At 41.1% G+C, this 285,393-nt stretch overlaps 4 protein-coding genes across 7 annotated transcripts; 2 read left to right on the forward strand and 2 right to left on the reverse strand.

Moving 5' to 3' along the window:
* Nucleotides 1-2,246: 2,246 nt before the first annotated feature.
* On the forward strand, nucleotides 2,247-6,186 carry LOC139283690 (intracellular hyaluronan-binding protein 4-like). Its single transcript, XM_070903717.1, has 8 exons — nucleotides 2,247-2,478; nucleotides 3,132-3,285; nucleotides 3,870-4,016; nucleotides 4,110-4,181; nucleotides 4,269-4,343; nucleotides 5,045-5,216; nucleotides 5,570-5,758; nucleotides 6,121-6,186. Exons 1-8 carry the CDS (start codon nucleotides 2,247-2,249, stop codon nucleotides 6,184-6,186), a joined length of 1,107 nt encoding a protein of 368 aa, XP_070759818.1.
* Nucleotides 6,187-6,621: 435 nt separating this feature from the next.
* Nucleotides 6,622-19,495, reverse strand: cdc14b (cell division cycle 14B). Of its 4 annotated transcripts, none has more exons than XM_070903713.1 (15): nucleotides 19,387-19,495; nucleotides 18,111-18,201; nucleotides 17,262-17,337; nucleotides 16,672-16,764; nucleotides 16,499-16,575; nucleotides 16,170-16,236; nucleotides 15,934-16,084; nucleotides 15,596-15,826; nucleotides 15,312-15,450; nucleotides 14,584-14,749; nucleotides 14,371-14,468; nucleotides 10,200-10,247; nucleotides 9,983-10,108; nucleotides 7,637-7,702; nucleotides 6,622-7,426 (listed from the first exon to the last, which is right to left on the reverse strand). In XM_070903713.1, exons 1-15 carry the CDS (start codon nucleotides 19,493-19,495, stop codon nucleotides 7,387-7,389), a joined length of 1,578 nt encoding a protein of 525 aa, XP_070759814.1. In that variant the 3' UTR covers nucleotides 6,622-7,386. The 4 variants fall into 4 exon arrangements, with proteins under 4 accessions (XP_070759814.1, XP_070759813.1, XP_070759816.1 ...); XM_070903712.1 differs by lacking the exon at nucleotides 7,637-7,702 and adding an exon at nucleotides 8,979-9,147; XM_070903715.1 differs by lacking the exons at nucleotides 6,622-7,426; nucleotides 7,637-7,702; nucleotides 9,983-10,108; nucleotides 10,200-10,247 and adding exons at nucleotides 10,899-11,013; nucleotides 18,373-18,510 and having other exon boundaries at nucleotides 19,387-19,415.
* Nucleotides 19,496-19,942: 447 nt separating this feature from the next.
* On the reverse strand, nucleotides 19,943-22,668 carry prxl2c (peroxiredoxin like 2C). The gene is made up of 6 exons (XM_070904827.1): nucleotides 22,481-22,668; nucleotides 22,078-22,146; nucleotides 21,185-21,238; nucleotides 20,992-21,097; nucleotides 20,764-20,898; nucleotides 19,943-20,601 (listed from the first exon to the last, which is right to left on the reverse strand). Exons 1-6 carry the CDS (start codon nucleotides 22,661-22,663, stop codon nucleotides 20,471-20,473), a joined length of 678 nt encoding a protein of 225 aa, XP_070760928.1. The 5' UTR covers nucleotides 22,664-22,668; the 3' UTR covers nucleotides 19,943-20,470.
* A 2,486-nt stretch (nucleotides 22,669-25,154) lies between these two features.
* On the forward strand, nucleotides 25,155-226,555 carry fbxl17 (F-box and leucine-rich repeat protein 17). The gene is made up of 10 exons (XM_070904926.1): nucleotides 25,155-25,643; nucleotides 26,362-26,742; nucleotides 27,003-27,125; nucleotides 27,436-27,693; nucleotides 27,885-28,016; nucleotides 91,330-91,437; nucleotides 102,870-103,000; nucleotides 164,233-164,309; nucleotides 209,945-210,087; nucleotides 226,195-226,555. The coding sequence occupies exons 1-10, from the start codon at nucleotides 25,155-25,157 to the stop codon at nucleotides 226,330-226,332; spliced, it is 1,980 nt and encodes a 659-aa protein (XP_070761027.1). The 3' UTR covers nucleotides 226,333-226,555.
* The last annotated feature ends 58,838 nt before the right edge of the window (nucleotides 226,556-285,393 follow it).

Genomic DNA, 285,393 nt, shown 5'->3' on the forward strand with positions numbered 1-285,393 from the left:
ATGTGCCTGTCCCATTGCTGTCAACCTGTTGGTATGTGTCTCTCATTCACTCACTGTTCACCTAGAAAAGGCAATCTAAATATATACTGCAATGTACAATGTGTCTTTAAAAAGTTCTGGTGTACTGTGCCTAAAAACGAACTGATTTACCGTCAAATGCACACCATCGAGATTATGATTATACACACTATAGTCCTGAATTGAAATGTACTGGTGCTGTTTTTGATGATTAATTATCAAATTTTGCTTTCCATATTTGATTGTCATGCTCCTACATTGTCTTGTAGCAAACATTGCTGACAATTCTCTGCAAATGATACAAAAAATAAAATTTCTAGAATTTAATGTGGAATTTCTTTTCATAACAATGATGATTGTGACTGGGTGTTTAAGTCTGTGCAAGTATAATTGAAAATGCCTATAAGACCTCATCTCTTGGAGACCACAGACCATGTGTATTAATATTAACACAGTGATATAAATTTTAATGGAGACCCCAACGTACTTTGAGACTACTGTCTTGATATGTTGACGCCACAGACTTGTACTTTCTGCTCTGACCACTAGATGAAGCTAAGTGTCATTATGTTAAATATATCCTGACTCATCCTGCTGGTGAGAGTGACACAGCTTAATCAAGTTTGATGTATGTTGATTTAATTTTATTGCTAGAATACATCTGAGTATTACAATAGATGTACATTCATAAGGTTATTTTATAAATATCAGTTGGATGGTCATTTATCTCATGATCCATGAGGGGAAATTAGGTTCTGTCTTAGTGCAAGCTGTGCCATATACAAAGGGAATGCAAATATGCAGATATGCAAATCCTTCAGACTGTGCCATTGCATTGAAAAGTACTACTTAAATGAAAGCAGACATACTTTACAATGTAGGCTACTCAATGGGAGTGTAGTAGTAGGATTTGCCTTACAGTTACTAAACTATTGTTACTAATAATGTAACAAGTTGAAAATAAAATAACAATTACCTGAGTAATGTTATATACTGGTAATAATGAAATACGAGGGAATAATCAGTTTGTTTGTTTTTTTGTTTTTTTTTTGATGCCTTGCATAGAAGAACGTTGTTTGGCCTGAGAAAGTTGCCCTGGTCAGGTTTAGCTTCCAGATATTACTACAACTAGCTACGCAGGACTGAAACAGCTGCTGCCACCCATAGGCACAGTTAAAGGTAAGTCGGCAAAATAAGACTTGTGACTTAACTTAAAAGAAGACCAGGCTAATGACTTGTGTATCTTTAATATAACATTGTTAGCCAAGTTATCTAAAACAGGGATAACACTAGATGTCAACGGTAGCTAGCTAAACTAGCGCTAATAACTAACGTTAGCTAGTACCTAGCTAGCACACAGAACTAAAGTTAGCTATAACGTTAGCAATTGAGCTATAAAATTGTATTAATCTAACGTAAACTAACGTTAACTATGTGCTCCTGGCTAGATTATCAGTTTTTAATGTCAAACGGAAATACTAACATCACCATAATTACCACGACCGTTAGCTAGCAGTTAGATTTAAATATTCATACCTAACATTAACTATGTTAACGTTTACTGAAAACTGTGTTCCTGCACCTGAAAAATCACTGATATCGTTACCGTTTTCTCCGACAATCAGTACTTTTTCACGGTATAGTATATTTCAATGATTAGTGTTCTTTATTAATTAGGGTTAAATATTTTTTATAGGAAACAATATTTCAAGACCTAGCTACCGTTAAAGTAACGTTTGCTTGAAATTGGCTAGTGTCACTATCAAGTATAATAATTGAAATGTTTTTTTTTATGGTTTTACGATATAATGCTATGTATTTGTTTGTCCAGGCTAGTTTTTTAATTGAATAAGTACAATTCCCTTTGATTTCAATCCCTGTGCCAATTGGAGCAGCACGTCCTGACTAAGCAGAGAATAATCCACCAACATTGGCAGAGGACTTGAGCCAAGTCTATGCAATGAATATTGATTAGTGAATAGCCTACTGATGAGCACAGGGGCGTGGTGTCGCTTGTCCCTCCACACGTGCAAACATTTAAAAGTGTCGACAAAGTGCTGTGGGCATTTGTTGGATGTTCACTGGGACAGCAAAGTACCGTCCGCAGCTCTTTTCTGTTGTTGCGCTTTATTTTTGCTGTTTGGTATTTGCAAGATATGTGTTCATCTTGAGGAGGGTATTAGCCTTTGAACTCTGCCTTTTTTTCCCTTCATCATACACAGGCTAAAATGCTGCCGGACGCCTACGGCTGCGTTGTGGCGAACAGGTTCGGGAATCTTCTGGATGACGATGCTGACCCGTTCGACTTGATCAGCGAAGTGGAAACGGAGAAGGAGAAGGAGAAAAAGAAAAAGAAGGAAGAGGGAGAGAAGAAAAGCAAGCACAAAAAACCTGGCCAGAAGGAATCCCAGAAGGACAGACGCCTCCCCGTTGCGTCGGATGGTCAAGACCCGGTTCCAGGTAAGCTATCCGCTTGGCTGCATTATCGTCATGCACCCTAAATCCAAACTATTCTGGCAGCTGCTAGTATTTCTAGATAGGATAGTCCAGCCAAGTGCGGTTGGTTTGCTGGGGCTTTGTCAGCTGCTGATGGTGCAAGGTCAGCAAGGCTGCTGAGCACATGTGCATGCTGTCAGGGTGTGGGTGGATAGAGAGGGGGGGTTGAAGCCAAATGACATTTTCCTAATTTTATAGCACATTTAAACTCACACTTTTATGCCTGACCTAACAACCAGCAACCTATTGATTCAGTAAAATAAAATCTAATAAAAGGTTACAATGTGTATGTGCAGTTATCCCCTTTACTGGGAGGTCTTTCTATTGTTTTGTTGATAGTATCATACCCATTCTTTCCTTTCTGTAGGACGGAGGTTTGAGAGTGTAAGCAGGAGATTGAATGTTTTTATAATAAGGATTCAGACCCAAAGGAGCACCGGAAGATTCAAATATTTAGCCAATGCTGATTGTGGTATTGTAGACTGCAATAAGTGGGCTTTATAGATTAGTGGTTCCAGTAAGGGCAATTTTGCTTGATTTGCCTGACCAAATGTTTTGATTTCATATAATTTGCAAACAAGGAAAAAATATCTCACTATCTCACTTTCTGTCTTCAGTCCGTAAGCAGCAGCAGGCCCGTCCGGGACCAGTGACCGAGAGCAGAGAGAGCAGAGATGGCAGAGAGGAGGCCCAGCGGGGCACGAAGAGGGCTGCCTTTGGGGAGCGTAGGGCCAATCAAGAGGAGTACCCACAGGAGTTTTCCATCTCTAAGTACGTGTTCTCATACAGGCTAAACCTCAACTCTGCATATTGGTTTCCAGAGTCTACACATGCTCTGTTTATACAGCACCACCACTGATTTAAAATTGGTCCAAATTATGATCTGTGTAAAGTTATTTTTACTCTCCTCACTCAAAACGTAGAGTTCCATGCAATGAGGAACATTTTTTTTAGTGCAGAAAGGCCATTTTTATTCCTCTAACCCTTTCCCTCAACAAAGTAGTGTTATTTAAAACAACACTGCAACTGTTGAAAGAAGAAATTGCACATCTTAAAATAAAAGTACGTTCATGAGTAATGAAACACACTCTTGCTTTCTTCAAGACACTCGGGTTTTGCTGCTGCAGTCTTGCTTGGTCTGGTATGACCAGTAACTTATGTATGGTAATGTTATCTGACATTTTAGCAGTAACCATTCTCCCATAATTGTCACTGGTTAAAGAATTGTCACATCATTTTTTTTCTCTTCAAAATAAGAGATAAAAGCAATGTCTGGGACAACACTCCATCAGCTGGGTTTGAAATGTAGGATCAGTCACAGGAATAAACTGGGTTTTAATCTGATTGGTCCTCAGGCCCTCCTATAATGCAGACTCCGACCTCAGGGGCAGAGGGGGGATGAGAGGTAGGAGAGGAGCAAGAGGTGGAGGAGGAAACGCAAGGAACTCGGACAACTTCAACCTAAATAAGGGCAAGAGAGAGTATGATCGACACAACGGAACGTAAGCCTTTTTGCTCATGTACCAGTCCAGTTTAAGAAGCTTGTGCTGATTTTTCTCTTGGTGTATTGACAATTGTTCTAACATTCATTGCAGAGGTATCTCTCCTGAGGAAAAGAGAGGAGGCAGAGGACCCTGGAACTGGGGCAGTGTTGAAGAAGCTGCAAGGTAAGTGAACTTTCATGGAACATGGAAATGACAACTTTTACACTTTCACACAATGAGTTTCCGTTTGTCATGTCCCTTTTTGTGAAGTGAATTAATGGAGGTGACATCCGATGCTCCAGTCAAATCTGAGGAAGTACCCGTGGAGGAAGACATTCAGAATCGGTGAGTGATGCGCACAAGCATTGTTCTTAAAAATGACACCAGTGCCACAGCACCTGGTTCAGTTGCAGATTCATCAGTCAAGAGGGGCAGTTGACAAACGTGTGTAATAATTAGACTCACCAAAATAGTTCCTACTAATCATGCCTGTTGTGTTTTTAAACATCCACAAATTGATAAAAGGACACAAATACAGCCTCTCCGCTTTTAAAGAACCAAGTAATTGTTAGTTAGACCAAAGTTAAACAGAACATGTTAAGGATTTTCTTATTGAACACTCGACTAACATGCAGCATTGATCACATTTGTAACTTCTGGACTTGCCTACAATGAAATTTGATCCAAAACCCACAACACAAAAAATGAATGAATAAAACTCAAATGTGTTTTAAAATAAATAATATTAAGCATGTTTCTGAAAAATGCTAAGACAGCTGCTGGCTTAATGTTGTTGTTGTTGTTGTTTTTTTTTGTGGATACTTGCTGCTTATGATGATCAGGTTGCAACAATGTTTCAAAATGGATTTATCCCTTTTTGCAATGACACGTTTAATACATCCCCCGGCTAAATATGCCAGTGAAATGTAATTTCCTTTTGCCACTTTTTTTCATGAGAAACAACCTAAGAATGTCTTTTATTTAAATGTCAAAATATAAAAATAAAAACTGGACTGATGGATGTAGTTTGTCCCCAATTATGATAGAGCAATGGAAGAGGACGGAGAGATGGTGGTCCAGGTTGCCATGGAGATGACTCTGGACGAGTGGAAGGCCATGCAGGAGATGAGCCGTCCCAAGGCAGAGTTTAATATCCGCAAAGCAGAGAATAAGATTCCCTCCAAAGCCAAGGTCATCCACCAGTCAAAGCACCTGGAGGTGAAAAGACCATAAAGCACTTTGTGGAATCAGTTCACGAGAAAACAACGGAGCCCTGCTGAATGTGGAGTTATGATTTGGCATTAAGAGCTTCCATCTCTGTTTATAGAGAAACATCACTGCATGACTGAAGTAGTCTGCAAGCAAGACCTTCAGAAATGTTTAAACTAGGCAAAGGGTGAAATCAAGCTGAGGTTTTCTGTAATGTGATGGGCACTTAACGACCATAATGAGAATTTCAGAGCAGGCTTCTGCAAAACTTTCCTCCAGAATTTAGATGGTGACTAAAGGGGATGTTGTTGTTTAGCTGTAACTGTATCAGACTATATTCAGCGTTTGCCTCTAATCTTCAGAACCTCAAGGGGACTGTGGAGGACATGGAGGATGACGGCAACTTCCTCCGTAGGTCTGTGAATGACATCACCTCCCTTCTGGACATCAATTTCGGGAGTCTCGGACGCCCCAGTCGTGGGGGTCGTGGAAGGGGAGCACGAGGTGGTCCGACTACTCGCCCAGAGAGACCCAAACCCATAATGGAGAGGGTATGTTCTTGGCTCACTGAGATAAATGCAATCAATCTTGGGGCACAAAATGTAGGCATCACCTTTTTATAAAATTAGAGTATATGCTTTAAATAACTGAATATTTAGATACTTTAAATGCAACTCCAGTTATTGATTGATGTTCACTTGATTGATGTCTGCATTTGAGCTTTGTCATAGGCTTTCCAGTGTAGAATGTCTCAATCAAACAAATGCAATCCCTTTTAGAAAATAAGCGAATGTACTCACTACAAAGAGTGATCAAATAAGAAAATCATCAGCAAAACTACAATCAACCAGAACATTAGGAACAGATCTTTGAGTTTAATAATAAAACATTGAATGTCTGTTCTCCCCACCAGGAGGATGAGCTGGCTCCTAACCCAGATGACCCAGAAGACTTCCCAGCACTATCGGCCGGAAAATAACTTAATTCACTTGTCTCCGTTTACCTCCTGTGGGAAATATTGGTTGCACTTGACACTTGCTAAAAAAAAGTTTTCATGTTTCTGCTGTTCTTAAGGTTTGGGGTTTTACTGTACTTGGTTTATTTTGTTCTATTGCACCTAAGGCACTGTGTAGCATTTTGACTCCCGGAGAATAAATGCTTTTGCAAGTTTATCTTGGAGCTGTATTAATTCTTCTTAAATACAAAGCTAGGACTATTTATATAAAACAAGTAGAAAATGTGAGAGGTGTGGGTATACGGACCTGTGCTGTCTTTGCATTTGTAGGAAAAACAATGCAACTTTACTCAGCAAAACATGATAAACTTAGACAGTGAGAACTGTTAATGTGATACTGTGTTGAATGCATCTTGGTATTTTAAGCTTGTGGTGCCAGGACAAACTGACAGACGATACTTGGGAGTACAGTTTATTTAAAAAGTCTGATTCTATGTTTCAAGCAAATGTCTTTAGTGGATTATGAACATGAGCTGGACAAGGCCCCATTAGGACCACTGACTAATTACAGTATGGTTCAAACATAGTACAAAATATTTAAAAAATACAAACTGAGTATATCAAATGTTGACATATTTACAGTCTTGAAATACAGTAGCTGAAAAGCTTCACAAGTAAATTAAAGGAATAAAAGACAAGCCAGATACTGAATGGTGGTACAAATATGCACAGTACTGTATGTTGTGATGGAATTCTTGCCAATACAGACTTAATGTTTGAACTACATCCAAGGCAAGCACGCCCTTGTACCATGGAGAACCAAGAGCATGTTTAACTCCAGGCCAAATCCATCTTCAAATGTTTGAAACTGAATATGAATCTCACATTTTATAAACCAGAATATCTGCTGCACAGTGCTCATTTTGGAGTAAATGTCCAATCTGATGTTTGCTACTACATGCTTCAATAAGTACGAACAACCAGGCAATGATTAAAAGAATGTTCCATGATGCTGCGTTTAAAAAAAAATATAAAAACCAAAGTGCCTTACGTGTAAAATAACTTGTAATCAAACAAATCTATAAATGATTTACATGTCACATCACCTTGGTTAAAGTTTGTCCCAACACTTTTCTCAAACTTAAAAATCTATTGAAAGAGTAGTACAGCTGTACAGATGTTGGATTTCATGTGAAATTCTCCAGGACTTCCAGATCCGCAGGCTCATCGAAGTAGAGGAGCTCTAGCTTTGGGTATGGAGTGACTAAGGAAAACAAACAAAGTCAGCATTAATACAGGGACAGATTTCATTGATTGACATTGCACAATTCAATTAATGGAACATTTTTCCATTCATGCAATCAATGTCTATGCACACGAATCAGACATGCCTCTAAGAATGCTTCATTGCAAAAACTGCATTTGATACCGTTTAAAATACAGTAAATGTAACAGAAAGTGATGAGATAGATACCATAGCCTGGAAAATCGAATTGATTGCAAAGAGCTGCGAGCTTTACGTCCTCTGGAGACAGTGCGTCTGTTGCGTGTAAGAAATATAAAAAGGAGAAGGAAAGAGAAAGGAGATATAAACATTACAGATTAGCACCAGTATAAGGAGGCAGACATGGCTACAGAGTGAGGCTAACAGGCCAGAGGCAGAAGACACAGTGAGCAGCAGAGTCCAGAGAAGCTATAGCCAGTCATACTCGAAACCCCCTGTTCTCAGAGAACATGCAAGGAAAGCTATTGAGAGAAGCAGCAGGGAGACTGAGGCAGGTGGAGTTTCATTTGGCAACCTGACAGTGGTGCATACGCAGGGTCAGATTTACTTAATGTTAGTACCTGGACAATGTCAGACTGTGTGTGTGAGTGTGGTTTTATATATATATATATATATATATATATATATATATAACCCTGTTAGTACAACATCTGACTAAAGAAGAACCGTGGCTGGGTTGCACCATCATGGTTTAATTTAATCACAAAAAACGGTTTAGTTAACTATATTTACAATTAACTATCTTGGACGCCTTGGATGTAATCACAGTAACTTTAATGGATTAACAATACCAAAAACAAAAAGTATTAAGTGGAAAAATAGCAATTATGAAAAACTCTGGACTTCTATTAAATTGGAATTAAAAGTTTGACAAACATATTATTGGTTTACTCCACTCTATTATGTTGGGACTTGAGCTGACAAACTAACTTAGAGAGTTTGTTACAAGTTTCCATGATTTAGCAGGAGTCATTTCTCTTCTGTTAAAAAAAAATAAAAAAATAATCAAATCAATTGAGCATTCAAGTTAATGAGACCAGTTAAGTCTGATCTTTCTTCAAGGAAATGTAATTTCTCTCCTAACTACCAGACATGTGTAACATCTCAGCTGTCAGATCAAAATGGTTCTAAAAAGGTCTAAAGTGAACCTTGCCAATTCCTAACTACACAAAACATCCGATTAAAAAGAATTTGTGGATAAACCACAATTCGATTTTGACATTCAACCCTTGTTGATGCATCCCAGCCTAAGTACAAGTGATTATGATATAACCACTGTCTTGAGCATTAAGAGGAGAGAGAAGGAGCACTGAGCCTCTGGATTTTGTCTGGATTTACAACAATGAAATGATCTGATCGTCCTATGGCTGCCAAAACTGAGGAGAAAGCATTTAAATGTGACTTTTTCCTGTTTGGACAGTATAGAGAACATCTCTTCATAGAAACCTGATCAGTCAAAAATGAGTTTCTGTTTGTGTGCAAATGCAGCCCAAGTCTCCATATGGCTCAGAGCAGCTCTGAAGGAGCTTGCCTGCAGGTGGACCCGTGCCATGTTTAAGTTGATGAGAGTGCCCGTGTTGGCTGTGGCACTGGCTGCGTCTCTATGGCTGCCACATGGCTCACAACACATTGGGTCTCTGTCGCCAGCCACTACATGCAAGTTGCCTAGGGACCTGACCAGTCTGGTGTGGCACAGGGAGCTGGCAGAGAGAAGGGAAGCTGTTAATTTACTCCACAAGGATCCATGAGTGGCTATAGCCTCTTGGTTGCTTTTCAACTGTGTGTCAACTCCACATAAAAACACATCAAAACAGAAATTAATGTATTACACATTGCATCAATGCAGCACAGTCCTGGATAAGGACATAAATGGAAAGAAGAAGCAAAAACACATGTCCAAATTTTGACAAAATAACCTTAACTCAAGGACAGCTTAACATTTTCTGGGGTTTTCTTCCTCAGCAAATGGAGTTGGCTCAGTTGTTGAACAGAAACAGGACTTATTGATTCGGTTATGGTCACTATCTCCCTCCTGTTATCACATGACCAAAGTTCCATACTGATTAGGAAACTCCTTTTGTTGATGAAGACTGTGGTACTGGTACAGCTGAAGGACAGAGCTAGTAAGTGGTCATGTTTCAAAATTCTGTTCCATTTGTTATGTTTTCTAATATATTGAATGCTGCATTTAACATAATCATTTGGAACTAGTTTCTGGTGTTTCTGGTGCATGCAACAGCAAGTGGATCAGATGTGTGAAATCATCTATTTCATTGTTGATAGCGAAATAATTCATTTCAGAATTATGTAAACATGTAGTTTTCTAAGGAAAATACACCTTTAATCTTCTCTCTAGATTAATGCCTATCCTACTTTCAATCAGAGCTGCTACTGATCTCGTAAACATAGAATAGAAGCCAAGTTAAGCCAGTCTCCCTGTTTTATTTGCATCTGAGGTCCCCTTTTATTTCTTGTGCTGCTCTCCCAGATAACATGTGGGCCATCATTGTGTAAATGTCAAATCCAGCCACTGACCTTCCTCCTACTCCGTTGGCTGGCAGTGAGGTTCTGGTCCTCTTTCTGCTGTCTGAGTGATCAGACAGAGCCAAGGGGTTGACGCTGGCCTTACAGCCCTGAACACTGGCCTGTAAGATGACCGTGCTGCAGAGGAGACAAATGTCATTCATTAGTCTGAGCCATGTTTAATGTCAGAGCGCAGTTATGCTTGTTGTTCGTACACTGCAAACCTTACCTTAGGGACTGTGATGATGACCTGGTATGAATCTTATTTTCTTCTTGTCTGTGAAAACACAAGCAACACGACAGTAAAAAATGCAGTTAAACTTTATATATTGAGAAATCTGAGAGAAAGGTGACACGACAGAGTGGAGACGGGGGAGGAAAAGACTGTATGGAGATGGGCAAGAAGGTTTTAAAAAACAGACATGTGCACAGATTGTTATTGCAGCTTCAGCAGCCAGGTAGGAGTAGTAAAGCCATGTAAGTACCAGAAAAAAAACTGCAGATGGCACTAAACTTAAGGAGGGACTTGATTTGCCTTTTCACTAAGTTATCGTTTTAATGAAGAAGGCTTAACTGTCTGGCAGAGTTTAATTTCAGCAGTTGGCACTGCTGTCAACACAATAACCAGCAAAGCATGATGTTCAAAGATGACAGGATGATGGGAACAGAAGGACAAAATCATTATGTACAGAAAATGGTGACATGGATGTGATGTTTTACATTTTTAAAAACTGACTCTGCTCATCAGCTTTAAGTTTACTGTGCTTGCAGAAAGAATAAAGTAACAAGAGGATGATTTTGAACTTTCTGATTGGGGTTGGGAATTTAAAAAAAAAAAAGAGACTGGGGGCTCACTTACAGCATTTTCAGTTAGAGCTCCAGAACGGGGGGCAGGACAGGTTTTTGGGGGGCTGACGGGCGGTAGAACTCATTGAAATCCTAACCCGTCTATACAGAAATGCAGGATGGAAGAAGGGAAGCCATACACAATCCACCACAGGGCAAGGCTACACAGGGAGGAGAGCAGCATGGCTACCAGCCATCTGAAAGGAGGACAAATCCAACAACAAGAGCAAACGGAGAAAAAAAAGGGGAAAAAAAGGAAGGAGAGACAAGAGACGTCCAGGCAGGACACAAAGCCTCTGATGTTCTGCTTTCCCACTGGGACTGGATTAGATGAAATACCTTTCATAGAGCCTTGCATCCAACAGTGCCAGTCAGCAAGTTTTTGTTCTTCACTTGCTCTAATGTGTTAGCAGTTTGTTATATACTTCGAACCCGACCGATGTGGGAAATTTGAAGTAGATATCGATATTTGAGTGGTGAAATAAACTGATAATATACTGGCTGATATTCCATTTTTACACAAAACTGTAAACACTGACAATGATGATAGTTTAGTTTAAACTATCATCTAGTTTAAGTTAAGACAAATATACAATATGTAGTGTGGCATATTATTTTAAAACTTAACTTTTAAAAGATGAAACAGTAGATACAAGATAACATTACATTAATATTGTATATACTCAAAAAACATCTATGGACTGCAGTTTCTGCCAAAATATGTCAATGGCTATATCTGTGTTGCGCAAATAGTGGTTGATACCAGCCTGCCAATATATCGGTCGAGCTCTAATACTTTAAAACTTGTCTTAAAATAGTAAAATCCTACAAATATTTTCATATCCATGATCACATTTTGTTCCACAAAAATGGACCATTTAAAAAGAAGCTGGCAGAGGCAGAAACCTGAAGGAGTAAACAAAGCTCAGATGGTATGTGTACACTGATCCAGTCACAAAAGCAATGGAAAAACCACAGGCAAATTGACAATGAACCTGGCCCAACATTAATTACATGTTAGACACAAACACAGATCAAACATAGAGGCATGTCCATGCGTGCATGTCCAAGGCTTTTGTGCCCGTTGCCATGCATGAAAGGCAGAAAAGATGAAGAAACATTTTCATATAATCGTCGTTCTAATCGTCACTGGAATTCAACATGCACTTCAGTATTACATAATATAACAAACAGGGGAGCCAGATGGTGAAGTTCAGCTGGAAGTTAGATGTTTGTGTAGCAACGCATACACTGATAAGGCATATGGCCTAAAGTGCAAGCAAATCTCCCTTCTGCCTCAACTCCCTCCTGAGAACCCATTTTCATCCCGCTACCTCCTCACAAGCTCACATATGATGTTTTATAATCCATTGTATTAGAGTGAGATCAGGAGGAATTTACCATCCCAACAGTGCCATTTAAAACTGCTAATTAAACTCATAAAACACCGCAGTCAAAGATCATTCTAGCATAAAAGTATTATTGGCAATTTCTAAAAACACCTACATAAGTGGTTGAGGAGGCAAGTAAGCTACTTTACCAAACAAAGGACCTGCAGATCAGAACGAGGACCAGGTTTCCCTTACCAAAATGTCATTTCTTGTGCCAAGTCAGTAGTGCAAGCCAAGCACTAAAACATTTAATTCAACTAATCCAGATCTTAAAACCGTGATTAGTTGAATAATTGGTGCTGTGGTTAACAAGTACAGCAGGCTAAACTTGACAGCTTTACTGTAACTAAGAGGATATCTCAGATAAGCCCTGATATCAAAAGCAGAACAGCTCAGTGTGTCCATTCGAGGCAGGTAATGAGAGGCGTGTAAATGTATAGCATCCACTAAGTGCATATCCACTTCACACCATAGTCATCCAAAGAAAGAAAGAAAAAAAAAAAAAAAAGAACTTCAAATTAGCCATACCATTCACTGGCATAGCAACCACTTCTACGGGAAGAGGATGTCAGCTATAAAGGAAGTGACATGCACTTACCTCCATCATACAAAACCTCACATCCTCTCTCTGTTTTTCCTCTCCCCCACTCTCTCTCTCTCTCTGCCTCTCTCTCCTATCTTTTGAACGGCAGGCAACACATCGGCCACACCGTGCCCATGAGGCTGCAGCAGAACACTACCACCTGCCTGACATGGGACAACAAAAGCCAAAGCCATATGGGTACATTGGCAGAGGCCGGGCGGCCATCCTCGGCCATGCTGACACCCAATCTTCCACGGCTTAATTTACATGGGCACAAATGATGTGGACTTAATTTAGGTAGGGAACAACAGCGAAGCAAAGAGAGCTGGTTGGTCACAGGGTACCGTTGTCCAGCCATGAAATTGATTTTAATTTGTACAAGTAAGAGAGCGACATCGAGACATTGCCTATTTTATGATTAACCATTGACTTGCATGCTCCCTTGTCAGGTGTTCAGCTTTATTAAAGTATAATATTATCAGTTCTGAATTGCAGTGACTGTACGTCCATTTGCTTACCACCTGATGGCCTGAATTCTGTTTCTCCTGCCTTCACTCAGTCTAGAATTGATTTGACACCATAGCTAGTTCTGCTCCCTACTGCAACACAATGAATATCTGTTATTTAATCTTAACATTTAAGTCTAATGCACCACTTCTATTATTTTCTGTACGGAGCTTTAGTATGAGGTGCTGTGGGCATTATAGTCCTCAACAAATTGAATATACCTGCACAGTCTTGTGCAGTATTTGTTTTAAAACTAATAAAAATGTGTTATGAAAACTATTAAGTATATCTATTGTACAGTCTTGACATGATAACCTAGTGACTAGCAAACTGAACTTGATTTAGCCTTTCTATGTTTTTCCCCTCAACTCTAATAAATTTATTTTTAAGACTGAAGAAGATGATTTAAAGATTACCTAATCCAGCAGTAAAACAAATTCATAGATTATATCTTTAACCTCCACATCTTTTGTGCCTTTCTAAATCCAGCCCTCAACAGAAGTATTTTCTGGAAGATTGTGCATCAGATCGCCAATCAACCCGCTTCTTCACCCACTACTTCCTTGACTTATTGTTCATTCTCATCACTCATTGATTATAGATGAAAACAGGATATTACACTTGGTCCGCATGAGAGGACATTTAATCAAAAGAACCAGAAGAGGACACAGAAACAGAGTTATTGAAATATTACAGGCATAGTGTATGGTACCTTAACTCATAGATAGATTATGATATTAGGATGAAATTGCCGTGCTTTGGGTGAGGGAGAGCAGCCCTAACAGATGAGCCATGCCTAAATCCTGACACGAAAGGACACCCTGAATAAATACTGAGGGAAGGAGAAAGCTCATCAAATTAAATGATAAATGTAACCCAAAAATAACCCTAAAAAGGTGACGCCCTGGTCATTATGAAAGCCTAAATTTTCAAATCATAAATTACTCATGATTTGAAAAACAACTGTATATGATGATCCGAGGGACTGACAAGGAGAGGCATCGCTCATTTTACAGTACTACAACGCGTCTGCGTGATGCATGATGAGACTTGCAGGCTGCCTTTGTACTTACGATAGTGAACCTGAGGACGATCTGGCCTGCCTCTTACTCTTCAGGGCTCGCAGTTTATCACCCTGTGTGAGGCCATTTCTCTCCTCTTCATCATTGTACTGTAAAACAAACAAGAAGCAGTGAACAGACAAAGTGGTGTGTGTTTCTGCTTACGGAAGCACTTTCAAAATTCATGCATCAAATTATGTACTTGAAAGCGTAGCAAAAACTCACCAGTTCCATTTCTTCTTTCTTGGATACCCTATTCTTGTTGCTCCCATTGATGGTTATGTCATCCACTCCAGACAGGATCCTGGTGACAGCCATCTTGCCATTCTCTCGTTCATTTAGCATCTTCTCCCGGAAAACATCTCCCTCCGCCCACAGACTGTTCTGCTTCCTGATCAATGATACACAAAGAAAACACATTTTTCTTGTCAAACCATCATCACCATTATTATTATTATTATTTGATGATAGTGATATAGTACAATGATACAGAAGTCTGCAATATAATGAGCTTTTTTTCTTAAATACACACACACCTTTCTGCCAAAGTTAACAATTTCGTTTATTTCACATAAGAGCTTCTTTTGTCCTTTTATTTCTCACTCATTTGAAGTGTTCAGGGCTCACTTGGGAAAATATGATGTTACATATTTCGGTGCACCAATCAGAGTTAAGCAACATTTGAATTGAAATGTGATGACAGCTGTGGCATTGATTGTTTATGCTGCCAGCACTGTCAATTAAATCTGATCAAACCACACCCACACAGTACTGATGAAGCAGATTAGCCGAGTTTCTGACTGTCAAACTCTTGATAAATAATACCTATGGTTGTTATTTTCTGATATTTAACTTTGGCTGTTAAGGCTGTCATGGATATTCAAAATTATTGAGATATACTTGAATTTTGAAATCTGTGATATTTTGAAAATCCTGCTTCAGTGAACACCTACTCTTCAACAAAGTTCTGCTGAGGCCCAATGATGGACCCAGGTCGGCAGATCCGTATCCAGGCAATGGCCTCTGCAGCAGTCAGCCGGTAATGCTTCATCATATAGCAGCCAATCAGGGTGCCAGTCCTCCCCAGACCAGCTAAAATTAAAAACAAAAAGTGGCATTAAATTGTGAAATAAACAGGAGTACACAGCTACAGGCCTTGCACAAACCACAATCAGCCAGAACAGTTTGACCCATCAACAACGTTTCTGGCAGTGTGAATGTGGGTTAGGAATCTTACCTTTGCAGTGGACAGCAATGGCTCCTTCTGCGTTCTCACAGATGTTGAGGAACTTCCTGACGATGGAGTCATTTGGTGTACTCCCGTCAACAAAGAACAGATCTTGATGCTCAAAGCCGGACTCTGTGAAACGCCTGGCATCATACATCTTCTTGTTGAGTCTGATGACAGTGGTGATGTTGTGATTCCTGAAGTATGGGATGTAGGCCTCGGGAGCATGCAAAGGGTAGCCTGAGGTAAGAGAAAAAAAACATTCTTGTGAGCTCAGGAAGTGTTAAAATTAGGTCAGGCGTAGTTTTTAAAAGGTACATTAGAAAATCATGGTACATTTAACTTACCATTCTCTATTTTGCTTTTGGGATGAGGCCCACTGAATGCAAGAAACTTTCCTGGAATGATCCAGTTTAAGTCTCCATTTTCTGCTCTCTCATAGTGCTCATATTCTTCCACATCAAAGTTGGAGAAGTCAAGCCAGCCGTACTGCAGAGCCTGGTAGATGGTTGAGAGGGAGTTCATTTCATTAGGAGCATGACAGAGCAAGAAAGAAAAATAAAGAAATCTTAAAATATCGTACCTTGTGAACAGCGCGAAGGCAATCCAGGATGTTTAGATTGTACATGCAGGTTCCAAACGAAGCATCTCTGAAACACAAAATATACAGACAGTCTTTATCAACACAACATACTGAGGATCTTTATTTCCTTTAAAATATTTCTCTGGCCATGACACAGATAAGTATTTAAAATCAGGCTACTTTGTTTTTTAAACAGATAAACTCGACTGTTTGTCTTTGAAATTGGTCTTCAAAAAGCAAAATATGCTATGTGACTACTGCAAATGACAATATTGATAATAAGAACCCAAGGTAAACGTGAAATGTGTACGGTAAAAGTGAATTGTTACCTGAATGGAATATACGTTGAATTCCTTGACACCAGCAGACTGTAGGCCTCCTCTGGCATCATGTTTAGATTCATTACCTTTAAACACAAATGTCCAATCAGCAACTGCCTCTTGTTTTACATTCCGATATAATTTCACAAGCTATATTTAACGTGTGTTTGTACACCACTTACTGCGTATGAGCCGATTAGGTAGGCAGCATTGACTTGTTTCTTCTGATCTCCACAGGTATAAAATATGATCTTCTTCCTCGAGAGTGTAATGGACTGAGCAAAGACATTAATAGCAACAGTATGAACTGACATGCGATATTTTATTTATTTATTTGATTCACAAATATATAACATTAAATGTAGACATTACAGTAACCTACAGTGGCTAGACAAAAATGTAGATTCCTTTTAGATAAAGACTTGAACTCATAAATGAAATAATGACTTAATTATAAAGTTGCTAAAAAAGGTTTGGACAATCACCACATAAGACAATTATGTACTAGAGCTGGAGGCTTCCTAAATCTGTGCCCAACAGCCTTGAAGATAATGTCATGTGCCAAATACAGACAAACTCAAGTAACAGGAACAGAGGGAAACGGGGACCTAAATTTAACTGTAAAAAGTTGACAAGGATTGGTAATTGTCGTACAAAAAACTATAACTACTTTATTTTGCCTTCCTACTGCAGGCATTAACAGATATTGATTGACCTGGGTATTGCTTCCCATTCTCTCTTCCAGGAAGCATAATTAAGTAGTTGACTTTACCTTGAGCTTCTTTGTCAGCTTGCAACAGAAGCGATAAAACATGGCCAGGTTAAGGGGACCAAAGTCCGCATAGAAGCTGAGGGAAAGGTAGAGAGAAAGAAGAAGAGTGTGTCACAGTGGCTATTTATGCAACCAGTTACGGTCCCAGGGGAAATTTCACTAGAAAGAGTCAGCTACCTCAGACTGAAACAGTAAAAACACTGACAGAGTAAACTATATTTGGAAGCATTTGATGCTAGAGTGGGTCAATCAGAACAGGACAAAAAGCTGCAAAGACAAGAGGTCTTTTTTTGTACCACTGGCACAAAAATGGCTCTGAAAGGTCACTCGTGTCCTCTCGTGAGGCCAGTCTAACAAATGCCCTCTGAAACTGCAACTTTGGCTGTGGGAAGGTGCCTTTATTTGATTTATTTCCCTTTAATTTTTAATGCTGTTGTGGTTATATAGATTTCTTCCAACAGTAAAATTTCTTCCATTTTATCTAAAGCAGTGCACCAAAATACTCTTACATCTTTTATATTTTATAGCAAAAAGTGATGTTACGTTTGAGCTACAAAACGTTTAATGGTAAAACAAACAACTTAAGATAACATATGAACATGTTACTTAGCTTTACACTAACGACTTCAGCAGTCAAAGCTAAATTCATGGTTATCTGAATTAGTTTGTGCAAGCCTGCTCACACCAGCACTAACTGGTCGAGAAGATATCTTTTAGATGGCTGCAAAGATGACATAAGGTGTAGGCATGGTCGGCCCATTTTAATGTTCTTTAATTGCACTCAAGGGGCAATAACCAGCAAACCAAGTGTGATCAAAATGCAAAGGTGGGATGAAACTAATAACTTACTTCTCATATGCCAGCTCTTCATCTATGCAGAAACAGTGTCGTTCGGCTGTGCTCTTGATCTTTTGCTTAAGTATGGCGAAATACAGTTGATCTGGAGGAGGCAAGGAGGGGGAGGGGGAGGCGGAGGAGTGGTAGGGCGACAAAATTAAGAGGCAGTTACTTGCTTCTGTCATGCATACACACTTTTGTTGTCTCTCGTTTCCCCCAAACCAGCCACTCGTTGTCTACAACTACTTATTTTAAGCATATTCTAGCAACTTACCCTTGATAAACTCAATACATCTTGACGAAACATCGTCCGCGGTCATCTTGCCCCCACTTCTGAACATGACGTTTTGCAGAGAAACGTACGAGGTTGATTTCCTTCACGAGGACTTGCGCATACTGAGTAAAACTTATACTGATATTGTGCAGAGTAAAAAAAAAAGTTATTAAGAAGCGACAACTCAAAATTCTAACGTTATAAGAACGATGTTAAGGCTTAGTTTAGCTCTGCGGGACAAGAAAGTTAGCAGTCGAAGAGGGAAGCAGAGTTTCAGTGTGCAAGTGCGCACTCTGCTAAAAATGATCTCCGCCCGACTCCTCCCCTACGCTGTTCTGCGGAACGCTATTGGCTGCGAGAGATGCAGAACGCCACATAATTGGAGGAAGGGGCTATCAGTCAGGCTCTGCCCCACCCCTTTCAGTTTAAAGTTCTCGACATCAGACACATGATAGGCTCTGGGAACGTTGCCCAAGCGGTTGCTAGGACGATCCCTCAGCCAGTCAAATTCGTGATTTTCACTTCGACGAACCTCCCTCTCTCAGATTTGAGCTGCGCAAGGATGTACAAGAACAAGGAAAACGTCATAAAAGATATAAAATTAACGTTGGACGAGACTTACAATGTGCTGACTATGATGTTTATATCACTAATACACCACTCCATGTCCATATGCACATCTGTAACTCACATAAAACATGTATACAAAGCGAAGTTCTCGTGTTATTACTTGCTCTAATATCACTGAACTGCTCAATAGAATATTGTGTATTTTTGTGCACAGACTGCGGAGGTAAGTCGCCGCAAACCCAGTGCATTTGCGATAAAGGGACAGACGGTGTCGCCATATTAGGTCAAAAGCTGTATAAAAAAAAAAAAAGGAAAGAAAGACTTTCACACACCCTGGTCATTTTTAAAACGCAGTGCTGTGCATGCGCAGTCTCCTATGTGCGTCTCCACATATTGGCCAACTAGGCTTAAAGTTGACAGGGTTCATTCTGCAGACCCTCTTACCTGTTATCTCAAGGTAAATATCAGAGTTTGGCGCCGCCTCTGAGCTGCTGTGGGCTGCACAGCGCTTTTTCCTCGACTCGCCTCGTCTCCTCTCGCTCTTGCGTTTCATTTTCTCCTCAGGGCTGCACGGTGGACATTCCTGAGCAGCTGCAACAGACCTCCCTCCTCCGCTTCGCACTGCGGCGGCTTGTCCACGTTTTGTTGCTGTGTTATTATGGCATGTCTTGCTCCCGCGCTGCTGCCGCTGCCGATCGCTATCTGCGTATGCTTGTTGTGTATGTGTCAACCGAGACACAACTGCCTGCTCCAGCCTCTCTCTGGTGGTGGTGACGTCTATGAGCAGGGGCAGGTTTCTGCTTTCTGAATCCCCTGCATGTGACGTATCAGGATTAGATGTCCAGTGCCCACCCTTCACTGTTCAATTGCAGCAGCTGTATATAGATAACATGTTGGGGATGTGGTCCTCTGTGCTGAATAGATGCCATTTGGATATGACCATGCATTACAGAGTGTATGTGGGTAGCATGACACAAGATAAATGCAACTTTATTTACAGTATAATAAACAATGTGGATAAGAGGAAAGTAAGAAAATTGTGATAAGACCAATTACTAACATCAGTGCACCAGTTGTTATTAAGTGTTCACAAATATATACCATGCAAACATCTTACTACAAGTATGGGAATGGAATTACACAACATAAGACATAATAATATATTGACTCTGATAGACAAGATAGAAAATGTAGAAAATTAAACTTGACAAAAAATACAGTAGCGCGTTCATACCCCTCTTACACAATCAACCACACCACACTCATGCTTTCACACTGCACAGACTGTGTTTTGACAAAATAATCTTACCTCAAGGTACACTTACAAGCTTCCCCCCCCCCACATCTCATGGTCTTCGTTAGCAGAAAAAGTTTGCTCAGTTTGCTTACAAGCTTTTTCCAGAGCTTTCAACTTTTTCCAGCACAGAGGTAACGAAACAAGCAACATGTGTATATCCCTGCTTAATATGTGATAATAACAGTGATGTGGGGGGCAAAGCACACTTTCAGGCAGGCGACCATCAGCTGGCTACACATGGATGATCTTTGGCTTATTGCTGAAGTCCAGAGTCGGTTGAGCCCCAGCGAGCTGCAGGAGCCAGTTAATGGGCATGTGGTCCAGGCGGTTCATGTCAAAATGAGAAAAATGAACTTGACAGCCTGCCGAGAGAAGAAAGAATGAGGGAGAAATATATAACACACTTGAGGCAGAGAGATAAATTAAGATTGAGCATGTACAGATACAAGGATATATATATATATATATATATATATATAGAGAGAGAGAGAGAGAGAGAGAGAAAGAGAGACAGGAAAGCTTACCTGGTCCTGCAATGATGGCTCCACCTTGCTGATGAAGGTCACCCTGGAAGTCAAATGCAGGGCTGGTCATGGCCCTCCATATACTCTTCATTTGTCCCATAAAGATACCAGACTTCACATGGGGACTAGGGTGGGCTATAAGTACATAGACGTACACACACATAGATGCAATTCTTCATTAATTAGCATCTCAGAATATGCTGGGTTTATGCCCTCATACTGCATTACCTGAGTCTGTAAATCTCTCCTCTCTCTTCATCCCAAGCTTTTGATAAATGCACCTCTCCGGGTCCACGTATATTTCATGAGGATATCCCGTCAGTGAGCAGAATGGCTAGACCAGATTGAAAATTAAATCAGCCTCAAGCAACAGCTGTGGCAGACTGAAATTATATGCATAAAAAAGCACAAAAATAATTACCTCTATATGATGATGAGCAGACTGACCAATCACAACCAGTCTAATGTCTGCATCCTGAAACAACACACATCAAATTTTGAATCACTAGGATATTATCTCTGATTTGCATGTCAGATTTGCCGTGGTGGAAGAAGTATTCAGATCCTTTACTTAAGTAAAAGTAACAATACTGCATTGTGGAAAATACTCCACTGCAAGTAAAAGTTTGCATTCAAGTATTCAATGTAACATTTACTTAAAGAATCAAAAGTAGAAGTATTCATTCTGCAGAGGAATCACCCCTGTCAGTGTTTTACATTATATATGATGTTTCTGGGTTAATATTACTAATGCATTAATGTGTATGTTGCATTTTACTACTATAGTTGTTTAAGGTTGTGCTAATTTTAACTAGTATATACTGCTGAGTAGTTTAATCTACAGCGATGCATCATATGCTATAAAATCATATTTGAAGTGTTGCTGTTCTGTGAGAACCAGGTATCTCTAAAAACCTTTTATGAGCTCAGAAAAACAGGCCTGTTATCAGCTTTGTGACAATGCATTTTCTAGCTAATATAAGTTTTTTTTTTTAAGTTTATTTAGTTTAACAAGTAGGAGAATTGCCTCAACCCATAAAGGAACATAATCATTCAGAGAAAAATTCAAAATCACCAAATTTGGAGATACATGCGGGAGGGTATGAACATGTAGTGGAGTGAAAAGTACAATATTTGCCTCTGTGATTTGGTGGATTAGAAGTATAAAGTAGCATGAAATGAAAATACTCAAATAACATAAAAGCACAGTACTTAAGTAAATGTACTTCGTTACATTCCACCACTGGAAATTTGCAACTCTGCTACGTGTTGAACTAGCCTCCGGTGCATTCATGGTCGTGGACCAGGACTCACCTGCAGTGCTTCTTCAGGTACTTTGCTCAAATCATCCACATATTCTTTACAGCTGTAGCACAAGAAATTCTGCGGGGACACACGGGAGAAACGCGTTAATAAGCTATAATGACATGAGATATTACGTTTCTTTCTAAAACTCTCATCTTGCACCGATATTGCCCTCTGTCTTCACCTATGATCTCTCCATTCTTCCATTTCCATCATAGCATGGGAAGTTTTTGGGGCTTCTGTCCAGCAAGGCTGAAGCTCACCTGTTGCCTACTTTGATGCCCTCATAAGAATCACCTTTAGGGGCTCAATCTACTTAACTTGAGCCTCTCATGTTTTACGAATGCAACTTCAGGCAGGATGGCCTATGACTCATCAGTAATGTTAAGCCAAACAAAGTTTTTACCCCTACCCGAACGAAAATTATGACCGATTTCCTGTCTTGATATAATTTCTTGAACGGAATAGAGACTCCATGCCGGTCGTAAATTAAACAATCTTCGACATCTGCAAGGCGAATACCGACAGACGGGGTCCCACTGTCCCGGTTTTCGTTGGTTACTTGTCGAGTTATTGGTGAAACTACTTCAGCCATTTTTCCTGAGGCTTTCCGAAGTCGCACTGCTATTTCGGGAGTTTGTGTTCAGAGTGGAGGAGCTGGTGACTGGAAATTCACGCCCATATGCTGTGTGTGTGTGTGTGTGTGTGTGTGTGTGAGAGTGTGTGTGAGTGTGTGAAAGAGAGAGAGAGAGGAAGAGAAATAGAGAGAGAGAGAGAGAGAGAGAGAGAGAGAGAGAGATGTCACTTTTAATTTATTACAATAATGATAATAATTAATAATGCTGCTATTTATTATTTTATTTAATGCCATGTTTTGTACATTATTTGAAGATAGTAATAATAAAACGGACACTTTTGGTAATCCTTCATACAAAATAAGCATGTAATTTCTCCCATTTTTGTTTGGTGAAAAAAGAGATTCAGGTCAGGAAACGGGTAAAAGAACATCTTTAGCCTTACTGTGTTGTAGATTTACTAATTTCACATTTATGAACGCAGCTTTATTTAGAAATATGAAATATGCACCTTGTACGCACAATATAATATCAACTGAAATAATAAAAGGATTATAAATAGACACTTATACAGATCCCCTAAACAAGACAGGTAAAATGCAGTTTATACTGCGCTACAGTGATAGTGATTATGAGCACATTTTAAGTCTAACATTTAAAAATTATCAACATGCACAAACTGGGGCTCGGGATATTTGAGACAAAGTTACTTTAGGCTTCACTTTTTTCCTCAAAACGCTGCGTAAGGACGGTCCATCAGTCCAGCGACCATGACGAATTACGAATCGCCCTCCTCGGCTTCCTTCGCGCTGCCCTCTCGGTGCGGAAGTGTTGTCCTCAAGAGCAGCAGCAGCAGCAGCAGCAGAGCCAGGGCTGCCACTGTTTGGATAAACACTACGCTAGTTCAGTAACAGGTTTTCTTGCGTCCGTGTCTCTCCTGTCTGGACTTGTCAGCGCTCATCTTGACCGTGCAGCATAGCAGTATTATGCGAGCACCGTCCGGAGTGTGGGAGCACCGTGTGAAGTGGTGAGAGATGTTTCATGTTGGGTCTCTACAGCTAACTTAGCATCTAGTGATGGAGCAAGCTAGCCTGTCAGAAAGCTGCACTGGGTTAGCAAAGGAACCGTGTCTTTTTCTCTAAATTAGGGTGTAAATATGTTGTTAAATTGGAGCAAATATTAGGCATAAAGCTGTCGCGACTTCAGGCAAAACACAACCGTCACGTTAAGGCTGCTTTGTGTGTGTGTGTGTGTGTGTGTGTGTGTGTGAATGTGTGTGTGTGTTTATGTGTATGCTAAACAAATGACCACCTGTTCACTGTTTACATCTTTTCATTCGGCAGCATCCAGACGATGCGTCGTTGCTGTTTTCCTTGCTAGACTGCAGTATGACAATAATCAAAATGTGCTATTTTTTACTCCGACGTAGGCAACGACATCAGGGTTTTAACATGTGACAAGTAATGTATTCACAACACAAATAACACAAGTCAAATGGCTTCGACAGAGGCAAGCACGGCTATAAGGCTTTCTGCCCCTTTGTTGTGTGCTGTACTGTAGATTTAGGCTTCAGACTCAAAATATAATTGCCTTTTTACAAACAAGAACAGTATTTCGTTGTGATGCTAAGCTAGGATGTCGCTGTGCACTCTAGTAATGTGTACTACATGGGGATAAGAGTGTAATAACAGTGTTGGCTACTATCAGTCTATTTTCAGCATCATGCATGTTCTCAGCTGTTTCAGTATATATATAGATCTATCATGATTGCCCTTGACACTTTAAGGATAGGTTCATATTTGTGTCAGGTCTATCTTAATGCTTTACTCACATGTCATTATGTACATTAAGAGTTATTGGTTGCTGTACTTGCTCTCCACACTGGTTGTGAAGGGATCTCTTTCCAACACAATTTCAATGTAAGTGATGGGGGACAATATCCACCGTCACTGTTCTGTGCAAAAGACTAGCTGAAGATAATATGAGGCCTCAGCAGTCTTTGTCATGTGTAAATCATGTGTGAAAATCCCTCTTTGTGTTACTATCCCTCAAGCTTAGCATAATTACTCTGCACAGGTAAACACAAAGAGAGAATTAGTGTTGTTTCAAGAATAGCAAGGGAAAGTGATAACAAATATTTTCATATTTACATTATTTATTTTTTTAATTCCAGAGAATATTGTTGGCAGAGGAACTTGACCGTTTCTCTTACTTGTTGATGCAGGTCTCTACTTATAAAGTGACATTAACTTTAAAACATTTGCTTAGTAATAGTTAATAGTTAGTAATATTTTTTTAATATGTGAGACTACTCTTTTTTTTCTTTTTCTTCAGCACACTACTCAGGGTTGGGTATTGAACCTCAGTACTTTTTATGTATTGATCTAAATGTGTTTGAGTATTGAATACTGTCAGATGCTTTGTCATACCTTCTTTACTTATTCTTTTCATAGTTACATAGTTTCTAATGAATTGACTCTTGTTGTTGTAGAGTTTTCTTGAATCATCTATATGGGCCATCTTCTCTCGAAAAATGGTTACCGCCTGAAGAAGAGGACACGCAAGTTGCATCACAGGAAGAAGAAGAAGAGGAACTGTTTCCTGCAGCTGCCTTGCATGCTGTGCTTCATTATTCACAGCAACAGCAGCGGTCTTGACGACGACAGCGACCATTTGGAGGCCGGCGTCAACGGGAGCGGGTGCCGCCACAACAGCATCACCGGAATCAGCGTCCCTGGTGTGGGTGGAGTTGGCATTGGAGCAGCAGCTGCTTCGAAGCTCGCTGAGCGATACGCAACTCTTGCATCTCCAGAGGACTGCTCCAAGTTCCTGTTGTCACCACGGGAGCTTGCTATCTGGGAAGGCCAAGGAAGGAGCCTTTTATCAGCGGTTCCTGCCAAACTGATCCCACCACCGGCGCTGTTCCGAACCGCTGGGGTGTCTGTGAACGTACCCATACCTGTGCCTGTGTCTGGCTGCACCAGCGACTACACTGAAATGGTAGGGAGCTGGGGAGGTGATGCACCAACATTACCACACGTTGTTAAGTTTACTAATAAGTAGCATTAGGATTTAGACTGATCAGTCCAGAAAAATCTGTCCCTCCCCAGATGAATGCGGACGGATCTCTTAAAATCTTATTAAAGACCAAAGAATATTTGTGCAAAAAGACCTTAACTGAACGAGGGCAGCCCAACTATTTGAATTTGAATTAGCTCAAAGTTTAAACAACTTGAAATTAACATGAAATTATTATAACACATGAATCTTCAAGGAATATCATTCTCATTCCCAAGTGCAAATTCAGGCACAACTATCATGTCATGTTAAGCACAGAATACAGACCAGATTTAGGCTGTAAATCCTCTAATTTAAGGGAAAAACATATAGTGTCCATAAAAGGTCCATAAAAGTGTTTTAAAGCTAAACATTACACAGTGGGTTTTCTTTATTCTCAATATGTAATAACAGAATTGCAGGAGTCACAAGTCAAACGTCACACTCAAGGCAACAGCTATTTTCACTTCTTATTTTATTTTATTCTCGTTGAGGATCCAAGTTCAGGACTGCTGTTTTGATTTGATGTTTCATAATGTGGGCGGTGTAATGTTCTTCAACACTTCAAGTGTAATTAAAGGCTTTACAGTCAAATCTGCCTGAACTTGCCTGAAGAAAATCTGGCTCTGCCTGGCTGATCTGTATATGTCTTTGGGTGCAGGTGTGTAAGAGGAAGTGCTCAGAGGTGCAGAGGTGCACCCCCTGTAAGCAGCCGCGCTGCGCCTTCGCTGCCCCTGACGGAGGGCTGGAGAACGGAGGAGTGGGAGGAGGTGGGGGAGAGGCCGCCTCGAACTCTGAAACTGGCCACTGCCACCTTCCCCTCTGTCCACTTCCCTCCTCCTCCGCTTCTTCTTCCTCTGCCTCCTCCTCTTCCTCCTCACCTGCTGATGGCTGCTGCGGGTTGGGTCTTCATGCAGATTTGCCCCACAGTTCAGACTCGTCCCCCTGCTGCCTGCATCATTATGACGACTGCCAGGCGAGAAGTTCTGACGCTGCTGATCACTTAAGTATCAACCACCTGCCTTCATCCATCCTTCTAAAGGTCAGAGTTCATCAAAGAGTTTAATTGGCTTTCTGTTTATATTTACTGATGTTTTTTTCTGTTGGTTTGGTACAATGAAAGATACCAATCCAGAGCTTGCCATTTTTAGGAAGCATGCTGTGTATTCAGTTTGCTCTTATCTTTGTTCACAAATGAACCACAGCATCTGAATTCTTGCTAAATGGCTTTTACCAGACTGGAATCGTGCGTGCTCAAGGGATTTGTCTTTGTGCTTTACATCCTCTTTTCCCTCCCTTCAGGTGCTCTCCCACTTGACGGTGAAGGAGCGCTGTCTTTGTGCCTCTCTGGTGTGCAAGTACTGGAGGGACCTCTGCTTGGACTTCCAGTTCTGGAAGCAAATCGACCTCAGTGGCCTACAACAAGTAAGCACATAGGGTTGTGCTTTTTATGTCTGAGACTCTTTTGTCTTCAGGAATTATTCTTTAGTTTCAGGAGAATAGTACGCCTTTTGTCTTTTCAGTTTATAACATTTTACATTTTAGTCATTTAATACTCTGGCTTGATCTGAGTGAACAGGAGAGGCCTTAGTTTCTTTCCAACAGGATGGATAACTGCTTCTGGGATCAAATCTGTGACTTGTCATTTGTACATTCTCCTTAACCTTTATAATTAACAAAAAGTTGTGTTGCTTCTAATGACTTTCATCTCTCCTTGTGTCACCCTGTTCCCTAGGTAAACGATGATCTCCTGGTGAAAATTGCCTCTCGGAGGCAGAATGTGACTGAGATTAATATTTCGGATTGCAGAGGGGTCTATGACCACGGTGTGTCCTCCCTGGCCTCACACTGTCCAGGCCTGCAGAAGTATACAGCATACCGCTGCAAACAGCTTGGTGACATGTCCCTGTCGGCCTTGGCTACACACTGCCCTCTGCTGGTGAAGGTGCATGTGGGCAACCAGGACAAACTAACAGATGAAGCACTAAAAAAGGTATGCATTTAGAGCCAGAGTGGAACTTTTTCCAATGTCTCGATCTTTGCTTGTCTGTGATACACCTGTCCCATTTGTTCTTTTTTATTCTCAAATGAAAAGTGAAGTATTAATCCAATAAAATGATTTAGGTAAAGAATTCCAGCATTTAATCTTACATGTACTCAATCATTTCTGCTTTTTGTCTTTAGATGGGAGAGCACTGCAGTGAGCTGAAGGACATCCACTTGGGTCAGTGCTACAGTATCACAGATGAAGGCATGGTGGCCTTGGCTAGAGGATGCCGTAAACTGCAGAGACTCTACTTGCAAGAGAACAAACTGGTCAGTATCACACTTCTGGTCTCATCTCCCTGCTTGCTTTAGGGTTTCTTCTTCTGCAGGAGCCCACGTGTCTGTGTGTCTCTGTTTGGTAATGTGAAAATCTTCAAGTGTGCAGTCCTCCATTGGTACTCTTGTCAGCTATGTAGCTACTGCTAATATTCTGGGCCTATAAGAATATTGTCAAAGAACTTTGGCCCAGTCTCTTGCAAGAGCTGGATGTCTTACACAGAAGCATTTAATGAAGCTCGATCGAGGAGAGCAGAGATGAGCAGTACAAGTGAACACCGTGTAATGCCACCCAGATTTTATTGGGTATTGGATTCTGAACAAGGAACAATGCCTACCGAAGTTAATGTAAATCACGTATGTCCCTTCAGGTCACATTCAGTGCATGTCTCAGGGGAGACAGTATATCAGAGTGCAGTCTGGGGCAAAGTGCAGCCTGTCCTCCCCCCCGACTTTGGTCTCCTGGGAGACGGAGACAGCCTCGCCTTATCAGGACAGCTGCACTCTGACCAGTCATTCTTGGAAACAGAGAGCTTAACTATTGCTTTGAACGAGACAGGCCATTGACCTACTGCTTTTAGCTTTATAAATGACCTGAATGTGACCTGGGGGAACCACTGTGTCATATTACCATTTAGCCTTAAGAAGGAAAATCCCTTCACACAAAGAATAGTCAAGAATTTAATCTACAGGCTCCCTGTATGATGATCTGATCTGATCTTGAAGATCCTTAGTGCATAAATTGGCAGTTTAATGAGCAACTCATTAATGCTTGAAAATATGTGGTTCATGTTAACACCGCCCACATGTTTACGTGACTGCAATTATGTGGATGCGTACATATGTTTGCTGGTTAATGCATTAATCAGTTAATGACTGATGTCATTATCACAGCTGGTTTTGTTTTATACATCATGAGCATGGCCTTAGACAGCTGAACTGCCCATGTCACTTTGCTCATATTTCTTTTAATGGAAACAGCAGGTACAGAAGAAAGTGACAGACCACTTCAAATCACCACTAGATGTCACTGTTTTACAATTTCTGAAAACAGCCTGCCATCTGCTTTCTGTTTGTTGGCCACAGCTCGTTGATACTAATGCTGAGTTGTGCATTTCTCCACCAGATCACAGCCACATATCCTCTTTTACTGTGTTTGTCATTTAGCATTGGATTCTGATAGAGGAAGAGAACATGAATAGTCATTTGGCATGTCTGTTTCTCGCCCATTTTATTAAGATCTTCCTTTTCTCACTAATGCTGTTGCACTTTTTCTCCCTAATATTTCTTTTTGCAGTCCATTAGTAATCATGACCCTGATGAATTAGTCAGCTTTAAGTTGTTAACAATGGCTCGGTTTGTTAAAACCCCATTCATCAACTTAATAGTATATGAAATTAGCGATTACCACTAGGTGAGAGATTAATATTGCTGCTGATAACATTTCAGCGCAGCAGTATCAATTTCAGACGGTCATTTTTCACACAAAAGATCGTCGCAGTTATTTTAGCTTCCTGTCAGTAGGGTGGAGAGAAATGGGCTGAGCTTATATGGGAATTGTTATGTCTAGGCGCTCTGGTTGCTTGGCCTAAAATTGTCATTAAGTTTGCCAGGAATTAAGACGACCCAGAAACACTTACATTTTTGCACAGAGGCCATTTATTTTCTCTGACAGCTTGAAAGGCTACCTAAGGTTCTCTCCTCCAACTTCCCAGGAAAAAGAAAGTGATTTTGTTGCTTTGTGGGAAAATGGTTGTAATTACAGTCTCAGAATGAGTTTGGCTGAATATGTTTCACTGTGAGAGTCATAAATATATGCATGAACACATATTTTTCTGATATTTTGCTCATTTAGACCTGGATGTTAAACAATACAGCTTTAATGTAATAATTATAAATATTGTGTCATATATATATGAAGAATTTAAAAGGTGACTCAACCATTTGTACTTTGAGGATCCTATTTCACCCTGGGTCAGATGTTTATAGACAAACTAAAAGGATTTGAAGCAGTGAGGAAAAGGTTTATGCAAACAATGAGTGGTTGAACACTTCTGGGACCATTGCGTGGGCTGAACCTTTTGTTCTTTACATGAATTGATCCAGGGAACGGCATTGAGATGGGCTTTTCGGTTTTTAGTGCGCTATAAATCGCGCAGTCTTGGGACACTATAGTGAAAGCCTCTCCTCTCTGCTGGCTTTTGTGGTACAAGGATCCTGTCTCTGTCTCTCCTAATCAATCACAGATGAGGATGAACCATTCACTCACTCTGATCTGCCCTCTCTTTCTCCTCCTCCAAGATTGAATAATTGAATTGCTACAGGATGTTTCTGTGTGGTCTTTCCCTCGCCCTCTGCCTTTTTCTTTGTCATGTACACACCCACATACTGTACTTTTTTTTTTCTTTCTTTCCTTCCCTCCTTCTTGTCATGGTTGTGGTTTGAGTTCCACGCTGGAGGGTCTTTTCTCTGTGTAAAGACGGTATCCAGCTCTGTAGATGGTTAAACAGGGTTAGAGAAAGCTTGTGTAGCCTTAAAGACTTATTTAATCAGTACTAACAACAACAATATTAGTAGTAATTCTGCTAATGTTGTTTCTCTTGTCAGTATCCTGTTAATTTAAACCACAAAATTCAAAATCTTGGTTGTTTGTTAACTGAGGCAATGTGTAGGAATGTTTGTTGTTGTGCTGTAATGCAAGATGTGCAGTTAAAGTGAAATTTCTCACTGTTGCAAAAGTTAAAGGATATCGCATAAATTCTTGTCATGATTATCATACTGAAGGGCACACCAGTTATTCTTTTAACAAATGACAGTTGAAAGTTGCTAATGCGATGCTGAGGACGACTCCAGCAGTGATTAGTGTCTCCAAAATTTTGTTTACAGTTGACAAATTGATGCTTGCTCTTTCATTGCTTGTTAGCCCGGGGCCAAATCAGCCCAGGGCTACAGATAACCCTGGGCGAAGAGTGTGTTTTGTGAAAAGCAGGTGACTCTGGTGTCTCTGTGCCCCACTCCTTTTTGACATCTACCCTGCATTCTTTATTGGCGTTCATCCAGTATTTATGCCAGAGTTGGTTATATTGCACCAGTTGCCTTTCAAGGCTTGTTTTCATCTTCTGAAGTGTTTTCTTCTCTTCCCCCATTCATATTCTGTTCTCTTCCACCACCTCGAAGGGCAAAGGCTCCGAGAATAGCAAATTCCCCTTTTCCTCATCTCACTTCAATTTGCCGTAGGGGGGAGAGGCTGCCCTGAAAGTTTAACTCCGAGTTCTGTCAGTTTCATAGACCAACTGGTGGACGAACTATAAGCTCCTTTCAATTAAACGCACATCGCAATATGCAAACATTTTTGCTGGGGAAGCACTTTTCTACTCTTTTCCTCTCTCTTAAAAAAAAAAACTTTATCTGCTCTCCTGTCTTGTTAAAATCAAAGCGTGGGCACTTAATTTTCCTGCAATGTGATGGGAAGATTCTTCTACTACCTCATCTCAAAGACATTGCGTCTGCCTACACACACAGACACACACACCCTCTCTCTCTCACACACACAGGCTCTGATTATTTACAGTTTTAATTAGTGCAAAATGTGGAAATGTAAGTGGAATTGGAGATGACCTAACATAGATTACCATGTGCCCTCAATTTAGGTGTAATTACCACTCGGCATGTACAATCAGAGCTTCCCTCCCGTGCTTTCACCACGTTTTCCAGCTATCTCACTTAGGCGTTTTGTGACGGAAGAGATGTGTTTGTCTGTGGAACAACATGAAACAGTGGAAAAGACGAACTGCCAGAGTGAATGGTGTTTCTTGGCCATCGGTCAGTGAAGGAGGTCTCATCTCCCGCCCTGATTGGCTGTCTGTCTAGCTTGTCAGTAGTCGGGTTTTTGCTGGCAGGGGGAATGACAGCGAGGCTCCTCTGGTCCAATCAAACATAATCGCAGATTAAATTGTATATTGACATTAGCGGATTTAATTAGCCAGATTAGAGGGAGAGCAAAGACAAAGGAAGTGATAATGATGGCTGTCAGTTATTATGGGATAGACCTTTTGACATAAACCAACACGCACACACACACACACACACACACTAAAACACACACACACACACACACTAAAACACACAGGCCTAGCTAAAAACACTGGAAGTGGCACACACGTGGGAGCAGATGAATTGAATAGCTGCCAGCTGCACTGGAATCTCCTTTGGAAACTTTGTTCACGTATTTGACTGTAATTAGAGATAAATAGAACCACTCTGACCAGCCACACACACACACACACACACACACACACACACACACACACACACACACACACACACACACACACACACACACACTGTCCATCTCCTCTTCAAGATCTCCGCAATCCCCTCCAGTCCTCATGGACAGGAGTGCAGACTTTTTCAGGATGTTGAATGTCAGATGTTGTATGATGTATTTAGTCAGTTGAGCTGCTAATGGCACTGGATTATGTCTGTCAGAGTGAGGAAAAGCTCTGCCCCCATCCAGAATTTCCATGCTTTCATGTCATCAAGAAGTCTCTTTAGTTTTCTCTCTTTGTCTGTCTTGGTCTCTGTGGATTTGGGAGGTAGCCATATGTAGCTATGTACCAAACTGTGGAGAGACGGGGATGTCTATTGTCCATCTACATTGTGTCCCGCCAGGGGGAATGCCTAGTAAATAGTCTTAAATCCTCTCTTTGCTTCCTCTGCTTTTCCTATTTTTTATTTAAAACACATTCTTTTTCCTCATTCATTCCTCACCAATTTTTCACCCTTCCTTTCCTCTCGTCTCTTCTCTTTGTGCCTCACTGTCTATCTCTGAATATGTTGTTGTTGTTTTTTTAAAATATTTCAGAAATAATAATATTTCTCTGCGAGTCATTTACAAGGAAGGAAATGCACTCAGCTGAATGCCACTGTTGAGCTTGACAGTTCAAAACCGCAGTTGACCAAAACAATCTCCACTTACTTGCTTGTCTGCTGATTTAAATGTGATACCGTCAAAAGATCTTAAGTGGGGATTGTTTTTTTTCCACTGAATACTTTTGGGTTTTTGACTGTTGGCCAGACAAAACAAGCTATTTCAATATTTCACTTTGGGTTCATTAATTAATAATGAAAAGAATTGTTTGTTGCAGCCCTAAATGCCTGACGCATTAGGATAAGGACATGAGGTTAGTTTGGTAAGTAATAAATTATGTGAATTACGCTATTTAAAACTTTTATTTCCACCATTACCACTGCTTACATTCTCAGTATGTAGTCTAAGCTAACAGCACATTCCTCTCTGCGATATCCTCCTCTTCATTGCTCTTTTGAAGTGCCTCCGTATCGATCTGTGTCCCCAAAAAGCTGCTCCGTGCGTGCGTGTGTGTGTGTGTGTGTGTGTCTGGGGGCGGTTGCTGATCGGCCTTTGCCTGAAGAGTAATCGGATGCATTAATGAGCACTGACTTTAACTTGGACAGCCGGCTGCACTCAGACACAGACATCGTCGATATGTTCCCTCCGCCGTCTGCCCAAGAACAAAACAAGTTTTAAAGGGGAGAGAAAGAAAGGGAAGAAAGTGAAAGCACGTTTGGAAATGTGTTTGTGTGTGTGTGAAGTGTGCCTCCCGAAGAAATATTTCACCTTGCTGCAATGTTTTCTTTTCAACATTAGTTACCCCGGGAAACGATTCAGCATCAATATAAGGTATCTTTGCCCTGGCTCTATCAATAACACAGGTGAAATTACTATTTGAAAAAGAAGACCCTGGTGTGGCAGGATGCTCCCCTGGATTCCCTGAGTGGCTCACAGATGTGTTAAAAGTGTTAAAAGTATTAAACTTGTGGAAAGAAAAACAAAGTCAAGTGAATGACAGACATTATAATTGAGAGGTGGGACAGCCAATATAGCTGGCTCTCTATTGTTGAAGAGTGACAGAATGCCAAAAATGAATCCACACGTTTATGCCAGAGTCAAATATCTTTGTTTGGCAGGACAGAAATGGAGAGCAGCTGAAGTAGAGCTCTATAGCCTAGGGGAAGAACTTAGTAGTGCGAATACACATATGAATACTTGCATCAATAGTACCAGCTGTAGTAACAGTAGTATATTATAGTATATTTACACTAGGTCCTGTTTTAATGGCACCTTGACATTCTTCTGTGCATAGTGTTTTAGTCAAAGGTAAACTCCTTCAGAGTTGTTTAGAGAATATTGTCAAAGGTTTTTGTACCTCTTTTTATTGAAAGTATTTTTTTTAATGTATTTGCTCGTTTATATGCCTTTTTTTTTTTAGAAGAAGAAGAAGAACAATAACCAAATTCAATGTGTCGTTAACTTCAGCTCTAACATTACTGGAAAAACACAGCTTAATACTGAACAAGTCCTCAAAAATGCACATACGTTTATCAGTTACCCTGAACGTATCCTTTACGACCACTTGAAACGAATGCCATCAGGAATGCATTTTAGATTTCCTGTATGTAAAACAAACAGAAGGAATTTTGGTTTTATGAGACACAGTACAAGAGATGGTCAGTTTACTTTGTGTATATGTTGTTAAATGCACTTGCGCATTTTTTGACAAGATGTGCCTTTGTGGTGTTGGACATTGTTGTCAGATTGGCTACTGCCATTTACCCTTAAGTCTTCTTTTCTTTTCATTTAATCTTTACAGTTTCATATTTTGTATTTAAGATTGTGTGAATGATTTGTTTTGGGTGTTTTCTTGTTTGTAAAACCGCTTGCCACAATTTGCCCCTTGAGGGACAAATAATGTGCTTTGTATTGAATCACAGATCAAGTCAAATCACTATTATGACCTTAACAATGACTTTGGTTGAACCCAGGTTTATATTGGCACTCTTTCTGAGGTGTGACATGTATACAGCACCAGACCAGTTCATGTGCTCTTGGTTGATGTGCTTGGTTTTCACCTGCAGAGGGCGTAGTAGGACTAGATAAGAGCAGTAATATTAAACAGTCAGCCAAGAGGCAGCTGTTCCTCTTACACTTAGACTGCACATAAAATATACCATACTGTTTTTAAAAACTTTAGGATATTAATAAATATGTCAGTAACCCAAAGTTTTAATTTCCATATCTATGTTTTTTTCGTCTTTTTTTCCCTTAACGGTTTATGTACCTGCGACAGGTTATAGAAAGGAATATTCACAAGAAATCCTTTTTAAAGTCAGTTTGATTTGGACAAGAATGATTCTTTATAACCTGTTGATACTGAGGCTTGTGTGTAAAGTGGGTGGTTGCTGTTTGCATGCTTTGCTTTCATGTTGTTTTTGAATGGCATGTAATTTATGTAAGAATTTGAATACTATTGAAATGAAAATAAGGTTTTTTTTTCTCACCTGTAGCCAGAAACCCTGAATGGCCTTTGCAGTGGTAATACATAATCTCTGAGCACAGTAGATGTTGTAGCAGCACTCATCGTCATGACGTTATCAAGCATTCGCCCGCAGCTACCAGAGTACCAGGAAAAGCACTGAGGAATCTTAATGTGAATGTGACTTCCATTTCCATTCCTTTTTCTGTTCATTGCTTACTCTGGCTGAGCACATGGAGGGACTGCAGCCTGAGACGGGGGAGGGGGGGTGGGGGGTGAGATGAAACCCACATTTAATTTTTTCTTTTTTCTCGCTTGAAACATTTTTTTACTGGGTGGCTGGTGTGCAGGCTGTGCAAAATTTATCCTGCCTTCCAGCTAATAACTCACTGTTGTTAGATTTTATAAGCTGACACTTTGTCGGAAATAAGAAAAAGGAATAGTTATGTTGGGTGTAGTTAAATGTGAGGAAGCCAAGTAGAGCTCAAAACGATTAATCATTAGTTGACTGACAAAACTTAATTGGCAGCTGTAATTAATTTATTGTTTCAGTCATAGTTTTTAAAGCAAAAATGCCAAACATTTGTTGCTGTCAGCTTCTCAAAAAACAAGCAGTTTGAATATATATTGGAAAATATGCTATGTATTTTTGTCAATTTTTGAATAGTTTACAGGCAGAACTTTTGATAATTGATTCATGGTATTCATGGTAAGTATTTTATCACGCAAAAGTCCCAAACAATTGATAGTTCTCAGATTTGAGAATTTGATGCTTTTCTTGGCCTTGTGTATTCTTCACTGTTTTTTGATGTTTTCTAGACCAATCAATTTAATGAGGAACTAATCAGTAGATTAATCAATGACAGCAATCATTATTTGCTGTCCTAGAGTTTAGTGTGTAAGTCCAGCTTTTTGTGACTTTGTGCACATTTTTAAACCAGTGATTCTACTTCTACTACAGCAACTCTGAATTTGATATTTTGGTAGCTGGTCCACTCCTGCTCGCCAGCAGCAAGTTGGAAAGGTTTTAGAAACACCACAGCCAGTAACTTTTCGACAATCAATTTAGGTGAAAAGGATTTGGCACCCATTTCAATTCTCCCGAGGGCCCGTGCCGGGCTCTGACCTGGCCAGTGTTTAAAGAGCATTGCCTTAGAGACCCTCTGTTTATCCAGCTCCAGACAGCAGTAGCTTCTGACACCCAGCCAGGGATGTCACTATGATTCATGGCCCTTTCCGACACCTCGCTCACGCCTTTACTCTTCTTAATCTCTTTGCGCTCGTTCCCTTCCTCTCCCTCTCCTCCTCTCTGATGATGAGTTTTCCTTTTTGTTTGCGAAGGGCAGAAATGATGTCATCATTTGAAGCAGGATGGAGGCCTCGCCTTCAGCTCGGTGGACTAGTTTGTATGTATCATGATGAATAGCCTTCCTTGCCCACCTGCCTTTTCAGCTTATTTTAAACTCTTTTTTTTTTATCCTCTTTTCACGCTCATGGTCCCGCTGCTCATCCCATCGCTCTCCTCCTCCTCTCAAACAAGCCATATCCTCCCTCTCGATTTCTTTCTCCCCCTCTGTCGCCCTCTCCTCCCGTTGTCTCTGTCTCGTTGTGATTGAGAGGCCAAAACAGCTTAATCACTGACTTCATTAGCGATGATTGATAAGAGGCAGAAAGGTGTGCCTGTATGAACGTCTGTAGATGTTGTGTGCCCATATGTGTGCATGACCCATCCCCTCCTCAATGTTTCTCCCCTCCTGTCTGCTATCTCCCCCTCCACCAGACGTCACGCCTCTGCCTCCCCCTGTGATGCATTTGGGGTCGGTGATAGCAGCAGCGGTTCAATACTTGGGGTAATGAATGTGTTTAATAAGCACAGTGGGTCGATGGGCTTAATGAAGGTGTGACAGAGGATGGGCCTGGAGAATGCTGCTGTAACGAGACTCTAACGAGCCTCTGGGGTTAACGAGGTCAGGCTATAATCGGGATTCCCTCACCTGTACAGTTTCTGTCTCTCTATGTTTTTGTCCCCCGCTCCGGCTCTCGCGCTCAGCCTTCCCTCCGCCTTCCCTCCGCCCTTGTTTCGTGCAGTTCGTCCCTCTTTTGGTTTGTCACTTGTCTTTAGATGTTTTTATTCCTGTCCACCTCCTGTTTTGTCTTTTACATACTGCTGCCTGTTAGCCTTCTGTCTCGCTGCAGCTTGTCCATCTTTTCAAGGACGACCTGGCTTAGGAATGCTGGTGGAAATGCTCTGGAGTGGTGTGAGTCCTAAGAGGCCTGCCAAATTATTTCTGGAGGCTTGGAGCCTTTATTGTAGCAGGTCCTGACGTCAGAAAAGCCTCTCTGTTCCAGAGACTGACAGCTGCGCGTCACGCTGCTCCACTATTGTTGTTGTCTTTCAAAGAAGGTTGAATATTGCACATTTTTGTTTAGAGCTAACTGCATGACACTGAAATAAAGCTCATTTTGGTTGTATAGTATATGATTATTTCACTATTGTAGATTTACGTGATTGTACTGTTGTTTACAAGTGCTGAGTGTTGGAACATCAAATTGAAATTATGTCCCTTGACTTGGTTCATGGTTGAATCATGCAACCTCTAAATATCATCATATTGTAAAATGCAACTGAACAGTGTTTGCTTTGGGGTTTGTTGCTTTTCAGGTTTGTGGGGAATGTTAGAAGTTATATTTTTATGTACATTGCCATTATATACAGATAGAAATTGATATAAGGTGTGCGGCAACAGAAGCTGAACTTGAAATACTACTACTATAAGCTTTACAAAAAATGTGTTGTCATATCGCCATCCACAAAGTTTTTGTATTTTGGACAATTTTGTCTTTTTTGTGAAGATGCTGATGTCTTTTAATACTGTCTGTAAATCTGTTTTGTTTATTTTCCACTGTGAAATAAGCACTCAGAATGGTTACAATTTGATTAAATTATGTATTTTCACACAGGATTTAGCTTGTTTTGGCATTTTTCAGATGCTTTAATAATACGGCCATAATTGTGGCCTATATTTCCAAAACTAGAAATAACTTTCTGAGAGCAGTCACAAGAGAAGGGGTGTGATTTGTTTGTGTTTCCATCTCTGCTGCTACAGTTGTTGCTGCCTGCAGCACAGAGAGTTCTGGGGAAGAGTTTTATTTAGAGTATTTAACATTGGTGAGAATAGTTTTTACCTTTCTTCTCTCCTGGTGGGCTCACCCCCTTGCTCTGCTGATGGACTTGTAAGGGGAGTTGGTTGGACTGGGAGTGAATAAAGGATTTTCTGTTCAGCATATCACGATGTTGTTTTTCCAAACTGAAGTACATTAAAGGTGGTGGGTTTCATAAGATTCTGGGTTCTACTTCTAATTGAGATTGGAAATACATTCTGGCTGTTAAATACACGTTTTCACTGGATAATTGATTGGTGGTTGTCCATTGTTTAATCTGTTAAGAATATATTTTTTTAATTTTGTAAATACTTTTACTTTTACTTTCACCCTCCCACCAGGGTGATTATTAAGTTAATTATTTACTTTATAAAATGTCACATTTCTTCATATTTCTATGAACTGCAGCTAAAACAAAAGTGATATATTGATTTCATAATTTTATGAACTGGGGAAAAGAAAGGAAATTGTAGCCTTTGTGAAGCTGTAGCAAATATATATATATATATACAGTAATCTATTTTTACTATGTAAATTACCCCCCAAAAACATTGTTTTTGATAGATATAGAATTCATTTTGTGTTGCTTGATTTTGTGTTTGCAACTTTAAAGCAACGCCATTGTTATCATTTTGAAAGATATTTTGTAAAGCCTTGATTTATGATTTAAATGTGAAAAATATAATGAACAAAACCAACACGAGACTTTTAAATTTCCATCTAATCCACAGTAATCAGTATGAAGTCCTGCCTTCTGCTGAATTTATCCTAATACAATTTAAAAAAAAAAAAAAAAAAAAAAAAAAGAAAAAAAAGAAAACACAAAAAAAAAATTTGCTTGGTGGAAAAATTAATATACAATTAGTCATTTTTGCATGTCATTATCACACCTTTAGTAGGAACCTTTTTGTGCTTGTGTCCACACGGCATCACTAGCTTGGTTTGGAGTTCACCAGTCAGCTAAACAGCTAAGTTGATTTAAAATAGCTGCCAGGTGAGCAGCATGCCTGCCATCTGCTGAGACACTACCTGATTTGTACATTGTAGTCTGTTATCTGCAAGAAATTCCCTTTTGTTCCTACATTTATGTTTCTGCCATCTGACGAAAGTGCCTGAACAACAAGCAGTGTGTTGTGTCTTCATCACTTGAATGGATGAGTTGATAATTTATTATGTTATGTGTTTCAGAACATTTGAATCAATCATATCTGTAATGTGAGAATTTCTGATGCACATAGTTCCACCGCGTTGCACACAGTTGCAAAGAGGCCGTGCATTTAAATTCAGATTAAAAGTGTGTCTTTGACTGATGTACAGTAGTGTGACATTTAGTGTTTCGCTTCAAGCTAACTACAAATTTGTGTTGCTTGTCCAAATATGCGTCCACTTGTCCAGAGTGTTAATATAACAAAAGTCAGTAATGTTAAACTCTGCTGCAGTTTTCTTCCTCTCGGTTGTCATCAGTACACCACCCTCTTCTGTCTGTCTTTGAGAAGCAGCCATTACTCTCTGCTTCCTGTCTCTCCAGCACCAGTATTTCACCAGTGGAAAAGTGTGACTTCCTGAACCTCACATTTCTTCGCCTGGCGTTGCCAGAGTGCAACACCGTTATGAGATATAGCATAGAGACAAGCAATCGATTAATGGTGCACTTAGCTGGGCTAATTAACAGCTATGTAGAAGTGGAGAAAGCATCAGGCAGCATCAAGGAGGTTGTTTCCCCATCGCTGAGACCCCAGGTAACCTTTGAAGCATAGATCACTTTACAGCATGGTTTACATCACGGGTTGCAGGTCCTAGCAGCTTCATAGACACCTTGCACATTGCTCTGGGTCAACTTTATCACTGGGAAGGATAGCACAGGTCATTGAGGTGAACAGAAGTCCCATTGACATTGTTGCTACTGCAATGAAATGACATTTCGTCAGTAGGACAACTTTAAGAAGATGGTTTTGGATTGGTCTTCTGTTGAAGACCTTGTAGTTAAAATATCAATGGAGCTTTGCAGTACACACGTTTTATATTAGTCTTTTAAGTCTACTTGCTAACAAATTAAATGTCTATCTTGTTTTTCTCACATTTTCTCTCCTTTCGCTCTCTCCCCCTGTCATTCAAACTGTTTCTCTCCTTTGAGAGGGAGAATGACGTGAACAGCAGATTTTATTGTCACCTGCCACTCCAAATCCCTCTCTCCCTCCTCTCTGCTCGAATCTTCCTTCATTCCTTCCTCTTTCCCTCTCTCTTCTTCTCCCTGTGCTCCCCTCTCCTCAGCTCCTTTCCGATCTACCTCCAGAGTGAATTTGGCTTAGCTAAATTAGCTCTCAATTAAAAGTGAATTTGGTGAAAATGAGTGCGCTCCAGAGGGCACAGATGAAAGGGAAGGCAGAGCCGAAGGGCCGCCCGGCTGCCTGACTGGCTGTCTGGCTGTGTGGCTGCCAGTACCCGGCTGCATCGTGTATTTTCGGGCATGCAAAGTAAATTATGTGTGTGTTGCTGAGTGAAGGCAGCTGATTTGCATTTAGATAAATCCCTGTGGATGTGTGGTTGTCATTGAGATGCAGGGGGCTGAATCCAGTGGCCCCCTACCCAGACACTACTATCTGCAGGGGAGGATTTGTCTGTCTGTGTGTCTGTGTGTCTGTGCGTGTGCGCGTGTGTGTGCGTGCGTGCGTGTGTGTGTGCTCTTAGCATGCTGTACTACCTGGAGCATTTGCCCCACTTTTCTAGACAGTGGTGAAGGGATGGAAGGGATGGAAAAATGAGCCATTACTGGAAACATAGGTGTGTTCACATGTGTGTCTGCACAAAATTAATTTGTAGGTAACCTTTCTATATCTGCACAGGACTAAAATTATGAGTAATAAGAAGTGACTGCCCACAACTAGCAGTCACTGCATCCCAGTAAAGCAAAGAACTGCTGAAGGTGTGGCTGTTTTCACATCTGTCCTTCATCACTTACAATTAAAAAAGACACTTTTAGCTGCATGTTATGAAACATTAGGCAGTGGTGCAAAGCAGTGTCCAGAAGCTGACAGTTTTCATTATTTCTTTTTGATTATATAGCAACGACCCCTCTGCTTGCCAGCTCATATCACCTGTCACCTGTAATGTATGTTCTCCGGTGGGAGTTCAATGTTAAATGCGTTTCCATTCCCTACTCCTGTATGTCTTAGAGGCTCTGTTCCTAACTGATTCGAGTACACAAATAAGATAAAAGATTAATAAAATAATTTGTTTTAGGTGAATGGCTTTCAAATCATTGAGGTAATTTTACATTTGCGGGTAAACATGTAGAATAACGTCCGTGCAAACTACTGATCAATACTTAAAGTTTGAGTAGGTATCAGTTTGGCCAAAAGTAGCATCAAGCCATCAAGCGCTGGATCACTTGTTGTTGATGTCAGTGTTTGTGCCGGGCGGTGTGGTTTAGTGCTTTGGGCCTGTTGATGGATTGGCAGAGGGGGAGGCGGCTTGCTTCTGATTGACAGTCAGGGCTGAATGTGGGCAGATGGGCTATAGTGGCTGTAAATATGAAGCCTGTGTGACAGGTGAAGGTCAGTGTGGTGGGAGGTAGAGGAGCAGCTGAGCCTGGTGGGAGGATGATGTGCTGCGTGTGTGTGTGTGTGTGTGTGAGGGAGAGAGCAAGCTAGCGAGCACATTATTAAAGCTGTTGGCTTCAGCACACTCGTTACAAAAACCCAAGACATCAAGTTTTTGTTTGTTCTGGCACACCTGATCCAATTCAAAGCCTCGGTCTGTGATTGGTTTACAGCCTTCACAGTCCACATTAGAGGTGTAAGTACATCACAGTTCAAAATGTGTATGTAGCACAGTTTCATGGTTACAGGTTGATATGTTCTTTCTATTTATTTTTATATTTTATTTATATTTACTCTCATTGGCCACATTTCTTGTTGTAATAGAGCCTGACTGATACTAGATTTTTGAGATAATAATGATACTGATATTTGATATTTAAGAAATATTGTTATTTATTGTAATATAAAGAGTTGTTTTCAAGATATATGCTAAGCTGGACAATTTTTCCTGTTGAAAAATCAGTGCTCTTCGGTAGATAGTTAACTCAAATATATCTTTGGCATATATCTACTATAATTTCTTATTACTTTATCGGCCAACATACATGCTGATATATCTGCGATAAACTAATATCGACTCATACATTCGTTTAGAACTCAATTTAGTGTTATGCCACTGTTATTTTATGAGTTTAATATTTTTTATTTATTTTTTATGTATAAGATTTATTTTTACTCATAATTAGTGGGACGTGGTGTTTTTCAATACTTTTTATGGGCTTATATTCTGAAGAGCAACTTAATCAAGTGGCTGCACAGTGGCTTTTCTGAAACTGCAGCGCTCTCTGTTTCTCCTGGCCTTTCCACTCTTTCCTTATCTGAACTGTATTGATAGAAGTGGTAATCTTTAACTGATCACCCCTCTCTTTGACTGTGTCTATGCCGATACAGACTAATGGTATTCAGGAAACTCTTTGCTCTACCTTCCCCTTTTACTGTACCTTCCTCCATTGATCTCTTTCTCTTCCTTTGTAAATCCCTCTCTTCCATGAGTAATCCATTGTGGTGTTCCCATGTCTGCTGGAGCCCTGCCAGAGCAGCGTGGGATTACTACGGCTGGAGACACACACACACACACACACACACACACGCACATCCTATATATACACTTTCAAATTTCTCCCTTCACTATGTGGGGTACCACAGGAATGTGCCAGGGGACGTCCATGTTGACTATAAAGGTCCTATCTGGACTCCAGGGACTCCTCTGTATGGCACTAGGTCAGGGAAACCTTCCTCCCTCCTCCTACAGGGTTGTATCAAGGGAAGATGATTTAGTGAGAATCCTGGCCTTCTTAGTCACTTTCTCACACTCCTAGTTGAGAGTCTGGCAGCTTGTGTAGACTAAATGAAGGGATCGTTAAGTCAGGAGGAGGACAGTAGGGAGTAGCTGTCATTAATGGCAGTGTCTCAGGATATTTTGCTGTTTTTTCTATTTTAAAAAGTTGAGATTTTCAGGAAGGATTCTTTGAGTGATTGTGCATTTATCGGAATCAGCCATTGTTAATCGCAATTGACCTGATCAATGCTCTTTAAATATGCTGGATATATGGGTCAGATTTTTCACTGTCTAATCAATGATAAGTACCTAACCTCCACCCCACAGAACTGACATAGCTTTGTAAAATGATCTTTCCCCATTTCTGAAAAGCAAGCTTGGTGTGGATGATTACGTTGTACTGTAGTCCTTGTCACTGGTAAATCTACTGGCCTGGTTAGGCAGTATATAGCCATGTGCCATGTGCATCCTCTGATACACAACACGAGCAGAGGGTCATGCTGTCCTGTCTTGATCCTGCCAGAGCCTACCAGATCCCAGATGCTTCACTTCATTTGCTGTGTCTTTAATGCTGCGTTCATGTCATACGGGATGAATGATAGAAATGGGAAAGGCTCCCATGGACTTGGGAAGTGCTTTTGAAAAAGTTAGATTTTCCCACTCATAATTATGACTTACAATGTTGACATAAACACTATTTACAAGTCTGTAATTGGTGAGGCACTTTAATGGGATCAGATGTGCAAGAGAAAGGTTGGAACAAAAAACCTGCAGGTGGCACCTGAGAACTGTGCTGAGGAACTAAACAAAGCTTTATTTTAAAGAGCTTCTGAAAGGATTAGTTTGCTCAAATCAAAAACCATTTTGTCAACAGAAGTGTGTGATTCAGTAGTGTTACTGTCCAGATCAAAAACAACTTTAATCTGAAAATATAGATCTGATCATGCTTGCAGGAATTTGCTATTTCATATAGTGTAACTCACTTAGTGCGGTACGTCGCCACTGTGCGTTTCTAAATTAGTAGGCTAATGTTAGTAAACAGATGTTAATTAAAAGTACCCTGTGGAGTTTTTATTGTCCATTTACACTCTGCCAGCGCTCTTGATTGGAGATACAGATTAAACAGATCTTTGCCTCATAATGTGAGAGATGTTGGTATGTGACCATGGTTTGTATATTATCATACTATGGCATGATATAGTGTGCAGAGGCTCTCTTTCTACTTTGTCAGCTGACAGTGTATGAGAGGACAGGGGTGAGGGAGGTTTGCTGACTGGGGGAATTAGAGAGTTCTCCAGTGCTATATGGGATTCAGCAAGATCAGGTAGAGCCAGTCATGGCTCTGTGTGTGTGTATGTGAGTGTGTGCAGTCTCATCCTGCCTCGCTATTTTACTTTTTCCTCCTCCCCTCGTCTCTCCTCTCTGTCTTTCTCCCAGTAATAAAGCAGAGTATTTATTTCCCCCTCTTCGGCTCTCAGGTCTCTTAAAGGGAGTCGGGGACTGAGCTGATATTAGACAGTATATGTGTGTTTGAATGTGCGACAGTGTGTGTGTGTGCGCGCGGGCGCTGCTCTTCTCTCACTCTCACGCTGTGCTGTCTGCTTGTCTCATCACCCATCCCAAACGTACAGTTGCGTCTTCTTGCGTGCTAACACACCGAGATTGAAAGTTGCTGATTCTGAGCCGCGGGGACTCATAGAGGAGAGGCCTCTGGCGGGGGCTGATTGAGCTGTGCTGAGCTGAGGTAGAAAAGTTACAGTAGCATGCTATTACCTGCCAGCGCCGATGGAGTTTATTAGCATTGCAGATACGCTCTGGCAGAACTCAGTGCAGCCAAGCAAATAATTTTATGACTCTTGTCCACGAGGGAGTTAAAGGCTAAAAAGGTTTGTCTCATTCGTGTCAACTAGATTTCAACTCGGCCTCTCTTTGGGTGCTTGCATGCCAGTTTACAAAGGGATGAAAATATTCTTTTTTTTTTTCTTGTGTGTAAGTATATGCAAGACTCCTTTAATTGCAAATACTTTGGAATCAATCATTCTGACTTACGGTAGCCACAGTTATTATCTCCTGACACACAGCGGACTGGCTGTGTGTTGTTGGGCTGTTTGACAGACATTACATGTTTCTTCTGTATTCCTTGAACTAATTAAGATAATAATCAAGGTCATGTTAGATTATTTATAAATGTTCTTTGGGACCACTTACTTGAGTCCAAAAAGAGCAATGTTTTGTAGTTATTTCTTACGTGCTAAGGCAGCAGAGCAGAGACGGGCTCAGAGCGTTATGCTGGCGAATTAGCTCTTCACGGCTTTGGGACTGAGCCTGACAGTTGGCACAGTGAAGATGATTTATGACTGGCCAAGAGAGTCAGAGATGGATGAGGAGAAATAACTTTGATCAAAGTTGTTCTCTAACAACAGAAGAAAACTCCTTCTTAGTCCCTGTTGATATCTGGCAGTGGCCTGACTTTATTTTCCAGAGGGGAAACAGCAGAGTCTGTCAGCTTGTTTTTATAGTTGTGCAGTTGTACATAAGACAGAGTGCAGATAGTTCACATGCAGATACAGGAGTGCACGTGATTATGTACCTGTGATTAAGAACATTTCATCACAGTTCTGTGTATTGCAAAAGGATTGCATCATCTCACTGAGAAAAAGTTCCCTTTAGTCACTTAGTTAGTGTTTTTTGTTAAATCTGCACAGGTAGCTGAGCACATACTGGATCAGAGATTACAATGCACACTGTACTTGTAATTCAGTTCTCACATAAATAAATGGTTCATTTATAATCGCTTATTTCAACATTAAAAGCCAGTTGCTGTCTGCTGTAACTTTACGTTTGCCTGTTGGTCTAGTTTTTAGGATCCCTATGTCGTCTAAGACCACAGATGAAAACTAGCCTCTTTGCTAACAGTGGCAAATAGGGTTAATTTATATGCACAGCTTTAGATAAATAAATTAACAAAGTGTGGTTATAAGCTATGTCATTGACAGGTGGATATTTGTGTTTTAATTCAAAGCCCAGTTCAGATAGGGATACCAAATGTTAATATTGGTCTCTCCCAGCTTCGGTAGCTGTGCAATTTCTGTGTTTTTTAGCATGTTTGTGTGTGTGTGTGTGTGTGTGTGTGTGTGTGTGTGTGTGTGTGTTGCCCTGAATAGTTTTTAGCTAACTATAAACCTGTGGGCTTGAATAATAAAATGATCAAGAATTTCTTCACAGGATGTCCTCGTCATTACATTTTTGTTTTGTTGAACTGGTTATGAATTATTGACACAAAATACAATGAACTACCTTAAAATTTTGAATTAAAAAACGTAACAAAACTACAGCGTTTAAGATTTACATTGGACATGTTCTTCTTGATGTTTTTTCTTCCAGGTATAGCATTAATTTCCTGATGGGTCCTCATATGTTCAAGCTTTGACTGGTGACCAAATGGATGGATGCAAATTACTGAGCCAAAAATGACTACTAAAACCTTGAATGTGGTGACGTCCTAGGGCCTAGGGCTTCAAGGCGCTGACCCTGAACTGCAAATTCCCCGATTCGAATCTGGCCGAGGACCTGTGTCCTTTCTCAGTCCTGTCACTTCTCGACTGTCAACTCTGTAATAAAGTCATAAAATGCCACTAAAAGCTGGAGTAAAACAGGTGGCATACGAGGCCACCTCCGTACAAACAGGAGAGAAACACAGTTTAGTAATTGGACACATGCACAGACACAGATATTTTGGCTTGTGTTGTGGCCTCTTTCAGGGCTTAGATGTTCTGTTGCCAAGACTCCTGTGGCTTTCCTGCTCAGTGTGTGTCCATCCCTGCTCATCTGCTGCCTCTCTACAGGTCAAACCCTAATCCTGTGAAGGGGTTTTGGGCCAGTTGCCCCCAGGAAGGGGTTTACCGTGCTTGTCTCGCAGGGACCAATCAAGACTAGCTATCTGTTGCGGGGTTCCCATGTTGCGTTGTTCAGACGGCAGGGAGGGGTAAAAAAGATGGTTTCATGTTGGGAGGCGTCATGATGTCCATTAAAGGCAGACTGAGAAGAAGACATCCAACATGGATGAAAGAAACACGCACACACACACACAGTTGTACTAGAGTCTGATTTAAATAGTCATTGTTTCCAACCTTGTTTTGTCTAGTCCTCTATGTTATCAAGACATGTTTGTCTGATGAGCTGTTTGTTAGCCTGTCTGCCGTTGTTTTCCACATTATATATGTCATGCATGACGTAACTCATTCCTCTTTCATTGCTGTAGCAACAGCTTTCATGTCCTACACCACTACAACTCTTCATTAGAGCGGGGTATCAAACCTCAATACTTTTTGAGAACTGAAAGAAATGTGTCCTTAGCATTGAACTGTCAAATACCAAAAGCTGGCACTGAATGGTTTATCAGGTCTTGTTTATAACCTATACTCTTTGAGCAGATATTTCCTGATTTAAATCATAATTGTCAATTTTCTACTGTTGTATTTTGACAAAGTTCTCAACATTTATCTCTGCTGTGTTTCAGATGTTCTTCTCTTTTGTTAAATGAACAAAAAGTTATTTTTTTAAGAAAAACACATTGATATTGTACAAAGAAAGGTATTGAAAAGAAATATTGCTTTGGTATTCGGCAGTGAATCACAAACTTATCTACCAGCAAAGTGGTGTCGACCACATCTAACTGTGATTAATTCTTTATTACCTAACTGATTTACTAGTCTTTTCTGGTACTGAATGTCCTGTTTTTGAATTTTCCACGCATGATATTGAGGGAAGTTGAGCCCAAAATGTTTTACATGTGTGGTTTTGATATTAACTCATTATTAATGTCTGTGCTAAATGATTATGTTGAGGTGTGGGAAAATGCTAAAAATCATGTCAATGGTTTTGGAAAACAAGCAAAACATGAAAGTGTGGAACCGTTGACAAAATACCTTTCTGAGATGCTTGTCTGTTTCTATCTCTCCCTCTCTCTCTTCCTCCTCTTGTCTTTCTCCATGTCTCTCTCCCTCTTCTTCCAGCCCAGACACACCGCTAACCCCACGAGTGTGTCTGAGCTCTGTGAGAGCCGGTGTTTGATTCTCTTCTCTGTGTGCCCGGCCAGCTTCCCCAAAACCCCCAACCTTCACTGTCTCTCTCTCATATCCCATCTTCCCTCTGCCATAAGACCCTGGCTGACCTGGCACGTAGGCACATACTCACCCCAAATCCTCTATTTCCCCCCACCCCTCCTAGTCTCCTCTCTCAGCAAGGACTTGAATCCACCATCCAGCCACCTCTGTTGTCTGGACCTGAAGCACAAGCAGGTCCCTTTGTTCTGACTGATAAAAGGAAGAAAGCAGGGTGAGGGAGGAGGATTAATTTAAGCGCAGGCCAGACGACACATCTGCTTGTTGTGTTCGTGTCTTTCCACTCCCTCCCGTGGTTTCCCTTGCTTTCGTTCTATTATCTTTGGTGAGAGCAGAGGATATTGGGTCGAGATGCATGGTGAACTCTCAGGCCCGTGACACTCCTCTAATCCGTTCTCTGTTCTGTCTTTTGCCCTTTCGGTCTTCCTGCTGTCTCCATCCAGCATTACCTCCCTTCCTCCCTGTTCCCCCTTCCTTTCTTCTGTTCCTCTGGCCTTCAATTCACCATAATCTCCATCTCTTCTTCCTTGAAGAGATGGCCTCCTCCATTTATTTTTGTTGGCAGGAAGTAGTAATTGTTGGAAAGGATGTACTGATATTCATGGTTATGACTCTGATTTTATCTCTCAAGCAGCCAGTTAATGTCTTCACACTTGCATTAACAAAGACCACAGCCACATAGACACAATCCATCCCTGTTAAAGTAGGATGTATCACTCTGCTATTTATTTTGCTTCCCGTCTTTTGTCTGGCATTCCTCCATCTCTCTCTCTTCCTCCTAGATGAAAACTGGGTCACTTTTCTTTTTCTCCTTGTATGCGTTTCACCTTAGCTTTCAGGGCATCTCTGAACCTCCCTCTGACCAGTTCATTGTCCTGAGGCCCGGGTCATGGTTACTGGTCCATGTCAGCTCTCTCAGTGGGCGTGTTTGACGGCCTTTCTGCACTTCTGACAGCTCTCTGGGTCAGCACAGACAAAGGCGAGGGACGGGAAGGGATTAGTCCTTTTATTTATGGTCTGGCTTTTATTCTGCATGCTTGTAGGGGAATTTGCAAACATACAATTATGTTTTAATATGCATGAAAACATTGGTTTTTTTTAAATTCCTCCTGCTGTTCTCGTGAACCTGGTGAACCTGTGCTACTTTTATATTCATAAATGAATATCGGTCAATATGGGCATGCAGAGGGAGTGACCTTTAACCCTGACAGGGATCTTTGGCACTTTAGGTTGGTCACGGGCAATAGGAACAGATCTAAAATGTCTCTGATCAGGCAGGACAGGAACTCCAGCCAGCGGGTGAGTCTCCCCATTTCCTTGGCCTCCTGCCCCATCCATTGTCATCCTGCTGGCCCCTGCTCCCCCTTTCATCCCAGCTCATACTCAGCATCCCACGCCTGCTGGACCAATAGGGAATTACTGTAGGAACAAGAGAGAGAGCAAGTCGGAGGAGGAGGGGGTGTCTGTCTTGTCTGCTCTGTCACTTCATGCTGACACGGTGTGAGGTGGAGTGACACTGAGCTCAACCATAGTGTCTGGGAGCAGTCTGGCCCAGGAAGTCTGACCTCCGTGACCCTTTCCCAGACCAGTGGGATAGACACAGGCTGTCTTTTGTTTGTGTTGTGTAAATGTGTGTGTGAGAGAAAGCAGGAGAGGAGGAAGGCAGAAAAACTGGGGCTGGGGTCTCTGAGGAGGGACTTCCATCTCCAAAAGGTACAGATCAGCAAAGCTCTGCTGTTTATACAATAGAAGGAAAGTTTTTGATGAAATTGCCTGAAAAAATGCTGGCTCAGGAACTGTGGTGAATAGTTCATAGTTCTGCCCGCTGCTGTTATTTGGGTTGAGGGCTGAAGGCAAACTGTAGCTGCTGCTGAATGTGAAAGAAAGACCCTTCAAACTGTAATTGTAAATGTCCATGACAAACAGAGGATATGCTATTGGAAAGATTTAACTTCCATGTCTGGTTCAAATACCAGTTTATGTACTTATTTGTACAGTCCTGTTGTAGTTACTGTTAGGGTGTGAGTCAGTCAATGAAAAGCATTAGTAGACTCCTGCAAGTTGAGCCCAAGACGTTACTGCAGGTTGCAACATTGCGTTTACTGTATTCTGTGTATGACTCTACTTTATGAAGATTCAGTTAATGGTGGAAAAAGAAGGAGCTTCTGAGTTCTGAAATCAGTCCAATTAAGAGAGGTTTAAACTTGCTTCACTAAACACTAATCACTTACAGAAGAAACAGGCTTCAGAGTGATCATATCATGAAACAGTAAGTGAAAGTTTCACAAATGATTAAGAGAAGCTCTAATTTAAAACTTATCAAAACAGAGTTAAAACTAATCAAAGATGGATCCTCTACTAGAACTGTACTAGGTGCCAAGGGTTGGCAAAAATTAAAGGTGCTCTAACACTGGGATTTGCGTGCATCACTTATGCTGAACTCCAGAGCAGTTGCTTTGGCAAATACGAATGTGTGACTCACATCATTCACACAGAGACCCATCTGGAGAGGTGAACGCTGGCACACATTTAGTCTCAATGTTCAAACACAATCTGACATTGTGGGGAATACTGAGGAATATGAGATGAGCCGTATACATAAGTATACAGTAAGTGTACGCTTTCAACAACAAGAGCTGTGTGAGCAGAGCCTGGGTGCACCTGCCTCTATCTGAAAGCAAAGCGTGGGACAAAATCAGTTCATACATTACTCTTGGATTGTCATTCAAATGGCACATAAATCATAGCATATATAAAAAAAATTCAATGGTTAATTGTATTATATCCTCACAGTGGCATAATTACTGTATCCATCATTTTGTATATGGCATTTTTTGCCCCTGAAATGTTGGAAAATGGTGACACACTCATGAAAGGAATGACCTCTGCTAGTCCTCAGGCAAGACTTGGATTGGATTTTCTGCATTGGCCTGAAAACGGCTGCAGCTGGACACTTTGGGACCCCCTGCTGTGGCCCTCTGGGGGACATTTACTGGACTGTGACAACCTTCAGATATCCAGAGAAAACTCACCCTCTAGTGTGCCGACTTGCCATAACAATGCAATTATCATGCAGCATATACATTCTTGTTGGCACTATTGTTGCACCCTAACCTAACTCAGACGCTATTGTTGCCCTCTCACCTTTGTCTGAAATTCATTGTCAACCAGCGCTTTCTGTGGAAGCTGTGCTGTACTGAAAGCTTGAAATTCAGGGGCACAATAACACTGACACTCAAGTGGCTTTCCCCAACTGTAGCCATTTTGCTCCACTGAATTAGGAGTTTAAAGAAGAATCTGATATGAAGGGTTGTTAGACATGTGAGAAAATGTAAAATGGTTTGCGGGAAGAATTAGAAATCCAGAGTCCCTCAAGAAATTCTCAAACTCCCTTGTTCAGCTTTAAAAGACTTAACTCATTTTAAAGTCAAGTACTGAAGAAACGGTGAGACTGACTCGATTTTCGGTTTCCCCGTTTCCTCTCTTTCCTCTGCTCTCACAAGAGCTGCGATTCTTTCTGGAAAAAGCATGGACATGCAACAGCTCCATCCATTTCACAAATATACAAGCCTAGTTAGACCACTACACTTACTGTTGTGTGTGTATAATGATGTGTCCTGCTTCGGCACAAGGTAAGATAAATGGAATATCTCCTCTGTACTTGTTTACGTAAGTCCCTCAGACGAAGTAGTGACATTGGAGTTCCAATTACCTGTGCAATATCAATGCGGTGCTTAGAGCGGAGACTTGACTCCACTTACAGCTGGTAGCTCTGTCTCTAAGGGTCTTTACTCTATCTCCTAATATGTAGTGCAGTATAATGGATGAGTTGAGATTCTCGGAGACTTGGCTTGCATGCTGCGGGAGCCGACAACAATTCGTTGTGGCAGTTTAGAGATGAAGGCTGCTGGTGTGTGTGCTTGTGCCCGCTATCTGCTTTGTGATTGCATGCTGCTGGTGTGCTGCACGTTGCTCTACTGCACCGTGGGACACCGTCAGCTACCATTAAAAACAAATTTATCCACAGTATGGATTGACTAAAATGAGTCAAAGTTTAGATTTTAACATTGAAAACGAACAAACAAAGTATTGGCATGTTGAGTTATGGCATTGTCAGTCGTGTTATGTATAGATTGATTCTGATTCACATGATGCATTTTTCATGTTATTCGATATTTTGGAAGATATGATTTGCTGTAACGTTCATTCTGGCCTTTCATTGAAGAGAATCTAACTATCTTTCACCGCTTGCAGGAGTTGTAATTTCCTTGTCAGGTTTGTTGTTTTCTGCTATGATGCTGCTTGAAAACAGTGGCACAAAAAACCCCCCAAAGTAAGGAACAGTGGCATTCAGCAGGCAAGAGTGTGCTCAAATTAGTTGTTTTTTGACTTTCCTGGATTTTGGACTGGTGGAGTGGAAATGTAACTTTTTGGTGCTACTTCCCAGACTTTTTCCTCTCACCATCTACTAGTGTTGTAGTGTACAGAAGTGTGCTCTTGTGCTGGTGTATTCATCAAGCGCTTATTTTCTCCCATCAGAAGAACTCATTTACTGCCATTCAGTCTTGTACAGTACAAAAACAATTTGCACAGACTTGAAAATTGCTTTAGCCAGGTAATTCATCACAGTAAATACGAAGCCTTAATTTGTTTTGGCTTCCCAAGTTGTTGCCTAGGATGAGTGTTTTCTTATCAGTGTGGGTATTGTATAATGCCATGCTTATTGTCAATCACCTGACACCCACAAGAAGAAATTGAAATCTGCGCCAGGATGTAATCACTGGTTAACATGTCGGATTTAAAGCTAATGTGGGAGTTTGTTTCAGTTTATTTCCAGCTAGGGTAAAGTAAAGGTTGCGTTTTACTGGCAATAAAAACAAAGAAATATTTAAAAAATCTAATTACTCTAATTAGAGCTGTCGCGTTTTTCTTTTTGAAAGATTTCAAATCAATTTGAAAGCAACCCACGCAGCCTAATCGTAAAATTCAGAATTCACGTTCAGTTAATTTGCGGTGCCTCCGTTGACGAGCTAACAGGTGACACCAGATTTCTTGTTGCGGTAATGTCACTGTAGGCAGTTGCCTTTTCAAACGGCAAAACAAGCTCATCTGTATCCCCGATTTTTTTCCTTTTTTTTTTTCTTTTTTGTTTCCTGTCTATGGTATCAAATTCAAAATGCTTCCACACTCAGATTGTTTGGTGTCATGATTATCCATTCAGGATCAGAGAGACACATTTGAGAAACTCCCCCTGCTGGAGTACAAAACACAAGCTGTTGCACTGTAACACCATTGCAGATCGAATACTTTTTCCTATGTTCAAACAGTACAAACACTTTTTTTTTTAAGTGACAGCCCTTAACAGCATGCATAGAAATCTGATAGCCGTTAATGTAAACTGGACAAAATGTTACTAAATTGGCTATAAGTTGAAACGGCTCTGTGTAAGGTGGTGTAAGGCCACTTTTTCTACTGGCTGATCATGCTGCAGTATAGTCTATGGTGCTTTAGCTCACATTTATCTCTGTATCTTTTTAATAGCTATTTTCTCCTTCAACTTAAACTTTATTCACCAGACCGCTGCATTGAACGCTAGGCCTCACAGTAGGCCTATTTATGTTAAACAAATGCTACTGTAGCAGAGGTTGATTGCACTCTTGTGTGTTTTATGTTACGCTCGTCTTCATGAGAATACATTTAGCTACCTGCAAGTTATACCTGCAGTTTTTGAGTAATTGTGGGTGTAGGCAGGGGAGCGCACACTTGTGTACGCTATTGTCTACTTGTGCATTTTATATGAATCTTAAATGCACTCTTGTGTAGCAGTGTAGCACACTCTGCAGTGTGCCGTGTTCGGGGCCTGAGTACTCAGTCAGAATGGACAACGGGCCCTGTGCCTCCGCCAGACCAATTAGGCAGCAAAGCAAGACTAATGACTGTGGTTAACTTGGCCTCTGAAGAATGGAGCTGTCCCCATTGGACTACCTCGTTATGTGATTGAGTAGGATGTGTATGTGCTTGTGTGTGCCTGCGTATGTTTGTTAATGTGAGCCGAGGTCTAAATGATGACAAGCAGATGCCTGCAGTGGGCGCGTCCACCCATAGCTTGGCCTCTCTTCCTCCTGAGATTACAACACAACACCTCTGTGCCACCTTGCTGGCCCACACCTGGTTACACTGTGGGGGTGTTGGAGAGAGGGAAAATGAATTTCTATGATTCCCTCCCTTTTTAACAAGCTAATTAAGCACTGTGTGTTGCATCCTGAGGCGATATTGAAATGACTCAGTCACAGTTCAGTAATGCTTCTAATAGACGGAGGAAGAAAGGGAGCTCAGGAGGGAGGGACGATGGAGGAAGGAACCAGAGAGAGATGTGAGGGACGGGGAATGGCGGAGGGACAAATTAGGCAGAGCTGAAACAGTTGTGTGTAACAAGCTCCCCACTGTATTCTTCTTAGACAGACAGCGCTGAGGAGGCACTCAGGCAGTCAGGCTGGTCTGGCCTGGAAGTAGCTCTGCAGCTGCAGATATTATCAGTTTACGTAGCTTGAGACACCACCAGGGGGCGATGTCTCTTGGAAAGACAGTGAAATCTTTTGCTAAACAGTACATTTCTTCACTCTCCTCTAGCTGTTCTCCCTCCTCCTCCTCATCTGGATTTCTGGTGCAGCTTGGCACATGTCACTAACATATTTTAATGTTTGCTCAGTTACAATCTGTAACAGCCGTATTGCTATTTGTCAAAGCCATTTAAAGTTAAATGAAATCCAGACTTCTCCAGAGCTGACCACAGAGTGACATTTCTGACTGAAACAGAACATTGTCCTCATTTCATCAGATCTGAAGATAAGCCCTCTGCCATGAGGTGAGAGTACTGCAGACCAGACTGTGATTTTGTAGGAATTGCTTTGCTGGCAGGACCTCAAATGTGTGTACATTTTTATGTGTGATGTGTGCAATGTGTCAAACGTTATACCAACAGTCCTATCAGTGTTTCTTACCTCTGTTTTCACTCTTCTGAGCTGTGGATTTTTCTAGAATATCCTGAACTTGGCTGTCTTTCATCAGGAGACATTAAAACAACTCCTGATCAGCCACCGGATCTTGTAAGCCAGTGGCACATTTCCTATGTGTGGCAGGTCATTAGCATGCAGGTCTTAAAAAAAGCAGAGAAGTGAAATACTGAATATGTATCTCAGAATTAGTTGTTTAGGCACTTTCAACTGGAGACAAATAGGAGGATAATAACAATATTTATAATATACTTTTAAAGGATAAGCATAAATTGCTGGTGGCATGATAAGATAAGTGTGACTGCAGAGTAAAGGGTTACATAGTTAGTAGAAGTGGTTGTGCTTTCCAGGGTTTGACTGATGATATTCTTCAAATATTGTTGGCCAATATTCACTATGTGGTATTATCACAGTATTTATATTTAACTACTCCAAAAACATTAAATATTTTGCAGGTTGGGAAATCTTCTGAAATTTTGTCCATCAAGTAGAACTTGCTTTTACTTAAAGTAGTTATATATTCTTTGTCCTGTCCAGTTTTTAAGTATGTTTATTTTAATACACCTTACACAAAAAAAGAAAGAAAAAAATAGAATTTCATAATGCGATAACAATGTAAAATATATAAAAACAAATATATTGCTGCTGTTGTTTTATTGTTTTTGATTGAGACAAAGCAGCACTACTTTGTCTTAAATGATTTATCTCATATGTTATTTCCCTCTGGGGTATACGTCTTCAGTCTTTTTGTAAAGTACTCTATATCTTGGCTTTGAAAAGTGCTATATAAATAAATATAGTATTATATTATTATTAAGTTATTAAATGTACACAGACATATATGTTTATATGCATTACTGAGATAGAAACAATTGCCTGGTCCAGAAATGCTTTTTCATTTATCTTGCCTGAACATCATGTCTTCGTGGAGTGAAGTAGAGGGAGTAGAACCTTTGTGCTTTTTTCTTCTTTCTTTTTTCTTCATGTCATCTGAGTCTGATGTCCTACAGGGTATTCTTCTCCGACTTGAGCAGAGTGGTGCTGCAGCCTTTCTGTTATAAACGATGAGAGGAAATGCTCAAAATAGAACCGATATTGGTATTTCAAAATATGGATATTATTACATGAATAATCTGTAGTAAATGACAGGTATTTTCATCTGCTGAGAAAAAGACCAAATGCGTTGTTCACAGTATAAGCTTTTCAGAACCATTTTTCCTTTAAAAATGAAAATTTGTACAGTTATTTTTGAGTAAGAATTGTTTGCTTTCCGATTTTGTTTTGACTCTCTCCAGCTGGCTCGTTGAAGCTGTGGGTTTCTCAAGACACGTTGGCTTGGCACCGACTGACAGTTTGTGTTACCGACCTCAAAACGCCAGACTCATTTTCTTCTTGCTGGAGAAATATTTTTACTGCACCAAAGTGCATATCATTAAAGTATCAGTAATTAGACACCTTCATTCAAAGTTTGGATCCAAATATGAGCACTTGGGAGCCGGTCTGATCCTGATGTAGATTGGATGTTTTGTGTGCTTTCTTGATGCTGGTTTGTTTTATTTGAGAGTCCTCACTGTGAGGCTAGGAGATTGGCCATGATGTAGTGTTTTTAGTGTGCTTTGGTTTTAGATCTTGATTGCTTGCTGCTGCTTGGATGAATCAAATGTGCCACTGACAGAGCTAGAGGTAGTGTGGTAGCATGGTGAGTGGAACTGTCAGCTACCTGCTGTTTATATTTAGTCAAAACAGGCGGAGACCTAATTTCTCCTGGGAGGCACAAATTGGATCGGCCAACTTGTTGCCCTGACCCCTCGCTGATATTTCTACTCACTTTTAAAGGAAGAGAGAGAGGAAAATACGTGCAGGAAAGGAGAAAAAAAAACTTCAATAGAATTTTAATTTGCTCTATTAATTTATGTAAATGACGCAGAGCAGCTGCTTGAATTGGAGTGTTAAATTGCTTACCCAAGCATCGCCATGTAGGCTGTATGTAAATGCAGGTGTGTGCTAATTGAAATTCAATATCCTTCTCGTCAGCAAGGGTTGCTGGCCTCCTCAACTGAGCTGCCCTGCTGCTCTTCCTCCTCCGCTCTTCCTCCTCTACCACACTTGTTTGCCCTGCAACCTTACCTAAGTGGGTCTTTAATTTAAAAGTAAGCGCATTAACTTTTTCAAACACAGGCTAGATAAAGTACCTCTTGCCAACAAATGAATAAACGGTGACATAAACAAGCGCTCGCTCTCTCCCTCACACACACACACAGACATACACGCACAAACACACACGGGGAGATCGATAAACAGCGGTATTGAGGCATCTCTTGAGGTCTGTGTCTGGCTCAGTGTGATGGTTGATTTATTTGTTCTTTGCAAAAGGCGGTAAATCAGTGCTTACCCTCAGGCTAGCTTGGCTCTACGCAGCCAGGCAACCTACTTAGTGTCACTCCCCAGCCCTGCTGGTTCAGGTATCTGCCCATTCTCTTTATGTTTATGTTTGTGCATTTTTTTGTGTTTGCAGCAAAAATGGTGTTCTCAAATTCAGTTTTTCCTCACTTTGAAAAATGCCCATGCACTTCAAGTTAAAGGCCATTCCAGGCACTGTATGTGAGTGAAATACATCAAGGTGCAGTTTGTGTGGGATGCTGTAACAATGCTTTCTGTTAATATTCATAGAGGGTAAGGTGAAGAGCCTGGCTGCTGGCTAATTACTGCTCAAAGATGTAGAAAGGTGGAGGGGACAAGGGAGATGGAGAGGAGAGAGGGACTGAGAGGAGGGCTAACCTTCCCCCAGGGCTCTTTTAAGGGTTGACGCTGTGTGTCACTCTCCTCAGCTCCTCTGCTCCCTTTTGCTCTCCTCTGCCCTTCTTCTCTTGCTATTGCCCTAAGACAGGAAGCCAAGCTGTCCTCGGCAAACCGCGGCTCGTTGAGACAGAAGCCACCACTACAAAAAACTCTTTGAATTATTTTCTTCTTCTCATCACTCACCTTTTCTTTGTTTATTGACACTCGGATATATGACTGGGGGGCAGGTGTTAGAGGGCAAACTTGTTTGTTTTGCTTTCAAATAGAATTTTTCTACTGTTGCAAACTATTAACTAAGATTTACCTCGTCTTTTAAGGTTCTGACAGATTGCATTCAAAGAGAGGTGATTCAGGACTGAAAGTTTGTTTGTACAACTTTTGTGTACCTCTTAATAATGTTGAGGCTGCCAAACTGCTAGCCAGGCAAGCTAATTGTCTTTGGCTCAAGCATCATTTGGCTTGAACATCATGCCCACTGTGAGTGCACACAGTGGCAGCTGGTGTCCACATTTCCCATTGGGGGTGCGACATAGCTAACAGGCATCAACAAACTTGACCTGCTCTTTGCAGAATGCTCAAATTCAAAACACATTAAGCTTTTTTTGTTACAGTGTAAACCTTTAGTACAGTGTTATTTTTATGACCAAGCTTTTAAACCACTGCCACCACTGGTCTCAGCGCTCACTGATATATGGTGGAGCCAAACTGTGTAATGCCTTAAAGGAAATAGAAAGATTTTAAATTCAATAACAGTAAGCCAGCGTAACAAAGCCATCACTGGGTTAATACGGGAACACTGTGGACTCTTTGTTAGAAATCATGCTGCAGAATTTTGAACTAATTGTAGACGTGCTATGGCTTCTCGGCTTAAACAAGAATACAGAGCGTTACAATAGTCGAGTTACGTGGAGGCAGTTGTTTTAGCAAAAGCCCAATAACAACATATGTTTATGTTCAAGTGACATATTACCTCTAGTGGCTGTAGGAATTATGGCTCTTGTCTGTCAGTAACAAAAGAGGAAATGTTTGGGGTGGACGGATCAACAAAACGTTTTACTTTGACACAGAGGACCTCAGTTTAGCTTCCTGTTTCCCACAACAGTCAACGTCAGTGTATCTTAACAATCACCCAAATTGTTCCTTAAACAAGTAGTTATTTTGTCCATGATGACAAACATTAATTAAGTACCTAATTTAAACTGAGACCATGATGTTTCCATAACCTAGTAGTTGTTTTAACCCAAAACCATGTTTTTTTAAACCCGGCCTTTATTAGCGACTGGCCCGTATTTGCACACAGAGTAAGATAGTCAAAACTGAAAAAAATGTTTGTTGTGTCGCAAGTTGTCACTGTATCTTTACTGCCCATTGGAGTTAATTGTTTGTGCTCTTCTGAGAAAAAAGAAAAAAAAGAAAAAGACAACTATCCAGCTCATCACGACCCTCTGGCAATATAGTGTTTATTTTATGGGCAAAGATTTGACTTTTTAAGTGTCTTCTAAATTAGAGGCCTGGTTTAACGCCGATTTAATATTCTGTTTAGATGCTCAATTAGATTTGTAATTGCTCCTCAGGCATGATTGCGTTTATATTGGCTAAGTTCATTAATACTGTGGGACCCAGGTCTGTGGCCAGCAACGCAGTAAAAGTGAAATTAAACCCTCAACGTGGGGCTGAGGCTGGGTTGGAAAAGCATCAGCAGAGCCCAAGGATGTGTGACTCGAATGACAGATTCTCGGCTGTAGCTGCTTCACGTGTTACTTTCGGTGGTTAACTTTTTTTATACAGATTGAAATTATTGCTTTTAGAATTCACTAGAGTTCATCTAGAGTTTTAAACAGATTAAATGTTAACATTTTCTGGTGTGCTGCCTACATATGGTTTAACTTATGTTGGAGTGATGTGATGGAGCCTATAGGGTTTGTGAAAAGTAGTTTATTATGAGTTTAAGAGGCAATAGAAAGACTGCATTGACAAGCAGAAGAGAGACGGATGTAAGAAAAAAGAAATAATACAGAGTTCTGCCTTTAGAGCTGAACTCGTTCTTTTCTCCGTACTTTCCATTCCTTTCCACTTTGCTTTTCCTCTGTATGTCACTTTCTTTATATTTGACTTTCATCATTGCTTTTTGCTGCATAGTGTGTTATTACAAAGATGGCTGCTCTCTCTTGAGGTTTAGACTCACCGGTCCAGAGAGTCTAGTCTGAAAGTCCAAGAGGAGACCCAGATGTCCAGACAGTTCCCTGTATAATATAGTCATGCATTCCTTAAAGGTGTTAGAAAAACACCTCACTTTTGTCTGTCATTCTCTATTTTCGTCTGGCAGCATGTCCTCTCTCAGTGTATGGAAGCCCAGGTGGTTCAGTCTTACCGTTACTGTGCTAATGGACTTTAGCACTCAGAAAGCCTTGTGAAAGTACAAAGGCTTTGTTCACATTCGCTGCTAGATGGATCCAAAAAGAAATCAGATTAATTGGTGAGCCTGCCAGTTCAGTCACACCACCTGAGTGGAATAATGGACACGTTTGGTGTGAAAATCCAAAGCATTAAACAAAGGAATGCATTAAAAGCTCACGATTAGTCTTTCATATGCTTAGACCCGAAATGCCTTTTCATTGAGCCACTGAGCCCACGTCTAACAGTAATGTCCAATCATGTTCTGCTTGAGATTTATTTATTTTTGTGACATTTGCAAAATTTTACCTTATTTATGTTTTGGCAAACCTGATCTGTCCAACTGAACTGAAGTGTGGCACTGAAGTTCTTGTGTTTTACTGTGTTTACTTTACACTCTCTGAGCGTCTGAGCAACATTACAGAACCTTTTCATCAGTTATATTTGTTTTTTGTCCAAACATTCATCAGTTCACTTTTCATTGCTCCTGTCAACATTTAGTTTTCTTGAAATGGCATTTTACCAGACAATGACCTGCAAAATTGTATTGAAGTGCGTGTGAGCGCTCTGTATCTTCTTCAGCATGCCAAACCTGTGATGGCTGGGGAAAATCTCTTTAATAACATGGGCTTTTCTGGCCCCATCAGATGATTATAGAGCAAGCATGAACAAATAAATTGTCGCATTGAATAATTCTTTGAAATTTTCAGAAAGCTCTCTTCATCTGTTTGGCTGCCAACTGTTGTGTGATGCCAGATAGCTTTGGCTCTCACTCTCTCCCAGAAGGCACAAAACGTATTGATGAAGCCACAGTCTACTTCTAATGTACGTTTCATGCTTTGTGGGGGGACAAGTGGCCCCTTGAACTCTAGTCTTCTTAGCTCTTTAAACTGTTACATCAAATACACATTTATTTCATGCTTTCATTGCTGGGGGCACAACAGTGCAGAAAGTGAAAATGTCATTTCAAAGATCAGCCTGATTGTTCTAATATTGTTGATTTGGTTTACATTTTGTCAAGCTTGGAGAAATCATTGTGGAATTATGTTTTGTACATCTGTGGTGGATGAGGTCATTTAAGCCAAATGCTCTGCTATTGATGTTATTTCTTGGGGCTGAGGCTTCCTTTATATGAATTGCATTGTTATGATGTCCTGAACTACATATAAAATCCATACTTCTGTTGCTTTCTTTGGCAGATGTTTTTTAATGTTCGTAAGATTAGTACAGTGTGCTGCTGTAATGAATTTTTCCTTGTTTTGTTAGTTATGGACGAAAGAAACATTTTGTCAGCTTAGACCCCTTACGTACTTGCTTTTTATGTGTTTTTATGCAGTTAAGCAACTGTGTTGCAAGCAGCATTGCTCAGATACTTGCCTGTGAACTTCCGGTGTATATGGAGAATTAAAATATATTGCCACTAGGGGGCAGATCAGAGTTAAATCATCCCTGACCGACACCAGAATTTCTTCTTGGAGAACTTTTGATTATGCACAATGTAAACATAACTTAACATTGTGCCACCTGAGGAGATTACTGTATTGTTAATGTTGAGATCACGGCAGAAAAAGCAGCAGCAGTGAGAGGCATCATACAAATGCGTAAAGAGACGTATAAATGCAGGAACAACCTCTATTGGTTTTTCCGCCATTGCCCCACTGAAATGCAATGAATTGTACAAATGGCGATAATAAACATTCATGTGAAGTTATCTGAACTACGAGCTTCCAACTTGTAGATACACCTCAACTTCCAAGTTGTAATTACGACTGGGAAACAGATTTTCTGAAAGCACTGACATATCGGACTTGGCACTTAATTACGGAAGAGCCTGAAAACCCAACAAATAAGGCACCTCACATCAGCCAAAGACCGATGTTCAATGTAAATAAACCCAAATTTAATGGATAGGGTGTTATATTGTCAATGCACAGTATTTCAATCCTCACACGGCAAACTCTGTAATCATACAGCTGTCTTGATGACATGAACGCTTGCAAATCATTACCATGGGAATCTTTCTCTTCTCTACCGTCTGTCCCATGTGACGTTCGTGGTGTTGCACTCAGTTGTACGCGCAAAGACTGACCCAAATAATTGTGAGAAGAATGAAAGAGACAGAGCTTGCGAGAGAAGTTCAAACCCCGCAGACTTTCTCACATCTGCACACTTGGCCAATCACTTTGTGAAGTGACATCGGTTGTCGAATTGTCGGTCTCAGAAAGTAAAAACAATCTGGACGCAGCTGCCTCAGTTCTGACGCAAGAAACGCTTTTACTGTCCCTGTTGTTGGTTTTTTATAAAGTTCTGTAATTGAGAAACCTAAGCAAAATGGTTTACAGCTGGTCTTCATAGAAGCCTATGTAGGTATGGTTAAGTATGAGAAAGCGGCGAAAAGTTGAGCACACTTGGCACAAAATAAATCAAGTGCCACTGTTATAATGACGGGAAAATCCTGACTTGATACTTACAAAATGCCAAACAGAACAGAGCTGGGAGGAATGTCTGGCAGAATGGCAGTCAGTGCCAGCATGGTTTCATAAAATAGTTGGTCTCCAGCTTAGCCCCTGAAGTACAGTGCTGGCACCATGAAAAATAATAGTTTCTGAATAGTGGATGATTTCTACTAGAATTCTTGAGAAGGAATTATTGTATTACCAATTTGTAGGCTTACTGTTTATATGGTATTGTAATACAGCCCTAAGCCCAGAAAATACCTTATCAAGCCCATTCATGGGAATATTTCCCTGGAATGAGATGCACACATCGCAGTAATGCCTTCCTCTCTTTATTGCCTCTCTTTCTGACAGTGCTTGGAGGGATGTTATTTTCCAGCTCTCAACATGTAGATGACTTCCATATTGCTGCTTTGTCATCTGTTTTGCCTACGCGTTGTTGAGTTTCATGTGTTGCTCTGACACCAGCAGTTATTGTCTGAACCTTTTTGCCTTCATGGCTTTAATTGATTGAGGCTTCTTTGACTCCCAGGGATCTTTGCATGGAGGGCTGTTCGACATAAAGAGCCATTTGGACAAGTTAATTGACAGAAGCAGATAGGCCTGCTTTCTGCCAGAGAAAAGGGAAACATAATTTTGCGTTTGTTAAGGAGCTTTTGTTTTCAAGAGAGGGGAATATTTCTATTTATATATTGTTTCCCGCAGAAGACCTTGACAGAGAGCTATTGATGAGCTAATGAAATTTCCTCATCTCTGACCCGGCTCCAGGTCTGTCTCATTAACTTTTCCCTCTCTTGATTGAGCTCTCTCAAACGCTCCCCTACCGCCTGCACACACATGCATGCAGACTCATACACACATGAACGCATACAGGCACCTGTTTCCATGTATTTATTTGAGATTAGATATTGACTTTCCCCTTTGACCAAGAAACTAAAGTGTCCTTGTTCACAATGAGCCACTTAAATTAGCCTCAACTGTGCTTCATAGTCACAATTTTAGGATTTTGACAAGCTTTTGGTTGGTGGAAATTGTTTTCTGAATACATTAAAATGAACGTATTTATTGTGTCAATCTCTGCCCTTCGTCAGGCAGTCCAATCCAGTGGTTACTAGTAATATTTGCACCTTGTTTTAGCAAGAGGGTCTCTCACCACAGTTAATTAAGCATCTCACTGACAATAAAATGCTTGTTGTCAGAAAGAAACAGTTGGGACAGCGTCTTTAAGAACAGATGTCCTGAGTGAAATGTCTGCTTCCATGTGATAGTTGGGTGTTAGCTGTGAGGCCGTATGTATTAAATGTGTAGATCAGAGGTGCTTAAACAAAAATGTTATAGTAGGAAAGTGGCGTATAGTAATATGAAAGTCACTACATCCTGAATCCTTCAAGTGTACAATCTTGTACAGCGGATTAAAACAATCTTTACGGGCTGGCTCAGAAATCCAGTGTTGTGTATTTTCTACGTAAAAGATTTTATCTGTGATTCTACAAGTATGTACACAGTGTCTTCCTCCACACTGAAAACGAGCTACATTTGCAGGGTGGTCAGAGCCTGACGTTGGCACACTGAGTACATTTTAATGGAGCTCAGTTCAGAACTGTTTTATCAAAGCAGAGAGGCCAGAAAAAAACACTGCACTATTCATCTCACAACAGGATTTCTCCTGCCAAATGTTCTACATTTAAACTCTTTCTCCACATTTCCTCCTTGCCGGTGGCTCCTTTCACAGTCTTACTACACTTGTCCCTGGTTTGTTGGTCCAGTGCTTTTCCTCTGCATTTATTTGATTAACTCTGCCCTTTTTTCTTACCTTGCTGAATGTGTCACTATTATATTATACTTTGTGTGTCAATTTGTGTCTTATCATCTAGAATAAGATAAGCTGTTGTTCTACATTAACTATTCCAAATATATGTTGTTGTTCTGTTGTCTGTGATATCACAAGATAAAGCTTGTAGGAGGTGGTGATAAACCCAATCTAACAGTTCGAGCTAAAACAGCATCAGAAGGTAGCATTTACTTAACTTACTAACTCCAAAGCAACGTCTGCTTCCTTCAGGCATTGACAAAGAAGCAGTGCAGTGATTGTAAAGGCTTCAATGAGGCGAATAAGTGAGCCATAGAATATGTGACAAGTTCCATTACAAAGTTTTAGGTGGCTCCCACTTAAAACAAGTCGTGTTCCTGTATCCACACTTGTGGTCTCCATGCATGTTCACACATCACTGAGAACGTCCCACATCTAAAAAATGCCTATATGCAGTACACTTAACCCACACGTTATGCACCCTTAAGGCTCAATTATACTTACGGTCTCAATGGCATCCAAGGTATTTTTTTGTCTATGCTGCGACTGCGGGGTTTGTGTATTTATAGTTTCACATCATTGCCGGGATCACCTCCTTGACCCTTTATGATGACGTTTGCGATCGTGGGATTTGTGTGGTCTCCCTGGTTTTCTCTGCAGAGTTAAAATTTTGGGCTATTGTGCAGAAGCCTGAGCAGATTCTTCATGTAGCCTCGACAAAGCTTCGCTTCCTCAGAGCAGAGTCTCAGACCCGCTGCGCTGTGGATTCTGGAGCTGCTGCATTACATGTTCCTGCTTCAGAGCGCTGTTGACTACAAAGTGCAGCAATAATGCACTGCGCAACATGGTTAGACATCTTGCAAAAAATGAGTAAGAAGTCACCACGTTCACAACACTTTAATTCAATTTCAGTCTTAAAGCTTGAAGCTTGAGTGATTGATGGCATAGCATCATCATGTTCCAAAGGGTTTCAGAAAATCATCTGCTTACTTGCATTGTTGGATTTCTTGTCAAAATTGGACAAGTAGGCACATAGCGAAATCAATCAATATGTCATACAGCTGATAGTTTGCGCTGATGTTTGATATCTTGGCATTTGACCATTTTAACAGCCAAAAAAGCATAAAATGACCTACTGTATGTTTACACTGTGTATAAAATGAAAACCTAAGAGATTAAGAAATAGTTACACAAGTAAATAATGGATGACAGTTAATGGCTTAATATCTGACTTAATTGGTGAATATTATTCTGCTGTTCTGACAAGCACACATTGGCCTTGCCCTTTGTCTAAATATTTCTATTTTTTATAATGACTGCACTTCAGGATTGTTGGTACACAGCTGCACTTAGATTGAGCCATAACCTGCTGTTCAGGTTCACTTGCCCTCAGAAATCCCATCACAATTATTCTTGTCGACAAAGAACACACAAACACCGACCTTGCCTTTTATAAAGGAGGTAATGTTTTCAGACTGTGTTGACCGTGTGATCAAGGTTACAAGCCACAAAAAAAACAAAAACTTCTGCCGTTGTTGAATTAAAATTGTCACGGTCTTCATTAATTTTGTTGGCATTTGTTTTGAAAAATATGTGGCACAAACACACAGAAACAGTGAGACTTTTAAACAGCTCCTCTAATATAATTCTTAAAGCTGTGGCCATATGCGCTCCTTCACTTTCCACGCTTTTCAAGCTCTTCTCCCCCTCAGAGTAATTGATTTGGGGATGGAGTTTTGCATGGGGAATAAAGGGAATAACACATCGTCTGGTCTCACGCTTTTAATCTCTGCTCCATTTCTCTTCCTTTTCATGTCTATAATTTGGTTGATGTTGAAAAGAACAAAATCTCTAAATCCATTGAGGCATCCTCCTTTGCTCTTCGCAGAAGTAGGGATTTAAATCGTGTCTATCTGTTTGTATATTTGTCTTTGTTCTGGTTTGTTTTTGGTGTAACGCTGCACCTGGTTTCAGGATGGTAGCATGGTAAAAGGTATCCCAACTCACCTTTAGATTTTCTCTTTTTACATGTTTTTTTTCCCATCATAACTCTCCTCAGCCTACCTTCATTCTTATTTTTGTTTCTTTGTTCTTTCAGAAAATGGAAACTCAAAATTGAGTGTAGTGTCAAAACTATGAGGGACAATAGTTTGAAGGCAGCATCCTTTTCTGCTGTCTGCATCTCTTCACCTCGCTCTTCCTCCCTTCCTCCATCACCAGCTTTCATTCTCTTGCTCCACCATTAAAGTTGTGAATGTTATGAAAAAAGGTTTACAAGTGAGGGAAAGGCTGCACTCTGTTGCCACGTTAAACTTTAATGTCACCCACGGCCACGTATACAGCAAGTCGTCTCAATATTTAATACAGCAATTAGAAAGGTTATGAGGTGCTGCTGAGAACATTTATTACACCCGCATAGTCATTGTTTTTATTTATTTTGTTTTATGCCCCCTTACTGTCGTCTTTTACACTTTCAATCTCTTGCTTTCTAACAGTGTACTCTGTCTTGCTTTCTGATACTTTCAGAGATAATGCATTATTGTTTCTCATGCTTCAGCTCGATTCAACACTTTATAACAACCTCATTTTTTTTCACATGTTTTATAAAGTGGTGTTTTAGCTACCTGCATCCGAGCAGAAGTACACACTCAACTGCATTTCCATCTTTATGCTAAAATTGTCTGGACACTAGACTGCACCTACACAGCAGCCCACCTCCCACAACACACACATACACATACACAACCAAAAAGGCCCTTCCAAGCTGTTTCAAGTTCTATTTGCCCATTCCCCTCAAAATGGGTGGAAAATGGAGGAGCTGGCGCCAAATAGGCCGTTTGCCAAATCACCGAAAACCCCCAAATGGTCTCCATTAAAGTTTCCGGGCTCTTGGCAGAGTGAGGCCACAGTGTTTGGAGGTCATTTTTAAAAGCCTTGTGGAAAGACCCCCCTTTCAGTCATCTCAGGCCATCACATCATGTGTGTGTTTGTTCGTGTGTGTGTAAGTGACTGAGTTCAGGCTTTATTAGGCTTCAGTGGTGTTTGGACAGCCGGAAGAGTAGTACTAATAGGACAGAATGATGCAGAAATGGACAGAAAGCCCCCTTGGAGTTCTTGAAGCTCATTTTCTCTCTCTCTCACTTTTACCCTCTCACTCTGTTTCAATCACTCCCCCCTCCTCCACTCTTCTCTTCATCAGCATCGCTCTGCTTTCTCGGCCTTGGCTGTCATACGGTCCCGGTGTTGCTCCACTAATTTTTCACATCCCTTTATTCCTGCTATTCAGCCTTTTCCCAAAAGCACTTTGAGTCAGCGGGGGAAAGCTTTTAGCCACTGATTACTCCTACACGGTAATTTCTCCTAGTTTTACTCCTCTTTTTGTTTCTTTCGCAAGTCTTGTCTTTCCATTAAATTTTTGTTTTTCCCTGGCTGTCTTTCTGCCCTCTCACTACTTTGTCCTTTTTACTCTTTCTCTGTTTCTCTCTCTTGCTGTCCTCAGTCGTTGTACACAAGAAATGTCATATGATCAGTTTCATGTGTAACATTCATGAGTTAATCATGGTGGACAACATGTGGCTCCAGCCATAGACCGACATGGGATACAGGATAATTTCAACCATGGTCCATTTCCCAGAGTGCCAAGACTCCCTCCTGAAATTCCTATATATTTTTATTTTATCTTTTGGGTAACCTGTAGCTAGAGGGACCTCAGTGGTGTCCTACATTTTACCTATATTTTCTACAAGGTGAAATGTGTCTCTCAGCAGGACAAAAAAAGGACTTTATAGTTATGATTAGATTTACATTATCTTGTGTACCTGCTGAAGCCCAAAAACAGCCTGACAGCATCAACAATAGATAATAACAGTTGCGCCTGTTATAACCGGTATATAACCCGAACGACTACGCCAGTGTCCTATTTTCTAGCGCTGACTGGCGGTCATTGCTCAAAAAAAGTTAGATTTTTTCAAACTTTTTTCCTTGATTAGCACGTCCCGGCTACTGTAGGTTGACTTCTTCTGTCAGGTGATTGCACAGCTTCCTCTGTGGTTTTGTAGCTCTCACAGTGGATGACGAGAAACTTATTGCAGTGGTATAAAAATAGCTGACCTCTAAGACCCACTGTCCCGGCTTGATGAAGATCATTTTAAAGAATATATTTCCTGGCGAAGCATAGCTGGAGAGGTGAACTAGAACACGCAAAAGACATATGAATCTCCGGCAGCTCTCCAAAATCACTTTGTTACTCTTAATATGCTTCACGGCCCTGTCGACGTGTTGCACCACTGTATGTCTGATGTGTGCTAAGGTAGTCAAATAATGCACCATGGCAGCGTTGTGTTTTGGACTTTATTCTAACAAGTTTCATAGTTTCAAGCAAAAAAACATGTCACTTTCAGCTCACAAAGGGTGTTTATAATAAGTGAAATGAACTGTTTTACATGGATACTGGAACATTGTTTTACCTACTTTTTCTTACAGAGTTATGGACTTCAAAGAAAGCTTAATAAACATTGCAGTAATTCAAAAATAATGTATGTCATCCTGCAACTACTTTTGAGTCACTCAACACTGTTTTTTAACACTTTATAGATGATGTTTTGGAAATATTTTCCACTATATAGTACCACATACTTAGATTTCTGTCTCGGAGATTTAGCTTTAATATTTGTTGTGTTTATTGGTAGGACATTAGTTCTGTGTTTGCTGTGTCTGCGTTAATAATACTCACAGGAATTATTAGACAAAATAAAAGGCAGCCTTGAAAATGTTATTAATCTTCACTGTTGCCTGAATGATCTTTAAAGTGCTCAATCTTCCTGCTCTCAACGATGATCTTGATCTCAGGGTTGCATTTGTCTCTTTTTATCCAGAGGTCGACCCTGAAATGGCCCACATATTTCCCAGGTCACTAGTCTGGTGACCCCCCCCCTTTGTCTTTGACTTTGTCGTTTTCTTTCTCTCCCCTCCTCCCACCCTCTTTCTTTCAGCCCGTTACAAACCGTTTATTGCAGTTTGGTCTTTTTTCTTTCTCTCTCCCTCTCATCTGTTTCAGTTTACTTTCTCTAACCTGTCTGTGTTTCTCTCTCTGTCCTCAATAACAATATAGCGCACTCCAATTTGCTCTACTGGCAATAAAGACAGAGGAAAACATGAGTGAGGAATTGGCTTGTTGGTACGTCGTCTGCCTCACAACCCTCAACCCTCCCCGGACACTTTTTCTTTCCCCCCGTATCACAGACTGTTACCTGGCAATCTGCTCAGCAGAGATGTGATTGTTGAAGCAACTCGAGCAGAGGTAACACTAAAAGGCTTTTAATCTCCCTTTCTCATTTGAGCTTTTTTTTGTGTAAAAGGAAATTGAACATCCATTATCAGAGAACAGTGTTTCGAGACTGTTTCTTTGGGGGGGGGGGGGTAGAAAGCACATGAGGGTCCTGTGAGAGGTTTGCATTGTGTTCCTGCATGCATTTTTGCATGTGCGCGCGCGTGTGTGTGTCACAGAGGCATGTTGAGTTATGCTTTGCTCTCAGCGATGTCTGTAATTAGCAGTAAAAACCCCAGTGATATGGCCTGGGCTGCTTTTCAAGGTTATTTGTTCGGTCTACTAAACTCAAGGAGTCTTTCTGCCCCAATAATTCTCATGTTCAGCAGTCTGAATAAAGTTGTTTTTAGCTTAATTTTATGTTTTTTTAAACATTATTTTTACATTAGTCTTAGATGAAGATTTTAATAATCTGTTCTTCAATTCATTTCTGGTATGCGTACAGATTTTGCATCCTTGTTTCCAACTTTGAATGACCTGTGACCTTCCTCCATATTCCCTCTCAAACCACCTCAACCACGGTTTCTGTTTCATTCATCAAATATTCATCCCACAGAGAGAATTAATAATTTATTATTACAATTCAGAATCAGACATCAGACAATCACCATGAAATAATAATTTTCCATTTGCTCACGACACATTGATAATTCATATTTTCTCCACTCTTCACTCGCCCCTCTCATTTCCCTCCTTCTCTTCTTCTTTTTTTATTCCTGTGATCAGCTCAACACCTGGTGAGGGACCAAGGCTGTGTCACTGTCTCTCCCGTTACCATGGTGATTAGGAGGTTAGGAGCCCCAGAAGGGCCCCTAATAAGGGGGAAACAGGGTGTGAAATTAAGGTAGTAGGACAAATATAGCATCTGTTTTGTAAGCAAGGCTGTGAGGATGGCGGTTTAATGTAAATGATGGGGGGAAAAAATAAACAAACAGGTGGTTTGTACAGTAGTTGCCTTCAGGTCGATAAAATTTGAGTTTAAATGTTTACTGTATTTACATGTTTCTCTCAACAATGCTAAAAAGTGTTTTACCTTTGCTTTTTCCTAAAGCAACTATAAGAGAGAATGGAATATGAATACGCCTTAATGACTACTCTTCATTATTCCCATTATTCTTCATCATTAGTGGTGGAATTGAATAAGAGTCTGCAGTGTTTTATGTTTTGGGTCAAAGATTTCATTCCTCATGCCCGGGCCACACCGCCTACCTCTAACCCAGATAATAAACCGGATAATGCAATAATCTAATGATATCTTGATGGCAATTTGATTTATATAGCATACATTACAAGTAAACTCAATGTGCTTAAAATATAAAAATATAGGCACAAACATGAGAACATAGGTAACATCAATACAATGAATCATACACGCCAACATACGTTAAACATACCACACGGCAACACAATCAAATAGAAACCCCTGCCTTATTATTAATAAATCAATATTAATGACTCAACAAAAGACGGGTACTGGTATAATTGAACATTTTAAACAGTTTTTTGTCAAGTGTCGCCCCATTCCTTTGTAATGACTTCCCCTACGGAGATTTTAGTCTTGGCACACACAACTAATCAACCCAATGCCATCAACTAGCATTAATGCGATTTTAAGATGCTGATTTTACAACACAAAGATTTGATCAAAATACAATGATAATACAAAGACAATCTAATCACTCCATTGACCCCTAATATGTAATATATCATCAACTTGCAATAAAGGAAAAACATCTAAAAAGTAGTTACAGTTTTTCTCATAATATACTAGATCCTGACAGATAAAGCAGCCAAGCCAATAAAGTGGCATCGGCATATAAATGTTTATTTTTCAACTGAAAAATGTCCTGCTCTTTACATATACATATGGTCACAAATGTAAGGGGTCCTTATCAAAAATGTATGTATTTACAGTATGTAAAAAATAAATAAATAGGCTTATATATTGTTATCTGTCTGTCTTGGTCGGGGCTATGTAATATACCTGCTCTTCCACAATTCAATTAATTTTTTTAATGTCAAATAACCGGTGATGATTTTAATGTTTTGTAGAGGTGGATTTATAGTTTGACATAAACAAATCAATATGAGTAATGTGTTGATTTAAAGAAAATGTGTAGCTGCTGTCAGAGTCGTCTACAGCACGCTGCCTCTAGATGTTGCTCGTCTGTGATGGCTTTAATGGTGTTGGACAGGTATGGGATTGTGAATCAGTGGCCACTGGAGGAGGCTGACCCTGGATGTCTACTCGCTCATCACTGGTTGCTCCGATTCATTTGTTCGATTCCTGGATGCCTGTCTTTCCCTGAGGGCAATACACAGCATGCCCACGCTCTTTGGCTCACTAAGGGAATGACTCAGAAAAACAGTCGATGAGGGAGACGGGAGAAGCAGACCACATGCGTGTGACTGTTTGATGTTTCAGAACTCGGTTTCAGTCTGTACGGACTGCTACATTAAGTTTTCTGCCCAGGCAAAAGACAAGGCTTTATCTTCTGTGAATTTGTGTGTGTGTGTTAACATTGTACTAAGTATGTGTTTGTGTGCTTCTTTTGGTGTGGACTGTTTGAGGATGTTCGCAGCAAAACGAGCAGGAGAGTGGTGGGGGGTATCAAAGTCTTAACCCCACTGCATTAATCATAACCTGTTTATAATCCAAGCCTGCTGAGCCCCAAACACCGCCTCTTTGGTTTGTGTGTGTCTAAGTGTGTGAGTTTCTGCACATGTTGATGCCACAATCAGCAGGGAATGCTTGTTAATAATACATTTGCAGCTTTCTTTTTGTGGTCTCTTGTTATTCTCTTCTTTCTGGCCTCGAATGCTTCACTCTCTTTTAGTATCTCTTGGTCTTTCTCCCCCTTCCTCACTCCCTGCTCCCCTGCTCTCTTCTGTTTTGCCTGGAAGTGGTTGTAACTGTAGATGGTCAATGGGATGCATTAGCACAGCTTGAATTTTCACAGGTCTGCAGTGCTGCTCCTGTTGTTTTTTTGATTGAGGCTGCGACTAATGATCACCAGCCATGAAAGCTTGTGGCTGGTATTGTTTTCACGTTGTGAGTCTCTGTGTGGTGTTTATATGTCTGTGGACAGATTTTGTCAACGCGATAATGTCACTATTGTGCAGGATGCAGTCACGAAACTCTACAGGTGTGTAGTTGAGATTAAAATGAAGGCCAAGTTCAGAGAGGGGTGTGGTCCGAGCAAGGGCACCGGGAGTAGGGTGGTTGGAAGAAGGGGAAGGGCCATTGGCTCCCCCAATTTAAAGGTACTGAGCACTAATGTAATGATGTAGTGATGACTACTGAGTACTCATGGTTGGACTTTCAACATGTAGACGGGCTTCTGTATAATTGTTTGGCCTATAACATGAATATGAAAACAAAAATGTTCCCAGAACTTAAGGTGATATCTTCAGATTGCTTGCTTTGTCTTACCAACAGTCCAAAACTCAACAATATTCAGTTTACTATCATATAAGACAAAGAAAAGAAGCACATCTTCACACTTAAGAAGCTGGAACCAGCAATTGTTTGCTTGAAAAATTATTTGATTATCAAACTTGTCGCCGTTAAAGTTTGTATCGTCAACTAATTGATTTAGCTGTTAATTATTATTTTCATTAATGAATGAATCATTCGTAAAATGGATTAATTGCTATGAAATGTCAGAAAATGGTGAAAAATGCCCATTACAGTTTCCCAGCGTTGACAGTGACATCTTTATTCAGCCAACAGTCCAAAACCTAAAGATATTAAACTTTACAATGATATAAAACAGTGGGGAAAAAGTCCACACATTTGAGAAAGTGGAACCACTACATTGTTGATAAAAATTATTGTCAATTAATGCTCTGACATTGACTCTTGATTGATTAAACAACTAGTCGCTAATGTGTATGTTTGTGCTGGAGATCGCAAAAGACATATACTGATATTCTCAGAAGAAACAACAGATTTGCTCTTGATTTGAAACACTGAAACCTTTACAATCTACTGCTGATAGCAAAAGGCAACTCTGTGTGTGTGTGTGTATTTGCTGACGTGATACTGTATCTATGTGTGTGTTTAATACTGTATGTCTATGAGTGCGCTGCTAATGCACCAAGGACTTGCTGCGCCTCCTTTCCTCCTACCATATCATAAAGATTGCCTAAGATAGCACATCTCTGTGTCAACCCCCGCTGAGCCGACTCTGCAGCAGGCCGTCCCATAATATCTGATTTTTATGCATCCCTCTAATGCCGCCTGTAAATGTGCCACTCTTTTATTCTCCCCTCTGCTTTCTTTTATCGTTAGCAGTCCATATCAGGGGGAAGCCTGGGAAGTCGGCTGAATAAGGTGTTACTCTGTGGTGTTTGCCTTTGTGCACATGTGATACTCTCTCACACACACTTTCACACTCACACATTAAGGTATACATGCTGATGTCAGGCTCTGGAGCTATACTGTTGGTCTTTCAACATGATGCTTCAGACTGGGTTTGCCACTAGCCTCCACTATGGCTGCAGTAGAAAAAAGAAATGTCTGTTAAAACCACATTTAACTGTTATTTGTGTTTTTTTTTTTTGTAGGGTTTTTACTAAAACTTTTCAAAATAAGAAATATCTTTGAATGTATACAAAAACTAGTGTAACAGCAATATCCAGTATTGGTGTCTCTTTCTGAAATCTTGAGGGGAAATTCATGGCAGAAAACAAAAAAGTAATGTGTTGTTTCAAAGACAGTCTTTCCAGCTACACTGAGATGGTGGACTGTAAGGCTGAGGAACCACCAAAGGATTACAAACCTGGTTGAAACTAGATTTTGACCATCTCAGCATTTTAAGAGGAAATTGTGACTTCACCGCTCAGATGATCTGTCTGTGTGAGATGTTTTCAGATCCCAACCACACATATTTAGTTGGAGACTGATCATAGCCTTTCTAAAATATCAAATATGTTTGTAATTAGAAACCCAACATCTGCACAGATCCTTAGCAACTGGATCACAAACAAATTCCAACAGAGGAGACTATGCTATTGAATTCATCTGCTTTTCTATTGTGTGGGGAAATTGAGTATGACTGTCTCTTTTGTTGCTTGGAATGGTGTTGGAGGATTTCCTGTGAGATCAGATGTTGGTTTTAAGTAACACATCTCCAGAACAGCAGGGAAATCTTTTATTATTAAATGAACGATCCAACATTTTGGGAAATAAGCTTATTTGCTTTCTTGAGTTGATATCACTCTCATGTCTGTACACTAAATATTAAGCTAGCAAGTCAAGTCACTGCTCCCAGCCAAGAAAAAGTCTAGAACATAACCCATAAAACCACATATTGTGGTAGGTGGATTTTTTAATCTTTTGACAGAGCCAGGCTAGCTGTTGAAGTTAAGTTAACTGGTTGCTGTCAGTAGCTTCATATTTAATGTATAGACATGAAAAGTGGTATTGATCTTCTCATTTACCTTGGAAGTATACATTCTTATACTACCATCACCTCAAAAAACAACAACAAATGCTAGTGTCAACACTACTGTAGTACTATTTTATTTCTGTTTCTTTTCACAACATTCGTCTGTTCATTACCTCAGTGCCCCTCAAGCTGTTTGAAAGCCAGCGAGTGTGTTAAAACAGAGTGCTGTCCCCAGTGGAGATGTCTTGACTTTTATTTCTTGGATTTACAACAAAACCCCAGGGAACCACACTGGTATTTCCATGTTGGGCTCCAAGCAACATACGAGCGCTGTTCGGTTTCAGAAGAACAGCATAAGTTTTCTCAAATCAAACACTCACATGCCGATACATTTGGTGCAGTGACTCACTGGATATGTGTGTTTGAGTGCGTGTGGGTAGCTGCTCATACATGTAGGTGAGATGGACTAACTTATACTTGATGCGTTGAAAATGATTACACATCTACGAGTGACTGCGTCTCTCATACATGGAGATGGGGCTCTCGTTGTAATGAAGTATCTGTACTTCTTTGTGTGCCAACGCACCAGTAAGCCTTCTTTTTTTTATGTGATGTGTTGCTGTCTTGACTTGTCCATGGCTCCACTCCAGCTCTTTTTTTGCCCTCACTGTCCCTCTGGTTGCTTTTCTTTAACTATTTTTCTTTTTCTATTTTCATTTCATTCCCCTTACGCTCTCTTGTGCTTTCACTCCATCCTTCTCTCTCGTTGCACCCCATGGCACCCAGGGGAACAATGGTTCTCTAACAACCTTTGCAGAAAGCTTGTGGACCTGATGATTGAGCAATGTAAGTCAGAAAACAACACAAAAGGTCAGTTTTCCATTTTTCCACGGGCAAGGCGCAGGTCTGCTGATACCCCAGTCCCTGTTATAGGCGCATTTATTATGCAAGCCATGCGGCGTATGACCTAGCTCCTGTAGAATTAGCATTGACGTGGGTAATATGGCAGTGAATAAAGGTTTAACAGTGACCCCTTAGCCATCTGTGATAGTGTTGAACTAATTAGCTTACCACTGATGTCTCTCTCTCTCACTGTCAGTCACGATCAGTCTCACACGTACATGCACAAACACACTGTGGGCTTCCATAGCTATTAGCCATGCTAATGGGTCGAGTCCCCGTTAAACTCCTAGACATTAATTGTCAAGTTGAACAGTAATGGGAAAGATAATGGTCTACTTGTCTACAGCTTATTATGTAGAAAATAAAACGAGTGCTAGGCCATGTAGCCTCCAGTAGGAACACATTTAGAGTCACTTGTGCCTTTTTTTTATATTAGAAATTGTTGTGAGCATATCTTTATTTTTATTTCCCTTGCTCATTCCTTTTGTCACTCTACCTCTTGTATTTATTTTTCAGTCCTGATTCACTCCGTTTTGAATCTGTTAATGGCAACCCTTTCAAATCAACATACTAGAAAGCCATCTTAATCTGGCCAGTAATTTCAGGGTTTCCTGCTGCGTTTTTTAGTGGAGGCATCCCGCCTCGCCTGAAATAAAGATCACCTCACTAACGTTGCAAGAAATGACTAAATTTTTGTAATATTAGGCTTATTAAGCTTCAGGGAAAACAAGTAGGGATGCTACATCACACTGCAAAGGCCATGTATTGAATGAGCAAGGTGATTTTGATGATGAGATGCATCAGGATCTGTCTGATTCAGCTCAGCATGTGATTGATTGATGGATCACATCTCCGCAGTAATTAATCAGAACAGCATGCCAGGTAAAAAGAAAACGAGTTAGGAAAAGTGGAGACAAACAGCCTAGCCAGTCAAAATGAGGTGTGGATGGGTAACACACTTGCTGCTGCGCTGCAGGTCAGACACCAGGCTGAAATTAGTTTGATAATCACCAGTTGAGCACTTGTTTTACATCAAGTTAAAGTTAGTTTGTCTGACCGGCTGGACCTCAATCAATGGCTGCGATCAGACTTGTCATAGAAATGAAAAAGTATTGTTTTTTCGCACAATAAGTTTAATGTGTTGTTATGACATGTGAATAAACATTTTTGTGGCAGTTATTGTATGTCACGTAGTTTCCTGAATGCCCCCTAACCACACACAAAAAATGTGTGTTTCAAGTCAGAACTCAAGAATAAATTGCCACAGGACACCAGGATTTCTTTACATTCGGCTTCTGTGGAGGGCACTTTGTGAGAGGCTGCCTTACTTATAAAACCTATGGAAAAGGCCTCTCCATTCTCCCCTTGCTCTTTATTTGAATCACACCTCCGTCTCTCTGACAGCAGATATCTGTCCTTGTCACTACTCATACCATCAGCATGAATAATGCCTTGTGAATGAGCTCTACACAGACCTGTGGCATGTAACAACCATCTAATTTCTCTGCCCTGGGCACTGTCACCTGCCTGGCCATCATCAGCATAACAGAACACCCTGGATGCTCTTGTGTATGTGGATGTGTGTGCACCTCCAGAGCATTTTGGATGTCAGCTGTCCCCACAACACTCCTCCAGCTCTTATCACGAAGCCCTGGCAGACAGAGGCTACATGCCCAGAGGCCATGAGGGCAGAGGAGGCCGCTACCCTCAGGCCAGCCCCGGGTCTTTTTGGCCTACCATGACACTGACAAGGTGGAGGTTATAAGTATGGAGTTTTGCTGTATAAGGACTGTGGATGAAAAAGCCTTTAGTTAGAGCCTACTGTGCTATAGATAGTTAAAATCAGGTCATGGTGCCTTAAACCCCCGAATATGTTCATTCTCCTGTTCCTGAAGGACAAAACTACATCAGCTGTAATGATTTTAGGGCTGTTTATTTGTTGTGTTCTTTAGGCAATGGATTGAACCAAGAAAGACTACAATTTAAATGTTTGATTTATTATGACATAATATTCGAATGATCTCTAAAAGCCAAATGAATGGAACTAATGCTAATAACTAAAGATAAAAAACTAACAAAAATAAAAAGTTTTACGGTGTGACCATCTCTCTACACACTGGAAACTACAGGAAACATGTTTCACTAGATCCACATGGTTCAGTGACAGCTATCACAACCAATGGCATGTGATCATTCACTTGATTTTAACTGTTTTCTTGAAATTAAGACATATTTTTCATTTGATTTACACAGTATGGGCGATCAGTGATCACAAGTTACTTCTACAAGGCACCTGAATTGCTTATCTTTGAAATGTGAGAAACAAGAAGCAGATAGAGTTACCCACCCAAATTACGCCATTATTAAGCAGTCTTGGTACAGAACCCACAGCAAGGCCAATGTTGAGATTAAAGATAAAGATTTAAATAAAAATGTAATACACAAGGACTCAAGGCTTGGTCTTCTTATTCTTTGCGTAGTTTAATATTTTCTCTTCACAAATTCTTTCTCACATTCACACACACACACACACACACACACACACACACACACACCACTTGGGGCTTTATCATATTTGCTGAATAGCTTATTTAGAGAGGATTAACATCAAAGATCCACCAACAAGATCAATGTCATCTCAAAGAAACTCAAAAGTTCTGAAAAACGTTGTTTTCCCTGAGAGAGAGCATTGAAGCGTTTTTTCTCTCTCTTTTTGCTAGTCCTGTGATTCTCTCAGCTGTTGCCAGCTCCCGCTCCATACCTGTAGTACTGTGTCGATAAGAAGAAGAAGAAGCAGCAGAGGTTCCCTCTATAGACTGCTGAACAGAACAATCCAATATGGGCCATAGTGGTAATGCCAGGCATCAATAGGTACGTCACCACACCAGTCATTCTGGGCCAGGTCCATGGTCATATTGGCCTCTTTAAGTCCCATTTTTCATCATTAGCATGAGACATAAAACTGATCTTTAAGTAAAGCTCAAAGTGTTAAAAGCCAATTTCTGATTCCCCCTGATAGATGTCCTGGGCAGTTACCATGGGAACAGGAGGGGTTAAGAGGTTCAGAGTCTCTCTTGGTAATTTCCAGTTCTTTGTGAAAGGGACAGACCATCACCAACATTTTGTTTTTATCATACAGTCTTTTTACATGCATGCCATCCCTGTTATGATCGGATTTTTGGAGTATTCCGGTTATTTTTTGTACATGTAAACTTGAGAAATTTGGATATGCTAGCTGGAGTACTCTGATAGAAACTATGGCATGTAAATACCTTTTGTACCATTTGCAGTTGCGTCCTCAACTCAAGTTATATGGTAGTTTGTCAGTAAAGTAAAAATGAGGTTAAGGATAAGTTTTATTCTTGCTGGAAATTAGAGAGAAACTAAATCCAGCAGATTGGTAACTACAGCAGAGTCCAGGCAGGATGAAACCAAAATGACTAAATCAAATGTGAAAATAACATGGGAAACTAACTGACTTTCTGCTTTTTTTATTTTATTTTATTTTATTTTATTTTATTTTTTAAACCAGTGTTTCTCGACACAGGGCCTTCATCAGGGTGTTTTGCTACCTTTCCGACCTAGATTTCTCTCTGAATTTAATTTCCAAATTAAACACTAGAAAGGTCAATCCTTATGTAGTTGCAATTTCCACTGTAATGTGCTACAAACACAAATCCAACATCTTCAAAAGTCAGTGCCAGCTTTTAACAGTTGATGAGTGTAGTGTGTGTGTGTGGGGGGGGGGGACAAGCTGAAGGGCAAGCTGGAAAATTGATGGCTTGCTGCAGACAGAGTGATCGGGTTTGAAAGTAGCATTTCCAATAAAGCATTTTCTTTGGCTTCCCTGAAAGAGGGTAAAAAGAATAGGGAGTTGTTTGCTTCTTTTATGAAATGGTGCCTTTTGTGGTTTGCAAAATCGTTATCGAGTTCAACTGGTTTGTACATCTTTTAAATGCTGAACTTTTACTCTTCTGTACATACTGCTGGACTTATTGCTTTCAGAGATGTTTCCTTACTTCAGGGACCATCACAGCAACAGAACTAGCCTGCCTCGACCTGAAGCCTGTCATACTGTAAAGCGCAGAGCCGTAGAACTCGTATGGTACGTTGACATTGCGGATGAGCCCTTCAGTGAAAATGTGCTCGAACACGCTGGGATTTGAAACCTCAAGAGAAGTATTCGAGGGCTTTGACAATGTGGTGTAATGACAGTTAGCACTTTGCATTTGAAGGAGTAAAATGTGACTTTTGGCTTCCTCCACAGTAGCTTCTGATTTCCGTCTGACATGCAACAAAGAACTATTGATATGTTTCTTGGGAAAAGACCACACTGGGATTTGAAACCTCGAGAGAAGAGGGTTTTTTGACAATGTGGTGCAATGACTTTGCATTTAAAGGAGTAAAGTATGTCTTTTGGTTTCCTCCACAGTAGCCTCTGATTTCCGTCTGACACGCAACAAAGCATTATCGATCCTTAGGGAAACAGGCCGAGAACAAAACCTCTTTTTCATCTCATGGAGACTGCTATGAAGGGGTCTCCAGAAGCCAACACTCACCCCCTGTACACACACACACACACACACACACACACACACACGTATCCACAATTACTCATGCACACAGCCACATCATGATAAAAGACAGCATGTGAAACTCTTCAGGGACCTGCAGGGCTTAAGCCACTGAGTAAATGACAGGTAATTTTCAGTTGAGAGTGGAGCGTTCAGATGAGTGAGGCGATCAATCACTTTGGCGATCACCCATGCAGATTTCAGTCCTCCCTGGCATCATCAAGGCTGATGACAACGATAGAGCGAGACAAGATTGCTTGACAAGTGTGTGTGAGAGAGAGAAGTGTGTACTGTGCATGTGTGGAGATAGCACGATAATTGATTTCCGTTAAAAACGCATAAAATGCTGCCTTTGTTCAGTCTATGGAATCATTCCTCCTAAGTAGGTAGCAGTTACTTTTTTTGAGATATGTGAAAGGAACAGGGCAAGTTTTCATGGATTTCGTTTTTTTCCAAGTGTGTCTAAGATGGCCACAGCTGGAGAAAAGTGGATCTATTGATCCAGGGAGTTTCATTTTTCAAACATAGTCATCTTTCAGAGCCAGCTTCGATTTTTGAAAAGTATACAGTGCGCTTTTCAGATAATTTTATGGCCTTTTTGTCACAGTGTACAGTGGGAGAAGAATCCCTGGGTATGTGGTTGGTGGTGAAAGTGGATGGCCGTACTCCTCCTCAGCCTCCTTGAGCTCATTACTTTACTTGAGCACATGTTTAAACAAGTGCTACAACTAACGATTACATATTTATATTACTGATCAGTGTATTGGTTAGTATTTTGATGAATTTTGTAGTCTATAAAAAAGTGAAAATGGGTCCTAATAAGTGGGAACACCTCCCAATAGTTTGTTTTGTCCAATCAACAGTCTAAAAACTATTTTACATTTACAATCATATAAAAACAGAGAAAAGCAGCAAATACGAACCCAAATATTTGGTGCTATGCTTGATAATTGACATGAACATTCAGATGAATATCAAAATTGCCTAATCCATTGATTAATCAATTAATTGACTAATTTGTGCAGTAATTTAAACCAAATCCGAAAGTGCCACCAGTGTTCCCAGATGGTGATATTGATCCGACAAGGAGAAATGCAAAATTGCTCAATACATTTATGTATTTAAATGTATTTATCTATTCACAAATTAATTAATAAATACATGTATGAATACATGTATTTATTTAAATGTACATTTATTTATTTTAATTCAGTCATTCATTTATCCACAATCAAATAAATTAAATTAAAATGTCATCTTCATTATTAATCAACTGTGTTAAGAAAATATTCAACAATTTATGTAATCGATTCAGGTTTAAGCCTTCTGCTGGTTTTGTTTGTTTGTTGGTTACCGCTTCTCAAATCTCGAGAATTTTAATGCTTCTCTTGATTTACGTGACAGTTAACACGAGATCTGAGCTAATCACGAAAATAATCTGCAGATTAATTGATAATGAAAATGATTAGGCTGATTGGTTGCAGCCCTACTAAAATTACGACACTTACTTGCTTGAGAAAACAACTGTTTTTACAAAGACACCACTTGAGTCGTCGATGTCATTAGATACTACTTATTTGTTTTGCCTCTGGTTTGCTCTCAGTTAGCTGTCTCTCAGTGTAAGTAGTGTGAGAGCATGGCCTTTCGCTTGCTTTGTTTTACACACTGGCCTTCTGACCGCGCTACACTTCCTCCCACAATTTCCAGCTTAAAATAATGAGCAGGACAAAGGTTAAGAAAGAGAAAAAGATGGTGAGAGAGAAACGGAGAGAGTGGCAGATGTGTTTGCTGCTTCCACTTAAACCGAGAGAAATGGAGAGACGCAGACACTTTTCATTTACGCAAACAAAGTGCCAACTGCCCACAGCGTGGCATCATGGGTAGTCAAGTGGGAAGCGAGTGGTTATGCCATCGTTGACAGTTGCTGCTCTGTGTTGCCCAGCAGCAGGTCATGGGTAACACCACACACACACATACAGACCCCCGCTGGTGGTTAAAGGTCTGCTTGGTGTGAGGACTTGACAGCGCACACACACACACACACACACACACACACACACACACACACACACACACACACACACACACAAACACGCAGCTACTGCCCTTCTTTCTATTGTGACCTGTTTTGACTTCCACACTAGGACTGTTCTGCGAGGACATGGGTGGGCGTCAAAGAGCAGCCCGTCCTGTCTTAACCTCGAGTGTGAGCGTGAGCAAAAATGGCCTCTTGACTGTTTTCTAAAGTTTAACACTTAAACCGTCTTCCTCTGAGGGGTTTTATCACGTCTGCCATGTCTGTATATTATATTATATTGCTAAAAAAAAACCTTTAGACATGAATGTAGCACAATTATATTATGATACCAACGCACTGAGTCACTTTCAGAACTCTACGCTTCATTAAATAAAAATGAATTCTTGAGAATGGTATTTCATTTACTTTGAAGACTTGATGGAGACAGAAGAACCTCCTAATACGTTTCAGAGGATTTCCTGCAACTGGCAATGAAGCGACTTCTTATGCAAAGCTGCTGGATAGGCATGAAGATGGATTGTTAATAGAATGTGTTACAGTGTATTCAGTAATCATTATTAATCTGTGTGTCGGCGGATTCTTTCTCAGCTCAGCCCAGTGTTCATAAAGCTTGGTTAATTAGACTGATTGATTAGATGGTGGTGATTCAGAGCTCTCATCACAGCTCCTCATCCCGTCAGGCCTCTAATAAGATCAGATTGCTCTCATATTCATGTACTCCCTTGCACACACACACACACACACACACACACACACACACACACACACACACACCCTCGGCTTGTTTGGCCTGTCATACCACCTCTCCATCTTTCTCACTGCCTGTCTGTCACATCCATATTCAGACAGGATTTACAGGCATGAAAGAAGCAGCCAAGCTTGCCAAAGCAATACACTGAAGACTAGAAGTTACATTATGTTAACATGAAAAGATTGCAAATCTCTCATTCCCCCTCTCCCCCTCCTTTTCCTCTTCCTCCTCTCCTTCTTCCTCTCCTTTGTCTCTCACTGTGATCCATCCTGTGTTCCTGTCTCATCGCGTCCCATAAATATGACTAGTCCCTCTCTTTAGCCAAAGAAAACATCACACTGGATAGCTGGAGACCAGGACCCTCACATCTGTCTAGACTCAATTTTGTACTTGGCCTGCGCGAGTGCTGCATGTGTCTTTCTGTATGTCTGTGTGAATGTTTTCCAGTCTGTATGTGAGAAAGCAGGCGTACATCACATATCTTAGTTTTTCTCTGCAGATTTCAACGTGAATCATCTTTGCTACAGCTTTAGTTGCTCGTCTCTGTGATGCTTTTCTGATCAATACGCATGCACAGCTCCGAGCAAACCGCCCTGCACTTAGCGCACAGTGCCTGCTCATCAGCACAAAGACAGCACAGTAAAGAGACTCTCCCTCGCTGTAGTAAAACTTTATGACTTTCCGTGTTGCTTTTGTCTCCAGGCATTGGATATTACAGAGGATGATAAGTATTCATTTAGATTTTTTGCCAGATCACCAGTCCTTCGCGTCAATACAGCCCATCTGAGCTCTTTAAAAAGAGACAAAGTTTGGGGTGTGTGTGTGTGCATGAGTTTATGAGTGTGCACCTTTGTTTGTGTGTGTTTGTATGTGTATTGCAAGGCTGTGATGAATCCACTGCAGTATCACCCCTAAGAGAGTATTTATGGAGAAAATGATTACCTTGGAAAGAAAAGAACTTTGATGAAAATCGTCCCACTTCAATTTGCACCTCGCAGGCCTGCAGTTGGCGTCCTTGTTTATGGGTAATATTGGAAATCTGTAAAATTGCACAGAGTACTTCAGTAACAGAGAGCTTTCATGATGACATCATGATATTCAGTGGCCTTTGATTGAGTCTTTTTGTCGACTTTAAGCATCTTTGTCTCTTTGAAATAGTAGTGCGTTGTACTTTAGTTTCAAAGTGGTCCAAACCAGACTTTTTGGGACTTGGTTGTTGTGGAGACGGGAAGTTTCTTTTCCTGTTTTTTCTAAAGTTTCTTCAGTACAACAGATCTGAAAGTTACACCTTTGATTCAGGCAAAAAGAAAGACATACTCAGCGGCTTCATCAATCGCCCAATTATATCTACATGGTATGTACTTAGGCTAAACTATATTGGTTGGCCCAACTAGCTTGATTGTTGGGGGCCATGGCCGGCTCAGTTGTCCGACCACCATCACTGTTAGTTCCACTAGTCTTACAAATAGCCCCTAATAAGCAACCCCTCTGGTATCAGACACATTTACACACATGAATCATGTCTGTTGACTTGTCTTAGCACCTGAACCTGAGTGTAAGGCAGTGTTCAGACAGACATCAGTACTGTGTGAAAAAACGCAGCCCCCCTCATTCATTTGAATGGGACAGCTGTGTTGCCTCAAAGAAGGCTCTGGGACAAAAAAAAAACACAGGGTTGTCCAGCAAAAAAGTTAAACCTGGCTCAGCTTCTGCCATCTGGCAAGGCGCTGCACAGGGATTTACACTTCACCAATCAAATAGGTGCAAGCACACATGCCTTGTAGATTCCTTTGTAAAGCGAACACTGTATTTCTACCGTTTACCTCGTGATCGTGGAAACAAAAGATGAAACAATTGCCATTGTGATTGTAAACCCCTGTGCAGTGTTTTTGTCTGATAAGCTTTCAAATTCATGGATATATTACTCAAACTGGACCTCCTGGATTGTATTTCATTGTCGCCGAGCAAAAACTAACTTGGATGAGCAACTTAATCATGCTACCTACTCCTGTTACTACGGTTGCTGGCAACCAGTAAAATGTAACTCTTACAGGCTGAGTGCACTCTGGCCAGTCACCCATCAGGCACAGCTGGATGGGAGGTCTTAACTAGGATCGACTAGCTCCAATTGCAATGAAATAAAAAAGTTCTGCTGTGTTTTACTTTCTTTGGGCAAGAAAGTGTATTTTTTATGAATCAGTTTTTGTGTGGGTGTATGTGATTGTGTATCATTATCAGAGTTTCGAACATGGACAAATTACAGTGTGCCTGCCCTCCACACACTCCCTGCCATCGCTCTCACTGATGAAAGCGGCTTCACCTCTCTCTGTGTGTGTGTGTGTGTGTGTGTGTGTGTGTGTGTGTGTGTGTGTGTGTGTGTGTGTGTGTGTGTGTGTGTGTGTGTGTGTGTGTGTGTGTGTGTGTGAAGTACTCACAAAAGAAGAAATTAAATAAAGAACACAATAAATGATGTTGTTGTGTTGTTTGTGTTGGTGGGAATCGTCCAGTTTTAAATGAGGGAGGTGTGTAAAACTTTAGTGGGAGGAAGGAGAAAACAATGGAGCAATCTGCTCTGGCCTTTCTCTTTTTACATCTCTGTTGCCTGTGCGTTTGATGGAGTCAAACGAGTCATATGATAGACGATATTGACAAGCTTAAATGCCCGTATTGGATGAGAAGTGGCCCCTGGGTGCTGCCCCAGCGTTTTCTAAGAACAGACCGCCAGACAAAAACCACACACTCACATACAGCATTACTCCTTTCTGCTACCACAGCACTCTCAACAATTACCTTCCAGCTCTTTAAAACACACACACAAAGGCTATCTTTATGACTACAGCATTTCCACCATTCCAGACCACTTTTTTTTTTCCCTGCTTTCCTTACCTCCTTCACCCAGAGACCATTAAACCAGATCCCCTCTAAAAGGCTTTAAGGCCTCTCTTGGCTAGCCACTTCTTCTCCAAAGCCCTGCCATGGCTCTTTTCGTGTTTTTGAATCACAGTCCATGAAAGCTTGAAGGGGAGGAGGGGGAAAGCAAGGAGAAATTTGGGACGGGTTTTTGTGTTTGTGGGTTGGAGACAAATCTTAGTTACAAACCCATATGGTCTTACTCACACACACACACACACACACACACACACACACATACACAGGCTTAATCTGATACGCTACATGCCCTCCTGGCCTGTTCTGCTCTGGTGGGATTTTATTTTTTTCCCCTCTGTCTCCGCTCTCACCTGCTGAGAGTTACTGTAGATGTGTAACCTGCTCTCTTTCTTTTTGTCTCTTCTGCTTTCACACACAAGTGCATACACACACACACACACACACACACACACACACACACACAACTGCACCCACACACTCTTGCAGCACAAACACTGGTATGAAACACAGTCTGGAGGTGGCCTCTGCTGTGATTCGTTTGGTTCTCTCGCAGACGGTTCTCATTTAAGGATCGCGGTGGTGTATAGCTTTTTGATTCTGCTGGTAGTCAACCTGAAAATGTTTTCCTTGATGGTTTTTTGGCAGAGGCCATGTTTGGGGAGCTCCGGCCAGCTCACTTCACCTGCCAGCTGCTCAGCTCAGGCTGGTCCTTCTGGAGACCCCCCTCCCCCCTAAGTTTCATACTCAAGAAGACAACTCCGCTCTACTCACCCCCTATCTCCACCTGGCCCTGCAGATCAGGTTCCATATGCATCAGTGTCTCGGAGTGCGAGCACTGACTCACTTTCAGTTAATCTTTTCTGACTGCAGCGAGTGTTGATGGGTGCTGTGGTGGGTCCAAACCTGAGGTGTAGAATTTTAAGGTGCATCCAGTTATTGATTGCCCTGAAAAACTGTTCTGTACAAAGCTAGCAAGTACAGTGCTGCTACAATTTGTACACACAACTGTGACCAGGATGAACAGTTCTGTTTTGGGGCGATAAGTTTTATTCTTTTTTGTAAAAAGGCTTAAAATACAGATGCTGGAAGGAGGAAGATGCTGTGCAAAACAACACAGTACTACTATACAACTCCCTCACAACCTGCTATTTCCTCAACAATGCCCCATTTCAGTTGACTGCCCACCTCAGCACTAGTGTTTTGATATTTAATTCTGATTATAATAAACAAGCGCTAATGTTGAAGGCTATTATCAATTAGGGCAGGTAGATAAACCTTTTATGTCACAGGATGAACTTCATTCATCATTTTTGAGATAAAAGGTTTATCATTTGATTAGTGCAAATGTAATGCGCCTCGTATGTTAAAGCCTGTTCTGTCATGTTTTTCTTTTGTCCTTTCTTAAAGGGATTTTGGAATAGAGCTCTTCATATTTAAAAAAAAAAATGTTGTCAAAAAGAACTGAACAATAACTTATACTGTGTTGAAAAAACTTCTGTGCATTTGTGAACTTCACATCACTACAAGACGATATATGTCCAGAAGTTAATATATCAAGATTATGAGTCTACAGCGACACTCGCAGCTCTGTGAGGCTGTACTTACTTCAATTAAATTCTCAATTCATCCTGAGGGTAACATAAACGTGTGTATCAAATTTCATAGCGATCACTCAAATAGTTGTCGAAACATTTCCAAAAAAGAAAAAGTCAGACGATCACAAAAGTGATTAGGATTCATCGTCTGGGATCCATGAATGTCTGCATGACATTTTATCCATCCACTAGATACTGAGATATTTCACTGAATAAGTGAACATTTTGAGCCGCTGGTGGCGTTGGAGAAAAAGGATCAGGATTACCAAAATCAGTAAGATTCATCCTCTGGGGATCATGAATGCCTGTACAACATTTCATGGCAATCCATCCAATAGTTGTTGAGGTATTTCAGTCTGGACCAAAGTGGAAGACCGACCAACAGACATTACCAGTCATAAAGCTGGGCATGGCTAAAACATGGTACAAAGAATCAATGCTCTCCTTTTTTCTTTCAATTCATGTTTAGTCTTCGGTCAGATGCAGAATGATAGTACTAACCTAAAACACCTTGTTCATTGCTAAATTATACCTCAAAATGTATTTCCACTGCCTCACCTGTGACGGGAAATCCTTTGCAGTCACATTCCTTTATGAACCATTTTGGACTTTACAAGCACTTTGGCTCCTTTCTGATAAGGTTAGAAACCTGCCTTTGAGCTTCACTAGAGTTATAGGCCGTGTTTTACCCAGATAAGCCATACTGTATGTGACTTGGTGAAAGATAAATGGACACCTTGTTCTTTCTTTTTGTGACTTCTCTTTCCCCTCGCTGTCTCTCTGTGTTTTCCATCTTCCTCTGCCTTGACTCAGTAACGTTGTAACTCAGTGAGACAGGGAGAAAAAGAGAGAGGGAGAATCACACCTCTGTCACTGGGTGTGTGTGTAGGACAACATCAAGTGAATGAAGGGTACAAATAGTAGTTTAATCAGTGTGATTCAACCCAAATATGTGGCTCAAAAAGTTGCCAGACTAAAGCATAACGCAACGTAACAGAGGTGCACTCATCACCTGTAACCAAAAACTATATGGAATATCAGTCTGTCATGTGTGCTTGAAAATACAGAACAGTGTTGTTCCTGTATTCTCCTGTTGTAAACTTGTACATTTGAGTTTATACCTGTATTCTATATGTTGAAAGCTTGTATATTTAAGTCTCTGGTGGCAGGATACATTCTTTGAGTCTGTAAACTGTTTTTAAGTTTGTGTAGTCAGTTCCCAGCTTACAAGCTTCCACCTTCTCTCACCACGCAAAATGAATGTTTGGACTTTCAACAAATGAAGCCTGCCAGCTTTTAACACATAATTTACACGTACAACCCTAAATGTACATGATTAAAAGAATAAGATCAAAGGTTCAAAACTGTACTTTCAGGCACACACAATAGTTTAGCAGCCATTACAATTTTAGGGATGTGTATTGTTATGATCGCCTCCTTGATGAATGAATAAAGAAATAGCAAAGCTTTTCCTTGCAGTTCCTTTGGCTTGTTATGAATCTGAGGAGTTGTTGATGACATTTCTAGAAGTTATATTCAGTTTCCTTTCAAACTGTATAGCAATTTGATGCACTTCTAATTTCTTTTCTACAGTAAATGTGTCTGAGAAAACAACAGATTATGCCAAAGCTGTTTCTCAATAATTTTAATGTTACCTTAATGGTACGTAAATATTGCAACCTGTGTTTAAAAATCCGGTATTGACTGACAGTGTTGATGTAAAGTAGTTCTTCGCCTTCTCAAGCTCAAGTCCTCTTGAGTGTTTCTTCCAAATCTTGCTTCCTTCAGTATTTCATATTGGACATTAAAGTTCAGGCATATTTTTCGTTTAGTTTTCAAAACATGTCAGATTTAGATTTCAGTCGAAGTGCACTTTGACAGACTTATATAAATATGTTTAAGTTTGAAAAGTTTGTGTTTGTATGCGTCCATCACTAGTTGATGTGCTTTTTGCATCCATTCAAATGTCCTTTTTTTGCCTGGCTTGCTTTTTGGGAATTTCAAAAGGAAACATTGACGTTTTTGACAGGGATGACTATAAAAGGCGATTTTTTGTTCTCTAATGTTCTTTGATGTTTGTTTTTCTTTGTTTTCCCAGTTAATCACAGCTTAGAGTCAATTCTCTCTATTCTCTCTCTCTCCTCTCATCTTATTTTGTCTTTGTGATTGATGAAGAGTTTTAGGAAGCACTGAGGAAGCCTACAGAGAGGACAAACAATCTCCCACATATTGTTGCAGTGTTGAGTGTGATGAGGGAGGTGAAGTAGCTATCAATACCTGTATTGATGACTACAGTGGAAGCTGGTGGAAGTGTTCTGCTTCCCTATTGATCTCTGATCCATTATGAGCTGTTAGCAGATGATGGGGAACAGCCCATCCATCATAAGTCGACGCCCACGCTGCTTGGCAGACATGCTCTTTAAGCTGTTTAGCTTGTCCGTTATCCTCCTCCTGCTCCACTCCTTATGTGATCCTCCTTCTCTCGCTCCTTTTCACTGCTGTTGATCAAACGAAAACACACCCGACCCGCCGTACAGATGGAGTAGACATTTAGGCTTGAATCTGACAGCACCTGTCTGCACACACTGGCTTTGAAAAATACTCTTAATAGAATAATTTGCTAAAATTACTGTCAAGTTCAGCTCTCCCCTCTGCAAACTGTCCAATAAAGAAGAAAAAGTCTTTTCACCATGTGTGAATGTGAATGTGTATCCAACCTGTATAGAGTGAATGAATGAAATAAAATTGGTATTATGAAGAGAAAACTTGAACCACTTCATGTTTAACTATTAACTGTGTAACTACTAAGATAAAGAGGTGTCTTACCTGGGACACTAATTTAAACTCTCTTGTCTGTTTCATTCTGCAGGTCACTGATCGGTCTGTGCGAGCAGTTGCAGAGCATTGTCCTGAGCTGCAGTTTGTGGGCTTCATGGGATGCCCAGTGACCTCTCAGGGAGTCATCCATCTTACTGCGGTGAGTATCGCACACATATCATAGTGTTCCTTGTGGAACAATTGTAAGAATTCAAGTTGTGTGTTTATTCCTGGTAAAAGTGAAGATACCGTAGTTCCTGCAGCACAGTTAAAGGAAGGTTAATTTCAGTCAACAGTTTATTTTTTGAAGTAATTACTTATATCAGTAAATGTCAACAGAACAGTTTTAGCGTGACCAAATTTTTTGTCTAATCTTGTTACTGTAGGTCCAGCTCTCTATGTTGCTGCAGGCCATGCCTTGTCTCCAGGGGGGGAAATTAACTTTTGCAGAGTAAACTCAGGACCTCGCTGTGTATTTTATCTCAGACTTAGTTTTGAACTTATTTCGTGTTAACTTTTAAATCTCATGAAAGCCTAATGAGATGAATCCAAATAATATGCTGCTGTTCTGACTACACCCTGCTGTTTGGATATTACCATGCTAATGAGAGGGGCTCTGTGGTTTAAGATATGCCATGCCATATAAACATGGACACACATGCACTCACACGGTGAATTGAATTCACTAGGAAATACTGCACCTTGTTTTACTTCTCATTTGTTTCCTGTTCCCAACATAACGCCCATCTAGAATGTGTATGAGTGTGTATGGTATGTCCGCACCCATGTGTGCTTGTGTAATACAATTCGATTTGTGTTTGATGTACTTGGGTTGTACACGCAAGTGTGAACGTACCCTTGTGGGCTGCGTGCGCCCATTCCTCCTCAAATGCAATTACAGTTGTGTTAATAGGACTGAGACACCCGATGCCACGCTGCATTATTAGATTAAACAGCAGATTAATTTGTGCTCATGGTTTTGGCCCCCTATCATCTCTGCAGCCTCCACTGACCTTGGCCAGTGTGTTGTAGACAGACAGTAATGAAGCCAGCCAGTCATAACAGCATTAGCATACCTGGAGGTGGACGCATACACATTCTCCCACATGCACAGTCTAGCACACCTCATTATTATTTATTATAGTATTAACCGATGTGAAGTTTTAGGAGTTCAGATGAGCAGGTTCATAATTCTGATAATATTTATATTTTTTTTAAAGTCGCAGTTTTGTCTCAACTGAAAAAATAACTTTTTACTGAGGTTATGGGCTTTAACAAAGTTGATACCAGAGACGCCTACAGAACCACCAACTTGACACGACAACAATAACACGCATGCATACACACAAAAACACAGCCGTGACAACACTAAACACACACACACACACTCACATACCAATTATGAATTGTATAACCCCAGAGGGAAGTCCAGTCAGGAAGAGTCCACTGTGGCAATGACTGGTTGTCATAACTTGAGCAGTCCCTTGATATCATTGTGTTTTTTGCCCCCCAAAGGTATTACACTCAGTGTCCATTTTTTTATTATATAACATCTGTGCAATCTAATGCAATCCAGTGACAACTGTTCTGCCATAAACTCTACTTTTATGATGCTTGTAATGTTATGTTTTTGTTGACACTGTCTTAGAGTTGTTAATTAAATTACATGTTTGAGCATTGAGGTTAAGTACCCCCCCCCCCCCCCCCCCCCCCCCCATATTTTTGATACCTCCAGATAGAGCTATAGGATGCTAAAGAAATTGTAGAGTCACCATTACATCTACTAGAGAACACTGAAGTTTATTTTTCAAGTGTTTTCAAGTAAATATGGTCGGTCATACATCGGTCTTTCACATTTAGAGAGAAACTGATGGGTGTTAATTACCGCCTTTAACCACACCCAACAGTGATGTCACAATGTAATGACACACCCTGTAGTACACTTCTACATCACTGCAGCAAGGTTAGAAGTTCAACTCCTGGAGGTCAGCAAAAACAAGATTATCGGGGGGTGTTCAGTTACTCTTTAAAGGATATTTATGTCATTTGGTTATGAAAATAATATAGGCCAATATATCATTATTGGATTTTCTAAGCTAGAATTCTGAATCACTCAGGCTGTATTTCATTATACCTTTCATATTATCTTTCACTGAGGGAGCATCTTTAGAAATCCAAAATGTAATGATAGTCAGATTTGCATTAAGATTATTTTTTTGCATTGTTCACATCAGCTGCTAAAGTGCACTGAAGAGGTGATAACTCTAAATCAGATCCAATCAACCACTTAAAATGTCTTTGTTTGATAGTGCAGCATAGGTATTGATCATAATTTATGAATCAAGATGAGACAGAAATGTTTCACTGATAACATTTTGACTGTATTCATTCTGTCTGTACATTTAGAGTCAAATCATATCTCCCCTTTGTTTCTGTCATTTTAGTCATCATTTCTGTGAGTCATCTCATTCTCTCTCTACCTCTTCCTCTTCCTCTCTCTGTCCCTCTATAATCTCAGACAGTAATTATCTCGTTTAGCAGTTGATTCCTCCTCTCATTCATTCCCACTTGGTCCCATCCAGTGTCGATTGAAAATCATATTCTCGCGTTTAGAATCGTTGCATTTCTGATGACTCCGTGGACCTGCATGCGATTCCAGGACTGCAGCGCTCCTCTCTTGTTCGATTATCACACACTCACTTCTTTTCTTCCTCGATTGCTCTCTCTCTCTCTCTCTCTCTCTCTCTCTCTGTCTGATAATCCTCCCAACCTCCTTACTTGCTATCCAGCTATCACCAGGAAAAAAAGGGGAAGAAAATCCATTACTTTTATTAACTTCTCTCATATGACACACTCATTTCAGATTGATATTTTTTTTAATACCGACTTCTCACAAATTAGGGTACGAGGAAATCAATTGAAATCGTATTTTCTTAATCAAGTGAGCTGAAGGTTGAAATAGGCCACCCATGGTGTGGAGTTCGATGCAGATGGTCTGTAGAGTAACTGTAAAGCTGTGGCATTTATGCTCCTTTAATGGTTTTTCAGTGTTTCAGTCCTGTGGGAGCTGTGCGGTTCCTCTGTGATGTGCAACACAACTCAATATTTGTAGCCAGGCACCGATTGATAAATCATCATCTTGTTAGTGATCAAGATTTCTGCTGGCTGAGAGAGTAAAGCCTGCTAATCGAAAACAAGCTCTCTAACACTTTCCTTACTGGTTGGAAAACAAACATTACATACGGCTTCAAATGTCAGAACAAAAACTGTGATGAGTTTAAGAGCAAACGTGTGTCTGATGTGGTCTTTTGTGTTGCCGTGCCAGGGATGTACAGCAATTTTTTAAATTTATGGTTGGTTTTGAGATTGAATCTCAAAGTTAGCTCTAAGCTCTTGACATTAATAATAGTTTTATTGATGAGGCTTGTCACATCCCAAGGCTGCGTAATGGATACAAAACATCTTGGGGTGGAGGCTTTGTGGGTGTCCCAGAGCTTTCAGTGATTTGGTGCTCTAATTTGAGCACTTTATATGCGTTTTTTGTGGACCTGTGTGAGATTAATCATCCCTCTAACTCAGTTTCAGAGGTTCACCCTTTAGTTAAGCCTGTGACAAGCCACAGAGGTGGAAGTGCAAGAGATTTAGTGTGTGTGGGCACTGGGCGTTATTAAAAGGGTTGAAGGCTTCACTCAGCCAGCTTGAATGTAACCCCCGCTCTTCAGATGTGTATGTGTGTGTGTGTGTGTGTGTGTGTGTGTGTGTGTGTGTGTGTGTGTGTGTGTGTGTGTCTTTGAGGAAATGGATTTGTGTGTATTTCAGAGGTGGATAACATAACATATTTTTTGTACTCTCCGGCAGCCTCAGTCACTGCTGTTGGCTGGCTTTGAAAAAAAAAAAAAGCGCAACACAGAGTCATTATCCATTCTTTTGAACACTGTTACCTGTTCATGTCTCTTTCTCTGTCTAATCTCTTTCTGCATTTGGTCATTGTCACCCTCTGTATGCATCTCTTTTTCTCTCCTTTTTACTCATGCGGTTTTTGTGTGTGTCTCTCTCTCTCTGTCTCTCTCTCTCTCTCTCTCTCTCTCTCTCTCTCTCTCTCTCTCTCTCTCTCTCTCTCTCTCCCTCCCACCGTCTCTCCATCTTCCTGTCAAGCGGTGCTCTTTTCTTCTGGTAGTGATTAAGTCCAAGGTCGGCTCTATCAGAGAGCCAGTGTTTGAGAGCAGCTCTGGGTGCCAGAGAGCCTTCATTCCCTGAGCCTTAGATGTTCCACTGATGGCTTCCCTTTGCTTGTCATGCCTACCCACAATGCCCCTCCTCATACATCAGCCTATCATTGCCCTAAGACACTGTGGGCCTCAAAATGTCTTTTGTGTGTGTGTGAAAGTTCCCACCCTCGGGAAAAAGACAGAGGAGGCCAAAGACATAACAAATGGAGAGACTGTTGAAGAATGTGTCAGAGATGAAAAGAAGTATATTTGGAGACTGTAATAGCTATGTGTTGTCTCTCTGATGTGCAGAACTTGGATGTTTCTGGTCTTAATTTTGAGCCTTGTAGATTAATTCAGCCGTGCCGCTCCAGTGGCTTTGTTGTTCTTCTCCAGAAAAAGTTAGGACCTTTTGATAAATGCTCTCTAAATTTGACAGAATTGGACCGTGTGCAATACCTCATTCTCTCCGTGTGTTTATGAGCAAATAAAACAGTCTGGTTTATGACAGGGAAGCTATTTAATTTCATAACCAGAATCATATGTTCTATCCATCCTGATGGCTTAGCGGAGCAGTATGTACTCGCAACATCCTGAGTTCAAATTTGGCTCACAACCTTTTAAAAAAAGGGGCGGGGGGGCGAAGAAAGAATAAAGTAATACTATTTATTTCTTTTCTCATTTTTTTTCCCAAATTGCCCAGAGCACAGGTTGGAAAAGAGGCTCTAAAGTGGCGAAACACAAAAGGTTAAGATACAGGTCTTCACCCACTGTCACCTTCACACCCTCCACTCCACCACTTCCTCCCCATGTAGGATGAGTGGTGTCTGGCTTTGCTGTAGTCTGCTGGCCCCTTATCTCCTCCCTCTGACTGGAGCACAGAAAATACATAATCACAGTGCCCTGTGTCAAACTGATAACCCCCAACACCAACCAGAGAAGTAAGTGTGTTTGTGTGTTCATGTCTATGTGTACCTTTTTTCCTGTGTACAAATGTGTGTGTGTGATTGTGTACTTGTACATGTGTATTGTGTCTCAGGGGTGGTAGAGAGGATAAAGGGGGAACGAAGGAGCAGAGGGGATTTGGAGGAAGAAAGGTAATGGGGTTGTGGGGGTCGCAGAATGAGTCGAAATTGTAATAATAATTTTCTTCACTGCTGTATGGAGGAGATTGGGGGATTTATGAATATAATGAGCAGAGAAGAGCCTAAGGATGATGTGTGTCTCTTGCAAGAGTAATTGAAGAATAATTCATTTGGCTCTAAGACTTTTAACCCGGAGACAGACAGAGATAGAGAGGTTTCTGACCTCTGGAGGGGGGGGATATCATGTCTCATTATTGGCCCAACTAGTGTCACTGTGCTGTGACTGTCATCCAGTGCTGTCACATTAGCTCGTTGCTTGTGTGTGTGCGTGCCTATATGGTCATTTGGCTTAGTGCGGCGAAGAGAAACCAACGCTCTCTATCTCCTCGAGCCTTTCCTCGCCACTGAGTTTGTTATCAACACCAACACATGCAGGATTAGCGACTGAAAGGGAGAAAGAGAGAGAGAGAGAGAGAGAGAGGGGGAAGGAGAGGGAAAATATGTGATAGACAGTAGATGGGCACAAGACAGATAAAGAGAGAAGTTAACCACACACACACACACACACACACACACACACACACACACACACACACATGGATCAGCTCACTGGTCCATGACTGATGCAGACAATGTATTTGTGATACCAGACCCATGGCCTTTCCAGTTTTTGCCTCAGTCCTTCTTCAAATATTCATATTACTCTGTCTGCGCAGGCCTCTGTGTATTTATATGTGTGTGTGTTTTTCTGAGTGTGCGTCTGGAGGGGGGCGCTTGCCGCAGAGGGATTGTCTCGACACAGCTTTCTCCTGTCTGACTGAACTGTCTGGGATGCTCCGATATGGAAAAAAAAAACACAGAGTGTGTATGCATCAGTGCACACTTGTATTCACCTAGTGACACCGCTGCCATTCGTCTCACCTTTTCGCCCCAGCCTCATCCTGTCTCACACAGTCTCCAACACATGCAGACAGCTGAGCAAAATCTGTCAGGGCCACAATGCCACCTCAACAACACCCTGTGACTTTGACTTCTTGCTCAGGACTTTGAATATTACTTCAAAGTGACTGTCTGAACTTCTACCTGCATTGTTTAGACGATTTAAACTTGTTTCTGCTCATCTTTGCTAAGAGTTGAGAGTTTCCACTGTTAGTTTTACTGAAAAGCTACTTTCCCCCCTTTTTCATGGACAGTGCTCACATGCATGTGTTTCTTTGGGGATCTGTATGCATTTCCCTCGGTCGGACCTATTTTTCATTGACTATACTCACATACTAAATCTTGAAGTGGTTATAAATGAACTACAGCAATGAAAAAGTAGCTCATATTTTCCAAATCCAACATGTTCGCTATTTATGACTAAAACAATGCTCGCTCTGTCCGTGCTTTTTAAATGTCGTCTAGCTGCTTGTCAGCTGGGAAACTGAGTTTGATGGACAGCAACAGCCATGAACTCATGCGCTGCTTTGTGCCAGCGTCCAAACCATGACATCATATCCTCTGCATGGGGTCCACCCGGCCTCAACTTCCTGCTTGGCATCATGATGCTTGACGTTGTGTAAATAAATTAAGTAATAGCACAGGTAGTTATAGCTCTGTAGTTTGGCCCGGCATACACAGGTACACACACACACACACACACACACACACTGTGTGCCAGACTGTGACATACACTAATGTAATAAAGTGTCAAATCAACCTCTCCAATTATTGAACTGCAGCCTATGCTTGGCTGAAGGATAACGTAGCTTTGAAACAGCCAGTTATTTTTCTTTCATTTAAAGTGGTGTTTGGTGTTTGACCTCTGACTCATGCTCTCATTTTTCCTGTTTGAAAGATGCTTCTAATTGAAGCAGGTGGGAGCCAAGCTGCTTGGAGCTCACAGATCTCCTCTGGTCATGTGGACTGAATTAAACAACCTCTTTTAATACAGAAATGCGGTGTTACACCCACTTCTCAGACGAGTACTGTTTGCTCATCCAGCTCTTGTAAAATCTGCAGTGATTGCTTTTCTCTTATCTTTGTGTAAGGCATTATGTGTTCTATGTTTGAATTGATTTGCAGTTGGTCTATAAACTGAGATTCTGCAAAGCTTAATTTGAATCTGTCATTTTCTGCTTCTGTGGGTTTTTCAGGCAATATTTAACAGTTGAATCAAGGAAACAGACGGTTGTTTCTAGACCTTATCAAAATACATTTTAGGTGAGGTGAATTGATTTACTGATGGTTAAGAAGTAAAAAATGCCACTTTTATTTTGTGAGTAGTAATTCCACTACATAAGACAGCACTATTTGTATTAATAATAATTTGTTAACCTTGTTGTGCATTTTTTAGTTAGTCTGGCATCCAAAATTGAGTAAAAGTACAGAAGTATTAGCAACAAAATGTACTTAAAATATCAAAAGTAGAGAGAGTGTAATAGTATTCAAACATTGGATTATTTGTATTGAAGCATTAACATGTAATCAATACTTTAACGTTGTAGCTGGTCGAGGTGGAGCCAATTATTACTGCTTCATATACTGTTGGGTAGTTTAATTTATAACAATTTATCATATTTTATAAACATATGTTTTGAATGTAAAATCTCAAACAGACTAATTACAGCTGTGAAATAAATGTCGTGGAGTAAAAAGTAAAATATTTCCGTCTGATATGTACATATAAATTAGTATCATTGAAGTAAAAGTACAAGTTCCTCAACATTGTATTTTAGTGTAGTACTTGAGTCAATGTACACAGATACTTTCCATCTCATGTGAACATGTGTGTGCGTAGTAGGTGGAATATTCATATAATCAGTGTGCGCCTTAATTTCTGTGCCATGCGTGTGATCACGGGGCGGGGACGACACGCTGGCCTCAGAGCAGCTGGATTCTCCAGGTTTCACTGTTTTTATGAACTGAATGAATAATTATCCAGGTGTAGCTGCCAACTCCGGAGACGACTCAAACTCTGCCTGGTTACAGACCTCAGCCAACGAGGGGGAAAAAACCTGCCGAACCTCTCACCAAATCCCCTGCTCTCTATTCTGTTGCTCTATTTCTCTCTCACTTTGCTCTCCGATTCTGTCTCTCTGTCTCTGTCTCTGTCTCTCTCTCTGTGCTGTGCGAATCACTCGCTTTGTCTTCCTCTCTGTCTAAAGCTTTTGTGCTCCCTCCTCCTAAATTTCTCTCCATTTATTTCTTTTTGCCCATTTATTCTTGGATCAAAAAAATACATGAGCAGAAAATGAGCTATATTGTGACTGGAAATGATTAAATAAGATTGAGAAGCATTAAAACCTTTCACCTATGAGTCAAATTATGATAATCTGTCAACTGTGAGAAAACAAACACTGGCACTGTGGCCCGTCACATTCTCTAGGTGTGACTAATTACTGAGACGTTGTTTTTTGTGTGACTTTTCATTTCAGGGATTTGGAGGATATTTTTTTCTTTTTGGCAGATGTCTGCTAAACTGTGGAATTTATTTTCCTGCGCTGGCTTTCACTGATGGATTAACAAACTTACAGTCTCAGCCGTGACTCTGCCTCTTCCCTTTCATGCAGACATCTGCTAAATTTTCAGATTTTCTTCAACCTAGCTACACTCTCAGCCAATCAAAACTCACCCTGGTTGGCCTGGTTTCTCATTGGTTATCCACATCAATGAAACAGTCACTATTGGTTTGTAGTAGAGATTCTATTTAGCAGACATAAGCAGTTTTGAAGATTTGGAGAACAAATACTACTTTTGATGTTGGGGCTTTTAAAATTTACTCCAGGCTTAATAACTATAAATACTGAATGCAAATAACTGTGTATGGGTGTGTGTGGGGTAAAAGTGTGTGGATGTGTGTGCTGTTGATGGTGATTTTTTGGACGGTGTGAGTGGGTCTTATGTGCAGTGGATATCAGTGGTAGTGGTCTTTTAGGCTACATCCAGGTTTGATTTTTGCAGTGCCTTTGTTTTCAATTCCAGCACACACATACATGTACACAAACACACACACACACACACACACACACACACACACACACACACACACACAAACACAGACGTGCACCCACAGAGCAGCCTACTTCTGCATGAATAATTTAGCTCTTCGATCCAACACTGGCCACTGGGACACATGACAGTTTGTGCGTGCGTGTATGTGTGGGTTTATGTGTGTTGGCATCTGCTTGTATGCATGCATTTCTAAGATAATTCACACAGTTAAGGGCTTTCCCCCTTTCATTAAATATCATTGTTTATCATGTCAGTTTAGCTGTCCCTGGCGATTGCGGCTGCTTTCTTGACCCATCTTTGCACACACAAGCTGTTTAATGTTTATTTCATTAGTATATCTAAGCGTGTCTTCACAGTATAGATGCGGATATGCCACAAACAAAATCCGTTTCATGTTTATTTCATACCTAAGCAGACCTTTTATCGCCAGAGGTGTGCATCCAATTTTCTCTTGAGGAGTGACAAAAAAAGCCACAGGCGCCATAAGAATAGAGAGAGAAATGCAGCAGCTAGACACAGGTAAAGGGTTTGAAGGCCTTTTTTTATTATCTTCGGTGCAGTGCAGCAGCACACACTTGCCGTGTTTGTTTGCAGTCGGTGTGTTTTGATTCTCAGTATGTGGGGACAGGGAAGAGTGTTTACATGTGTGCTTACTTCACCCTGTGAGCCTCCGTCCTTATCCATTCCCCCCTTGTGTCTTCATGCTGGTAGGTATATGTCATGCCTATGGAGCCGACAATAGTGCTCAGTGATCTTAACACCAACTGTAAGCTTGTTTTCTCTTTAGCCTTGGCCATGACATTTACCTCCCTGCCTCCCTGGCGGCCGGCCGGAATATCATACCTCTATTATCTTTCATCCCTGGTGTGTGTATGAGTCTGAGCGTGTGTGTGTGTGTGTGTGTGTGTGTGTGTGTGTGTGTGTGTGTGTGTGCGCACCTGTGCCTTAAATAGTTTTGAGTTTGTATCAGAGAAAATACACCTGTGCAGTGACTCAAAAAGCCTTTGGTAATTTTCAGCGAGCAGGAACGCTTGTTGAACAGTGTGTCAGTGTGGGTTTCTAAGAGTGTGTCAGGAAGTAGAGATTTTGACTGGAAGATTAATCTAAACCCCCTCTTATAAGGTATTCAGATCGGAAAGAGGGATTACTGAAAGTCGGACAGGTGAAAGGAAGAAGGGAAGTGAATGCTCATATTGGCTCATAACCCCTCACACCAGGCATGCAGGCGCAGAATGATAAACAGTAACAGCAAGCAATTTTGTGTCATTTATCTGCCTTCTTTTTTGGTTCTGGTTTTATTCTGCATTCATGCTATCTTTTCAGTACATGCGGCATACAAGTTTACTCAGTATATAGAGAGATTTTTTTCCCATATTCCTTGAGGATACATCAAAACCATCCATGTAATTCAGCAGGCGTGTAGACATACGTACATGCCTTCACCAAATATTTCTCTTCCTGTAGCTTTCTGGGTTTTTTTGCACTGCTCATAGTAACAAATCAACAGCTGGTTCCTTCATGAACAGAGAGGAAATTGACTGCCTGCATTCCTGTTTGTGTGAAAGAGATAAAGTATAAAAGCTGGATTTTACTTCGTCCAAGTCCAGCTGAAATTAAATTGCATTTTTTTGTCTGCAGCAGCATACATATCTGCTCTATAAGTCACTTGTCCTGTGTTCTCTTTTGACAACAAATCAGAAACCAAAAAGGAGAAATTGATATTTTTATATTTTCATGATGGTGACACAGAGTGTTTGCCACAACACAAGAGCCACAGACTTTGAACAACAACCCACATTAGCTGTCCTGCTGAAGTCTCCTTCTTATCTAACTTACAAATATGAACACACGACTTGTCCTGCACCTTCGTTTGTTTAATGAGCGACCAAACAAACATTCACCGGGGAAAAGTGCACTGCACTGTCAGTTTTCAGGCTAGATAGCTAAGTAGCTGCTCAGCAGTAGCACATTAAACAGAATGTAGGCTACAGCGCAAGTCTGTTTACTTTGTCTCTTGATGCCTATGGTGTAACACTGGCACTCTGACAGCCTGCCAGCTTTCCCCAAAAAGGAGAATTTCTGATATTTCCCTAAAGACCTTTTTCGTCCCTTTTAATAATAAAAAAAACTATTAACAATATGTTTAAAAAACACGTTGACATTATTTGTAATTACAAAAAGGGATGACTAAATGTACTTTCAGTTGGGAGTGTTGTTGTTAGGTTGTCTGTGCTGCACAGCTAGTTATTTGTGTGAACTTGACAGGATTAAATCATTCAAATGTTTTTGTGTGTTGCCACTTCTAGCTACGAAACCTGAATGTCCTGGACCTGCGGCACATCTCAGAGCTGAACAACGAGACGGTGATGGAGGTGGTGAGGAAATGTCGCAACCTCAGCTCCCTCAACCTCTGCCTCAACTGGAGCATCAACGACAGGTACGTCAAGTGAAGTATAATCGATTTGTACAGACCAGTACCACACACAGTGATATGTAACAGTTAGTTTTATAATGCAACAGTCGTATTATTTTAAGTCCAATACTATGTGTGTGCTAGTGCTTTAAATAAATCAAATAAAAGAAGCCCAGTGGGTTGTGCGGCTGCCCCATCTCAGTTGATCATTTGACGAATGGCTCTTTAGGGTCTCAGTTGGCAAAGAAATCTGTCATTGATTAGTCATTTTTTATGATCTTTTCATCATCTTTTGGGGAGCGAGCTGTTAATGATTAATGAAAAGTAATAGTCGCTTCTCTGGCATCACAGTAATATTCACAAATATGCCTTTGTCTTTAGTAAGCACTAGATTTTGAGATCCTTCTGCTTCACTTCTTCCCCTGTGGAGTTTTTGACCACTAGTAGCACTATGGAGCAATGTTTCTTGTGAGCGGGTCCCTTATTTTGTTTGTACCTTGTGCACATGCATGAGGACCCAAATGTACATGTGAAGGTGATAGTTTCGTGCTATTTAATTGATAAACAATTGGTGGCCATTCGGTTGGAAATGTACCAACAAAGGCAGGGAAGAAGAATACTGTTAGCTGATTTAAACATGGATGTAAACGATGTAGGTTTCCTAATATTAGAAAAATTGGCTTTGAAAATATTTTATGAAGACGGAAATGCATTCATCATTGTTAGATCACACACACACATTGAAATACTTGAAATGACACACGGAAACATAGGACAGGAAGTTAAAAGCACAACAAGAACTTTTTTTTTTCTGTCTCCCTGGTCATCATTCTTGCTTTTTCTCCTTTCCTCCTTTTTCTCTCTCAAATGGCAGAGAACCTGTACAGTATATGACGGCAAGAGTAAACCATCTCCTCTTTTATTTATTATCTTGTGTTTTATTCATACCTTTCTATTTAATCTATTGATTTCCAGCTAAGGCTGTGGCTTCTCTGCCCACTGTACTCCCACTCTGGCTTAGGAGTGTGAACACAATATTGAATTTACCATGGTGCATAGCAACAATGGTTGTGTGTGTGTGTGCATGTGTGAAATCATTCTTGCATTATTGAGTTTACAGCAGACATGTTGTGGGAAGGTTATGGTAATACCTTACCCGCCTCCTTTCAATCAAAAAACATGGAGTTTGGTGAAATCCTCACAGGAGCACATGGTGTTATCAACTTCTTTCCTTTATCACACTCATACACACACACACACACACACACACACACACACACACACACACACACACACAGGCCTCGATTGATTCAAGGCTGCGTTGATTCCATAATGATATTTACTGCATTGGTTCAGGGGCTGAAGGTGTATGTGCGTCTGACTGGATTTATCTGGGTGACCTGTGGGAATATTGGAATTTAAAATGGTGTGTGTGTGTGTGTGTGTGTGTTGGTGGCAGTCTGTGTGGGAGATAAAGCTGGGATGCTGTGTGTGCGTGGCAGCATACAGTAGATGTGGTGTTGGCTTATGAATGAAGCAGAGACAGTAGGGAAGTGAAGGGCTGAGGTGGACAGTCGTAGCTGAGGAGTCTTACATGCTTTTGCTCTGCCCTGCCTCCTGGACCTGCAGATCTGCATGTGTGTTGGTGTGTATTGTGTACAGTACATGCTGACTGCTGCTCAAGGATTCAGGGCAAATAAAAGCCTCCAGTCATAAGCTGCTTTATTTTTACACTTTACAGTCACACAGCTCGGAACGAAGAGGAAGGGAGGTGGTTTATTTAAAGAGAGAAACTGGAAATGTAAAAAAATGAACTGTATCCCAACACACTCCTCCTACTATGACATCGCTCTGCTAGCTACACGCCATGAGCAAGTGGTCAAGAGCGGTTTTATATGATGGGTGGTGTGAGCTAGTTGCCCTAAATCACATTTGATTGGATAATTGATGTATATGCCCCTGGGTTCAAGATGGGTCATCAAAAATATTTGTGTATATTTATATATTTATTTGGGTATATTTATATATAATATTTTACTGGAGGATAAGAGAAGAAGGCAGCTGTTTTGATGCATCAGCATCAGCTAATGCAAAATAAAAACAAGTGTAAAAGAACATTACACTTTTACTGAAGAACCTGTACCGAAAATCTGTAGAAAATATTTGTTGCTGTCAACATATTTTTCTTTTACTCCAATAATATGACAATAATAAGGGCCATGATTCGATAAGAGCCTGAATAAATCAGAATTGATAAAATCTAAATAAGAGCTACCAACACACACACACACACCAATATCAGCACGGACAGCCATACACACACTCCACCAAAAAGTCATCTGAGGAGTCTGATAGGCTGTTTTATAAGTGAGATTTTATCGATGATGGTTTTCTGCTATGGATGGACTGTTTCGTCTATTTACACACACACACACACACACACACACACACACACACACACACACACACACAGAGGCTGAAATGGTTTATTTGGCTCAAAGAGTCAAAGGTCATCAGAGTCACTGCTGTTGAGTAAGTCAGCACACACACCAGTTCCTTGCTTTTTGACTCAACCCTCCCTCACTCTGAGGGTACAGCTGGGTCAGCCTTTGTGTGTGTGTGTGTGTGTTTCAAACTGATGACAGTGTGCTGTGAGCAGGTAAACAGGCAGAGGAAATGACCCCTTATTTCCAGGATCAATTTGTCCCCCTACAAGGGGCCATTGGAGAGATGGAGCTCAGTGGGAAGTAAAGCATTTCCGTCCCTTCTTCTCTTTCTTCTTGTCGCTCATCTTTAAAAAAGAATAAACGCTGTGTCCTCTGGCTCCCCTCATCTTCCTCAGTAATAGCCGAAAACAGCGTCTCAGTGTAAGAAAGCGAGAAATGATGACCAAATATGGACTTCCCATCGCCACAGTCCGACGGGCAGATTGTGACAGTGGGACGCCTATTTTTTGGTCACCGTCATTTCTTGCGGAGAGAGGATGTGATGTGCTGCAGGTGGGCAGCGTTGGCCCTGTTATTTCCGTGTATCCTCCTTCCAGCGATGATAGGAGACCAAAGTGGGATTGTGTTTTTCAAATGTCACAGCGTTTGAAAATGGGTAGCGAGTCATGATCAAAGTGAAACGGCAGAGCAAATGGCAGCGCTCACTTTTTTAGAACCAAGTTGAGAACACAGTGTCAAAGTTAAACGGTTTTCTTTCATTTTTTGGTGCTTGGTGTCTGTTTTTTGGTTTTTTTTTCATCTCGCAGAAACTCTGGGAGCTTTTGTGTTGTGTACATGGTGTGTTTGTGATTTTTGTAACCATTTTGTGTCTGTGTGTGAAGATTATTTTATATCTAGAGACCCGTTTTTCCCAGGGGAGACTGTGTTGATTTTATAGTAAATTTAGTCGTTTGTATAATATTTTTATCATATTGTACTTTATGCCAGAAGTAAGGAGATTAAACATGTATTTTTTTTGCGAATCTCATGCTCTCTTCTGTTTGTGCGAGTGTGAGTGAGCTGCAGTAAAGTTTGCGGTGAAGGCTCCTCAGTGGTTTTGGTCAAAGCAAAGACTCAGCATCTAATCTGCTAACATTAACCCTGCTGCTGGACACAAGGCCTGTGTTGACATGCAGATTTATGTGTCCCCCTCTGTGTCCGTCTATGCTTGTGTGTGTGTGTGTGGGGGGGTCTATTGGTCCGTTGGCCTGTAGTCTTTGCTGAAAGCAAATGCAGGGAAGAAGTGAGTCATTTCTTTTATGAGATCTGTATTGTTGGAAGTTGGGCATTTCCCAAAAGCCCTGGCGTTCTTTCCCTCTCTTTCTCTCTCTCTCTTTCTTCATCTCTCAGTCTTTCCAACAGCTGAATTTAAACAGGGGAATCAATATTCATCCCTTTTTCCTTCTTTGCTTTTTTCTTCTGGCCAACATTCTCTGCATATCTCTGTCACTTATGAGCAACACAAATCAAAGCCCAAATTGGCTTTTTTACATTTTTGTCCCCTCTCGCAGAAATCGGACTAGATGAGGGATGACCGGGGGCCCTCTTTGACTTTCTGGAGCTTATTAAGCAGAAAATAATTGGAGAAGCATTCTCCCAGAAACACACCTTCTCTAAAGCTGTAAGGCTTGTGGATTTGGAGGCGTTTGCAATGGAAGCTCATTCCAAATAGCCTCTGTTGCAGCCAGCTGGCAGATCTCACAGTGCCGGGAGAAGTGTTCAACCCCAATATCGAATGAGTATATGATACATCAGTGTGATCAATGACGTGTCAGATGGCAGTTGGTTGTTCTACTTTGCTTGGCCCCAGTGAAGGTGACCAGGGCCTGTATTTGTTGTGAGAGTTACATTCAAGAATATTTTAAAAAGTCAACTTTGGTGGAAAAAAGGAGGAGATTTGCTAAAAGTAAAGACTTAGGAACATTTACCAAGCGATTTGCTCCTGCTTACAGCAAAGTCAAGGACTTTTTCTTTTAAGTGCATGCTCAGAAAGTTACCAACAAGCAGGCAAAAGGATTTAACCCAGCCGCATTATTGATTTTTTTTAATACATAAACGCACAAAGAAGTTATTCTGTAAAGCCTATATTATTTAAATATTTTATTTAGCTTTTTTGTTGGTGAGATCTGTAAAATTTCCAGTAGCAAGTAACCCATGACATGAACACAACAAGTAACCTTCAACCATTAAAACAGAGATGAAATTATAGTAAATTGTCTTAACTATGAGCAGCCAATTCCCTAAAGAATGGAAAAGACGTGCTGTGACGTCCTATGAAAAGTCTTTCATGACCAAAACAATATTTTAGTCATTCACAAACATCTCAGAATGTGTCTACTCTGTCAGCAGCAGAGGTCAACTTTGTTTCTGAGAAATCATGTTTTGTCTGTATGTTTTGACATGGCGGATTGGTCCAAATACTACAATACCCATGAGCCTTGACTCGGCTAGAGAAGCAGAGCTGTAGCGAAAGTTGCTGAATTCACCCACAATTGACAAATTGCCGGTCTGACCTCTAAGCCCTAAGACTTTATGAGCATTTGTGTACAATGAAACATATTATAAAGGTTTCATTCTTAACAGTGAAGAATTTATTCATTTATTTATCTGTCACTCTCATAATATATATGCAGTCTGTGGTATTGAAAGAAACTTCTTTTCTTTCTCTGCCTTGAACTCACACGTTTGACATAAGTGGGGACCACCGTCGGCTGAGCATTACTGCTGAAAAAAGTAATACGATAAACTACAAAATACAGATTTTCCAACTGACCTTCGCCAGCTGCTGAGTTCAGCCATAAAGGTTCGTCTCTGTTAAAGAAAGCAGGACACTGTGGGAAAGAGAGCAAATCCCTCTGATAAGAGCTTATTTGAAGTCTCTACATCCATTGTATAACCTCACTGCGCTTAAGTTTCCTCTACACAACTATTTTTAGGACCCCCCCCCATTTTTTCTTTTGATTTTGTTGGATGTTTTCTAAATGCCATGGAAAATGTCAGCGCGGCCCGAACCACTGACCGACAGACATTTGTCCTTGTCTTGTTTCTCCACCACCTGTCTCTCCAGATTTGAGGAGAGGTGCTAAGGGGCCTTCCCCTGTCCTTGTCACTTCTCTTTTTCTGCTCTTGTATTTTCACACCTCCAGCACAAGGATCTATGATTTGAGCAACGCTACCACTACTAAGAATTTCATGCTTCTTATTTCTCTCCCTCCAGTGGGCAACCAGTCTCTGCACTGCACTCGCATGATTTGTAAATTAAAAACCCAGGCCCTTTTTTATTTACTCAGGCCTGCCTTGTTGGAGCAGATTGGCTGTCAGCGGAGATTAGAGTCCTGCTTAGCAGAGTGAATACACAAGGAGAGCTAGCGTTGCCCTGTTGTCAGACATGATGGTAGGAAAAGGTGCGGGAAAACACCAACGTGGTGTAATGGAGGCAGAGTGATTAGGTACGGCAGATGCACACGTATGCATGTAGCAGATTTTCTCTTCATTTCTCTCTCAGTTATGTCTTTCATCTCAGGCTTTTATTCTTTTTGTTCTGTCTCTTTTTCACACTTCATCTCCCCTCCAGTTGTCTTTCTGTGTTTCTTCCTCTGTCTCTCTCTCACTTTCCTTCTTTCTCTCTCTCTGTCACGCACACAAACACTGGGGTGATTATTTCTGGCAGGTTGGGTGTGAAAGTGTGCTATGATAAACATGCTGCCGTGGTTATTAATTTTGAGTAATGGCAGCGTCAAACTCCAGTGCCTTGATAAGTATCGGAGATGGAGGAACATTTGTGGCGCGGCGCAGAGACACAATGAAGGCAAGCAGCTGGAGCTTATAGGCTACAACAGCATGAGAGCTGCTGTTTTATTTGGGCACAGATCCAAGGCCAGCAGCATCCTGCAACTCCCTGTGTATGCTCTGAAAAGTCAAACCCTTAACTTACTAAATTAGGTAATATAATATTAGTAAAAAAGGTACTTAATAAGCCTATTTATTTGGTGTTGCTGTATTGTTGAGAGGGATTTGAGCCTGACCTCTTCAGATGAAGTCTCCCTGCTCACCATGCCACCCTGCTGCTCCAGGGTCTTTAGTTTGATTGGATTGCTCTCATTTCTGGAAGTCATAAGATTTGATTTGTGATACACTGTCAGTGACAGCTAAACAGCTGCTGCATTTAAAGGGGCTTTAAGTAATCTTTGACGTTTATCACCCTCTTTTGGTGACTAAGGAAACGCATTTTTGGTGCAGGTTATGGTGGCTTGTAATATGTTACAAAAAAGTCACATTTCCTCATTAGAGACTAGTTAAGTAGCTAATAAGATCCCAAATCAACAGAAATGTCCAGTGAGGAGTGTCAAATGTTAAATACTGGACCTTTTCTTTTGCTTAAGAATGAAAGTTTTTCATTTCCTGTCAGACATGCTAATATGACATTGTAGCTACATCTTTGTACACCCTTGTAGGTGTGAATTCCAGACCACAGTATCACACTAAATCCTAAACAAAAATGTATCTTAGCAGCGTTTAAATTACCTTGTGGAACGTCCAAATGTGATCATTATATGGGAAACCCGGCATCTCACAGCTGTGGACCCACATTAGACACAGGCATCGAAGCACTATCATCTCACAAAATGAGTCATGAGCCTGACCCTGAAATTCAGCTAAAATCCATGTTAACCAAATTGTTGACCCTTGATAGCAAAATTATTGGTTCCATTTTGACCAAATACATTTTTCCTGTAATTAGATTTTTTTCCCCTCCCGATGTATGGGTTTACCTTCTGCTCTGTCAGGCTGGGAACATTATTATTACTTTAGCCTATTACCAGACCAGGAGGTAAGAGAAGAAGCCAATAGAGAACATGCTTTAAAAACACAGCATTTGATTGTGTACAGTGATGCAAGATGTACTTTATGTACAGTAGAATGTGCATCTTCCAACAAGGTCTCTGCTTAGAGAGATCTTCTCTCATTTGATTTTCCCTCTGATCTTATTGTATGTCTTTGTTTTGAGAGTTGATCTCATTTTTATGCTTTTATCTAATTCCCAGGTTCTCGTGGGTTGATGTTTTTTCATATTAATTCCACTCTGAAGGTTAAATTCCTGCTGAAAGGAATATTCAGAAAGGGTGTGGCAGAAAGGGAAAGGACATTTTTTCTTCATATTTTCTGACTTTTTCTACAAGACCTTTCTTGTTCGCACCAACATTATTTATTTCTTTTTATTCAAGATTGAATGCAGTCCCAGTCAGTCCTGCAAATTTACAGTTTCACTTAACCACCCAAAAACATCAGCGCATGTCTTTCTGTGCATATGCATGGATACTTTCCTTTAGTGGGTATCTATGTACATATATTTGTAGATGCTTGCCTGTGAATGAGTGCTTAAGCGCATATGGTCTTGAGGCTCTGTGAGTGAGCCTTGCTGGTTGTCCTCCTCAGAGAGAGGCCTGTACAGCGGGCTTCGTGGGTTCAACCTGCAGCTGGGTGTGTAGGTCATGTGTAAAAGTGATCTGAGTCACTTGGAATCAGCTTTTCAACCCAACAAGTAGGTAATATAATCACACAGAAATGTTCTCATGAAGTGCTCCGTTGGCCAGGAACCAAAGCAGCGGACTGAGGATAGTGACACTTCCTCTGTGGATATGCGTGACCATCAGCGCTCATGTTCCCTCACTGAAGGGAGCAGAAGTCTTTCACCAAACCCCTCAAACCTTCAAATTACATTCAGAACTGTGAATTATTTCCTTTCGTGAGATGGCATACCTGTTCTCAATGTCCATTCTACAACAGACATTAATTGTCCTCCTCACAGGCACTATGTTAAATTGGGCACAAAATGGTGCAAATGAAAGGCAGTAGTGTTGAATTGAGTCTGACAAAGCTATGCAGAAGTGGAAAGTTCACATGAGTAGTTCTCTTTTTGAGCAAGTAGAGTTGGTTTTGTGCTTGTGGATACTTTTGTGGTCGGGATTTCTGTGCACAAGTTGATGTTTTTGTTTGTGAATATGTTTGGCTTACAGGTGGTACACAGTGGGGGCTCTGGCTTATTATGGTTATCCATACTGTGGGGTCAGAAAGTTGCCAGTATAATCTAAATGGTAAAGAGACCACAGGGCTCGGCTGCCCTTGTTACACCATGCTGGAGACCTGGCATTTGGCCTGTGTTTGAGGACCAAAGCTGTAATTTTCTCTGTTTTCTGTGTTCTCTGTGGCTTTTGGAAGACCAGGTCAGATGAATAAAACAAAAGCCATATTCAGAATTATTCTTTTATATGCTCATCCTTTTATGCCTTATTTCTTTATCATCAAATGAGCACATGCCCTTGTTCCATCCCACCAGCACTTTCTGTAATATTGCTCTGTGATTTTTTTGTATTGCTGTTCTGCTTTGTTGATATCATCCTTTCCCATATATCCTTCCTTCCCTCACTTCCCGTCTTCTCTGTGCTTTGTATATCTCCTTCCATCTCTCCCTCTGCCTCCCTCTCTTCCCTCCTTTCCTCTCTACAGCATTCCCCCATTCCTTCTGAGCTTCACTCATTTGTGTGATCGCCATCTTCTTACCCACAGCACATCCGCTGCCCCACAAATGAGAGCAGGGAGAGCAGGTAGAGCAAAGGGGAGAGCATGATTCAGGGCCCAAGGAACAGGGTTTAATGAAGCCAGCCTAAATGAATTTACTGCTTTCCATTGAGCCGCTCTGTCCCATGTGGCGGACTAGCACCTCAGCCATTGTGTTTGAGGCTGCCTCTCTGTTCTGTTACCTGTTTGTCTGACACCTCTGTAATTAGCCGCCACTATTGAGGAGAGTAATTGCGTATTAGGGCCATGTTCTGTTAGGGGAGCCTCAAAAGTGAACATTTTTATGCAAATGTTCAGAATCAGGCCTAGATTAAGAAAATTACCCAGGGTTTTGAACGCTGGAGAAATAGAGAAAGGCCATTTTCTACCAAAGAAGAATAAAGGAAATTGTGGGTATCGCAGCAGGCTAAATGGATGGAGGGGACTGTATGTCTGCTTGAATTTGTTTGGTTGGATATTTCTGTGTGTATTAGTCTCCAGGGATAAACGTTTTTGCTGCGTGGCTGATTTACTATTTCAAATTGGTATTTTAAACAGTGTTCTGTGATGGGACTTAAATAACAAAGCAAATTGGAGTTATTAACTGCTATTGTTGCTCACCTGGTTTGTATTAGAAGCTCCTGGGGGCAAATACTGTGCTGATTGTTATTCCTCTTCTTTGTTTTGGTATGCATGTGATTGTGTGTGTGTGTGTGTGTGTGTGTGTGTGTGTGTGTGTGTGTGTGTGTGTGTGGTGTGTGTAGCCTCCAGTAAGCTTGCACATGCCAGCTGCTTGCTTGCAACTTCTCTGGTTAAGAACAGAACTGCCGACTGAGGAACCTGGATTGTGTTGCATCAATTATTTGTAAATCCATAACTAAGTTAAGTCCTGCCTAAGTTCCTAGTAACTACTTGCTAGTTTCAAACTAGTGATTTACTAAAATCGGTTGCGCTTTTTAAACTTAATAAATGTCTTTGCTAGTACAGCTGTAGTGAAACAGGAAGTCACTGGAGCATCACAAGCTGTATTATGCTAACCTAAGTGATGCTATTTAGTCATTCGGTCTGATGCTAGTAACATAACATTCTGTAATGTGAGGCGTTTTGTGTTGTTTTTGTGAAATGCAGTTTGAAATTTTCTCATTATTAAATCAAATTTTGATCAAGTACAATATGTGAACTTAATCAAAATGTGTCACATATTAGCAAGCTAAAGTTAGCTTTGTAAATTAGGTCAGTTAGCTACACTCTTACACCTGCCAATTACTGGATATACTTTAAATATTCAGTAACAACTCATCTCTATGTAAGAACTAGTTTGTGTCGGTGCAACCTCTTTTAATTTAATTTAATAAATCTCCACTTTTACGTAAACATTTATGTCATAAGTAGGTTTGAACAATAAAGAGCTGGTGCAACTTACTCATAGACCATAATGTGATGTGATAAAGACACGTTGGTACATTTGATATCTATGTGGAATGTATGTAAATGTGCATGTATCATTAATATTCAGCACATGACCTCACCAGCCAACGACTTTGTAAACACAAACGCAGACGCACGCCCACACAAACTCAACACTAACCTTCCCAAGCCATGACATATGGCCCGTCTGTTTTGATCAGACTGTCAACTGCTGAACCACAAATTTAATGTTCAGCTGGAGCAGAATGATGCATAAACACTCTCCAGACACCCCCAGGAAGTCTGGGAAATCTGCCTTCCTCCTGGAAACTTTAACTTTCTAATTTTATTTCAGTTGCAATGTGTTTTGAAGCTCAGAAATTCCCTTCTCTGTCATTGAGCAGATGAACAAAACCCAATGCTAAAACTTTATACTGTATATGTGGTGTGTGTGTGTGCCTGCATTCAATCTTTTGTGAATGCGCGTATGTATGCATTTATTTTCTTGTGTTCTTGAGTGACTGTCAAATATGATTTTTCTTTTTTGCAGAGATGAGCTTGTGGCCAACTTTTCTTTGCTTAAGCATTTAGCCTGTGCAGTTTGTTTTAGGATCATGTTCCTTGTTTAGGATAACGGGAGAGGATCCACTGACAGCAGGATACATTTGTCTTTTCAATTGTTACTCCTCATGGTGAGGTCAAATCACAAGGTCAGGGACAAGACAGGGTCCTATCAGCTGAGAAAGATTTAGTGTTTTGCCAAAAGACACTTCAGCAGAACATGTACTGTACTTGCTATTATAAGGAGAACGATACACTCTCCAAATCAGTATGCTGTCCTGCACTTTAAATGAATATTATGCAGCCAGTGGTTGCGGCTGTAGTTTCAGGTGTTTCCATTTGCGCAGGAGTGTTCACATTTGACAAATCATGAGCAATAAGCATCTCTGATGTTTAAATGTTTACTAAGTTGGACCTGAAGAGGGTTTGGACTTATCTGACGCTCAACTCTTCTAGCGTGCTAAAGCTCCAGTGTTTTTCTGCCGTCGGAGGTCTGCTTCCATTACCTACTAAGCCTTTGTCAGATTGCAGGGCTGTGAAGCGGTCCCCTATCACCACTGGTAACGGTGGTTTCCAAGTCCCAGTCTATTCAGCTCACGCCGCCACCCTTCAGAGACTGGTAATAACTATTTGCTCAGGCTTATACATTCTCGCCCCCTGACTTACATTTTTTTCTCTGTTTTCTTCCCTCGCTCCATTCATCCTTCTCCGTTTACTGGATCCATATTTTCTTTCCTCCCTCCCTCCCTTTCTTCTTCCCTCTCTCCATTCTTCCCTCCTTCTCTAGTTTCATCTCTCCTTTCATCAGAGAAATCACTATTTAAACTCTCCTCTGCTCCAAGGTCCTGTCAGATCCCCTAGAAGCCAAACACTATTAAAAGAGGTCTCTAGAGCTTAGCCCGTGTGTGTATGTGTGTGCATGTATATGTACAGTAAGTGTGAATTTTGCAGGCGTATTTCAGTATGAAAGCACAACTGTGTGGTAAAATGTCTGTATCCACATTGGTGTTGAGGATATCTCACGTTTTTGATCCTCTGAATCTTCAATAAGAGCGTGAACTCTGATGGGAAATCTATTGGCAGCAGATTCAGAAGATTACGGAAATTCGGCCTAGCGGGAGGCAGTAAGAAGGTGGTTGTGGTGGTGGTGGTGGTGGGGGGGGGGGGGGGGGGTTGAGAGGGTTGGAAGAGCTTGGCATAACCCAGAAAGAGTAAAAATATGAATAGAGTGTGGCGTCGATGACCTTGTGGTATGAGGTTTTGCATCCCTTGCTGGCTCTGCTTAGCCAAATGGGAAAACAATTCAAGCGTTTGCTGAAACACACACACACACACAGACAGACACACACACACACACACACACACACACACACACACACACAAATGCACATACAGTACGCCCAAAAGCAGATGCACTTTCTCTCCAACACACACACTCAACTTTTCTGTTCTGAGAAACAAAATCTTAATTATGGTACAAAACATTTGTTGTGACATTAAAAGTTTGTCGACTCGTCTTAAAGACTTTTATGTGGCTGTAATCTGCTAATTATTTTCTTAATTAATTGTTCAGTCTATGAAATGTAAGGCTATATTAATAAAAAAGTGTTTCTAGAGATGCTTGTATTCATATTTCTCACCCACGGCTTTTGTAATGAACTTCTTTGCATACACAGATCAGACGAGTTAAGATGGGGACTGTTAATATGTCTCATACAATATACTGGCTCAAACAAACCAGAATTTTCTCAATTACTTGAACCAATATGTCAATGTAGTAGTCTGTCACATTAAGATCATTAATATGATTTAGCACTGATGAGAATGTGCAGCATTGGAATTTAATTTCTCATTCACATATTATGTTTTATTTCACACTTTCTTTCTAACCTGAACGGAGGTGTCTATTTAGAGAGAAGGATTTAGAGAGAGAGAAAGTGAGAGAGAGAGAAAGAGACCTGTTTCATTAGCAGATTGAAGGAGCTGTGATGTGATGGCTGGTTGAGATGGCTACTTAATGTGATAGGCCATTAGCTATTCATCCCTACTGCACTATTAATGCAAGGTATGGAAAATGCAATCATGCAAATCACTCTTCGATCAGAGCCTTTCATAGAGGAATAAATGCTGACGGCGTGTGAGGAGAGGCAGTGTTAAGAATGAGGTGGGCAGAGGATAAGTCTTACATAAAGAGAGACAGGGGGTGAGGTAGAATTCTTTCTACTCCCCCTTCTCTTTGCAGTCTCATATCTTTCTGTCTTTGTTCTCACTCGTTCCTCAGCACCTTGTCTGCTTCATTTCAAGATGTCATGGGTTATGGGTGACATGTCGTAGCATCAGGAGAGAGAGAGACATGACAGCGAAGCCTGTTAGGTGCTCTGTCTCTCTCTGCTCTTTGCTTCTCATAGATTTGGTATTTAGCATAGCAAAGGAGAAGTACATATTGTGTATTAAGAATGACTCTAGCATTTGATAACCCCCTTTTAAGCATAACATCAAAGACCCTTGAATCAGCCTTAAAAGAGCCTTTTTTATTATGCGTAGATTTAGATGGCAGAATCATATCATCATCATCAAGAAGCGCAATGCCAAGTAACTGAAGGAGGCGAGAGGTTAGTTTTGGTTTGTTTGCTGTTGGTCAGTTTGCATCCCTTACACCCAAAATCAAACAGAGAGCGTATCAAAATCCATCGGGTCTGACTTAAAAGTGGAGTTTCATCCTGTTTGACGGTGCCCTCTAAGTAATGTCAGGGTGCATTTCAATGTGGTTCATCGGCTCTGTTATTTGTCCAAAACACTTTAACAGTGAAAATGAAATGACCCTAACAGGCAGATAGGGGTGTGTCCTCTTGGGGGTGTCCCTTTTTGACAACGTCAGCTGTTTACAACCTGACAAAACAGCTGGAGAAAACATTGAGTGCAGATTTCAAATTTTGAGCATCAAATATTTATAAACATGTATATGGTGTGCTTAGCTCTTTCCACTCTGATAGTAAAATGTAGTTGCAGATGGACAGTGTGGATCGTCAGAATAACTTTAGCCTGACCACCTGTCTAAATATTGCAACAACAGCAGTCAATGAATCAGCTTTATAAAACATAGATAAACACGTGTGACAAAATGATAAACTAAACTTTAGGGTGGGGCTAGGGGTTATGATGTAATAATGTTAAAACCTGCTGGGTCTCTTTTTATATATATATTTTTTAATAGTTCTGCTGTCTAAAATGTAATGTGGAAACTTGATTTCTATGTAATATGCAGGGTCTACATTTGATAAAAATCACTGATAACTCAATTGTAACAACAGTATGGCGCCTCAAGTCTGCCACTTAAATCTTGCTCAGTTTTTGCATCAGTCCACTTCCTCTTTAATATACTGGGTGAGATAAGGTTCTCCTTGGATAGTCACTTTGAGCAATTGAACCTGACAGTGAATCTCAAAAATACTTTTACGGCCTCTCGTAAAATACTTCATCAGGCCTCCAAATTGTTGATTAGCATATTCACCTAGGATAGGCTGATGCAGTACACTTTAAATTAATAAGCCACTAACTGTACAACATTTCATGAGAGAGAGAGAGTGAGGGAGAGATGGTAAGGCAGAGAGATGGATGCCTTTTTTGCCACCTTGTGAAATATGTAATACATCTTCATTTTAACGGGTGTTGTAAATGTCAGGGCACAGATCTTCTCTTAATGAAAAGATCACCCCGTGTCCAAACTTTGACAAATGTATCTGGTTTGAGCTGAAAACCGGGGTAGTCATCTCCCAGTTCCAACACTTTGGATGAGTGTTAACAAACTCAAGCTGTTGCCGCCTCCTGTGCAACTCTCAAGTTGATCAGATTCACATTAAATCCTGCTGCATCATCTGTTGTCATTGCTGTCTTGCTATCTAGTGTGGTCACTGGTGAAATGTTGGATGGTGATTAACCTTAGTCTGTAACCTCAGAAAACATGGGCTCACACTTGTTCAGTTAATCCACAATGAAATTACTTAATCTAACATTAAATCAACTTCAAAACAGGACTGCGGCTGAAGAGATTCAGCTGGTCTCTGAGCATGAACTAAACTCCTTTCACATGATCACTGTTGTCCATAAATTGTAAATTTCTAGCTCAGATGTTTCTCTACATTGATTTGTTGTGCTTGTGCATGTTCGCTAAGCAGCAGAACAGGTTCCCATGACTATAGTCAACCTGCCATCTGCACCAGAATTGGAAATTTGACAGATGTTGCATTACAGTTTGATGTTGCACCCCATTGTGCTGTAAGTGGTTTGGCTGACCCGACACCATTCATTTCTGCAACGAGTCAAGGTGCTTCATTAATTTTGTAAATAAATAAATTGCATAAATTTTCCACTGCTTTTCATCCTGCAAGATTAAAAAAAAAAACGGGCTCAGCTCTAATCCAAACTCATTTAATCCACGCAGAGTTGCTGTCAATTTGCATAATTGTATGTGTTTAACTAATTGTCAGTAACATAATGATATATCTCATTTTCATAATTTAACTGAATTTAAATTATTTGAGGAAAATATCCTATGTATTCATTAATATCAGAAATTGCTAGATGTCAAAAGATTTATTTTCCCCTTCGGGTTTCAAAACTTTGCAGAGGTATGAGCACATGGCGTGGTGTGTTTGCAGCCTGGAGCTGCTCGTGTGGGCTGCATCAAAGCTATATCCAGCATGCTGGACTGTGATTGCAGAAAGGTTAGCATGGGTTTGAGGATCTGAAAAGCGTTAGATAGCGCAGGCTGCTGTCAATTTGCTCTCAACCCCCCCCCCAGCAAAACTTTTTCTTCTGCTCTTCTTCCCACGGTTTTATGCAAACTTACAACGATGTCACTGACATCAATTTACTCCTAAAAGTTGTACCGCACCGGGCCATTATGGAGCGTACGCTATCACAGAATGTCCTCAGGGAAAGTGAGAACAGGGAGAAAATGAAGAATCAGCATATAGATGGAGCTTTGTTTTTTCACCATTTTACAGCACACAGGTGCTGTGGTTTTGTCATTATGTGCAGCACGAGCGATTTAGAATATATTATAATAATATGTTTTTATACTCCAAAGGATAGGAGCACTGTCTATACTTTACATAGGGTTCCTGTCTCTTTCTCTTTACACATGTTTCATAATGTAACTTCATAACAGGCCTGCCCTCCATAGCTGGGGAAATTAACAGGATGTGAATAATAAATGAGGACTTAATTGATCAGGCTTCTACCCTGCACAGATTGTATAGCTGCGCCCTTGATATTAATACTTTGAGTCAACAAAATCAATACGTTCAACATTTAGAAACCAGCTGAAGAGAAACTGTGTTGATCCAACTTTTTTATCTTGTGATTTCAGGAAAATTTAAACAGTTACTACTACATGTTTTGTGCTAAGTGGAGCAAAACCCGATCTGTGTCCATCTTCTGGTGGGGAAATAGCTGAACATATACATATATATATATATATTTATATTATTGTTTCAGAGAAAACAAGAACTATTTTATCATTTTAATTATTTTTTTTTTTTTGCAATTTATTGTACTTAAGCATTAAAATCAGGGACGTTCATTTATATGGTATGCGTTTTAACCACTAGGCTACCAGGACACCCCAGAGCTGTATTTTCATCTAATAATTATGTTAAAGTGGTTGATTAATATACAGTACCTTGGGGTTTGCTGACATTTATTTGTTCATAAGTGCCATTTTGTTTGTTCTGGTCATGGTTAAATCATTAAAACTGTGCTTATTGGATATTTGGTTTATGATTAGAAAAATCTGTTGTACATATTGTGAATGGTTATTTTTTCAAGTATGGCTGCTAATGTTATGTCCCACCATTGCTACAGAGAGGAAACAGGAAATTCAAAATAATGATGGTTGATTATGGTTGCATCCAGAGATCGAGGGCACAGAAGGACTCCCCTGGACTAACCCTGGTCTACTTTGTTGTGGCGGGCCTGTTTTTATTTTCAATTTTGAGTGCTTTACTGTTGTTTTTTGTTTTGGTTGTTTTTGCCTAAAAGCTATCCTGCACTGCAGCTGTTTTCAAGCACGTCCATCTATCACAGAGAGAGAGAGACGGAGGGAAGCAAAGGGAAAGAAATATGGATAGAGAGAAGAGTGAGAGAATGAACAAATGCAGTGACTGCTAATGGCTTTATTGGAATGATACCAGTTATTAATTATTCTGCCCCCTCTTAAAAACGACAGAATGAAAAAGGAAAGGTTGAGTTAAGGGAGAGGAGCAGCCACAATCTGTAACGCGCTGTCTCAACTAATAGCTGGAAGTCAGCTTTTACTGATCACTGAATGGCTCTTTCCTAATTGATGGGATGTGTGTAAGTGTGTGTGAGTTTCCATGCCTGTTTCCATTTTCAGATGGTGTGCGCTGATGTAGGAATGTGAATGTCTGTTTTCTTTCTGGTGAGCGTGTGCGTGTGTTCATCAGTGGCATGTGTGTGTGTGCTGTAAATGTAATCACTGTTAGTGTGAGGTAATGTGAGTGGAAGGCTAATATTGTCCACATCATCGGTCTTCCTCAGGCATGTCAGGAGACAACCTGTCCTTGTCCTTTTCTCCTCTAAACTCTATCTGCGCCTCTGTTCTCGCTCTATCTAGAAGCCAAGCGTCTTTTCTTCTTCAACGAAACAACTTTTGACAGAGTCAGAAATCAAGGCAGCACAGCGTTTGTCTTCTTGACTTTCGGTTGATATTTTTTTTGCTAGCCTTCATTGCAACTCTAAAGAAGCCCTTTCAGGTTTTGTTGGACGATGGCAGCGTATCAGCATTTCCCACCTCTGCTTCACAGTGTAGCTTTAAGTATGCTGACACCTGCCAACACACACAATAGAGCATATGTAATCCCTACGAACTGATTTTATCGTTTGAAAATGAACACCACCAGTCAGAAAACCCTGTCATTGTAATTCATAGCATTCCTCTCCATGTGTTGGATTTTCTTTATGACCCATGTGCAATGCCAAACCGCTGTGAAGTGGTAAAAAAAAAAGTATATACAATATGACCACTGATGGGATATTTCTCCAGTTTTTCCTCGGCTGCTTTGGTAGCACTGAAGGCCTCTGCAGGGCACAGAGGAGTTGCCGTGTATCCAGAGGGAATGGAAGGATTACCATCTCTCTGAATATAGCTACTTTCACTCTGTGATTAACCTCTGGTGGTGTGTGGGGGGTTTTATTGAGGTGTGCTTGAGTGTGTGTGTGTGTGTGTGTGTGTGTGTGTGTGTGGATGTGTGGATGTGTGTGTGTGTGGATGTGTGTGTGTGCGCGCGCGCAGGTGATTGGGCCCGGGGTGTAGATCTAATGGAGCCAAAGGGATGATTACTCTGAAAAGGTCAGATTTGTCTCCAGTTCCTGCAATTAACGTACCGGAGAAAGAGCACACTGGATAAGTAATGCAGACACAGAAAGAGGAAGATTGGGAGGGAGAATTAACACAAAGGTATGACAAAGATTGGAGAGAGAGGTCACCAGGTGATGCTCATCTTTGTCGGGTATCAACACTAGCATTAAGAAATGATCTGATGAAAGCACATTTCTGCAAATGTCTCTTCAGCTTTAAGTCTTTATATTCAGGGACTTATACTGGTGTACGATTTAAAGCACTATAATGTAACAATGAGTCAGGAAATAATGAAACAGACATAGTTTGCCTGCTTTGCATGTATAGTTAATGTTTTTTAATATTGAGATGAAACAAAAAGACATAAGACATGAGCAGTTTGGAAGCCTATGATACCAAAGGATAGGTCACCTTTGTTTTTTAGTCTTAACTTTGGTATTGCCAAGAGGTTCTGTCTAGAAAACGGCCTGACTTCTTTTCATAAGTTGAATAATTTAAAAAAACAAACAAACTGAACAATTTGCAAGTTTTCTTTGAGGCCATTTCTTACATTTACATTCCATTACATACCTAGGTTTGGCTAATGGTTTTGATTCGCAAATGCCTGCCAAGCTTAGATAACTAATTAAACAAACACAAAAGGCTTTTCCCGTTAAAATTAAACACTTACAGATAAAGCTGGGTGTCATCTGCAAATCAGTGGAAGGAGGTATTATATTTTGAAAAACTCTTTTGTTAGAAGAAGAGTGGACCTTAAGGGGGGGGGGGGGGTTGAACATGAAACAGGGGCTGTGGATGAATCTGTCATAGTTAAAAAGACAGCTGCCTGTTAAGATCGAGTCGAGTGTACATCGCAGCTTGGGTCCAAGTCAAGATGTTTTCTGTTGTTTGTGGGGGAAGATCTGTTGAGTCATTTGATAATATTAGCAAGGCCTTAGAGATTTGTTGAACCAGAAAAGGATGCTGATCTACAGCCAGTGGGATCAAAGCCACTGGCCTGGATCTGTGACTCAGCGCTCAGACACTATTTGTCCGATTGTGTGTGAGTTTGGGACCGTGTATTTGTAAGTACTCCTGTGTATATGTGCTGCAATGCATTTGTATAAGTGCATTGTATCTGCGTAGACATTAATGTGTTTTCCTTTGTCAGTGTGAGTGCTGTGATTGATATCTGTATGTGACTTGTGTGCACATGTTTTGTGAGCTTTTCAAAGTGTTTTTGAAGTCATTATTCATTCAAACCGCATGTATTTGTATCCAAGATCCCAGCTTGTGTAAGTTCTAGACAGTCTGTGCTTCTAATAACGGCCTTTGTCTCATGTTTTTAATCATGTATGAGAATAAAGAAATATTGTTTTGTACTTTTGCGCCTCCTTCAGTGGATTGTGACAGATTGTGTTAGGAGTGACACCACTCCACTGAAGATTACAACAGTTCTGACAGGCACTGTGTTTGGAGTCAGGATACTGATGCCTCAGTGACTGAAACAAGAATAAATTGGACTAGATGGAAGAGAGTGCTGAACTTCAAACCACTGAGTTGCACTTCAAAAGCTCCCTCTTCAAATCCTCTGCACAAAGTCATCATTGACATTGTGTTTAGTCTGTGCATGAAGGATGTCGGAATCGGTTTCTCTTTGTCAAGGGGTGTTCTTGACTGGAAGGTTAGCACAGTGTTAAAGATGAATTTCACAAGGTTTGTGCTTTTGTCCCGTCTACCTTGCAGTACAACATATGTAAGGTGAAAACTAAAAGACGTGAAAGTCAACTGGTTTCAGATAGAAAGAGTTGGTTTGAGATTCAAATGTGGGATTGAATGGCGGTGCCGAGGGGTTTAAGGCGCTGACCATGTAAGAAAAAATCCCCATCAAGCAAACCATGCATCAACTGCTGTATCAATGCACAACTGGGCAAACTGTATTATTACTCTATACAGAGTTTCCCACAGTGTTTTATAGCTAGGGTAGGACAGCTCTCCTGAAACAAAAACCTCCCCCGCTAACATAAAAATTATTACACTTATGAAATAAAATGAAATAAAACCTTAATCGCCAGGGGGAAAGTGCTGTGCTGCTTTTTCACACCATATGATATATATTTAATGAGCGTGAGGGCTGTTTAGGCTTTCATCTACTAACTAAATTGATCATGAGACAACATGCTTCAGGGTTCGGGTGGTGTACCACCTCGGCTCTGGAACACCTCGGGAATACCCTGTTTTACAATAACGATTTTTCTCTTTGCTCCACAGGTGTCATAGTCCTTGAAATTAATGCAAATGTTGTGTTTTGGAAATATATGGCAGTAGCATCATCCAGTGTATAACCAGTAACCCTTAAGCTGAAGACACCAGATTGTTGGACAATATTTTGAAAGGCTTAACTTGGCTAAACACAGTCTTGTCTGGTGGAATATTTTTTGGCGTGTGGGTGCTCGTAGGTCTGGACAGGTAGTACCGTGCTGCACAGCTGAGGGATCTGTGTTGTCTTCCTACTCCATCCTGACAGCGACTAGCTCATTATTTCCTACCAGTTCTTCTGGGAGCATGTTACAATTCCTTCTCGTGCGCGCGCACACACAGCTTTAGACCACTTGACCTTGGTTGCTATGACAGCAGCAGTAAAGGCTGCGCTGAGGTGTCAGTGTGTCTCTTTGACGAGTCCCGCCGGCACACCAACCCCCGGCCCACCCGTGTTCTGCGTTTGTGTGTATGTGTGTAATGATGATTAATACCTTTGTTTTGAAAGCCAACAGAGAGTTGTTGTGTGTCTGCATCTGTGTGTGTGTGTGTGTGTGTGTGTGTGTGTGTGTGTGTGTGTGTGTGTGTGTGCGTGCCTGCGTGCGTGTGCGTGTGCGTGTGTGTGTCAGTGAGCATGGGCTTGCCTCCGTCTGGGTGTGCAAGTGTGTTTTTGCCTGTTTGTGTGCATCAGTAGTTTCCACGCCTCGTACCCTCCGAGCTGCCACCAGCATGATTGTTGTTTATAGTTTTGGCATCTTGCACCTTGTCCCCGCTGTTCATCAACCTCTTTCTGTGCTTGTGAGAAGTTTTTGATTTAGTCTGGTCTCACAGGTCACATTGGCCGTCAACATGTTCTGGTTTTTAAATGTTTTGAATAGCAGAGAGTTGGTGGCTTCGTCTTTACCAAACAATAATTAGAGTGACACTCTGAACCTCCTCTAATGAGTTGTTTATCTCCCAACCCTTCAGTTCACTGTACCTGTAGGAATATCTCATTAATATGTTCTGAAATTAGCCATGATGAGACATTCAAATTACTTTGCAAAGAAAAGTAACATTAAACAGAGTTGGCTCAACAGTTTCCTTTTGGTTAATTTAATCTTTATAACGCAGACACGCAGTGTTAATGAATTATTATTGATTTTTAAAGCCCTTGCTACCTTTCTTATTATTTTCCCCAACCTTAATTCTTTGCTACAATGACCCAGTTTCCCTCCTTGGATTAATCAATCAGCAAACATAAGATTCCTGGCAAGTAAAATAGATGGAAAAGTAACATGTCAAATTCAGTTTCGGTAAGTAGCAACTTCTATAATAGCAGAGATGTATTTTGAAATAATCCTTCACAGTTTACTTTAAACACTATTTGATTGGAAACAGACTTAATTTGTATTGTCTCATTATTATTCACATTTGGATTTTTCACTATGCCTTTAATCAGCCTTTTTTGTTATCAGTATTAAGCTCCTAACAAAATGTTCTCTTGCAATGTAAGGGCACCAACACATCAAGCGATGACTACTGGAAATGATTCATGTTTCTCCGACAAACAATACGTTCATCAGTATTGAGTCATTTGTTAGAAACAAGCATTCCTGTCCTGTTCTACGCAAAAATTGTTCTGAAAATCTTGTGTGGCTATTGCTCTGTTTTAGTTAGTTAAGTCTGACTGTGAATCACCAAAGTTGATATAGACGTGACTGCTTTTAATAGTGCACCTGACTCCTGGAACAAAATACAGCATCACCTTAAAATCAATACACTTATACCTTATTACATTATTTTAATCTAAGTATCAAATTATCGTCCCTAATCGGAAAGGTTTACTGGCTTTTTATTAGCTAATTGGGGTATTGCCTTTTCTCTGTTAGTAAATCTCTTTGTTGTTTTCCTTATCTGTTCTTTTCATTATAAATGAGGGTTGCCCCTCAATGATCTCTCGAGTGTAAATAAAAGTTGAATGAATGAACTTCATATCGGGGAGGTTTTCATGATCATGTTTACACAAGGCAACATGGAATAAAGATTCCCAATGGACAGGCAGGGAGGCTGGAAACACATCGACACAGCACAGGCACCTATGAATATTTATGTTATCCTGTTAGTATGAACATTTAACCAACCCCTCTCTCTCTCTTTCTGTCTTTTTCATGTTGCTGCTGATGTTGCTGCGTCGAACCCAGGTAAGAAAACCAGTCACTTCTGCTCTGCTTTGTCAGACTTGACACTCATTATTTCCCACCCCTTTTCTTTTGGTTCTTTCCCTCAAAAACTGCTTATTTCAGCTGTGATCATTCAGGTATTTTGTGGTGCTCAGCACAACAAGAGGTTTAGATTTGTCTACCACGATGCATAGCAGACGTGATGTGGGGAAGTTTTGCTCTACAAGATATTTGAGAAACATATTTGGTGTTGCTATGGAAAGGAACTCACCCCACTTTTACTCTTTCTTTCTTTTCCTTTTACTTGTTACTTTCTCTCTGGCCCTGGTCTGATAGGGTTCATGTTTAATACCTCACTTATGTTTGTTGGCTCCACATGAAGAACAGTTTTAGTAGCTTTTGGACGCCACCCACTCCTCCCTCCCAGCTTTGGCTTAATATTTCTTCCTCCCTTCTCTTTTCTTTCTATGCTTTCATTCTCTCTTAGTCCTTTTTCATGTCTGTGGTGTGCAGTAACAGTAAGACAGACAGAGAAATCAATGTTTCTTTTCCCAGATTTGGACTGTTGGCTCACTCAAAGGTAGTTCGCTGGTCATACGCTGCTGTAGTCAGGTGTGACGCTGCTTCTGTTGCCAGTTTGAGGCCTGAACCAACTGTGACTGTCCTGCGCCATCACAGTATTAGTCAGTTGCTCTGGCAAGACGCAAGTTGGCGTCTTTTTCTGTTGTTTGAGCCTGTGTGCCAGTTTTTGTTTGTATGTGTCTTAGAGGGAGTTAAGTGTGCGACTGGGTGCATGTATGTTTTGCTGGCAGTCAGTACTGGGTTGTGGTGGAGTAGTGTGCTGGCACTGGTGAGGTCCAGTTACCCAGAGTGCTCTACACCTTAGGAGGTAATGCGATTAGGGGGGCAGGGACGGGATTTGCTCAGAGAGCATAGAGAGGAACATCAAACACAAAAAAAGATGGGATTATCAAAAGATGAAGGGGAAAAAAGAGCCCATATCCCAGTGTGTCTTTTAGCCAGCTCCCCTGGGAGTAAAGAGGAAAATTGATGGTGAGGCTGTGTATAAGGTCTCTGTCTGTCGTTCTTTCTCTCACTCATGACTTCCCTTATGCTCTGTCTCGCTCATCCTTTGTGGCATTCAGGCAAATTCAGCCCCATCAGTCCTCAGGGAATCCCCATCAAACCTTGATGTTATCCCATGTCATGAAGTGTCGGCCCAGTCTGTGAATTATGCAGGTCAAGTTCACTACAGTAGCCCCTCAGAGCAAGTGAAGTGAAACCCAAATATCACCCAAAATGCAATGTAACGCACAGGAAGTCCCCACTGTTTTGCCCTTGCGTATTTATATGTGCAGAGTGGCAAAATGGCAGTCGTAATATAAACATAAAGTCTTGTTAGCAAAGTAACCAAACAGCCCAACTTTGGCTCTATTTGTTTTGATTGTTGATGATTCTGATAGGACAGGAAGCGGTGTGTAACCGTTATACACACCGTTTGGCAGGAACACCTTAGGCTCCCTCAATTCACTGGGTTCCGTCACATTAAGTGACCCTTGTAATGATGACGGCTAAAATGGCATCAGGAGTTGGTTTGATCCAAGGGCTGAGTGCTGACGGTTCGAGTGGAATCTCATGACATGAGGAGTGGATAGTGTTGTGCAGGTTACAGAGTGCATTTTAAAGGTAGGATAGAGGATTTTCCATCTGACCTTCTACCTTTTTAAAATCTTGTTCTATCTGTTTGCCTTCTTCTTTCTACCACTCTGTCTCTGTGGCAAATCGTGTCAATAACAGGCTTCCAGTGCGTCTGTCTGGATAATTGTTGGGACTTCGACAGATAATTCTCAGAGCAGCTTTGCAAACTTCCTCTGACTTTTGATTTTCAGTATGGATGAGTTTAGGAAGACAAAACACTTTTGCATCCCATATCAAAGTCCAGTCTTATTAGTGTTTAACATTAATCATTGCAATCTGTGATTATTAAAGCTGCACTGGGCGAAATCAAAGATGACAGAGCCTTTTCAACACCTCCAGTTTTTCTATCACTGTTTTAAACTTGTTTGGATTCCAAAGTAATTGAAATTAAAGTGTGCCTTTGATTGACAAATTGTGCCTTTCTGCTACACATTTAGGGTGCAGGACCACCCTTGTCTTCAGTCTTTCTTTTTCACCACTGTCCCTCACTTTCTGAAGCTGAGAACACTTTTTTGCCTTGATTTATTTGCATGAATTTGACATGTGTTATAGTCCCTGTGTATTAACCACAAACAACAAACGGAGCTAGCATACTCCTGTGTCATGGAGTGTACTTGTCGGCATGATTCAAAACTTATCAGAAATTTATTTCCCTCCAGATTCCCTCCTGTTGTCTCTATTGTAACTCACATGGACGCATGTTTTCCTTAATTAGCCTGGTGCGATTCACTGCCCCTAAAATTAGCTTCACATTCAGTCTGAGCACACCTTTTGTATGTCTCTCATACAGTTTGCTCCTGTGTCTGTATATTTTGTGCCTTTTGATTGACCTTCTCGTGCTGTTGTAATTTGATGATGTTTTATGAGTTTGCGAGGGGGGAAAAAAGACAGTGGGCGAGAGCTAATGTTCTCTGTGATGTGTGTTTGCTCTCAGTTCACATTCCAACCATAACAATCTGAATCATCAGTTAAAAGGCTGCTTTGGTGTGTGTTTCCAAAAAAGATCCTGCGTTTTATCCAGAAATGCGGTGAGGAGGAGAAGCTCAACTTGTAAAACTCCAGTAACTCCACCATCAGCATGGGAAAGTATGTGCGGTCTGGGCCAGTGCTGTTCCATAGTGTTTGCGTGTGTGTTTGTGCACATTTACATTCAGTGTATCTCCTCCCTGTTGAAGTTTGTATGTGTGTTTCTGCACGTGTGCTTTCAACCGGGTCTTTGGGCTGTAACTCCATGAGGTTAGAGTACCATGGTTTCTCACGCTGGTCAGAGGAGCTCGTAAAACAGTCAATGAGAGGTTGATGTCATTCACCCAACCGCAGCTGGGCTATTTGTGACTCCGTTAACGAAAGAACGGGTGGACGGACAGATGAACTTGGTTTGGGGTTTTACAGAAAAGTCATACGGATCATCTAGCTGAAGACAGATCCTTTGACCTGTATTAGTGCACACACAAACCCGCTCTCTTCCTGTCTGTTCTGACGTGTCCCCTTTCCCCCGAGTTAGGCCAAAGGAAACATCTCGGCAGCTATTAAAGCGGGTTTGGGCTCTTTATGAGTGGCTGTAATGTTTTTAGTGAGCTGTTATTACACAGTGTCCAGTTTCAGTCGCTCCACTGATGTATCCTCTGAAAACCTGTATTGCACCGGGCTTATCTAGCAGCTTGATAAAGGCAAGCTCAATCTTTCCTCCCTCTTGTCCTCCTTCTCTTGTCTTATCATATGTCTTTTCTTATCTCCACACATTTCCTCACTCTTTTTTCTTTATATCTGTCTATAGAATTTCCTTATTTTGTTCATTCATCCCTCTTTTCCTGCTTCATCCTGACAATTTTTGGCGCTGTCACATCTTGCAGCTAAAAATCTTTGTTTTCTATAGTGTGTGTGTGTGTGTGTGTGTGTGTATGTGTGCGTGCATGCGTGTGCATACAGAATCAGCAAATTCTTCACTATCAATATCTCAAGGGGCACATGATGGTATGGAAATTTGTTCAGCACAGCTCCTAATAGTTCTGCAGTAATCATAGTCTGTGGCAGCTCTGGAAAAGATCGGGAGAGTGAAGTGGAGGAAGATAGGAGAGACAGGAAAGAAAGAGAGAGAAGAATGTGGTAAACTGCATCACAAATGGCATAATGCTTAGCATTTAGATGCGAGGGAAGATCCATAATTCATGTTGCTAATGAAAGCTAGGAGGTAGCCAGTGAGTGTGGAGGGGACCATGCTGATCAGATGGGAGGTAATAGCATTACCATACAGATAGAGTTAATGTTCTTCCTGTGCCACACCCCTTTCTCTTCTCTTCTCTCCTCTCCTCGTATCTTCTCTTCTCTCCTCTCCTATTATCTTCTCTTCTCTCCTCTCCTCTCTTCTCTTCTCCTCTCCTCGTATCTTCTCTCCTCTCCTTTCCTGTTATAGCTCACATTCTGTCCTCACCTCTCTTCTTATTCCTCCTCTCCACTTCTTTTATATAACTCCTCTCTTCTCCTCTCTTTCCTCTCCTCTTCTTTCATTGTGCCAGCAGCTAACCCTATTCCATTGCCTCCACAGGCCCAGTTTGCCTTGGCCTCTCACCACAGAATATAGACTGAATGATTTGCTCCTACTCTGTTAAAAAGAGCTGATATTGGCAAGAAAAGATGTTGAAAGTACGCATGCCATCCACAGGAGACTGGAAAAGTGGAGAGAGTGAGAGTGTGTGTGTCAGTGTTCAGGGTAGCAGGTGTGTATTTGTCACTCTGCCTGTGTCCTTGTGTAAAAGTATGTACATGTGTGTGTTCCTGTGGTCAGCGACTGGGACAGACATGGGGCCCCAGCAGGTAACTGGGCCCAGGCTTCTGAGTCACTTGGCTTTGGTGACAGATGTGTGGCTGCAGGCCCTTCTGTGGTGGTGACAGAAGCTCGGCCAGAGTCTGTTCTCGCTGCAGAGAAGGACCTAAGAGATTGGATTCCTTTTTTAAGATTATTTTCTGCTGTACTGGGAAAGATAGAGTAGTTAGAGACTGGAAAGATGGCAGGACAAGGACGGCTGAGAGAGTTGGTTTCTAACTCACGATGACAGTGAAGAGGATGGACTCTTCTTTCAACAAGGTACAGATCTCAGAACATATAGTGTCACTCACAGCACCGTTTGTGTAAACTGTCTGTACATTAAAGCTATCTTCAAAGTAAGGCTCAAAAGGCTGCTGAGGGTGAAGCCTGCACTCTGCTGTTCTACAGATAACACCAGTTTTGAGTTTTCATTGGCAAAGTGTCAAAGGAAAAAAGTAATTTCAGGGAGAGGATATTGCAGGTGTTTAGGCCCCAGATCTGAGTGTGAAGTAGAAAGGCCTGGCCAGCACTTACGACTTGGCCTTCATTTTCAACAGATGCACTCACAAACAGAGGGGTGAGAAAAGTGTCGCCCAAGGGCACATCAGCCAAGCAGAGAGGAAGTCGGGATGTGGTTATCATTTCTTTTGATGAAGCCACAGAAGGCTAAAGGGCCCGTAGTCGAATAAGCTGCCCTCTCCCGCCTTTTGTCTGTTCAGACTCTGATGGTCAAAGACCCTGAGACTTCCAACTTCAAACTGCCTGCCTTTCAAAAGGTCCATTCAGACAGTCACTCCATCAGTCTGTCAGTCAGTCTGTCAGTTAGTCCATCAGTCAGTCGATATAATGATTCTCTCCGTCTCTCTGAGGTCCTTATGCCCATTGGTTATCTCTCTAGGCTTTCTCATACATTCATTTATGAGCTCGGCCCATTCTGTCCAGGGAGGGGTCTGATTGGATTGTCAGATCTCACTTTTCCTCTATAACTATTCTTCTCATCTCCACATTTCACTTATGCTTTCTCCCCTGGTCCTCAAACTCAGACTCTTTAAACGGTGAAGAGGTTTCCACCTTCTATCGCCTTCAGCTTGCTTGTAGACCTGCCTAGCAAGGGACAGGGAGGATATAGATTGTGTGTGTATCTTTGCATGCAGGGGCCATTGTGTGCGTATGTGTGTATACATACGGACATATGTGTGTTGTGAAGACCCTATGGCCTATTTCACAAGAGCCAATCTAAGTAATGAAAGGAGTGAGAAGGGGATAGGAAGTGCGTTGGTGGGAGGCAGGGGGAGAGAGAGAAGGAGCATTGGGTCCAAATTATAATACAAATCATATCAAGTCAATCATAAAAGCAGTTGAGATTTACTAGTTTCATTTCACTTCCCGAGATTCTTCAGTTTAATAGGGCAGCTGGGAGTAGAGAGAGCAGGATTGCATGGGTGAAATGGGAAGTGCGTGCATGCATGCATATGTGTGTGTGTGTGTGTGTGTGTGTGCGTGTGTGCACACGCAATCTATGAATAACCCTCCACAAGCCATCTCAACCACTGGCTCACAGCCCCCTAGCTGGAGATAGAACAGTAACGTCTTACAGGCATCTATTATTGAAGAAGCTGAGCTGGTAGGAAGGCTACCAAACCCCTATCCAACTGTAAACTCTGGGAATGAAAAAAGAAACACCTCTGCAGACACCTATCCTGTTAAAGAACACAAGGTTTCAAGATTAAAACAACACCTTACATTTCCATTTAGTGGCTGTTCTGGAGCTTTTGATCAATCACATGATCTTCCTCAGCAGATGGAGTTTGCTTAACTTACTTAAGAGCTCAGAAAATGGAAATTTCAAACATCTACAATCTATAATTCAATGACAACTGGGCAAACTACATATGCTGAGGAATATTGTGTGATATAATCAAAAGCTACCAAGTGGACCTTATGATGAGATTGTTTTGTCAACTACTGCTTTCTTAACTCGTTACTGTAAGTCTTGCAGCGTGTGCTCAGATTTACCTGCCAAAAATAATGTACTTTGTGATTAATAGCCATCTTTGGTGTGGGCTGAAAGCAAGCAAAACCACAGTTAGAGAGAACAATGAAATGGCTGATGGCATTACAGTAAGCTCATTGAGTCTGTGCAAGTGGAAACAAAAACATACCGGGCTCTAGTGTGTTTGAGTAAAAATGGTGTGGAAACACCAGAGCTTTTTGAGACAGTAAGTTGTCATTTGTGAAACCCAGTTTTCACTGAATTTTCAATTCAACTTTAGGAGATTGGTTTCAAGTCTTTTGGCAGCTGAAGTGTTTTGCTTGGCTATTCTTAAAAAACAATACTTAAACCAAATATCAAAGTGTTGAAAACGTTATTTGCTCACCGCTTACCTTGGAAAACCTGGCATGCTTCATTCCAAGCGGGGTTACGTTTCATATCATGTAGCTTTCAAATGTGTGTTTGCATCATGTGTACCACCAGAATAGATTCAAAGGACTAATCTGTCTGTGTAGCAGAGTATTTATGTTTGTGTTTACCCATGCATGACTGACTGTTTGCCCATCTCATTGCTCTCAATCACCGTGTTGTGATTATGCATGTGTGCATGTATACAAGTAGGCGCGTCTGGTGTTTGGACATTGAGACGTTCATTGTTAAGCTGTCAGAATTGTCTGAGTGGGTAGAGATGGACATCAGTCTATGTGACAGCCAACGATCCAACTGTCATACCTCTCCATAGACACCCCTACTCCATCATGCTGCCATATAGGGAAGTGGTAAAAGTGAACAGAGAGAGTGATGGAGAGGACAGGAGAGTGGAGGATTAGGAAGTTAAAAGTAGTCTTGGCAGGATGAGAGATGGTTTGTTTAACTTTAATATAAGGCTGGATGATGTGGTTGAAATCAATATCACAATATTAATAGGGATATTTTTTTGTACTGAAACATCACAATATACATGTATGGGTTAGGGTTAGGTGATGAACAATCACATAAAATAATGAAATTAGTGTTTCAATTTGTTCTGCATCGCTAAGCAACAATAAACTGTATATTCATACATATGATACTATTAAAGTACTGCTTAGCCTAGTTGCAGACTTCTGAATTGCTACTATGATTTGTTCAGTCATGCAGGTAAGTCTGCTGTTGTGCTCATCGACGGCTGTGTCCGCCAGTTGGAGAAACAGTCAACCAATCAGAGTTTAACGGGCGGGATTACTGGTCATCGTCCTACACAGCAAGCTAGCTACCTACCTAGCTGCATTCATGGAAAAAAAATGCAGAAAAATGGCATCAATTGAATTTATTGTAGGTTGACTTACAGAAATAACAACTATTAAATCAACATATTTCTTTGAATGTGAAAAACGTTAAGCTAACTGCTTCTAGGAACCGCTACATGGATGTATTAATTCAGTTAATTCCAATTAAACTTGCTCACTGGGTGCAACCGCTGAAAAAACCTCCCCAGGCTTCCTCACGCTTCGGCATCTGTTCCTTTTTGGTACACACCCATTGGTTTCTTTGTGTCCAGCTGAGGTCTAGCCTCTCCTCAAACATTAACTACATCGCAACCCCTTACGATTAAACACACTATCCTCAATGTGCTTGGCACCTATTTTCATTTGTTTTGATCTGCAGGATAATGCAACCACATTCACACACTTATACACTGATTTGTCAGCCACCTGCTCTATCAGCCCTGGGGCGTTATCAATTATCATTCTCACAGTCCTTTTTCCACTACCCTCACATGGGGCAAGTAGAGGTGGGGTATGTGATAAAGTCAAATAAGAGCCTACAGGTGTAGGAATAGCCTGTATTGAATAATTCTGAACTTTGACCCAAGCAAGAGAGGAGCCGCAGCAATCAAATAGGTGGGAGATGAGCGTACGAGCCACAGAGCATCAGACTTAAATTTAGTTTCTGTCATTTCTGTATGTGTAGATAAAAATATGAATCTAGTTTCAGGCTTTTTAGTAAAAACAGCATGTGGGTCCTTGGGATGTCTGTTCAGTTATCTCAGTTTGTGTGTTTGTACATGCTGTTCTATGTGGGAAGGATTGGTGTATGATGAGGTTGAAGACCTTGACCAACCTCTCAGCCCCTTTATCCTTGATTCAGCTACTTCCTTCCACGGGTCCAGGTTGAGGATGCAGATATTTTTTTCAGGAAATAAACACCTGAGTATGTTGACATTGGCCAGTGGTCTTGAATGCTAGTTCAGCGCACACATGTCAAGATTATTTCCTTTTCAACCTTTTTTGATGTTTCAATAAAAGCAGTTTGTCTTGGCTCCATCAAAAGTAACTCAGGTGTCAGCATTGGGGCCTTGGCTTTCACACTAAAGCTTTTTCCTCCAAGGTAACCTTATTACTTTGATGCCAGCATGTTGCCTTCCATTTTAAAAAGAGGGACTTTCCAAATGTTTCTGGTATGAGGTCCTATATTAAAGTTGGACATTTTTTGCCACACACATGAAAATTATGCATCTTCTACACTGTGTGGCTGTGTAAAATGGATAAATCATGACTAGCTAAATAGAAACTGATAATTACACTTTGTGTGTCTGTCAATGATACTCATATTACTGATAGTTCTTTATCATCTTAAATTAGAATATCATTTGTGTGTTTGGATATTTCTTCTGTGCCAAGAACCGCCATTTCTTCAAGGGGTGGAGGCGAGGGTGTAACTTTATGTTGCATTTGACGCTCCAGAGGTTCCCATAAAGTTTCGCTGATGTTTAAATGAAGTGATTTGAACGCTCTTAAATTTGTTTAGCAGTGTGTACAGGATGGGAGTGTATGGGAGTGTAACTATCTGGGAAACATCATGATGAAATGGTGTTAACACTACTGGGTGTGCTTAACTGCAAAATGGCCTCATATTCCTGGGCTGTAATGTGATTTTGCAGAGCAATCATGAGGTGGTTACACCTACAAGATGACTACCCATGAAACTGCATACCCACAACCAAACTACAGAATGTAATACACGAAGATGGAGACTATGAACTCAATATCTGTTAACTTTCTTCAGGTATAGCCGAAACACATGTATTAATATAAATATAAATATTCACTCGAGGGAATGGTTGGTTTACAGGTGGCAGCAATACAGCAGTAGAACATGTAGTTACAGTGTTTCCCATTGATTACCTAGACTAGAATTCATAAAGAACCAAAGATATCTGTACACTACTCATCATATCATAGAAGATCTGCTGCACCAGAGACACCAAGGCCTTTTGAGGACACAACATTGTTTGAGGTAAGTAACGTTAACTAAAGTTAACTAACTTTACTGTATCAATTGCAGTTATTCACCAGTTCAAACACAATTTTTTCATTTTCAATGTAGGATAGCAAACAGATAACGTTACTGGAGAATGTATCATTGATAATTCACTTTAATCTAACGCTAAGTTAGGTAACATTAGCAAACATTGTTAGCTGTCAGTCTCCTCGCTTATGGTGACTGAACAATGTATAACGTATGTAACGTTACATCAAGCGAAGCCTATATGATATAAAACGTTAGTCCCACAGAAGTGGGCGTGGAGTTCTTTCAGTGCTATACTATTCATATCTATACAACCAATGTGTTTATGATTAAATTGTTTACCAGAGCACAAAGTTCTTCATAGATCTAGCCCATTAATTTTGATGTTAAAGTGCACCAGGTTGATGCATTTAACTTTTAAATTTACAACATTTTCTTCCAAGGGGAGCATACCCTCGGACCCCCCTAGAGGGTCTGAGAATGTCTTGGCTTGTGCTTCAGTGATTTGCAGTATTGATCCTGTGAATGAGCTCTAATAGCAGATGCAGTCATGTGTATTAGTCCATACTGAAGGCACCAGGCGCTTGCAGGTAGTCATACCTGACGTACTCAAGCGCACGTCACACTGACCTTTCTCTGTGATTTGACATGACTCCATTTTCCATGCAGACACACACACACACACACACACACACACACACACACACACACACACACACACACACACACTCTCCACTAACACATACTGACCTTTGTTTGATATGTAACAGTGTGCTCATTTTCCATAAAAGCCTGTAGCAGCAATGGTCTGGAACAAGAGAAAACATGAATTCAGGGAAAATAGAGGGTAAGAGGGGGAGGGCAAAAAAAAAAAAAAAAACATTAAAGAGAAAGGTCATATGTGGCTCAGAGAGTTAAAATCTCTGTCACTGCCCTGGGCTTAAGTCTTATACTGTAGGTGAGCCCTGTCATCCCAGGTAAGACCTTTTTCTGTGGGCTTTTCAGAACCATTATTATTTGAAGAACTGCTTGAAGCTCTAAATCTGGGAGAAGAAGAGTAACAATGTGGTGTTCATCATTAATGGCTCCATGCCCTTTTGCTCTCCACAAAGTGCCGATGCATCCGTGGTCCCATACACTTCCAGTTTGTCCTCATTCATTTCTGATTTAGACCAAAGAGCCACATCTGTGATTAAGTGCCCTTAAGTGCATTTTCTTCTTCGCTTTTGCTTTGTTTTTCCTTTTTAAATTCCCTCAACAGAGGGTTTATTGCGCATGTGTTGGCTTGAGTAATGTGCTGGTCCTCTGGCTGAGAAGGACCTCTTAGATGGATCATATTCTGTGCTAAAAGGGTCCTTTTCACAGTGGACCGTGCCAAATAGACTCCAACCGACACATTGACATTATAGGTTGATGTTGGGTGATCACAGATATATTGTTATCACCTATTGGCAGATATGCAAAAGAGAAATTGTACAGCAGTCAAGTGAAGTAATTTATTGGTCGCATTTTGAGGCATGTTTGTCTTTAAGGCTCCGAAAACATTTCTTTCTCAATCAGCTACTTTGAGCCATGAGGTCTTACAAACATGCAATTTTTAGCCAAAGTTGAGTCAGTTTTGGTTATTTCACTTTACTCTCTCCTCACTGGTTTGAAGTCCTGATGAAGCAGAGTAGCTGAGTTTTTGAGTACTCTAAGCAAATAATAATTAAGGATTTTTTTGAATGAAACATTCACTTTGATTGTTCCATATTCAATCATAAACAATGATACATTGAACAATATATTGTTATCTGATTTTTATTAATCTCAAATACCTATCTTTTAAGCTTTGGTTTCAGTGTTGAACAGAAAAACTAATTTTTAGAGGTAGCAATTCAGTTAATCATTTTCAGTGAAATAGTTCTGCTGAATTAATAGACAGAAAACAGCCGTAGACACTCTTTCTCAGTAGCATGCTATATTCTACTATGGCCTGCATATTCATCTGACCATTAAATTTCAGTTGAACGAGGTGTGCTACTCTTGTCTGTACTTTTATCTGTATTTACATTTATTTGATCCCTTCTCTATCAGTTTGAGTTTCTATTACAGTAAAGTGGCAAATGGAATTGGAGAGACGACAAGAGACAGTGAGGGGCGAGCCTGGTAGAGGAGTGAACGAGAGAGAGAGAGAGAGGCTGTGGGTGTCATTTGCTCCCACCTGATGCGTGAGAAAAACACTTGTTTTCACTCCTGCCAAATGACTGTCAGGCTCTGTGAGAGAATTTCATCGTTCTGTTCCATTCTTGTCATTAGTTCACCTGCCTCTTCAGCCCGCCCGGTGATTGTCTCTGATTGGCCATATTTACCTCTGACTACCGAGGCAACCATTAGCGTTGGTGGTGTGGAGAGGTGGCAGTTTGACTAATCAGTTGTATCTGCCCTGCTCTAATGCTTAGTGTGTCTCGTGTGTATGAGTACAACCACATAACACTTTTGATTGTGTGTGTGTGTGTGTGTGTCTTTTGTGTGACTGCTGCCAAGAGGAAAAAACAGGCACAGAATTGAGCAATCAAGGGGGTAGAAAAGATGGAAATTTACAGCAAAAAGGACTGAAGAACCGCGCAAAAGGCAAATGGATGCGTTGGTTGTGCAGAGGGAGAGCCAAGCTGTTTATCAATCCAACTGTCAGCAGCCCAGGCCAATTTCTGCCCACTCCTTTGCTGCTTTGTGCTACCTCACAGTTCAAACTGGGAAATCAAAGGGGTGGTCTTGAGCAACCCCCTTTTCATCCACAAACCTACACCAAATTGGCAAAAAAAAAGAATAAAAACAACAGCTCAAGTATAGGAAAATGTATGTAAATATAATACATATTCTTTCAGACTGAAGGGAATGGAAATAAAATAATGTTAATGCTGTGCTTTCCTACTCTTCCCACATACTGTATGACTCTGAATCATCATAGAGGAGATAGGTGAAGGTTGCAAAAGAGCAAACAAAAAGCAGATAGTGATTGAGGAAAAAATGAGTGGGAAAAAATGTGAAAGTTGATAAAGAAGGCAAAAAGGTGTGTGTGGCGGGTAATAATAAGAAAGATAGTGAGAGAGAGAAGGCAACTTTATTCTAATATGGCTCTGTCTGTGCCTCTGTACAGCATCCTGAAAAGACGAATTTGCTGCTGTTATTTATATTTATGAATTCATGCCATTTGGCCCAGTGTGAAATGATGGGTCATTCCTGCGCAACAAGAAGAGCTGGTGCTGAATTTACAATCACCCACACCAACCCGCCCTACTCCCCATCTCCACCTTCCACTCCCAATCCTCCTCCTCCTCATTCTCTCTCTTATTGCACATGCCTTGATCTGCTGAATATGGATGTAGGTGGAGGGATGGGAAGAGGAGAGAGGGAATATGATGCAGAGAATGCTTCTCTCACTGAGGTTGCTTCTGTCACCAGTTTCTCACCTAAGGAGATGTGGCACCAAGAATTAATGGCATTCAGCAGCATGGTGAAATAGCTGCTGGCAGTGTGTGAGTGATTGTGTACGTGCAAACTACACGTGTGCAGCAGGTGAGGTTCAGGATTCAATCCCTCGAGAATCTCAATCAGTTAAATGCACTACACTCACTCGCACACTCACAGAGGATGGTTAGTGATTGACCAAGGCTGTTTTCCCTCAAAAGGAATAATGAATAAGGTTGGTTGTGGACACAAACTGAGACCTTGAAAGAGTCGTAATTATCACCTGAGTCCTGCAAATTTTTGCTTCATTTAAAACTGCATGATTGTCATGCAACTGGCAAAACCATGCTTGCACCTACTTTCATTAAAATATGTTGTTTTTGCACAAAGTAAAAGCTGTTATATTGCTATCAAAAACATCTTGGAAATGGGGATAACAAAGGAGACACGCACCTCCCTGGTTTTAATGGTGATGTATTGGTGCTTCTGTGGAACAATGACAATCACCAAAGACATGCCGCAGTTACTGATGTGTTTGGTTAATTGGAAAATTTTGTATGTGATGCCTATTGTTTGAATGAAGTGACACCAACATTTCCGTAATGAGTGACAGAATTAAATGAGAACAAGTTCTTCTTGAAAGATGGTAACTTTAGTCCTTAGTTGGTGAAGAAGTTGATGACATATTGTAGAGATGTTGAATGATGAATTCAAATTATTTTGGGCGATGGATTATTGTTTCTATGTTTGCAGAGTATACAGTACATGTAGTGGTTGAGAATATCACTTTTAAGTTACAGTAGCAGTCACTGTGGTGTACAGCACATGCAAAACAGTTTCTATAACCTTAAAGGCTGGTAAAGGGGAAACTTAATTGGGCATTAAGGTCCTAAATGTAACAAAAAGAGCATGTAGTAAAAGTCAAGGAAAGCTGTTGTATCATGATTCAAATATGCCTGTGTAACTTTAAGGGTACTATTTCACAGCAGTACAAGCCAGTTGGAAGCATCTCAGCAGCTTTAGTTTCCACACAATGACATGTTACCTCAGCGTCTAGCTAGCTCAGCTGGTTCCATCATGCCAGGGGTTGGCAGGGGGTGACATTTTATAGGCATGACTGTTCTCACCGTCCAAAACTACTCCTATAAAGGCCTGTAAAACAGCAGCCACTGCTGCTATTGTGGCTTAAAGAAAAGTAGGAAGACTGTTGAAATGTTGTCATTTCCATATAGAATAGGAGAAGAAGTGGGACGAGATAGCAGTGTGTGGGTAACCCAGCACCTGCAAAAAATGTATAGATGACTGTTCAATGAAAAAGCGAAATAAATGTTGAAGTGGTTTACATATGACAGGATGGCACAGCAATGATGTGTTGGTGGCTTGAGATTTACCCAAACTGTTGTGCACCTGTCGACAAATACTGCACTTATTGTAGCAGTCTCACAACAAAACCCTTTTGTGAAGCAGTAGGAAATGTTCAGTTTTCATTTGCAGTATTTTAACACCAAAATTACAGTATTGATATGGCTGTAGGGCAGCCAGGGAGCAATTTAGAAAACAGTGAAGTAGCTATGTGTTGGATAAAAAGTAAGAACAGGAAAACTGGAGTCGAACTACTGTAAACTCCAAAACTGCAGCTCTGATGTTACACAGGAGTAATGTAAGTACTGAAAGCTCTAAGATATGGCACATTCTTTCTAATCCTGTCTGCTCGTGCAATTTATCACAATGCCACAGCTTTGTTGTGAATGCAGAACATCACGGATTGGAACCCCTCCCTAGTAGGACCAAAACATTTTCTCAGTTTATCTTAGTTATTTCCTCCTGGGAGGGCACAGTGGTGCATGTTGTCATGGCTTGGCATGTCGTGGCTCAGAAAGTGTCCTGTATTGAGCCAGTGGAAAAGAGACATACAGTATCTTTGATTATTGTACATATACTGTATAAAGTATATATACAGGCATGCTTGTGTGTGTTATTCGAGGTATTGTACAGTAGAATCGGAGTGCATGATGAAAATATTAAGCATCTCTATGCCTACACAACATACAGTAGAACGTGTGTATGTGAATGTACAATATAATATGCATTAATGTATTACTTTTATTACTTTCCATCTGTGCGCATCTACTTTCCTCCTATATTGGCTGCCCCAGCTCACCCCTGCAACCATGTAATTATGGTGTTTGGGAGGTATCTACATATCTGCCTCAAGTATGCACTGTATCTGTGTGTTTTTGTGAGCATGCATGATTATCTGCATAAAGTAAAAGTCATCTTTGGAAATACATTTTATTGGTTTTGCTGTACATATGTACATATAGACACAATATTTTGCCCCTGGAGAGATAACAGGAAGCTAATGGTTGCTACAGCCTTACTTAGCCAGAGGCAGTGTTGTTAATCTGAACACACAATCTTTATTTTTGAGGAAGGCCTGTCAAGCACTAGCTGCTGTGATGATGCTGATTTTGTTAAAGTTATTGATTGTTCTTGAATATTCTAAACACAGTCTTTGTGTATTCTCATAATTATATTTTTCCCAAAAGTTTTCTGTTAAGAAGTATTTACGCGTAGATATTCTGTAAACTGTCTACAGTGAAACGGACCTAGTCAGAGCAGCAACAGTTGAAATTGCTACTGTTCTTAATTGGCTCAAACACGTGCAATTAACAATGATTGCAATCAACAGAGGCAGCCCAGAGTTGAGCAGCCCAGTGTTAAGGTATGTTATTATAGTCATTAGTGGCTGCAATTACTATTATACTGCTCTGCGCCCTGTATCTTAACCACAGTTTTGCATGCGCTGCTTTCCCCCCGGGAGCTTGTTGTTGTGCCTGCAACTTTACTCATTCACGTTCTTTAGTTGTTGTTTTTATGTGAGGAAATTCATCTCTGTAGCTGTTATTGTCAACTCACAACACGCAGAAAAGGATCAACTTTTCAGACTTTCACTCTCTGTGTGCATGAGAGTGTGTGTTGTTTGTTTGTTTGTTTGTTTGTAAGGGGCTAACAACAGTTGGTATGAGGCTGCCTGGCTTATTGAGGCTGACTGGAAAATAGTGAGAATAATCACTGGGTTTATGGAGATTTACTTTGCTGTAATGTGCAGCGAAAATATTATTTTATAGAAAGACAGTCTTACAGTAGTACATGTGCGTACACATGCTTCTTTTCACCAGTGTGGATAGGCATTTCTTAAAGCCTGACTTTTATTATTTTAATATACACTATTTATTTTTGTCTAGAGGAAGTATGTATGTACACATAATTTTCTTTTTCTCTTTTATGGTGTGAGTAGTGCAAACAACAAAACAACATACCTGAATGCATTACAACAAAACCTCACCAGTGCCCCCCCCCCCTCCCCGCCCACTAGCATCATAATGTAAAACAAATTCGAACAAAGCCTTGTGAAATTGAAATAAGCCTCTCTCTGCATCGGCCCTGGAATTAGTTTATTAGAATCTAAAAGGAGCCTCAAAAGACTTAAAACCCCATTTTCACAGGGAAATTAGTTTTCAGGGAAAGATACATTGTTCACATTTGGAGATGATGAGTTGGTTTTGCACAAAGGGGAATCTTTTTGGCGGGGACTTTTATCAGATCAAGTCGCCACAGGTAGTGGGATGTTAGAGGCTTTGTTTGTCTGGATTACTTTGCAGATAAAGCTGAGAATAAACGGCTATTTGTCTGTTTAGACTAATTCCTCTGCACTATAGAAACTTGAGATTGCAAATGTGTGTGAGTGTGTGCCTTTTAGGTGAAACGAGCATTCTTTAGGAGTTGTCAGAAAATGTATATAGACCATATATTTTTTCCCCGCTGAAACTAATATAGATGTGTTAACAAGTGCTTACTGGTTTCCTTGGCTTAGAGTCAGTCAGTGAGATTCTCCCTGGACTCTATAAAGATGTTTCCAACTCTATTCATCACTTCCACATTGCAAAGTCCAATCCAAAAATATCCACCTTCAGTAACTGCAGAAACTGTGGCAACATCATCCAGTGTCAAATGAGTTATTTTAATGGTTTTGCCTGTGTATTCACAGGAAAACCTTCATTAAGCCTTCATGAATTCACATGAGTTGATGTATGTCAAAAAAAAGTCCTATCACTAGATAAATTATATATTCTTACATGCTTCTGTTGTGTTTATTGAAGAAGATGGATGGATGGTCACAAATATGACAGTGGAAGGAATGGAAATTGGAGAGTAATGAGCAGTGATGGACAGATGGAGCGTTGAGGGGGGGGGGTGCTGAGCTGCTTTTTAGATGGATAGACAGATGGATGGACGGATGGATGGCAGGATGGAAGAATGCAAATTAATGTGTTCCTGAGAGCTTTTGAGGGAGACCATGCTCAGCGGTGAGGTGAGGAAGGACTTTGTTAAAGGTAGAAAGGTTGAAAGAAAGAGGGATGCAGAGAGCAAGAGCACCCTGTCTGGTCCTCAGCAAATCCTTATTGGATTCTCTTCTCTTTCTCCATCTAATAAACCTCTCCTTCACAGCACTCATAGGTGAATAACAAAGAGCTTATGGTTGCCATGTATTCATTTTCCATGCTTTTAGCCCTACATTTGTATCTGATTATCATTCAGAAAGAAGTAGGGAATTGAAGATGCAGGGACTGCAGGATGGAAAGGAAATTGTGAAGAATATATCAAATGCAGATGATTGTAATACACAATATGGCTATATGTGTTGTCTACTGTTTATAGTATGGCTTTTAGTCTACCTTTCCTAGTTGTCCTTAATTGACCAACATTTCTCCATCAGTTGTTAACAAGAAAAGTTCCTTTTTCCTTTCTTGTACTTGTCAATTAAAGTGTCTGAGAGTCTGATGATGATTCCGATAAGAATGGTGAGTGAGCGAGAGCGTGGTACCTGAAGATGAATTACTGATGGGCAGATTGTGGACGTGATTGAAAGGAGGAGATGGAGTGAATTAAAGCGGCAGTAGTTGGCAGTGGGATCATGTCCTGGAGATGAGACTACGCGATGCACACCGCAGGGAGTGTTCGTGAGACATTAATTCACACATTACCATACCTACCACACGCATCACACATGGGAGGACATCTGTCCACCCCAGCTGAGTGTCGGGGAGACGTGTATGCAAACATACATCCATTCACCCACACACTCACATGCAGAGGTGTGAACCACCTCCATCACTCTCTTCTCTTCTACTCAAACAGTTGACTCACTCCCTGAAAGACAAGTGGTATTGACAGAAGTACGCAGTTAGGGAAGTACTCTGCAGCAGCAGCAGCAGCAGCAGCAGCAGCAGCAGCAGTGTGTGTGTGTGTGTGTGTGTGTGTGTGTGTGTGTGTGTGTGTGTGTGCGCGTGTGCGTGCGTGCTTGCCTTTGGTATACAAAAAAGGGGGTGTATCTGCCAGCTGTCATTTTATAATAGCTTATAGACAAACTCATCACATCAAACACTTATGTCCGTCACGTACTGTGCACTGCAAGCAAGTGTAAGTCAAGTGTATGAATTCACCTGCGGTCGCCCATGTTCAACTCTTGTCTGGGAGTGTCATTAGGTGACAGCTATTGTGTGTATGTGCTGGAGAGATTGTTGACGTTTGAACGATCTGGCTTTTCTGAACGAGTGAGGAGCATCCTTTCTTTTTCTGAGTCACAAGTGAGGAGCAGCAACTCCACCAGTGATAGTTTTTATTCCCAGGGGAAGGCACCTAAGAGGGCCCAGGCTCCGGCATTTGTTGTCAGCTGAAGAGGAAGAAGACAGCCGTACTGCTATCCTCTGACAGCCCGCAGCCTTGGAACCTGTCTAAAAGGTGACACCCAACTCCACCAAGTCTCAGCTCTCAGGCCATTGTTGCTGTTGCAGACCTCTTTCCTGCCTTTGTGTTTTGGACACCGGAGTAGAGATGTCCTATTCAGAGAGACCTCTCAGACATGGGACTGTGTCACTGTAATGGAGTAAATTGTTCTTAGATGCATACAGTATGTGTAAACAGTGCTCTCTTTGGGTTCTTGTAGCTGTCACACAGTCAGAGTTGGAGGTTATTAGTGGTAACGGCTTTCTGGCCTGTATAATCTGCAGCCTGACATTTAGAACTAATTCATACATACAATGTGGCAGTGATTGCTGTGATGGATGAATATACTGTTGCCCTGCTCTGAGCCGTGATGCAGGAGACTGCAGAGGAAATTACTATTGTAATTAGTTTAGCATATTTACCACTTCTGCTATTACTACTGGATTGTCTACATCTGGGTGCAAATACAGAGAACACTGATGATGACAGAGCATCAAAATTCACCAGATTCTCACAAAAGAGTCACGTCAGGTTAGTTGCAGCTTTGCCAATAAAATTATATTGCACTAGTTAAATTTGCAAATGCTTATGCATCAATATGTTAACTGTTTATCATTTGGACAAAAGGAGAAGTGGAGAGTTTGTGTGTGTGACCGTGCATGAGAGAGAAGAGTGGGGAGTCATTGCGAGGCGTTCATTAGCATAACAAAGTGTTTATTACGTCGGCTGCTATTACTGGTTTCCATCAGTGCTCACCTCTTCATTTTGTTGATTTATAAGTAACAATTAAAAGATGGACTTTTGTTTTTCAAAGAAAGACACCGGTGCTTCAGCAGTGCCAAAATTCTGATGAGGTGGTTCAAATGACTGAGAAAATCCATGCATTGTAGGCAATGTACTGTTCCAGGTGTGGCCAAACATTTGTGTAAAAAAGTTTATGGCTGAAAATAGTGTTCATACAAATGAATGGATTTGAAAACTAAGTAAAAGTAACATGTTAATTTAACATAAAACAAATAATGGATTGTAATGTAATTGATAATGGAAGTATTGGCCCAGTTCATATCCATTCGGGGAAATCTGTTGCATGTTCCCTCTCTTCCTGCTTTCTCTCTACTGCCTTCTCTCTACTACTATCACAAGTGCATAAAATGCCCCCCAAAAAGTATTGATAGCTACTGAAAAATACATGCATGTGACATTATTATATACCACAAAACATAATCTCTGTTTTATCTTTGCAGTGCCCACTTTGGTATATGTTGTATTTTATTTGTCAGGTAATAACAATAGTATAGTCTGTGATATCCCTGAGGTAGATTCAATTACACAAAACAACACAAAACACAGAATGAAAAGCAGGAGTAAGAAATTATAGAAGAAAGAAACGTGACGTGGAAAAAAGAGAACCAGAGGAGGGGAGAGAGATAGGTAGAGGAAGAAAGAGAAGCAGGTTCCTACTGTACTCTTAATGCATTAGAAGCTGAGCCTCCCCCCTATAATGGGACGGGGGGATTAGGGGGATAATCCACCATGTCTTTTCTTTTCCTCCCATCCTCGCTCCTTTTACCTTTCAACTAATTTTCTCCCTCTTACTGTTCTGTCGCCACGAGACGCAGACAAGACAGTGCTAAAGAGAGAATCAGCACAACAATTAGTGTGCGTGCGTGCGTGCGTGTGTGTGTGTGTGCGTGCCTGTGCGAATTTATGTGAGACATTTCCAATGGGAGAATCTGAGAAGCTGAGAATAATTAGCTTCAGTCTAATGCCAGGTCAGCCTTTTTTGGCATCAGTCTGGATAGCAAGCTTTGTATAAATGAGGATATGTGTATATGTGGAGGTGGGTTTCATTTATGGAAATTCATGGTGTGTTTCTCAACGTGTTCTTGCCTTTGCATGGTCATGCCCTATTCTAAGCTGTTTACGTTGAGGTGAACACTGGCAGACAACATTGCGGTTATAGAGTTTATTCTTTCCCACTGCCCTTGACCAGTCTCTTAACACAGAGAACAGGCAGATAAGAGAGGATTTACACACAATACTAAAGCCATTAGCGTCTGGCTTTTTCTCCCCCTCTCTCTCTGGGGTTTGCTTAGTGTTATCAGATCCACTGGGATGTGTGGATGGCAGATTGAATGTCCACAGCCATGGAAAAGGCCAAGGATGTCTAACCTCCTATTCACACGCTGCTAGCCTCATCAACAGAGGGCCCTTTGTCCCACAGCAGTCAAGGAGATGGACAGTACAAGATAATTGCATTCGGACAATAACCGTCTCCTCTGTTTGTTTGAATGTGTACAGTCTCTTTGGGATGAAATGGTAGATGAGTGCGTCTGTGTAGGACGGAGGGAGCGAGGGAGGGAGGGGTGAGTGATTCTGTTTGTGTTTCTTTGTGTGCCTCTGAATTTCTCGATCTGTATGCAAGTATGAATGAATGGGCTTGATAAAAGATTTTTGGAGCTGTATCCAATAGTGAGCTGTCATCGTCTATCTCGGAGGGTGAATGCTGACTGGTGAGGACTAGACAGTGAAGTCATAACTTGACTGATAAGATTCTTCAGGAACTGATATTGAACCCAGAAAACCAGCAGGAAAGACAGCAGGGAAACCAAATGGATGTGAATGAGGGAGTGGAGCTGAATGGCAGCATCTGAACTATTAGCTCCCACAGACGCTCACTCATTTCCTCCCATGATGTCATTCCTCTATGGTCCAGGTGCGTTCTGTTGAAATACGAGAGAACATCATCCCATGTTGGGAAGATGTACGCGACGGCATATTTGTGTGCTTGTGTACATAAATGTTCTCGATTTTGCTATGTTGAAGTGTTGCTGTATTTTTGTTCCATAAAATGGGGTTAGAAAAAGGGACAAGAGTCTTTGAGGACACTCAAATGTTTGTTAAGGGACGTTTTTAAGCCGTGAGTTGGGTTAATTGCTGTCACGGTCTTTGTTTGGAGCAAGAGACCCAAAATTTGTGGAATGGGGTGGACCTGAGGGTGACATCAACACCATAAGAGTGATAGGCTGACACACCTGTCAATCAAGCAAACACACCCCTCAATATATCCCCATTTGGTATTGATATAATATGACATTATTATATACTGTATACATGAATAATAGTGCACTCAGTACAAAGAATAATACACGCAAGAGAGATTTTTGATACTTTTCCCCATTCAATTACACACAGTTACACAAATAGTTCATTTGTTTGCTTATTTACGTGTTTGTTGTGTTGGATTTGTCTGTGGATGCCAAATATATAATTTTTGTTTAAAGCACATTTAACTCACAATCCATATTGAATGAGATGTAAAACTGCTGCTCTTAAGATATTCCAAAAAAATGTAGAATTGGCATTGTTTGTGTGAACATAACCACCTTTGACCCAAAGCACATTGCTTAATGTAGTCCCTCCACATTGCTCCCAGTTGTACCGTATAAAGTTTAATACAAGACATTCTCTATTAGATACACTCCACAGACACAGCTATGCAGCACCGTTGCTTAATGTACTTCTTAAGGCATAGTAAGGGGAGAGGGTGGGTAGATTGTTTGGTTTTGTAATGAATAGAGTGGTCCGGGGAGGAACGTCAGCCACTGTTGTCAATTATCACTACTCTCTATGAGCCATGCTTGACAGAGAAGAATCACAGCCGGCGCCTGGATCACTTTCTCACTTACTCCGCCTTTCCTTCCTCAGTCTTTCTCCCATTCATTCTCCGGAGCTTCAGCTGAGTCCCATTGTGCCTCCGTCTCTTGGCGTCCCCTCCGCCTTTCCTTTCAGACTTTCACCCACTCCATTTAAATCTTGTTTATTCTTGGCTACACCTTTTTTTTTTAGTTACATTGTCAGTGTATAAATGTATTTATCTTCATTCTAGTTTTTTCTGTTGCCCTTTATTTCCTCTCCTCTCCTCTCCCCTCCTCTCCTCTCCTCTCCTCTCCTCTCCTCTCCTCTTTCCATCATATCTTGTTCTCCGCAGAGGGTGTAGTGGGGTTGACAGGCAGTGAGCTCACAGTTGTAACCTCCCTGCCACCATGCCAGGCGAGGCGCCACTTGAGGGTTTGGCTGCAGATTGAATAGCTCCCAGAGATGTCATATTCAGACAGCCTCCCTGAATTACATTTCCCGGTCTTCCTGCCTGGCTGCCTGCATGCCTCCACCAATCAAATAGCCTGGTGTTGCCATGTGGCTGCCCACTCCACTCTCCCTGTATTCCCTCTCTCTTGCCTTTTTTTTTCTCTTTACCTCAACCCCCTGCTCCCCTACTTACCATCTCTGGGGTGTGTCCCTCGCAGAAATTATTCTTTCACCACTTGATGGCAGATCCAACCACTGTGAGGCAGACCAGCAGATGGGCGATTTGATTGGCTGTCAGGTTATGTTTATTTCCTTGTTGTCGGGATGTCAGATGAGATAAAACATTGTTCTGCTGCATTTGTCGTGTCCTCTCTGTGGGGTTTATGAGAAAAGTTTAGGTTATAGGACATGTGGGTGAACAGATTGGCCCACGGCTGTCATTGGTGTCCCACTGGATCATTTTTTAAATGCAATTTCTTTTTGACTTTTCTTTTTGACCATCTGTCATTGTTACATACTTCATAGCCATTGTATCTAAATTCTGCCAGGATTCAACAGTGTTATTAGAACCTAATTATCCAGTATTTTGGAAAAAGTACCATAGATTATACAATTTGGCTGCAAAATATGATCATTACTTCTGTCAATGCAGACATTAGGTCACTCACACAAACTTTGCTGTAAAAGAACATTTGGCAAGGAAGTTGTGATTTTAATATTTCAGTTAAAAACATTACATTGAAAGTGTATACAGTATATATGCCCACAGGACTTCAGCTGAAATACAATAATAATCATTGCATGTGTTTGGCTCAGGCCAGTGATCCTCATTGTGGTTTTCTTGTTACTGTGTACGACCTGATCTGGCCAGAAGGTGGGTTATGTGAGCTGGAGGAGAAAAGAAGCCCAGTGAGGTTTTATTGTGAGGGAGTGGAAGAGAGCCTCGGCTCATATAGCTGTCCCACCATAAATTGATTAATGAGGAACAGCTTCATGTGGAAAACAGAATGAATCACACACCACAGGTACACACTCACACACAGGACATGTGCACGTAAACACACACACATGAAAATACTCGTGCACACACACAAGCATCCAAGTGCGCCCTCTGGAAGTGGATGGAGTTTGGCTTTCTATACTAACAAACAGGTGGTGGATTGGACATTCATGCCTGCACAGATACACACACACACACACACACACACACACACATATATACATAAACACACACACACCTCAGGAGTGAGCTCCCATGCTGTGTGGATTTGTATCAAAGCTGAGACATAAAACTGAACTGGCAGACTGGGAGCCATACCACTCCAACCCTCCAGTCTGCTGCTTTGGGTAGAATTTCTGTACATGTGTGTGTACATGGTTGTTTAAGCATGTGAGAAAATAATGTATGCAAGGAAGTGATTTTTGCTTGCGCATTAGTGTGTGTCTTTGAGCTGAAAGACTCTTTTTTATTCAGATTTTGTACTCTGTTTTTCAGATCAGCCCTCTAGCTTTTGGCACAGCCCATTTCACGTCCTTGAATGTAAGCTGGATACTGGAGGGTGATGAAAAGTTGTTGGGTTGAAATATGTTAGTCTTTATGTGGGTGCATTATCACCCTGCACAATTAGGATTGTCTGAATTTACTCTGGATGACCTCACCTCGCATGACGGAGGCGATGAACGAAGCATGGTCAGGTTTTTTACTGCTGTAATGAGGTAAAAAGGAGACATGTGCACAACAGCTTACATGCACATACACGCTAGTGTTCACGTACATATGGTGAAACAGTAAGCACATGCTTACACATCTACAAAGGCATGTCATGTACGCGGACGGCATGTATCACCCTGTGCTGATTGTTACTCAGGCATGCAAACTTGCTCACATGTCAGTGTGATGCTTATTATGGTTGTTTATAGCAGTGGAAATTAACATTCTCTATGGTTTTGTCTCTTATGGGAGGGGGTGATACGGACTATAAATCTACTTGATCTGTGTACAGTGTCATGGTGTATTACACACCATTTTACCATGGCTTCGTCTTGCAATGATAGCGATACCACATCATTGCGTCTACACACACACGCGAACTCACACACAGTTGGCGTACAAATCCCAGTTGCATAGCTTCCTGTGTTGCCCGTCTCCGGCCCATGCTGAGTGTGTAATGAGCGGAGCTTGAGTAAGATTAAGGCAGATATTGTATGGCGTTGGAGGATTGGTTTCACTTTGAGCCTCAGTGTTGTGGTGGAGCGCACTCCAGTGCTTCTGCTGGCTGGCTGAATGACCAGCAGGATCCCCACTGTTAGTCTCCTGTCATTTGTCATAGCGTTTTGCTCGACACTGCTAATGTGTTTCGAGGCGAACACGCACCACCCATCGGGGGGTATTTTTTCTTTGGAAATGTGAACACTGTTGTAAACTCTAAGGAGGCGCACTGGGAAGATGGCCATGAAAGGATGAGAGGCATTGGTAAAGAGAAAAAGATAGTAGGGATAGAACAGGGGTTGTTCGGGAGGAGAAAGGGGGGGTCTTAGATATGTGATGTGGTTTGTTGGCTCCCTGTGAAGCACATGAGGAGGGTAGAGGGGAAGTGATTGTGAGAAGAAGATGGTGTTGTGGGGAGGAGGGAATTAAAGAAAGTGCATAGGGTTTGGAGGGCAGAGAGAGGGAAGAACAGAGAGAAAGAACAAGGCCTCAGAGAGAAAAGGGGGATAAACAGAAACAGAAAGGCTGAAAGTCAGGAGACGAAGACGGGATGTTCAAATAAAGGGGTGAAAAGCACAGGATAAGAGAAAAACATTGAAAGAGAGGGTCTAAGGACTGTTATCATCTGGAATCTATAGAGAATGGATGGCCAACATGAAGAGGCTATAATCACATCCATCAACAACACTGTCTATTAAAGCCTGTTCTTCTTCTACTCCGCCTTCCTCCCTCTGTCTCTCCAAACCACCAGCCATGGTCAATTCGCCAGAACACTAAAGAGAAGATCTTTGCACTGTAAGGATGATGACTGTAATATCAACAGTTATAGAAAGGAAAGAGAACAAAGGCTGTACATCTGGTTCCCTATCCTCTTGGACTACATCCTCATCCTCTTCCTCATGTTTTCAGGTGAATGTACAGCTCATTTTCTGTACAAAAGATGCATGCAGACAAAACACGAGACAAAAGAGAGAGTGATTAACCTCTGCAGCAGTGTTTAAAGTAGCGGGAAAGAGTGGGAATTTATATATTTAAGTTTTGTAATGTCCCTATACGGTACAGTAACAGCACTACTGACAATATAAATACTCTATGTAATAATATCAGCAGATAAGTTGAAGCTATCTTCCCCCAGATTTTATGTCAAAAGTTTGTATGTTTAATACAGTGCAGTGTAAGTGGATACTGGCCACTGCAATTGAAAGTAAAACTCTCTTTTGACATTAACAGTTCAGGAAATGTTTCCAGTGATACAGAGTGATGAGACAATGGGGAGAAAGTACAAATGTGCTGCTGATTATGCACCTGAATCTAAGTAGGAAAATCAAATATTGTCTGCTAAATTTCCAGAGTTTTTTTTGGGGGGGGGGGGGGGGGAGTGAGGGGATAAAAAAAAAAGATGATAATGAGCTCTGCTTATACAGTACTGTATATAAAAGCACCTACCCCCCCCCCCCCCCCCCCCCCCCCTGTCTCCTCGCCCATTCTCCTCTGTCCTTCCTTCTTGCCTAAGCTCTGTCTGCTTAGCCAGTGATAAGCCACTGGAGCGTTGCCTGGTTGAGGCTGCTTCAACAAATTCACTTTGCTATCAAGCTAATAGGATTTTGTTTCTTCAGCTCATGCTAAAGATGGCATCTTTGGACATAAGGAGAAAGAGATGAGGTTTGGTGTTGAAGAGGCGTTATGAGAGAAGACAGCAACTTCAAGGGGGATAAACCACACTTCTGTCTCCCTTTCTTTCTTATCCCCCCTCATCTCCCCCCTCCTTCTCCTCCTCCTCCTGCAACCCCCCCCCCCCCCCTCCTATAGCATGAAAATCTCCTCACTTTTTCTTGGCGCGGGATCAAACAGTGCGTTCTGTAGGGAATTTCATTTAGGATTCTGGCTTTTTTTTCCTTCGAGGGGTGTTTGGGCCAATGAGCTTGCGAGCCAAGCAACATCTGTTTTCATGAATACCTAATGGCTATGTGTCACCAGAGTCAAACGCCTGCTCTGAGAGATGGTCCCACTGTTATTACCATCATGGTTATTTAGCCACCAGTTTCTCATTAGGGTCTTTCTCTCTCGCCTGTCCCCATGGAGGGAACAATTGGATTAGCAGCTAGTTTTTACAGTATATGCTAGAGCCCTATATTACAGATTATTTATTTTTTTATGTGGGGGGATTTATTTGTAGTGTGCCTTGTGTGTTTAATTGGTAAGCCGTGATACTTTAATATTACGATAACGCCACCAAGGGAATAGGAAGGCATTATGTGCTGAAAATCAAACAATTCAGTGATAATATCCAGTAGGAGAAGGTGTTGGAGTATAGAAATGATGTGAGAGGAATGTTAGGACATTAAACCTGGTTGTTGTAGAAACTGTAAGCAATTTGTTTCCAGAAACTTGTGGCCTATTGTTTGTGTGATAATAGTTTCTTAGACAGTGCCACTATTTTAGGTTTCTTGTGTTAAAGCTTTCAGATACTACCCTTGCTCATGTTGCTATGGAGACAGTGGCAGACAGGGGTCATGGTCAGGTCAATGTAGGGTCTACAGACATTCATTCAGAGGTCAGGAGTCAGTGGTAATTGTTGCCACGGTGGGGAGCAGCTCCTGGTTCAATCAGGCTGTAAAGATTAGAGTTTTATTACGTTTGAAATTACATTTTGAATCCTTGGATACACACGACTCTCGCCCAAAAGTTGCTAATATAGTCACCTTTTTTTTATTACAGCACAGTGCTGTGACCTCACCTTGGCAGTGTTTGGAGCTCTGTTTTCCTGGAACAACATTTTCCAAGTTAACGATTACGTGTGTGTATGTGTGTGTGTGTGTGTGTGTGTGTGTGGTATTGATGATTGTTATACTAGACATGTTGAACTAGTTTCATGGACGACCTAACGTCTCATAAAGTGATGAGACAGAGTGTGACGATGTGATCTGGCATAGCTGTGGTTGTAATGCGGTTGTCGCGCTCCATCCCTTTAATGCACTCATTCCTTTCACACTCCTCCTCCCTTTTTTCTCTCTATCTTTTCTGTTCTGGTCTCCTTCGCTTTGTCTTGCTCTTCATGTACATTCTGCTCATCTGAAAAGCGCCCTTTTTTTCAAGCATAGTCTACTCATGTTGTTTCACTGTCAGGGGGAAAATGTAAAATACTGTAACTTTTGAGGAAAAGACACCGTACAGCCTCAGTGACAGGCGCTACGGTGTGTGCAAAGGAAAATAAAGGATGACTGAAGCCACACTGGAAAGCACACATTTTCACCATCGATCAGCAACCCTGTCCAGTTCGGGATCTGCCGTCTCTGCTCTCCCCGAGTCTTTAGAACAGTGTGAGTCCATTGATTAGTCTTTGTCATCGTGGTGTGTGTGCTGGTGAACCAGCAATCCTAATGGAGCCGAGTCCATCCAGCCAAGCTGCAGGAGCAGTGAGCAGTAGCACCAAAAATGCAACAGCTCATTCGTTCTCAACAGGAGCCGACTTAGGAGGCAAATTCAGTGTAATTAAAGCCAGTCTGTGTAATTGAAGAATTCCTCTCTCTATCATAGTAGCAAGGAAATTACACGCTGCAATATGACTTGTTGGGCCATTGTACAGAATTTGTTGTGGTATAATTCAGTGGCCTCCCCACCCTCCCATCTTCACTCCCTCCTGTCCTCCCCTGTTCTATCTTCATCCCCCCTCTCCCTTCCTCTTCATATCCATTAGCCTAATGAACACCCTCCAATTTCCTGCCATCGGGACAAACACAGTACACAGTATTGTTCTCTCTTTTTCTGTGTGTGTATGTGTGTCCAAGTGGCACACACACACACACACACTCCTGCATGTGTGTACCGCGTTTGCATGTGTGTTTGACAGGGAAAGCGGGCAGGAGAGAACGCGTTGGTAAGCTCTCATTAAAATAGATGGCGGTAATCAAAGTGCAGAGCAATTAGCCATGGCTGAGTGGGCGGAGGGTGTACACTGTGTGTTACCGTGTGCCACTGTGTCAGGCCTATTGGTAAACATCGTGATAGTTCACCTCTCTCTGCATGTGGACACGGAGCAGAAGAGTTACGATATGCAGCCCTGAGGGGCATGCTCAGCTCAATTTATCACAGGCAGACTGGCTGTTTTCTTTAGTGCCTGAAACAAGATTCTGTTACTAGCTGGTAGTTATTGGTTGTATTATCTGATCTGAAGAAATCACACTTAATCATAGTGAAATGCTATAGTATGTTTTTTCAGAGATTTCAGAGAAATAGAGCATTTAACCTATGACCAGTAAACCTTACTTTATTAAAACAAGTTAAGAAATCTGCCTATTTCTAAGAATATATATATATATATAATTTTTTTTTAGAAATTAGTGTCTCGATCGTAAAACAAGAAAGTATTTGTATACTGTGTTGGGGTCGTCCTTGTGGCCTTGTGGTTAACATGCATATCATATGACTGCATCATCCTGGCTTGATTCCAGCTGGGGACGTTTGTTGCATGTCATACCCCTCTCTCATTCCCCATTTCCTGTCTGTATCTTTACTGTAAAATGCTGTACTGTTTATGATCAAAAAAAAGTTCTTGATTAAATTGATTTTGATTGAAAAGACTCTATTATAGACAAAAGTGACTTGATAAGAAGTTCTGTTTTGGGTGTTTTTTAGGGTACAAACAAGACAAAGATGTGTAAAATCAAAAAACACAGGCCTAAGTTAAGCTGTAGATTCCATAAGCAAATACATATACAGTGTGCTGAGGAGTTTTAAGCAGTTTTCTTCTGCTCTACCCGACTGCATGTTTCAGAAAGAGGAGAGGCACCAAGAAAGCAGATGCATCCACTGCTTTTATTCCCCACAGTGACATCTATCATGGGCAACCATCTCTAACCTCACTGTTCGTCTCACATGGGCTGAGCTCCACTAACTTTCTCTCCTGCAATCATACACACACACACACACACACACACACACACACACACACACACACAGAGGCACAAACACCACTGTGTCAACTCAGACCTGAGGCTGTAAGTGTTATCGCCATCTGCCACGGGGCAGTGCTCATCTTCTCCTGAGTTATTTATTGTGTTATGGCTGCAGTGGGCTGACCGTGGAGGCAGATAGGGGCATGGCAGTGCTTTACAGAACCCAGTTGTTCGTTTACAGGTGAGTATCTCCCTTGCATGTCCTCAGGGAAACTGCTTAGGTGCAACAGAGGAAGGAACTGCAGAGGCAGAGTGAAGCGCTATTAGAGACCCTTGTTGTGTGAGCGAAGTCAGGCCAGTTTGGTTTCTGCTGGCAACCAAGAAGCTGCTTTAAAATGCTGTTTGTGCATGTGCATCACGGAGGCCTGTCAGTGTTGGCAAGGCAACAGGCTGTCCATTTGGATGAGCTTAAAGTGAATAACTGCCACTTAACCTCACAAAGTGCTTAGTTGGCTTTTCCCTCTGGTTTTTGACGGACAAATCAACTGGTTTGTGAGTGACACTTGGATTTGGAGATGGTGAATTTTTTGGCTGATGTTGTATGTAATAACAGCCATGAGTTCACAGGTGAATTAATATCAAAATAACTCCAGAAGCCTGCACTTTTCGAACTCAATATTATTTTTAGAGGCAGAATGAGTCAAAGTTGCCCCCCCTGTCCTGGCTTGTAGCTTCCACTTGAATGCGTCCTTACGATCTGGCACCTGGTTGCTACGTTTTTAAAAAGTCCTGCTCTCAAACCATGCGCGTTGTTATTGGCTAGGGGCTACACACCCATTGCCCAAAGGCTGACGCCCAGAAACGTTGCAAACACAGCAAAATATGAAAACACAGGCAGAGGGCAGCGTCTCTGCAGATACAGATACTGAGTGACGATTGAGAGAGATTATTTTTGTATTTTTGAGTCTATACATCGTTTTTTAGGAAAATCCTACTCATTCTGCCTCTAATGTATACATCGAGAACTGCTAAATGACCATTTGCTCAGAGTAGAACTCCTGCTTTCTCTATATTGAAACAATTCATGTATACTTACAGCTGGAGTAAATGCCTCAAGCATTTAAAGACCCCAACTTTCACTGAGGATGAGATGGGACCGCGCCACATATAAGGGTCTTGGTGTTTCTGCTTTCCGTTAGCTGCGTTGGCCTGAAAAGTGTGCTCATTCCGTGCTCGCCTCTCCTCTCAAAAAAAGCACAGGTTGGACAGGAAAGCTGAGGATGATGGGCATTTATGGCCCCAGTTATGACCCCATCGGCACATTTTTGAGCGGGCTGATGACAAGCTGCTGGAATGCCCTGCCATTTTGCAGAGTCGTTTGAAAACATGATTAACGGTGGTGGAACACAATAGGAATGTGATTCTCATTTGAGCAGTGGGTACGGCAGGCTAGCCTGGGAAATCATCCAGGCCCTAATTGCTGAAGCAGACCCTGATTCAGATGGCTGGAACTTACACACACACATGCTCAAACAGATAGGGACAGAAAGTGTATCTTACAGCCTTTGCTTCTGGATTAATAATTTTGTAATGTTATCATAACAATAAACAAATATGGGATATGTCTATGAACTTTATGTCATGGTTGTGCTTGAGGAACTGCTATAGTAAGTGGGAGCTTTTTTTAATGTGTGGTATCAGAAGTCTATTGTAAGTTGTACATATTTACTAATTTTTTAAAATCATTTTATTACATATTTTACAGTCAAATCCATCTTATAATAAATACCATACAAAGACACAAAAAGTGAAATATGTTAAAGCATATGTAAAGCACGTTTTTTTAAAGATTGTATTTCTTTTATTTTTTAAGTTTTTCATTTATATGACATCCATAACATCCAAATGAAGTAATGACAAAACACAAACTTTGAAAAAAAAAACCCAAACAAACAAAAAAAGACCTGGTGATTATTGCAATTGATTTATCAGTCTCAGGCAATTTTCACCTCTGTTCAAGTTGTTCCTCTTTCTGTAATTTAAAATCATTTCTGGCAGCTAACGGCTTCTTCTTAAGATAAGAAAATAAAATTTGATACTGAGTGATCGCTTCGCTGATATTTTGTGGAGAAAGACACTTTTAATTATATCCCAAATCAGCAACAGAACAATAGTCCACGTCTACGCATATTATCAGAGGGTCAGCAATTTCAAAAGCAATGAACATGTTCCCTCTCATTCAATAAAACCTGTATTGCTCCATTTTAAGATTATTGTTTTTCTTCAGTATGAAGTATTTGCTTACTGAAGGGCTCTTTTGAGGTATTGGATATTTTTATATCCTCTTATATTAGCCCAATGAAAAAAGTCTTAAAGTTTTTTGTCCAGAGGATTCCAGAAACTCAGTGTTGCACATCGTCTGAGGAAGCAGAACCGCTGCTTCCTTACACTTGTGTATGGATTTATGGGTGATGTAAAGAAAATTTACAGCAAGAATCATTTTGCAAGAGCGTTCTCAGAAGTATAAACCCCCGTCTTGCCTTGCTCTCCTCCTCTTTGCTGCTCCGCCCTTCCATTTCATTAAGTCTAAAGACAGCCATAGAAGTCTGAAGTCTCGTCTGTCACCGCTGCTGCCTCCTCCTCCTCCTTTTATGTTTTCAACCTCTCCCTAGACCTTCAACCGCTTTTCTTTATACATTTCATGCTTTCTTTCTTTTTCGCCCTCTTCTCTCGAAAATCATCCATTTCTATTTCCCAGCTGCTTTTGTGTGTCTAGACAGCCGTGTAATTGTGGGCCGTGTGAGGAGCAGGGATGAGACGAGGCCTTGTGTTGGTCAGCACCGTGCTAGTGTACCTACCTACAGCCATTCTCCCAGCAGCGTCTTTGTTCCTGTTCCATTGTGATCGGCCAGCTGAAGAGAAGCGCTACACATGTTGTTTGGCTGGAAGACTGTCTGCAGTCTTTGTGATAAATATGGACCTCGGTTTCTCTCAAGTATTGTTACTATTCTTCCTCTTGCTGCCTGTCTGCTTGGATACCTCTGGCTGTGCTGCATAAAAGAAGATTAGCTTCACCTCTGAGAGACACATGCACTCATTCGCACAAGCACAAACAACACACTGCGTAATGACACACACACACACACACACACACACACACTAGGTTGTCCCTCAACCCCTTTGCCCCTCCTTTATTGTCCCACATTTCCTTGCTGAGCCTCGCTGTAGACTCCTTCCAGCTTGCTGTATGTGGATATTATTCAATGAGGTGGCTGGACTTGTATGTTTAGAAGTCTCTTGTATTCCACAGAGATCATTTTTAAGACACAAATTAACTAATTGTATGTGTTGGCATGAGAAGGAACAAGACTGCACAATGAATACACAGTATATCTCAACTGATTTCTATAGATGGATGTAATGCTAACAGAAGATTTTACACTGAAAACCCTAACCATTACTCGTGTCAATCATACCATTGGATGCCTGTCAAAAAAATACTAAACATGGAAAATGATAGCAATTAGCATACAGTGCACAATACAAATCTCAAATAACCATTAAAGTTTTCATATTTAAAGTATGACCACGGCAACAAGCTCATAGAAGAGATTAAGTTTCAAATATCAAACACTGAGCTAGGATTAAGAGCAGATCTCTGGGCTTTCAGGTTTAACCTCTGGTTGTACAACAAAACATGCTCACACACACACGAGTAAAATACAGTCAGGGGCCAGTTGTCCTGTAAGGGAGCGTTAAGCACAGTATAGAGCTCAGATTGAGGAGATAATCTGCTGGTTGCTTGATGATTTTCTAAGTGCTTTTTCTTCTTTTTTTATGTTTCAAACACTGGTCAAGGTTGCAAGAGTGCCCATATTACAGAAGATGTACAGAGTGATGATAAAAGCTTTACTAGTTTTCTGAGGCTTTGATGACTCACTAGTAGTAGTAGTGCTGTTAGGACTTCTTTTTCCTTGACTTGAAAGTCCATTTTCCTGACCTTCCCTAATCAGTATAGTACAGATAAGATTTAATCCCTCTGATAATTCTGGTCTACCCTTTTTATTTTATTTGCAACTACTTTAGAAATTAGTAGTGATGAGGCCACAGTATTTTCTAAAACCTAAAATAATTAAGTGAGCTAATCTAATGTATGGAGCTTTGCAATGGCAGTGAGCAGAGATTGGGAAAATATGGCCCAAGAGCAAATTCAATTCTGGGAAATAAAAATGGGCTTTAAAAAAACCCATCTTGGTTCCTCAGTCAGTGGCTTTTCCACCTTAATCTACACTACTTAGCTTGTCATACCTTTGGGCCTCATTTACATGTAAAGACCCTGCAAAATGCTTTCGTTAATCACAAGATAAATTAGTGGTGATGTAGTTACCATGGTTTCAAAGTAACATAATTTAATTTTCTTCCTAAAAACTCCGGGGGAAGAGCAATTATGTATCAGCAAAGCAAATCACTATATTTTTTCTCTCCTGATATATATATATATAGCTGCATCTGCACCTCTTTAAGGTGTTTCAGAGAGATTATTAAATTGTTACTTCCTATTACGAGTACTTGGATATTGATTAATAATTCTTTCCCCTCTTTCAAGTAGAAGATGTGCTGTATCAAGTATCAGTTAGGACAAGCTAATTTATTTTTTTATTTTTCTATACAAAATTCAGCCTCTTATCCTTCAGTGTGGAGTCGAACAAAGGCTACATTCTTTGGCAGGCAGCATTAGCTGGCAAGAAAACAAAATTAAATATAAAAGATGTTCAGGGTTAAGCAAAGTCCTCGAGGTCCAGTTGTGTGGGTCCCATAATTCAATTTAGATAGAAAATGCGTGTATGACTGTGTTTAAGGAAGAAAATCCCATACACGCCAAGAACCAAACCTAAGTTTGATTTTGTTTGTATGCGACTGTAGGAAGGAGATAGAGAGAGGACTGACAGTTTTATTGTTTACCTCTAGCTGTTTGTGCCGTCAGCGCGGTGACAGTGAGCCAAACACACGCTGACCCCTGATGAGGCTCGCTCTCTCGGTCCTCTCTCTCTCTCTCTCTCTCTCTCTCCTGCCTGCCGGTTACACTAATCGCTTAAACATGCAGTCCCTTAGTTGTCATGGAAACTGTTTTATTGTCATTTTATTGGAAAAAGTGGCCTTGAGCTGTATATTAGCTCGCTACATAACTATAACAAAATGCTTTCTCTGGACTTTTTTATGCATCTGTAATATTTGTGACAGCGTATTTTCGCCCTCTGTGGAACTGTAACAGAGACAACTGGCTTGACTTTTCTCACCTTATTCACTTGTCATCATCATTTACACCTCATCGTCTTGCACTCCGTCTTGCTAATTCTTCTGTTATTGTTCAAAATCATCCTGATTAACCTTCCCCTCAACGCACCCTTCATTTCTGTCATCTTGTACCGTCTGCCTGCTTTCCACCTCCACTTATCCTCTCTTCACTTCTTTTTTCACTGTTTTTCTGAATCTCTACTTTTCTGACACATCTTCCAGTCTTTGTTTTCCTTTCTCAACCTTATTTCTATTCCTGAATCTCACATTGTATCTTCATCATCATGATCCTACACATTTCCTCTGTCACTTCATCAGTTCCTCCTCCTATCCTCCTTCCCACATACCTGCATCAGCTCCCTCTTTTCATCCTCCTTTTCCATTTCACTCCCTCCTCTTTCTAAAACTTTTTGTTCTTTCTACAAAGTCTCTCAAAACTGTCATCCCCCCCTTCATTCTTCTCTACATCCTACCTTTCACTGCTTATTCCTCCCCTTTTCAGCATCACCAGCAGCTTCTCCAGCTCAGCCACCTTGCCATACCGTTGACAAGCTCCCCACTCTGCATCCTAATGTTCTGCTCTCAACATTATCTCCTGTAGCATCGCCTCTATCTAAATGTTCAGTATGCACACCATGTCCAACTGGGGCTTTTGTCACAGGCTCTGTACATTATTGAAAGCGAGCAGATCACTAATTCATGTCAGCTGAGCCTTGTGGGGTTTGATTGGAGGTGGGTGGGTGCTTGTTGCTTCTTGAAGGCCTTTCATGTGGCGTGAACCATGCCTTAGCCATCACATCCCACACTTCTGCTCCGTCCTCCCTCGTCTCCTCTGCTGTCTCCTCAATCCTCTCATTTCGCCTCACTCCGGCCTTGTTAATGGCCTCTTACTCTTTCTTATGTTTTGCTTCCTTGTTTCCTAACCTCTGTCGGTCTCCCATGATGTACCCTCTCTGTCTCTGGACAAACTCTAGCAACTGTTTAGAGATTTCTACTCACTCTAGTTCCTGCTGCACTCGCTTTCCATCTCTCCTCACTCCCTCCCTCATTCATTGATGTCTGATCTAATTGCTTTTGCTCTGACCCTGGGGACCCGGGCACAGTGTAACAAGCTCCCGGAGGATGCACTCTGCCTCGGCCTTCGTCGCTGCATCCCTGAATCGCTACTTTCTTTTTTTCCTGTTTCCTCAGCGACTCTCCTCAGTGCATTCATTTATTAGCAGCTCTAATGCCATAGCCCCAAGACACACATCATGATATTGTGATCCCACTGGCTTAACCGAATGTAATCTAAGGCTCGCCACAGCATAAGGTTGGGTCAGGAATGACTAATTGCGACTTTTACTATTTTCAAGAGGAGAATTCTTCTTATCCACATCATAGAGTGGGCCACAGTGAAAGGGAAAGACTGGACGATAGAATAAGAAAAAGGCAGGGAGAAAGAGAAAAATAAACAAAGGTGGGAGGACAATGAAGAGGTAGGAAAAGTACAGCCTGATAACATGGAGAGGCTCGCAGGGCCACTGCAACAGAAATTTAATAGAAAATGTGAAATATGAAGATGCAGCCCAGTGAACTAAAGCAGACAGGACAGTGCACATTTTAACAGCTTTGGCTCAACTCAGAAATACGGATTTTAGAAATATGACACACATTTTAACTTTTCTCACACTAGCATTTTTTTCCTCCTTGATCCTACAGTGTGATATGTCACACGTCAAGTCACATCCCCGAATTGCCACCTTAAATGAATCCTGGAGCAAAAACACACACACACAAGCTTACAAATCCTGTTTTGTTTGAGTGGAAATGTCGCTGTACTGAATTCCCCATTGATCTGCATCCTATTTTCACTCCTGTTTGCTAGATAGTGAGGATGTGGCATGAAAAAAAAAATATGAAAGAAAACAAGCTCAGATTCTCTCAACAAGTCCTCTCGCATCACGCTTGGCCTATGGCGAGATAAGCCGGCGGATAGTGAGTGAGTATGAGCAATGCATTTCAGAATCAGAACCTAACACCAGAGCACCAGAACTCAATATTGTTCCCAGTTCAATGATAGAAGACAGCTCAACATTACAACTTTATTCCCACCTCTGCTTTCACAATAATGCCAGAGCCGTACAGTGTGTGTGTGTGTGTGTGTGTGTGTCTTTTTTGTCTCATAAATATTCATGATGGAATGCCAGCATAAAGATCAAAACATTTTCTCCTGAAGGTTAATAGGTCAAATGCGTTGATCAAAATCTAGTTGTTGCACACACTCCTCTCATTAGAGGCATTTAAAGAGAATCATTTGATACAGATACTCTGATCTTCCCCTCGGCCTTCCCCAGTGTATACACACACTCTCTCTCTCTCTCTCTCTCTCTCTCTCTCTCTCTCACACACTCTCACACTCTCTGACACACACACACACACACACACACACACACACACACACACACACACACTCGAGGTCCTTTGGGCTCAGGCACGGGGCTGAATGCAGATATTTCTCTTTGAAGTGAGCAAACTTACTGTATATGTGTGTGTCCATGCACAGACACACTCACATGCACAAATACACACATACTCCTGCTGTGTTAGTGCATGCTTTTTTAATCAGATCAGGTGTTTAATTATTAATGTGTGTGTTAAAAGAAGCAGAGGCAGGATCTGTGAACAGTTATGACCCTGCAGCTGTACTGTTTAACCTTTACTGTGGAATATTCCCATTGTGTGTGTGTGTGTGTGTGTGTGTGTGTGTGTGTGTGTGTGTGTGTGTGAGTGCGTGCAACAGAGGGAGTTTCAGAGGAAGAAAGCTGCTGTATGTGCACATGCATTTCAGTGTTTTTGAGACAGGTCAAAATTGCCTTCAAGCAAAAGTTGAGAAATGCAATACACAGAACACAGACGCCTCCGGTGACACTTTAAACATGGGCTCTTTCTCTCTGTCTCTCTGTAGGTGTGTGGAAATCATCGCCAAGGAGGGGAGAAGTCTGAAGGAGCTCTACCTTGTGTCCTGTAAAATCACAGACCACGGTAGGATACTTTCAATCACTGTCCCTTTGTTGCAGTCAACCTCCAACATTATTATCATAACCATTATTACCCACAGTCACTACCATGATTCAGGACTCATTTGATTTTACGACTCACCCCTTTTGAGACTCGCAAACAGTAAAAATATTATTGAAAAGTTTCACACAGAATAAAGTAATGTTCGCTGGATCTCCTTGGTGCAGTTCATAGACGTTCATATTGTAGTTAGAAGTCTAACTTTAACTAGAATTTTAGTCGGCAGCAAAATATTTGGCATTGGGTTCTGCAGAATATTTGAGTCTTTTATCAGCTACAGTATAATGCACAGTTGGAGTGCTTCAGTACTGAAGCATCAAGAGTGCAATCCTGTCTAACACTGCCTGCATGAATTATTCGATTGTTTGTGTAGCAGTGTTTGTCTGTTTAGTTATTGCAATGCTGTTTTATGTGTGCGTGTGTGTTTGTGTATGTGTGCACCCTGCGACTTCCACACATGACAGCTACCAGCTGTGTAGCCAGCTACTGCTTTTGGGTGGCTCAAGAGGTACTCAATACAACACAATCTGAAGTTCTTGTTGTTGTCATGTATTTGATTTCCAATCATTGCAAAACAAAATACCCTCAATCAATGTGCTCAAAACGAAGCTTTAACTGGGATGACGTGTTTGCTTGAGTTTGATTGTTAAGGTAAGTTTAATTTAAATAAATCCTGTGTACTTTCAATAGTTAGGTGTTTGTGCCTGTTTTCTCTTTCCTTTCATATTATGTGAACTTGCCATTGTCTGAATGAATTGCCTTTTCAAAATTGCCTCATTCAAAACTGCACAAAGGGACGAATTAGATAAACTAACGGTTTTTTGCTTGTTTATCCCATGGAGTTTTCTTAAATCGGCTACTTAAGATGAGTTTATTTTACTTTTGAATGTAAAAAAATGAAGTAGCCTGTAATTTTGATAGTCAGATATTCCTGTTTTCCGCATAAGACAATATTGCATCAGTTGTTTGTTTTTTAACTAGCTATTTTCTGAATGATCAGCCTATTGGAAATTGCACAAAGGGACTACTGAGATAAGAGAAAACAAGCCTTCTGCTTGTTAGTCCCATGTGTTTTTTCGAGAGCTTAGAGAGCTTAGGCTGGGTAGGGAGCTATTGTGTGAGCCTGCAAATCCCATTGAGACATTGTACGTGATATTGGGATATACAGATGAACTTGACTTAAGTTTAATGCTGAATTATACCCTTTCCATACAGGGACCAATGTATGATGTGAGCCAAATAGACCCACATATTAGTTAGCTTGATCATGTACATTCATATTCAGAGAGACTTGTTGAAACTAAAAGTTGTTTTGCTTTCCCAGTTGATGCACCCTCTCTGTCTCTCTCTTGCTGTCTTTTTTGCTTGTTTCAGTTTGGTTTGGTAATTATTTAAAAGTCTGCCAACTGAAACTTAATTTTCATCTATAAAAGAAACCCCCGTGCACCAAAACCGGAGCAGTAGGGTATGAAAGGTATTCAACCCAGGTTATGAGCAGAGTCACGACGCCGTGTCAGATGATACACGTTGACCAAACCCTCAGGAACAGTGATGTGAGGCAAATTTGGCGTAGTGGCCACACTACACAGTTAAAGCAGCGTGACGTGATGCACACTGCCCCAAAAATACTATATACACAATCATTAAAAAAGAAAAATCTGTCAAATGGTGAATACATTTTTCTGAGTGTCACAAATCCCCCAAAATGACTCTTTGTATCAGAATTTGATCCATTTGGTCAAATAAAATAAGTTTGGAAGAGTGGGGTCCAACAGGACATCAGCTGGCTTGGTCAGAGGAAGTCTCTAATGTGCCTGCTCTCAACTCGCTCGGCCGGAGAAGGAGTCTAGTGCAAGCCTGAAAATTGGTTTTGGCGTATGCGGCCAGTCAGCAACTGTCAAAGAAGTGAATTGGAACGCGGAATCCGTTTTTTCTAATGTTGACCTTTTCAGATTTATTGGCAAGCCCCATCACTATACTTGTCCGAATGGGGTATTAGACAGTTAGCAATTTACAGCTCCAGCTGCAGGCTACTTTTCTGTCATTGCTGACTACTATAAACTTTGGGGGACTCTAGAATACCCCTCAACTTTTTTCTGTAGTGGTTTTACTACGTGGTGACAACAGATATGGAAAAAAGGTTTAATGCCAGGCACTAATTGTTTCCCCAACAAAGTTGTGATTATAACACGTGTGTTGCCACAGAGTGTAGACTCCAACACGAGCTGCAGTTTGCTGCTAACTTCTGTGAGTCACAGTGACAATAATCACCCTGACCTCTCTGAACCTTAACTGTGTGTGAGTGTGTGTCAAATGTTTCGTGGGCGTGTGTCTACTGGTGTTTGATTAATGACTCCAAGATCACAATAGTACATTAAACCAGGAATGCACACAACCACCCCTCCTCTCTCTGTGTGTGCCTTTCTAATCATTTTGACCAAGATGAATTGGTGATATCTGATCTTCTTCCTTCACTAATGACCCCTCTGGCCCCCTTTGGCTGATGATGGGATCTGTGTGTATTGATGTGTGTGGGTACGTGTATGTCCTTCCAGGATAGAGATGCCTGTTGTTGGAGCTCTGCGCTCTAACAAAATGATTGGTGGATTTCCTGCTTCGGTCTCCGATAAATTAAATAACAGAAATGAGATTTTACATCAGCCAAGCTGGCCCCCGTTTTTTCCGCCCATCTCCTGTGCTAATTATTTTTATTAATGGCCTCTCTGAGTGCATTTGAGATGTCCACAAGCCTCTTACGTTTGAGTGTTCTGTTTTTTCCTCCCAGCTTTCGCTTCCTGTGTGATTTTATAGGAGCTTTGAGGACAGACAGAGAGAGACATAAAGACAGGTTTAGATGACAGAAAGAGGGAGCTAGGCAACATGTAATTTTACTCCCAGTGCAGATGGCTTTAGAGATTATTTTGTGAGGAAGAGGAAACAAATGGAAAAAGCGAGGATAGAGCTTTTCTGGCGTAATGATCTTACTGAAAGCCCTATTAGTGCAGTTAGTGCATTCATCAAAGAATGTGAAAAGTAATTATCTTAAATAATTTTTTGGTTGTTTTGAAGGCAGTATAGACTTCTTAAACACCTGGATTCTTTTATTCACATGTCTCATGAGATTTATGCATTTCAGAAGCTGTTTTTTCACACCTGTAACTAATGATTGATGATGAATAATGGTCATGTTACTGAAAGATTTTGTTAAACCTCTAAAAACATTCTGTCCAGGTTTCCTCATTCTGCACTCTGTTTTCTTTGTGCTACTTCATCTTTTTGTACATGTTGTGTTTGCTAACTTTTCAGGCATGTTTTGTTGGTCTTTTCAAACGTTATTAACACCCTCCACATACACAAGTTCACATGCACACACATGTGTATTAACACTGTAAAATGTGTCCATAAAACCAATCAATGAAGAGGCAGAAATTTTAAGGTACAGTGCATTCCTACTAAAAATAAGAAAAGTGAGCAAACTGTAATTTTGAAGATCAATAAACTTAAACTTAAAGATCTTAAACTACAACATTGGTTAAAAAAATTTAGTTAATAAATTAATTGACATTTTAACTATATAGTTAGACTTAGACTTAGACTTTTATTAATCTCACAGCGGGGAAATTTACACGTCACAGCAGCAAAGACAGAAAGGTGCAGAAACACACAGCAGACAAGCACAAATAATAAATACAGGTATAAAAAATATGGGAGACAAAAATATATACACGGAAAATATAAAGAATGTACAAATTGTGTAGATTTATGTGCAGTCGATATTGATATTTCTAACTATTGACTCTACAGAAGTGTGGTCATCTCATCAGACACTAAGAGAAGTCTGTAGTTCTTGGACTCCAAAAACAGTGAATCCATATGGAATACATTTAGTATTTCCCTGGTGCCCAAGGTTGTTTAGATAATACAACTCAAATTTTCACATGGGGGCCCTCCAGCTGCAGGCCTTTGAGCAATTTCAAGTTTTGACCCTTTGTGTAAGGACCCCTAATCTACAGAGTGTCCACTTATCACTGCCACTTCCAGGGCTGCAAAGACACTTTCCAACACATTCAGCAATTATATATTTAAATGGCCTGTTACAGTGGTTAAAGTGGCGGGAGTCTGAGTTGGAGATGTTGGGGTCTAGAAACGGATTGAGTCTGTTGTTGATTTTGTAAAAATCCAAACTCCCACGTGACATGCTTATCTCTTTTTAAAAAGGTCAAAGTAAAGAAAAACAGGCCTCTCCAAATCTCATGTGATAGAGGGGTCAATTGAAGTAGTTTGAGATAATGCTAAGGAAGTTGTGATAAAGGAAATAACATTTAAAAACAATATATATTTGCCTTCTTTTCCAGTACCTGAGAAGATACCATGCAGTGAGTGACTCACCATAAAGTGACAAAGCTACTTGAAAGTCACAGGAGACCACACTTCCCCCCCCTTTTTAAACTATTCACATATGTATAACAAAATAAAATGGAGGACCACCTAAGTTCCTTATTCCCATAGGCATCCAGACATGTCTCAGTTTGCCCATCTCTCCAGCAGAAATAAAAGTGCCACTATAACATTGGTTTGAAAGCTGACCCTGATGAGAAACCCTACTCAGCCTCGCTCCCAGTGCTAATCAGATCTCTACACCGCCACTGTCATCCTCGCTGACGGACCCTACACAGGCGGTGGCCCATACTGTATCTTCAACACACCTGGAGAGACAGTGATACCTCCTTGTCTCCACTCACTCTCGCACTCATTGTCTCTATACGTCTTTTGTTCTTACGTGTGTGTTTCGCATTCGTAAGCAGCCATTTGCGTGTCTGCACTGCGAGTATGTACATCTACCTGCGCTTATCTTGTCCCTTGTAGCCCACCTGCTTTATCCGTAGACAAAAAGAAAGACCTTGGCACCTCCGTCCTTTACATATGGTAATTCTCCTCTTTCACCCGCACGCCTCCCCACAATCACTTACCTTGTCAGCCATGGCCTCCTATGTACATCTGTGCGAATACAAGATCGAGTGAGACACCTGTGGGAGACTCAGAGTCAGAGGGAAGAAAAGGAACACCTTTGGTCTGCTTTTAGAGGACTTCAAGAAGAGCAGCTATAGAGTTGCGAAGTGGGAGGGATTATTTGAGGCTACCAGGCTGTTGGAAGTCAAAGTCCTATTAATTTTTTTGCAAAGACAGTGCATTTTGGCCACTTCCATGTCTTAGACCTGCTGAATCATCAGTACAGAATATGACCACTTTCAAACGACAACAACAAACAAACAAACAACAAATTCTGTACTGATTCTGAGCTGTTGTTCTGTACTATAGTATAGTATGTATTCTGTAATATAGTTAAATCATCCAGGTGACTCTTGTGGTTCCATGTCGCAGACCATTGAGGATAAAATTAATGGCAGCACTGGAATTAAAAGTGGGAAAAATACTTCCTGAACTTCCTCGTACTTAATAAAAAATCTTGACAATGACAGCCCATCTTCCAGACTGTTGTGATTGTGTTGTGTTGTTGTATAAGAAGGACTGAGCTTCTCAGATTGGGCATTTCATTGTCATGTCCATCTGTATTTACCCTTCTGTCAGCTTGTGAGATTATTGTTGTCATTCAATTTTTAGTGTCTTATTCTCTTATTTGATCACCCCCTTCGTCGCTCTCACATAGTTAACGTTCATCTACATTTTCCCTCTTTTTTATTTTCCTCCCCTGCTATGAACCCTGTTCCAACACCAAACCCCTTCCTCCTCTCTTTTCCCCTCTCATCCCTCTTTCCATTCATCTTTCAGCTCTCACTTTCATCTGAGGCGCTTTACTCTAAATGTACTGAACGTTGATAGATGGGGCTTCCCTGGCCCTCCCCTCAAGAATGAAGTATGGCTGTATGCGTGCGTCTTTACTGATGTGTGCGTATTTGTGTGACTCTGTGCTTGTTTACATGCCTTTGTGTGAGCCTTTGTATACTTAAACAGGTTTCCCTTGCTGCTGGGGAAATTTTGAAACTCACTCCCCAGAGCATCACAGTGCTTTTTACAAGGTGAAGTTACTTAGCATAAAAGCAGCTGAAAAAGCATGGCAACCATCTTATGGAAAATGAAAATAACATGTGATTGTTGTGCTTCCATATACAGTTTGATGAGGCCATTAAGGTCAAGAGCTACTGTGCTAACTTTTAACCTTAAGCCAGTATTCACTTTTTATTTTTCTGCGCTATTTGTGGGATTGATGCACATGTCAAACCCTTAAGCCCAATATGCATCTCTTGCATGGCTTGGTGCCCTTTTTAAAATGTCACACAATATTGGAAAGCACTGCAATAAAGAAAAGTGAGGAGGTGGAGAGAGGATCAGTTATTGTATTTACACATGGCGTGATCAAACCTCATAGCAGTAACGATGTAAAAGGCTGTAGCTTTGTTGCGCTGGCTGTTCTGAAACTCTACATCAACTTCCATCCCTTTCTGTCGTCTCTCATTTCATCTCTACTTCTCTTTGTGTGTTTTCCCTCCATCCTGTTTGTTGACTAAGCTGTTATTCACCACCTACAGTCTAAGTGCTGTGAAACATAATGTGATGTAAACTTAGATAGTGTAATAGCTTGTTTGCTCCTCTCTGTCTGGCATTCAGTAGGTAAATAATGTGACTCTTAAAGCAGTCGATTAAAATGCACAGACTGGTACAGCAGATTTATGTGGGCTGCAAAGGCCAGCAAGTCAGTAGACAATCTTTGTCTGTCTGTATCACCACTGTGAGTGTGGTTGTGTGTGTATACATGCTTTCTTGGTTTGCAGTTTAGTGTGAGCCAGTCTGTTAATGTTCATGGCCATTAGTATACAGTAGTGTTTTTAATGTGTTTTAATAGTTGTTTTTTTAATACGTTTTTAATAGTCTTCAGTCTGGCAAAGACAAGTCTTCTAGGTTTGTTTGAATCCAATTTAAGGACCAGGAGAGGCTGAATTGAGTCACTCAATTAGACTTAGAGTAAAATATCATCAATTTTGCTCAATGTTCAGTGAATATCAGCATATTATCGGGTTAAGTCTTTGAGGTCCTCGGTCTTGGAAAGTTCAATCAATTTTTATTCACCTGGCGACTTAAATGTTGAAGAGGGCAACCATCACAACACAACTTGACAGGAGGACTACCCAGGCGCGATCCTTTTGACATCAGTCCCATTAAGCGTGAAACACTGGAACCCAAGGAAGCCAAGCCCATAGGCCAACTCCCATGACCCTTTTCCATATCACGCCAAGACCCTAAAAACCATTGGAGCAGTAGTACACAGAAATAGCACCTATGAGGAAGATTCATAAGCTGTGTGTTTTCTCCTTGAGGGGCAGGAGAGACGGTGGGACGGAGAGAGTGAACAGAGAACGTATGTTGCAGAGTGCTACTGGACACAGTGAGGGCAAAGACTCATAAAGTGGGTTATTATCTCTGCAAATCAATGAGAGTGCCTGAGCCGCGGGGAAAACAACCAATATTATACCAATCCCAGAGCTGGACTTCAGTACTACTGCAAGACCACTTGGATGCTGAAGCATGGGGGGTGCTAATATTTGCTCTGTTATCAAGGGCTGCAACTAACCATTAATTTCAGTATTAATTCATCTACCTATTATTTTCTTGATTGACAAATTAATCATTTAATCTACAATTTCCCAAGGTGATGGCTTCAGATGTCTTGTTTTATCCAACCAACAGTCCAGAAACCAAAGATATTCAATTTACAATGATTTAAAAAAGAGAAAAGCAGCGAATTTTGCAAGACTGAAACCACAGAATGACTGAAACAATTAATTGGTTGTCGATCAATTGACTTACAGTCTTGTCAGCTAAGTTTAACTAAATGCGAGTAACCATACATGAAACACTTATTAAAACAATTAATTTCCTTTTCTTGCAATTCATATTTTCTTTCTTCTTCAGTATTATGTTTAAAAATGCAATAAGTAAAACCCTAAAAGTAAGTAAAGAATGTTTCTATATAAAAAAAATAAAGAAGTTTGCTTTTGGCTTCAGCCATGGAAACTGCACAGCAGCCTTTCTGTAGGGAATAAGAAGGATGACCGTTTTCCCACCATTTGCAAGTTTGGAAAGTTCATTAGATGATATACAGGAAAGCTGAGAGGGTGACGGGTAGGGAGGGAGCAGAAACGGCTCGAGAGGCTGGACTTGAACCTCCACAGAGGGAAGGCATTTAACTAGATGACCGCTGCTCAAGTGCATAAGTACACTTCCATAGGGTTTCGATCTACAGATTCTTCATAGTGTGTAGTTGAGTATATAAATTGAGATTTCCATTTCCTTACATCAGCCTGTGGTGGTATTTGCAGATTGGGGAGCAGCGCAAAGAGGCTGAAATTGAATTAGTTTCCATATATTGTCCTCTCCTCCTCTTTCTCCTGCTAAGCCCTGTGGTCTATCCACTGTTTGCCTTATGGGGGAGAAAAGTGAGGGGGGCTTAAGCTGTGAAGGCTGGGGCTTACGCTGTCTACCATCTTACTGGTCACACACAAACACACTAACTCTCTCTCTCACCAACCACCACACACACACACACACACACACACGCACACACACACACACCCTTGCTTCGGGGATTACAGCGCGGCAAGTCGCAAGTTGCATTTCCACACACAGACGCAAACGCAATCACACAGGCAGTACACACATATTATAGATGGACTTTTGAGCTCATGCTAATATCTTCCTTCACTCACACTATCAAATTTCAGCACACACACTTTGGCGTAACTTTTGGAGAAAAAAATGCTTTAGCCTCTGCTATTTTTTTTATATTTTAGGCTCAAGTCTATGGAGAAGAAGGATTGAAATGACTTGGGTGTATGTGTTTATATACAGATTTATATGTAAATCTGTGTTCGTCTCTGTGTACACAAATGTATGTGTCCCTGTGTACAAATGTGTGTGTGTGTGTGAGTGTGTGTGCACTTGGTGCCCGAGGATGTAATCATGTATCTATGAGCTGCTGGATGACCATAATATTTCTGTTCTAGATAGAGGTAGCTTTAGTAACAAGAGGCCCCATGTGTGTTTATGAAACTTTGATATAAATGGTCCATTTGTTCTATCTCTCTTCTCTCATCTCCTCTTCTTTCTCTCTCTCTCTCTCTCTCTCTCTCTCTCTCTCTCTCTCTCTCTCTCTCACCATCATCATCTCAGCCCTGTAGTTCCCAATAACAGCGTGCTTTAAGTGTGCCTGTGGGACTCAATAACACCTAGCTGTGTAAGTTGTAGAAGATGTCCCTGTTATTGCTGGCTATAAGGTTTTTGTTTATAGAAGTGAGACATTGCATTTTCTTATTTTTCTTATTAGTTCCATTGTGTGTGTCTGTGTGTATGTGTGTGTGTCTAGATATGACAAGTATTTCTCTAGAGGCAGCATCACATCCGCTTTGCCTTTGCCTCCGAGTTGCACTGATACAGCCCATGGACAGGTGTAAAATTCTCAGGATTGCTATAATGACTTAGAGGCTTCCCTTTCTCTCTGTGGTTATCTCCTTTTTATTTTCTTGTGCATTTCCGCCCCCTTCCTTCCTTCCTCTCCCTCACTGTCTTGCCCTTTTACTCTCTCCCTCTCTCCTCGTCTTCCTCCTCCTCATCTCTCTCAGGTGTGAATGGAGCTGTCCTGCAGGTTACGGGGGTGTTGATGTGTGTTGGTGACCAGATTTGGGAGTGTTTAATAGTTAAAGCACCCTGCTGTGGGTTCTATAGTTAGTTCCTGCTCACTCTGATAATATTTAGAGGAGCCCTTTAGGGAGATGCCCATGAGATGTACATGAGAGCTCTTTATATCTTTTCCATCCTTTTGTTCTTGTATCACCACTGCTGCTGGTCTGCTTTAATTAGTTTCTTCTTTTGTCTTCTGAACACTTTTGTTTGGGTTTGATATTTTTGTGGCTTTTCTACATCATTACATACAATTACAAAAACCCTGTAAAAACAATGGCATCGTCTGTAGGATGTTGCAGTAACGTGAAGGTCTGGAAAAGTATTCAAATAAAGACAAATATATTTTACGTAAACAGGTTAAAGGATCAGCACTACCGAGTTAAACTACACTAATTTGTCCCCACAACGTGAAAAAAACTTAATTTAAAACTTGAATGACTGATGAAAAATAATTCTTATGTTTGTGTTTAAGAACTTTTTCCATGCTTCCAACAAAGCTGGTTTACTACAGACCAACCAACAGAAGAACAGCTAAGCACACTATCCTGCTGGAACTTTGCTGGAATACAGGTGAATACGTATAGATGCAAAAAGAAATAATCACAGCAGCTGATAATAGCCTCTTTTAAGTCTCCCAAGGCTAAATGTCTTGATACAACAGTGTTGGAAAGCCCACCAAAACGGTTCAGCTGTGCAAATGACCGTTTAGATAATCAAGTATTACTGCCAGAAAAAAAATGTGCTGTCCCCAGCATGTGTGACTAATGCCATATTCACATGATATAAAAGTTGCCACGATTACACTCTTTGAAAACGTTCACGTCAATATCCAACAGGTCATCTCAGTAGACCTATCTCAATATAAAAGAGTCTGCAAAGCATAAAACCACAGTAGTGTAAAGTCATTCGAAGCCCACCAAGAAACTAAATGTTCAATGTAGCTGTTTTAGTAAGATACTGTAGATTTTTTAAAAAGACACGAAGCAGAAGCAGCATGTAATAGTACTAGACTGCCAGGGGCTGTTTTTGCTGTAGGCCATGTTCTTCAATTGAGATTTCTTCTTCAATGATGAGGCTTAAAGAATGGTTTATTTTTAAGCTTGGCCGGCAGTACCCTTTTTCTTATAATCTCAGAAGAACTGTCCATGTAACTGCTTGAACCTAAAATAACGGGTACTTGGGCAGTGTTTTTTTATTTTTTTGTTTTTGTTTGTCAAGGTTACAAGTATATTAGCTAACGATTACTAAGCTATGTTAATCACACACCCAAAGATTGCACAAAACAGTTTACAGAACATTTTATTCACACTGTATATATGACACTGTCAAAGTAAAAATACATTAAGTTAGCTATCAATAAGCCTACTTTATTGTAACAGGTGTTACAGGTGTAACGGTTACAGATCCCTCTTCACATCCAGCACACATTCAGTGACTCAGGCTCAAAATCAGGACATTTAGTCTCAAAACAAATAAACTTTACTGTCAAAGAAATGACAGACATTCAAAATATGCAAAACGTCCACCATCACAATATAACTTAGTATATTATAATATTTTTTGCGTTTGATTTGTAATAATAGCTTGGGAGTGTGTGTGTTTACATAAATTATGTCGATTTCAGTTCAATAAAACATAAATAACAAAAATCCTGTAAAATGTCTTAAAATACCACTTTAATAATCAAAATGCCATCACTTGCAAAAGACCAAAATCTAATTTCAGTTTGAACAATTACATTTAAAATTGGCAACTAAATATCAATCAGCTAAAGTTAATAGCAACATGCTATTTTTACATTATGTGTCTACGTTTCAGTTTAACATAAAACTTGAAATTACAAACTTTCTTTCTGGAAGGTCACCCACTCGCTCATTTTTCTACATCTGTATATTTGAGAGATAATGCCTCTGCTAATCCCTTGCAAGGTCAGTGCTTGTATTGGATGATTGTACCCCACTGTTTATTCATACTTCCTGCTGATGTCATTTCCTCCTGCTGGCTCTGACCTCTGACCTGTCATTTACCTCCTATCGTTGCCATGGTTTAGTCCATCTTGGTGGCCGCTGTCCAAGAGAACATCCCTGTCTTTATCTCTGTAGGATTCCTCTGCTTACAGGAAGGTTACTGAAGTATCTAAATGCAAAATCTATTTGTACTTAAAGGTCACTTTTCATTTGGATTCCTACTATCGTCGTTTATCTTTTTGTCCTCACTCCTCACTTTCCATTGGCTCCTGAAGTCAGCTTCTTGGACTTCTTCACTGTCCTTTTTTCCTCTCTCTGTCCATATGATGTCTTTTCCTGCTGTTACTCCGTTGTTTGACAAAAGCACTGTACATCATTCAGTTGACAGGAAATGGCTATAATACATAACGCATTGGCAGTGTTTAAATGGCTTAGCTCATGACTCTTAAATGTGTTTCAGCAGCAGCTCTGGCAAATAGCCACAGTGTCACACAGGGTGCTGGCTATTCCCCCTCATCATTTGATCAATGGCACTGATAAAGCAGAGCAAAACCCCTGGCATTATACTTAGAGTGTGTTTTTGTGTGTATGTACATGATTATACGATGAAAGGCATGTGTAAACCGCTGCTCTTTAAACATAAAAGGCAGCGGGGGGTTTCTGTCTTGGCACAACCGTGATTTACTGCAACACAGCATATGTGCTTCATTCAGCATGTGTCTGTTTTGTATAATGTGTAGGATCTGCATGGGATTGTTCGATTGGCAGTAAGGTTGTTGCCCCCACCTTGAAGCCATAACTCTCTTCAGTAAAAGAAGTAAGATTTGTTATTTTGGATACTAACTTGTAAAAAAAGCAAAAAAAAAAAGCATCACATTACAAAGTATTACATTTTACTCATTTGCTATACATGGAATTGACATGGACTACTGATTTTAGGATGAGACGAGATTATAAAAATTACATTTGTCAAAGGGCCTACAATGTTAGTTTCCATATTTTTAACAATTTAACAAATAATTACTGCACTTAAACAAGCATTTTGGGTAGGCTAGGTCATGAAGGTGATTCTAACCAGTAATATTTCACGACCTTGTAAAGCTCATTATAAACATACAGTAATCTTAACAATAATTGTATGAGGTTCGGCTCCAAAAAGCAGCTTCATAGGTTGAGTATGTTGTCTTGACCTGCTCAGTCTCTCACCAACAGAAAAATGTTTTTCTGAAACAAGGCTTCATTTTGTTGGAAAGATATCTACCTGTACACTGCAAGTTCTCAAATCTGTTGGCTATTAGCTTTGACAGTAAGTTGGAAAAAAATATTCTTTTTTTTGTGGGAAATATCTCAAGGCACTTCCACTTTTATAGAATATTGTTTTCAATTACCCGGCCAAAACAAATCAAAGGGACTATTTGAAATGACTTAAGGCTACCAGTTGAGTAACCCTGGCTTATGAGTTCAGGTTAATGAATGGAAAAACAGGTGAAAAGTGATTAATTAAAGTCCTGGGGGTGATATAAAATAGATGATTAACTATGTGAATTCATTCAAAGTTAATTGAAATTCAAAATGCTCTATCAGAATGAAATATTGCTTCAAGATGTAGCATATGTCCCCTCCGATATTCTGACTGTGTTAACTATATTAGGAATCTATAATAAGGAGCTGCTCAGATATTGTGATTGGCCGAGGCCATTTTAAATTGAAGTGAAACTTATTGTAAAACATTACAGGTTCAGTTATGAATGCTTGGAGCCATTCTTAAAGTCAGTGATGCCAGTCCCGTCAATTTAAAAAAATCTGAAGTAGTCACCTAGTCAGCGAATGGTTAATGAGTAGATGTCATCAAACACTCTTACCTCTCTGCCTCACCTAAGTATCACGTCCCACACTTGTCCCCACCTTAGTGCTCTTGTTTGATACTCACGTCTGTCCACGCCTCGCATCCTCTTTACATATTGTAATATTTATTTTCCCTCTCCTCCGCCTATCCTCTCTCCTTCCGTTATCTGTCTGTCCTGTAAAGCTTCATTTACAGAGGAGCCCTAATCAGATACGTACCAGTGGAGGGCAGTTTGTGAGAGCAGTGTGGGGCCTGATAGATAGCAAGGCTTAGCAGAAGGGGAGCGCATTGTAAGCCCTCAATTATATGCCCGACGCCCAGACGCAGGAAAGAGACACATGGGAGGCCTGTTTGTGCTTTCGCTCATGTGTCTGAGTCATCCTCGAGCGTGTTTGGTTGTGTGTGCATGGCTTTATATGCTTATTCTTACTGTTTGCCGCACAAAGTGTGTAGTGAAAGAAAGGCAGGCATAGAGAAAAACAGACTGTCAAGCAGCAGGTCAAGCTGAGTAAGGAGTGAGTGAGTACATACTTTTAAAAGTACTATATCTGAAGTTTTAGCCAGGCTTTATTTGATTAACATTGGTGCACCGATCTCATTGTTTCCCTATACAAGACACATCTATATTGGGAAGAATCTGTGATTATTAAAGGTCACATATAATGCTCATTTCAGCGCTATATTTATATTGTGGGATCCCAAAAAAGTCCTTTTTTTATCTTATACTGGCCCTTTATGCAGCCCCTCAGTTCACCCTCTGTTTGAAACAAGCCGTTTTAGACAAACTGTACAACCTCCAAAAGCTTGAGTAGTCCTGAGGAGAGCGGTCGAATAGACTGAGCGGGTGGATGAGCATGTCCCTGTACTTTGTGGGTGTGCTGTGCCTGGAGCTGACCTGCTGGGGACGTGGCTGAGGGCAGTGACTGTAGTTGTGACATCACAACCTTATGGCTTGTTTAAAGGCACTGAATACAGGCTGTGTGCATTTCTCCGAGGACTGAGCATTTTAATACTTATAATTTACTGCTCTATAATCAATATATATATATATATATATACAGTCATGGAAAAAATTATTAGACCACCCTTGTTTTCTTCAATTTCTTGTTCATTTTAATGCCTGGTACCACTAAAGGTATATTACCTGAAGAATACAATGAACACGACAAAAAATGCAGCTGATTACATAATACTTTATGTCCTATTTGACATGCTTAAGCTTAATTGTATTCCCAGGGTATATAAGAGGCCATTTCATGTCATAAGCAGCACTGCACATGCAAAGGCCTGGAGTGGTTTCCTGCTTACATTCAAGCCGTAGCACAACTCAGAAGTTGTCAGCTCTCACATAATGCCTAAAACAAAAGAATTATGTGAAGCCACAAAGGCAGCCATCTTGGCACTGCTGGAAATTGGCATGAGTGAGAGACAGGTAGCCAAAAAACTGAAGATCTCCAAGACAGCCATTCATTACACCAAGAAAAAACAAGCCGAACATGGTACTACCAAATTGCTAGCTGGTCGAGGCAGGAAACGTCTTTCTACCCCACGAGATGACCGTGCACTCATCCGTTCCTGTGTCAGGAATCGTCGTCAGACCTCCAGGGACCTTAAAAATGAGTGGGCACTGTCGAGAAATGTGACTTGTTCGGCAAGGACAGTTCGAAACCGACTTCTTGAAGCTGGTCTGAAGTCACACAGGGCACGGAAGAAGCCCTTCATCAACGAAAGGCAGAGGAAGGCCCGGTTACTCTTTGCTAGGGATCACAAGGATTGGACTGTTGATGATTGGGCTAAGGTTCTCTTCAATGATGAATCCAATTTTGAGTTGATGCCCACTCCAGCCAACTTACTGGTTAGGAGGAAGCCTGGAGAAGCCTACAAACCAGACTGTCTTGCCCCTACAGTAAAACATGGGGTTGGATCAGTGATGATCTGGGGTTGTTTCAGTATGGGTGGAACAGGGCAAATGCAATTGTGTGAAGGGCGAATGAACCAGGTCATGTACAGGGCTACTCTTGAAAACAGTCTTCTTCCATCAGCTGGAAAACTCTTTCTGCCTCGAATGACTGGATTTTCCAACAAGACAATGCCCCTTGCCACACGGCAAGGTCAGTTAAAGCCTGGATGGAGAACCAGAACATTCAAACCATGCCTTGGCCTGCTCAATCACCAGATCTAAATCCAATGGAAAACCTGTGGAAAATCATCAAACTCAAAATGGAGAACCACAAGCCCAAAAACAAAGCAAATTTGTTTGAATTTGTGCAACAGGAATGGGCTGCTGTGACAGCAGAACAATGTCAGAAGCTGGTGGAGAGCATGCCAAGACGCATGGCTGCAGTCATCAAAAACAATGGTTATGCAATCAAGTACTAAATCCTGTGTGTATCATGTGACTAAAACAGACAGAAAAGAAAACATGGAATGCCTAAAAGCACTGTTTTTGGCAGTACAATGCCAAAGCTATTGATGTAAGAACTTAAGTGATTTGGGTTATTATCAAGAAAACCATGGAAAATGGCTAGATATCAGCTCTTAAGTTAAACTCTTATGAGCTATTTTTGTTGTTATCATTATATTTGTCTAAACAAATGTACCTTTAGTGGTACCAGGCATTAAAATGTACAAGAAATTGAAGAAAACAAGGGTGGTCTAATAATTTTTTCCATGACTGTATATATATATATATATATTGATATATATATATATATATATATTGATATATATATATATATATATATATATATATATATATATATATATATATATTGATATATGGGACCTTTAAATGGCTGAGAGCAGCTGCCTTATTTTAAGATAAACAGATTCTTGTGCCTGTTTCAGTGTGTTAATGCATGTGGCACACTGTCAGATGAAGAGACACACACATCCTTGTTTCCTTGAAAAACATCCATATGTAAAACTTAAGCACAATTTCAAAAACTATTTCTGATACACCTTGCATTTCTGAATCATTTTGTTCCTCTGAAACCTGGACTAATATAGGCCTACAGTAGGTAAAAGTTCAGGGGTAGACTATGTAGGTTTAGGATAGGTTTGAAGTAAGTTCTGCAATACATTGATCAAAGATGATGATATAATAGTAAGTGCCTTTTTTTTTGTTTTTTGTTTTTAAAACCATTCATCCACAAGTTTTATCTTTGAGTGCAATGTGGAGGGTATGAAAGGGCTATGTAGATCCCTTTTCCATTCTGCTTTCAAGGCCATTCAAAGCTTATGTTTAGGCTCTGTGGCGTTGGGCCCACAGAGACACCAGGGTGGAATCAAATGAAGCATGAAAAGGTGAGCTCAGGAGAGCAAACAATGAATTGTGTTTGAACATTTCTGCTGCTGGAGTTCACTGCTTCAAGGCTGCCCACCTCTGCAGATAGAATATTCATCTGCTGTATTGTCCCGTAGAGGCGTGTAACCTTTAGCGAAAAATCACAGCGCAACTCGACCTTGCTTTTCTGCTTCGTTATCATGCAGCCTCCAGTACAAACAGCAAAGCTTTATTTGATGCTAATAATATGATGAGTTTTATTGTCTCATCTGACCATTCCTCGAATTATTTTACTGCCAGCAGTTACTAGTATGTAACATCTAGTGTGTTGATAGAGAGTTGATTACTTTTGTAAGAACTTGATGGAGCAAACTCCCAAACCTCCATAAGTCTCCAAGCTCCATGGTGATGTTGCCATTCATTACTAAGAATGGATCATTATCTACCTGCTTTTGCCCATACCATAGACCATTAGTCACTAAAAAAAAGTGATTAGGCATGGTCAAGTGTCTTTAATGTGCCAGATGGTGTTTTCGTGACACAAGAGTGTTCCAATGTGACCGCTATCAGCTGTTAACACGAGAGAAACCAACTTCCCCTGAGATTATTGACATTTACTGCTCCTTGTTTTATTGAAAAAGTAACTAGTAAAATACCAACTCACAAGTGTTGTTAAAAACAAGATTTCTCAAAGTTCTTAATGAGTTGGTCAGCCACCATTAATTAGCAAAAGCCTTGAATTGCAGTATGAAATTGCTAATCCATGTCAACATAAGAAATGCAGTATTATGGTAAATGGTAAATGGACTGCATTTATGTAGACATTTTCTACCTTAACAGATAAAACGCATTACGATGTTAACTCTCATTCTCACACACACACACACACACACACACACTCTGCTGCCAAGCAAGTCGCTGGCCTGCCCATCGGGAGCAACTCAGGGTTCAGTGTCTTGCTCAAGGCCACAGCCGCCCCCAATGATGAATACACTTGTTGCATCGTCCAGAGACACCAGAAGATGCTGCCTTACCGCTCTGCTCTTAACCAGAGTAGCAGAGTTGCATGTGAGAGGCCACAAGCGGCTACTTACAGTGCATCCTTTCACATAGATTATCAGTCCATAGATTATTAATAGTCACAACTCTCAAGTTTTTTGTTCCACCAGACTGCAGCTTTGTGCTGTTGACACAACAAGTTTGCCAAATATTAAGTGTAATGATATGGACTCTACAACAAGTTTTTTACATGCGGCAATAAACTAATTGTCTTTTGTTCTTAAACATATGTTCACAATTTCAAAGAGGGCAGTCATAAACTATTTATATTTAAATTATTAATATCTTTCACAGTGGAGCATGTCGATTGAGTGACTGTAAAAAGAGAAATGCATGTTCGGTGTAATTTATTTGTCAATCTTTTGTGTGTTTGTTTGTTTGCAATTGCACAGCTTTATGTTTGTAAATGTTAAGTCAGATGATGTAACATTCACATTAAAATGATGTAAACCGATGATGATATGATGATATCACTCAAACAACATGATAACAATTCTGAAAAAACTGTAGGAAAGCACAGGTTGTAAACGTTCGTACAAACACTCAATGCTACACAACTGTCCACACACCAGATTTGATCTAAACATTATAGCACATCTGACTGACGGTGCGATTCACATGCCAGTCAGTAAATTTCAGTAATTTTGTGTTTGTGTGCTTAATTTGAAAATCATGTCTGACTGCTTTGATACAGAAAGGCCTTCATTGGTCTCGGTTTAGTTAACCCTTCAAGTGATCTGCCTAAACAGCACCCTGTGTCACACAAAGACAGCCTTTCAGGCCCTTGGGTTGGCAGGAAACCAGCTATTACAAGGTCAACATTACCTTTATTACCTCTTATTAGTCTACATTATATCTCATGGGAGATTTTACATAAACACACACCCACACGGATACACAGGCTCACAGAGCTATAAGCTCACCAAAATGGCAGTTGCGATCCTGTCTCATGCCAATAGACATGCCCTGGGGAGCTCAGGTAAACATTGGCTCTGTGTTTTTCTGTTTATTGTTTGGTTATAGGCTATGACATAGTCAATTTTTTTTCCATCTGCAGTGTCAACACAGTTTATGGGATGGAAATTGTAGATCTCGTATGAAAAGGCTCTCATGTGTTTTCTACTGTAGCATTTGAGGAACATACATGGCTGTGCCTGCACATACAGTCACTCAGCCTCACACAACATCAGACATTAGCAGTGTATTTCCAACACTAATGACAATGAATGACTCCATTTCTTAGCTGTAATTGTGGATGTGTATTTTCCTCCTTTTGTCTCTAAAGATTATGTTTGTGAGACCCAGGGGCCTGTCGATTGTTTTGAGTGCCTCTCCACTCTGTATGACTGCGTTGTGCCGCAGGTGCTCAACAAAGCAGCCCCATTGGAATGCAGCAAACGTGTCTCCATTGTGGCATAAGACGCGTTTTATCGACACCTATTTCTCCACTCCTCGGAGTACAATCAGGGGTATCTGAGTGGCCTTGGTTCCTGGCTAATACAAAGAATGTAGACAATACATATACACAAATATATAGGTGCACACAATCTCTACAACACCCTGAAATGTAGCCAGAGAAAAGGCATTATGTTGCGTTGAAGTGAAGCCGGCTGCATCGTGTATTGAGAGAATACTTTGGAAGTGGGTTGTGTTTCGGTCTCTATTGTTAAGTCAAAAAGGTAATGGAGTTTTCGGTGTCTGCCTCCTTTTTCCCCCTGCTATTCAGTCAATTATAAAGTAGGTCTACGTAGACAACATCCATTAATATCAGTCCTGGCTGTATCCAGAGAAATACTCCCAGTACATGCATCAATAAAGTAGAATTAGGGGAAATAGGGGCAGAAATATGAAATGCTCAATAGAATATGGCATTTACATTGACAGTCAAACCATGAAATACATCTTTTTCTCACTCTCACTCCTACTCTGTCTCCCCCTCTCCTGTTTTTACTCTTTCATCCCACTTATTATTCTGAGACCATAGTCCATTGCTAAGTGCAGGTGAAAAAAGCCATTAAGTCACTGGCTGGGAGGCTGTGTGTGTGTGTGCGCGTGTGTGTGTGTGCGTGTGTGTGTGTGTGTGTGTGTGTGTGAGGGAGGGAGGGAGGGAGGGAGGGAGTGACAGGAAGACAGATTGCTGCCTATTCTGAAACATGACATTCTAATCGGTGTGCATGTTAATTAAGAGACTTTATTGAAATGTTTCTTGTGACCGGAGAAATTGGAGGCTTAATGAATTGAATGCCTATGTTATATGCATGCAAGGAGACACGGGTGTGTGTGTGTGCAGTGAAGTGCCTAGCAATAAGGAAAAATCGCTAAAGGCTCCACTTGATTCACATTTGTTGTTCATATCAATATTTCCCTCTACATTTTTTTCCATGTCTTGTTGCAGACTTGTTTCCCTTAATAGTCTCGTCCAAATGGTGAGGTTGAAAGTGGTTTAGTATCTGAGTGAGCTCTGCATTTGGTTTCATTTGGCTCACTCTGCTTCTTTTTTTTTTTTTTTTTAATAATCCCAGCAGGGATTTGGTAGTGACACTTGTGAACAGGCTTCACTGACATTTGGAAAATATATTAAATATCCACCATATGCTCTTAGTTCTGTGTGTGTGTGTGTGTGTATGCATGGGCGTGCATGATGTTTGAGTGTTTGCACATGTGCTCTGAGATAGAAACACAAACACTGAAATGACTCCGATGATTCAGTGTTGGGAGTATCCAAAGTCACATTTTAATGAACGGTTCTCACAGTTTTTCTGTCTTCAGAGTTCAGCTCCATAAAACTTATGTACAAATTCATAAAATGTATATGAGGTAGCTCGTATGTAATAGCAGGGGTTAAGGGTTATGATTTAAGACACTTGCAAGCAGCTGTGTGTATGTTTATATAAAATGAAATCCACTATAACGCCAAATATTGTATGTCCGGTCACTTCTGTCAGAGCCAGGCACTGACTTGTAAAATTATCAACTGACTTGACAACCCTGTTTGATTTCACAAAAGCGTTGCCCTTTAATGAGGCTCTGTGTGTACAAAGACATGAATTTTGTATGAATTTACATTGCATACAAAGTCAATGGACAGTCATGTGGGTGCGATTCAATGCAAGTGAAAGGTTTGTGCTTAATCCGATGCTTTAGGGATTTGTTAAACGTACAGACACGAGGAAAGAGGAGAGAAATTGGAGGGAAATCAAAGCAGCCAAATTTGTGCGACTGAGGTAAGGTGAAAATTCACTTCACGTTTTGAACATGACTTGATAATGTCATTCACTTGCTGCCTGGCAAAGAAGATCATGCTCTGTTGTTCTTCTACATGAGGGCAACATCACGTGCCTTTGCCATCCCCAGCCTACACGCAGTAGATAGTCAAGAAGAACTTACCAGATCCATCAGAATGTGTTCTTTATGGCTGGGTTGACCTTCAGAAGTCACACAAGAGCATACTCTAGCACTCACACCACCATTTACCTTCAGCCTTTGCCTCCAATGGTAAAGCCACAGTGGATTCAACTACTACTGGCTTCCTCGATCAGTCCCCAAATATCAAGGAGATTTACTCAGGTGAACTGTGTTATAGGTGCAGTGCTTTACCTTGGGCAGCTCCTCAAGGTTTGGATCCTGAGAGTGACTGGCAGGTGCGTCAAGGATAGTCTCCCTCTGAGTTAATCCAAGGCAAGCGAATGCAGTACTGCCTACAGAGAGGTTTCCGTGGTTCCAGAAGGAGACAAGAGTTGATTCCATTGGATCCGTGCTCTCTCTTGTGCTGCTTGTATTAAAGACGAGTCTGTCAAGTTCTACTATCAATTGCCATGTGCCAGAAATCTGTTCTAATGTGGGGTTTGAGGAGAGATTGGTTTTCAACCACCCTCCACTGAAACATTTCCTACAGGGAGTGAGGTGCCAGCATCCAGTGATAAGTGGAGTTGCTGGTGGTTCTTGACACCCTTTCAAACGAGCCGTTAAAGCTGTTGGGAAGTCTTTTTTTTTTTTTTTTTTTAGCTTTTATCAATTCTTTCAAAGTGCCTGCAGCCACCTCCAAATACCTCTGAGCACCAGTGACTTTTCTTAAGAACCTGCTGTCTTTCTTGTGCAACCTTCTCATGACACTTCAGGTTAAAATCAACTTTAGAGAGAAGTGCTACACTTGTCAACTTCCCTTTTCTTTATATAAATTAACTTACTCACTTACTTTTCATTATCTGACCAATTGCAGTAGAGTGGGGAGTTTTAGAAAGAACAAAAAAGAGACTACTTTGTGAAAGCACATTATCTGGGCATTGAATCTGGTAACCTTTTGTTTGTATAGGTTTTTATATTTCCATAATTCCCTCTGGTGAGAATGCTGGCTGCGCAAACATGCTGGCCAAAGTTGAGATGTATGTTGTGGCAGAGACCTGCCATGTTTGTGTATTACACGTGTGTGTTATATAACCATCACATGGACGACCCTGTTATGACTCAGACATTGTGGATGAGGAGCGGGATGATCCTTGTCCTTTTGATAAGGGCCTCTACAGGGCTCATTGTGGTTGCTTGAGCATGTGGATATATGATTAGACCCACATCTAACATGCTAAATTACATCCACTGGTCTCACAGCCTATCTCCGTTAACAAACATTTGAGCTAATGGATGCAATTAGCAGCATCCTAATCGAAAATTACCTGACATTTTGTCTATCCAAGGGCTCTTTCATGGACAGCCCATCAGCCAGGTTACATGGCAGCAGCAGATGGAGGACATGGAGGATGGTGACTGACAGACCAGGGACAGTGTGACAAACAAGCTCTATCCTCTGCACTGGCTATTGATTTCAGCTCAGAGGTCTCTGCCTGATATGGCAGCAGTCAGGGTCGGCCAGCCACCAAAGCTAGAGCTAGCAGGCTATTAGCCTGGAAAGGAAGATGCGGTAGAAGACAATATTATCGTCATGGCCAGTCAGAATCAGGGTATGATACGTGCACGGCAAGTTTATGATATCATGCCCACAGGAAACAGTGCAGAAGGCACACAGGAGTCTCACCGTGTTGTACCCACAATTCTCACTGACTGCTATTTCGTGTCCTCAGGCAACTTTTTTATAGTTATTGAACTGCTCTTGAATTCATGATGATAGAACATGTATAATTGTACATCAAAATTGGTAGAATAATTTACAATAATGTGATTTGACATGGAAAGCTAAAATTGCTGGAATTCGGTCAATGAGAGTCTCCCCCATTTTCTAGCACGATTAACTTTACATGGTGCCAGGAAGAACAACCGTATGTGATTACCTAGATGGCAGCAGTTTTTCTGCATTTAATTGCTTTTTTCTTTCCTTCACTCTAGTTTGCATTTTTAATACCGTTTTCATGAAAAGTGTGAGCTCTGCCAAATAGAAAGGGTAGAGCTGAGGGGTTAGCTGGCTCCCTGTATGATAAGGCCTCTTTCTTTTTTCTTGCCCAACCAGGTACTTTATTTGGCTTGCAGTTACTACCTTAGCATGGTGATAAAACCTTGTCTCAGTTAAACACAACAAACACACTGTGGTTTGTTTAATTGGGTGTAAACCTGTGCCTCATACCGGTGTGGTGGTGATTTATACCTCACAGCAAAACCCTGAATGTCTAACACTGAGGCTTTATTTCTTGTTTTGACTCTTGTCAGGAATGAGACGATGACAACGAATTTAGAAAATATATTTATACATGTATATATGATGTTTGCATGGATCCATGACAGTGCCGCTTCGCTCGATTTGGTTCTTCCTTGCGCCCCTAATGACTAATGGTGAGTGAGTTCCAATGTAAACACGAGGAGGCCAGGCCATGCAGACACACCAATCTGGCCTGTTATGTCAATTAGCCTGAGGTCTGTGTCAGCCTCAGTCATGCTAACCGTCTGCAGCCTATGGTGGATGGGATTACAGGTCTTACTTTCCTCTACCTGGCAAGACACCTAGCTCTATACAACATCAAAACCACACTGGTTCCCCTCAGCATTTCATCTGTTTTGTGGCACTCATTACAGTGCCTTGTGTTTTTTTAACATGCGGCCCTCTCATTACCTTCAGTTTGCCACTGCTGCTTTGATCTGTGACAATGTACCGTTACCGCTCTGTGCTGCTGCTGCTGCACCATATCTTTGAAATAGGCATATTAGAGCTGAAAATAAATCTGTAGTTTTTTAAGGTGGAATGTCCGCCACTCAAAGCTAGGCCAGCCCCTTACTCACCTTGTTAGTGAGCGGATGCTCGGTGCACAGCATCTCTGGTGGATTTTCTTATGTGAAGGCAGTTGATCTGTTGTGTCTTAAATCCTTCAGAAATACTGTTGAATAAACCCTGAACTCAGGCAATAGTGCAGACAGCTCTCTTTTATGGAAGTGACCAGTGGGCTGATGAGATGCAATTGGATTGCATATCTGAAACACTGATGGTAGCGTTATTTTATGGAAGCTGTTTTTACTGTGCCTTGGAGCTTTGCCAGATTGGTGTCTTAATGTAGGGAGTTACAGTCCTCTGGACTCAAGTTATATGTCCTTGTTCAAAGGAGTTGGAGGGGTCAGCTTTTTATGTACTTTAATGATGAACGGCTGGGGAAAAAAAGTGAAATAAAGTGGATTCCTATGCTCTTTGATGTATGGGGTTGTTTGTGATGCACAAAGTCCAATTTAATGAAATTGGTTGTATTTTACATTAAGAGCTGACATGGATCGGGTGGTTTTTAAACAAATTAGATGCCGGGCTCATCTGAAATGTGTTCTGGACAGTCTAGGAAATGTGCTTTACGCTGGTATAAGCATCTAGTGCATAAATTAATGGGCCTTGAATGTTTCCCTCCACAAGTAAATGAATTACCACTTAGGCATAGCTTTGTCGTACAGGCCACACAAGCTCTGTGAAAGAAATAGATTGGAAACCTGCTTAAAAGTAAAGCCTCATTTTCATAGTTGCCTTAAGTTATATAATTGGAAAACCTGCAAAAATAATGAGTGATGTTAATCTTATTAAAATGTGTGAAATACATGTGTGAACACTGTAACAACATTGTGATACATGTCTTAACACAGTGCGGGACATTTTGTAAGCACATCATTTCACCGGTGGTGGTAGCTGACCTTAGTTTAACACAGCAATGATGAGAGTCTTTGGGTCAGCAAGGGTTAAATGACGAGTTGCCTGATGCCTTCTCTCTGACCATACACCCCACTTCTCTGATTGCACACTATTATTTTCTCCCCCTTCTTCTTTTGCCCCTGCTAGGTTAATATGCTACCCCTACTTACATTATGAGACAGATCTCACTAGAGACAGGCTTGCCACTGTATCACATACATAAATACCCACATGAAAGTGCTCACATACAGCCACACATCAAATACTCTCTGCCTTATTTGACCTTGACCATGACATAGTTCATGGGCATCTTGACTTGAAAGGTCAATTGAATTAGCCCTGTGGATTATTTCCTTACTTGAAAAGCCCATTGTTTCTTTATTCTTTTGTTTGTGTTGTTTGTTGTTATTGATATCTGCGATTGTCACACCTTTTCTGTGCCATAATCAGAGAATAGGAAGATAGCAATAGATAGGGGAGATGAGCTGAAAGAAAAACTGGTGGGTTGCACCTGAGAATAGGTTTTCAATTTAAAAAAATGGCAGAGTGACAACCTGTGATGTTGGGGAAAATAGGGGCTAGGAAATCCTGACATCAAGACAATGGTTTTCTGTTGCTGTGATGTGGAGGGGAGAGAAAGTTTCCAGATTGTAGACAGCAGCATAGTGGAGATTTGAAATAGGCAGAGGCTGGGCTGGGAGGGTTTTATATGACGACTTACAGTAGCAGCACAGAGCCAGGGCATCATGCTTTTACAATGGAGTCACAGTTTTCAATGAGCCAGTCCATTTTTCACAGCGAGGAATTGCTCCTGACAGTCCAATGGCTAGGCCAACATTTCACAAAATGTAAAAGGTCTGGCGCAAATGAGGTCTGACCTTATCAATAGCTGGGACCCATCCATCTAAAGGCAGACCCCCTGTCGCCTCGTGCAACAAGGCTGCTTACCCCCCCCCCCCCCCCCCCACTGCTGCCTTCCATCTCTGAATTGTTCACTCTCTGCTGTAAGGTTCACTGTGCCTATGCACATTTCTCTCTGTATCTGTGGGCAAATGGCCCTTTCTGTCTTGGACTGTGAATTGGTCTCCATCTGGTTGTTTGTTTATCCATCCGTTACTTGCAATATCTCAGACACCACTCGCTGGATTTTGATTAAACGTGACAGAATGATGCATGTCTCCACTTTGATCTGGCAGTTCCACAATTGCATTGATTGCTGAAAGGGATGGTGGGCACCACATTATTATTTTGCCCCTGGGTTACACACAGTATCTTAGAAACACCTTGTCCAACTTTGTCAAAATTGTGGGAATGAATGCTTCACACCGATGACATTTTTTGAATTTGGATTTGTTTTTATGGACTGTGCCCTAGAGAAAATTCAATTAAATTCAATTTTATTTATAAAGTGCCAAATCATAACAGAAGTTATCTCAGGACACTTTTCATATAGAGCAGGTCTAGACCGTATTCTTAATCTCATAATATTATTTACCCACCATGAGCAAGCACAGACAAGGTCAAGAATCAGATAAACAGATAAGGACATTTCAGAATTTACAATTAAAAAATGAAAATCTCAATCAAGCCCCCCCCCCCCCCAGGCCTTACTTGACATATACCACGTAATCTTACCCTAAAGTATATCAATCATGACTTGGTACCAGTCCTGCCTTTTGTCCCTCATCAGGGCCAGCTTTTACTTACTTTCATTTCATTATTCTTTTCCTGTTTTCTTTCCTACTGCCTTTCCTTCCACAGTGGTCCTGTGTGATCCAGTTTACCATCACATCCATCAAGCACAGTCAGACTGGAGTGTGGCTCTACTCACGTGTATGCATGTGAGCTCACATGTATAGTAAATGTACAGTGTGTGTGTGTGTGTGTGTGTGTGTCTGTAAGAGCTGCTCTGCATTCTTCATGAATTATGCATGATGTCCAGGGACTAACAGCAATGGTATCTGGAACTCTTTGTAGCTAAAAGACTGAAGCATAAAAGTCACTGCATTATATTGCCATTAATACAGTCTGCAAAAAGACTCAGTAATGAGCCAGGTCATTATAGACGCAATATTTTTGCACGGATAAAGGACAAAACAGGAAAGCTGGACAAAAGTGTCAAGTTTGGAAGCCACCAATCAGCTCCTGAACAATTAGTGCTGAGTTATACTAAAGTTCCTAGCCGAATGTTTTTTAATACATATTTTGTTGACAGAATTAAATGCAGTGTCTGTAAGATTATAGGGCAAGAAAGAAAGAAGTGTAAGAAATTATTAGCAGGGGATATCAGGGGATATATGAACAAAATGTAGCGAAAAATGTCCTTCTTGGCTTTCTTATGCTGTTCTGTATCATGAGTCTGAGATGATTGGTGCATTCCAGCAAAGTGTTGGAATGTACCATTTTGTTCTGTCCACTTTATTCTTCAAAACTTACATGTCTACCTGTGTTTAAGTTGTTGATTTCCTACAATTCACAGATTGCCTTTGGACAATCCTCCAAAGGACGGGTATAATCTTGTATTTTGTGTAACGATCATGATCATGATTGTGACAGAGCTAGGGTCAAGCTCAAGAGCCTGGCCTTTAAAAGTGTTGACAGTGGACCCTTTGTGAAGTGAAATCGCTCTATATCTGTGTAGCCAGGGTTGTTGGTATGTTGTAGCAGTGACTGTGTGCTGAACAGAACAGAACTGAGCTGAGCTTGCCTGAGACTTTGGGCCCTCCCAAAGGAAAGCCAACTAACTCATACAGTCAGATCTGCACCAACTAGAGGAGACACTTTGGACAAGTTAAACAGTGATAAATCTGCATGTCAGTATGATTTAAACCACGGCTGCTACTTTCTGTCGACGTTGTGTCATATCGCCGCCCCCGCAGGACTCATATTGTCCGCCACGTGGCTCTTTAAGAAGCAAGGGATGATGAAAGAGTGAGAGGTAAGTGTGACAGGCCTAACTCGTGGAAGAAAAAGAACAAGCTTTGATTAATTGCAGTGGAGGTGATTGTGAAGGGAGATGCAGAGGGTGAACAGGTTCTACAGTAGGTGTGTATGTGTAGGTGGTGTTAGTTGTTGGCACCCTTGTGTTTGTGTTTACACATGAGCAGGTATCAGCTGCGAGAGTTCGCATGTATAAACAATATATGGGAGGAGGCGTAACAAAAATAATAAATAATAGCTGCATTCAGATTTTGTGCTGCCTCTACTAAGATCTTTTAAAAAGAGGCATAAAGTGAAAAAAAATGATTGAGACGAAAATCAAGATTTTACTTTGAAAATTAATCTAGTAATATAAGAGAGTATAAATTGCTTACATCCACTATTAAGTGTGTCCCTGCTTATGTATGTAAGTTGAAGTTTAAATGTGAAATAACAAACTACACTTTGTGAGTCTTGTCAAGTCAAGACCTTAGACCCTAAATTCTGTTAAGGGGCGGAAAAAACTGCTGCTTTTATTGTCTTTTTATTGGCAAAGCAGCACTGAGACAGGATGTAGTAATTTGACAAGTTTTATCACTAGAGGCCTCACTGAAGGGAAGATATCACGGGAAGTCAATGTCCTAATATTAGATTACATTCATTTGGCAGAACCAAGTGCACCCTACCAGCAAACTATGAGGGAATAAATAAATTTAACCATCTCAAATAGAGAAAAACATTTGCAGGCATTTTGGATTTAATAAAGCTTTAATGCAAGCTTTTAAACTTATTTCCAGACTTACTACAGTGTGCTTTGTGCTAATACAGAATGGTTTTACTCTTATGTCAGTCCAATATGAAACACAAAAGTTTAGTCTAGGTAACTGGTAGTAAAGAGAACTGGTCCTGATCAAGGTTACTGTGTAATGAATAACATCTGAGTGAATGTGCTGCTTTTTTTTTGTTGCTTTTTTTGAAAAAAGTTGAGGTCAATGCACTCATTTTAAAATTACTGGCTGTCTTATGCAATAATGTGACAGTTCAAATGATGCACTTTCGACAAAAACTTGCACAGACAAATGTAGAAACTAGAAAATTGACGATTGATTTAGATTAAGATTTTGTCCCCAAGAACAAAATCTATTCCTAAAAATTCTAAAATATTCCAACCCCTACGCATTAGCATAGTAGAAAAAATATTAACACTATATTTTAAGTACATAAAAATATAGAAATACATTACGAAAATACAGCAAGGTGGTTGTAGTTTGTGCAAGATTTCAGAATGTTGCAGAACTGCACAGAATTTTCTCTCCTGCGTGTTGGGGCTCTGAGGCATGATGCTGCAAAATGTGAGCGGATCTCGGTCTTTTGAATGTCTGCAACTCTGCTTTGATGAATGATTCAACCTTACCTGAACAGGCTGCAGTGTACCAATTCCCCAAACTGCCTGCGTCTGTGCAACGCAACTCCAGATGGGTTGAAAACATTGTTTTACTAAATAATCCACTTCCCACCCCCATATTCCAGCTAGTTAATGTGGGCCATTAGCGTACATGCAGGATAATTGGCCATTATGTTCTATTGAGCAGCAGTCCATCCAACATTGCCGACTTGTCCAGAGTACACATTACATTAGTGAAGCGCTTTTTTTTTTGTCTGAGCTTCAGGACTCTGAAGACTTAAGAGTAGTTAATTGGAGGGTGGGAGTTGTGAGGGTTTAGGAGCTTAAACACAGTGAAGAAGGTTGTATTCATTAAATACAAGATTTATCTCTTTTATAATTTACAAAATGTTTTGGGGTTAGACCATCAAATCCAGTGTTGCATTGTTTGGCCACATATATAGCTTGTTGTTTCACCAGTTAAGCTGTACACGCAAGCTTCGTTGGAAGTTTGTGGCAGATTTCAGTTTAAAAGGGATGAAAGACTTTTTTTGTTACTTCTCCAAGTTTCTTAGTGAGTTACTGTAGTTGTAGCGGGTTCCTTCTTTCTGTGTTTCTTTTTTCTACAGGCGCACACACACACACACACACACACACACACACACACACACACACACAGACATATTATTTCACACATACTGTACACAAGGGTGGTCTCTAAATCATTCATGTGTATGGAACCTTGGCCTCTCCTCTGTTTCTCCATAATAAATGAAGGGTTTGATCAGCTGCCTAGATCAATACCTTGCACACTCTCACAGTTTGTACCTACTTGACACATAACCTCCAAAATTCTCAGATATTTGACATGTAGCTGTTCATTCTTTCTTTGCTGTAGGGGTCTCTTTAGGAGTAAAAGGAGATTATGTATGGACAAGCACACATTTTTTATTTAGATTTTAAACTACTATATATTTACATACACAGTATTTTGGAAAAGCTGCATCTTCTGTTCCTGTTAGTGAGTATTCATTGGGTTGTTTGTGAAGTCTAATTCAGTACATAATGATAACAATAGTGATAATAAGAGAGGCAGGAAGTGCTTTCTAGGGGAAGGGAAATAAAGTGCATACTACATTCTGAAGTGTAGCAGGCCTGTTGGAAAAATAGGTTCCTATTGTCTGGCACAACAGACTGCTTTGTCCCCACCTCTTGTCTGAAGTGGCTATAAAATACAGTGATTGTCCCAGGCCTCTTTGTCCTTTCTTCCTCCACCTGACCCCTCCATTGGATTATAAATAAGAGAATAATTGTATCTTTTCTCACAAAATAATGTGCTGTGATAAGAGGGAGTCGGGGAAACAAAAAAAGGAAAATAATAGAAGAAATGTTTAGAAACACACACAGAAATCTGTGTGTTGGGTTCATTTGAGCCTCACTTTGACATTTAAATGCATTGACTCATAATCAGTAAACAAAAGAAAAGAGTAGATGTACACACACCATGTTGTCATATTTAATGTTACAGGGAACACATTGGCCAAAATCTCTCAAGTGAAATGAGGATCATTTAATTTCCCTTTATAATGCATCTGATAATTTAAAGCACTGAAAGTGGCTTTAGACCTCCTGGCCCCTTCCTCCAGTACCTCAACATGGATATCCGAGAACTAGTTTTCCAAGTGGCACCTTGAACTTTTTACATAATTAACAGTAAAATAATGTTGTCTGTTTTTAAACTAAAATGACATTTGAAGACACTCGCCTGGTCTCCTGACGGCCAGGGCGTCTTCAGGCGATACCACTGAAATCAGTAGTCCAAACATAAAGTGCACTTAACTGGTCACATCTCATCTTGTCGATTCACGTGGCTGTTTTTAAAGGTAATGAAGCAAATACAAGGAAGACAAGGATGAAGCCTTTTATAATTTGCCCACCGTCATCAGTATATAGTTATTTTATATGATGAGGACAATGAGACGTCAAAGTACATTAGTGACAACCCTTTTTAATGTTGTGTTCTTGCTGAGAATGGATCATATTGTGAAAAAAAGAGATTTAAGACTGACGATTGATAGAAAAAAGATGGGCTGGGAGACAGAGGAGGAGGAGGAACAGGAGGAAACTTTTTGTCCCACAGTAGAATCTTCGTGACAGAAATTTTAGAGATTAATTTTCTCTCTTTCTGTCTTCCATCTTCAAACCGCTTCTCTTACCATAGTGTCCATATTCTTTTCTCCCTTTCCACTAACCTTCCTCCTTTCCTGAGGTATTTCGAGGACATGCCTTGCGAGACAGAATTAGTACAGTTTCTGAAAAGTGTGGCGCAGGCAGATGTCTGAATGGCCTCCCACTGTTGGCAAGCAGGTAGAATAGCAATGAATTGTGGGGGGTCTTTGTAGAAAAGCTTGAGCTTTCTGTGTTCACAATGCTGACTGGATTTTCTGGCTCACAGACAGAGGAAATCAGTGTGAGACACAAACTATCACTAATTGAACGCAGGGCCTGACTCGCTAACGTGAATGAATGTTTCACACCCCGACGATAAATCCTTCATTACTCCTGAGGTGCTAATGGAAGTCGACTCTCCTCACTCTCATCTATATGGTGTACTGCTTCTCCTGCGCTGCTTTTTGTAATTTGCTTAGAGTTATAGACATAAAGTTAGGAGGAAAATGGTGTAAATTGGAAAACACATGTATTACTGTCTATATCTACCATACATTTATCCCTGCCATTTTAAGGGGTGGATGTCATTAGATTCTTAACAAATGTAATTTTTCTGTGGTTTGCAGTGTCAAATGCAGCCTGAAATTAAGTGCTAGTCTATCCATCAAAGACATGCCAAATAAAAAGTAGTTGATTTGACTATAAAGATTATAAAATGCCTTTTTGAGAGATTATTTCCCTGTGGAGACGTGCATTTCTTCCTGATTGACAGTAAGCAGAACATGCCACACTGCTCATGTACAAACTAGTAACAGACAAAACCTAATTAAGACGTCATGTACTGGACAAATGGCTTTCCCTAAAGGTAGGATGTAACCAACAATGCTTCATGTTAACAGGGGAAACTTGCCACAAACTCAAACTCAAACACAGAACAAGCCAATATCACCATATAAAGGTGGGGTAAAAGAAGCAGCAAGCACTAGAGGGCACTCTCCATCTCCCTACCCCTCAGAACAGTTCTCTGTTTAACACACACTCTCTCTCACACACTTTCACACGCACTCATGCACACAGAGAACATGCTGAACATTCAAATATGAAAGTCAGAATGAGATGTTCTCACAGCGACTAGGAGACAATCAATTTGAATTGTATTAATCAGTGCTTGCACTCAGGCCCTCTCTAGTTCACTATTCAATTACAACTGTTACATCTCATCCCATTCTCTCTCTCTCCCTCCCCTCTCCTCCCTCTCTCTCCTCCACTCTCTCGCTCTGTCCGGGTCTATATCTCTGTCTCCTACTGTAGCCACTATCTATATTAATATTTCCCCATTGTTTTTTTTTCCTGCAGCAGCATAGATGATAGATTTTAACCTAATGAAAAGCACTTCTGTTGAGATTGAAAAGCTCCTTAAACACATCACAGCAAACCTCTGTCTTTTCCTCCTCCTCCCCTCCTGTTTTCCTCCCTCGCTCTCTTCTCCTCCTGTTTCCTCCCTCCTTAATTTTCCTGCTGTATCTCCCCCTCTTCCTCCCCCTGTCGTCACCCCATTTTCTTTCTCGACATTCATGAGTCATCTGCTGCACCCTGTACGGATCCTGCTAGCCCCAAACACTTTTTTCTGCAATTCTTTCTTACATCTTCCTCTTTTCTTCCCTCCTCTTCGTATAGTAAATGAGCTGCATTACTGTAATGAGCTGGTAATTTATGGAGGAGGAGTGCAGGACTTGTATCATTTGCCCATTGAGTGTTTGGCCTCCCCAAGCTCACCCAATCCCTTTGGAAACACATGCATACACTCTCAGAGTCAAGTGCAAACACACTCAGACACCCCCCCCCCCCCCCCCCCCCCTCCAAAAGAAAGTAAGTAGGGACATACTGCACACACACATACACACACACACGTACACGTACTGTAAAAAGTGCACATAATGAGGCTCTCAAGAGGAACACCTTGTGTACCTCGGCCATGCAGCGAAAAAAGCGCAGCAGCAAAAGCTGTCGGTTTACACTTTGAATCCATATAGACACACACATCCCAGCACACAATCATATACTGTGATGTAAAGTAATGCTTTAAGTTATGTGTGGAAAAGCGAGGGTGTTAAGCAACCGCTGTAGCCAGCTGCACTGATTAAAACTGAAGCCTGTTGTCAGATGGCTTCACACAGTCAACGCAAAAATGTGTTTAAAACCAAAACAGATGATCCACCTGGGGGGATGATTTTATTAAACAGACAGAATACTTTATAACCCAACAATGATTTTGTTTATAAATTGTTTGGTTAAAAATCTTTTGTTTGAATCTAAAAGTAATAAGTGAAGTTCATGTGTGTGATGAGTGTGTTTGTTATGGTGAATTGCACGGCTTTGAAATTTGTGCTAATTCCTTTATTAGACTCCATATGTGCATATATTAGACAATGGAAATGCATCTAAACATTACCCTCAGGAGGCAAAAGAGAAAATCACCACATGTTCGCTTGATTTAAAATTGAGGCCGTTAACTTTAAATTGTCCTGTTTGCTTTATGCTTCCACTGAGCTCTTCATTTCAGCAGGAAGAGCGGTCTTCATGAATGTTCTTTGGTTTCTAGGCACAGGTTACAGCCATCGCTACACAGGATAATTGTCATTGTGGGATGTCTTTCTATTGTGGATGTGTAACTGAATAGCCTGCAGTTGAAAGTCACAGAGAGGCGAACATCCAAAGAGAAAGAGACCTGTTTAGACCACAGGGAGAGGGGGAGGAAGGACAAAAATGAAAGGTTCATGGAGGGAGGCTAGATAAAACAATGAGTAAAAGATGTTGAAGCAAACAGTAGGGGAGGTGTGTCAGATACTCTGACTGTTGTCTGTTTTGGCTTGTAACCTGAGTGGAAGATTAAAGTGAATGTAAAAGTTCAACGTCGCATGCCTCTGACATTATAAGTAATGTGTATGTGCATGTTTGAATTGTACACTTTACCCATGTACATGGATGGCTTCCCACGGCGACAGGCGCTGACCCCAGTCGTAAAGAGGTTAAAGGTCAACAGAGCTACTGAGGGGGCGACAGTGACCCTGAACACAGGAACATCCTTTAGAGAGGATCAGGAGGAGGAGAAGACAGAGAAGGGGGGAAGGGAGAGAGGATGAGGGTAAAGCAAACGTTAGAGTGAGGCTGGAAGAAAAAGGGGCAGGAGTAAGAGAGGAAGGGGGTGACAGGATGAGAGAAAGGAGACGGTGAGAGGAGAAAGAAGTAAGGGATGAGATGATGAGCAAAGCAAGTGAAAAAGGAAAGGAATACATGGGGGAAAAAAGACACATTCACACATAAACCACTTGGAGAAAGGGTGACAAAGGGCATAGGTTGTATTCAGGTTGACAGTTCAGGGTAGATGAGAGGCTCAATAGAAGTTTGTGGGACTGAGTATCTGTGGCTTTTAGGGGAATACACTGGCCCACATTAGAGAAAGCAATAAATGGCACATAGGCAGTTTGCTGAGGCAGACTTTTAGATGATATATGAAGAACAGAAAGTTATTTTTCATTGCACAGTGATTTCATTTTTAAGAAGTTTTCCTCAATAAGATTCTTGGCTTATTGTATTAAAGCTAAATTAAAATACCCTTGTTGCAGTTGTCAGTGGGGTCCTAAATCATTCAGGAAAAGTTTAAAGTCAGTAATATTCAGGTAGATGAAATAAACAAACTCATCTATTTCTTGAATTTTACATATAATGAAAAATATTAGGGGAAAATAGTTTCCCAGCACATTTTTTCCCTTGTTACATTTGGACAAATTGTCCTTTAAAGAAGAACTCTCGCGCAGTTTCAAGTCTTTAGCTGCACATTTGGTCTGTTGTGTGTTTCTCTCTCTGGCACTGACTGTGAAGTTACCTCCTGGAGAAAAGTGCTTTGTGTTTTTATGAGACATTCTGACTACGCCGCGGTACAAAAACAAGGTTCTTAAACTGTCATTTTGCATTTAAGAACACTTATCAATTTCATAGACGCAGTCAAAGCAGCAGTCTCAAGTACGACATGAGTTATTCTGTGTGCATCTCAAATGAGCCTTGGGAAAGGTTAGCCATAAACTGAAAAAGGTGTTTGATCTATAGCCAGGTATTGATCAAAAACACTGTCTAAGCTCATGAAAATGTACATGTGTGTGTGTGTGTGTGTGTGTGTGTGTGTGTGTGTGCGCACGTCAGTGCACTTTGGTTAAGAGTGTGCGGCGTATACAGTAATGGCACTTGACGTGTGATTTGAGTTATGGCCAGGTATTGATCAGAAAACATCACGGCAGCTTTAAACTTTGCTAAAGAGCTTTTGGTGAGACCTGACTAAGTGCTGTTACAGACTTATGAGCCATTAGGAGTTTGTATAAAAGAGACCACAGTGGCACAAATATGGAACGATAAGAGGAGAAAAGAGTACACACAAATGCCACTTTTAAATGGAGATATTACGTTTTTCTGCCTTTTTGTCATCTTTTTAAAGAGCCTCAAAATTAAAGAATAGTTTCTTTAAATAATGTACTTCTTTGTTTCAGAATAATCGTTCCTTAAAGAATTAAAAGATGAGGGAAACTTCTGTAAGCTTTACCTCACTGAAATGCAAGGAGTACAGGGCTAACTCCGCATAGCATGTTGTGTCTATTGTTGGTATTTCCTTTGACACTTACATGACAATATTTGAAGTAGTCCCAGTACTACAGATTTCTGTATGCAGTGTCAAAGTTACATCTCTGCTGTTATTCTTATTGGTTTTAGGGTTCAGGGAAGGAACAGGCATGACTGAAGCCTTTCCTTAGGTGGGTCTGCCTGTTATTAACGGTCTACTAACCTAATTGTTGTGCAACTAATTGGTACCGGGTCATTTGTTCTCGGGTTATTTCAGGGGCTAAGTAGACCCCTAATTCACGCACAGACGAAACCACACACAGACACGCACTCTGTCTTGTGATCATAACGGTTTGGAGGGTTTTGTCAGGGGTAGGGGAAGAGGAAGTGTGTGTCTGGTTAATGATTCCCGCTGGGTTAAAGCGGACAGAGTGGACTATTAAAGGCTCGAGATAAGGCAAAGAAACAGACTTGCCGGCACTTGGAGCGCTGACTGTGTGTGTTAGATGGAGTCAGAGGGGTATTTTGAGGAGTAAAAGGGTAAAAGAAAAAGTGGGCATGGCAAATGACTAAAATAAAAAGGACAAAACAATTCAGTGTGGATGTCACCATCTTCCTGTCTGTCAGTGATTCACTGCGAACTGAGTGGGGCTGCTAATTACCCAATTACCCTGTGTGGGTGAACAGCTCACTATCATCACTAATTTAGATGACTTAATGAATTAATTCCTTGTCACAATCATTACAGACACAACCTAAGTATTTCTAAGCCATGCCCTTTCCCTTTCACCCTTTCCATCACAAAACTGAAAGAACAGCTGAGAACTCAGCAACAAAGCTCCTTTACCTTCCAGACAAGTTTAAATAGTATTAAGATTGGCAGAGAATCCCATGGTGTGTTAACCTGTACTCTGTCTAAGCAGTATGTAAGAGCAGCCAGTTTTCTTCTGGATCTTAATAAGCGTGATGTCAGAGAGGCCCATTTCTGGGCTCTGGATCCAATAGTAGCGTGTAATTACCTTTAAGACCTGCTCCCTATGCTAAAGGATTAGCCGTAATCCATAACCAAAGCCATAACTATTGCTACGCCACGTTAATTCCAGTCAGACGCATGCAACATGCAGTTCAGTGACTAGGATGCCGTCTGTCTTCGTCCTCTTTCCTCCTCCTCACTTCCTCTCTGCTCCTCTCTCAGCTTCTCATTTCAAATTGAAGTTGTTAAGCTTTATGCCCCTCTATCTGTGATGTCAAAATTGGAGAGCAGTTTTCCTCTTGTATACAATCCAAAAGAGAGCGAGAGAGTGAGTGAGAGTGATAGAGAAGGAGACAGACAGACAGAGAGAGAGAGAGCGAGAGAGAGAGAGAGAGAGAGAGAGAGAGGGAAAGGATGGGGAGGATTAATATCCTCAAAGGAGAGGTGCACAGGAGCAGAGGTGCTGTTGGTTTGAAATAGAGCTTAATATCTTGCTTTTACTGCTGGTGGCAATGGGAACCTCAGTGTGTGTGTGTGTGTCTGTGTGTGTGTTTAGAGTTTATTTTCTCCTTGTTGATGTTGTCTTTGAAGAAGAAGGATGAAGATATAAAACACACTATTTCCACACAGGTTATATACATAACAATACACACAAACACACACACAGAAGATATCGTAAGCCTGTGAGTATGTTATTATTAGCATTTGATGGACCCTTTTATTGGAATCTCTTACCTCTATGCAATCTCAGTCTTGCATGACAACAGTTCTGCTGGATTTTTGTTTCGCAGGGAGATCGTTCTGATCAAACCACTCCCAATTTGTCCCTAAACTGTATCAGCGAATGACAAGACGGCATTAATCCACATCACAAACTATGCTCAGAAACACCTCTAATGTGTGTGAGAGGGCGTGATGGAACGGTAGAAGAAAAAACCTTCAAAAAAATGAAGAATCTCAAAAACCGTGCTGTTGACAGTGAGGGAGAGGAAACACAATTATTTAGACAAAGATATTGTGCCTGTACTGAAAAATAGGGTCCCTCTTTGTTGTGTGGAATATTTTTGGATTCAAAGACAATAATGACAGTCGGTAGGCATAACAGCACAAATTCGTACAACTACCTGAAACGTCACCACAAAATACAATGTGGAGAACCTATCTGGTACAAAAAATACTTCAAAACCCCACCACACAAATAAATATAGCTGTGGCTGTCTGCACTGCATTTTTGAAGCCATTATTCACCTGTATTTATCCACAAAAGTTACATTTAGAGCAATGTGCTGTTTACACCGGAGTTTACTCACTTTCACCTGGAAGCTGGCCAGTACACCCAGAGTCTGTTCTTTTGGCCACCGAGCAGCTTCACTGGAACAGCTGGGGGGTTCAGGGCTTTGCTCAAGGGTATGTCAGCAGTGGTACTGAGGGAGGGGCAGATCTCCACCCAGATTTATTCTGCCGATCTGGTGACAGTCACTAGCCTTCAATACACCACTGTGCCCACGCAAGAGAACATTGTATGTCAGTTCTTTTAAGTAAGTTGTTTATCCAGCATCAGCCCTATCACCAGACATCCATATTGGACGATTCGGCAAAACCCCAGATTCTGTTCAGCGACAATATTTTTTTAAAATCCCGTGCCAACATTTTAAAATGACAATATCTGCGCATGGCAACTACGGTATGATTAAGGTTAGGTAAAAATTGTGGTTATGTAAAATGAATTATTTGAATTATTATTAAGAATTTGAATTGTGAGTGCATCCTGCGGGAACTCATTTGAAACGTATTAAGTTCTCTTTTTACTAAACAAAATGTACCGCTTTTATCGTAGCCCATAGTATGTTCAGCCTAATAGAGTCCTGAGGAATAATGCCGACCTGTTAAGTGTCCCGTTGGCCTGTGCATGTGTGTGTGTGTATGAATTGTTGACAAGTGCTTGTTCTCAGTGGTGAAGGAAAGCCTGTTGTAGGTCACCCCTGTGATAGCTCCATCTCTCCTTATCACCCCTCCACTCTGTCTATCTGTCCTTGCCCATCACTCTTCCTCTCTATCTCCCCCTTTCCCTCGCTGTCACTCACTCACCTTTCCAATCTTCCATTCCAAACTTCACATCCCCTCCGCAAGGTTATCACACACCAACTACTAAAACAGTCTGTGTGTGTGTGTGTGTGTGTGTGTGTGTGTGTGTGTGTGTGTGTGTGTTTAAGTGTATTGTTTTCAGATGCTAGACCACCATAAAAAAAATCAAAGTCACTTTTTTGTTGTACTGTCTCTACCTCACCACTTAAACATTTCAGGGTCTGCTGATTGCCTCTGTTTCTCTCTCTCTCTCTCTCTCTCTCTCTCTCTCTCTCTCACTCTCACTCTGTGTCTCTGTCTCTCACAGACACACATCCCCAAAAAGCACATAAAACCATACAAGCACACACTGCCACAAAATGGTATGTGTCAGCTGGTTTACATCAGATCAGAGGCTGATTGGGAAAATGCCCATGCCCTCGGTGCTCACACACACAGTGCCTTCTCCCTGCCCTCTGGCTAATTAATTTCCCAGATCGAGCATGTCCCAACATAAAGTGCTCTCCCCCCTTCTTGTGTCGCACTCAATCTGTTCCTCCTCTCTCCTGTTTCTCTCTACAGAGCCCGGCTCATTTCAGTTCCCCTGGCCTTTGATTGCGTTTGCCCAAAATGTCAGGGCAAAGAACGTCACCTCGTAGAACGTCTGCCTCTCTCATTTTCTCTTTCTCCTCTTTCCTGTTCCCTTTTCTGTTTCTTTCTCTTCATATCTACATATTTGTATCTGGCTTGGAAGATACAACTCAGTTTTTGTCACATCAAGTTCACGTTCATGTCCGCAGCCCAGCAGAGTTTTCCCCCTCTGACTTGAGGGATTGTCTGCATGTCTTCTCCAGTTCCCTCTAGTTCTCACAGCTTTTAATTTGTTAATTCTCAGCTCACCACAGGCCAAAGCAACAGTCCCTCTTTTGTCTTACACCTCCAGTGCGTGTGAGTTTCAAGTACTTTATTTGGTATGTTTACTGCATTAGTTTTTGCACTCTGTGTGACCCCAGTCAGTTTGGCTGGGCACTTTGAAGATGAGCAGAGTGTGTTAATCAATCAGACCGTGTGAGGCCACCGCTTGGCCAGGTCAGACAGGCATCAAAGGAGTTAAGTGACGTCCACATGGTGCTTATTGAAGTCACCGGGTCGTCTTACACAGTTTTTACACTCTTGTATGATGTATGTGTGCTCATGCGTGTATATTTACATGCATGTAAACACACTCCTGTGAGAGAGTTTTCCCTTTTCTGCTCATGTTGACAACCAGTACACAAATCATTGTCAAGTTAAGCACATGCAAGGAAACACACGCACATGTGTACATACACGGAGCCTAGAAAGATACACAGCCATCAAAATTCAAGTCCTGCACGTCCATCTATACAAAATAATAAGTAGGTGATATGGAAAGAATTCTCTACTGCAGTATATGTATTTTTTAAGAGTGCAAGTCAAATGAGAAACATTTTATGGATAAAATAATCAAACAAGAATGTCCGTTTAACTAACAAATACTTGACACTTCTAAGGAATTCATCACATTTATGCCAGAATTGTATAAACATCGTTAAAGTGATAGCAATCATACTATATAAGCAGTATGGTAAAATCTCAGGTGGCTGACATATTTATATCATATGTATGCATATTGTTCTATTGCCCAACTCTAGTTATGAAAGGTGTATCTTTAAGTGTTTCACTGCTGTTGGCATTTATATAATTCCTTCTCAGGAATGTTACAAAATACAGGACAATTGCAACAAACTTGGCATTACAGATTGAGACAGCCGCTTAAAAAATAGCTTTTGCATCCCTTTTAACATCTACAACTTAAGATGATGATAAGTGAAAAGGGGTTTTCTTTTGGTTTGGGGTATACAACAGCACAGTGGAGAGGGCAAAGCTGAGGCCAAGTTTTTAAACGCAACACAAAGAGCCGAGTGAATGTCTTTTACATTAGACATGACAGTTGTGCTCTCTGGAATACATCAGCCATAATAAGCCTTTTTCTGTTGTCCCTGCCGCCATATTTATACGCACACACTCTGCACACATGCACACACTTGCAACACAGTAAATCTTAACCATATACCATCACTTCTTTCCTAAGCATTCTGTCTTCATCAGCGGCTAAAATATGGTGTATAGGGTTACAGCAGACAGGCATGGGGATGGCTTCAGAGCAATAAGACAGCTGTAATGGCACACCATCATTTAGGAGAATGTAATAAGTGAATATCTAATAAGCCTGTAAAAGATGCTTAACCCCTGAAGCTCTGAGGTCAGGTACAGAGATAGGAGAATAAGCTGATTAAGGAAGGGTTCTTCTCACGTTGCGGTCATCACGGGATTGACCAACTCCTGACCCCGCTGTTGAGAGTGTGGTTACCTTAGAATACAGCCGCTCCTATGTTTGGATAAATCCGCTATTTATGGTGTTTGATAACAGCTTGGGCCTGATATGGAAAGGTAATAGGTTATGAATCTCTGTCTGTAGATAATGTAGGAGTTAATGGAACACCAAAGATTTAGGGTTTTTATTCGGTTATACACCTTTGCTCAACATTTGTCACCTTGGTTCCTAACTGAAAGCTATGATTAGTGCTTAACACTTAAATTCTAATATTTGGGAAGGTCTTAGTGAAAGAATTGCAAGGCATGCAGCCATGAGCGGTTGCAGGCTCTGGTTTAGACAAAGGCATACCATTCTTAAAGGCACTGAATAGTCCATGACACTATTTATATTGATCTGTTGATTGATTTGCTGTTTGGTGATTGATTGACAAGAAGACACGTTGGTCCAAATCCCTGGAGTTGCTTAAATAAACTGAAACAATTGGCTTTAAATGTGATCCCCACCTGTTTCTCGTGTGATGACATAGTTTTATCCCCAAATGACAGACTTGGTAAAAGACAGGTGAAATGTGCCATGCTCAAAATGAATGATATCCGGGATTTAAGGTCAATCTCTGTCTCTCTCTGCTTCTTTTCACACTAACAGGGGAGTGTATACACACACACACACACACACACACACACACACAGACTAACACACACACACACACACACACACACACACACACACACACACACACACAGACAGAGCCAGATCCTAAAGCCATTTTCAGGCAGGGCAGCAGAGTGTGTCCTCATTACCGCCTGTGAGTGTGTAGTCACCACTCAGTCACAGCTTCTGCAGCCAGAATGGGATTTTCCCCTCTTTTCTCCTCTGACTCTTCCACCTCTTTTTCACCTTAACTTCTCTTGCATATCGCTTCATGTATTTCTCAGACAGAAAATCATTATCAGTCAGGAAAGACAATTTCCTGCTCCTATGGTCCCTTTTACACTGCCATTCAAAAGTTTTTGAAAACCCTATATTTTAACATTTTTTTGGTAAAAATTTCCAGCAATGTAACTGTCTGTTAATAGCAACTACCCTAAAAAGCAAATTGAGAAATGCTTAATTATTTGTTTATTACTTTATAAAAATGTAAGTCTTGGGTTGAGTCACGCACCAACCCAATGAAAGATTGTGTTACAGAGAATTTGCACATTTGCACACATATGTATGTATGCAAAGATATCATTAGAAATATGTATTATACTATCAAATGGCATCAAGGAAATAGAAGAGCTCTGTTTGAAAAACATCTGTCCAATAAAATAAAAGCAGCTCTTTTCTCTGATACCTAGCTTTCAAATTAATTTACATTACTATACTTTAGATTTAACTAAAAGTGCCAAATATAGGGTGTTCTAAGAATATGACTAGCAGTGTTTGTAAGTTATATTGTGTGCAAATATTTATATGTATCTATGCAAAAATGTACTAGTCTTTTCTCGCTTACAGTTTCCAGTTTTCACATATAAGAGAAGATGGCAGTACCATTGTATTTTCACACAAACACAATCATAGAATGATTATACTGTTTTCAACATAAATAAAACAAATGGTTTACAAATGGTTGTGTGTACATTTTTATTTGTGTGCTTCACCACTATCTTACAGTACAAAGGCACTGAGCTCCAATTGCTCTCTCTATCTCTGACGAGGGGAACAAAACAGTTCGACTGTAGTTAAAAGGCTTCACTGAAAGCTCTTCTCCTTTGCAAAAGTAGCCAACGATTTCCAGTTGCCACCAGCAGTAGCTGGAGTTTATAGTCTCCTGATAGAGGATCAAAGGAAGAGGGAGAGACGCAGAGCGTACACAGGGATATTAGACTGTAATGGCAACCAGATGAACTTGATAGAGTACTAAACAAGTCTAAACAGCCTAACACTTGGCTCGTCCTGACAAAATCATTATCTGACTCTCCAGTTTACCAACTTGAGAGTTTAACAAAATGATGTTTAGTGTTATTTGCGCTTCTCTTTCTCCTTGCGGCTATCTCAAACTGCCATATGGTTTTCTTTATAAAGTCTCGAGCCTGTAAGTCAGTAATTCAGATTAGGAAGGTTGTGTGCTTAGGTGAGTGCTGCACAGCAATCAGGAAATGTATGGACAATGTATTCTCTCGCACTTCTTATGCATTCACCGTGGTAGGCACCTGTCTGCTTCTATCCTCTCACTTTGTCAGGTTGAAAGAAGTTAAGTTGAAGGGGAAGAAACAGGGACTTGGAGTGGGAAAGGGGAAGTAGAGGGAGTTCTGTTGTTTGGTTGGGTTAACTATGAAGCTCTCCTCTTTTATTTGATCTCCTTGTTCCTCAGACAACTCCCAATCGCTCTGCAAAGGGGTTTTAACAGCAGCAATATGTGTGTCTTAACATCAGACGAGTGGTCTGAACCCAGGAAATCGAATTTGGGATCATGTGATTGGACATGACAAGGGGAACAGTATGGGCGAGCCATTCACCTACCCGACATCTTTCCAGGCTCCCACACACTCAAGCACACATACACACAAAAAAGTGTCTCCATTTTTAGAATATGGGTCACCACTAGTCAAAAAAGCAACATGGCTACTCCGTGTGCTGTTCACCCATCTGGCCTGATGGAGCCTCTTCCCCATGGTGCTGTTTTACATGAAACATTCTGCAGCTTCAAAGCCATGTTACTGCCTGTTTAGCCATAATGTGCCATTATGCATGACATCCAAGAGCATGCTGGAGTACAAAAGGAACCACATGTGGAGCGCTCCAAGTGCCCAGAGCTATATATTACATACGTTACATACTGTACACAAGATTGTTAATGCGTGTGTGTGTGTGTGTAGAGGAGACTCTGCATTGCATAGCTCCAGCTGGACAGGAGGAAAGAGGTTTAAATACATGCAGTTGATTCAAAAAGCATGAGATTATTCATTTCCCTTCTCCCGTGGGAGCAAGCTCCCGCTCCACAGCACACACTCGTGATTGCATGTTATTTAATACTGTAATATGTGAAGGTATTTTGAAGTGCTGGTGATAAAAGTGAGAGAGGAAGCGATTAAACATGAGGAAGTTTGTAAAGATAATTTTTCCCCTCCTTATTGAAGTGGAGACGTTTGAGTCACTAGCTTGTTTGTTAAAAAAAAAAGAAAAAAGTTTGAAGTGAAATGGATTTCTGCGTATGAGAAAACAACATCAGGGCTAAGTAACTATTTGAAGGTGCTGTCAAAGGCTTTCTCCATCTTTATCCTGCTTCTTTCATCTTTCTCTCATCCCTCTTACCTCCTCCTCCCTTCCCACTCTCATTAGTGACGGTTGTGAGAGAGTGGAGAACAAAGCCCAGGCCCTGCCAATCGATCACGGAGCAGCACTATCAATCGACTGGTGGAGCACAGGTCTCCTCCATCTGCCCAACGATTGACAGGGCAAAGATTGATGAGGAAGATTGAGTTTGTGTGTTAATGCAACAGAGTATGTCTTTATTTGAGAAAGATTACAGAAGATTTAATCTCATCTTGTTTGTCAGCTGCACATTTTAATTTGTTCTCTGTAAAAATTAATAAATGTATCAAGAGAGATACACGTGTGTGAGGTACAGTGTGTGAAGGTATGTATGCATTCACACATACTCCGCGGTGTAGCAAAGCCACCAGACACGGACAGATATTTGTTTCGGTGAATACTCTTTACCTTGGCATTATGTTTCTGCCCTGGCAGCAGTAAACACACACACACACACATGCAAGTAGAATTAAATCATACATTGGCATGGTGTCACACTTTACCCTGGCACTGTGTCATTGCCTTTCAGTGCTGTGACTCATGCCAACGCTCTAATGGATGAATCCTGAAGCAGTCTGAACAAGCATGGGTGTGTATGAGATTTGTGCATGTGTGTGTGTTTCAGCGTGTCACCCTGTGTGTGTATGTATGTATATTTTCAAGGTGTTGTGTAAACATTGGAATTATGTGTCACAGCTGGCCAGATGACTTGCCCAGGTTTCATCTCGAATTTCTGCGCGTCTCTCTGGGAGGACGATGCTGCCACATTTGCATGAGAAAGGTTGTCAGACTAACACCTTTTCTTGTTTCTCTCTCTCCCTCCTTCCCCACCTCCCTCTGTCTATCTTTCTCCTGTGTCCACAGCTCTGATAGCCATAGGCCAGTACAGCAGCACCATAGAGACTGTGGACGCCGGCTGGTGTAAGGACATCACAGACCAGGGAGCCACACAGATCGCTCAGAGCAGCAAGTCGCTCCGCTACCTGGGCCTCATGAGATGTGACAAGGTAACAAGGCTCAGCCCATAATGTCTGCTGCTGTCTGGTTTCCGTGGTGCACTCTGAAAAGATGCTTCTGGAGAGGTTTTTAGACATAGCAAATACACTTTTACTGCAATGTGCGCTGCAAAACATACAAAACATAACATAAAAACTTTCTACCTTAAGACCTGAAACAATTATATGATCTGTTGATTAACAGAAAACTAATCTGCAAGAATTCAGATAATTAGTTGTTAGTTATTTTTTAGCACAAATATTTCCTGAATATTTTAGCTTTTTTAATGTGAGGATTTGTTGCTTTTCTCTGTATTATATAAATCTGTTTTATGTTTTTGTTGGAGTCTTGGTCACACAAAATAACTCTTGGAAATTGCAATGGGCATTTGCACCATTTATTGAGATTTTATAGATTTAACGATCAAGAAAAAGAATTGTCAGATTAATGATAATTATCATTAGTCTTTAATACAGTTGCATCCCCTTTTTTGGTGCTCTGAATGTGCTTATTATATGTATGCATTCCTGTGCACATGTCTGATTGCATACCTATTGCTGTAGAACTTGGCAATAATACAATATTTTTGTTATCAGAAAAAAACTATTATTAATAATAATAATAATAATATAATAATATATATATATATATATATATATATATATATATATATATATATATATATATAGGTAATATGATTATAATAATACAATCATATGCAAAAATACTTTAACTCCTACCTTGGTATAAATGGTATATAAAAATGTCTGACAAATTTCTGTCTTATATATATTTATTGCCCAACTCTAATGCACACATATGAACATGAAGGCGTAATCTAACGCATACACATGAACCCTCATAAGACCCAGATTAGGGCATCTGGCCAATTGAATATAATCCAGAGGGGAGCATGTGGAGTAGCTAAGCCACTGCTGCCTGTGCCCAGTATGTCTGTGATGCATGTTTGAGTCAGCTGGTTGGGTGATAACAGAAGTGAAGTGACATAATGACCCCTCTCAAACCAACTTTGAGATGTCTCTGGGCCTGAGGGACGAGCTTTCCAAAGTCACCCTTAAACTCTCATCTGGCCTCTCACCCGTCCAATCACTAAACTGATGGAGGCACATTTAGTTGTAGTGCCATGGTAACAACTCCACCCACCTCTCCCAATTGGTTCAGTGGAGCTCCTACCACACAGATGCATCCACTTAGTTGGGGATCATTCAGTGTGACATGAGTGGGATGAGGGCTGACAAGGAAGGGAAAGTGAACAGCTGGCTTAACCTAGACACTTTAGCCTGCACTGATATGGTACAGCCTGGTGTCTTGTACTGTGGCCTGGTACACAACACAGGACATAATCCCAATGCTGGTGGGCCTCCATATGGTGAGTGTAACAGTATGTTTTAATGAGCCTTTTGTTTTCACGTTGAGGCAAAATTTTACATTTGGGTTTTGGGCCGAACAAATTTAAAAGCCTCTGGTGTGCAATAAAAAGTGGAAGCAGAAGTTGGCAGGGAAGCAAAGGAGGGAGGAGAGATTTTGACTTATAGTCAAGGCCTTTCACCAGGTTGAGAACTCATCATTTTTATTTCTTCATTATAAAATCAGTGATATCTGCGTGTCGCGGCCTCAAGGTTGACCCTATGGATTTCTCTGATAAAAATGCCTACCCTGAGATCGTTAAGCGCGACAAGAACATCGGTGTATCATATTTATCTATTTATACTGTAATAAAATTAAAACATATGAGGGTCTGACAGCGACCCCATATGTAAGGTCTCAGTGATGAAGCGGTGCGCTCAATTCACATTATTGCAGACATGAATGTGTATCTATCATATTTATCTAGGAGTAATAAAGTGTAACTGCATTACATAGCAGGTGATCACTTAGATCCCATTTTCATTTAGTTCCCTCCTGCCTCGCCGACTCAACTGACCCAACAATCGATATCTACAGCCATGCTAATAAAAATCTGTTCTGGAATGACCCACATCTTTACTGGAATAACAATTTTTCTTGTTTCTCTCCATGTACCCAACGAGCTAATTCACCCACTCCTCTGCCATCTATCCATCTATCTATCTATATATTCATACTCGTAATTTAGCCTGGAGGATGGAAAGATAAATAATTATTCTCCCTCTGCTCTGAAGGGGGGATTTGGGGATGACACAGCTAAATAAAGCTGTAATTGGTGCTATTAGAGTTGTAATGGAGTGTGAATCGAGCAGAGAGAAGAGTTTGACAGTTTCCAAGGTCAGGTACATTACCAGCTCTGAATCACAGAATTAATTCACTGCATGTTTGCCCCCTTCACCCATTTCTGTGTCTCTTTTTACGTCCTTAAATTGTGTTAAGCATTGCAAATCAGCCCCGAGTGCTGGTGAGGATTGGTTAGGCTTGTGTGGGAAAAAGACCAGCCCACGGCAGCGACTTTCTTTTGTTATTGTTGATGTTGTTGTTGTTTTTCATTGTGTTAGGCGAGAAAGGGAGTTACAGTAGATACGGTCAGGTTTTAAGAGGAGACAGAGAGAGGAATAGGGGTAATACAAAGTTTGCTCAGAGGGAAACAAATAAACAGAAATAGGATGTTATTACCGAGGTCACGGCGAAAACGAGCGCTACAGAGCGAGTTAAAGAGGTAAAAAGGTGAAAGGCAGAGACAGACCAGGGGAATTGTGGTTATCTACAAGTCAGCCCAGGGGCAGCAGTGACCATGCTCTGCCTTCTCCTCACCTCCTACTCTCAGCTCTCTCCTCCCCTCCATCCCTCTAATCTCTTGCCCCTCCTGCTCTCCTCTGGAGATTCTTTCATCGCCTTAACTAAAGATCCATGCTTCTGTTTTTCTGTCTGACATTTCATTCAAATTTTTACTTATTTCACATGTAGGCATTTACTGCAGCTGACAAAACAACTCTCAGTTAGGTGCTGTTTGATATCTTTATCAAGGTTGATTTTTGGCTGCACTGCTGCTTAATTTCTTCTCTCTTTTTTTAGGGAGTCAAGTGACTAAATTCTCAAGTTTAAAAAATCAGATTACACACTACGTTTTGGCAAAAGATTACAGCTTCACGGTCATTTTTGCACCAGTTATAAGTGCTTTGACCACTGCTTGGTGAAAATTGTGAAATTGATTCCCAGTGGTTGTAATTTGTGTTGCATGCTGTGTCTCTTAAATTAATCAAATTGATATTTTAAAATACTTTGCAAAATTGTTTTCATTATAGGCAGAGCATTCAATTTGGTCATGATTTTTTTTGGTTTGCATTTGACATTTCAGCCTACAGCAATCTTGTATCATGCTTTATTTGTGTATCGCAGCAGTAAAATCCGGAGGCATGTCCAATTCAATCCCTTGGTAAACTAATCTCATCTCTGCACTTAATGCAGTTCTGGGAAAACGCAGGAGCTGGGGGATAACTCTCAATTCCACAAGGTTCCCACATAATGAAAGTCTTGTGCAAATTACTTAAGTTTAGATTTCTCTCAGCCACAGCGTCTCTTCTTTATGTTGACAAATCCATTTGAATTTTTTTCCCCATGCCTCATTTCATTAAATTCTCCATTGTTTAAAATAAGATGTAAGGTGTAGCTGTGCTTTCTCCATGCATCCGTATGTCCTTTTTTTTTTTTTCTTCAGCCTTCTGTTGACAGAATGAATGACCAGCATATAAGGTCAGTAGTACTTCTCCAGTGAAGTACATATTTCTTCTGTGCTCTTAGGTTGTTCAAGAACTGTATTGAAGGTTATTCTCTATGATAAAACATGAGACAAAAACAGGAGCGCATTCCAGGCAAAACTACTTTACTGTAGAATGTTTGATTTGGATGGTATTTACATGTGATTGAGCTTGACTCGTAACAACCTCCATTTGTTTAGCTCATTCCCAGGATCTACACACTTGAGGAACCATCTCAATATTTACCCATACCCAACTACATACTGTAGCTAAGGGGGTCCCAACCTGAAATAATTTTGCTTTGCGTACCAACCACGAATGTTTGAATTGCAAAATATAAATTGTTATATACACTTACACACAGTGGTCTTCTTTGGCATGTAGTTATGTCTTGTGAGAGCTGTGTTGACAGTGTTTTGGACATATTGCAAATACTCCAAAGTTAATATTTCCCTTACAAGGACTTTGCTTGGTTTCTGTTCAGGATGTGTATGTTGCTGGAATTTAGTACAAACAACTACAACACAGAGGTAGAAAAAACTGGCAACCATTAGTGACAATATCACAGTAAGAAAGAGCCATTCATAGCCTTATCACCATTAGGGCTAGTCTGAGCCTGTCTGTCTTACAGATGTTCAGTTAACTTCTGCAGCCTACATTTGGCTATTTAAAATAAATCATTCTCCCTCCCTCACTCCCCCCCCCCCCCCTTACAAAGCTTCATCCCACACTGATGTGGAGTCCTGTCAGTTTTTGACACATACAGTCTTGTGATAACCTTGACACACAGTGTGGACAGCCTAGTCAGCTCTCCGCCTCGGCAGCGCAGCTCGGCCTGTGTAAATTTGTTTGGAATTGTCAAAACGCTGGGAATTTTAATGTAACAGCTTCCCTGAATGTCACAGGACTTAGAAAGTGTAGAATTCATTTAAGAACTGTTAACAGGATCCATCTGGCTCTCCTCATGTGGAGCAGTGTGAAGGATCGATTTCCTCCGTCACAGTTTATACAAACGTGCTTCCGTACTGTATACATTTTACTGCCAGGCAGCCGGAATTTTGTGTCCACTGCCATTTGGACTGATATGAAGAATTTAACTCAGCACAAGCACAGATCTGAGTGAAGTCTATTTGATTGTCACGATATTTTCTTATTTAGACTCTCCTTTCAGTAGCTGGGCGATACACATCTGTAATAGTATGGAATGTGTTCTTTCCTCTCTACTTCCCTACACGTCTGTCTGAAGGATTTCCTTTGTGTCTCACTGTGTTTATACGTGCGCAAATGCAACGTGGCTGTGTGTAACTGTGTGTGTTCTCAGAGAGGAATTTATGTTATTTGCTGTTAACACAGCTCATAATGGAGCATTGAAATCAAAACCCCTCCAGGCCTGGGCAAATGGCGTGCTCCGCCTGCATCGAATGATTATACCCCCTCAGCCCTCGGGGGCAAACGACCCCGTTCTGACGAGGGGAAAGAATGCGATTGATCCAGACTCACCCAAAAATAATCAAATCAATTCATTTTGTCCTCTTTCAGCTATGACACTGTGCCAGTCTTTTGAAGTATTCGGCTGAAAGACTCGAGGAAAAAGTGCCTTAATCTTCTGAAAAACGGATCCTTTTTGCTTGGCAGTGCCGCATATGTCAGTGCGTGTGTCTCAGAGAAGCCCGGCTCCCCAGTGAGTCTACTGTTAAATGTTAGGTCTTCTCTGTGGGAGGAATTCGTCTTTCTACACTTCCACATACACAATGGAACACTATGTATTAATCCAGGCTATGCTTTCGAGTTGTGAAATTCAGTGCGTTGGCGTCTGAGGTAATTTTCAACTAAAATTATAGCGATGTAGCAACAACCAAACGCTACTGCTGTAACATTTATAGCATTTTTTTGGCCAAACCACAAAATTAAGACGTGTCCGATCACAGAGACAGGGATCCAGCAGTAAGTTTTATTGATTTGTGCAGAAACACACTGTACTGCCTAGCACTGAACAGTGTAACTCATTGCACTCCTTATCTTGACACTGTTTTCATATGTCTCCTATATGTGTTAAGTTGCTGTTCTCTATAATGGGCCCTCCCGGCCCCTCTGTGAACATTTAGAGCCTTCATTCTCTGTTGATGTATCACTTTGGGGATTTTGATCTTATTCAGCCTCAGTGGAATGTTTTCTTTAGAAGCGTTTTCACAGCTTGCTCAAATGTACCTCTTTTTTTCCCTCTCAACCTCTTTCTTCTCCTGTCTATTCCCTCTTCTCTCGTCTCTGTCCTCCTCTCCTTTCCCCTCCTCTTTTTCACGTTCCTCCTCTCCTCTCTTCACATATACCTTCCTGCTTCTTTTCCACTACTTCATTAGAGTGAAAACAAATGGGCAGTCCAGGTTGTGAAACAGAGAGGCGAGCAAACTCACATAGTCAGCACGAAGCCGGACTAGGAAAACTAATGACACTGACTGCTACTGGCCCCTTCAGGGACAGCTGGTGGAGAGAGTAAGAGTTATCATAGTAATGGAGGAGATGAGGGGGGAGAATAGAAAGTAAAACAAGGGGTGGCCTTGAGGAAAAAAAGAATGGGGAAAAAATGACAGAAAGCAAGAGAAAATAAAAGTATAATTAGATAAAAGGAAACAGTGTGAATGTGAATGCTGGCTATTCCCTTTACAAATGGGCCCCCAAAAAAGTGTTTTGTATAAGCAGTTTTGAAGTGTGCTCCTATTACCTGAACTGAGGTGGAGCGGCGTTCGGGGAACAGGTATGAGCACTGCTGCACCCCCAGATAGAGCAACCAGACAGACCTTGTTAAAAGAACAGACATCCCAATCAATATGGCCGTTCCACTGGTGCATCCAGCTGCCGGGGACTATACACAGATAGGCACGGCACAGCAATTTGCAGACATAAACAAGAGCCTAATTGTTCAGGGCCTGGAGGTTTGGAGTGAGGAAAACAAAGATGAAGTATGGTGAAGAGTTAAGAGGCATTTTAACTCTCGTTTAGGAAATGAGAGTTTGGGAGTTCAGCAAAACTTTGTTTGATGAGTGTTGTTATTGTGAGCGGCAGGGATCCTGAGTTTGAAGGCATCTAAAGCGACGGGGAAATGGAAGAAGGATACTGCATGCACAGCGTCAAGTGGAAGATAGGCAGGTTCTCTGGTTCCTATTTTCCAGGCTTTGGTCAGACTTGAATGCTCAAAGTCGAGAAAGCAGTTTGAAAGAGTCATTTGCTGTTTGTGATTTTCAGTGTAATCTTGGAGTCTCATCCCACACAGAAGAGCTGTATTGATTGGCGGTCTTAAGTGAAGCCGCCTCCTGATCATCCCTTCATCTTGTTTCTAAAGGGCAGGAGCAAGGGACAGTGAAGGAGAGAGGGTGAAATAAAGTGAGACACCGACAGAGTTCACTGAGTATCTGAAGGGAATCTCAGAACTGCCCTTCAACAAAAATCTACCAGGCACACACACGTAAACCTGACCTCACCTGGCTCACACACACTCACACACACACCCATGCATTTCTTTGCCTTCCCTCCACCTTGCCCTCACTTCGTTTTTACCCCTCGTCCCTCCTTTTGTCTCTCTGTTTCTCCCTCCCTTACCCTCCTCTAAGCAAGGACAGCCAAGGTTGTTTGAATTTTGGATGCTGCTCACATCTTTTGTTCATTCAATTAGTTCATTCAAGTTGCCCCCCCCTCCTGTCTTGTCTTTCAGCCTTCCCCCTTTTTCTCCCCCTCCTCCTCTTTCTCCCTCATCCAGTGCTGTTTACTCATCACAACGGAGGTCAACATAATCTCATGGAGTCATGGGCAGACAGTAGACGAGACTCAGTGTGGCCTGGATACTCAAACTTGCCAATCCTGATATGTTTTTGGGCAATATCTAACATTTGGCTCAATGCATTTTCTTCCAGACATTGGGAGACGCAGCAGGTGGTCACGGCTCATTTTTAGCCTGCACGCACAGTGTCTGACTGTGTTGGTGATGAATTAGCTATTTAATGCTAATGACAATGTAGCTCCCCTCACTGAATGCTGTCTGTACAAATTTAACACATCAAGACAAGCTTGGGAAAATTAAGCCACTGATTGATTTCCAGCGTCATAATTGATTGCAAACAGAGTAGCCAATGGATGTAAAAGCTTTGAATAAGTTTTGCAAAGGAAAAGCGTGTAGTCGGAAATAGTGTTCCTATGACCTTTGGCTGCTCACTGAACATTTGAGAAAAAGAACAATTTTCACCCAAGAGCTAGAATTCAAAGACAGATTCATCAAACTTCAAGATTTCTTCTTGTTCTGACAGTGAATATAACAAAAGGCAGAAAACCTGTGTACACACTGTTTTTCGTTGAGCTTTTAAGTACAGAAGAGCTTGACTTTAATTGCAGTGTCTTCATTTGATTGTTCAGAATAATCACTCTACAGTAGGTGGTGCGCACACGTTAGGCTTACAGACGGGTATTGCTCGCTGCCTTGTTTGTAACTCTGACCAGTCCACAAATCTAATCCAAGCTCTCCTCGCTCTAAAGAGTCACTATGAATTTTGTATCACGGTGTTCTCTGAAAGGACAGGGTCAGGCTGTCCTTGTTCTTTATTTATTCTGAAGAACAAGGGAGTCATGCAAGGCAAAAAATTAAACACAGTAGCTTTGTTGTGATTATCTTTAAGGAATTCTGCTTGTGTCTGACCTCCAGTAAGCCGCTCTGGAATTTCCTATAGTTTCTGGATGTGTGTGTGTGTGTGTGTGTGTCTACCCACCTTACTACATTGTGCTATTTGCCATTTGAAGAGGGAGAAGTTGTCTGAACTCACATTTGTCTCTGGTTCTCTCTCTGTGCTTGTCACTCTGTCACGACTCCTCTGTCTCTTTCTTTCTCTTGTGCTCTCTCTCTGTTTTTAACAAGGCCAACAATTTAAATAATGTACATTAAGTGAAGTGCTGCTAAGGTTATATTTATGTTATACAGATTCAGTGTGTATGGCAAAAGAGCTTAGAGGTCTCCATTGGTCCGAAATGTTGTATTAAAATTAAATTAATATTAATATGAATAGATATAAATAATAAATTATATATATTTCATGAGAAAATCCATCTGAAAAGGACTTGAGGACAGTCAGACCGTGTCCAAAATAGATCCTAGAATAATTGGACCCAATCCAAAATGTGGTCAACTTGAACAGACCACTTTTCAGTTTATTCTCTGCATTTCGCTTCAAAACCCACATTTCTCTCCTCCCATGATTATGATATTATGATGCAGCATGTAATCAGAGTTTATAGAGAGTCCACTTGGATCCACGTGGGTATTAGGCATATTGACCCACACACCGAAGACCTGCTGCAATAGAATCGGACCCTACGTGGACCTGGTCCCTGGTCTTGGTAACTAGGAAGTAGTAACTAGTGGACATGTGAGGACCTCTATCTTAGATCACCGTATTCTTTATTAGAGTAAAAAGATGAATGCATCTAACATAATATAATATATAATATAATCTAACTCACTGTATCTTATTTGTAAGATAAACGTTAATTGTGGTTGCATCCATATTCTGTCTTATTTTGCTCCAGATTAATTAAAGCATAATTTCATGCTATTATAGCACTTCATTTGAACTATTAAATACAAATTAAATGGACATCAACATCAAATTTAACTCTAAGGCTTGTTAGTTCACCGTGTCACCACAACACCTCCCATGTGAATTAGCTTTATTTTGGTTCTACCTAATAGATGTAGCTGTGATAGTGTTTTGCCGTGTTTTCTTTTCTGAGACTAACAAATAAATTGTGGAAAGCCTCTTGAGTTATGGAATGTTTTCCCCCAGTCTGCAGAGATAAGAAGGCCGGCGTAGAGAGAGGGATTGGGCTGAGCCTCGTACACATTCCTTTAGTTACCTTTGTCACGCGTGATGGAGTGTGGGGTTTACAAACCTGGCCTCCAGAACCTCTTTCTCTGACCCTGTTCAGTTGAGCCCCCATTCCTCCGTGTGTGTGTGTGTGTGTGTGTGTGTGTGTGTGCGCACTGACACCCTGCTTTTCAGTTCTGTTGCTGTCTGATATTGTGCAGGGATGAGGGTGTGTGAGCGGGACCAGACCTTAGTTGTCGCAAGCGGCGCCTGACCTGGTTTTTAAAAGCACATTCAGAGCCATGCACTGCAGATTTCTGTGAGGGTCGCTTGGCTTTCTGAGACTAAATCAAAATGTTTGAGCTCAGGCTTTCCTCGGTAAAGAGCAGTCTATTCCTTAAGCTTCCTAGCCAATGCATCAATAGTTCATTTAGAAATATTGAATCCTTCAGAATAAGTTTGTGGCGACCTCTTTTCTGTCTCTACACTTCTAAAATCCTCTGCTTTGTTATTTTCTTTCTCTTCCATACATTCCTCTCCCTCTTATCAGAGACTGAGAACTATCTTTCAGTTGTCCAGTCGCTCGTTTAGAAACTTTACAACCGGGGCTTTTCCTCTGAGCAGTTTAAAGAAGGCTATAAATCTGTCCTGTTTAAATCCAGACTTGTTTAAGGTGCCTTTTACTAAGACCTGATGCACTGCATTCTTCTGCTGCCTAAACAGGCTTTTTAAACATTTACCTTAAATGTATTTACTGGTTGACTGATACACTCTCTACATGGGAGTAGACAGGGAACGGGGGGTATTTGTCTCTCTTTATGGACCTGGGACTAGCAATGGCGGCCACATGGCCAAAGAAAATGGGCGAAAGAAGAAGAAGAAAAAGAAAAAAGAACCCTGCAGACCTGTCCTGAATGTAATGAAAACACAGAGGAAATTAAAAGAATTTATATGAAAGATGTTTTTTTTTTGTCATATTAAAAGGACCATTGAACACATCAGTATTTTCTGATATCTGCATGCACATTCATTTAAATTCAGTTGTTCAAAATCAACAGTCAGTGTTTTATTGCTATTTCCTGGGTCATTGTTGCTACGTACAATACAGTGCTCAGTGGGTTTGATATATTCCGAAGGAGCAGAGGCCATATTTTTTTTAGCCTTCTATTTCCTAAACTCTCTCCCTCTGTCTTTATTCCATTTCCCTACCTTGATTGCTTGGAGCACTCAGAGGGTGTTCTCACCACGCTGGTCTAATATGATATGCATCTTCGTGTTTGTGTATCTGATTATCGATTTACGACGCTGTTCTTCTTTTTCCCACTGAAAATGTGAACTGCGGCTGCATTAGTCATCTTTACGACGTGTTTTACTGCGCTGCTTACTAGGGGAAGGCCCAAGCCCTTGCGGTAAATGTATACTTTACGTGGTGATAGAGTGCATTTACATTAGAGGATCAGTTTTAAAAAAAAGAGCTCAAGAGAGCACTCCAGGAGAGAGCAGGGGTCAGCCCGGCAACTTGCCGTCACTTACCTTCAGCCGTCACATGTAAAAGTAGAGGAGCAGTTGTCAACGGACGCTCACACACACAACCCTGTAAACTATTCACTTTTACTGTACAGCATGTTCAAATAAAAGGTGCTCTTTGCTGTACAGCATATCAGACATGCATCTTTTTGTTTTCCCCTCATTCCCCTCTCACCCTCTTGTAAACCCTGACAACGGCGCATTACCCGTCAGCATGCATTACACCGCACTTAGATCTACAGGGCAGTATCTTTGAAGTTAAAATGGGGGAAAATATCATAAGTATAGGCCTCGCTCCAGATAGCTGTGGCTGCGCTCCCAGATGCTTCTCAGAGATTAGAATCATCAGTGAGTAGTGATCTGCTCTATCATATGGCTCTCCTACAGACTTGGCAGCAGGCGTGGAGGAGGGGTTGTACGGTACAGTACACTGGATCAGGACTGTATGGGGTAAAAGAAAAGAAACCATTCCAGTCACCAGAGGCTCCAGTGCTTTCTGACAGCATTTTTAAGCTTATGTTGCCTAGCAACAAAATATCGTTAAGCACAGTTTTGAAAATTTCACTCTAGGAAGAAACAGCTGAATCATTAGTTTGAAGGAGTCAGTGGCACAACTGTTGTAACCAGAGGACTCCCCTCTCTGCCAGCCAGTTACCCAGAGCATTCGTTCTGACCTTCATGTCTAACATCAGCTCTGAGCCGCAAATACCAAGCAGGTGTGGTGATGTCATCACATCTCATTCAACATACCACAGAGCCATGCAAAGGGCACACAGCCTTGTTCTGGAAAGGGAAGGATTGTAGCTGTGAACTCTGGGAACGCTCGCTAGGAAAGAGTTTCTTTTACAGGAGGCTGTTGTTTTTAGGCCTGAAAAAAGACTTACAGTAACTCTGCTTGTCATGTTTGTGCAGTAGAGGAGAGTTAATGGATGCTGTGATGTATAAATTCCCTCTGCCAACTGATTTTCTGTCAACAAGATTTTCTGTCCAACGGCAATAAGTTGTTTTAAAAATGAACGAAGGCATATGTCATTCCAAGATGCCAATGAATTAAAATAAATCTCAAATCAGGTACAAGGAGTTTCTGTGCTGCGCTGTAACCATTTAAAATGTATACAGGCTTGGATTTGATTGACAGTAAATCATTTTTATTCATCTTGATTGGCTTTTGCCTCTGCCACAATAAGATGTTTGAATTCCAATAATTTGACGCCCTCTGTATGTGACAGTAATTACATTTCACAACAAACAACATAAAAAGACTAATGTTGCACAGGTCAGTGCAATAGTTAATCTTTTCATGATTTCCATCAAAGTGAACTTGTTGCAACTCAAACATTTAGTGTTTCTGCAACCAGCAATTAGGAAATGATTCAGCGTTTTGATTGGGAGCCATTTTGTGTGTGCCATGTTTGCTCAGCAAGTGGAGCTGCACTAAATTAGCATTAATGAATGTTATGGCCTCCCATCAGTTTGACAGGTCTATTCTTTAGATCTGTTTTAATTGTAATTAAGCCCTGATTAACGAGCTGGGGGATGTTTCATTCTCTTTTCAAGAATATAGCATAATATGTTATGAAGGCAATCAGGGCTTTGTCATTTTATCTGCTAATGAGGCTCAGCCATATGTCAAAACAAACTTAACTTCTCTCTGTAGTAGCAGCGTTTGGAGGCCTGGGTTAAGCTGCTCTTCTGCTCCTGCTTTGGTCCTCAGTGAAGGCAACATGTGGCCCTCTTTGTAGGCAAACAGGTGTGGTGTTTCCCCTGTGGCTCAGGGCTTAAGACGCTTACCACGAATCACAACATTCCCGGTTCAAATTTGGCCAGGCACCTTTGTTGCATCTCTCTCTCCCTCGTTTCCTGTCATCTCTCCACTACAGCTACCTCATAAAGGCATTAAATGTCCCCCAAAAACAATTTTAAAAAGAGAAAAATCAGGTGCAAGGGTTATCCACCATCACATAAAAGCTAATGATCACCATTTAGGGCCATTTCCTAAATTTGTTGAAAAGGATCCAAGAGTCGACAGACGAGACAGTCAATGAAAAGCTCTTAATTCATGATTCAAGTGGGTAATGTGGTCAGACACCCGGGTCAAATCTCAAAAGAAGGAAAGAATAAACTGCATTAATCTTTGCTTCTGAGAACCACTGTTTATTATTAAAATGGACTTGATTTGCTGCCTTTGCCAGGATTTATTTAACAGTTTTGTCAAAAGGATGAATTTACAGCCGAAAAATAACCATCTCAGTCTCAGCCTCACTAAACAAATTGGCAAAAAAAAGCAAATTAATGCACATTTACATCCACTACTATGCAAATATTAGGAGTTGGGCACATTGAGATAAACTGTTGATGGTGCTCATTCTCCCATCTATCAGCCATTAAACTACTGCAGAAGAGGAGGGTGCAGTAACATGACGTAACTAACAGAGCACCAGTCAAACCTCGAATGAACAAAGATTATGCAAAGGGTAACAGAAATATTGCATTTATGTTCGTCTTGTGTATTGATTGATTGAAGGTCTCCTCATCTGTTCAAGTTTTTGTCTGCCGCCATTTTTCATCCCTTCAGTGGAAGCTTAAGTCACATGCTTTATGTACATCAGTACTCATTCGCCAAGTCTGTTTCCATTGGACTTTGTTACAGTTAGTTTTTTATCGATTTTTAACTTTTCCACCTCAGCCACTGCGTTTTTTTTCTGTGCATGAAAACAGGTGGATGGAAATGCACTTATTGTAACAATAAAATGTGCTCCATAGGTTACTTTTGGCTCAGCCAGTGAATCTAATGAAACCATGTAGAAAAAGGCAGATTATATCCTGTTTCATGCCCTGTGTGAATATTATAAAATATCCAAAAGGTTTCCAGTATGGTCAACATTACTGCGTCCCTTGCTGAGTTTGATCTTTTCAGGAGAGAATGTGGTAGTTTGTTTTGTAAAACTGTCTGAGAGTTGGAATACTCACATTATCTCCTAATAATAATAATAATGTGAATTCTTAAAGGCAATATCCTGAAACACTGTTTTATTAATGCATCAGCTTTACTAATGAATCATTGATCACAGCACTGAAAGGGTTGCTTGAATTTTCTCATTTCCACTCTTTCCCGCAGATTTAATGAACTTTTCTGGCGGTTGAGGTGTCAGAGTATTATTTCAAATTTAAAAGCCTTCCGCCTCTGTTGTCTTTCTCTTCAACACTGACTGGAGAGAGACCTGAGGCAGGACTGTTTTGGCACTTACTCTCCAAATTTTCTCATACCGTCTGATCAGAAAAACAAAAAACAGATGAAAGCAGGAAAGACCTTTTGACCCTGTGGTCTTAATTTTATTTTATTTTTTTCCTGTATCGACGGTATCCTGAAAGAGTCTGTTAAGCCTCTGTGTGTTGGCGTCAAGAACCTGAACTCCAGCTCACTATTTCTTCCTTGGCAATCAAAGGGAAAGCTAACAGGCTGTTGTTGCCTTTTAGTCTTATTGAATTCGCTAGTGCTGTGCAGAGTTTCCATCTTCCCTCTGTGACCTGAGAGGCATCGGTGGTCTGTTTGCTCAAACACACTTATTTCTCTCTCGGATTCGGCTGGTTTTATCCTGATTGTCGATCTTTTTGTCCATCTGTCTGTCCATTTGTTTTCTCAATTTCTCTACTGGGCAAGGAATTGCTGATAGTATGTTTGATGAAGAGAAAGAAGGAATTAGACAGAAAATGACAACCAAAATAGATTATAACCTGAGCGAGAGCCAGGGAACTCTTACCATGCAAGACTTTTCTTCCAGAAAACACAGAAAGCAAAGGGCTCCCGGGCAATGAGCTCGGGGAAAACTGTGAAACACTTTGTCACTGCTTTGGCAACAACGGATGACTGTGTGCTCAACATGTGTGTGAGTGTTTATACATAATTTCCCCTGGAAAGTGTCATGCTTGCGGGTGGGCGGGGGTTGGTTCTGGGTGGGTTGCGGTTAACCCCTCAAGGTCTCCTGGGTTACTCTGCCTCTGCTCTTTGTCAGATTCTCAGGCTCTCTCACTCTTGGCTCTCAGTAACGGTCTGACAGAGTGTTAGACTGGCAGAGAAGTGCAGGAGTGGCTATTAGCCGCTTGTCTTTCTAGTCCTCTGAGAACACGAAGGCCTCATTAGCCTGGTGAGCTCAGCTGTCCTCTGGTGCTAACCCCATAGCCATAGTCCAATTGTGTGTGTATATGTGCACTCTATGCTTTTAAGAAATTGCCTATCCTTCATATTAGTCGAGTACAGTACACTGCCATTTTGACAGGGCACTAACAGTTCAATCTGTGTTACTGTTTATCTTAATAAGGCATCATGGGACGATGCAGACGGTCGACAGATTTTTAAATTACTCCATTTAGATCAAGTTATTTAAAAATCTGTATTTATCTACCTAAAGCAATATTTCTCTTACATTCATATGGTTTTTAAGCTGATTGCCTCTTTTTAATCTACCCAGGACTCCCTGGAAATCTGTTCTGATACTGAGTGAAGGACTCTTGAATGATTCTGAAATGAAGTGCTTGATTGGTTGACTTTACATGCTCAGTGTGTTAACACAGGGCTGGACACTGCACCCAATTTTTCAATTTACCAATATCATGAATACCTACATTTACTAACAATGCAATTTTAATAAATGAAGTAACAATAGGTACAACAACCAATAACATCTAACCAGGAGTTCAAACAACCAATCAGCCAAGTGGCCCACAATCTTTAAAGAATGGGTTCAACATTTTTCTGGTCTGTATTAAATAATATTCAAATGTTCATATGAACATTAAAACAGATTTTGCTTGCTGTAGTAATTCCTCCTGTTCATACCGGCCATTAAAAGATCCCTTCCTAATGTGCTTCAATGTAACTGATGGGGGACAAAGTCCTCAGTCCTCGAAAACAAATGAGTAAGTGGACCTTGAGTTAAGATTGATTTGCCAACGCCCACTAATAGTAAAAAAAAAAAAAATTGTAAAATGTATTGTCATTGAAATGTGATCATTTGCGCATCATATTAACACCGTGTGTGTTTGTGTGTGTGTTTTGCAGGTGAACGAGGAGACGGTGGAGAGACTGGTGGTCCAGTACCCTCACATTGTTTTCAGCACGGTGATGCAGGACTGCAAGAGAACCCTGGAGAGAGCTTATCAAATGGGCTGGAGCCCCAACACGTCGAACACTTCGTAGCTACTGCTGGATCACACACACACACACACACACACACACACACACACACACACAGACACACAGACACACACACAGAGGACCTTTTTGTGTACAGACACACATTCACAATATTTGCAGCTCAGTCATGTTTGCTTCTCATCCACTGTTCAAACATGCATGTGAACATGTAGCTACTCACTCGCAGACAAAGTTCCAGTCCATCAACTGTTTCATTTGAAGCAAATCTCCCATTTTAATAATTTAAGTCAAATATGGGCCTCCTGGTATTTTATAATTAAGTGAGACTTCAAACACCCACCACTCTGGTTTTAGTCAACTTGACTGAATCGTCCTCATCATCATCGGCTGTAAGTCAGATTCCATGCAACAAATATTCACAGACTAGTTTATCTTGGTGCAAAGCAAAGCACTAACAAGTGTTATTTGATATCTATTTTAAGTGAGTGTTACTCAGTTGATATAGCATTGAGCCTCATACGTTTTAAGTCCTCCGCGTCACCTCGAATGGAGTAAAGGTAAAGATCCATGGGGGGGGGGGGGGGGGCTTTATCACGTGAGAGAGATCCAAACTAAGTGACGCATCCCTGAATCAAAGACATTCAGCGATGGTTGGACCAGAGTTGTTTATAATAGACAATAGATTAAAAATGGTTTGTCGCCTCCAACTGGAACCGATGTTCCTGAGCACTGCGCCCATGTCAGCCCTCCGCAGTGTTTGCTTCCTCCCAACTGAACTCAACTGCTGCAGTGAGATCGCACAAGACAGAGCAGAGACATGGAAATGAGGAGACGACAACTTCAGTCCAGAAGACAACTGAACTGCCGGGGCTTCAGAACTCTCATGAGGCGTTTTGAGAAATCTGTGTTCCATGTTTGTTTTGTCCATTTAGAAGATTTTTCCTTCCTTGGATGTTCAGTACAGTGTTAAAGGAATTTGTGGACTCATACGTATGTTGAAATGTTGAAAAGGCTCCCATTTGAAGGACAGAGCTCTTTTCTGTGACTTAATATGCACATTGTCATGGTACACAAGAAAGAGTCAGGCCAGAATCAGTCAAACTCCTGGCTAATGCATGGCCAGAAAACAGCATTGATTATTTCTCAAAAACAGCGTGTTTACATTGAGATCCTCATGTTATTTTTTCAGATGAAGAGACATTGTCTGCAGATAATCTGACGTTGAAATTAGCCTCTCTATGTCTTGGGAACAATGCTGTTTTTGATGCCATGCATATACTTTGGGGTTGACTGAGCCTTACCTTGAGTCAGTACAGAATGACATCAAACAGTGCTTGAAATATAAGTTGCCTTTACTTAAACACCCTGGGTCATGTTATCAGAACATTAACCACAGCCACCGTGACGACAGGTAAGAGGAAACGTTGCCTTACGTGGTTAGTAGGCAATTGCCATCCAGTTAGCAACCTGAAATCGACCCAGAATTTACTAAAGAAATGTTTATCTGATACCATATTCCCATTATTTGATCTGATATATACATATAAATAAATACTGTGTGGGATTTACTTAGCCTATTATCAGTTTTGAGCATATACTTGTAACATTATCTATGTAGCATTGCAATGAGGGATTTATCTTTCTTAGTGGTGTAGGATGTAAAGAAAAAAACTGGCTTGGGCCTATAGCCAGGGCCAGTAGAAGTTGGTAGGTAAGAGTTGATCCTTTTTCATTTATTCTATAGAAACTCAGTAGTTTACAGTTACAAATGCAAATAACCAGGGTATTTTTCTATGGTGTGAACCAGCTCTGGGCTCAGCCTCCACACAGTCAGTCAGATATGAACAATAGCTTACTGAGCTTAGGATTTGAGTAGAACTGTAAACTTTCTACAGCATATAGAGATTTCAGACAATTAAAAACATGTTCATTTTACCCTTGTCAGGATTTGTAGACTTAAATCGATGGAGAGTTTCTCCCTCGGCCTCTTTTTGTTCTGTTTCTGTTCTTTTGTAATCCCCATATGCACTTTTCTTCTCTGCTAGATGTTGACACTCTTGATTCCTGATTTGTCAAGGCAACCGTAAATGACTGGATTTACATAAAGATGAATAAAACACTACTACTTCAAGCTTTTTTTTCTCTTTTCCTTTTGTGTGTGTGGAATTGAGGCAGGTGAAGAATATTCACAATGACAGTGGAATACTTTTCCGCTCATTTTACATCATCTGTGGACTGCTTAAACTTTCTCTTTTCCTGCAGGTTTTTCCAGACTTACATCAATTACATTTCGACACAAAGACCACAATGACTATAATAGTAGACATGGTGAATTTTGAATTTAACACAATTTGCATCTGTATTCTCAGGTAAAATGCAAATAATGATACCAGCATGTTTTCCATCACAACCAAAAGCCTAGGAATGTGCAAGTATGACATCATGAAGCCTCTGTATTGTTAGAAATAAAGATGTTTTCCACAGATACCCATGCATTAATTATCTCTTTTCTATTGTGCGCCATGACACAACAATCAACCAGCATTTCCATTAAGGTACACTTGTGAAGTCAAGGTCAGAACTATTGTCACAATCACAAGAGCCTCACATCTGAGACAAAGAGAGGAGACATCAGCTTGCTGCCCAGCAAGAGAGCAAAGGCCTCAAAGAGCTAAAAAGCTGTCACTCAATATGTCCCTAGTCTTTGACAATATTGTCCCTTTCAAGTGCCTATTTTACTGTTCAGTGTGTTTGTGTTGTTTCATGTCTTGCGATCAAACGCAGGAGATAGCATCAAAAAGGATGCGAAGGTTGGTTCTTCCCAGATAGATTCTTTGTGTTGTCAACACAATTTGTGTCAACTCCAGGTGCAATTCACTTGATTCACAGCAGAAGGAGTTTTTTTTCTTTCTTAATAAAAGCATAGGGATTTTTTCTTTATCAGCAAGTTTTTTGTTTTATTTTCTGTACAGAAGTACAGAAGCATGAACACATGGAGGAAACGCAGATATATGTGCAACATATCTCTATGTGGTATAATTAAAAACCTAATGTACAGTGCCGGCCCTAGTCATTTTGGTGCCCTAGGCGAGATTATGATTTTGCGCGCGCATACACGGCAAACATTATAACATTAATAACAACAGCCGAGCGGCGCCCCCTCCGGCAGGTGGCGCCCTAGGCGACCGCCTAGTTCGCCTATGCCCAGAGCCGGCCCTGCTAATGTATATACATCTAACTTGCAGCGTGAAGTGATGAGAACTTGTACTTATAAATTGTGAACTTACGTTTTCCACTTTTTTCCAACACCCGTGGAATAACCAGTTACAACCAGCTTCTAATTTTAAAGGTTTTGCCAGACTGTCAGAAATGTGTTGTTTGGATACTGTGGGGGCCGTCATTTGTACCAGATTGCATTATATTGAAAAATGTCAGTTGTATTTTTCTCCAATACCTCCTTGGAACAGTCTTATATTATAAGCTTCACAAGGTAGTATTTGTTACAGGAATGGGCGATTGTGTTGGATTGCAATAGATTTCACAGGTGTTCATTATATTGTGTCCACCCCCCTGTAACAGTTTGAACAACAGAGGGATAAAAACAGTACAGCTGCTTGCAACCGAGCAGATTGTAAATATAATTGTTGTGTAAAGTTGTGTATCACTTCGATTTCCTATGAAATTTTGTGATAGAGCTGTTGTTTGCGTGACTAAAAATGTTCGAATAGGATTTCTTTATAATTGTTTTTGCATTTTGCCTTTATTAGATAGTGACAGTGTAAATACAGAAAGGAAACATGGGGAGAAGGAACAAAAGGAGGGGGTATGACGTGCAACAAAAGTCCCTGGCCAGATTCAAATTTACGTGGTATGTGTTGTAATCACCAACAATTCTCTCTGTAACTAGTAATGTGATGGACTCCTCACTCCACTCAGATTTCCTTAGAGACCTGCAGGGTTGTCTGTGGTAACAGCCACACTTTCTAACTCGCTCTTCCTCTCCTCTGCACTCCCTTCTGATCTCACTTCCTCTGCACCATCTTATCAGATAAACGGGGTGAGAAGAGAGCAATTATTGTTGTGACGGGAGTCGAGGCCTTGCCCTTTATGCCCTCTTTCAGGAGCTGTCTAAGATATGAAAGAGACAGATATTCACTGAATGTTGTTCTCTCAGGTGTAATTGCAGTTGCATTGTTAGATGTTTTTGTCTCGTGTGTTTGGCTGTGTGTTTAGCTAATACTGTATGTCAGCATAACAAGGTGGGTAGGGAGAAGAGGGTCAGGTATTTTCAGTGAGACACTGTCCTTCAGTGAAGAGGTTTTCAATGTTACTTCTCCAGCAAGAAAAAAATCCTCCTTCAATAGCTTGTACTTCATTGGCCCTGACAAGCAGAGACATTAATAATTTGGCCTTTGGCTTGGTCTCCTCTGTTGAAGGCCTTCTGATTTTAGAATGACAGGGTTTTTTAATACCTCTGCTGCAAATGAGCTGATCTCCCTGCACTCCGCTCCCGTTTCTCTCTTGGGTAAATTATGCAGCTTGCTGAATTTTACTGCCGCCAATTAGCGCCTTTGCAAATGTGAGTGTATGCCATCGATTCTCCTGCTGATTGAGGTGGATTCCATCAATGGCTCACACTCCTCGGACTTCTGCAATATTCATCAAGGTGGAAGGAGGCGTTCGTCCGGCACTTGGAAGAGAGACTGCCCTCCGGAAAGGAAAAGAGTGTGCAGGGCATGGCAGAATGGCAATAGAGAACAGTAATTAAACTTGGTAAATATTCATGTGGTCATTACATTTTTAATGAGGTGCTGATAAGAATTGACGCTGACCATACAGGACATTTGTCATGTCGGACCTGCAAGGACGTTAGTCTAGTCTTCTCAAGAAATTAGTATTTTTCAAGACCTAATCATAGCTGACATTGACGGATGTCCTCCACTGAAAAGGCAGGGGTTCCTTTGAACTTCCTCATAAGAACTGATACAGAGCATCTAGTCATGATGAAGGCTGTGTTTTAGAAACATGGCAGTCCACCCTGCTTAAGCAGCAGTGTGCTGTCAAGAACTAAGTGTGTCAGAGCCTTTGTGTTTATAATGCATCAGAACAAGATGTGGACGCTTGTGAGCCAACGCTACATGCAGTAACTTGTCGATCCAGCTAATGGTGGTGCCCATGATAAGGTTGGACAGGACTTGATCGTATCTGCTGTCGTAGCCCCTATCGCTAGTTGGGAACATCTCTCCATTTTATTACAAAAACTCTGTACAGTGCACAGCAGCTTTCATCTTCATAGCTTCTTTGAACAAGTCATGTCTTGTCTGAAAGTATTTTACATTACCTCGGTTGGTCATCTTTGCCTCAGATACCTTCCTTGTGGTTAAAGTGTGTCCTCCTCTTTCTGACTGGCTCTCACTGACTGACTGACTGACTGTGGAGGGTCTACTCTGCTAAAGCTTCCCTTCATCCTATTCATCCTACACTGAATCAACTTTACTCTGGCATGTTCCAGCATTCCCTCCGCTTCACCCCTGCCCTCTCCAAACCCAGATTCTTCCTTTCTCTTGGAAATGATGTCAATCACTTGTCTGCATCTGCTCCAAGAGCTTCAATATTTATCAACATATAAAAGAAAAATATTTCCTGTCCATCCATGTACTGTTCTCACCCCACTCCCTGGGGAGCAAGGAGGTATTTTGCCTAGCTACCTGTGGTATTCTGCCTGTCCATTGACTTGTTGATTCTGCAGTTGGGAAAGACCGTCGCGTTGAATAGTGAAGATGTTAATGGGTTGACTTTGTAACTGACACTGGCTTTGAGCTGCAGGAGCGAGCTCCAGAGGAGCCTGTGCAGCTCAGGCCCCAATGAGACCTACAGAGGACACCAGAAGAGAGTGTTTGAATTACACTGGCTCGTTTACTTGTTTTGGACAGTTGAAGTCGGTTAGAGGAAGACGAATTTTCCTCCCAGTCACTGCATCTGGAAATTGAACTTGAACATGATAGACCCCGGCAGTCCTTGGCTTGATGTATGAAGTTTTATGAGTATGAATTCCCCCATAATGGTTTACCTCTCACCAGGGGCTACGACTAAACCAGCTTTCCTGTCCAACCTCATGAAGATAAAAAGAAATGAGATTTGTTAATCCACCAAATTTTGACATCCTCCCAATAGGCTCACTCCTACCGCCTGGGGAAAATATCAACCAATGAGTGCCCTCAAAAATGCGAGGTGTGCGGAGTATGTGTCGGCAAGGATAATGAAGTCGCTGTGACTCCCCCTCCTTGTATGGCTTCATGTAGATGTTGTCTCTCTGTCTTTCAAGCTGGAGTTAATTGCGGTGTTTAGGCAGAGCTCAGTCTAGCTTCTAAACGGCAAAGGTTAATTAGCAACAGAAGGATCTCCACACAAGATATGTTGACATTTACATTTCCTTCCTGGCTAAAATGAGAAAGAACCCCATTTGGTGGCTTTGGGATGGGAAAGGGGAGAAAAACGATTCCTCTACAAACATCCTCATTTCTATGCAAGGCTTGGTGTTGATATGCAGATTTGGCAGTTGGATGACATTTAAAAGTAGTTAATTGTGCAAATCTTTGTTTTAGACTGGAAAGGTCGTGGATAGTGAGAGTCTTTCATCATGAACTAACCCCCCCCCATCAGCACAGCTGCAGAGAAGGGAGGGGGGTTTGTTGGTTTCTCCGCTGACCGCCTTATAAAGTCGCCTATCGCTTTTCAAGGTGGTTCATGAATATTTATATGCACAAACTCTTTGGAAAATGAAAATTAATCTGCAGCCCGACGGGAGATGACTTGGCTATCTGTTTTCACCAAAGAACATAATTCTCCCCATTCAGGACGAGAATGCTCCATTGTTTTCTCTCTCATATTCTAAATGTCTGGATATCAAATTAAGTATGTTGCTTCTTGATGAGGGACAATTCTGTTTTATTGCAATGCGTTTTTCTCTTATTACAGCACAACTCAACAATCCTGTAATGCTTCTCCTATAACATTGTTTGTGTTTGGCTATCATCACTTAGCTATTGCAATTTTTGGGGTAAACTTACACAAGAAAAACAATCATTTTCTCTGGAAGCAATATGATAATGCTAAATAGATTTATTGCACGTAATTTTTTGTCCATATTTTGGATATTACCATCTAACTGGCAACACTGGTGAGAAAGCACAATGAATTAAAGATCCAGCAGGTGCACAGATTGGAAATTTTACACCTGGTTTCACCTGAATAGCACAAATGGATACATAATTGCTCCATTTCATCACTTCCCTTCGCTGGGTGACATTAAAGGGAGCTCTTTGAGAGAACGGAGTAAGGATGAATACATCCAACTGGGGACTTGAGCAATGCTCAAATTTGATCATGCATATTTCTATTCTTTCAGCTGAAAAAAATCCTCTTCCAAGGATACACTGGTCTTGTTTGCTCGCTGAAATAACTCACGCACATTTAATCAACGCCTGATTCACCGACCGCTCTTTGTTTTCTCCTTGAAGCACGATCTCACATCCTCCCCGAGGGGGGGTTCATCAATTAAAACAGTCCAGCCCTGTTCTAAAGCTACAGATGGCCAGCGTCAGACACGACCAGATTCAGGGTCTCCCGGCCAACTGCTCTGACATGTCAGACATGCTGGTATGCCTTGTCACTCCCCACTCCTCCACTGTAACAAAGGTTGGGCCGACTCCCCTCTGGAGCGCCAGGCCCAAGTGGCTCGCAGAGACGCGAGGCGTGACGGAGCCCCAGTCTCAAGGCCAAAAGTGCACCCCGAGACCTCCTTTCAAAGCAGCCCCTCCTCTCTCCCCTCCTCCTTCTGAAACCTAGTGTCCATTTAATCCTTCTTCAATTCCATCTCTCACCACCCAAACCCTCCAATCAACACCCCCTCCACTCGCTCCAGAACAGTCACACACACACATTCCTCTTTGCCTTTTTCCTCAGTGAATTCGCCCCTCATTTTCCATCTCCAAACCTCACGAGCTCACACTTGCTACTCGCCACCTCTTGGCCCCTCACCACCCCGACCGCCCAGTCCCTCCACCCACCTTGGTTGCTTTCCAGGGGTGTGTATTTCACGCCCTGGTGGCTGGACAGGCTCTGGGTGATTTCCCAAGGTGGGGGCTGAAGGTTGGGCAGGAACCAGTGGTGTGGAGTGATGTCAGAGCAGGGACTAGGATTTGTGTGTGTGTGTGTGGTGTCACTGCATATCTATGTGTCTGCATGTGTAGGAGTATATAGTTTGAACTCCCTTCAAAAGGCCAGCTGTACAAATGCTGCTCTGAATGAGAGAGGTGTTGAATTAACAAGCCATACGAGGCACCCTATTCTCCTGTGTTGCTCCATACACTGACCTGGCAATAATGAGGCAGACACATTACAATGGTTCTTTATGGGTTATGTTCTGAACATTAGTAGACCAAAGGGGCTAATGTGCTGGTGTGCGGAAAGCCAGATGAAATGACAGTGCAGTGAGCCAACTGAGCGTAATGAGAATATTGTGTTTTGAATAAACCGAAATGGGGTGAATTTGCACAGGATGTGGGCCAAGGCAGCGTTTCCCGCTGTGCTCTTTAGACAGTGTTCGGGGATCTTTTTCAAACCAGCATGACAGTGCTTCCTCTGCTGTGGCCGGGCTCTGAAAAACAGGCTTTATTTATTTATTTACCTCTATTTACTCAGGCTAGTTTGACCAAGCGTGCTAGGCTGCTTTTCAGAAACGCCCTGCTTCACCCACATTCAGTTACACACATTCGCACCTCTGGGAGCCAAGGTTCCCCCACTGTTGTTCACCGAGCGTTTCTACTTGACCAGCCGGGTGTTAATTGCCTTACTCAGGGTCACTTCCACAAAAGTTACTTGGGAATGTGCTGGCTTTTTTCTTTTGCTCTGCCCTCATGTTCCCAGCTCAGGGATTTGAGGAAACAGCCTTCCAGTCAAAAGCCCAATTCTCCGAGCTACCCGTCATGGTTGGTGCAGAAATAGGTAGACTTAGAAAAGCTGTTTGAGTAAGCTTCACATTCTCTGTAGCACTCTTTGAATGACCTCCTCACCATGCTCAATAGGAATGTCATAACTGCAGACTCATAGCTTGTTGTATTTGGCTCCACTTTATTGTCCTTTAGTAAACTGTCCTCAGTGTAATTAGCTAAAAGTCTACATGTCAACACTGTGGCTACATTCAGCTACGTGACGGCCCAGCACGTCTCTCCAACTTTCTTTTGTTCCTCTAGTGTGATGTAGTTCATTTCTAGCCAGGAATGACTTTATCAAAAGGAGGCAGGGATTCGTATCTCAAAACTAAACATGCTGAACAATACAATGGCACCAGCACCAGTGCCAGACTGTGAGTGTATCTGTGTGTGTGTGTGTGTGTGTGTATGCATGTGCATCACTGGCTGGGCCTATAGGCGTACAGTACGTGACCAGCTTCCAGGAGTCTTGTCTGCCTGTCCAACTCCCACCATTGTAATGCCATAAACAACATGTAAAGCCACGATTCAGGAAATTAATTTCAGTGGTTAAAACACTGACAACCTGTCTCCTCACAGCTATTCTCTGAGAGTTTCTTTTTAAAGATCTGTAGTGAAAGGAAACAAAAGGAAGAGACAGACTTGGGGAATTGTTTTCCTGTTCTCTTTGAATGGTCTGTCTACTTCCCTTTGTTCTTCTTCATTCTTATTTTTCTAAACTTCAGGTTTTTTACGTAAGCAATCTTATCCTAGATGAGAGGTCAGCATTGAGTCAAGTTGGTGCTGTTGCCTAAATGTCAAAATGCCAGACTTTGATTCTAATTTATACAGTGACACTATTTGATGAACAATTACAGCAAAGAATAAATAAATGGAGTTAATTATGTTTTTCTTTCATGAAATGTGGGAAACCTTAATCATTGGCTACAATAAAATAATATATACACATATAATGGATCCTCTATGTTTTTGGACTGTGAAATGACAAACTTAAGACCGAGATTGTAATATTATTAAAACTCAGCCAAACCAATTCGTTTTCCAAAACGTTTTTTAGCAATAGCACAACTTTCTCAGCTAAATCTAATACTTTAATAACCTCAAAATTTATGCTTTTATACAGACATGTCACTTTTCATCCGCACTGGAAGATGTTTGAATTTCCCCATTGAACCGCAAACAGTAATAAATATGTAATAAGAGTAATAAAAGCATAAATCAGCAAAAGGCAGCCTTTTTCAAATCCGTCTCAGCCAACATAGATAAGATACACCGCATCGGGTCAAGACAAGGTAAAGAAGAAATAAGAGCTGAGACAACAGTCATTGAAATATCGCCAGTATCTGATTGGCCTGATGGCTTTGTTTGGGAGCCAAGTTGATGTTTCCCTGGAGTGGTTGTTCATGCTTTCTTGATGGACAATAACAGATTATTTCCATAAAAGAGGATGAACTCATCCTGCTTTTGTTCACCAGTTCCTTATTTCCACTCTGGATCTTCTCTCTATCTTTCATCTCTCTGGCTTGTCCCCATGTGTCTGTTTTTCCAGAACTGGTGCTTGGCTTTAATTTCTCATCCAGCCTGTATATCAAAGAGGAGGCAGGTGTAGTCTGTTAACACTGTGTCATACAGATGATCAAGATTTGCTTTCTGTAAGCGGGAGGATCCAGGTCAGCTGTGGTCAGGACGACTGCTTGTCTGAATTGAAGTGATTTGCAGTTCACTGGAAGAGCTCAGCTGACTGAATCTAGCCTCTCCCTGTCAGGCAAAGGAGAGGAATGTGGAGACCAATATGAGTAATCCTCCTGACTTTATCATTGGATTAGCTGAACAACACCTTCAGGAACATCTGCAGGTTGTAAATATTAGAAATTAAAAAATGGAACCTGTTGGCTGTTTGGTTGTGTTTGATTAGACAGCAAACGGCTGTGTGTGTGTGTGTGTGTGTGTGTGTGTTTGCTAGAATGAATGCATGTGAGTCTGCATCGGAATTGGATTGTATTTTACATGCACGTGTGTGTGTGTGTACCCAGTTACTGTACAGCAGACGGGCTCTTGCTAACAAGGCAGTGAAAGAAAAAAGAAAACTAGAAAGTGTAAGCTGAGATACCAAAAAGAGAGAGCACAATGTTTGAATACTGATCCCATGAATAAAGAGTAAACTAGAAGGAAGAAATATAAATTTCTCACACAGTAATGTTAAAAATGATCAGGAATTTGTTCACCTCCACAGGTGCATGTGAGGAGCAGCAGATTTGTCCTCCCCCAAGATGATTACACTCAAAATATTCCCATTTATATGTTATACAGCAAAACAGTGATGACTGGTATATAAACGTAATGCTATAATAATTACTCAAAGTAACTGTGAAATAACTTAACTTAGCTAATTGTACCATTTTAGCTAGCTTTTTTGGATACTTTTAATTCTCTATAAGCTTCCCCAAATGACTACTTATTGTGCTAAGAGCACAAAATTAACTCGGCACATTAGATTAAGAAAGTAATTGCAGTGAATCTTTGACTGTCTAATTGACTCTCAGTCAAAATAGAGTCTCGCAGAGGTCTGCCGAATGGGACATTTAAATAAACGTATTTTGTCAAGCCTTTCCTCTCTCGGATTAGTGACGCGACACAAAGTGAAACAGCTGCTCTACATAATGACTTGGAAATTACTTTTATTCGGAAATATAAGAACCTTTAGTTTATACTGTGCACACAAAGCAGTGGATCTTGGTTGTGCACCTCACTCATTTACTCATAATTGATTGTGATCTCTTTTAAAAAAACATGTCCTTATTGACAAACACATCTGGCAGCAGACGGCTGGTTAACCTTTGTAACATGGATGTTAACTGGGGATAGTTGAAGTTTGTGGCCTCAGGGCACATTTCCTGTTAATCATGCAAATTTTGACTTTCCCTGAAATAATCAAAGCCCCCCTCACAAAAATCTTTTGCTTTCAAGATTAATTGCCGGCAGTTCTATATTCTCTAACACAGCCTGGCCTGTGAACACGCTGACCAGCTACGGCAGCAGACTGGTACACCTTGCAGAAGGACTCCATTCATCAGCCTGTCAGTTCAATAACATCAATAGGCCCGTGGCCAGTGGTTAATCCAGCTACTTAGAGGTCCGCAGAGCCACACCTCTCCTCTGATCACAGCAGATGTGTCCAATTCTCAGCCACCCTGGTGCGTTTACTCACTCGATTCTAATCAGTCTCTCTCTGTTTTCCCACTTCCTCGCCCAGACTCTTGAATAGACCTGATGGCGCTGGCCAGGAGAGATAATCAGGCTGACACACTTTGTATTAAAGGTAGTGATCGCAGCGTCATACAAGTGTCCACACATAGTGTCGTTAAGAACATCATTACAGTGCATCATGAGAACAATGCAAATTTCCAGAGAAAGGCTCAACAAGGAGACTGACTTGACTTTGATTTCCTGAGTGGAGCAGCTCTCTGTGATCTCGGGCTGCTCCCCGATCTGTTATTCCGGTGCTTTCTGGTTGTCTGTCTCTCTGTGCTACTCCCTGCAGACCTCCCCCCTACTCTGATCCGGGATCAGCAAGCTTTAACAGTGAGGATTGTCCCGAGTGTGTTTCTCTCAGTTGGTCTCTCTGTGGAGGAGGATTCTCTTACACAAGATCGGCGCCCTTAAATGCATCTGTCAGTATCTCCTTGATTCCATTGATTTTCCACAGTCTGACGGCTTAAAGCTGCTTATTTTGAAACTCTCCTTTTCTCTCTATAAAGGACAGAGAGGAAAAAAAAAACTATATTTTGTGTGTTTGTCTTGTCTGGCTAATACACAAACATGAGAAGTTACCCTCGTGTACATGTGTGAAAGACATGGGGTCGTGGCCTTGGCTGGCCCTCATCTTTCTGACTCCAGCCTTTGTCCCTCACTGCCACAGACTGCCTCTCTCTGGCTCTAACCTTTCTCCATCTGACCCAAACCCTCATCACCTTTATCTCTCCCCTTCCACTGCATCAGATCCATGAGGTAATAAACACAACAGCCGGCCTGACCTCTCAGACACAAAGCTCACAGTAGAACGCAGCTTTCTGTCTGGTATGACAGGAATCTCTTTTTCTCTCTTTTCCTTCTCTTTACAAGTCAGAGTGATGTAGAGAAAAGTGTATTGACTTTGAAGGTTGGCTACAGAAACATCACAGGCGTTGTGCTCAAAGCTGTCCGAGGTAAAAAGCAGATCAATACTTTTCATATTCCGCTGCGGTGGAGTGCTATCGACCAGGGCCTTCACATAGCCACGCAGCTCCGCAACCAGCATGGCGGGTCGTTCCAAAACGTGCTATTTTAATCAGAGAAAGACACTCTATATGTCTGACAAGTCTGCGCTCATCGCCATCCACTACACTCTTCCTCTCTGTCCTCCTTTCTCCCCTCTCCTGTCCTCTCCTCTCCTCTCGTCTTCTCGAGGATTGATGGATCAGAAAAGTGGTTCCATCCACAGAAATAAGAGTCTAAAGAGAAGCTGTCAGAACCAAAGTGACACAGCGAGATAGTCCGGAGTGCATGTGTCGTTACAAGACAGGGTGACACTTAAGAGGCTGTTTGACAGTGTAAGTAGTGGAGCTGGGGCTCAAAGTGTTCTTTGCTGGTGGCGAAAAACAGGCGCTCCCACAGTTCAAAAGTGATGCTTCTCGGCCGTGTTTCTTCTCCAAGAGGTCTGACGTGTATCTATTCTCATTCTTGAATTCAAATATACACAAGTCCATACACACACTTACCTCCAAACACCCCCCAGCAAATTGCTTGCAATTTTTGGATCCTTCTCCGCTGCCCTTCACGATGTAATCCAGAAACAGCTGGAGGCGTCTGTGTTGATGACAAGCTGGGGGCCCAATCACATTCATTCCACTTAATGTGATTTCACCTATCCTGCTGCTGCTGGCCTGGACCCCTACTGTCATCCTGATATAGCCAGCGTATCTGCTACGCTTCTCTTTACCTGTGAAAGACTCGAACGCTTTCATTGGCAGGAATAGCAGATCATGATCATCATCATGTTCATCACCACCACCGGCGCCGCCATCACTCTCGCTATCATCATGTTCATCTTTACTATCACCATCATCTTATAGAGCGAGCAGTAGGTATCGCTGTTAGAATGAGGGTTTGAAATGTGAAAGGGGAGGGCTCTCGCTCCAGGCGGCCACAACCTGCAAGGTTTGGTTTCTGACCCCGCAGAGAAACACAGATAATGTAATTCATGTCTTTTCAGAATAGGCAAACTGTTATGGTGTAGGAAAGCATGCAGGGGAAATGTTTGACATTTTTGAGGACTCTTCAGTATAGAAAACACTTGTTGTATAACCACGTTCATTATGCAAGAATCATATAAATTGAAACTCTGTCATCATGTATTATGTTAAAGTTTTCATTCAATGCTGTGCATTGCTAACTATTGAAATCAAATGCTGTCTTCCTCACTACGTGAAATGTGTGCATGCAATGTCTTTTTGTCCTCCGTATCATGTGCCAATACGTGGATGTATCATTTCCGGTTTCTACTGTGCGTGGGCATGCAATTTAAGTGCAACATGGAAAAGTGGACAGTAAAACCAGAATGGAAACACATTAAATGGATATCGAAAAATTGGTAGCCATAAATAACATTAAAAGTGGGGAATTTAAACGTATTTTCTGAATCACTCAAAAGGATACGAAAATCCTTATAGGACTATACATTTTCAAAAGTTGGTGCTAATTTAACAAGCCAGTGAAGTCTTAAAATTACATTACTTTCATTTGGTGGAAGCTGTTGTCCAAAGGGAATAAGGTGCATTCAAATTCCATAGGACAAAATGTTATTGGAAGCAGATCCCTCCCAAACAAACAACTAAAAGCACAGTCACTGCTACAGTACAGTACAGTAAGTGTCTAAAAACATGTTAAATTTACAGTATGATAAATGGTGCTCCTCATGTTTTTACAGTCTCTGCAAACACATTCTTTATATTCCAATCCAAGAGCTTTTTCTGTCAACTCTTGACACACTCCATGTAGGAAAGCGCACAAATTCTCAAAAGGCCCAGGAGTACTGTATGTAGTGTGATAATGTGTAGGAAGATAAATCTTGTCTGTGTTCTTCATTGTCATGGATAAAGATGACACATTACTGCTTGAATCCAGTGAGACAACATGATGAGGCAATTAACTGTGCCGGGTACAGACTCATCTAATTATTAAAACTTTTGTTTACATTGGCGCTCCCCAGAGATTTAGGTGTAGGAGTTCTAGTGTTCCCAACTTGACACACTGCTTATTATTTAGGTTTGCTGTAATATGGCATCCATCCAGACAGATGTGGAGGTAGGTGGATTGAGTATTGTCCCACTGAAACTCTGTACTGAATAGTTACCTCCTGCTGTGCAGCAGATAATACCCTTATTGTTTGCATTGGTTGCATGTTGAATTATAGATTTATATTCATAATACTGTGCTGCACTAATCCAGAAACAACATATATCTCCTGTTGTGTCTGCTCATTTTTTCCCTAGTGAATTACAGAAGATGCAGCCCCAACTCCCTTAGTAATTCAACACTGGGTGCCAATTATCAGCTGGTGCCAACAGCTGGTGCCCTTTAATCCCTAAAAGCTTGTGGGTGTTCATTTCAGCTCAACAGAAATGCCAATAATGTCAAATAGGGTTATAGTGGTACAAACAATCCATGTTATTGCTTGCCAGGAAAAAAAAAATCCCAGTGTACTAACCACATAGTCAGCATAGATACCTCGTCTCAAGTTTAGTTAAATCTGAATTATGGCAAGGCAATAGAAAAATCTTTCACAGCTGTAAAGACTCTACAAGTGGTCAACAAAGTCACGATGACACTAAACTAAAACGATGTAATGTAAATGCCCTCACCCTTTCGTTTCTCTCTTCCTCTGCAGTATTTCTGCCTGGTGAGAGACAGTTTGTTTGAGTGAAAGAATGTGATGACGTGCTGTGAGGATGCTGGTGTATAGGGGCTCTATGGTATGTGGCTCACATAGAGATAAAACATAGAACGTAATCTGTTGTTTAGATGTTTATCATCTAAACAACGGGTGGGGTTGTAAAGCTGGTTATTCCGTGAGTCAAACAAACATATTCATTCTCATTACATATAAAGAAATAGTTCCACATTCACATAGTTTGCTTATTTACTTTTGTTCCAAGAGTTAGATGAGAAGATTGATACCGCTCTCATGTCTGTACAATAAATATAAAGCTACAGTCAGCAGCCGGTTAGCTTAGCTTAGCATAAAGACTGGAAACAGGGGGAAGCGGGTAGCCTTCTGCTGTCTACAGCTCACTAATTAACAAGTTGTATTGTGTTTGTTTAATCCGTAGGAAAAAAAGTGTAAAAACGTCAAATTATGGTTTTACAGATGGTTATTTCCTTGACTATTTCTTAGCCAAGCACAGTGATCTGCTAGTCACCAGGCAAGCTCACGATGGTGACAAGACTCCAGGAAGTCACTGCACCGGGCCAAGAAGTAGTCCGGCACAAAACCCCTCGTGAAAACCACGTCAGTTTTACAGGTTTTATGGGGTTTTTTGTACAGATTAAACAAACAAGATATAACATGTTAATTAGTGAGCTTTTAGAGGTGCTGGTAGGAGTTTTTTTCAGACGGACCCAGGCTGGCCGTTTCCAGTCTTTGTGCTAAGCTAAGCTAACCGGCTGCTGGTTGTAGCTTCATACTTAATTACGTACAGACGTGAAAGTGGTATCAATCTTCTCATCTTACTTTCAGCAAGAAATACTTCCCAAAATGTTGAATTATCCTTTAAATACAAAAAATAGTAGATAAAAATATTTACCACAATGTGCCATTTCCACTGTTCACTAGCACTTTCTGTGCATAGTTAATTGCTGATACTATCAGGTGACAAAAAGCGGTTAAAGTTTAAAGTGTCAATTTACTATATGCTGTATCTCTACAGACTATGTAACCCTACCCTGACCTCTGACCCCTGACCCGAACTATAATACACACATTGAATATCTTTAGGCTGCTTTTTATACTATTGTAACACCTGTCTTAGACAGGTTGTAGTCACTCGACAGTAAGCTGAGTATCACAGGGAACTTTCGCAGCTTCAGTTTCTCAGGAACTTTCTCAGTGAAGTGTGTGGCGTGCATCACTGTGCTGTGGGTGTGTCCTGTGGAGGATAAAGAGTGTGAATCAACATCTTCACTTTTCCTCCTCAAAACCTTTTCCTGAACACAAGAAAATCATGAATAAAGAACGAGCACCTTTACTTGACCTGGCCCCGCCACTAGATTGCCTTTATATATACCAAGCCACATTCCTTGAGCGCGGTCTGTGCTTGGTGAATCATTTGTGATGAGTGTATATCAGTCATGTTCTGTATCATGCAAGCCGGATGAATGAACCCTATTTTAACTAAGACAACTAAAGCATAATTGTAGCTCTCCTACTTTATATTTTTTGCTTCTCTATATTGAAATTCTTGTCTGTCTACTATGTTCATATAACATTGCATGTTGGTTCTGTCTCTCCTCAAAGCGGGTTCCCTCCTTTTTTGCTCTTTCTGAGGTTTGTCATATTTGCTCCCAGATAAAGTTTTTTTTCATATATTTTACATATATATTTGATTGCAGAGTTCTCTGGGACAAACTGTGATTTTTTACTATTTAAATAAACTTGACTCGGCGTGTATCTCATGATGATGGCACTCACAGATAAGTGGTGACATCCTGCTTTTTTTGGCTATGGAAGGGAGTCACAAGCTTGCACAGGCAGGCATGGGGTTGATTATCTTGCAGCTCCATGGCCACGCTCCATACGGAAACATCACTGTGTCTCTTCTTTGTGTGGTGTTGCGAGGCAGGCAGGATCCTGGCACAGCCTGTAGACTTCCACTGTGAGCTTTTTATGGTCAGCTTGAATGGCGCACTGATGAAAAATGGAGATCACTTCAGGCCCCACTGTTCTTGTCAGATTTTGCTCTTGGGAACCACATTTATTAAAAAAGGTTTTTTATGTCTTGTGACCCAGACTGATTTTTGTGCCAACTCTATCTGGGAAAATGTATCAGTATCCTTTCAGGATACAAAGCAACCTCCTTCTTCCATTGAGTATTTTATTCAGACAGTCGTACATTGCGGCTTCGTAGAGGTAAGTAGCCTGAGCCTATACGTATATGCTTTTTTTTTTCTGATATACCTCAAGGATGTTTTGAAATGAAACATTTGCATTCCTCCCATGCCATCCTACAACTCAGTCCCATATTGCATTAACCTTTGTAACCTTCTATGTGTCTGTCCCTGTTATAGGACTCTCATCTGTGCTTGCAATGGCTTTCTGTCTCTCCTCTGACAAAACGCTCCTATGAATGAACACTCATCCTGAACACGTACACATCAATGTACATACATGCGGGTGCACACAGAAATATGGGGACATGAAGCAGAAACCTGGCTCTGGCCAGATCATTAATGCAGCCTCACAGAACCAGGCCAGATCCAATGCTCAGTGCGGCACAAACCTAAAATTGACTGTACATGTCTGTCAGACTTTCATCACCTGCCACTGTACCTAAAGTTTGTACTTGCTATTCCGCTCTTATCCTTCCCTGAAATCCCAGTCAATATGTTTGTTTTGGGAGAATGTGTGGGAGGAAGGGAGAGAGAAAGGGGGAGAAAGACTGTTTGATTAAAAGGTTGTATTGACAGATTTGAGTCAACAGGAACAAATCTCTATTGCGTAGCCCAATATAATGGCCATCATACTCAGGGGATGGGGTAAGCACGTGTTTGTGGGTACACGAGTACCTTGAGTGTTTATGTGGGTGTGTGGTTTAATATATATTGGGAAGTGGGAAGAGTATTCCTACCATACTGTGTCTCTGCCTGCAGTGAAAGCCGATAGTGTCCTGTGGTTAAATCATTTTACTCAGTGGAGAGTATTGGAAAAAACCCCCACCAAAGCTACAGTTAAGACTAACTCACTGGCAAGACCTCACGTGACCTGAGACCAGTCAAAAACTCAGAGGGAATACAAGTGGAAAAAAAATTCAGGAGATTTCAGGTTGTGTAAACCAAAAGCTCAAGTGGTCGTCAAAATGTGGGAACATCACTTCTGTATAAGTGCATACATGCAGCATACTGTATGTATATTTCTAAAAGCCCCTTTCCACTGAAGAACTCATCCAGAAAACCAAGAATCTTTTTGGGAACTTTACTTGTGATTCCATTTGAGGTATTAGGGTCTAAATTTGTGTCTGGGCCAAGAAAGTCTCAGCTCCAGGTGTAGTACTTTCCTATGGCCTGAGAATATTGGGCTGGAGTTTGCTGTACTGAGTGTAACTGGTTGAAAAAACACAAGCCTCAGGGCTGTTAAAACTTGTGTACAATATTAGGACTGGAGGGGGATGTTTCTTGTAATATTTATTGACATTAAAGACTTAAAGAATTTTACTATGTTTTTTACTCTCTTGCCAAGAGTTAGATAAGAAAACTGATACCACTCTCACGGCTGCATGGTAGATATGAAGCCACTACCAGCAGCTGGTTAGCTTAGCTTAGCACAAAGACTGGAAACACGGTCTGCCTACCAGTAGTGCTAAAGCTCCTTAATTAATATGTTCTCGTTCTCGTTATCTCGTTTGTTTAATCCATACAAAAACCAAAGTGTTAAAATTACACATTGTGGTTTTAAGGGGGTTATGTGTTTCTGCTGGTTGCAAATAGTCATCTTTACACTTTTTGTAGCTGTGTGTTGGCAGCCAGCATTTCTCCCTTTTCACATCTGCATTTCTCATTTGCAACCTGCATTCAAATATTACAGTTGCACAACAGTAAACTGCAAAGAACAGTGTCATAAATCTGTTGTTTTGCTGTGAGTGAAAATTGCATCTTAAAAACAGTTGCTGTTTGTAACTTTGTAACTGTTATTTGTCTAATTGACTGTCTTTGCGGTTCCTCAGATATGGTGGAAACAAACAGGAATGCACAACAGGGGCTTTTAGTTCCTGAGTTAGTTCCTGGGACTATTTGGATGAAAAGGGGCTTGGATGGTGCATGTGTGTTACAAAGGAAATTGATGAGATTGATTTATCCTTTGGGTGGTGTGTCTCTGGCTGCCCATGCATGACTAACAATAGTCTCAGTTTTGTGTGGGTAACCCTAACTAACCCTAACCCATACTCTAGAGATGTGTTGTGTGCTTGTGCTTACGTGTGTGTGTGTGTGTGTGTGTGTGTGTGTGTGTGTGTGTGTAAGGGAGCAAAAGAGAGATGTGATTCAGTCTTGACAAGTAAAGGCAGTTAAGCAGTGAGGGCACACATGAAGAGAGAGAAGGTGTCTGACCAGGGAGGGCAATGTGAAAGTGTGGACGGAGGGAGCTGAAAATGTCACAGTGAAGAAGAAAGAATGTTTAGGCAGTGAGGGATGAGAAGAGAAATGCAATCTGGGCCCAGACAGAGGTATAACAGACCAATTTGTTTGTGGTGTAATGGAGAGAAGATGGGTTGGCCTGGGTGATAAGTTGGCCAGGTCTGGGTCAGGCTGGACTGGGAGGATAAGAGAGGTTCTGAGGTTTGTGTGGAAAACATTCAGATAGACAAATATGTGGTGCAGCTGGGAAAGACGGGTGAAGTTAACAGGATCAAAAAGGCATAGATGTGATATTTCAGCAATATAAAGCAGACGTCTTATTTACTGAAGTCTTTGGGGGAAGTTCAAGTCGAAGCTCAAAGAATTTGATACAAGTCAAGTCTTGAGTTTGTCGGGTCTCAAGTCAAGTCACATGAAGTAGAAGAATGCGGCTGCCGTGTGGGCCCACCATCCACAATGATAGGTTGGTGCCTCGCAAATCAGATGCAAAGGCAGAGACGACTGAAGGGAGCTAGTCGAGTTATACCAACTGTTTTGAGACACCAGAAAGTGACACAGTAAAATTCATGTGCTCGTCTTTGAAAAATATTTGGTAGAAGCTTGTTTACATTGTGACTACTTGTAGGGCTACTTGGTGAACAACTAAAGCGAAAGCGCTAATGTTCCAGCAAGCCAATTCAGTCAGTCACAAAGGCTGCCTAAGCTTCTTTCTATTCTCTCTGTACTGTGCCGTTTACTCCCCCCTGGCTTATTGAGGAGGGGAAAAAAACCTCTCTGAGCCAACAAGCTTGCTAACGGCCTGCTAACAGTCACTTAGCAAGGTTGCTAGCTTGGCAGCTAATGGAACAATACCATTCCCTCCTGGAGCAGTTTATACTCCGACAGAGGAGGTCAAATAAAAGTGGATGCAGCTAATAACAACATCTTCTCCCATTTTGGACTGTGTCCTACTCTTTCTCAAAGGTCAAAAATGTCAAGACGGCTGGCTATTATATTCAACGGCACAATTTCGCAGGTCACATTTTTGCGCAGAGTAAATCCACTGATCAATTTTGCAGCTTTTAAATGCAGATGCCCATCCTGATCAGATGCATTTGATCCGAAAAAGCACAATCAATTTTCATATGCAATGCCTTCAGATCTTCCCAAGACTATAAAATTATTAAAATGCTCGTTTTATCCTGTTCATTGACTTTCTAAGCCCCATTGTGGTTAATAGACCTACTCAAGGCCTGTCTGCTGCTGTCATATTCAGCTTTTATTGCTCCATTATTTTATTGGGTCCAAATGGATGTTTTTGTATAAATCATCAGCATGATTATGTGACTTGCAACTTATTGTGTCAAGTCTTCAGGCAGTCAAGTCTCAAATAAGTCAACTGTCCCTGCAAACAAGTCTAAATAAATTTTGCAAGTCTTCATTTTCGCAACTTAAATCAGACTCCAAGGTCAAAAGCTCATTTTACACTTTTCTGTGACCAGATTCAACACTGTTTATGTTAACTTTGAACGCAGCACATACCCATCTAAAATTGTTTAACTGAAAAAAAAAAGGAGAAATGTAGCAGCTCAGAGCGTATTTTCTTTTCAGCAGTGCTGATGTATACTAGTGCTGGAAAGTGGTCTGAAAGCACAAAGAAAAGAAGCAGTATTTTTTGGACCCTAAATATGACAGATGTTTTGTGTTCAAACTAATAAAAATGTTTGGAATTTGGAAAGTGTCAATTTGTGTAACTGAAGCCCAGTTTTTGTTGGATTACAGCTATGGGCTTTTCCAGCGGCACTGCTATGGGCAAAATAGATTGGCAGCTGGTGTTAATGGGAAGAGCAGGAGAGTTGGAGCAAAGGGTTAGGCCAAGAGGTCAGGAGTTGACCCACCAGGAGAGGACGAAGGAAAGAGGAAAGGAGGTGAAGAGGAAGGTGATATGGGAGGAAGGGACCTGGAGCACTGACACATGGAGATGGGAGAGAGAAGGGGAAGGGAGGGAGGAGAGGATGAGGGCAGAAAGGTGACACGTTCAGACAGAGAGAGAGAGAGAGGGATGGGGGGGAAAGATGGAGAAAAGGATGAGCGGAGTAGGGGATGCTGCTGATCCACCGGTTTGACCTTGCAGACAGTCTGTGGTCGCAGCTTGTATGTGTGTGTGTGTGTGTGTGTGTGTGAGAGGGAAAGAAAGTCTGAGTGAGTGTTTTTATTTCCAGCATGAGCAAGCTGTGCTTTATTTGCCAGGCATGGTCAAGTCAACACAAACACACACAAACAAGTCCATCCGTTACACCAGAGAGAAATCTCTCGTCTCTCTAATCTCAAGCGCAATCAACAAATCAATGACCAAAACATTCTGCGTGGATGATTGGTCAAAGTGCCAGTGAAAGGGCTCAGCTATGTTTCTACTGTAAAACTACCTGCAACACCCAGTTCCATAGATCAAGTTTTTCTCTCACTCTCGTCTCAGGACCTTACTGCATTCACTCTCCCTTCGCTTCACGGATAACCAGGAATAATATCCACCTGTCTATTAATCTAATCAACTTAAAATTAATTTCTTTCAGACACTTAAGAGTAAACATTTCTTTTCTACAGCACTCTGAATAAATAGACACTCTCGGTAGCCCTCTATGCTAACAGGGTTACATACCACTTTCACTTTCTTTGGCTGTAAAAGAAAGAAACAAACCTGCTTGCTGGGCCGACTCCAGGTTTAGTATGTTGTTGGTGCTCTATTTTACAGTGGACTTGTATGTGTGTGTGTTCGCAGAATCCACATTGTAGATATTAACTTTGAATTCAGCTCATACCTATAATTTTTATTAAAAAAGGAAACTTAGCAGCTGTGTGCTATTTTCTGATGTACAATCGTGCTGAAAAGAGGCCTGAAAGCACACCGAAAGGAAGCAGTATTTCATCTCATATTTGGTTTGCAGATACTGGATGGGCTCTTCTGCATTTGGAGGCCTCTAAACTCTCAGGTTTCAGGTAAAGTCTCTCTTCTCTGTGTTGTTCATTATTCATGGCTTGTTAACCAGCAGTCATCACCCAAAGATGAGCATTCAACACGAGCCAGAATGAGCCAGCTGGAAAGACTTGTTATATGAACACAGGATCTGCAAAGATGAATGGGCAAGCTTAAATAGTGCAGTCAATAAAATGGTGTACAATCAAGACTAATTAAATCCATAGAAAGAAGTTTACATAACTAAAAGAGAGGACAGTGGAAAAATGTAATTCCTAACATAATAGCTCTTACCTACCATAATAACATGGATATTGATATGTTGAAGTCCATGTTTTTCTACAGTTAATGGTCATCGCTGTATAAATGTCAAGTCATTAGTGAAGGGTTATGGTTTAAACTGTAAAATGTGCAGTTGTAAGTGTTAATAAGTTTTTAATAAATGGATTTCCTCTGGATGCTCTTTTCCACAAAGTAAGTGATCGCACAATCCACTGGAGGGGTCTCCCTGAAAACTAAAGTGTTAGCTTGAAGGACAAAGCAAGTTATGCGGCAGAAGGTTATACACCATTCAAATAGATTTTTCTCAACCTTGCAACCCAAAACTTGTCCCTACTACAGATCTCTGAAGCATTAAAAATTAATAAAGACACTAAGTAATTTTATCAGCTTTTTATAAAGTATGGTCGACAAAATGTCACAGAAAAGCAACCCACCGACCAGGTTCTTTGTTGTGTGTGTGCTACCTTATATCTGAGCAGGAGACGAGTAAGGAGCAAGATAAAAGGGGATTCCCCCATTTCATATTTCTGTAAAGACAGAAGATGGGGGAATTCCCCTTTAACCAAAATCTAATTATATGGCTGCAGTTGACTTATAATTATTCAAAACTAACATTAAAATAATCACGCAGTCTACTTAAAGTTTACTATGAGCTCCTGAACTCAAATGTTTGGAATCTAACTGTATGTGAAAAATGTTGGCAATTGGTGCTAAGTCTTTTATCTGCAACGCTTAGCGTCAAAGTATTGCCTATGCATCACGGCCTCCGCCGCGGTGCAACATATCGACCATTGTTTGATTAATGACGGAGGCTATCTCTACTGCAATCATCTCTCATCCTCTGGTAATCACGGTCTCGCTCGCCCATCTGTCTGCTCTACTTTCAAATCACACCATCTACCTGCCATCCTGTCTGCAACCAGAGCCCCAGTAATGATCCGATCTGCCCTTGTTTCTTGGTGTAAAAATAGTCAGATACATAATTAACATCATCGCTCATAACAGCTCCAATAACTGACTGTCTTGGGGGGGAATGAAGGATGAGTGTTCGGCTCATCTGACGGCAGAATGTTGTTAGTCCAAAAACTACTCAATCATCCCGTCTTTACACTTCCTGCATGGCAATTGGAAGGTTGCCAAACACTGCTGCAGTTCTTTATTTGCACTCAATTTAGATGGTTTGGCGCCCAGGCTGTTGTGTGTGTGTTTGTTGTGTCTCTAGTCTCCTCTGTCTCCCTTATCGCTCTCTTATTCACTCCTTTTCTCCCTCTATTTCTTCTGCTTTTCTTCTGCCATTTGTCAGTCTTCCGCCATCTTTTTTTTCTGTTTCTCTTCCATCTGTGGTTTCACTACAGACTTCTCCTCATCTCTCCTTCTTTTGTCTTCTAAAACTATACCTCCTCTTACCTCTTCATCACTCTCCCTCCCTCTCTTTGTCTCGTATATCATCTCCTGCTTCTGCCTCTTGACTCATGGTTTTACTTGACAATCTTAGCCGGCCGTTAGTGTGTGGAGGGGTTATAGAGTTCACTGTGCTTTAACAAACCTTGCTGTAGTGGCTGTCTCGTTTGGTTTCCACCACCAGGCAGAGAGCAGCTAGCTCAGGACGTACTCATTATTTGACACACAGCCAGTGGTGGCCTTCACACACTCACACACACACACACACACACACACACACACACAAGATGAAGTTATTTAGCTCGACAATGACATGACTGACTCATTAAAATCTGAAAACCCAGACAGTGAATCCATCACTAAAGCCACAGGTGGGATGAAAAAAATATACAGCTTATTCTGCAGGAAATCGTGTCTTTTTGAACATGTAAGACAATTTCTTCTCCATATCTCAAATGTAATTCTCATATATCACAGGTAAAGCTATTGAATGATGCCATCTTGAAGCAGAGCAATATGCTGCTGTGACATTCACTGAATACCTGCTGTGTTTCTGCACCTTTTAGATCCCCTGATGAGCCCCAACTCAACTCACTGTTCAACCCTTTGTGGGCAGGGATGGAGATAAGTGGCACGGGAGCGCTTACAAAATGCATTCATATACTGCTGATTTGCTTTGCCAGATACATTGTGGAGGAAATGTACTTGATGCCTGGATTTCTTTCACTGACAGCATTTTTTTTCCATTCCAGGAAGTGTGACATCCTTAACACAGAGGTCGTGGAGAAGGTCAGGAGGAATGGTTGGGCAAACAAGTGAAGCACAGCGTTGACACTGGGCTTTATTAGGTTTCACCTGCTTGTGATTGGGAAAAGTTTGGGATTTTGTGTGTTTTTTGTATTGTGGCTGAATATTAAAAAAGTAAATGCATCCCATTACTTAAGTACATTACATATACTTACATTAAGTGCTGAAACATATAACCATAACACTGTTAATCATACTTTGGGTACCAGAAGTGAATATTGGAGAGAAAACAAATGAAATACGTTAACAGTGAACTGCAGCAGTGAACATTTTGCTTTAGCATTTCTGTGATTGTGTTTGTTTACACTGTGTTTCCAACAGAATTGACTTGTCAGACCAGGCTGGGGATTCCAGTAAATCAGTGGTGTTTTCAGTCGCTTGTTATAAATGTCTGAACTGAGCCCTGGGCCTGGCAAGACCTGCTTGGCCCTTCTGTTGAATAGTTGCCTGTCTCTCCCTCCCTCTCTGTCTCTCTCCCTTCATGCTCCTCTACCGTACCACCAGGGTCGACTCTGCCATCTGATAGTAGTCCAGTGAGTTCAGCAGAGCTCCAGCTCGGAGAGAAACTTCCCAGAACAAAGAATGGAGCAGTGACCTGGCATTCCACCGCTGAGGAGCAACTGCCAAGCTCACTGATTGAAACCTTCCCTCAGCCAGCTCCCCCTCCCTCCATCCTTCTTCCCCCTACCCTACCCTTTCACCCCTCGCACCGTGCCTCCCCCCTTACTCCGCTCCACCTGACTGCTACAGGGACACATCGAGAGGTGTATAGAGACAGGTATAGAGAACCACTGAGCGTGAGAGAGAAATAGAGTCGGCGAGCTCTCGATCAGAATGCGAGTGGTGCTTGACTCTCTCAAGCACACAAACAAACCTGTCTGCTGGAGAGTTTGGCACACATTGACCTGACCTTATGGTCCAGGGTTCATGCGCTCTTTGACAAACTGCAGCTCCAAAGTTTCTCTTCACCTCTTAAGCACATAGCACAGAATATCAATAAGATCAAGAGTGGCGTGTCATCAAAATCCCACTGAGAGTTTTTCTATTAAGACCTGTAACAACAGAAGGGTCGTAATGGAGAAACTTATGCATGCACTTTATAATGTCAGTGTGCTGTTGTCATCTCTATAATAATGATATTGTTATTGAAATCCACTTGAAGGCCTTTTTTATTACACACACTGGACTCACACCCTTTTTATCTGGAAAGTATCAGTGCAGCATATTCACAAGAGGAGGAGGACTGATCTAACAGACACTGCAGTTTCGCTGCTGCTAATTCACTCTATTTTATAATTATAACATTTTTGAACATTTTTTAAATGTATTTCTACTATAACCAAGCATGGCAGCTACAGTATGGTTAAAGTTTAGGCAATGTGGTTATAGCCAAAACAAAAAAAGCAAAAACTTTGGGGCAGCCGTCTTCTCAGTGACTTAACTTAGGATCCTAGTGGATCAACCTGACATTATATTTCACAGTTAAAATTGACACGCTTTCTTTTGTTAATGCCTGATGTGCCCACCTCTCTGGCTTGCTGTGTCCTCCTCACAGAGCAACTCGACATACACAGGAAGACACTTGACACTTTCTGAGGTAAGTTGATGTTTTTAACCCAATATTACTCACAGCATGTCACCACGCACAGTCACAGAGACACAGAGACCAATCCCTTCTCCTAAAATGCACTTTAATAAATTGGCAGTAACCCAAAATTGAAGAAAAAAAAACATCCCGAACCAGACGTGAAACCTGATACATTGTTGGGGCTTGTCAGGCATGGGCAGAGCGGCAGAACTCTGAGACTGATGAGTGGCAGAGTTTCTTGGAAATATTAGATCAATCCCTCTCATGAACCACGGAAAAAATCTTTTGAAATATGTCTCCCTCTTTTTGTCACTTGCTCAGTGTCTCTCTTGAAGGTACTAATCCTCATTTCCCTCCTGAAATGACTTTCTTGGATGATGCGTTTCTTAAGCCAGAGCATTTTCCCTTGTAAATAAGTCCTTGATGCTAGAGGTCACAATATGTATGCATACAAAATTGTGTTTAAATAATGTTGTAGAAGTCAAGTCTGCCCAACATTCTCACTAAACACAGTTCAAGCTTGTCTTTGTTGTGAGTGTTTGACATGAAAATAAAAAAAGAAAAGAATTAGATGTGCGCACCACTTTGATTTACACAAAAGATAAATGTTACAGGCACACATCCCAAACTTGGACTGCAGTTGTTCCTAGAAGTTGGCTGGGTGTAGCAGATAGTTTTCATCAATTTTTTTGTTGCAGTGAGATAGAAACAGGCTCTCCCTTTAATTAGAAAAACAGTCTCTTCCAGAAAGGTGACACCGCTCTCTTTCACTGGAGAGGAAGTATGGCATATGGATACTAAGCTACAGTACCTGGTGCAAATGTGTGTGGGTGTTCAGATGTGTTACAGTTTGTCTGTAGGTGTTTGTCAGTCTAACAAACAAAACCGTTTAAGACCATCTGCCTTGTTAATGGGGGAGTGTGGTGCCAGTAGATGCTTTGATAGCAACCTTTGAAACTACGGACATCTGTGTGGTGTGTGTGTGTGTGTGTGTGTGTGCGTGCGTGTGTGTGTGTGTGTTAGGGAGAGATGGCTCCATCTGTTTGTATTGTTTCCCTACTTGATTGCTCCGCTTCCAGCAAACTTGTATTCTGGGACTGTTTTATTTTGGAACACACACCCACGCATGCATACCTGCGAGGAAGCATGTGCGCACACTCTCACACACACATATACACACAATGAGAACTGAGTGACATATCCTTGTGAGTACAGCATGTGCACAGATGTGTATTTGGGAAATAGAACACAAATAGAAAGCTTATAAAAGGCCAGTTATTGTTATTGTTCAAAAGAGTCTTTGTCTCCGAACTGCTGAAAATGTATGGATGATGGAAGATTTCCTTCACTTCATAATTACATGAGTTGCCCGGAGGCCAAATGTTTAACAATACAGCGTAATTATTTTTGTTCATTATAACTAAATTGTTGTTTAATCTTCAAGCAAGATTTGAAGTTTCATTCTGTTACTGTCTCTCTTCCGCAGGGTTCACTTTTGCTATTGCGTGTTTTTGTGTGTCAGTGTGTGTTTCTGTGTGTGTTGGGCGTCATGTCCTGTGATGTCAGCTTATGCATGTGTGAAGTGGCCCAGTGTCAGGCTCCTGGGACCTGAGAGACATAAGACAGAGACAGGGGCAAAAGGTTAATAAACACACACACACACACACATACGCACTCACGCATTCATACACTCACCAGACACCAGACATATGCATTCATACGTCATTATTTCTCTTTTGATTTTCCATTCAAATACATTAATAGAAGCCTTGAATAGTTTTAAGTACAACACTTACCAAGGAGGATATGTCTGAGCTCCACGGTCCAAGTTGAGTGCTTCTCGTTTTTGTTTTAATGCAGGAAACGTATACTGAAACCCGTGGAGAGCTCACGGACGCACACATGCACACACATACGCCACGCCACGTGTATCCCAAACTCGGCACGTGTAGTGACCCCGGGCCCAGCGGTGCACTCCGAGAGTGGCTGGGGCCAGGAGGGACCTCACTCTGTCTCTGTTCATATTATTCACAAGAATAAAGCTTTTTTCCAGTAAATTGAAATTCGAAACAAAATGCCGATTAAGAGCGACGAGACCTCCCTGGAGGGAAGAGCGCTGGCATTTAACATGCAGACCCAGTGTTTAGCCCCAGTCCTTTCAAAAAGCAACACAGCCAAACCAATCTCCTGGAGAACGGCACAGCAGATTTCTTGCGGATGAGTTTCGGCTGGAGCCCAGATATACAAAGTGAAATGAAGGCTTCATGGTTTATCAAAGCAGCCATAGTGTTTATTCTACTAGGAGCAAACACACAGGCTGCCTAATAACACTGGCGGAGGATATTTCCTCCAACGCATATACAAGAGGGCCTGAAAGCTACTGTATGGCCCTCAGTGAAATTTATGTGAACAGGCTTATGTTCACACAGAGGTGAGTGCATCTTGCATTGCATGAGATATGAAATAATGATTCAAATGGCATGGAAACAGCTCACATGCACATATCTCCCCCTCTGATGGCAGTTTTAGTGTTAAACTGCTGGAATGAGAGACTATGTCAGACTCAAGACATTTGGTAAACAGTGGGGTGTGACTGTGTCATGCCATGTAGCTACGTTAATCCTCTCAGGGGTCACTGGTCAGCCTTTTTAAAAGACGTATTTGTGCAGAACAATGAGACAGTCACTACACCAAGATTGCTAAGAGCTGAGACATACTTGATGATCCTGGGATCGAGGGAAAGCATGGAAAACACATTGAAAATTGAACAAATCAAGAGGCAATGGGATTTTTTCTGTGGTCTGTGTAAAATTAGAGCTGCTATCTTTTCTTTAATATTCTCTCAATGTGCATCTATGACAAAATAACCACTAATTTGAATAGCCCAATGTATTTGAAAGATATGTAATTGCTGCTTGGACCACATTTGGCAATGTTTTTGTACAGTCCAAGAAGTGTGACATCCTTACACTGTATATGGAAGAGGTCGAGGTTTAGGCGTACAGAGCACTTTGTTATGGTTTAGGCCCGTTTAGATTGTGGGTTTTGGTTAAATAACAAACAAATCAACGCGTCCTGACTTGTACTTGAAGTCAGCATCGATTTTCTCAGTGTTTAACCAAAACCATAACCTTAACCAAGTTCTTTGAGTTGCCTAAACATAACCATAAAAACGTTTTATTTGTCAGAAGCAGATATCATTGACAGTGAACATTTTTTGCAGATACATTCAGAACATTTTGATTTGGCAGCAGTTTACAGATCTGTTGATAAAAAAACCTAAAGATGGCTTTAAATTTCCTACAAAACGGTTATGCAGATGTATATGAGCATATTTTTTGCATAATGACGCGTTTTCATGGCCTCTTACTGTATATCTCAGGCAACATTAGCATAACAGAACACTCGGCTGTGTGCTTATACAGTACAGTGACAAATACCGACTGTGAGCACACTTGCACACGGAAACACACTCAGTAAAGACTACCTATCTGAGTCCCTTTGTGTCGTTTCTCTGAGAGGGCTGAATTTATTCTTTGCCTATTTATTTGATGTTGATGAAAGAGTGGATCAAGTCCAATCGCATCAATCACATCAAAGACCTTCTACGTAACGTCAGGAATGGCACACATGATGCACACATACACAAACACACACAAGTGCACTGGCGCACAGTCTGGTAAACGTTTATAGTTTGATCAGCGTCCCGATCTTGAGAGAAACTTATCTACCCCTTTTCAGAGGAATGTGAAATATCTAATGGAGTCAGTGCGCTTGTCAGCAGTATCTCTACGACTACACTAACTGCAGACAGCGTAGTCACTGAGAAGGGAGGCAGGAGTATGGCTTTAAAGTATTTAACTACCACCGTCCCCTCCCTGCAGCACCACCACCCCTCGTCGCTCCTTCTCTTTCTTGGAATCCTCCATCTCTCATACAGTAGATAGTAAACATACTGAGAAATAAGCCATTCAAGCTACTCCTCCAGACAGACAGAGATATGCGTTGGATGCAGGGCCGACTAACCAGAGGTCGCTCTTTATTTCCCACAGGTCAGCTGATGCTTTCTCCCCACTATCATGGGCATTCTCCATACCCGGCTCTCCACCGCCCAACGGACAGACGTGTGAGTGTCTGTGTGTGTCTGATGCGACGGGCATGACGAACATGATACATCTCATCACATGCTTCTCCTTAGCGGATTAACAGGCAGCCTTCCAACAGCATTTATGCCTATGCTCCTGTGGGGACTGGCTTTGTGCAGGCAACGAGAAAATTCAATCACTGCCTAAAGGATAGGAACGGGCGGAATGAAACGCTACTTTGGTTCCATTTCCGTGTTAACCGCTGTTTTTCAAGGCTGCAAATGAGGAAAGAGAGAGAGAGCTGGAGTGCAACTTCTCAATCTGTCCCGCTCGTATTTCTGAGTCTTTGTCGGGGAACGAGACTGCTGCAGGATGGATTTAGGGAAACGGATCATGAGGACACACCTGGTGTCTAATGTCTAGAAAGATCTCATGATAAACTAGTTTCTGAAGTTTGTCTAGGTTTAAATCCACATCACCTGTGTTGCTTATAAATCCTGATACTGATATGGAAGAGATCCCATCCAAATGGCATTTCCAGATATAACCCCCCCACAGCATTTTTAAAAGTCAGCTTCATGTCAATACAAGTCCCAATGGTGAGTATATGAACAGTGAATATATAGCACTAATCAACTGCCTTTTTATGGAAACTGAAACATGACCTTGAATTGAAATACTTCTGTACAATAAGTTACGCTGACTCCTCTCACCAGTTTGCTTTTTTTTGGTCACATCAAAGCCCAGCAACAATAACTTATTTTCCCATGAAGCTCAACCTGCTAAAATGTGACGCAAGAAAGCTGGATTTTCTAAGGGCCTTTTAGCGCTACACTATAGTCCTTTTCACAAGCTGGACTTTTATATAACATGATGTTTTTGAAGCACTTTCTATTTGCGCCACATTCAGCAAAAAAAATTATAAGGACATGTTCATGTTTTCAGACATCAACATCATATGGTGAAAAGAGGCACAAAATGTGATATTATTAATGCAATACATGGGTAAGTTTAAAAATAACTATTATAAGAGTGCTAAGATGCTTTAGAAAGAGCAGGCTATACACAATACAAGTACCTCAACCTCTGCTTGTGCCACACTATGTCCTCAGACAAAAAAAAAATGAGGTAGAGAAAGAAAATAAGGGAGATTTATGTGTGTGACAAGCTGTGTGTATGACTATGCTAGAGCACAGTACGCCTGTTTGGAGTGTCTGCACTATACTAGACATCTGTTCATGTATTTATGCCTCAGAGGATATTACTGCGTTGATAGGTATCTCTTAGAAACATCTGCCTGGAAAAACAGCCCAGTCCCAGGCTAAATAAAACAATTGTCAGATACACTCGAGTATGGTTCGCCAAGCTTGCCAAGATCCAAAGGGAAGATCCCGATGTCTTAATTTGATCACAATATTACCTACGCCGGTGCAAGCACTATGAAAGTAACTGTCAGGAAACTTCAGTGCATGCAGTCTCTAGAAGCCTTATCAGCACAGTGTGTTCATTATATTTGTCTCGTTTAATCCCTGTGGTTTTTATGAAAACAGATCTATACATTTGCAAGAACTAGTGATCCATCCTTGAGTGTATTTGACAGTTTTCATATGGAGCCTGAGGTAACACAGCACCTCTGAAGACAATGCATTTACATGTGTAGATGTCAGAAACCTGTCAAAATTTAAATTATCCTCTTCATTAACTGTGCTCCAGATAAATGTAGTGTGGCTCAAGTGCCACTTACAACATGTGGCCTTTTTAAAAGTATGGTGAAGAATGCATTATGACTCCTTTAGTATTTGAAACACGAACTTCATTACTATGAGATCGTCTTGGGACTTAAGTTGAGACTTGAAACTGACTCATGACTTTGCCACACCTCTGGCAGATACTAGATGTCTGGGATATTGTCAGTCATATATCCCTGAGTGCAACTGAATGAGTAATGCATGTGCGTGTACTTGAATGTGAATACGCGCATGAATGCTCTGGTGCTTGTTATACCTATGTGTGCAGTGAGTGTTTGTGTGTCTGGCTGCTGTGGGACTCCGAGAGGAACAGAAAGAGAGAGCGAGACAAAAAGAGAAAGAAAGAAAGAGAGAGCAGTAGGGGAGGAGAGGTAAACTAAAGCTGCATGACGAGTACATCGGGGCACAGAGCCCCGACCGGGAGCGACAGTCCGAACACAGATACAGCGTGTCCAAGCAGACAGTGTGGAGTAGAGGAGATTTCCCTATGGAGGCAGGCCTGGGATGCTGGACACCTGAACACACATGGATATACAGCGAGCCTCCATTTACAATCCTGCATGCAGCCACTACAAAACACAAACAAATGATCGCACACGCATGCATATATTCTGTACGAAAACACATAAATAGATGAGTGCGCACACTTGGGACGCACACAAACAGTCAGAGATAGCGTATCGGAGGGAGTGATGATATTTTTGCATCTCAGTGGGCTGAATATTTCCTTGAAATGTAAAGTCGACTTCCACTTCCCCATCAGCATTAAGTCCTGACCAGAATACACGGTGCACATGAGGTGACTGGAGGTGAGTGTTGTCCTTCCTCCACCTCGATACACAATCTCTGTCAAATTCCCCTCACGCACGTTCTCTTTCTTCACAGAGGCAACAGACAAAAGAGGAACAAACATCAATGTTGAGGCAGGAATATTGGATATGCACATGATGCCTGGTGCTCCCCTAAGATGGGCAATGTGAGTAGAAGCTATGATGTGGTGTGGTCTGTGTGTGTCTTCCTTTTTTGTGTTTGCATATGTTTTTTATTTTACTGTCTGAGTCATGATCTGATTGACATTTTTAATACATGTCCTGGGATGATTCTGTGCGCATGATGGAAAGACTGATGAATAAACATCATGGCTTCAGTATCAGACAAAGAGCTGAACAGAAAGAGTGATGAACAACATGCTGTGTATGAAAATTAACAAGAGAAAATGAGGGAAAATATATTTATACATTCTTTTCCTTTGAGGGAAAGAATACTTTACGATATACATTATACTAAATAAAAGACTGTGTTTGGGGAATAGGCAATGGTTTTGATTGACAAGGAGATGAAACAGTTCATTCTAGGGCGTCAAAATGACAATATTTCAATGTGACACTCTGTTCTAAAGGAGACCATCATTGAAGAAGAGAGCTAACAGCTATCACTTGAAAAGACTCTTGTAAAGTAAAATCTTACACTTATAATGTGCTGTCGTCCACCCACAGGGAGGAGAGGAAGAGGAGGGAACGAGCTAAAGAAACATTTTTGAAGGACTGTGACCAATCTAGTGTTTCCGATTGGCAAGTGTTATCCCCCAGGATTAGTTTGGGATTGTGTGGGTGGAACAACCGCCGAGGTACCTAAGTGGGTTTCCTACAGTTGATTCTGAGACAGTTCTATTACTGACGTGTCATACTCTTTTGAACCTGTCTGAGTCAGTGAGAGGATGGCGGTGACAGAGATGAATTTAGGTCCCAAACGGTTGGCTAACTTTTTTATGGGCCCTTCCATATATACATCCCATTGATTTCAGTCTCCTGCTTCTTTAATAAAATGTTTCACCCCCAAATGAAAACTTAATTGTCGATCACTCACACCCAGTGTCCGGCTGAATTCCCAATAGGTTCACCCAAAGACCAAACACAGAGCAAATTAACCCCTGTAGTTCAGTCTAATTGCATTGTCCTGGAAGCTGTTTTCTACAGTGTTACGTTGGAAGACCACATACCCCAAAATATACACTTACTGTACACCGTCGAGACATTAACTGCAGGGTTTCTGTGCTGCAAAACAGCCAAGCAATTGTATTGCACTGCATGAGCTGATGGGACAAATGTATTCATTTTATTTTAAAAGACATAGCTTTCTTAACTTCCAAAGTTGTTAAATACAGTGATTCACGACTGATGCACAAGTCATTTCCCTTCTCCAAATTAGTCCACAAAATAGTCCCAATATGTTGACCGTGTACTGTTAACCGAATGGGCTGCTTTTAAAATATAAACCGTATGGACTCAGGTGGTAGGTTTGGAAAAGAGAAGGGTACTCCAATCCCAGATGGGGGTTACAATGACGACATTTTAGTGATGGGTTGAACTGTTCCTTTAAACCTGTTCATAGCCGCACTTTGAGGACCCCTGAGGCCTACGGAGGTCAGTAACTAAAAGGTTATGGCAGACAGGGTATGTCAGTGTCATGCATGCTAATAAGTAAATACACTATCTGTCTGATCTTGAATCAGGGTCAGAGGTTACAGCTGAGGTTAATTTCAAGAGGTCAGCAGGTTACAATCGTTATTTTTTTGCTTCAGCTCACAGACATTCATCTATTCATCGTTTTGTGCTCACAAGAGTGGAGGTCATTCAGATTTTGATACAAATCAGCAAAGTGAAGAAAGCAGCTGTGGTGGTAAACAGCTCAACCCTGAGTCCAGGCACATATGTGTGTGGCTGTCTCATAGGACATAGCAAGTGTCCACGACTGACATGACCAGACAGGACAGGAAATAATGCTACTTTTGCCAATCAATGATATTTTTATTGACCAGAGAAAATAGCCTTGTCAATGCACTCTCTCTGATTAGCTAACCTCATCATTGATAGTATGGGCTATTGACTGAGAGCATCAGAGTGCTTGTCATAAGCGCCATAAATGAGGAGAGGTGTCTCTGAGACATTGATCCCCGTCTCCTGGGCACTGGGGTGCTGTTAACAATAAGAAGATAAAATCCTTCACTTGTTGTTTTTGCTATGGGACAGAAGTACCCCTATATTAAGTATGTATCCTGCAAGGTTTGGTCCAAATGACAACATATCATTTTGTGCAATAACACTCCAGTCTAGTTTTGCTCAATTGTCAAAAAAGTAAAAGTCTGTGTGTGTCTTACGTCGGAATACAAAAGTAGTAGACGGTTCTTTATATCTTTAAAAACTGACAGTTTCAAACCATTCCTTTATGAGCAACAAGTTTAACTTTACATTCCACTCTGGCATTACTCCAAAGTGTTTCATGAAGTAGGATGAGAAAATGCGAGATTTATCAATAAAAGTCTTGCTTCATTAAGTATGACTTCGTACTCCAGATTGGATTAGTTTCACCAAAATAACTTGTGATTTCTTCGGTCTGTGCGGTCAGATGACATTTATTTAAAAGCAGGACAAATGCAGGAATGCACAACTTGAAATAATCAGTGGCAGAAAACACAGAAGTAGAAGCTGTGTTCCTCACAGCTACAGAACAAGAGCTGATAATGCAGTTTTATGAGGATGGCAAAAGACAACAAAAATGTTTATCTACATTAAGTCAGGAATGTAGCCTAGCAGTCCACTTCCAACCAAATCAGGAGTTAAGAGTTATGTCTACCATCATAAAGTTGCATTGAATTTGGTTTAATGGATGCTTTAATGTTGAAGGAAATGAGAAAGTGAAGTCAATCTTTGACTTAAACCTGCCTCTAATCAAGTTTGGCTGAAATAATTAGTTACCATAGGCTACTAATTGAACTGCCGTCTATCCGAGCTTGACAAGCTGTTTCACAAGGAAGCCCCCATTGGTCTTTCTTCCTCTTTGTTCATTTTATAGATATAATCCACCTTCAGTATGACTGACATAAGCATGTGGCTGCTCTGTATATTTCACTGGCATGTAATAGCATGCTTTTAAACCAATAGAATATCTGGATACAGCTTGGCTCGGCTCATAGCACTCAGCAGCCAGGTTGCTAAATCAGCTTAGTTGAATTTTTAAAATATTTATTGTTGTTTAGTTCACATCTAAATACATGCTTATGATATTTACTGTAAGGCTGTGATATTTCTTCCGCTGTGGCGTAAAAATCAATATCTTCTAAATTAACCTGAGTGGCGTCTCAGCTCAGGCAGCTGTTTGTTACGACGTCGTTCGGTTGGGCCTGTGAGTGTTTAAAAGGTCTGATGAGGAATCATTCATCTGGACATTTTAGACAGCCACCAACTTGCGGATATGAAATAGCATCTCAATAGCTTGTTATCGACTGTTATGATGTTTTATCATTTATTTTGATAAGTGAAATCAAATTTGGGATGCTGGCCAGGCTGCTATTACCCACTGAGCTATGGTGGAGTAGGCCAACGTGAGTGTATGTGCACTGTCAGGTTTGTGTGGGTATGTGTGTGTATATGAGTGTGAAACAGAGAGAAAAAAAGATGGCATTAATGTCCATTTGTTATCTTTCTGCTTGGGTGGATAAACAGACTGGGAACCTATGAGATCAGTGGTATGAAGCCTAGGACAGGGCACTGAGGACAAGGCGAGGCCTGACTGGATCCCTTAAAGATGTTATTAATGGCCATGGGCACACACACACACACACACACACACACACACACACACACACACACACACACACACACACACACACACACACACACTGTTTGCAATGCATAACTCAGTAGTAAGCCTCTTTCTGTGTTCTGTCACAAGAGATGGGGAGCAGAAAGCAGAACAGGGTGACTTTATAATCCCTGCTGTATTTATACCCCACCCTACTGACTTCTGCACTTCCCACCCTTCTTCACTCTTTTTTTCTTTCCATTTCTTCATCATTTCTCTTCACCCGTCTGCTATATACACATATCTGATCTTATCTGGCTTCAAAAACCAAACCCTCTTTCTTATATTGTATTTCACAATCTGCTTTTTTTATTATTCCATCAGGGTCCGTTCGACTTTCCTCATCTCCTCTTTTTCCACCACGTTCTTCCATGGGCTCTCATTCTTGTTTTTCATTCCGTCTCCTCCTTGTTCCTCTTTTTTGCCCTTTCCCTTTCTCAAACTTATAGGGGAAGCAAAAGACCAGAGAGCTAAAATGCCTGACCTCTTTCCTTTCCTCTGTCGGTAGGTTTCTCACTAAACACAAGACTTCTTTTCCATCCGACCCCGTTCTGCCTCCCACTGTCTCCTGTCTCCTCTATGTTTGATTTTTCCCCCCTCATACCTCTCGTACTGTATGTGACTGTTTACCAAACAATATCCAAAAGGACATACATATACATATATATGCATGCAACACGTAGAAGCAGTGATTAACACAACACAAGGATGTGAAGAGAGAAAGAGTGGAGTGTATGGATGCTGACTGAAAAGGTGAAGAGAGGTCTCTTCTCAGACTAGTCTGTGCCAGTTCCTCGACTGCAGAGGATCTCCAAACTTTTGGGCATGAGAAAGAAGAAACCAACAGCTGATTGCAATAGAAAATATCAATGTAAAAGACACCATAATATGCCAAAAACCAAACGGTCTAAAACATTTCCTTGTGTGTCTCCTTTAAAAAGTTTCTTTTCTTTGCAGACATGCAGGTGTCTCCAACATGTCACGGTACTCTGCCCTCTTTAGTGTTTTTCAGTTCACGCCATGCTCGCTGTTGCTCCACTCTGGACCAATCCCAGCAGACAAGCCGAGAGTGTAAATCAGTGCTTCTTACCTGACATGCTGAGGCACAGCATTGTTCCCCATGCTTAGCTCAAATATATCTTAAAGCAATGACAAAGAAACATGTTTAACATGTTACATATATACATTTTTAGAGGCCAATATTACATAAATACTGTCTTAATGTATTCATTTTGCTCTTTATAAGTACATGACATACAATATTCTGGCATTTATCCCTTTGAATTACAATAATGCAAATTAGCTTTAAACCTTGAGCTTGCCAAATCCAAATTTTCACAAAAGAAATTGTTGAATTGGAAGAATATTGCCAACTCTCTGAATGATCCATTTTTGGGGCGTCCTGGTGGACGAGTGGGTTAAGGCTCCATCCATGAACTGCGACGTCCCTAGTCCAGCCAGGGACCTTTGTTGCATGTTGGTCACCCTCTTACTATCTCTCTTCCCTCATTTCCTGTGATCGTTCTCCTCCAGGTATCTAATAAAAACATCAAAATGCCCAAAAAACAATAATTAAATCAAATCAAATTTCTAAACTGCTTTTCCTGTTCAGGGTCCACAACCTCAAAAATCAAACTTCCTTTTCAGAAATGTTACTTTCTCATTATCCCCAAGGTTGTCTTGTCAGAAAGTGCCCCCCCTAAAAAATCTCTCTGTGGATCCTCAGAGTTTTTAAACATTACTGCAAGAGTACATTGCGTTAGAGTTTGTCTGAAAAGCTGCTGCAAATTCAGCCAATTACTTTGACAAACTTTTGAGACACAATATTTGATTTATTTGTTTATTTGACAGGGACAGAACACATATTCTTAGCTGTTAGCTACAACCAAATTTACATCCGTAGTCCCTGGGCAGGAAACAGAGAACAACATCTATGTTAAGGGAATTAACTCTGTAGTGTAAAAACACAATTGCAAGACAGTACATCTTCACAATACAACAACAAGATTTCACAACATTAAGACACATCAAGTGTTTGCATTTAGACACTATATCAGCCGTGAACTCTCAACTCATAGATTACCTTAGCACCAAAAGATTGGCAATCCTGACAGCTAACAACATTTCTTTTCACCCGAATCAACAACAAAAAGTCTGTCTGGTCTTTCTCTCTCTGGTTTTTATACCCCACATGAGTAAAGACCCACCGAGAATTTAAAAGGGGCTAAGGTACTTTCATTATTGCAATGAATGCAACATCATTTGTTTTTATAGCCTGCATCACTGTACTCTGTTCATAAAAAAAAACATGTTTAACTAGTTCAACTAATTCCTTCTGTTATGTGCTTAATTACCGTCTTGAAAGTGGCTATAAAATCACCTGAAAACACAAAAGCGCTGCAGTAGCAGTGCTGTTGTTACAACTTGGAGAATATTAACACAATATTAAACTGATGAGCTTGCTTAGCCCCCTCAGCTAAAATATCTCAGAGCTACTTTGTGGTACAGTATATGCTTGTGGCTTCACCTGTAATACAGGTACGAGTGCACATTTGTATTTTCCATAAAACCGCTCTTAGCTGAGGTCCACTGGCACAGTTTCTTCGATCTAAAATGTGGATAAGCTGGCAGTTGAATAGCCCCAATTGTCTTACATCAAACATCTCCTCAAGTCCCATTGCTGACTGTCATTATTCATCAACAAGTTAATATGCTGGTATTAGTGTGAAAGAGCAATATGCATCAATGGCGAGAGACACATTATTCTTTGTCCCTTATCATTTTTTATGATCTCATTTTCTGCCTTATTGATTTCTCATCTCGCTCGCTCTCTTACAGTCTCTCTCACACGGTCTTCCTCCTCCTCCTAATACCACACAGAGGCACAGGCAACTTAGACAACTTGTAAACCCAGATAAGGAGGCTGAAAGCACATCTCACTTTGACATATATGGGGTCATTTTTACAACCAGTTTATACAATCTTTGCCCTTTTACTCCTTTTCTTTATTTCGTCTCTTCACACGCTCGCAAATTGGATGGCAACTTTTACATGTCGAGTCTGACAGAAAGAGGTCACAGGAGTCAATCACAGCAATTTGCCGTGTGTGTGTGTGAATATGAGGCCTGAGGTGTTTAAAGCTGGACATGCTGCTGTCATAAACATAACAGAAGACACAAATTCCCTGTGTATCCCAGAACACAGCAGTGCAGACATTTTATTGGACACTTCCCTGTCCTTTTTGCACTTCTGAGCGTGTCCGAGGGAGAGAAAAGAGAGAGACAGAGTATGAGAAAGACAGGGAGGGAGATTTACACTTCTGCAGAGTAACGGGGAAACAAGCACTTAAACTTGGGCATGGGCAGTGGAAGGGGCGCGGCCTTCTCTCGTTAACTTTAATAAAACACTCCCTCAGTCGATGCCTCAGGCTGTAAAACTCCTGCATCCAACACTCTCCAGCTCCACTCCAACTATATATCTCCAAAGTTTTCCTCTAAACACACACATTCACACGCAGACACACACCCTGATAATTTATACTCCTCCTGTTTTTCCTCCCTTCATACAGTCATTTCCAAAATCTGCTCCAAGCATGATCCATTTGCAGTCTTTGCAATTTCAAACATGTGTGTTATTGTACCATGCTGTACCATCACCAGCAACTTTCATTTTGAATGATGTATGCATGAAAAACTAAACAAGCCCTTTCATATCATCAACACAGATCGGATATTCAGTTGACTTTCTGAGACGGGACCTCTTTGCCCTGAACTGGTGGTGGTAGGCTGAGGAAGTAATGAGGAGTTAAGGAAGGAACTGAGGAAACAGAGAAGGAAAGGAAGACATAAGGAAAGGAGGAGGTAGACAATTAAATGAGGAGGTAAAGAAGGAATTGAAGAGATATGAAAAGGAAGAAAAGTGTAGGTAAGGAAAGGAGGAGGTGAGAAGGTTATGAGGAGTTAGGGAACAATGGAAAGGAGGTGGAGAAGGAAATGAGGGTGTAGAGAAGGAATTGAGGAGGCTCGAGTTTGTTTTACAATGTACTCCAAAGGAGAATCCTCTCATATATATCAAGAAGGGTCAATGCTCATCCAGCTTTCCCAAATGATTCATTTAATATCTTGACAATCTGTATGTGAACATTCTCAGCAATAAGTCTAAAAGTCCTATGAACCCATATCCTTTATCATGTTACATGCCAACTGGTTAATTAGAATATATGACAGCTCCACCCCTCTCCCACATGTTGAAGTATATCACCAACATGTCCACGCGCCTCCTCCTCCAATTCAGCTTAATTGAAACTGAAAAGAATATGTTTTCTTCCAAGTTAATCCAATGAGATTTAAGAGATTAATCTTGAGTGTGTCAGGAGGGCACTATGTTAGCAGATCTAAATCACGCTGTCACCACAAACACTACTGGTGTGGACATCTGAAACATTCAGCTAATCAATGATGAGGACGTTGGTGGTTACTTAGGACTGCACTCATCACATCCTAACTACTGATGAGTTAAGGACATGCAAAACCAAACCACTGGTGAGGTGTCAAGGCTGATGTTTGAGGTAGGGTCTGCCTGATATGTGTCTTTCTATAATCTGTAAACTGTTCATTTTGAGAAAATAATGCAAAATAAATAAATAATTGACACAATAAATTCGATGATTGGAGGCAAGGCAAAAACACTGTAGTATTCTCAACATGCCCGTATTATTGAATGTGAACCACCTAAGGCTACTTACTGCCTAAACAGATGTTAATCACTTAATCAGATAAGAGACTGTGCTTTATGAAGTTTAATATATGGAGACACACACGTTCACATGCAGACGTGCTGAGTGATGCAGCGGGAAGGCTGATTAATAAGTTGGGATGCGATGCAATCTCCATCTTTATTAAGATGTTGAAAGACACAAGACGTTAGACGCCACACACACACTCTCAGTCACACATACAGTAGGGCCTTACACAGGGCATGTGCTTTATGAATGACCACACACAAATACCAGAATGAGGAAAGGTGATATGGATTTAAGGGCTGTGACAACATAATAAAACACAAGGACAAAATGATAGTGTATAAATATGCAAACATGTCTTTAAATAAGCACTGAGAGTAACTGCAAAAGGTGGTGTGTAAGGAGTTGTGGAGCATGAGGGAGAAGATGGAGGGAAGGATTGTTTTTGGCCCAAGAATAATGAACAAAATGAGTGCAGATGGAAGAGGCAGATGGTTTCATTTGTGATGGGCAGCCCAGGGCTGCCATGGTGCTTGATGGGTAATGGATATTACTCCGTGGAGCCCAAGGCCCTTCCTGAGGATTGTGGCACAATGTCAGTCACATGCTGATGGAGGACCAGTTTAGCATGTGATCCTTTAATTGTCCAGGTTAGGATTCAATGAGAGTCATTTGATCCCTCTTCTGTGTCTGAGGGGGGCAACCTGCCCACCTGCACTGGACAACCTGTGACTGACTTCTGTATACAAAAACATGTAACTCATCGTCGTGTATTTAACTATCGATCTAATTGTTGATCTCTCCATTTATTTGACTACTTATCTAGCTAGCTAGCTTCATATCTGGCAATGTGTCATTTATTTCTTGTCATTGACTAAATGTGGAAAACATGTGGGTCACACTGGGTAAACTTCTGATTTTCCAGCCCTGTGTAAATGCAATTTGAATGTTCTGCGGGTTAAATCTGGGTAAGAGAGATGGGAAAACTGCAACAATAACAGGAAACATAAGGAAATAACTGTACATGGCAGTGCTGGCCAAGACAAACAAGCTAGATCAGCACTCCAAGATACTTGGATAAATGGGCAAAATGAGCAGACAGATGCGGACAAGATAAGGTCAGGCAGATTTCATTTGCACGGACTCTTGAAACTGCAATAATGTTTGTGTGAGAAAATTGTCTTAGAATCTTATTTTAAAAGTATGAGTGGCATCAGACTACCTCAATCCCTTAATCGAAAGTGCAAATACACTCTTGGGTGCATCCTTCCTCTGTAAAAGAAGTAACCAAACCCATACATCACTTCTGCAAATGCCGCAACGGGACAGTGAAAACAGAGCTGCAGAAATTCTCAAAAGGAGAGTGATTGTGTATTCAAGGCTAGGTTAGAATTATCTTCATCCCCAAATCACAGGATTATCAGGCCACATCTGTTGGCCATTCACTGGCTGCATATGTTCTAATCATGATGTGAAGAGTAATTACCATTATGGAGCTTTGTGAATGTGTGAAGGAAAGACAGCAGGGGCACCATTTTTTTTATAGTGCTCCACATTCCAGAGGGGCAGTTGAAAGAGTTAAGAGTGACAGATCTTTGGAAATGTCACCCGCAAAATATCTCATGATGCCAAGATAATAAGAAACACAGGGAATGTGTGTGTGTTTCTGTCTTTATGTGTGTGTGTGTGTGTGTGTGTGTGTGTGTGTGAGATAGAGCTAGTGACTGTGTGGAGACGTGTTTATAGTGTACATATTGTTTTAATTGTGCATGTGTGTGTAGGCTTGTTTGTAGTGTCTTTGTGGGTGCAGGTGTGTGCACTGTGCATGAGGGTGTGTAGGTGTTAAGTGTGACTAAGTCAGTTTGTTAAGGCTTGTTTTTATGTGTGCAGGTTTTGTGTGTTAACCAAGTGACTGAGTGTATATGTATATGTGTGTGTTTTTCGCTCCTCTGCTGCTGTTATGTATTGTGTTAGTGCGGATGTGTGTTTGGCTCCAGGTCCATTTTAAGGTATCACATTCAAAATCAAAGCTCTAAACGCTGCATAGATGTGCTGCTCTGAAGGGAGTTTTTATGCTGCAGGACTCTCCCATCGAAGCTCCTCTCCCCTCTCCTCCCATAGACAACCCAGCAATTTGCCTTAATCCATATTGACTGCTCTTCCATGACCTCACTCCATAGGGTCCAGCGCTGAGGATTTACTCTGAGACAGCCAATCTAAACAACCTTATTTTACTTCTTTTCCTCAGTGCGCGCAGGAGAGAGAGACAGAGAGAGGTAGATGTAGGTAGGTGGATGTAGAAAATGTGGCAGAGCGGCCTATGTGTACGTGAGTAAAGCTTTTCACTATCAGCTTTTGACATGATGAATGGGACAAAGATGTAAAATCAGAGATAAACCAAAGCCCCAGTGGCTCCCTGGAAGCCCCACAGCCAAGCCATAAAAGTCTCCTCTCTTTTCACAACCAATCGTTAGCTCCACACATGCAGGCCTGTCTATGCAACCCAACCACGCACTTATATTTTAACAGCAGGTTTGATTGTGGAACATCGGGGGGAGGAACTGTTATAAAGTCGGCTACATGCGGATAAACCATTCACACACACAAAAAACAAAACAAAAACACAGTTAGACGATGAAGGGAAAATCGTTAAGTGAAAGTGTTTTCTTGCTCACTGACTAATTGTTTCTCGCCTGCAGAAAGACACTCTTAGCAGTGTAGATTTTGTCTGAAGTGTGTATGTGCATGCATTTGCTGTTTGCTTTGTCTACGTTTGTGAGGTTTTTTTGGGAGGGTGAGCATATGTAAATGTGTGTGTGTGTGTGTGTGTGTGTGTGTGCAGATTGTATGTGGGTGTGCGCTCTGAGTATTTCATGTGTATAGGTTGTACCACCAGCTGGGTCAATTTCTATCTCTTTGCTTAATTAATGGTTTGCCTCTGGCACCACTGTGCAGAGAGCTCCGATCTGTCTGCTCCTGCAGCTTTTGCACGAGCTACACTGTGTACACACAAACAATATATCCCCTCTGACATGCACACATACCCCAACAGGTGCGCAAATGCTTGTGCAGGGAGAGACAGGGAGAGAACAAACAACAACAGCAATGCATCTCTCACATAGGATTGCATGCTTGCAACAGAATAAAATCATTGAAAATAAGGACATAGGACATTTGACTGTAACCTAAACCCTTGCTTGTATTTTATGGAAGGTGGGGAGTTGATGTGAATCAGTTTGTTTGTTTGCCTGTTGCCTGTGGTTGCAGAAATGTCAGTTAGTGTCAGTAAATCAACAACATGGAGGCATTGTGAAATAAGTTTGTAAAAAAAATCTGACTTTAATGCCATTTTTAAGGACTTAGATCACATCCTTCCCCATGACTTACTGTTTTTCCCTTTAATGACCCTCCCTCATTGTCTAACCTTTTGCCATTATTTGTTGACCTGCCAAAACAATGACCTCTCTACCCCTCCACTCCGCATTGCCATCAAACTCTCCTCAATCTGTCCTCTCCTATTCATCCACAGCCCTGCGTGCGGATGCAGCCCTTGTTGGGGTATTCCTGCATTCTGCCCTTGTAGGAGGCAGGCATCTGATTCACCATCGCTGCACAAAGCACCAGAGATCCCATTCAGGGTAGTGTTCTTTTTCCCATGCAGTGTTATTAAGATGCATATGTTTAATTTATGATCGGAGACTTTCAAAGGGGATCTGCTGTCTCAGAATCAAGCTTTGTCCATATCTTCCATATATATTGCCTCATTCTCTGTCTCTCTCAATTTTCTTATCCCCTTTATCTTAGTAGTGCTGTCATGCCTACATGGTAGACCCTCGAAGGGAGTATACCCACATGCATGCTAGAACGCACACACACGACACACACACATTCCTGTATAGCAAGCACTTGTGAACTGAACGATCAAGGATTGCGGGACCCTAAAAACACCAGGAGGAAAATCCCCAGCTGATTCCAGTTAATACCAGAAAAACAACATTAGATTTGCCATGCCTGATGTGCCATTGTTTCACAGGCACAGAGAGCCTATCTGAAATATATCCTGTGTCAAGTCAGTAATGAAACAGGCGATAAATCTCTCTCAGGTTTGTGAGTCTGCTATCGGTCTGGGCCAGGGAATAGCAAGAGAAGAGCTGACAATGTGTAAAACAACCAATAACGGCTCATAATAGATAGTGGTAATATTGGAACTGAGAATTAGTGCTAAGCAGTAATGAAAAGGAATGTGTTTTAATCAAATGCGTCATGGCAGCAACATTGTCACGTAAATTCAAGAGAGTTATTTATATATAAAACAAGTCCTTTAAATTCTATGATAAAATGATAAAGGTTGTTTCTCTTTGTCTTCCCAAATGAGCCATTTGAGCGTTTTCTACGCCTTAAAAAATGTGTATGTTACAAAATGACCCAGGCAGCAAATGTTTTAGCAAAGGTTTAAGTTGGGGAAAAACTGTGGTGGATAAAAGAAAACAACATTGTGTTGGTAGGAAACAGGATGCAAACAATGTGACCTCTTCGCTTCACCTTTGCTTCCCAGAGACAACAGTCATTACGTGCACAACTACAAGAGGTTGTTTATCAGGAAAATATTAACAGACGTCATTTTAAATGACTGACTAAACAACTGATGCTGTAATTTTTCTTTCTTCTTTAACACAAAAACTTCATGACTACAGCTGTAAAAGGTAAATGGAAAAAAAAAGGTTCATGAAGGTATTCCTGTTTTTTTGTAATAGCAGTAATTCATGTACATGGGTATGTGACAGAGCTGAAGTGAATAGTGACCCCATTATTGTATCATATATGTTGCTGTAAATTATCAAATGTTAAAAAGTCATTGTGTGATTTGCATAATTAATTGCCTTGTTTCCTAGGGTAGGCAATTGAACAGTCTCTCTCTCTCTCTTTCTCTCTAACCTCCTTTCTCTTGCTCTCTCTCTCTCTCTCTCTCTCTCTCTCTCCCTTTCCACTTCACCACAGGGCCTCGAGGCCTGCGGTAGTGTGCAAATCCATTGGAGAGCTGTCATTGCTACCTGTGTTCCTACCTTTACCAGTGGCAGGTGGTCCCATGTCCTGCCTGGGGCAAGGAAGTGAGAGAGAGAGGCAGAAAGACCATAACAGAGGGAGAGAGAGAGGCCAGTGCAGGTGAGAAAGTGAACATACTTCATGGGTGGTAGTGAGGGAGCAAATCAAGACACGCTTGTGCTAATTTATCTTTGAAAATGATTCATCTGTCTCCTTTCATTGCCGCGTTTCCTTAAGATGTGAGTGATTGACATGAAGGGAGATCTGGTTTGTTTTTATGCTGCTCAGACATGACACATGCCAGAGAAATGGATGATGTGAGGCTCCTTTACTCAACATATATTTAGTGTAATGCATGTTACATTTCTACCTCGAGGCAAACGCGGTGGGATACAAAAATGTTCGCTATTTGGTCCTGCATGGACTTGTGAACGACATGAAAAACTTTTGTGGGGAAATGTATCATCAGAACTGTGACAATGTTATGTTTCATAGTCTTAAAATTGATTACTGTCATTTTTCTTCTAGATCACAAGAGACAAGAGTAATACAAGTAATTTAATGAGCCCATGCCCCTGTCTAAGACATTACCTTGTCATCTGGATTCTTTGATGGAAATGTTAAATATCCCGTGGCCCCTGACCTGAGAAAAAGTTTCTGATGGACACCAGATGTATTTTTGTGGAAGCATGTTAGCCTTCATATGCGTGCAGTATTTTACACTGCAAACTGTGATACATAAAGAGGTCTAACTTTCTCCTCTTTCTCCTGTTTCCTTTAACAAACTTCTGTGCTTTTCTTCTCCTCTCATCCCTCTCTCCTTAGTGTTTCTGCTGGTGTGTATGAGTACCATGCAGAGAAACACAAGGCTAACAATACCAACAGAGTCATCAGTGCATTATCAGTCACACCACTGAGCTTCCTCTTACACACTGCTCTCATACTGGTCCACCCATGGAGATGGTGCTGTTTAATGAGGCAGGGGAGAAAGGTAAAGATTCAAAGCAGAGAGGAGCATTATCATCCCTGCTCCCCTGGGGGTTGATAATTAGCAGGCACTGCAACTGTTGATAACGCTGGAGTTACTAGCTGCGGTAACTCTTTGAACTGCTGTTAAAGGAGTCAGAAGGGCAAAAAGGGAAACTCTGCTCTGTTTGTTTTTAATGGTGTAGGATTCAAATGAAAAAGAAAATCACAGTTATTTTTAAACTAAAACTTTTGGAAGTAAGAAGATTGCTGTATGTTTGGAAGCTTCTCAGTGGGCATTTGCAAAAATGTCTAAAAACTGTAATTGTAACATGAATGTCTGATTTCAAATCATTTACAGACTCTTTCTCATTCCAATGTTTAACTGAACAACAAATCAATTCAAAGCGCATCATGAGAGACTGTTTATGATGCAAATGATTTGGTTGGAAAGTTGCTGATTGGCACAACGGCCCCTTAGGCAACAGTATCCATTTGAGAGGCGGGTGAAAGACCTCTCTCTATCTGATAGATCTCTCTCTCTCTCTTTCTCGATGCTAAAACATCTCAGTGGAGGCCAGGCCTGCTTGTCCTCTCTGTCAGCAAATGTCACTGCTAATTATGACAGGCTCCTTGTTCCCTGACAAGTCAGCGTTGGCGCTGTTAGGTCTGTTTGACTGGGTCCTACAGATGAATTGGGCTCCAACGACCCCTGTGCTCCTAGGGGGTGCTGTATGAAGGTAATTGCTCCAATATCCTGAGCTGCAGGGATACATAGTGCTGACAAGTTGGTATTAGTCAAACATGTCGGTTCAGAGGGCGGCTCTGTGTTCTACTGGCCTACTGGCCAGCAGGTGTGAGAGTCTGGTGGGTGGATATGTAATACTTGTACTTATCACACAGGGATAGTTGGGTTTTGTAATGTGAATCTTGTTATATGTGCCTTAGGCCCTGTTTACACCTGGCATTAACAATGCATCCTGGATGATCACAAGTGGACAGCTCTAAGTATAGGTGTGAATGTACCCAAGACGCATTGAGATCCTATTGCTAAGACCACATTCGGAGGAGGTCTGGGCAGCATATGGCCACATACTTTCAGCAATGTGTACGCAAATGTGTCCGGGGCCACATTGAAGGACCGCCTCTTATTGTTTTGATCTTTTCCAACTTCGTCTTCTTCTTCTTCTTTTAATTTCCGGCAGATTTGGCACGGAAGAAAAACCATCCAAGATCAAATGTACTCCTTAAAGGCTTGATTCACACCCATGAATGAAAAACATATAATCTAACTTACCTCTAGTAATATCTAAATCTACAGATACCTTTGTTTTTATTTACCCAGTTTTAAGAGATATGCCACTGAGATTTCTGCTGCTACCCCCAATAATAAATGGAGGTTGTTGTTTGTGGTGTTCATCGCAAAAAATCACCTCCACTGTATGTGGCTGGGACTTCTCAAAACCTGGGCACACAAGACTGACCCTTGAGTGCTTCACATTTTGAACAGATGTTTTCAGCGAATGTGTGAGACGCTGTGCTCACTCTTGTTTTGCTGCCATGAAGCCTGAGGACAACAAATACTGTACATATGTTCCATTCGTACTAATCATTGTAATTAAAGTGTCACACTGCAGTAATATAAGGCCTACGCCATGATTAAATCAAAATGGCAGTGACATTATTTTTCTGATCCACGTGTTTAGGAGGTGCTGATCCACTCTGAACACAGCCCTGCCTTGGGCTGTGCTTTGTTTTTTTGGAAGACATTGTGATTGATGTTACATTTGGGGAAACTGGAGTGACCTCACCTTTCCCTGGATCGTATCATTGGACATGGCGCTGAATGATGACATCATATTTCATAAAGAACTGAGGGGAAAATTGATGACATCGCAACACAGGTGCGATGGGCATCGCTCCCACAACAGAAAGCCGTAAGTCACAGCAAGAGACAGGCCTGTGTAGGTGTTTTTGTACATAAAGTATATAAGTGGAGTCACATCTGCTCATGAAGCTGTATCTTCATTATTCCAACACCAAATAATGTGGTTTCTCACTTTCCCATCTGATGTAATTACACTAAACATTTTCTCTGAGGAAAAACAGATCCTGAAGATTTCCACCCCATAATTTGCAGAGGCTGTATTTTCATGCCTCTGTGTCTATGATTATGCATGTGAGCCCTACTACCTCTACTTCTACATGTGTTTAGGTGTGCACAAGCAGTCAAACATGAATCTGTGCTGCGTGTCTTCGAAATGACTTTGTGAGTGCGTGTGTGTGTGTTTCCTTCCAGTTGTTCCAGTTGAGAATCTGTGCACACACAACTGGCAGCAAATCAGATGCGAGTTTACCCCGAGCTCTTATGTGTCCTTCATTCCTTCCATTGAAAAAAGACAAATTAAGAACATGAGAAGGAAATGGTCTATCTCAGTGACTGAGTGATATCTGGAGAGGGAGGATTACTGTGGCGTCAGGGGGATATGAAACATTCTCACATTCATTCATACAGACAGTCAGGAATGTATGACTGACACAATGGGGCCAAGATTCACTAATAAATACACATAAAATGACATTGTTTTGTTGTGGTTTGATGTTTGTAATAACACCACAGGAAAGAAAACGCACTGTATATGAAAATGGATGGCCTGTAGCTGGGAACATTCTTGCATATGCAATGTGCATACCAAATACCTACTCATAAATACCGCAGGGCAAATCTCTTTGTCAATAGCCTGTCAGTGATACTCTCCATGGCAATTGTATTTCTCATTATCAGGTATTCCTGTTGGGAGAAAATGATCTTAATTTGATCAGCGTCATAAGCCCTCTTGCAAGCTTGGATCTCAGCTTATCCTTTTATGTGCAGAATTACAAATGCCCCGATTAGAAAACTTTCCATAATGGCGGTGAGAATTAGCAGGCTAAGCATACACTAATGCTATTGTACGCTCATCAATGATGTATAGCTGAGCTCTTCAATGGTGGCCTTTTCCTCAGAGCAACACCCTCAAGAGAATGAGAGAGAAGGAAAAGACAGAAGCACAGAAAGTACAGTTTGAAAAGAGAATCAACTGGTATTAATAAGAGATTAATGTTCTTTAGCTTGAACTGACACACAGCACTGTTATTCTGCTCCTTTGCTTTGAACAAGTCTGGCTCTTAGCTTTGTCCTGGGCTTATGAATCTATATTTCCTTTCGACAGAAGAGTCATAAAGGGACAGTGGAACATCAATTTCTTCCTGGAACTTCAAAGAGAAACGTGAGGCCCCATAGAGTCGAATGACTGCGGCGTTGCACACTGTAGCCAGGGATATCAAAGGCTTTTTTACATTCATTGCTATAATGAAAGAGCAGAGAGAGCACAAAAGAGGACTCGATAGTTGCCCACCCTCTCTCCTCCCAGCTTTTTGGTCATGATTGTATGTAAGTATTACTCAGAGTCGAGGATAGCCTCTCAAAATTGAGGCCCTTATTGCAGAAGCCAGCTGAAGCACCATTCGCATTAGGGAAGGGACAATGTGCTCATAATATCTATATCAGCGGTGTCCTGTCTTAATTCACTTTTATTACATCCATTCATAATACTCTCATAATGATGAGATGGATCCCAGCCAAGGGATTTTCACAGTGTCACCTTTATTATCGCATACTGCGATTTGTCATTTGCGCCTCTACAGGTCCCTGTAATGAGGATAAGTTAGACTTCCATGAATTAAATCTAAGGATAGAATGCCACCATGCAATATACTCTTTATCATTAACCCTGTATTTGCCCACTGGAAGTAATACACTTAAGGGTAATAAATGGAAAGAGTTTGGTCTAAAACAACAACAAGAAAAAGTAACTCAATACAGTTGTAGCTAATAAAACCCTTGAATTTTAAGCACACACACACACACACACACACACACACACACACACACACACACACACACACACACACAGAGCAGTGCACACAAGTACACATTCATAGTGTGTATGCTGCCCACATGTGCACACACATGGGGTTATATACTTTGTTTCTCAGTGAAGTTGGGAACACACACAGCACACAGCTGGAGCTGGTGTTGTTAGTGTGCTGTGTGATAAAATATCGCACAATACAATGCATCAAACATAGACATAAAGAAAAAGAAAAAACCCGCTTTGTTTCAGGCCAAATAAACATTTATACTACTGGGGCAGGGGTCTGTTTGTGGTTTGTGTCTGTGTGTGTGAGCCTTCGGTCATTTAACTGTGGACGGAACAGGAGGGGGGAAAAATGACAGCATTACTGTAAGGCTGCTGAAAAACTGGGTGTAGGTCAGACATAAAACAGCTGTTTTCACACCAGCGTTGGCTGATAACGTCCAGCTGAAGAATGGAGATTGTTCTTATTAATTCTTCATCATCTGATGGTACCCAACCCCTGGAGAAACAGGCCTGTGTGGACAGTCTCATTCATCCAAGAAAGTAAAACTGCTTTGTGGAATATTTACTTTGTGATACAAGATAAGACTCAAGACTTTAAAAGCAAAAACTTTCTCTGAGATATACAGTACATGATTGATCTTAAATACATAGATATGTGGTATGTACAGTATGTACATAGAGGCTCCCACATACATTACACACATGCACTCTTACTCTATATACTTATGAGGACCTTTAACAGGCCTTCCTTTGGTGAAGGGGATCGAGGGAGGGAATTCATTACAGAAAAAGTTAGACTTTTTGGGAAATACGCTTATTCATGTGGTTGTAGAGAGTCAGTTGAGAAGATCGATACCACTCTCATGTCTGTACAGTAAATATGCCAGCAGCTGGTCAGCTTAGATTAGCACAAAGGCTGGAACAGGGGGAAACAGCTAGCCTGGCTCTGGCAAAAGGTAACAAAATCTGCTCTTTCCCCTGTTTCCAGCCATTGTACTAAACTAAGCTAACCAGCTGCTGGCAATAGCCTCATATCTACTCATCGATCTTCTCCTCTAACTCTTGGCAAGAGCAGGAATGAGCATATTTCCCAAATATTCTAACTATTCCTTTAACCTTTTAACCCTAATTGAAATCCTCAGCCCTTCAAACTTGACTTTAACAGTAAACTTTGTCCAAACTGAGATTATCTTCACCAGAAAAGTGTCTAATTGTGACACTAGTGACCGCATTTTGCACTCTGTCTCCTACAGGCAGTCAGTGTTGGTTTCTTTAAACCACGACCACGGTCTTTCCCTAACTTTATCCAAGTAGTTTTAGTTGCCTAAACGTAACCAAACCTTAACCCAAGATAGGGTGGATCGGAAAACGCTCATATGAATCACTGTCTTAAGAGTCTCCTGGGTTTGGACAATCTTTTTTGTTGTTTAGATATAACATCCTCATATAGTCCTCTGAGGATTGGCAAAGTGTCCCTCATCTTTCTCTCCTTGTGAGGACATGTGGTCCTCATAAGTATAACCACACAAGACACAAATGCACACACACAAACGCTCTCTTTTTCTCTCGCACCCGCACAAACACAGGCAAGTTCTTGCTTTCCCTCCGTGAATAGAAGGACCTTGGCTGTCCCTATTGAAAACCTGATTCCTCATTGAATAGGAAGCCCTTGTCCTTACATCACTTTGCCTACTGCACTGATGGTGTACTAATGGCAACATCAGTCCCCATCTGGTGTCCATCATTTGGATTCAGGGCAGGGCCCGTCCCAGCAGATACATCCGATTAGTCCCTCTCATCGATTTGTGCTGGCTCGTCATGACTTAGTCAACCCAAGGTGTCTCTTCTATGACATGCTGTCTCCCTGTGATTTAGTTTGCCAACGCTCTAAGTGCATTGAGTGTGACAATAAAATCTTTAATCTAATATGCATCCTAAAGAGGGAGGCGGTGGAGAATTAAGAGAGAGTGAGGGAGCGAGACAGGGAAGGGAGGTAATGTTCTCGATGAGCTCGGATGTAATGAGAAAGCTTTGTGTCAAGTTTATGAACATGCAGGATACAGACACTCTGGGTTTGAATGCTACACTTGCTTTTTGATCCTGACTGATGAATGTGTGATTTCAGGTGTAGGATGTGGCATTATACAGGCTTCTTAGTTATCAAATGATGAATATACACAGATACCAAGTGCTTATTTTTAACTCTTTGTGGAACCCATCTCCTCTTCAGATTAAAAAATCTGATTATTATCCTCTGAAATGGCCATGAAAATGTCACGTCTGTGCTCTGAGGAGGTGAAATCCCATTTTCTCCTCATATGTAACCCAGCCTAATCTGCGTTGGCCATCTGAAGCACAGGATAGTGTGAATGGGGTTACAGGGCACAAAGCATGCAGTGCTCTCAGTAATTCTAACTGACAACGATCCCATTGCTTGGGCTTGTGAGAGAGCATCATATTTATGGATGTGTGAGCTGTATATCAATGAGATTTGGTGCTACACTGTCTGAAGAGGTCATTACATAGATCTCCAGTACACGGCTCGATCTGCTGTATCCCAGTGCTGCTCTGCATCTCAGTAAACAGACATAACATTAGGGAAATGCTATACCATGCAATGCATATGGTAGTAATGTACTGTAAAACTGTAGGGATACTTTATAGAAATTTGATGATGAGGCAGGATGATTTTAAAGGTGTCTTGAGAGCAGATTTAATGTTTCCTTTTTATGGTTTATGGTATTAAAAGGAAGCCATTATACCTATAAGGTGCCACTTTGTCTGTATCCACTCAGTGGTTTAGTTTTATATCTCTTTTGATGTAAGGGCGTCTCATTGACTGATGCATGAAATTCACTTCTCAATTTAGAAAAGGCGATTCGATTGTACACAAAGTTTTAATTAATGCTTTGCCAAACAGTTTGACGTGTTTTTCCCCCCACTGTCACACACCTCTAATTGACAGATATTTTCAAGAGAACTCATTCAAAGGATCCTTTTCTGCTTTTCATGTCCGTAATTGCCTGTTGGCACGCCTGACCTGTCAGGTTGACACCAGACATACTGAGCCACATTCTGACATCTTTTTAATGAGTCTGTGTGGGGATGCCTTCTCTAATTGTCCTGTTGGTAAATGAACAATAACATAAAAAAAAAGGTATGAACCAGCCAGTCAGCCAGCCAGCCAGCCAGCCAGTCAGCCAGCCAGTCGGCCTTCCCATCGCACCTGCTGTGACCCTGGCTGTGTGATCGTACAGATTACTGCGTGTGAGAGGAGGAAAATCTCGGGCTTGAAGCCAGACACTTGTCATTTTGGCCGGAATGACTTCTATATATCAAATTGAAGCCCTTGATGAAACCAGTTATCCTGTATCAAAAAGGTATTACTAGAATCATGACCAAAATTGAATTGGACAATAAAACCTCAAAGTTAAATCGTTTTTTAGAGGGAAAGACGAGGCTCTGCCGTAAAATTAAAAGACACTTTGCGTGCATTAGTTGTGAATGTTTACAATTCATGGGGAAGAATAACAAAGGGAAAGAAAGAGATGTAAGAAACAGAGAGAAAGAGAGGAGAAATATGTGCGTGCGCATGAAATAGTCAAATTTCCATCCCTTTAAAAAAAAAAAACACATCACCTGCACACTGATAGCCCATGTTAGTATTGTTTTCCTCCCCACTAATCAATCAAATGGAAAAATAAACCCAGTTTTTTGAAAATAGAGTTCAAGCCATCTTTGCACCATTCTGCTGGAACATGTGGATGCGGGTGCGGGAGAAAATAGGCCCGCATGAGAAGTAATCAACGCAGCCCACTATGATAGTGACATCAGGTTAAGAAGGGGGATGGGGAGGCAACGCTCTGTTTCTATGCCAGACAAAATGAAAGCAGCTGGGGGTATACGCTGTGCGCACTAGTCAGTCATATATGCTTGTTATCAAGTGTGTTTTTGTGTGTGTGTGTGCGAGAGAGAGAGATGGGACGCAGCAGGGGAGGAATGCAGTCATGGCTGTAAAGTGGGTGTGAAAACAGCCATGTTGACTGACCTCCAAGCTGACCTCCCCACCCCTCCTCCCCTGGTAGTTGATAGTGTCCTCAGTGTGTGTGTGTGTATTGGGAAAATGCTTGAGAAAATGTGTGTTCGTGATAACACTTGACGCCAAAGTTTGTGCGGTGGTGTTTGTGTGTGTGTGTTCCAGCATGAGTGCCCTTCTCTGTGTGTATATGTGTGTGTGTGTGTGTGTGTGTGTGTGTGTGTGTGTGTGTGGTGATAGCTGTAAGTGAATGGCCCTGAGTTTACGATAGTCCACGAGAAGAGGTCAAGAGGATTATCTTAAAATATTAGCTGCCCTCTCACCCCTTCCTCCCTGCTTCTGTCTTCCCTCTATTTTTTCTCTCTTCTCCTGCATCCTTGAAGGCAAACACCAGCACCTGTTGCACACACACACACACACACACACACACACACACACACACACACACAATAGGCGTTTAGGACTAACTGCTCTGATTTTCTCAACTTTACAAGGATAAAAATATTGATGCAGCTTTCTCGTCAGTATTTACCAATTTATTTTGTATCTTTTATATATTACTTATTGGCGGACAGACCTTTGAGAAAAAGTAAAGAAAATACTAAAAAAATCTTCACTTACCTCTTTGAATCATCATCTTTTAGCTTTTTATGCCTATATATTTTTTTATGGCTTTTATCATTTTATGTTACATATTACTTTTAGATTTATATTTCAACTCCTTCTACTTTGTGCCGCTCTTGCAATTTGCTACTGCACCTACACATCTTTCTGCTACTTAGACTGTACTGTTGCTCCACATAATTACGTGAAAAACATATTTGCCATGTCTAATACCTCACTTTTAAAACACACACACACACACACACACACACACACACACACACACACAAATACCTAAAAAAACGTGCAAGGATTATTCCACCTATGATTTTTAAGCACGCCATAAGGCCGGCTCACCATAAAGTCACCCCAGACTTCCTGCACATTGTATCCATATGAATTCATGTTACAGTTATTTTCGTTTGGGATTTCCCATCTGAATTCAGGCCTGCTGCTCATTTTCTAAAGTTCCATAAATCCTCCTTGTGAGCACTTGTCTGATTTAAGGCGACGACAGACGCGGTTCCACCGGCGCTCTCGAACTTGGATTTGTCCCCGCGGCTGAGTCAGCTATCCCGCCTGCTCGCCACTGCGGGGCGTCTGGGCGCTGGAGCGGCGCCTCGAACCCCTTTCAGTCTGCTCCCCGCAACAGGCTGCCCTGTCACATCTACCCGGAGCCCCGCATGGCCATCATCTCTCAGCATTACACCACCACGCAGAGGCTGTGAGGCACCAGCCCCCTCCCGCCTCTCTGTCTTCATAAACCTGTGGGATAGATGTGACCTTTCTGGAGCCGAATTCCTCACAATTATAGATTAAATGTGAACAAAAAATATTTTTGCATTAGTAGTAGAAGGGTAAAAAAGCGTTTAATTGGTGAAAAAGCCCGTTTTAACATTTTCCATGTTTCTATGTTTTTTGTTATTTTCTTCTGAACTATTATTATTATCTATTATTAATTATGCTATGTTAAAGTCCAATCGACAATACGTGCCAAGCAAATTTGAACTTAGTTAAATTGAAGTGAGAGAGGGTAACTGGAGTCCATGGTCTCATTTGCTCCGCTTCGTCCGTTTGCATGTAATTAAATAGCACCGTGCGCACTTATCGGTCGGATCTGACAGAGTATCTAAAAGCGGTCCCTGTCCTGTGCACCTCTTTTCCCCGTGCCCTTCTAGCTCTACCTCTCGGTAATTGAATTAGCTCGGTTTTAGGCGGGGGAGGGGCTTGGCTTTGTTCGAGTGACGCCCATTCAAATAATTTCAAACCAATGGGACTATCCCCCGCTCCGCCGTAACCAAACCCACTCTCTCAGTCGGCGTCTGGAGCTGCCTGCCTTTGCCCTCACCTTCCTGCGTGTCCCGGCGTTTTAAACCCAAACACAAGAGAGAGGAAGCCTACACACCACGCACATGGCAGAACGCAAGATTTTTTTCACTCCTGCACGTCGCGCGATGGCTTATATATGAGGAGGACACTTTGGGATGCGGACATAAACAAGCGTCTCCACGGAGAGAAGCGCATGAGAAAACACAACGCTGTCCGTCCTCTCTCCGACACCGAGAAGGACTCCTCCCCACCTCGGCAGTGACACCTCCGGTAAATCGCCGAGAAAGGATAACAGGCTTTCTTTTTTACGCTGGAGAGGAAAGACCGAGTCTAACATTACCCTTCATCTGCCAGTGACTGACTGACTGTATGGCTTTAAAAAGTTGCCTGGAGAACATGGACATCTGACGTGCGCCACACGGCGTCATTGGACACATTGAGCCTCTCTCTCTCTTTCCTCCATCACCTCTTGGACTGACTAATCCCCTGCGCTTTGGGTTTGGAGTAAGAAGAAGTGTTCAGCTGTTGTCATTTGCCCTGACACAGGCTACATCCAGTGGCTCCCTGCATATAGGGGGGAAC

This window comes from Enoplosus armatus, chromosome 4, assembly GCF_043641665.1.
Source record: "Enoplosus armatus isolate fEnoArm2 chromosome 4, fEnoArm2.hap1, whole genome shotgun sequence".
Taxonomy (NCBI): domain Eukaryota; kingdom Metazoa; phylum Chordata; class Actinopteri; order Centrarchiformes; family Enoplosidae; genus Enoplosus; species Enoplosus armatus.

Bases quoted from the DNA above. Each gene is read 5' to 3' on its own strand.
- cdc14b (XM_070903712.1), bottom strand. From the start codon at position 19,495: ATGAAACGCAAGAGCGAGAGGAGACGAGGCGAGTCGAGGAAAAAGCGC. The intron at 18,202-19,386 runs GTAAGAGGGTCT...TGCCTCCTCCAG, and splicing joins TATTTACCTTGAGATAACAG to ATCAACTGTATTTCGCCATA. The intron at 15,451-15,595 runs GTAAGATTCCTA...TTTTAATTTTAG, and splicing joins CATTGCTGTCCACTGCAAAG to CTGGTCTGGGGAGGACTGGC.
- prxl2c (XM_070904827.1), bottom strand. From the start codon at position 22,663: ATGGCTGAAGTAGTTTCACCAATAACTCGACAAGTAACCAACGAAAAC. The intron at 22,147-22,480 runs GTAGGGGTAAAA...GTGTCCCCGCAG, and splicing joins CGGTCATAATTTTCGTTCGG to AATTTCTTGTGCTACAGCTG. The intron at 20,899-20,991 runs GTAATGCAGTAT...ATGTACTTATAG, and splicing joins GGAGAGATTTACAGACTCAG to CCCACCCTAGTCCCCATGTG.
- fbxl17 (XM_070904926.1), top strand. From the start codon at position 25,155: ATGGGCCATCTTCTCTCGAAAAATGGTTACCGCCTGAAGAAGAGGACA. The intron at 25,644-26,361 runs GTAGGGAGCTGG...CTTTGGGTGCAG, and splicing joins CCAGCGACTACACTGAAATG to GTGTGTAAGAGGAAGTGCTC. The intron at 28,017-91,329 runs GTCAGTATCACA...TTCATTCTGCAG, and splicing joins ACTTGCAAGAGAACAAACTG to GTCACTGATCGGTCTGTGCG.
- LOC139283690 (XM_070903717.1), top strand. From the start codon at position 2,247: ATGCTGCCGGACGCCTACGGCTGCGTTGTGGCGAACAGGTTCGGGAAT. The intron at 4,017-4,109 runs GTAAGCCTTTTT...CATTCATTGCAG, and splicing joins TATGATCGACACAACGGAAC to AGGTATCTCTCCTGAGGAAA. The intron at 4,344-5,044 runs GTGAGTGATGCG...CAATTATGATAG, and splicing joins GAGGAAGACATTCAGAATCG to AGCAATGGAAGAGGACGGAG.